The sequence below is a fragment of the Peromyscus leucopus genome, chromosome 18 (assembly GCF_004664715.2).
Source record: "Peromyscus leucopus breed LL Stock chromosome 18, UCI_PerLeu_2.1, whole genome shotgun sequence".
Classification (NCBI taxonomy): domain Eukaryota; kingdom Metazoa; phylum Chordata; class Mammalia; order Rodentia; family Cricetidae; genus Peromyscus; species Peromyscus leucopus.
Genome location: NC_051078.1, coordinates 42,297,063 through 42,540,855, shown reverse-complemented (window position 1 = coordinate 42,540,855; position 243,793 = coordinate 42,297,063). Strand labels below are relative to the sequence as shown.

Genomic DNA, 243,793 nt, shown 5'->3' with positions numbered 1-243,793 from the left:
AGATTCAAAACCCAAATCAAAACCAAACCTAAACAAGCCCTGGCTTAGGGTTGGTTGCAGTGTGTGGTTCGTGGGTCTTTCTCTGCTCGGCTGCATACAATCTCCAGGCGGATGTGAGCCGCCTTTGTGGGAACAGCTCAGTCCTTGACTAGCTAGAATAGAATTTCTAGAAAGTTTCTGAACCAGAGAGTAAGTCTGTGGCTCACAGGCAAAGGGAATGGGCCCTGTTCCCAACTACAGCATCGCCCTGCCCCCTGCTGTCGGCTACAGCGCCATTATCCTTTTAACTTGGATTGGCAGGGGACTTTAGGAGACTTTTTTTTCCCTTCTTCTTCTTAATTCCTAGAACTACCTCCTTCGTGGAAAACCAACTCTGTTAAAAGGTCAGCAGGTGACGCTCGCATTCTTAAACTGAAGGCCTGTCCAGGCCTTGGTAGAGCAGACTATCGGAGAATGATGTGGACGCTGTCCCTGTGACTTTGGTGGCAGGGGCGGGGCAGGGTCTAGTCTACTCGCAATGCTGGCCCCATTGTGGTTGCCCGGAGACTGAGGGGCTCTCGGGACCGCACCCCGAGGTGCCCACAAGAGTTGGGTAGTGTGGGACCAGCTCGCTTGGAGGAGTCTGCGGCGAGCTCAGGACAGGGCTTTCTGCAGCTGCAGGTAGACAGGCAGAAGAGGAAGTCGTGGGTCCGGTCTGGACACCGAGGAGGTGGGTTGCTCAGAGAGGGACGCTGTGCTTCTGGCTTCTGTAGACTCCAGCCACCTCGGGTGGGGGCGGCTCTCGGGAGGGGCCGTGGGGCGGCGAGCAGCGGAGTCCGATCGTCCCCGGTGGTCGTCATCCCCCTCCACCCCGCTTGACCAGTCCCAGGGTGGAGGCGACAGAACTGCGCCCCGCCCCCGCCCCTGCCGCCCCGTACCCACACCAAGACGCACACGCTCCTTAATCTTTTCCCCCCACCCCCCGCCCCCGGTTGCCCGGGCGACGGCCCAGACGAGCAGGTGATGCATTGACAGCGAGCAGATGGTCCCCCGTGGAGGCGAGCGCGGCCCACAATGCGCCCAGCGCCGCGATCCCACTGCGCCGCCCCCGCCCCGTGGCCCGCGCTGCCCGCATGCTAATAGGGGTCGGGGGAGGGGCCTGGGGCGGGGCCGTGCGCCCTGGGCACGCCCCCTGATCTTGCAGTCACTTCGCCTCATTTTTTCCCTAATGCGGTCTCGAATCCCCGCATCTGAAGAGTTTTCCTATGTCACACCCAGCACGCTTCATCTCTCTCCGAACTCTGTCTAAGTGGATCCAGGCTACCCACCCCACCTCCCCACACACACATCCACACTTTGCCTTTCTCCCATTCTGCAGTTGCAGGAACCACATTGACTCCCTGCTGGCATTTCATGGTCGATCTGGGAAGACTAGAGGAATGGGTTTTCACCACAGCCCAGCCTCGATCCCTGCTTCTAGACCTGGCATTGGAATGGCAAAATGTGTAAAGACTCCCGCCCCCCAGCCCGCCCCCACCCCCTATAACCCAATGCTTCATGGCCTTTTCAGGCTGCTGCTTTTCCGGGGACTTTCCTTTCTGGAAGTTCAGAAATAAATCACTCGCTGGTGACTAGTGTGCTGCCCCTCCCGGGAAGCCCCTCCCATTCACACAGCCTCCCCCCATTCATTGGACGCACACACCCTCTTCCCTAACCTATTCACCGCTGTGTGGCAAATTGAGGCGATCTTATAGCGAGGGCACGAAAACTGCCGGGCAGTATTCACAATTTTAATACTAACTTCATAGCTGTCACATAAATTCATTGCCAGGCCGACTCTATAATGGCCACGAAATAACTTTAAGAGAAGGGGGCAGATCTGAGGACAGTGCCATGGCATTTCTTTGATTTGCAGGTGCTCCCCCGCCCTCCTCCTTTAAACCATTACTACAGTAACTGCAGATAGCTTTCTCTTTCTTTTTTTTAACTGTCACACAGAGAGCTTTAAAAAAGCCATCCTTCTCCTTTTTATTTTACAGTAGATAAAAAATGCCAAATGCCAATAAAGGTTTTAAAAAAAAAAAGCAGTGGAAAAAAGAAAAAGAAAAAGAGACTAGTGAATAAAGTTGGGACAATACTGGGTCACAGAGCTGTCGAAACTAATGTCATAGTGCGGCTGTTGGGCGGGCGTACAGAAAACTTCTTGTTTCTTGATTTTTATGGAGATTTGGTGTGTGGCACGAAGCACTCCCTGAACAGGTTTAGAACAAGTGGGAAAGAAAGCACTCACAATAAACTCCCCTCCGACGGTCTTTCTGCCCACAAACACCTGTGAGTTACAAAGAGGCCTTTTGGAGGACAAAGAGAGGCCAGAGGGCCGGGCTATTGTTGCAAAATGGATGCCTCATGTACTCAAGGCTGTACGAGAGGGGTTGTTTTATTTTAAAACATGTCCTGGATCCTTGCTATGCAAACTTACAACCAGAAACCAAGCAGTTCTTCCGAGGGCTCTTTAGGACTGTTTCAAATGCGTCTGCTCCCGAGCCAGTGTTAGCCAGCGTTTTTGCTAAGTTCTTAGACTAGTGGAACTCAGTAGAATTCAGAGAGTCGATTTATGCAAGCCTCCTAGGGAAGGGAAGTTAGTGATCATTACCCAACACAGAGAAAAAAGTGGTTAGAATGTGTACTTAAAAGACGGATACTATTTGTATTCATTTGAAACATTATGAGAGCATGTTTCTTTCCCTGGGAATGGTAATAATTTTATGTTTATCTTCTTGGTCTCTCGCTTTTCTTTTTTCTGTTTTTGAGACAAGGTCTCTCTATGTAGCCCCAGCTGTCCTGGAACTTGCCATGTAGAACAGGCTGGTCTTTGCCTCTACTTCCTGAGTGATGGAATTAAATGTGTGCACCACCGCACCCGGATGCTTACCTTGTCTTGATCTTATGATTTAGGCTTATCACTTGAAGATTTTTCTTTTCTTGTTGCCCATTTTGACTTTGCCCTTCCTCTTTGTCACTTCCTTCCCAATAAATTAGAACGATTGGAAAGCATATAAAACCATGAGGCAATAATTTTAAATTGGGTGACATTCCCTTTGCTTAAGATAACTAAAGGAGGCCAGAGTCAACTGTAGCCCGAAGCTAGTAAGGAAACAGGGAAGCAAACAGCCATGTGGCCAGCAGCCACGTGACCAGCTCAAGGGGTGGTGCACACATGGAGAGGGTAGGTGTGAACAGCTCAAGGGGTGGGGCACACAGGGAGAGGGTAGGTGTGAACAGCTCAAGGGGGGTAGGTGTGAACAGCTCAAGGGGTGGTGCACACATGGAGAGGGTAGGTGTGAACAGCTCAAGGGGCGGTGCACACAGGGAGAGGGTAGGTGTGAACAGCTCAAGGGGTGGTGCACACATGGAGAGGGTAGGTGTGAACAGCTCAAGGGGCAGGGCACACATGGAGAGGGTAGGTGTTCACCAGCATGTGGTGTGAAAAATCAAGACTTCAGTTTCAGTGTGTTAAGTTTAAGCTATTGTTGAGGGGCTAAATGGAGATGTTGGGTGTAGGGTCAGACAGCTGACTTGTGGTGTGCGTGCATGGGCAGGGAGGGAGGGTGTGGGTCATTCTGTAGCTTTCCGGAGATCTGTGATGGGAGGTGACATACAAAGATTAGCGAGGCCACAGGATTTCTCACTTTTCGAATCGGAACCAGAAATGCTGATTCAATGTGATAGTTAATCCAGAGGAAGACTCGAGAAGTCAGGGGCCAGGAAAGGAACCATCAGAATCTCAGTGAACGGATGTCATGAACAGGTAGGAACCTACAAAAGAGCAGAGAGGTAACCTGTCACGAGAGGTAAGAGAGGCTGACAGAGACAGGAAGAAGCTATGCCACAGATCAGAGGGGTTTAGGGGTCAAGTAGTTGTAATGGCATGCAGCTGAAGTATTAAAGTTCTTTCCACCGTGCTGAATTGTTGAAATTGAGAGACAATATGCAAATGACTGGCAAGTCTATTTAAGGTGGCACACGCCTTTAATCCCAGCACTCTGGGGGGGGGGGCAGAGGCAGTTGAATCCCTGTGAGTTCGAGGCCAGCCTGGTCTACAGAGCGAGTTCCAGGAAAGGCGCAAAGCTACACAGAGAAACCCTAAACACACACACACACACACACACACACACACACACACACACACACACCCCTATACATACATACACACATACACACATTTACACACACACTCACACATACACATACACATATACACATACTTATACATACACATACATGCATACACACACATATACACATACTCACACATATATACACACATACATACACACATGCATACACAAACACACACACACACATACACACACACACACACACACACACACACACACACACACACACACACCTGAAACTGAGAATGTTTTAGCATCTCCAATAGGCTAAAGGTTATTTTGAGAATTCAGTAAATAAATTCTTCCTCATTGTCTCTTTCCCTCCTACCCTCTCTGCTTTGTGCAGACCAGGCTAAGCCTGGAATCACGATTCTCCTGCCTCGGTCTCCGGGTGCAGGGTTTATCAGGGACGCCTTCCCTGTCTCCTCAGATACACACGCAGGAGCTGGGGTAGGTAGAAGGGTGGTGGCAGGGCCAACTGCTGCACCCGCAAAGTCTGGTTGTCATGGAGAAGCAGGTGAGATGCTGGGTGTGAGCATCTGGGCCCAGAGAAGTAAAGGACAACCCAAGACAACAGCAGAGGCTGGGCGAGACTCTTGCTGTACTTCTTTCTCTTTTTAAAAAACAGATTTACTTTTGTTTTCTGTGTGTGAATGTTTTGCCTGTATGTATGTATGTATGTGCGCCACATGTGTGAAGTATCTGCAGAGGCCAGAACAGGGTGTTGGATCCCCTGGAGCTGGAGTTACAGACTGTTGTGAGCTGCCATGTGGGTGCTGGGATTTGAACCTGGGTCCTCTGGAAGAGCAGCCAGTGCTCTTAACCACTGAGCCATCTCTCTAGGCCTCTTATAACTTTTTCTTTAAAGGTCCTGGTAAATGTAGCCAAATAGGTGTAGGTTTTCTCCCGTCTAACCAGTTATCTGCTGAAAGGAAGAATACGTATGCTTTTTTAAAAGATGTATTAATTAGATAACTTATTTATTCATTCTTTGGGTTTTTTAGAGATAGAGTTTCTCTGTGTAGCTCTGGCTGTCCTAGAACTCATTCTGTAGACCAGGCTGGCCTTGAACTCACAGAGATCCGCCTGGTTCTGCCTCCCTGAGTGCTGGGTATTTTTCCTGCATGTATACTTGTGTAGCACACATGTTCAGTCTCCATGGAGTCAGAAGAGGGCATTGGATCCCTTGGAACCGGAGTTACAGATAGTTGTTTGTGGCCATGTAGGGGCAGGGATTTGAACCTGGGTCCTCTGGAAGAGCATCTGTGTTATAATTGCTGAACCATCTCCACAGCTCTGGTATTTGTTTCAGTATTCCCTCTGGGGAGCACAGCTGCTTCCAAGGAAACAGAAGGCAGGAACTAATTTTCTCTTGCTCAAGTGTGTAAAAGAGCCCTCAAATGTATGAAACCACTGTGTAAAATTTCATGGCAATATAGTCAAGAGCCTCGACAAACTATTTTATTAACAGGAAAGATAATCAGAACTGACTTAAGGAGGGATGGAAGCCCTGGGTAGAGCTACAGAAATGGCAGAGATGAGGAAAAATGCCTTGGGATAATTATCTCCAAAAGGGCTTTGAGTCCTGATCATCTTACACACACATGTATTTTGGGGGGCCGAGGATGTAGCTCAGTGGTAGAGCACTTGCCTAGCATCCATAAGTACTTGATCCACAGTGCTGCAAAAACAGAAAATGAAAAGTGAATTCTTTTCATGTATTAAGTAAACACAAATTAGTCATAGAAGTTATGGAATGTAAGAGCTGATGAAATTTTCCCAATTCATGACATTTTAGCTAGAAAAAGAATAATCAAACAAAGCCAACAAGCTATTTTACTCATACATATGTATGTTACTGCTTTGAAAACTTCATTCACACATTAGATTTATGAGTGTACACAGGATATATTAAGAGGGCATTGTTTAATGATAGTTTAGGGATTCTAGAAATGCATCACAGTAGGATAAATAAGCAGATCATCCAAAAATCCTATTAGATACTAACCATGAGATATGTCCTAGTTAATTTTGTTAACTTGACACAAGTTAGAGTTATCTGAGAAGGGGACCACAATCTTACGGGAAAAACGCCTCCATGAGATTGGCTCGTAGGGAAGCCTGTGGGGCTTAACAATTGATATGGGGGAACCCAGTCCATGCGGCCACACTACCCCTGGGCAGGTGGTCCTGGGGTGTATAAGGAAGCAGACTAAGCATGCCCTGGGAGAAAGCAGTGTTCCTCGGTGGCCTTTGCTTAGGTTGCTTCCTCCAGGTTCCTGCCCTGACTTTTCTCAGTGATGGCGTGATTTGAGGGTTGTAAGCCGAAACAAACCCTTGCCTCTCCAAGCTGCTTTTGGTCAGTGTTTTACACAGCAATAGAAACCCCAGCTAAGACACAAATGTACAACAGTTCTTCTTTTAAATTTTATTTCAAGCGTGTGTGTTTTGCTTGCGTGCATGTTCATTCACTATGTGCATGCAGTGCCCACAGAGGCCAGAAGAGGGCGTCAGATCCTCTGGAACTAGAATTACGGACGGCTTTAGTCACCATGTGGGTGGGAACTGGAAACTGAACCCTGGTCAACTGGAAGAGGAGCAGTGCTCCTTAACCACTGAGCATCTCTCCACTGCACAGTAGTTACTCTTTTTTAAAACTTAGTTTTGGTTTTTTGAGACAGGGTTTCTCTGTGTGGCTCTGGCTGTCCTGGAACTCACTCTGTAGACAAGACTGGCCTTGAACTCACAGAAATCTACCTGCCTCTGCCTCCAGGCTTATGACACCATACCCACTTAAAAAAAACTTTCATTATTTACTTGTTTATTTATTATTACAGTAGTTATTCTTTATAAAAGTTTAAAATGTATTTTAAGGTATATTCTTTGGCAGTTTTACACATGGATAAAACACATTTTTAGTCATTTTTATCCCTGTTATCATCTCTTACCATCAGCCACTGAGAAAATAAAGTGTCCATTTTTTTGAGATTCATCATCATAGTTAACAACAAAAAGTTGGGAACGCATAAACTAGAGTGACAAAATAAGACAGTGTCACTATTGGTTGGGACTCTTCTGAAAATTGTTAGCAAATCCATCAGACATGGACAGACATATGGGGTAGAGCCAGGTAAAATGAACAAGGTCACTAATGGCAAATAACATTTCTCACTAGTAAAATCTTGGAAAAACATACAAGATGAGACATAGAAATGTTAACTTTTAAGAATAATCATAATAATCATAATCATAATCATCATAATCATAATCATCATCATAATAATAATAAACTAGTAGATTTCCAGGAAAATTCACCCTACAGAAATGCAGCCCCAGATGAATAGACTTTAGGAATACGTCTTTGGAATTTGGCATCTATCCTTCCCTGAATTTGAAAGCAAGGATACTGGGCCTTTTGTTCTCAGGAGAAACAGAAAGCTGTAGAAGATTAAAGTATGTACACCATACCATTGACACCTATTCAGGATTTCAGTGGGCAACTCCTATGAGTTCTAAAAAGACTGATTCTGTGATTACACACCTCTTAGAAGTTATGGCCATCATGGGAATACCTGTACAAATTAAGACAGATAATGCCCCAGAATATGTCTCCAATAAAATGAGACAGTTCTTTGCTTATTACAATATAAAGCATGTTACAGGTAAACCACACAATCCCACAGGCCAAGTAGTCATAGAAAGATCCAATCAAACTTTAAAGGATATGCTAAATAAAAAGCAACAGGTAACAATGACTCCTAAAAATAGATTACATAGTGCTTTATTAACTTTGAATTTTCTCAATGCTGATGAGAAAGAATAATAGCTGCGGAGAGACATTGGACGACAGACAAAACTCCTGAGCTAAACCAACCGGTTTATTTCAAAGATGTACTGACCTCAGAATGGAAACCTGGATATGTCCTACATTGGGGAAGGGGTTTTGCTTTTGTTTCTGCAGAAGAAAAGCTATGGATACCAAAAAAAATTAATAAAAATTCGATTCAAACAGGAGAAACCCCTTGTTGAGGAGAAGTAAAAGATCATCCACCAATGTGATATCTCTACAAGTTGTAAGAAAAATTTAACAATCAAAGGTTGGGGTAGGGTTCTGTTTTTGTCTTTCCAAGATAATGGAAATACCCATCTTCCAGAAATCATAAGGCCTTGAATATCTGGATGTTTACAGCAGAAAGAAAGAATCTATTAGTACCAATCTACACAGGGTAAAATCTCACTGTCTAACATCTATATCTCTATCAATCTAAAGAAGTTGTGGTTCCAATTCAATTATAAATCAAGCTGGCTTTGGGGATGGAATTGGCTCACTCCTTCTCTAAACCCAAGCATATTGCTTAAAGAAAAGGTTGAGAGATTCTGCAGTCCTGTATCAGAAGAGCCCTCTTGTGTGGGACAAAAGAAAACTAATAAAAAGGCACCATTGTCTTCAAGATTCTAATTCTCTCCATGCTTACTCTTGATTTCTTGGAATCCTTTCTTACATGCCATGTCATCTTTAAAACCAAACTTTCCATTTTGATAAAAAATAAGTTTTTCCAATAACAATCTCTGAAGAAAGATGGGGCTCCAACAACAACTCTACCCAATCCAAAATGATGCCATGGTTATCATCATCATACTACAGTTCTTGCCAGAATTTCAGACAATCTTACCCATTACTCTGAGACTTACTGCGGAATCTACAGTTAGTTTAACTGAGATTTAACTATCTGAGCTTTCTCACAGTACCCAACAGAAATACCACACCCCCTAAACAATAGGAAACAATTCTAAGAAAATGACACCCCTTCTCCCTAAGGTTTCATATTTCTCAGGGTTATGGATGATGGTTATAGGGTTAGGGGTGAAAGGCATTCCAGTTTTGATCTGGAATTTCCAACCCCCATTGAGGTTTTAGTAACTGTCACGTCTACAAGGCGGGGCTGAAAGAGGACTCCTAAAGACCCGAGATCCAGATGGGCTGGCTCTCTTGGTTCCTGGACCCTGGACGCTGGAGGTAGACCGAGCAGAGTTCTCCAGAGAACACTGCCGGATTGCGCTACACCTTTCCCAGACCCTGTAACCTATCCCTTCATTTGTAAGTTACCCCACAAAATAAACCTCCCTTTTAACTACGTGGAGTGGCCTTAATAATTTCACCAATAGAACACCTCTTCCTGTTGTTGTTAGCATTAGAACTTTATGTTAGCATACAAAGTAGTGGGTTTCATGGTTAAGGTGCTTTCCAGGCAGGCAGTGGTGGCACACGCCTTTAATCCAAGCACTTGGGAGGCAGATGCAGGTGGATCTCTGTGAGTTTGAGGTCAGCCTGGTCTTCAGAGTGAGTTGTAGTCCAGCCAAGACTATATAGCAAGACTATGTCTCCCACACAAAACAAAACAAAGCAAAACACCCAACGAAAAACCAAACAACAATGAGAATAAGGTGTGGTTTTTTTTTTTTTTATCAGTAGTTTCTCAAGTATGTGAGAGACAAGTAATTTTAACCATACACAGACTCCTATGAGTGGTTTGGAAAAGTGACCATCCTAAGTCCTTTTATGGGACTAAATGACCTTGATGGGAATGTAAAGGTATAAAGATGACGGTGGGATGGATTTTACTTATGATCACTGAAGAAAAAATAGAATTAATATTGTGACAGTAATGCACCCCAGCACTGAACAGAAACATGCTATGACCATGGATGCTTGACTGGCTTACTGTTGTGAATTTTATTAGTATGACATTGTATTAACAGGTTAACAATGAAAACATGGCCGTCCTAAAACATCCAGAGAACATCTGCTCCTCTTTAAAAATAAAAAAACCAAGAATCCTTATAAGCTGAGAATGGAAGGGGGTCTGCTCAACCTTGTAAAGACATCTACCAAAGAGTTAGAAAAATATGGCACACTTTGTACCTGAGCATGGAAATATGCCAGTTCTTTTAAATATCAGAAGCAATAATGAATATCCAACTCGTGGAAAGGCTGAATGTTTGGGGCCTCCATCTCTCGAGTGTGCACACCCATGGAACTATCAGCATTGTCTCGTGTTATTTTTTGTACCCCATTCTTTGTCTCCTACTTAGTGAACCCTTTATAGCCACTTTCATATTTTGCTTTCTGTAATAGAAATATCTTAAGATTCAAGTCTCAGAACTACAAATATAAAATTATTTATTAAAAATGAACATGAGTCGAAAGCACAGGAAACTACTGGAGACATAGACAGGGCTTGTCCTTCTGAGCCATTTTAATGGATCAGAATGTTCCCGATTTCCCTAGGCCTCTCCTGTCTACCTAGAGCACTTTGCAAATCCCAGAATGTTCCAGATCCACAGCGAGGGCTACACAAATGTGGACTTACTATATTGCCTTCATAGTAAGTCTGTTTTGGGGGGAAAACATCCATGTACACCACCACAGCTTCACCTATTGCAGATGCGAGCTAGTGCAGCAAGAAAAAAATTTAGGGCTTAGATATTTGAAAGGAAGAGGGAAGAAGAGCGGTCGGTATTAGCAAGATACACAACCGTTCACGTTAAAGGTCTCCAGTAATCTACGAACACGTATTTCATCATTAATGTGAGGGTATTAGTCAGCTTTCAGTTTAAGATTCCCCCCAAAGTTTAAAAGAGATTGTTTAATCTGGAGCCAAATATGAGTAACCACGGTCTGGGAACATAGCTGTAGATTACTTCAAATTTCACGCTTCAATGAGGTGTACTAGTACTAGTTTATAGTACAGAATAAAGTCAGTCATGAGTCAAGATGAGATACTTCCCAAACACACCAAAGCAGGGAAATTCTGCTATAGGCCGCAGATGCTGTCTGAAGATATTCTCAGCCCTTGGGTTGTGGACTCTCTCAGTCTACAAGCACATTTCAAAGGGCTTACCTAATGGTCCTGAGGGTGTTCGGCCACACAAGTGCATTTTTATACCCTGGAAGTGATTTGAAAAATACACACACCTGTAGCTCTGGTATTGGGAATTCTGAGTTGGAGGCCAATCTGGGGTACACAGCCATACCCTTTGTCAAAACCAAAACCAAAACCAAAACCAAAACCAAAACCAAAACCAAAACCAAAACCAAAACCAAAACCAAAACCAAAACCAAAAAACATCCCAATGCAAAGATAAAACAAAATTAACAAACTGAAACAAACCTAACTATTTCCTAGGACAGGGAATCTATGTCTTAAAAACAGATAAACTTACATTTTGGAAAAGTATCAAGTGTTACCAGAATTCATTGTCAAGAAATAACGTTTTAGGTAGGATGATGTAGTGTCTTAGTAGATCACTACATCACTGTAACTGGCTCTTTCTCCATCTGTCATCACAGGAGACTGAACTCACAGACGGATGCCTAAGGTGACTGGTATGGAGGAATGGGAGAAGCATTCTAACTAGATATTAGACTCTGCCACAGGATGCAGGTAGTGTGTGAAAGAAACTTTTTATTTATTTATTTATTTATTTTTGATCACTGAGTGGGATTGCTCCAGGTCAGCCATTCATTTTGATTCTTGCAGCAACGGTATTGGCCTCACAGTTCAAAACATCCTGTTCGTTTGTATTCGCCCGTCTGCAGTGATGTGTGAAATATGCAGACGAGAGCATAACTGCGCATGCCTTCAGAACATGCAATTTTTTCCCCACTTGAACAAAACATTACACTTCTGTTAAGCACCTGGAGGTACAGCCCCCCCCTTTCTTTGACGTTGTATGTATTTGCTAAGGTGGCGCGTGCCATACAGGCGGGGTGTATGGGGTTAAAACTACCGCTGGGGTCCCTGAGTTGGACAAGCTCATGTTTTGAACAGGAAGTCCCTCCCAAATCTACTGCCATGTAAAGAAAGTGAGAACTCTGAGTCGGCACCACCCATCCTTCCTGGACCACTCTCTGCAAACCGAGGGGCTTAAACGCTTTTTAGCCCCGAAGGTCAGAAGTCTGACACACCCTTTGGGTTAAAAATTTGGATGTTGGCAGTTCTCTGGTACTACCTGAAGACTTGCCATTTCTTTATCATTTCCAGCTTCCTGACCCTACCCGGGCTTGGCCCCTGCTGCTTCTCCTCCTCCTCAAAGCCAGCTGCCATAGGTTGTTGAGTCCCTCTCAAATGGCCTTGCTCCGGCCTCTCCACCTCACCTGTCAACTGTTAAGGACCCTTGAGCTCTCCTAGGCTAATCCTTCTTCACAGTCCTTAACTAATTACAGTTGCGAAGTTCCATGGTACAGGAAGGTACCATGTTCATACAGCAGGTGTGAGGACACAGACACCGGAAGGGGAAATTGAACATTGGACATCACTTCCCACTTCCTCTGCTTGCTCTGCTCTGGCCATCTTTCCACACACATGCCAGCCTCTCTGCTCACTTGCTCTCCATGGTGTGGAATGTCTTACACTCTTAGTTCATATCTCTGCTCAGAGGGCCTTCAAGGAACCATGTGTCTAAAACTTGCCCTGTGCTCTCTTACCTCATACTGTTCCTCATATTTTCTTCATAGAACTTCTCTCTTCTGTCAGGGTCTCCTGCTGAAGGTGAGAAGCAGGCCAACTTTGCTTCCTTGGGCCACTGAGAAACTAGCCAAGCGCCTAATACACAGAATGAACATATCAATGCAATTTGCCTCTTAATGTTCTATGTTCTTCAGTAAGCTGGATCCTAACCAAGTATTTTATGAAGATGAGCTGGTTGGTCTTTGAAAGTGTGTGCCAGAGAATGCCGTGTGTAAAACAGCGCATTACCGTTCTGCCCTTTGAAAGCTGGGCACACGTACATTCTGCGGTCAGTAGCTTCTCAGAGACAGCTCCAGCTATGGGAGGCTTTTCTTCTTTAACTGCTTCAGCACTGGCCTCGCTGTTTAGGGAACATGAGTTGAGCTAGTATAAAGTGTTTGTGGTGAGAGTTACCACCATGGTTGTAGCAAGGCAAGGGTCAGCTGTCCCAAGACAACAGTAGCAGTTGTAGTCCAGGCTTGTAGTGGTTATCTGCCTACTTATGCAAGCCAAAGCTTGCTGGAAGATCAAGTTTTATAAGGAATTAGTTTATTTTAAAGACTGAAATATCTGTTTTAACTTGTGAAGTAAGTTTTGAAGATTATGCTATGTTCCCCACTGTCCCTTCTAAGAGAATAGAATCGTTTCAGTCAATAAAAAATATACTTTAGGCTGGGCGGTGGTGGCATACAAATTGGATCCCAGCACTCGGGAGGCAGAGCCAGGTAGATCTCTGTGAGTTCAAGACCAGCCTGGGCTACAGAGCGAGATCCAGGACAGGCACCAAAACTACACAGAGAAACCCAGTCTTGAAAAACAAACAATTTTATTACTATATATATATAGTAATAAAAAGAGATTATGCTACTCTAGTGGCCAGATTTAAGCTGACACTAGTTGGTGATGAACTCAGATGAATATTAGGTGTCCTTTCATAAATAGCCCTGTTACTTGAAGTTTTTGAGAACAGAGATCAATAATAATCAGGACAAAAGTAAGTACCATCATCTTTCCTGCCACTTACAGAATATTTACTGTGTGTCAGTTGTTAAATTCTTCATGTATACAAACATACATATATATATATATATTATTATTATTATTTTCTATGTAATCTTTTCATCCCATGAAGTCATGGGGCATTTATTGTTTTGTCTACCCATCAAGAACATTCCTTTCATCCAAAGCTCATTTTAGCTCCTCTGCCCCCACCAGTTCTGGAGATACAGCCTAGTTATGGTCTCTTAGTATCTTGGCTGTCAAGATGAACATGTGATCTAGACATAGGTGAACAGACATATCTCAGAGCAGTTCTTTACACGTCAGGAATCAAATAGCTACTGAATAGCCACATGGGGGGAATTTCCCTAGTACCTATTCCAGCCTGATTCCAACCATATTTCTGTCAGTTTGCTGTGCCATGTCCTGACATTCCATAGTTGCATTCAATCACCCACTCTTCCCATTCAGATGGCGTCTTGAAAACAGCGGGGAAAGGCACACCCTGCATTTTTATCAGGGTGCGGCCCAGACAGTTGTTGCTTTCATTTGTCTTTTGGTAGATTAATATTTGGGTCTTGTGTCACCAGGGCTAGGATTTTAGGTGGGCTCCATCTTTTGTGCTAATTCTAGCAGAATATAAGTGGTTGTTTGGGACTCTGTGTGGAGACGGTATTCGTTACTTTTCATCTCGCCGTGACCAAATGCTTGAAAAGGAGCACTTTCCGGGAGCAAGGCTTGGTTTGGGCTTACAGTTTGAGAAGATGCAATCCAACATGCAGAGAAGGGCCCGAGAGCAGGACGGGGTGGCAGGTTGGTCACACTGCGTTTGCAGTTGGGAAGCACAGACTGGACAGGAGGTGGGTCTGGCTTCGTGGTCCGCTCCAGGGAGGCTTCAGCTCCTAAAGGTTGCTCAACCTTCCAGAACAGCACCGCCAGATGGAAATCAGGCGCTCAGACACATGAGCACCCAGGGGATCGTTCACTTTCAGCTGAAGAGTTGTCCTGGGCTAGTGGGAAAGTGAAGCGAAGAAATGAGTTATTAAATGTATTCAAATATTTGACTGCATTTGGATTACATTTTGGAGATAGGAAATTATATGTTTTTTTTTCTTTTCTTTTCTTTTCAGAGTGTGCTGAACCAAGGACTTCTAACTTGTTTGGCTCAAAGAATATTTCTGTTGTGAGCTCATCTGTGTGTCAAACTAAACTCTTAAATAAGCCTGTTCACTGCAGGGCAATGGCATCTTCTAACACCTCCCTTCTCTACACCGTGTCCAGACAGTCTTACCCAATAATGATAGGGACGATGACATGATCTGAATTTAGATTCCGAACTGAATCATTGGTGTGTGTGGGGGTCACTCTTTTCGGAGAGAGGGGTGTTAAATCAGAGTCACCCTGAGAAAACTGTCATGCCCCGGCATTGTTGAGCCTGTCTGAGCAATCGCATTAGGGCTCCCGTTTCGTGGGTTGGGGGTTCCATTTCTTCATCTTCGGCCTAAGTTACTTAGCAATGACCAACTTAACTATGCGCCCGCCATATTGTTTTGCGTGTTTGACTAGAACACTGACAGATTAATAGGAAGGGTAAATAGTAACAGCGGAGGGGCCCAGTGTGGGGCAGCAGGATTGACTGCGCTGGACTTCGTTGTGTTTGCTCAGAGGAAGCCGAAGCAAAAGCCTGCTGGGAGGAGGTGACTCGGGTCATGGGCATTTGTTTCTCATCTCTATAGAAAACAATTGTCTCCTCAATGGAAGATGGCTTTTTCTGAATCTACATGGCTTCACTGACAAGAAGGAGACATTCGCCGTTCCATGGTGTTGGCTGAATCACACACAGATGAAAAGGCCACACAAAAATCCAAACGTACTAAATTCCTCAGAGAATCCTTTGACTTAGGCTGAAGGAGAGAAACCTGAGAAAGTTTATCAACTATTCAGGGCCTCCATCCAATATTTGATGTTCAGAAATTTATGAGGTTTCAGAATGATCCCTTCTCCTGATCCATGAAGGTAGAGCCCTGGATGTCAAGCTCCATTGAATTTGCAAGCCTTGGTTTAGGGGAAATCTATTTTGACGCAGATTTGTTCTTTGAACTTAGGTGGCTGAGGTGTCTTGAAATAAGGGGAAAGATCTCCTTTGGGTAAAACTGAACTGGCTCCAATCAAAGACAAAACTGGGTTTCTGGGGGACAATTCTTTGAGCATGGGTGGTTTTACATTTTAGCACTAATCTAGTTCTTTACGTTACAGCTCATTTCTAATAAAAGTCCAAGAGCTTCCATACAGAGTCTGACCAGTCCTTCTTGGTCTGTCTGTCCCTGCCCCACTGTGTGCGTGTGCACATGCATTGTGTGCATAGATATATAAATCTTCCTTTGAATCTCCTGGGCAGGCACGGGATGGGGCGACATTGGCAGCCTCTCCCTCTGGCTGCCGCTCTGCTTTGTTGTCTCTGAACAGATGTTGTTTTCTGACATCTGCTTCTGCTCCCTGTGTCTCTCTCCGCTGTTGGACTCACGGTTTCCTTCCTTCTCTTCTTAGCGCTCAAGGGTAAGGAGCCTCATGGCAGCATTGTTTGTCGCGGTGTCGGAAAACATTTCAGCACCCATAAGCTTCTCAAACGGAAAAACCGTTGAGAACTGTCTGTTTCTTCTCCTGCCGAACAGCGCTGTAGCGTTCGTACCAACACGTGCAGGGTGAATCCCTACTTCAGCGAAGGCGTAGACTGGTTTTCTGCTGCCTCATAATGTCTGGCCTGAGCCTGATGGAGGCACCCTCACTCATGCCTGGTGTCTGAGTTGGCTTGATTCAAAGCTTCTGTTCATTTGAAACTATCACTCAGTGCCTCTACCCACAGCCTTTTCTTTTGGTGCAGACTTCTCCGTAGTTTGGTGATATCAAGGCAGAGAGCTCTCTCAGGTGGCTGATGAGTCCAAGAATAGTTCTTCCCAGAGGACAAGGAGGAAACGCTGTTGCCTTTCATCACTTAGCACAGAGCTAGAACACATCACTTTAAAACTCTATCGGCTAAGGCAATCAGAAGCCCACCCAGCTTCAAGCAAAGGGAGCAGAGACCTTTTGGTTCTTTGTGAAGAAGAATTTGGGGCCATGCTCTGTGCTCTACAATTCCAATGGGGTTGAGAGAGAAGAGACTGGAATGTGCTGGGTGACTTCTTAGGAAGTGCTTGAAAACGACCTCCTGCAGACACCTGACATCAGCAAGACACTGACCCCCAGAAATAACCTGCCCTTGATCTTAGGTAACCTTTTAGTACAGCTTCCCACCAGACCAAGCTTCCTAATGCCACTTGGCTTTAATTTATTCTGAAACAAGTTCACCTTTCATGTTTCTTCCCCTCCAAAAGGTAAGATCAGAGAACTGCTGGATGGTAGGAGCACCCTGCAGGGGACGTGTGGAGACTCTGAAACGTCAGTGAGGCAAAACTCTTATCAAATGCCAGTTAAAATGTTCTTCCACCTTTCTGTTTGGTACACATCTTAGAGCAGCCTTTGATCCTACTGAAAACCTCGAGGACCCTGGAGTGAGTGCGAAACAGAAGACTCAGGTTTTAGTTCATCCCCAAGAGAGGCCCAGGCAGAGAATTTCTCCCTTGGCCTATCACGTTCTCTTTGAAGTCACTTACATTTTCCGATGATCCATTTTACGGCTGTACAAATGGGCTAAATATATAAACTTTATGAGCAAACCAGGCTATTTATAATGCATTTTGTAGTTATAAACAAAAACAAGTGACTTTAGATATGTAATTGTGCTTGCCAAATTACCACAGGTTGAACTTTCTGTGTTGATGGGAGTGTGTAATAAATATGAAGCCATCCCACGCTGCTGCGGAGCACACTGATTTCGGGGCCCTTCTGAGCAGCCATTTGCCTTTGTGCATTAGATATATTGATGAACTTGTGCATCTGTTGATCCCACTTCCAGAATCCATCTTACACACATTATTAGACCATGAGGTCGAGGGTTCTGTCCAAGGATCTTTATGATAGTGCTATTTATAGTTACTAATAACGGGAGCCCCCTGCACTTTCCAATAACAGAACATTCTATAACCTACAGGTCATGAACAACAAAAAGTAAGGCTTTCTGAAGACATGTTTGTATAGACTTTGCATAAATTAATTTAAATAAGAATTAAAGTCTACCTAGAGGAAGAATAGGCAGGGACTGATGGAAAAGAGCTCTGTAGAATTATTAGTGATCTTGTACCCTTTCGGGGTGTCTTTTTTATTAAAAATACTTATTTTATTTTTCAATGGGTGTATGTGTGTGTGATCTGTGTGTATATGTGTATATGTGTCTGTGTGTATGCTTGTGTGTATGTGTGCATGTCTGTATGTGTGTGTGTGTCTGTCTGTGCGTCTGTGTGTATGTCTGTGTGTATGTGTGCATGTGTGTGTATGTGTGTCTGTGTGTGTGTGTCTCTGTGTGTGTCTCTGTCTGTCTGTATGTGTGCATGTGTCTGTGTGTGTGTGTGTCTGTATGTGTGTGTGTGTCTTTGTGTGTATGTCTATGTGTGGTCTGTGCATGTGTGTCTGTGTGTGGTCTCTGTGTGTGTTTGTCTGCATGGCTCTCTGTGTGTGTGTGTGTGTGTGTGTGTCTGTATGTGTGCATGTGTCTGTGTGTGTGTCTTTGTGTGCATGTCTATGTGTGGTCTGCGCATGTGTGTCTCTGTGTGTGTGTCTGCATGGCTCTGTGTGTGTGTGTGTGCGTGTGTGTGTGTATGTGTGCATGTGTCTGTCTGTGTGTGTGTCTTTGTGTGTATGTCTGTGTGGTCTGTGCATGTGTGTCTGTGTGTGGTCTCTGTGTGTGTTTGTCTGCATGGCTCTGTGTGTGTGTGTGTCTGTATGTGTGCATGTGTCTGTGTGTGTGTCTTTGTGTGCATGTTTATGTGTGGTCTGCGCATGTGTGTCTCTGTGTGTGTGTCTGCATGGCTGTGTGTGTGTGTGTGTGTGTGCGTGTGTGTGTGTCTGTATGTGTGCATGTGTCTGTCTGTGTGTGTGTCTTTGTGTGTATGTCTATGTGTAGTCTGTGCATGTGTGTCTGTGTGTGGTCTCTGTGTGTGTGTGTCTTCATGGCTCTGTGTGTGTGTGTGTCTGTATGTGTGCATGTGTCTGTGTGTGTGTGTGTGTCTGTGTGTGTGTCTTTGTGTGTATGTCTGTGTGGTCTGTGCATGTGTGTCTATGTGTGGTCTCTCTGTGTGTGTGTCTGCATGGCTCTGTGTGTGTGTGTGTCTGTATGTGTACATGTGTCTGTATGTGTGTGTGTGTGTCTTTGTGTGTATGTCTGTGTGGTCTGTGCATGTGTGTCTGTGTGTGCTCTGTGTGTGTGTCTGTGTCTGTTGTGTGTGTCTTGTATTGTTGTGTGTGTGTGTCTTTGTGTGTATGTCTGTGTGGTCTGTGCATGTGTGTCTGTGTGTGGTCTCTGTGTGTGTGTGTCTGCATGGCTGTGTGTGTACATGGGCACACATGTCGCAGGCGCCTATGGAGGCAGGATGCGGTCACTGGACCCCGCTGGAGTTCTGAGGTCTTCTGAAGAGCAGTGTGTTCTTGTAGCCACTGAGCCCATCTTTCTGTTCTTCCAAACGCTGATGTGTATTATGTGTATTGTCGCTGTCGTCAGGAAAGAAAGCGAATGCTATGTGTAGCTGTCTGGCGTATCATTTTTTCCTTGTAAATACCTTGTCCAAAAGGCGGCTCAGTAGGTTAACACTTTCCCTTATCCACTCACCTGAACACCAGTGGCTGCTGTCCAGCAGTGTCCCCTCCCTCCCCTCTCCCCATCTCTCCGATTCCAGCGGGGATTCCCACGCTAAGGACTGGCTTTGCCATGGAGGAGGATGGAGGATGGATGGGCTGAGAAGGGCAAAGGCAGCCAGGATCTCCAGTCTGATCTTTGGTCTGCTGTGGGAACCTGTAGCCACAGGACAGCCCCAGGCCTCCATGTGGCTTCCTGCTTAAAGATCTCAAGTCCACAGGCTATTAACTGGATTTTACCTGAGTAAATTGCCCTGCTTTTTGAGAACATTAATAAATTACCAGGAAAATTCTGTCATCCCGAACACAAACATCTTTCAAAGACTTACTCACTTCACTGGCCTTTTGGTCGCAACTCAAGATTTACCTGTTAGCTTTACAAAAAGCATAAACTGAATTTGGAATCCCAAGGTAATTTGCCCTTAGGGTGTTTGATCTGGCACCTCCCTTACCTCCCCATACAGTTGGTCCTGTATCCAAACCCGTCCAGAATTCCCCCAAAGACAATCAGGCTTGTGTGGGTGGAAGAGGGAGAGCATTCCAGTGTAGCCCCCCCTCTTGAACCTGAAGAATGGAAGAGATGGCCCTTTAGTTAAGAGTAAGATAAATTTGGGTCTAAAATAGGGAGAACTGTTACCTTTAAAGCTCTGATCCAGGGAAGGCCTGCCGGCTACACACTGTAGATAATTTACATTACGAAGTTTCCTTATTCAATTACCATCCTGTTTATGGATATAATAAGCACGTGTCTTAATGCTTGTAAATCTGGACAATAAATAGCTTTTTAAAACTTATGGGTATGAAAATGGTACAGTTGGCTCCTCTGAAAACATTAGCTTTTTGTATTGTCTGTTTATTATGTCTAATTATTGAAGGAAGGCTCAATAAAGCCAGGAAGTAATGAACTTTATTAAATAATCACAGTATTCAGTATAACTGTTTAGTATACCGAACGCTGTATTGAGGTTCCTTCTCCTAATGCAATCATACTCACTAATAAGGGACTTCTCAAGGCATCTGCTATGAAACTTGACTTCTTTTGTCTTTGTTAAACTTGGTGTTGGTATAGATTATTTATATCTTGAAGCAGATGCACCTGCTCAGAAGTCAGGCAGCATCCCTGGCAGAAAGACAAAAGAACGTAGCTTTCTTGGAGTCTTTTCTAATGTGTAGATGATATCAGAGTTAAGCGGGCTCCTTCAGAGGGGTCCCAGGTTCTGGTTCCATAGCATGGGATTAGACAGGGATTCCTCGCGTAGCTTCAGTGATGCTTGCACAGCAGGGACTTTCCAGACATGCTCCATCTGTACATGTGGTGGACCTTCGTGCATCACGTGTCTCCTTGCATCCTGAACACCCATCCAGAGCTGTGTATTTTACTATTATAACGAGCCCCAGGTTACCTGCAGGCACTCTGAGCACCTCTGAGCCTGAACCAGTGGCTCCGTGACTCCAGACAGTTCTAGTTGGCCTCAGCAGGTGTAGCGGGTTCCCTTCTCTTTGCCAACCATCTTTTCTGTACGCTAATTTTGTAGCCTCTGGATGGGACCTTCTGTATCTCACTTTACATTATTCTTCTGAGTCACATATAGCAGGGTGCCCGAGCTGAGGGCTAAATATTTATCCACAGAGAAAGAGAAAAATCTCTGCCAAAAGATATGAAGCAAATCCAAATCCAGATCTGCCAAAAGCTGCAGGGTATTGGCTTTTAGTGATATGCTAGGCAGCTGCTAACTAGGAGATCCTGAATTCAGCTTGACATTCTGTGTCACTAAAAAGCAAATATTTTGGCAGTGGGCACTGTGAGCTTGTTGAGGCTCAGAGCTTCAAATCTCCTAGTTCAGTATGTCCAAGGAGGAGCATTGAGCCTAAGGGTCCAGGGGCAATAGAGTTAGGAGAGACGTAGAGGAGAATCCTTGTGTGTGCTGGACTTTGTGGGACAAAGAGTGAACCGGAATGTGGGACGTTTACCCACCACCCCCACAGCTTCCCAGAGTTTTCTTGAGTGCGATCAGCAGGAAATATTAGATAGAAGGATTTATAGCGGAGAATCTTGTGGAGATAAACAGATAGAAAATAAAGGATAGCCTCGAGAGGGCCTGGAACCTATTCCAACGGGCCCCGACTGTCTCTGGCCCAGGGTTTTTATAGAGATGCCAAGGGGTGGAGCAAAAGACCTCCTCCCCCAGCACAGCCAAGTGCAGGCCATCTCAGACACCTGCACTCAGGCCCGTGGTTCTTATCATCCTCTATTCGGACCTGCTGGGTAAAGCCACGAGGAACCCCAGAACGGGCTCCCACACCGGAAAGAGTGAACTTGCACCCAGAAGTGCCAAAGAAGAAGCGGGGTCCCTGATAGAAATGCAAAACCTTTTGTCTTAGCTCCAAACTATTGACGAGGAACATGTCAATGGGCCCAGAAACTTATTTGATGTGTTGTATTTCTTTGTTTTTAAATTTATTTGAATTTGTATTTAAGTGTATTCATATGATATGTTTCTATGTGTGAACACGTTCATGCAGGGACACATGCATGTGAGTGCCTACGTGTGGAGGCCAGAGGTCACCCTCGAGTGTCCCTTTCTCAGTTGTACGTTACCTTATATTTTGAGACAGGTTCTCTCACGGGACCTGGAACTCACAGATCTGGGCAGGCCAGGCTGGCCAGCAAGCCCCAGGCGTCTGTCTATTTCTCCCTCACTGGTGCTGGGATACCGCCACCCCTTTAACACATTTATTTACTTATTTGTTATTCGGGTGTCAGTAATTTGAACTCCTATGCTCATGCTTACACAGCAAACACTTTCCCGCCTCGCCATCTCCCTAGCCCTGCAGCTTAGGTTTTAATAAACCCATTGCTATGTAATGCATTATGTTCAAACTCGGAGGACAGCCATTATTATCATATAGTTTTTGAGGGGCTAGCACTGGTATCTCCAAAGGAGCTGAGTCAAGCGGCTCCTCTTCCAGGCTTGGGGTCCTGCGCAGGGCTGCTTACTTAATTCAGTGTAAAAGAGAGACACTACTTCTAGTTTATAGTCAAGCGGAGGCAACACGGGGGGCCATATTGTTGGTGGATTCTAGAAGGGGGTCCTCAGGAAGTATCTTAGAGGCTGATTACTGCCAATCCCTCAGGACACACTCATGTCTGCTAAAAGGCTTTTTGTTTGTCTCATATATCCCTTGGAATCTACTAGTAGCTAAGGCTGGCCTTGAACTCCTGATCTTCCTGCATTTGCCCCGAGGGCTGGTATCTGAAGCCTGCGTGTGCTGCCATACCCTGCCTGCTAATGTTTTAGAGCTGCTAGGTTTCTGCAAGAAGATACAGGAGCATTCTGCCAACAGCGGGGGTGTAGGGGATTTTGCTCAGAAGGAACTCCACAGGTTCTACAGGCTACCATGGGAATATTTTAGGGTTGGCTTTGAAATTTTTGGGGGGGTAGTATCCAAGTTTAGGGAATTTACTTTTTCACTCCATCTCATACCTAAGTTGAGTATAACTTTTACATCTTATTACATCTCATTACATTCATTACACACGAGTACCACAGTGTACTTGGACATTACATTTCCTGTTTTATCTTACTGTATCCTGTCTTTTGTTTTCTATTTTCCCATTCCATTCTGTTCTCCTTTGTTCCACTCCATTCCATTCCACGTCGCTCCATTAAAATAATCAGTTCCATTCCACCTAGCCAATTTCGTAATGGCGTCCGTGGTCATGACTATCAGTTAAAACGGCCATTTAAAGAAGTTAAGAATCCGAAGAGCATGGGGTTAGATGAAGAGTGAGGAAGACTTAAGTCTTGGTAATATAGAGACTGGAGGATCCCGGCCAATTGCAGGAATCAGTAACTTCCAGTTTGAAGCACCCACCCCGTGCCGGGTACCATGTTAAGCTTTGTTATTTTGTTTCCTGTCTAATTTGCACAATGACCCAATTGCATGTCATTTATTTGCAGCCGGATAGCAAATGATTTCCTTAATACAGAGGAAACTCAAACTCGTAGAACTTAGCCACTTTTGCCCGATCTCCCCAAGATGGCAAGTTATATGATTAGAGCTCAAACTTTTACTGTTAGCGGCTCCAAAGGCCTAGTCCTTAGCCCATAACTCCGCGTAGATCACAGGACATAAGACACAAAGATGTCAAAGTACCAAATTTAGGACAGTCTCTGTGGATGGACTGTCACTAGTGAGTACAGCATTGATTCTAAGCTCTCTCCGATGTTACGTAGCTATCAAACCAACAGCGTCCTTACAGATGTACAAGCAATCTTGTGTGTGGAAACCCAGAGAGGTTGCATTACTATACAGTTAGACTTGAAATTAAACAAATGAAAACCGATTTATTTTTATTTATATATGTGAGTGTGTATCTGTGTAGGGTTATGTGCAGGTGCCTGCAGAAGGCAGAAGAGAGTGTCTAAATGCCCTGGAGCTGGACTTCAAGGCAGTTGTGAACCCCCCTTCCCCCCCAATGTGGGTTCTGGGGACTGAGCCCTGGTCCTCACAAGTGTGGTTAAGCACACATAACCTCAGCACTGTCTCTCCACTCTAAGCTGTGTGTGAGTTTTCAGGGCTTGTGTGTGAGTCTCAGTTGGCAGAAAGGGCAGAAAGAGCAATAGTAAACTATTAAATATTGTGAAATTATGAGGACCTTCTTTTTCTGACTGTAGATGCTTTTCTTCATTGGGGCTGAGGCTATGTTCTGCACTTTGTCAAGAGCAGAAGTAACTCAGCTTTGTAGATGATTTTAGAGGGTTTAGCATATCTGAATCTTAAACTCCATTGAAACTACTTTGGGTCTAGATTAAGCAGAAAAGCAAAAAAGATTAGGAAAGAGATTATTTCTCTTTCAAAGACCCACTTTGCAGTTTTCATATCTTATATGCTCACAGACACATGCACACACACACAGACACACTCACACAGACACACACATAGACACACATACACAGAGATATAGACACACAGTTATACACACATGTAGACACACACACACTCACAGACACACTCACAGACACTCACACAGACACACTCACACAGACACACACACAGACACACATACAGAGATATAGACACACAGATATACATACACACATAGACACACACACAGACACTCACACAGACACACTCACACCGACGCACACAGACATACATACACAGAAACACAAACACACACATAGACAAACACACAGACACAGAGATACACACACACGCACATAAACACACAGAGACACAGACACACATACTGACACACACAGATATACACACACAGACACAGACACATATAAAGATACACACATAGAAACAGACAGACAGACAGAAAGAGACAGACAGACACACACACACACACACACACACACACACAGTGTAGGAATTGAACCCAGGGCCTTAGCACACTCTAGGCAAAAGCTCTACCACTGAGCTATACCCATTGCCATGTACATACATTTACTTTTGAATCTGAAGAGGATTCAGAGCCCTGGGGGGGGGGGGGGGGAAGAAGGCTGGGTAGTTCTACATGCAGCTTTCTATTTGTGGAAATGAAAAGGCTGAAAGGTTCAAATGTACAATATGGAGGATTGGATGTGGGGGAAGTCATTCATCTCAGATCTCAGTTTTATGTAGCAGGGAAGCAAAGCTCAGGCAGGTCGATCACCTGTCTGAGAGGACACAGAAAATACATGTAGAGTTGAGGCAAGCCGTTGGGTTCTTAGAATGCTACATCGGAATTCTTCCTGCCACACCCAGTAGCTCCAGTTCCATGTGTCTAAGTGCAGACACCAGGACTATTCTAACATTGGTGCCCACACATCTGTGAGTGCTATGGAAATGTTTTGCAATGCAAAGTACGTCTGGAAGGCCCTCCCTGCAGATTTCTCCAATCAGGAACCTATTGTTCAACTTCTTAGCGGCACTTACAATTTCTCGGCTCTCATCTGTAAGCCCAGGATATTGCTCATCCTCGGAAGTGGACACTACAGAGCAGGAGTGTGCTGTCAGGGAATTGTGAAGGTTGTCATTCACAAAAAGGAAGCAGTGATGCACTCTGGGAGGAAAAGAGACCCGTTTTCCTCGCGCAAGCAAAGCGCTGAGATTGCTTGCCGTTTGGCATTCTCTCTTGCAATTCTTCAAGGGTATGCCTGAAATGACATATTTATGTACGGGTAAGAGTCCAAAATAAAATCTCAACATAATTCAGCCAAGAAGGCACAAAACTTTGCTCTTATAAAACGTTGCATCACTTCACTGGAGGTCAGCAGTAGGCAGTGTTTTAAAACAGTTTACGGTGTCACAGAACCCACGGGAGCAAAGAATCCACTTAAGGATGTTAAGGTGGCCTGCAGCAAATCTTCAACAGAGTAGGGATTATATGTAGAAAATTCCAAATGGTCTCAGAAAGGGACTCCCTAACCTGCCTCTGCCCTGCTCCTTCCTGATGCTAAACATGCAGTCTTGTCAGAGGACCCGAGTCAAGTGCCAGTGACCTTACGTTCAATGTCACACCGTCTCAAGGTTTTACAGGATGTGACATACACATTTATGCTCACGTACACACATATTTAGTGATTAATGTACAGATGGGTCTTCTTAGTCTGTTTATAACTCAAGACACATTTTCTCATAGAAAATGCCTGCCCCCAAATATTTACCAAAAGCCAAAACCTGAGCTTTTAAGCAGCCCAGTTGTGTATGTAGGTTCCAAAGATAACCAGAAACCTTGTGTAAATGTGCGTGTGTGTACAAGCTCACGTACAACACTAGTGCACGTGGACGCTCAAAGTCAACACTGAGTGTTGTTCCCTAGGAGCCACACACCTTGTTTTCTGGACAGTTCCTCTCATTAGTCTTGAGTTCACTAAGCACTAAGCTATCTGGCCAGTGGGCCTTAGGCATCCGCTTGCCTCTGTTTCCCTAGTACTGGGATCACAGCGGTTGCTGTCACATCTATTTTTTTTTTCCCATGTGACTCTGACTTCACGTCCTTGTGTGTGCAAGATAAACACTTAACCACCTGAACTGTCCCCAGCCCCTAGGGACCCTTTAACGGTGTCCCTTGCCTTTCGAAGAGGGCCATCTCTCTGTGCAAGGCTTTAGAGTTAGCCTGAGATGCCAATTCCCAGGCTTCAGCTCCGCCCTTAGCAGAGATGGTGTGGCAGGGGCCCAGGCAGGCAAAGCCATTGCCAGTCCTTAGGAAACGTGGCCTCCTCGGGGACCTAGGAAGTACATTTCCATAGCTTCCCCCGTCAGTGCCTCTTTTTCTCCAGCTGTGAAGACAAACTTAAAGTAAAGCAGACATTTCAGAAAGAAATATTTTCATATATAAAGTCAATCTGTGGACTGACCAGGACTTTAAGCAGAGGAATCCAAGGGTTATTCTTGGTCATTGACCAGTGCAGTAGGTTCATTGGGTGGCCTTTGGTGTCAGAGGCAGAAGGTCCCTGAGGAGGACAGTCTTTCCATTGTTCCCTCCTCTCCTCTCCTTCCCTCAGGCTCAGGGTCTTCTCGGGCAGGTGGCTCCGATAGCAAATCGCTCATTTTATCCATCTTTGTTTTTCCGCTTCTCAGAGGATTTGAACTTTCCCAGAAGCCAAATGTCATTTTTGTACTCAGGTGTGAAGGTGACCTGCTCAAGTTCTCTGGGTAGATGGGTTCTGTTGACAGTGACTGGTTGCTGGTGTATATCTCCCTTGGTGAGACAGGACTGTGGGGAGGAGCCCTTCGACCCATCCAAGGACCTGGGAGTCAGCTTGCAAGTGCCATTAGAGAAGAGAACTTTTAAAAAAAAGTGTGTGTGTGTGTGTGTGTGTGTGTGCGCGCTCTACACGGGGTAGAGATCAATGTTGGTTGTCCTCACTTACTCTCTACCTTATTCTTTTAGACAGGGCCTTTCACTGAGCCTGGAGCTTACCCATTCAGCAAGACTAGCTGGCTAGTAAGCTCCAGACTCCTCCACCTCTGTTCTTAGCGCACTAGGATTATAGGTGTGTGCCAATCATGCCTGGCTTTTATGTGAGTGCTAGGATCCAAACTCAGATTCTCATGCATGGCAAGACATCTTTCTGGCCTGAGAACTTGTTTTTAAACACAGAGGTTCCTGGTAGAGACGAGACTATTAGTTAAGCTTGGTGCTTTCAGTACATTATTAAATGAAAATGTATCGCAGGCAGATGATTTGACTCTGAAGGGGTGAGGCTTAAAGAGGAAGCAATGTGCTGACCTCACACATCCGTTAGGAGGCGGAGCCTGCAATAATGGTCTCGCCTTCCCACACCCCACAGAGCCTACTTTGCTACATTCCTTTTTGGAGAAAAGTTTTGTAGTGAATTCTTCAAAAAGTTCTGTCTGTTTTTTTTCCTTTTCCTTAAAAAAGAAAGCTTGAGACAAACCAGTTTCAGAGGGTGTAGAGAGGGCAAGGCTCCCCCACAGTTCTTTGGAGTCCCCACCTCCCTGAATGAAATGCCTCATAATTAAAAAGCGCAGACTCTGTACGGACACTGAGTCTTTTCAGTAGAAACTGCGACTCCAAAAGTGGTTATTATGCATGGATGTGCTGCGCGAATTAGATTTCTGTGTCTTGACTTTAATGGCCCTGTCTAGATATGTGATTAAGCTTTTGTTCTTTGTCTCAAGATGACTGGTTAATGGAGTTGTGTGGTTTTAATTTCATCTGAAGTGCAGTTGGGGAAGAGGTAACGAACAGAGCCTGTTGCTTTCTGTCTCTTGCTCAGTCACTGTGACCGCTGTTTCAATATTTTCAGGTCTTGTTAAACAGTTGGAGTGATATGAAATTATGTGATGAGAGGTTTTTGAATACAACATGGAACTTCTAATTTAAAAATATATGACACAAAGAGGTACAAAGAATGAATTTTTTACTTGTGTCTTAATCCACATCCCCAAAAGACAGAGTTACCAATGTGCAGCCTGCGGGAAGTGAAGGAAAACACAATCTAATATACATAAAATTGTAGTTCCCTATCTGGGATCATCGGTTACTATGACAACTAATTCAAATGCTGGAAAGACCCAAGTAGTTAGGCAACTTGACTAGCTGTTTCTGACAGTATGGGGACTAAATGTATTTTAAAAACAGCACTCGGGAGGCAGAGGCAGGTGGATCTCTGTGAGTTTGAGGCCAGCCTGGGCTACCATGTGAGTTCAAGGAAAGGTGCAAAGCTACACAGAGAAACCCTGTCTTGAAAAACAAAAAACAAAACAAAACAAAAAAACCAGACACACGCAGATCCCATCGAGTGACCCGGGTGACACAATGGTGAGGCATTGCTGTGACAACCAGAGGTTTTCCACAAAAGAATGTGGTTTAGAATCAACAGTCGTAGCCAGGAGAGCGGCCCAAAGCTGCGGCTCCTCATTGCCGTGGGGGAGACAGTTAGGGTTAGGTGCTCACGGCACCCCTGCTGAATGAATCCAGGCTCACCTTGTCCTCATCTTCAAACCACCAAGAAAGGGGCAGGCTACGGTTGGAGGACACAAACCTGGAAAAGGAGAAGTGCCGTTCCTAAGATGCACAAGTACCTGCCAGGGCCTTATTTTATCAACTCTATTAAAAATGACTTCCCCCCTTCCTCTGGGTAATGATAGAGAAATTTGCTCTTACCTGCACATTCAGTTGGAATGATAAACTTGTAGATTTCTCCCCTTATCATCAGGCACTGTTAGGTAGAAAATAGAAAGCAAATAAATAAAAGCAAGTTTCCACAGCTTTTGTTTATGTGTGCATGCATGTTCGTGTGTGCACATGTTTGAGCATGCATGTAGAGGCTGGGGGACAGCCTCGGGTGTCATCACAGAGACAGGATCTCTCATTATCCTGGAGCTCACCAATTATATTAGACCAGCTAACCATTGTGTTCCAAGTGCCTGTGTCTGCTGTCCTAGAGATGAGATGAGGTCAACATACCTCACATTTTATAAAACATGGATTCTGGGACTTGAACTTTGCTCTTCCTGTTTGCAAGGCAAATGCTTTATGGAGCAAGCCATCCTCACCTCCCCCAGCATAGTTTCCATGTTTTTAAAGCAACGTCGCTCAAGTTCCATGAACACAGTAGTTCCATATGTACCTAAGCACATACTTAGGTACATAGTATTTGAGGAGAGTCTGCAGAAGCGAGAGGAGAAGTTAGACGAGGTTCCTTCCCTCTGTGTCACGTCGACTTTTTAGGCTTCTAGGAAATACATCTTCAGGATAGTGGTTGGGTCAAGTATTTTCCTTCTTCTGATGAAATTTTCAAAGCAAATTCAATTTTCAAAAATGAGAGCAAGAAAACAAAACACAAATCACTGAACAGAAGGATTTCCTAGACTGCTCATTTATTTAAAGAAGGAATGTGCAAGAAACACCCTTAAATCTGTGAGATATTTTCAAGAGAAAAAAGACAAATGGATTCAGATGGAACTGGGCAATGGTTCCATTTCTTTTCTTTTCTTTTTCTTTTTGGTTTTTTGAGACAGGGTTTCTCTGTGTAGCTTTGCGCCTTTCCTGGAACTCACTTGGTAGTCCAGGCTGGCCTCGAACTCACAGAGATCCGCCTGCCTCTGCCTCCCGAGTGCTAGGATTAAAGGCGTGCGCCACCACCGCCTGGCTGGTCCCATTTCTAAGGTTTGCCAATACACCTCAACCTTAAAGCAGTTATTGGTTTTCATGGAAATATAGGCTGTACCATGTGGGCAGGCAGACATTCAAGGCATCACTAGTGTTCATTCCCCTTATATTTTGCTACTAGTTCTTTCCTTATGGGTGTTACAGGCAATCACATAGCAAAAATGGCAAATACTATGTTTAAAGCCCCTCTCTCCACTTTCTCTGGTAGTGAAAAGGACATTCTGTAAAACTATGGATTTTTGTTTATTTTCTTTTAAACCGTGGATTTTTGGATTTAAATATTAGTGTATTACATCACCCATAGAAAGATTCTGATACTGACTTTTGCTTTTGACAAGGTTTTAAAATTCTATCTAATCTCTAGAAAATGTCCCACAGACTTCAGAAGCCTTTATGAACTATGAGGCGCTGTCCTGAAGCCATCAAGGGAACAAGGAAGTGCTGGACAAGCAGGAGACAGGGCCTTGATGATCCTCTTCCTGCCTTTCTTGTTGGGAGTTCTAAATACTAACAGCAGAGTGTGTGGGGAAGGCACCAGCCCGAGACCAGCAGGAGCTGCAGGGAACAGCCCGGCTGCCATCCCTTTCCTATTCCCGTTCCTTTCCTTCCTCCTCCTATGGATGGATTTAGTCAGAGAGTCCATTTATTCCCATGGTATAGTGTGCTTTAGAGATCTCCACTGCAGTGAAGTGTGGGACATTCACAGCAGCAGACCTACCCTAGAAATGTCTCCTCCACCTCGGAGGACCAGATTGCCATGAATCCCAGGTTTCTATTGTCCCCCACCCCTGACGTGTGAAAAACGAAGCTGCCTCCATTAACTTGTGTGTTGGTTATATATTATCAACCCCCTTCGCGTGGATAGGGCAATGGTGTGTGGTGAATATGCTCCACCGGAAGCTTGGGAGTCTTAGTAGTGGAAGCCTATCTTGGAAAACGTAAGGAAAGGATACTGTGGTTCAACAAGATGGTTCACTGGGTCTAAGTGTTTGAGTTCAATCCCTGGAACCCACATGGCAGGAGAGAACTAACTCTCACAAGTTGTCTTCTGACCCTCTTTGGACGGACACACACACACACACACACACACACACACACACACACACACTAAACAAACAAACAAATAAGTAAAAATAATAAATGTAGTGGAGTAGTTCTACCTACCTATGACCTTGAAGTAGCTGCCTTTGGGGTGTGGCTCGGGGGCTACCCTTGAGACCTGAGATGCATGTAAGTCATTCTCTTCTCTCCCTTCTGGGCTTCGATGGTGCAGACTGACTCAGGCAGCCAGAACAGTGGAGGACAGTACCTCAGGCTTCCAGGACCCTGTGACAATTCTCCTATCCTGTTTAGTGAGTTTTCTTTCCTAATAAATTCCTTTATTTTTTAAGCAGACTCCAATGGACTTTTCGATATAACTGATGCCCAATGTGGGGCATGAACCCAAGACCCTGAGATTAAGAGTCTCCTGCTCTACAGACTGAGCTAGCCAGGCTATCCTTTAAGCAGACTCCAGTGGATCTCTCACTATAAATAAACAAACAAACAAACAAACAAACAAACAAACAGATGTAAAAAGAGACTAATCTGCAAGTGGATTTTTTTTCCAGTAGAGAACAAGTAGATGTTTTTAAAGTTCACTTTGTTTAACAGTTATCCCATGCTTGAAAGAATAGCAATTAAAAACAGCACAAATAAAATTAGCAATGAGCCGGGCAGTGGTGGTGCATGCCTTTAATCCCAGCACTCGGGAGGCAGAGCTAGGCGGATCTCTGTGAGTTTGAGGCCAGCCTGGTCTACAGAGAGAGATCCAGGACAGGCACCAAAACTGCATGGAGAAACCCTGTCTCGAAAAGCCAAAAAAAAAAAAAAAATAAAAAAAAATAAAATTAGCAATGAAAAAGAGGCTATAACTGTACATATAGAAGTCAGAATGACTATGCGAAAATAAAAACAAGCTTATGTCAATAACTTAACAGTTAAAATGAAAATATTACAAAGAACAGAACATGTGAAAGCCTTTGCACAAACATAATTTTACCTAAGTATTTTATAAAATACTAAGAAAATCCTGAAAACCTTATGATCTTGAGATACATTAGCTAACACTCTCATAAATACTTTAGAAGGAAAAGAAACCATTTGAATTTGGCATAATCTTATAGAAAAGTTATACTATAAATTCAAAGGATAGATTAATCTTAAGCAAACTTTTCTGCAAACTTTGCGATGTTCCTTGTATCACATTGACTGTGAAAACTCTACATTTCCAATTCCTAACCTCTCCCTAAATGTATGCCATTTGTAATACGACTTTGGGACAGCTTGTCCCCAAAGAGGTGGGGTCTACTTCCTTAATTCTTGCATCAGGATTGGTTTCATCAGTTACTGTAGTGATTATAAAAGGTAATGGAAGGGATGGGCGGGAAATGATGATGTGCAGGTCATCGCCAGTGCCTTGAGAGGTATCCCATGCTTTTGGACTCCTGACCCATCCATCATGTGTGCATACCTTGGTTGGCTTGTTGAATGTGAAAAACACATAATAACTCAGTCATTCCTGTCATTTCATCCCATAGCCCACCAACTGTGAGGCAGATAAATAAAGAAATCTTAGATGACCCCCAGTATCCAGCACACAGACTTACCAGAAAAGGCCAACCACATCTAGTCTAAATCATGTGAATTTTCAGCTGATCCTCAGACTCATAGGGATTCATGCTTATTGTTAGAAGTCATTAAGTTTCAAGATGGCTTTTTCAACTGATGGAAAAACTAGTATCTACAAGTGGGGTACCAGTAATACAAAAGCCGAAAGCATGTGATGTGGCTTTTCTAGCTGGGCTTGCTTCAGAGGCTGGAGAAATGGTAAGCCAACTGTGGCAAAGCCAGAAAAATGGAGATAACATTGTTATTGGAGGGTGGCCATTGATGACATATGGTAACACTTGCTTATGTAAACCAGAATAGAGAAGATGACCTATAGATGCTTGGATTTGGTGACATGGGTTCTCAGGCAGAATGCTGAAAATGTCATCTGGCTGCCCCCCAAACTGTGCAAGATCCAGTCTGACAAGATAAAGAAGCGGTTAAGGAAGGACGGTTCGGTTTCTAGACAAAATGTAGAGGGCATATAGAAAGCAGAAGTGCTAGCCTGGAAATAAAATGTATTCTAGTCTCTCCATTTGGCCAAAGTTTCTTAACTTTAAATGGAACCTTGAGGTGTGCATAAACTCCAAGTTGAGTCCTTCAGACTGTTTATGTAGACTACCACCAGAAACTTACTGCAAGAAGTGGTGCCACATAGATCTGTTAAGGTCATTGTTCCAAAGTAGAGTCACATACCCAAAGGAGAAGTCTTAGAAACAGTGGTGGATTTTTTTTTTTTAAGTTTTGAAAAATACATTTGAGTGGAGTTGGGTATGTGACATGAGCTCTTGAGTGGGTTGTATAAATCAGCTCCATCAATTTAGATAAAATAGATTGATGGGTAAATTTAAAAATGACTCTGGCCCTAACTTTCTTGTGGATGGGGGAAGTTTTTAGTGTCTAGTATCAACCACTTCCCCAGCCCTCAAAGATACTTTAGGCTGCCAATGAAAGAGTAAGTGTACCCCAAAAGGAAAGACAGGAACCATGGCAGAACAGTGGGCAGAACAAGTAATTACCAAGAACAGCATATTGGGAGGACTGCTCCGGAATATTGCTGAAACCTAATCAAAGCTGTCTTCCTTACTGCAGGGATGGGTTTCCCTGGCAACGTCCCTCGGTGAAGTTTCACAGTTGCTGTAAAAACCCACAGGAGTTGACAGAGATAACTGATAGGCTTCCTTATCCTGAATTATGAGGTTCATATAATTTTTATATTGAAATTAGTCAAAGAAAATACAGTGATAAAAATCACAGAGCATTTTAAGGAATATTAGTATGAGAATTTGATCCAAAGTATCAGCAAACTGACTTGAGAAAACTTATCAATGCAACAGCGGCTTAATGCTGGAATGGCAAGCTGTGTACTCTGACTTCAAAGCAAAAGAATAACACAGATGGGAACATTAAAGAGAATTCTGTCTTACAGAGCATGAGTGCAAATTCTAAACACAAATCTACCAAGCCAAACCCACCATGTTAAATATATTTCAGGGAAATGAGGCCAATTTTTCATGAAAAAGCCAATGAACTCACCACGCTAAAAGATGAAACTATAAATGTAGGGAGTGTGCTTCTGGGTAACCATGGTGGACCAGAACTGCCCCTTGGGAGCTAGTGAAGGAAGTGTTAGAATAAGAAAAAAAAAAACAGACTCTTCAAAGCAAAAAGAGAAGAAGAGTCTCAGAAATCCAGGAAGAAAATGAAGGGGAACCTGGAGGAAAGAAAACCAAAAAGATAAGATGAGAAGATGGATGAGGTGGAGCAGTAAGATGAACACAGCCTCTGCTTCCATGTTCTCTGGTTGGAAGGAAGCAGAAGTTCCTTCCAAAGGGGAGCCGGGTGCGAGACAGGCAGTCCTTCCTACCCCAGGACAAGCCCACAGCCCTCCTAAGTCCTAAGTCTCAAATCCAGTCTAGCTGTTGGTGAGACACTGATACCTCCAAGTCGGTGGGAGAGATGAGGTGGGGGAGAGAAGAGGAGGGAGAGAAAGAGGTGTGTGTGTGTGTGTGTGTGTGTGTGTGTGTGTGTGTGAGAGAGAGAGAGAGAGAGAGAGAGAGAGAGAGAGAGAGAGAGAGAGAGAGGAGAGAGAGAGAGAATCCACTTGTCAGTCAGTATGACCCAGGGGTCAGTGCCTGGGTGCCATCTTGACACAGCAAACTGATGACTAGGGAAACGACTCCGTGGGGAAAGTATTAAGCAATGGTGAGGACGCTGGACTCAGATTCCCAGAATCCATGTCAAACCAGGCCTGGTAGTGCACGTCTGTAGTCTTAGCACTTCTACAGTGAGAGGGGAGACGAAGTCAGGAGAAGCCTGAGAGCTTGAAGTTCAGCTAGCCTGTCTTGAGTAGTGGTGAACAATAAAAGCCCTGGTCTCCAAGGGAGGGTGAGGACCAATATGTGAGGTTGTCCTTTGACCTTCCACGTGTATCTCCCCCTCCCCCCAATGATAAAAACCTAGAGCCACACAATGATGGAGTCCTCCCCTCCAACCTCCCAGCGACCCCGGGGTCTTGTGACACTGTTCCTGTGAGATGAACAAACGTCTACTTAGCCCAGGTAGGGAAGTGACGACAGTCCAAAGTGCAGATACCACGAAAGTCAACCCGGTGAACGGATGACTCCTACTGTGGTTACTCACAGGAACGTGGGTGAAGGCTTACCTACAGAGCCGAAAGGACTCAAAGCCTACCCAGCATGAAAGCTGGTGTTCACGGCATTATCTGCAGGCAGCTCGGAAGGCTGGAAAGGGTTCTCTCCAGGTGGCTCAGGTGGTCTGAGCGTTGGTTGGTCTCTGTTTCCTGCAGGCAGTTCAGATGATCCCTGCCTCTTCCAGGCTGCTTGTCTTGTCTGAGAGTTAACCCTTCAGCAGGCCTCACTGCTCACAGGGCTTGGGTAGGGAGCGGCCTGATGGAGCTGTAGTTTCAGGGACTTCTGGGAGCTATTGAAGTTGTTTACTTCCTGAGCTTAGAGGGCTTCACTGCGGGATGCAATGTTTCACCTCCTAGCAAACATTCTGTGTCTCAATGACCTTCCCTCTGAGATGGAAGGTTTTTAATCTCAGGAAAGTGCCTCCCAAGAGCCTGAGAGGGAGGAAGAGCAGCAGGTCAGAGAGCCTCAGTTTGGCCTGCCACAGTCCCAGGGTGAGGGAGGCCCAGAGAGCCCCTGGGGAAGAGCCAGGGGACCAGCTGAAGGGCGAGGGACCTGGTGCAGGGAGCGGGGAAGTACATAGGGACAGACAGCCTCACCTCACTGCTCACAGGAGCAGATCTCATCAACCGAAAATAACACGAAGTGGTAAGCTGAGGCCACGAGAAGGAAAAACAAAAACCAACCCAGAGCCACCAAGAACAGTGCCGTTCCGTGGTGTTTTTGTTACAGCCACGTTTTTTTTTCAGGTGATGAGTACCACCCAGGCGGTCTTGAAAGTACCTGGACAGGACTTCTGCCTGTTCTGACCTTACTGCGGTGGTTGGAGACATCCTTTCCCACCTAGTTAAAGCGTCCCCAGGTTCTCCCCTGCCCGCAGGCTGCAAGGCTAAGGTTGACCAGCAGAGGTCTCTGGTATGCAAAGAAGAAAAGCTACCAAGTGGAGGCGAGGTGGAATCAGCTGGGGGTGGGGTGGGGTGGGGTGGGGTGGGGTGGGGTGGGGTGGGGGACAGACTTGAGAGGCTTGTCCGACCCAGAATATTATAAACCATAGGAGCCCACAAGATCAACCGAACGTTCCAGCCTCCAAGAGTGTAACCGCAGTCTCCATCTTAGCTGGTCTCTTTGGGACCCTTGTTCTCCGTTGCCAGTTTTTACTGGAGTTTCAGCAGGATTTTTTTTCCTTTATTATTTTTAAAAACTGTATTTTACTTATCACTCCACATCCTACAATCATCTAATTTTCTTTACAATTTTAAGATTATTGGGCATGTTTTTCCTTTTTTCTTAGCTTTCTTTTTTCTTTTAGCCCCTGAAGGTCCTCCTTTGGAGAAAACTGTTTAGTAGTATTTTGACTTTCCTTACTGATTTAAGAATTTCCTTATGGCCGGGCGTTGGTGGCGCACGCCTTTAATCCCAGCACTCGGGAGGCAGAGCCAGGTGGATCTCTGTGAGTTCGAGGCCAGCCTGGGCTACCAAGTGAGCTCCAGGAAAGGCGCAAAGCTACACAGAGAAACCCTATCTTGAAAAACCAAAAAAAAAAAAAAAAAAAAAAAAAAAAAAAGAATTTCCTTATGTTTTCATTTTGTATTCTTATTATATTTATCTAATTTTAAAACCCTTTTCACCACAAGGGACTTCCCCTCCCCATTTTTTCCACTTTAATCTAAATAGTTTTTAATTTCATAGTATATTCTACAGTAGTTTGGCCACTGTGAGTTTTTGTGGTCATTGATGATATATGAGAGAACTGTAATTAATTTTAAGTGTCCAAGAATTGATTTCATGAGAAAATTATAGTTCGTTGAAGTATGTCAAAACCTGAAACACACACACACACACACACACACACACACACACACACACACACAAACAAACATGTTCATATGGAAGATTTAGAATTTTCACTGTTTCATTGATGAGCACTCTTTGCCTCAGGTTTAGACTTTGATGCATTTCCACTCAAATGTGAATGTGTTTTAAAAAATAAAATAAAACTAAATAAGTGTTCCAAAGTTTGGATGTGAGGAATGTCCAAGCTATTCCTACATGAAAATAATTTCAGGAGGATTTAGCTGTGTCGGATGTCAAGATTTGTTACAAATGGGTAGCAATTAAAAGGCCATTATGGCGAAGTAGCCCAATGGAATAGAAGAGAAAGCCGTAAATATGGAACCCTGCTGCCTGATAGAGTTTGCATTATACAGCAGACCCCATCAGAGAGTGGGTCTCACGTGTAAGCCATGGAGAGCAGTGGCTGACGTGAGGCGAGGAAGCCCAGGGCATAAACTGGCCGCTTCGAGTAGTGATGAAACTATGGACTAATCTATAAATAACGATAGGGTGACCGATTGCCTCACAGGACAAAGAAAGTTGATCCTTACCTCATACCATAGACTTAAATACCAAATTACCTCACACCAAAAGACTTAACTGTAAAACCGTAGTAGGCTAATCTTTGAGAAAATTCCTGGTATAGGGCTTATGAGATGGCTTGGCCAATGAAGGTCCCCAGATACCAGCCCTGGTGACCTGTGTCTGATCCCCAGGCCTAAATAGAAATTGTACATGAGGAATACATTCTGTTTATAAGCACCAAAACAAAAACCAACCAAATAAAAATCAATAAGAGGAAGAGGAGGACACAAAGAATCTGGGGAGGGCTGGTACCTAGCAAACATCCCAATAGGAAGGCAGGTAAAGGACTCACAGAAACTTGTTACCAAACAACCTGTCCTAGTGGTGACCAATGAGGATGTGAGGACAGTCATGCAGTCAAGAGATGCAGGGGAAATTTAAAATAGGATAGAAATAGGGATCTCCTCCACCAAATTAAGTAGGATGTTGGTCAGGTGTGAAACAACCAGCATCAGTATAAATTTGTGTATCTCTTTTGAACAAGTAGGTATCATATGCTGCATATAAATGTGTGCAAATTTCATCTCCAAATGCCAACCTTGGAAATCCTTGCACATATACACAAGGAGTTAAAATGTTCAAGAACACAGAAGCATTGCTCAAAACAGTAAAATGAGCAAGTTCCTCCACTGGGGACCGCAGAGTGAAGTCTTGGGATGTAATTCTGGATACAATGTGGTGTGCATTGGCTTTTCTGGTTGGCAAGAGGGAGGAAAATGTCTTAGGAAGTGGTTGCGAAGGTTGATGGATATTGGCTAGGATCACAATGGCAAAGACTTCTACCAGGACCCTGGCTTAGGGACTCCGCCTGCGTTGGTGTCTTCTGCCTCATGGGTCTTCTCTTCTGTAGTATGAAACTACTGCCTGCTGCTCGTTAGTTTCAGCAGCAAGATGAAGAGTAAGATAACTGTGACCAAGTGTTTAATAAAGCTAATTTCTCTTGCTTAGGTGTTTGAAAGAGGAAGCTCATGGTGTTTGACATCCGCTTATTCCAAAACACAGGGGTGGCTGGACACACCCTCAGCCAGTGCACGCAGCAGTCTCTCTCTTCCTCCTCCCTGTCACCAGCAGTTCTTTTCTACTGTTGGCCTATAAGCCCCTGCTAGCCCCTGCCCTGCCTGCTGTTCGGTTCTCAGTACCCTGGGCAAAGGCTGGCATCTCATAAGCACTTAGAGAACATTTTCTTCATGGATGGATGGATGAATGAGTGATTGAGAAAGAGAAATTTCCAAGACAATTTCCCTCTAAAACAATTTGAAAAAATCACATTTCTTTCCCTCTTCAAAATACCTATTATTGTTTAACTCACTTTCTTTAATCCCAATGCATGTGATCTGATTTGTTAGAAAATAATTTAGTATATTTTAGGATGGGAATAAAATGTTTGTGCTAGGGCATCCAGGGAACTAGTGGCAGATACAGGGCTGGCTTGGGTCACAGCACAAGGAGCAAAGACAGAAGAATCTGGACCCATTTGGCAGATTGAAATGTTAGCGAGAGCGCTTTCCAGGAAAACCACCTTGTCCTCAGCTCCCTGAAGGTCACGGGTGCCCAAAGCTGCAGTCTGTCCACCTGCACAGCTGCTTCCTTATGCTTGAGAGTACCATTGTCCACAGATTGCCATCCTGTGAGGCAGACATCATCAGTCACAGCCCTGCTTTTGTATGGAAATGGCATCCATGTGAACACAATTGTTATGGTTAATGGCTAACATTATCTTATTGGAGAAACCTAGAGACATTCACAGATATCAGACTTATATTTACAGAGGTTTATAATAAAAGTGATATAAAGTATTAATGCTGAAAGAGGTTAGGAAAATACAGAAGGCAAACAAGCATCTTGTGGAAGTTTTAGTGAAGGTACTTATTTTTAAATGACCCAAATTGCATTTTTATTTTTAAGAGAGAATTTCATTTCCAGCAGAATCACGTTGCTGCCTTTTTCTTCAAAAATTCCTGTCCTTCCACAGCATATTTCCTGGATCACAAGTGCCCCTTTGAACAGGACAGGGGACAAGAGAGGAGCGTTGCTGGCCCCATTGGAAGATGGGGTTTGCATTGCATGGTTTCCAGACCCCTGTCCATCGTCGTAGTTTGTGAGGACTCTGCCGTGATGAAGTTTAATCATTTAAATCCAATCAAAGCTCCCTTGGTCTCTGCTCACAGCCTCTCAGGCTGCTGCTTCTATGTGGCAGCTCTGAGGAGGTGCTTGGGGGTAGAAATGAGTGAGAAGTAGGGATGTTTGAGGGGCAGGAGGAGGCAACGAGGCTTTGATATGTACGGAAAACATTCCTTAAAATAACTTACCTTGAAATAGCTGTTTCACTTTTCCTTTTTAAAAATTATTTATTTTACATCCCGATCACAGTTTCTCTCCCCCGCCCCCATTTCTATGTTTCTATTCAGAAAAGGGCGGGCCTTCCACGGATAATTACCCACTTTGCCTTTTTTAATGATCAAGTTTTAGTTTGAATGGTTGAGGCATGGAGAAAAAAAGTCACAAGTTTCTGTAGGCTTTGATTAAAAAGCTTACGTTTTTGGTTGAAATAACGGTAACATTAAATCGTGGCGCCGTGACTGACAGATGGCTCAGCAGGTAAAGGTGCTTTTGGACAAGGTTTGACAGCCCGAGTTCCTTTATCAGGACCTGGGTAGTGGAAGAAGAGAAGCCCTAGGTTTGTCCTGTGACCTCCATGTGCATGTAGATACATATGTCATTCTCTACCCTAATAAATAGATATTGAAAAACTCCAAACTTGTAGTGGTCCATAAGAAACTGGTACACTTTCTCTTTTTCTTTTCTTTTCATTTTTCTTCTCTTCTCTTCTCCTCTTCTCTTCTTTCCTCTTTTCTTTCTCTCTCCCTTCCTCCCTTCCTCCCTTCTCTTCTCTTCTCCTCTCTTCTCTTCTCTTCTCTTCTCTTCTCTTCTCTTCTCTTCTCTTCTTTCCTCTTTTCTTTCTCTCTCCTTTCCTCCCTCCCTCCCTCCCTCCCTCCCTTCCTTCCTTTCTTTTGTTTTTAGAGACAGGGTTTCTCTGTGTAGTTTTGGTGCCTGTCCTGGAACTCACTCTGTAGACCAGGCTGGCCTCGAACTCACAGAGATCCGCCTGGCTCTGCCTCCCGAGTGCTGGGATTAAAGGCGTGCACCATCACCACCCGGCTTTACTAGTACACTTTCTTAGAGAATATCTTCAAAGGTTTGTCATGACCTTGTTGCATTATGTCAGGAGACACTTGACATCTACCCAGACACCTTTCCGTATCTTAAGACTGGTCAGCGTATTTGGATGGAATCAATGCAATCTTCACATTGTAAACCTCCTTCCTGTCATTCATTAGTGACTTCAGGATCTTTTAACATCAGTTTCTGCATTAATGGTCACAAGATAACAATCACCACATTCTATCAGAAATTCTGCAATACTGATAGTATTTCTACAAAGAACTTTGTCATTAACTATCTGCGTAGCCTGGGACAAGAAGAATGAGGAAAAGGATAGAGAGTTTCTCAGTTTTTTTTTTTAAATTTAATGAGTATCTGTTGGGTCACAAGAATTATATTATGTGTTAGGGACACCTAGTAAGCAAGCATATCTACATTCCTCTGCTAGGAGTTTATAGCATGGGGAATACAGCTGATAAACAACTACGATATGGTGTGAGGTAGAAAGCCTGTTCAAGTTCTCCTCGACTCCTAGCTTGAGGTGATTGTGATTGTTATTGTTCCAATCTACTTTATAGAAAGTATTCATCTATTTGAGATGCTTTGAAAAGACCACCGATTAGAAAGCTCAAGTGAAAGAAAGTCAAATAATGGACAATGGCCATTAGAAGCTTGTGTGAGGAATCCTGCTGTTATTCCTTGGGCACTTTCAGAAATGTGTGTCTGTATGACTTCACCTGCAGAATGAGTCAGAGTGTTAGCCTTGTCGTTGATGCCATTACCATTTCCTGTTTTAAGTGGGAGGGGCTTGAGAGGCAAATGATCTGAGTTGTCTTAACAAATCAGAGCAGGGTGCAGGATTTGAATCCAGAGTTCACAGTCTCGTCATGCTATTTTTTTCTGCCCAAGACATTAGTGTTTTATTAATGGTCTTTATAAATGGTTTCCCACTAATGCAGCTTGGCGAAAATAACATGGGCTCTTGATTAAAAAAACAAAAACAAAAACATTCTCCTCCATCACCCCTTGTCCTTTGGTATTGGTCTTTTGATGCCCCTGGACCACAGTGTCCCAATTCAGAAGGCAGAAACATTTCCCTGCCAGTGAGCACATTGGTGGCTTTGGGTGGACACCTGACCACCATGTCTGAGTGATGAAATTCATGATAGATATTAATGAGGCTACCGTCTCTTCCTACCTTAGGCATGTTTTCTCATTAGATGGGTGTGGGGGCAGTCATAAAGGTATGGAAGACAGAAGAGCATTGGGAGGACCTTAGAGCTATGGCTTCGAAGCCCACAGATCCTATCCAGTGTGTAATGTCTCTATCGGGTTGCCTGCACGGCACTGAGTGCACTCATGATGTAGGAGAAACACGAGGAGGAGGAGGAGGAGGAGGAGGAGGAGGAGGAGGAGGAGGAGGAGGTATCATGTGCAGGGCAGGCTCTAATCCCATTGGAGATGCTCTCTCAGGGCTTCCTTTCTGCAGGGTGACTGGTGTCAATGTATTTCAGCATGAGGAATCGTGATATTCTTCCTTCACTCACCAATCAAAGTGGCCTTAATGTCGCCCCACATAGAAAATCAAGGCAAAGATAATAAACTACCTTTACTATACACTTTGAAATCCAGCTTCAGGAAATAAAATAGAATACCTTTTTTTTTTAACATTGAAAGACAAAGACATTCCACCGTAGGTTATTTATAAATGTCTGTAGATGTCTCGGGGGGGTGGGGGGTGTAATTCTCACTTGTTATTAAAGAGGATGCTGAGAGTTCTGACTTCATTTGGAATTTTAAGTTATCACAGGTTGGGTTTTTTTTTTTTTCCTCTGAAACTCATTAAATTTTAACTAGATGCACACTTTCTGTGTTGAACTGTAGGGAAAGACATATTGGAATATCTGTCAAGTATGTTGTTGTTACTCATAAAAATATGTCTAGTTTTAAGCCCTGGAACACGGATCTGCTTGGAGGCAGCACTTGTCATCCGGCAGGGGAGGCTCCTGCTCACACCGAGGAGCCCAGAATCTTCTCAGAACTTCCCTGGCACATTAATACTCCAAGGCCGGTTTGAAAATTTCCCATTCAACTCCACTAAAGAGTTGGGGGGCGGATGGGGAAAGAAAAAAACACTTATCTTAAAGATTCATGATTCAAGCGGCCGATAGAATCTGCAGTTTCCATAGTGCTGGGCCCTAGATTTCCCTTTAATGTAATTAAGCCTCAAGATTTATGAATACAACAGGCCAGAACTTGATCCGTGTTCGTTTTCAATTACTGCAGTGAAAGGGCCCTATCCAGATGTCTCTATTTATAACATTCAAGCAGGCCGGGCAGGGGCTGAGGGGGGGGGGCAAATTGTCAACTTGTTAATTCTTCACAGAGGGTACTCAGCTGAGGTCCTGGCTTTGACCCCGTGACAAAAGGCTAGAGGCCCTGGGGGTGAGGGCATCAATGCTTCCAGGGACAACATGGTGAGCCCCGGGGGTCACTCGCTCTGCTTTGTAGGTATTTCTGTAATAATGGGGTCCATTCCTTATTTTTTATTTCTGTTACAGTTCTGGGAACATGGAAGGGTGAAAAAAAAAACTGGCTTGAATGTAGATGTGAAAGACAAATATATAGAATGAGAGCGTCAGGTGTCCCCTGGCAACAGTAACCAGGATAAAATGCTACAGGGGGACCCCACAGTATGCAGTGACCCACATAATCGGGCCTATTTTGGGAGCATTGTTTTATTTTTCTTTTGAAGGGTGTTGTGTCTTTTTTTTTTTTTTTTTTAAATGTTCCCAGGTCTACAATTTAGTTTTGCCAGGATTATTAGAACCCAAGTGTCTTTTCTTTTGCCACAGTTACAGGCTTATTTCTTTCTCGAGCAGGTTTTCAGCCACCAGAAACCCACCTGCTAGGGAAGCCTAAAATATTCTATTTTATTCCTTTTTATTTTTTTTCTTTGTAAAAGATTTCTGTGCTTTCCAGGACCATTCTACAGGCTTCTCAGACATGTGCAAAGTGTTTTCTTACATGAATGTGGATGTCTGCATGGAGATATCATTTTAAAAGGAAAATCCCAAACAAAAGGCTTAGATATAAGAGCCCAGCGGGGAACGCAGACCCACTAATGAAACGGACCCCGTCCAGTAAAAAGCCCCAAATCCTACCCACGCTTTTCCTTGGCGGCATGTGTCTGTCTAGTCCATCATTTTATTTTCTAAACTCCCAGCCCCAAGTTGTTACCTTGTAAACAAGAATGAACTGGAATATTGCGTCTGTGGAGTGATAATTGGCTGCTGTTACATGTGGCTCACTCAGCCAGAGAATGGTTGGCTGATTCCCTTCCAACTCAGAAAGTCCACTTCTGAAAGGGACTGCAAATCTTCTTGGTTAGTCCCTTTAAATCAATTTGAGTTTTTTCTTTTTTCGAGTCATGACCTTTACAGGCCTCAAATTTATTTCAATGAATTTAAATAGATTTGAATAGAACAAGGGCTTGTTAAAAAAAAATTGAGGTTTAGTCCATTGATGCCCTTCAGCATGACACCTCTCTTTCTCTCCCTTTATTTAAGAAGTTATTTAATAATTCAGTACCAAATCCAATCAAGTTCAAAAACTTCATTAACCATAAATGTGCCCTTCTGGTTTCAATGAATATACTTCAGATACAAACATCATTTCTAAGCACCAACTCCTCTTTTCTTTTTGAAAATGAATGTGTACCAGACGCACAGGACAGAAGCTCAGGACTGAAATCTATCTTGATTAATCATTCCTCCTGGAAGACTGTGGTCTGACAATTTTAGCCATGCATCTGGGTCTTGCAGAAGCACGCATGCGCGCTCCGCTCTCTCGCTCACCCGTTAGTTGCACAGTGGCTCTGGAACCCGCTTGAAAGAAAGGCACAGTATTTCCCCAAGGTTTTCAGATGTCGCTTGGTTCTCTGCTGCTTCCGATTGGTTCTACCATATCGATAGGGTCAATTGTGTTGTCTAAAGTGTTTTTAAGTTACACTTACTTGGCCTTGTTTGTCTTTTGAAAGAAATTAAGAGTTAACTTGGGAGACAACAACTACTCATTAAGTTTTAAAGAAAAAAAAAGTGGGGGGATTTTCAGCAAAAGCACTGAAAAGAGTCATCTTGACCTCGCTGCAGAAGGTAGATAGGGTATTTAAAGTAGAGGCAGGATCAGGACATAGGAGACGTGACCGGTGGCATAGGAAGTTTGGAGAAACCAACACTTACCCTTCCAAGACTTTTTGACAATATTCCAACCCACTATGGACCATGCTATTAACAGTGGTAAAGACTCCAGTGACCCCAACTCTTCAGATTCCACCTACCCAGAATCCTCCAGACTATACTTCCAGCTCCTCCAGTCTGCCCAGCATACGTACCAGTCCCGTGGACCTATGTGTGCCCATTTTATTAACTTGACTATTCTAGTTTGACCTTTGGCCTTCTTAGAGACTCTTTTTTTAATTTATTTATTTATTTATTTATTTATTTATTTATTTATTTATTTATTTATTATGTACACAGTGTTCTGCTTGCATGTACGCCTGCAGGCCAGAAGAGGGCACCAGATCTCGTTACAGATGGTTGTGAGCCACCATGTGGTTGCTGGGAATTGAACTCAGGACCTCTGGAAGAGCAGTCAGTGTTCTTAACCTCTGAGCCATCTCTCCAGCCCCTTAGAGACTCTTATAAACTCAAGATTATCCTCTGGTCATTTACACTCTGGCTCCCCTCTGGTGAATACCTTGCTATATCTTGTCAAACAGTGCTCAAATCCTAACATTAATTTATAATCTTGTCAGGTCCTATATACATACGTGTCCCACCTTTGACATAGTGACACAATGATGTCATCCACAAACCTCACGCTTGAGAACTGTGCATGCTTAAGTACTTCTGTTTGAAGTAAGTTTATGGTTTGTGTTGGTCACTGGCCAAGGGTTGGGCATGCCTTCTTCTCCATTGTCTCCAGCTGTTAGCTGCCTCGACATCTCCTTCCTGCAAATGCTGCCACCTCTCCAGGCTGCTTGTGGGTCTCTGAATGCATAGCTCCTCTGCATAGCTTTATGTTCTCATTTGTCTCCCATCCAGACCCATTTGGACAGTGATTATTATTATTATTATTATTATTATTATTATTATTATTATTTTTAGGAAGCCATATAAGGTTGTTTATCTCTTCTTATTGTTTGTGAGTCACCTGCTTAATTCTGTTTCCATGATGGGCTCAGACTCACAGGAGCATGTACGGAAAGAACTCCCGACTTTCAACAGTGATAGATATGAGCAAGATGAACAATATGGCTATACAAAATATTATCCAAATATTAGACTGAAAATGAGCTTCAGAGCCATTTTATTATTATTATTATTATTTTATTTATTTATTTTTTTTGGTTTTTTTCGAGACAGGGTTTCTCTGTGTAGCTTTGCGCCTTTCCTGGAGCTCACTTGGTAGTCCAGGCTGGCCTCGAACTCACAGAGATCCACCTGGCTCTGCCTCCCGAGTGCTGGGATTAAAGGCGTGCGCCGCCGCCGCCGCCACCTGGCTCATTTTATTATTTCTTAATTCAAAAATTAAATTATTTTGAGAATTTCACATGTGAGTACTATGCTCACATCATTTCTGACACCCCCCTACCCCTTTAATTTCTCTGTGTCATCTTCAGTTCCTCTAAAATTCATGACCTCTTTATTCTCTCTCTCTCTCTCTCTCTCTCTCTCTCTCTCTCTCTCTCTCTCTCTCTCTCTCTCATACACACACACACACACACCACACTCATGCATGTGTAAATACAATCTGCTGAGTCCATTTAGTGTTGCTCCCGTGCATGTGTTTAGGGTTGACCTCTTGGGATTGGCTAGACTATTGGGGATTTGTCCCCCAAAAAGATTGGTTCTCCTCTCTCAGTAGTTAGTGTCTGTGTCTCCTCATCTAAAGGCAGCCTAGTGGACTTCCCACATCCATATTGCCATGTCACTCCAGCCACTTTGAAATCATTGTTTCTAGCCCATTCTTAGCTGATATCATATACACAAGTGCCCACTACAGAAAGCACATGGGTATGAGTTGTAGTTGGATGTTTCTTGGGTCCCGCCATGCCCCCACAGTCCCATGGCCCTCTTATAGAATTGTCACTCAGAAGCTTATATTAATTGTAACTGCTCAGCCATTAGCTCAGGCTTATTACTGACTAGCTCTTACACTTAAATTAACCCATAATTCTTATCTATGTTTAGCCATGTGGTTTGGTACCTTTTCTCAGTTCTGTCTTGTCATCTTGCTTCCTCTGTGTCTGGCTGGTGACTCCTGACTTAGCCTTCCTCTTCCCAGAATTCTCCTTGTTTGTGTATCCCGCAGCAGTGAGTCATCCCGTTTCGGTTTCAATGTAGCTTCTTAGGATCAGTTGTTTGCTGGAGATCAGACTGTCGCAGTGTTTAGTGGTAGAGAAGGGTAGGCTGTGTGCACCTAAGAAGAAACAGCATAAGCTTGCTGGGGCCTGGCTTTCATAGCTTGGCTTTGGACAGTGGGAGATGAAGGCTTAGGAACTGATGGCCCTAAACCTGTATTTTCCATAGTTACAAAGATTACTGTATTAAAGATTAATACAGTAAAGATTACCGTATTAAAAAATAGCCACTGAGGAAAACTGTTTTCTCAGTCAGTCAAAGGAAGATATGGTTATATAGTTCTTAAGAATTAGATCTGGGCTGGCATTAATTAAAATGCAGTTTCTGTGTATTAATAGCTCTTGGCTATAAGACAGATAGAGGAACAAAGTTAACTTCAAAATATCTTTGTGAACAAAGCTGGATTAGTCCAGAATTACAGAGCTAACTGATGTTCTTTGTAAGAATTTTGTTCAGTGTCATGTGAAATGCAGCTTCTGTCACTTGAATCTTACGCAATGACGCGATTCATTCATCCACCCAACTGTTTAACTACTCACTTACCCAGCCATTTATCTGGTCACTTGTCATCTTCTTGCCCAATAACCTGTCAATCCCACAATTTCTTTATGCAGTATCTTTTTTTGCCTCCCAACAAAATGATTATTTATTTTTGTATTAGACTAAAAGTTACATAAATCCAGGCATGTATGTCTTATAAGTTGTCAAAATATCCGAATCTAGGTAAAGTTACACATTACTTAAATATGAAAGGTATTGTGGTAAAAGAATCATTAAGAGATTTTATGCTTATGTGAACATTATGGAGTATTAAGGAAACTTAGATTGCACAGTGCATTACACACCTATCCTGGATGCATTATGTCTTATGTAAGTTCTATTCAGTGCAAAGTTTATTTTCCTCATTGAGAGTATTCTAAAGACAGATGAGGTTATCTCTCTTCTCGAAGTGCTCCAAGCTTGCTTTATTTTGTTCTTTGTTCTTTTTTTTTTAAATTTTTATTTCCAGAAGAGGGCACTGGATCTTGTTATAGATGGTTGTGAGCCACCATGTGATTGCTGGGAATTGAACTCAGGACCTCTGGAAGAACAGCCAGTGTTCTTAACCTCTGAGCCATCTCTCCATCTATCTCTTTGTTCTTTTTTTAACAATAGATTTATTTATTTGTTTTTATTTTATATGTATGGTGTTTTGTTTCTTTGTATGTCTATGCATCTGCATGCACACCTGCTGCCTGCAGAGGCGAGAAGAGGGTATCAGCTCTCCTGGAACTGGAATTATGGGAAGGTTGTGAGCTGCCATGTGGATGTTGGGCATTGAACCTGAGTTCTCTGGAAAATCAGTGCTTTTAACTATTGAGCCATCTCTCCATCTCCTTTTTGCTGTGGTTCCTCTTGATTTTTGCTTTTGAAAGCGGGACACACTGCCCTGTGCAGGCTGGTCTAGATACTGTGATTCCCCTGTCTCAGCCTGGAGGCAAGTGCTGGAGTTACAGGTGTGGACTAACACACCAGCTTCTCTGTGCATGTAAACATGTCTTGAATCGTTATGATCAGGACCTAGATGCACATGGAGTGAGATAACAGTTGAAGGGATAAGTCAGAGTATGAACGCCACACGCTGGAAAAGCAAGGAGAGTAGAGGGGACACAGAAGGGCTTGTGGGTTGGTAAGAGTTTGTAGAGGGGAGAATGCCAGCCAAGGTTGAGAGGGTGGTTTGGATAAGGAGTAGACACCCTCATGCCCATGAGAGACGTCCAGAGACCCTTTGTGATTTCTGAGCAAAGCAAGTAATACGAGGTTCAACCACTCTTTAGAAGGGCAATCCAGGTCTCTCTTGAAGATGGACACAGAGATCTTTACAAGCTAGTTATTCAGATTTGGGTCACTTCCAATGCTCAGACTGTTGCCATAGCGAAGCTAGGGGGCTTTCCAGTGAAAACTACTCAGTCTTGTTCATATTTCAGGGATAGAAAAAAGAAGTTGCATTTGTAATGCTTTGGTTTTCAGTGCACATTCAATGTTGACTTTCTCCTAAATGTTGCAGAGAGTCATTTGTATGTTCAGATTGTTCTTAAGCTGGTACTTTGGTACAGGGACATGAAAAGACTTGGGTGGCAGGGTGCGGGGGTAGATAAAGATGTGTTCAAGTTTAAGAGTGGGGAAGGATAGGCCGCCTTTGTTAGGAAAAGAACTGGAACCTGAAACAAATCTGTTGTCTTTGTACACAGTGGTTGTAATATCTTTTATATACCGCATGCAAATATGTATTTAACTCAGCAAGAGAGCCTGCTGTAAAACACAGAGCTCAGGGTACAGCAGGTTAAAGCAGGGGTCAGGAGTTGAGTTCAATTCTTAAGGTCACCAACTTAAAATCAATTACAATAACGCAGAGTAGGGAACAAAGATCCCTTTCACAGAGTGGTAGAGTTGTTAGGTCAGGACCAAATACCCATCTTGGTGGGTACGAAGCAAACTCCCAGTTGACTGTTAGACATAATAGCAAACCCAGCACGTGTGTGAGCGAATTCATTCCTGTTGTGTGGGTGGGGTGCAGTGGGGAAGTGCATGCTTTCTTCAGCTTCAAAAATGTCTTAGATCCACAACAGCATCAATCCTGCACAGCTCCGTTGAAAATTATCCAGTGAAGCCTCTCGGTAGCAAAGCAGTCTATCTGTCTGTCCTCACCTTCCAGGAAAAAAGATGTCTATTTCCTCACATGTTAAGCTCTGCTTATGTTACAGGCTACTCTTTCCTCCCCGATTCCCTGATGCACTAAACCTTTTGGTTTATGTAAGATTCTGATATATTCTGAATGTTTTATTGACTGAACAGGCCAACCAAAAACATATTGTAATAAGAAATGTCTTTTAACATCCACACTGCTTTTCTCTAAAATCCTGTATTACTTTTTAGGCATGTACGTGCCTCTTATTGAATACAATTTTTAATTATAGCAAAACAGACATCCAACTGACATCCTAGCACACACTTGTATGCCTTACACACTCAGTTGTAAAAAGGCCAAGACACACTCTGAGAAAAAGACCAGGTTGCCCCAGCAATCACCTGTTAAGATGTGTGAATGCATCAGAGAAGAACCAGGAAGCCGCACCAGGCAGAGGGGATTTCTCTTCTTGGAAACGGGGAGAAAAGAATACAATTTGGCACTTTCTCAGCGTGGCAGCTGTGCCTGTCTCCACAAGAAAACGCCATCAAGCAATTTGCGAATTCTTGTTATATAATTACTCTTCACTTAAGGTGACTATTGTGTTCTGTCCCTCATTATGAATATCTTGTGGTCTGATTTTTGGCACATTTAATCCTGTTCAAAACCAAATTAAACTCCTAAAGCATATGTTACTGTAAAGCTTGAGTCACAAGCCTTCCGTGATATTTTGCAGAAGGTCATCTGGAAAATAAAAACCCAGAGCAAAGCTAAATCCTCTATATGCCCATAGTGTGTCAGCGGCTGGACTGACTTATGGTCCATCATTACACAAGTGCCGTGTGAGGATGGGTGTCGTTTTGAGGGACTGCAAGGATGGCATCACCCATAGCCTCACCTCTTACCAGATTTGGCTAGATGGAGGACTTCGTGCTTGCCTAGAAAGTCAGACAATATCATCTTTGGTTAACCCCACACTGTACAAGCTGTATGCTCCTGGGTGATGGTAGAAGTGGGAGTTATTTGTGAAATGGGCTCTCTGGTGGCTCTTTCTCATTTGGGGTACATTTGTGGAATAGGCGAGACCGTGTGAAGGTTTGGCTATGCCACAGTGAACTAATTTCAAAGATTTGACCAGAATCTGTTAAAAAAAAAAGGCACCTTTTTTTTTCCCAAACATGAATACTTCATCTTAATGTCTGAACAAAATATTTTCCCTTACATAGTCATTTTTTACCCATTCCCCTTTTTCATGAAGTCTGTGTTATATCTAGGAGTCTTAATGAGCTGTCTAATTCTTTCAACAAAGTAGACTGTTCATCGCCATCTCTGTGGCAACAGTGTCATGGTGCCCCTTCTGCAAAATATCATGGAAGGCCCCATAGTACTAGATACTAGCTGTGTTCATCTCTCCTGGAGAGACCACGCACTCACAGCTTTTTTCATGCTGCTGTGGAGTCAGGATTATGCAAGAATTATCTAATTCTCTTACATTTTATAGACACCATTAAGTGACCTTTGTTATTTCCCATTAGTATTTGAATATTTGGTTTTAATCTTTGGGCATGATTGCATTTTCCTCCTAATGTTCAAGTAATTTATTTCTGAAACACGATATTAATGATAATATTTACACATACTCACACCACTACGAGTTTTACTTACCATGTTTATCATCTGACACCTACTCCAAAGACTGTGATCCAATGGGTTAACATGTATAAAATGTTTGTTGAAGCTTGGGGATTTTATAAATGGGTGCTTTTGTTAGTTTATCCTAAAGGTCATTGAGCTGGCAGAGGAGGAAGAGACAAATGTAGCCTATTAGACTTTTGAGTTTAGTCTGTTTTTTCCACAAACAACATGTGTATCCTGTGTCAAGGAAAGCCAAGTCAACTCTAGTCCCAAACCTACTTTCTGAGATGTGGTCTCATGTTGTTTGGGCTGGTTTTGAACTAACAATGTAGTGAAGGATGATCTTCTCCAATTTCTGATTCTTTTGTCTCCACTTCCCAAGTGCTGGGACTACAGGCTTCTGTAGCTAGAGTTTTCCTGCCTTGCCCACAGTCAGGACAAATCTTTGTCACCCGCCAGTCCCACAGCCGCTCAGACCCAACCAAGTAAACACAGAGACTTATATTGGTTACAAACTGTATGGCCATGGCAGGCTTCTTGCTAACTGTTCTTATAGCTTAAATTAATCCATTTCTATAAATCTATACCTTGCCACGTGGCTCATGGCTTACCGGCATCTTTTCATGCTGCTTGTCCTGGAGGTGGCTGGCAGTGTCTCCTTCTGCCTTCCTGTTCTTTCTTTTCACCTCTCTGTTAGTCCTGCCTATACTTCCTGCCTAGCCACGGGCCAATCAGTGTTTTATTTATTGACCAATCAGAGCAACTTGACATACAGACCATCACACAGCACAGCCAAGTGCAGACCATCTCAGACACCTGCACTCAGGCCTGTGGTCCTAATCATCCTCTATGCGGACCTGCTAGGTAAAGCCACGAGGAACCCGAGAACAGGCTCCCACAGGACATACAGAACTTCCCACAGCAGGCTTCCACCTTCCTCCTGTCGTATGCTGGGTCTAACATAATCTTCCTGCATGCTTATGTTACATGCTAGGTAAGCCCTCTCTCTACCAACTGAGCTACATCCTCATCCAAAGTTCTTTTTGGTGGGGGGGGGGATTTGTCTCTCTGAAAAGTTATTACAATTTATCAGACAACCACATCCCTGTATTTGCATGGCAGAACCATTATTCATTCATTATTGTTTGGCTGAATTAGAATATACTTAGCATTCAAATTAGTAAAATTAAATCAAAATGGTCTCGGTGTTAAGTGTGTTTCTCACTTTGATTCTGAATGATAAGATTTTACTTCTGCTCACTCAAAGGTTAAAAATTTGGACTTAGTTAAAATGTTAGAATGTGTGCTTTATCTTGGAGTGTCAGATGGTGTTCTGTTGCCGTGGTAACAAGTCCAGATGTGACATACACCTGAGTGTAAGTATAGTCTGCTTAATTATGCTCAACAAACTCAGCACAGTAATTAATGTTTGTTGCATTGGCCTCCCAGTCAGTGAACAGCAGGGACTATATCAAGTTTTTATGAATTGTATTTAGAGTAGAAGTGGGATACAGAATGACAGCATTGTGTTCCTAAGTCTGTCTGTCTTTCTCTCTTTGTGTGTGTGTGTGTGTGTGTGTGTGTGTGTGTGTGTGTGTGTGTGTGTGTGGTGTATGTGTGTACTTGTCATAGCTTGTTTAGGCTGCTATAATAAAATTACTGGACTGGGTAATGTATAAACAATAGAACTTAATTGCTCACAGTCCTGGATGTTTTGAAGGTCAAGGTCAAGGCACTTGATGACTCAATATTCTCCGAATATGATACTTCATTGCTGTGTCCTGTGATAGACAGGCAACAATTTCCCCTTAGGACTTTTTATGAGGTCTTTAATCACATTTGTGAGGTGTTGTTTTTTCTCTTTACTCTTTGAGGGCTTCCAAATAATTACACATGGAGACTTATTTCTTACAAATGTCTGGCCTTGGCTTGGCTTGTTTCTAGCCAGCTTTTCTTAACTTTAAGTTATCCCATCTACCTTTTGCCTCTGGGCTTTCCCCTTTTTTCTGTACATCTTACTTTCACTCCGACTCCACCCAGCTAAGTGCCTGGCTGGCAGGTGCCTGGCGTCTTCTCCTCCTCGCTCTCTTACTCTTCTCCCTCCCAGATTTTTCCTTCTCTTGGCTGTCAGCCCTGCCTATCTTTTCTCCTACCTCGCTATTGGCCATCTGCTCTAAGCAAAAGTAACACACCTTAAAATAATATTACCCAACAGTGAGGTCAGTTCATCTTCTGAAGGTCCCAACTTTTGATACCAACCCTTTTGTACTATGAATTTCAATGCACAAATTTAAGGACAGAAGCACTCAGACTCTGGCAATGACTGTCCATATCAATTTTTACTTTTGGTTACTAATTTTGTATTTTTTTTTAATATTTAGTGATATCATATGGAGCAAAGGGGACTGTTGTGGGAAGAATAAATTGCTATAGTTTAGCATAATAAAGAGGGTACTAAGTCCTTTTGTTTATTACTTATCTTAAAGGTTTTGCACATTAAGAAGACTAAACAGGGACCTGAAGGAAGACTGGGTGGTTAAGAATAGGTATTACTCTTGCAGAGGATCCAAGTCTGTTTCCCAGCACTCATGTTAAGTTGTTTACAACTGCCTAAAACTCCAGCTTCAGGGTGATTGATGCCTCTGCCCTCTGGGCACGTGGGCATACTCTCCCACAGACACAGACATACTGACCGAGACACACACACACACACACACACACACACACACACACACACACACAAATAGCGAAATATTTTAGCATTAAACATACCCCTATTAGTATAATGTTATTAACAAAAGACACAGATGGTTGTTTTACCTATGTGGCAAATGAGCTAACTATGTAAAATAAAGATGGCAAAGGAATCTGTGGCTGTGCTGTGTGCTTTCATATGGATGGGAGAAGGGAAACAACTCAAATATGGTCTTTGTTGTCTTAAAGGTAGTTAAATCCCATTGTCGAAGTTATTGGACTGGGCTTGGGTGCTTTGGGTACAGAACTTGGTCTGAATCTCCCCTGTTTAAGAGCTGAGTGTTCTTGGCCCTGTCAATTTATCTAGTCATGTAGCCATCCATCAGTTTTCTTTTATGACTTGAGACCACAGTTCCTTTTCTATAGGGTGGTTGAGATGAGCGCAGTAACTATTGACCCTGCTTATTCCTCCCTCTTACTTGGCCTTCAAGAATATGGATGTACATAAATGTACAGTCTTCTACTCTGCACCCACTTTTCTCATCAGGAAGGGCAGAGGCTCATGGAATTCAACACTAGGCAAGACGTGTTCTCTAAGTTGTTTCCTGTTTCCACCATGTTCTTGCTGGCACCAGGTTACAGTCTTAAGTGTCCCTCTAGCAACCCTTTTCAAAGCAGTGGCTACAAAAAAGAAGGTACATGCTGTATCACTTCCCCATCCACTCTTGAACTCGCTTGTGGCAATGAAAATCATGGCATGCAGCCTGATGCTCTTTCATGTGAAACTTGGAAGGATTTCCAGGCAGTGGCTCCTTGTTGACTTCAGCAGATGTTCAAGTCAAAGATGACTCAACCGTCTGACCTACACTGGAAAAGTCAATTTCATAAAACCACACGAATCTTCAGAGATGAGGGCACACACTAATCTTCTTTTCACATGAATAGGGTGCTTGAGCAAATTACTCGAGTTATGAAATTGGCTTCAGAGCTACAGTCAAAATTTGAGACACTTGACTTCAACATTGAATCATGTTAGTTCTGTTTTCAATGTTTGCTTATGAGATTGTGTCTTCAGAAATGGATGGCCCTAGGAAATAGCAAGTTTGAAGTTTTTGTGCGAGTCCTAACTACAGATTGGATACAGTGAGGTGGCAATGTGATCAGGAGGTCAAACATCAGCTGGGATGCTGAATTACATGATCTGGAAGATTCCTTTTGGGCCCTAGACCCTTAGGCTCATTTTCATTATATCACTTAACAATACCATTTTCTAAACATGAAATATCTTAGGAAGTAAGTGGCCAGGCCTGGGACTCCTTTGTAATCAGACATTTAAGGTTTTAAGTAACATCAGTTTAACTAACTTATGTTTGGTTTCCATGAAACACATTTAGAACTCTGGTTATATTCCTAAGTGCTTAATATAAGGTGAAAATTATGAAATTTAGAGAAGAACCATAAATATTTAAGATTTTTTTTAAGTTAAAAGAGCTGATAAATGCATGGCCAGACCCTAAGATTACTTTCTGATAAAGGAAAAAAAAATCTCTTATTCATGCATACCTCTCTCTTTAAAAGCATCTATGGGAAGCTGAACATTGAAATTAATTCCTGAATATGAGATTTCAGAGGCACGCATCTGTCCATTTTGAGCACAATGAATGTTAAATAGATGTGTGTGTGTGTGTGTGTGTGTGTGTGTGTGTGTGATGGGTATGGATGTGATGTTCTCATTGAGCCTTGAAAGCCACAGTGAGCTTCTCTTGTGTCCCATCTCCCCCTTGCAAGGCTCTAAATCTAACTTCTGCCCATACTATTGTTCAGAAAGAGTGGCCATATTGTGCTGATTGCTATTAAATTAAAGCAGAAAGGGAGCGACACAAACGTGGAAACCCATCTTGCCAGCAGGGATACCACAATCTTTTATTTTGCATTTTGGGAGGGTCAGAAAGTCATGACAGGCATCTGACCCCTGATAACCTCTTTGATGCTTCTGTGTGCAGGGTTTTTTTTTTTTTTTGGGGGGGGGTGAACTTAATTAAATACAATTGAATTTCTCTGCTAACATGACCAGTGAAAGGACGCCTTTGAGACGGCTGTGTGTTTGCTGGTGAGGAACAAACAAAGATGCTTCTTTTGTTCCTCAAAGAAAAGTTAGCATATGTTAGTTAAGGATTTGTGATTTCTTTTGACGAGCCTGGCTGGTTCCTGGAAATTCAATGATTCTTCTGAAATGGTAACCACATGATGAGACAGAATGCGTGGTCCACAAAACCCCCAGTCTCCCAGCGTCCTGCTAAGGCTCTTTTTTTTTTTTTTTTTTGGTAAGCTTGTTGTATCTAGCCACTGATCATCACTGACTTACAATGGACTTGCTGGTGTTTGGCTGCACATAACATATTTGTCCATTTCTTGGATTTTTTTCTAGCAGCCAAAGGAAGGGATATTTGTAGAGGCATGTTAGTGTTGTTTGATAGAAAACTACTTAAACAGATGTTAACGAAGAATATCCAGTTGTTACTTCTGCTTAGTTGACCGTGGGTGTCCAAAGTTGAATAAACATCCTGTCTCCTGCTAATGCTTTAATAATAATAAAAAAGCAACAGTTATAAAAACATCATTTAAATCGAGTTTCTATTGTTTTTCTTGAGCTTCTGGAATCAGTGGCTGACAATTAACAATTGAGGAATGAATTTATAATTAAGATGCACACAAAGAGTAAGTGATTTTGTTCAACTGGGAGCCTGTGTGTTTATCTAGAGGGAATAAGATTTACTTCTTAGACTCAGAATCTTTTAACCTAGATGGTTTTGTCTTCCTTGAAGAGAGGATTAGAACTGGGGACTGGCACTTCTGAATTTAAAGTTGACTATTGTATGTATTAAGCCTCCTTCCTCACCTCCACACCCCCTTTCTCTGTTTTTAAGCTTTCCTAGACCTCTGTAATTATTTAGAGAGATAAAGTCAACACTTGACCCCATCGCCCTGCCCGGCTTCTGTCTTATCTCTTGTTCTCCATTCACAGTGGGACTCCTAAAAGTAGTGTAGACTACACACAGCCCACGTTTCCACTTCCCCAGCATCCTGCAATGTAATTGTGATGCTCACCCTTGTACCACATTCCACAGGTAAAGCAGGGACAGTCAGCTGCTGTGGGAGGTTGGAAGGTTTAGCTCTTCATAATGACATTTACTCACCAAACCAAGGATTGTCAGAGGGCCCTGTCTGCCAAGAGAGGGCGCCATGTTTTTCCAGTTTTGAAGTTCACGTGGAGCTCCACCAGGCTAACTACCTTTGTCAATGCTTCCCTTGGCTCAGTCTCTGCCTGTCTAGTTTGAAGTGTACTTTCCAAAGTTGAGGTCTTTCAAAGGTAAAGATACTTTGAAGAATCACTGAGAATAAAATTATGGTTATTTAAAAGGTCTGAAACTTTGTTGCTGAGAGGAGTTTGCCAAAGACTGATAAAATATTAGATCGCCATGTGACTGGAGTCAATTATTTTTCTGTGTAGTCAAATATTCGAAGTACTAGCTGAAGAAAGGAAAAAAATAGAGTGGAATGTTTGTACAGAAATGCAATACTGGTCTCTTCTCTTCTCACCGGCTGCCCCATGCTTCTCCATCTAGATCTTCTGAAATACTTAGGCAAGACGCCATGAGAAGGACACAGGTCTTGCACCAGGCAGACTCATCTTGGGATCCCAGCTGCTCAGTAATGGGATTGCCTTGGGATATAGTGAAATTCTTTGGGTTTCAGGTTTCTCATCTCCCAAATAAATCTTGATAAAAATAGAAGGCAACCAGCAGTACCTTGGTTAAGGGAGCTGCTGCAGGGACAAGGGCTATTATTGTCCCTATTGGCAGCTACCTCATGGTCAGAATGTTCTCCCGTCAAGACTTCTCTGTCCCTCTTCTCTGACGTCACCATTTTACCCCCTTTTTTTGCCACTAAATCTATTTTTGCTTCTACTTCTGAATTTGGCTGAAAGACATTTGGCTCTTTTGTTTTTTTGTTTTGGTTTTTCGAGACAGGGTTTCTCTGCATAGTTTTGGTTCCTGTCCTGGAACTCGCTCTGTAGCCCAGGCTGGCCTCGAACTCACAGAGATCCACCTGGCTCTGTCTCCCGAGTGCTGGGGTTAAAGGTGTGCACCACCACTGCCCGGTGACACTTGGCTCTTGAAGGACATGTCCTTTAAGAAGTGGCCCCGATACGATTTCGTGTTTCTGCCTTGTCTGGTGGAGGCATATCTCTGGCACTCTATCCTGTCAGGGCCTTTGTTCCTCTGGGCTTCCTGGGGAGGACCATAGAGATTGTGCGCCATTTTGTTTTGCTCCTTTGGGGCTGAACACACTGCAGTGTGGATCAATAATTATCCTGGTTGCAATAACCAGACAAGTGGACACACATGCGTTGGGCATAGCTGTGACAACTGGAAAGTCCACTACATGGTGGCCAGACCATGTCTTCATTTTTCTTATTAATGGACACCGCTCAATTCCTGGTTCATTATGCTTTGGAGGACTCTCATTGGAGAGGAATCCATTTTCAAGGTTTCAGTTATCTGTGGTCTTAATCTCTTTATTTTATTTGTAATTTTTGAAATGAACATTGTTAAATAGCCCCGGCTGATCTCTTCGTGGCTACCTATGCAGAACAGATTATTCTTAGCAATCCTCCTGCCTCAGCCTCCAAAGTGTTGGGATTATAAGGCATATTCTACCATTCCTGGTCTCTTATATCCTCTTTAAGACAATACATACTGTAAGGCTCAGAGGTTCAGTGACATGTTATAAGGGAACCATGTAATCAGGAAGCTTGCTATAAAAGCCTGATCTTGAGTCCACACTAGACCCCCTGAGCTAGCCGGCACATCTTAACCAGTGAGCCCCAGGTGACCTGACTGTACATTAAACGGTAAGAATTGTCCGTAATAACAGCTACTTCAATATCGGATTTCCTGAATTTTCTGACACACGAACTGTCTTTGACTGTAAAGACTCAGGAAAAGCTCCTGGGACTACTGCAAAGGAATGGAGTGATGTATTAGTACACTGCTGGAGTGTGGTTTACGTCAGGAAGCAATTTGCTGACCAAGGAAACTTCAAATGAAACACCCCGTTCGGTTAACTAAGTAGGCAATCTGATCTATAAAAGGAGCTTCAATTAAGTGAGTTCATTAATGCGTTTTGAGAATAATATCTTGATCCTATGCCTAGAAACAAATGATTTTTCTCTTATAATCAAACTATACCTTTTAGAAGAAATAGCACTCACTGTGGCAAGCGTATCTTCCTATTTGGTGCAGTTCAGTGACTTAACCCGAGATTTCAAAAGCCATCTCCTGGTTTCCACTTTCCGTTCCAATCCTAGGGGCAAAGCAAGTATTTGCTTTTAGCGTTGTTGACAGCCAAGCACTTCGCAAATGTTTCCACAAGGCCAGCTGCCCTTTGTGGAGCCTCCTGGGAACTTTCTTTTGGTTACTAACCCTCAAGTACATGCGAACCTTTATTTGTGAAGGTATTTGTCACATCCCATCTTTAAAGGAGGGTGATCCAGACATTGACTCAAGCTTGAAAATCTTTGTGTTTTTAGTCCACTCTCTGGGTTCCTCTGAAGATTTTCTCCTGTAGCCTAACCATCTTATTGCTACCCTAGGAGGGAATGCACACACACACACACACACACACACACACACACACATGCACACACACCATACACACACACACACACACACACACACACATACACATTCTTTCTCTCTCACACACGTACACACTCACATACACATTTGCATACACATGCACACATTCACATACTCTCATACACACAATAACACAGTCACACACAACACACATTCACACACACAGATTCACATAACACACTCACACACATCCATACAAACTTTTACACACATTCACACACACACACACACACACACACACACACACACACACACACACACCCCTCTATTTTTCCTATTTCTCCACTAAATTTTAGAGGACTGGAAATTTCGAAAACAGTGATTTCCCATCTGAAAGCGCCATCACTGAAGCTTTGTATGTGGCTATGCAGAGACACTTTGATGATAAATTTTGCATGGAATTTTGTGCTTGCATCCTTCGCTTTAACCGGTCCAGCCATCTTTCCCTGGATTCTTTTCTTAAGGCCACCACAGTGCTCTATTCACTTTTGAAAGTTGTTGACTGTGTTTAATGACTGGAACTTTGAGCCACATACTACGTTGAATAAAGGCCCCATTCAGGTGTCATCTGAAGATCAAAACTGTCAGTGGTAAAAACCTGTTAATTCAATAGAGTGGCCGTCTGAGCTCCCCCCAGCAGGTTTGGTTTTTACTGTTCGTGCAGGGAATGCATCATATATGTCTGTGCGTGCATGTGAATGGAGCAAAACCTGTATCCCGCAGTGTGTGACACTTAGTTTCACAATATTGTGTCACAATGTTTTTTTATTTTAAATCTAAATTAAATGGGTGGATCTGTCCTTATTTTTGGTAACCTGACTCTTCTCTAAGATATGGGCTATGACTTCATTTCTTCTCATCAGACCCACGCCTTCTGCTCGTCACTTATGGCATATTTTTGCCTTCTCTTTCATCTTCAGAGAAACATGGGCTATTATTGTTATTATTATTATTATTATTATTATTATTATTATTATTATTATTTATGAGTATTTTGGAGCAAAGCACCCTTGCTTTATGTGGCGACTCTTGTGGCTTTCTAAATGCACTTGATTTAGCTTTCAATGTGTAATTACTTCCAAACAAGTTAATTGCTTTATAAGTGTCCAGAATTCCCTGGTTACATTTGCTTGCATTTACCAACCTTCATCACACATCAACTGCTCAACGTCAACACAAATGATTGTTAATGAATGCCTAATGCCGTATTCATTAGGAAATCAGGTTAATGACCGACAGCGACTATCCCAGCAATTTTATTTCTTCAAGCCCCTCCCCCACTGGCTTGTGGATTACAATAGCCGGTTAGTTTGAAAATAAATTCTACCTGCATTTGAAGGTTCAAGGAGAGGCTTTCCCAGAGAGCTGATAGATAATCCTACTCTCTGTTGCTTCTTTTCTCTGGTAAATACCTCCCAAGTCATTAGTTTGTGGATATCAGATACATTCAGTCATTTGTATATCAGCTACACCTTAACAAAATGTTCTACTTTTCCTTCTAAAGGAACAGAATGTACTGTTGGCCGTGGTGGAGCCTGTTTGGAAAGTACCCATTGCAGGACTGCTGTGCACACGTGGGGATACTGTGTTCCCATCCCGGGCACTCTGAATGATGCTCCTCAGGTGTGCCGCAACACAAGCATAGCTTGGACAGTGGTACCGAGGAATCTCTGTTCAAATCAATGTCAGAGCAGTGTGCAAAGGGTCCTGTCCACCTTAGGTAAAGGCTACCTAGTTGGGACACCCCAGATGCATGGAAATGCATGGTTGGAGTGAATGCAGGGGTTTCACTGATGAGGGGGCCTGAGATGCATGTTGGGCATGAGCCTGACTTCCCCTGGTGGTCCTTCCGTCCTGCATGGATGAGGTGGTTTCCAGGTTTTCCAAACAGACTTCTGGGGTTTGAAGGCTGCATATGCTCCTAGTAACTCACCAGAGAGTTGAGTATTTAGAGGCGTCTAGGCTGGTAAAGCTGCATTAGCTCCTCACTATGTTGGGCGATCTGAAGTAACTTCTTCTCCGAGCATGCAAATGGTGGTAGTTTAGGATTCCTTCCTGCTTCTCACCTGTGTTTTCTAGTACTGTTTGTTGTATGTTTGTCATGTACAGAAATGACACCAGGGTTACCATGTAAAAGATGTGTTTGCTTGACTTCATCGGCTCACACCTGTGCCTGTATTTATGGTATATTTATAATCACTTTCAGGGCTCTTGGAAATCTTTGTACTCACTGGTATATTTCCTCTAGATTCCAGGAGTTTTATTCTTTTCCTGCCCTCATAAACCTAACCTTTGATTTCTCATGTCATTCAGTCTTGCTTTGGATTTTAGGAAGACCATTATTTCTTCTTGATTTTTGTTGAGTAGGAAGACGTCTGTTTCCCAAGTCCACACCATCTACCACCTTTGAATCTGCATACATTTGTCTGTCTTTCTCCTCCACAACATTCAGCTTTACTGCTTTTCCCTGCATGAGTCTTTGTAACTAGCCCTGTTTTAAATCCTGGTCATCCAGGGCTGAAGAAATGCTCCACAGTTAAAAGAATTTGCTGATCTTGCTGAGGATCCAGGTTCAATTCCTAACAGCTACATCAGACAGCTAGCAATCAACCATTTCTCCAGTTCCAGGAAATCACACACCCTCTTCTGGTTGCCTTGGACACTTTCATACACATGGTAAATGTACATACACTCAGGTACATACAACTATACATAAAATTAATCAACCAATAAAATGTTTAAATCCTTGCCACCTTGATGAAAAGTAGAAGGGCTACTGTTTTTCAGTTGCATGCCTGTATCCTGGCCTTGGGCATGTTGGGGTATGCTCTTCAAGGTACCAGGATTGAGTTTAGCAAATGCTGGGTCAAGGGCTCTGAACACTGTGACTAACTAAATGAAAAACATCAAATTGAAAACAAGAGGTTAGAAAACCAATCCTGATATCATCTTATTAAAGTTTGACATTTTTCTGGAAAATGTCAAGGTTCTCTCCCATCATGAGGTCCTCAGGTTACCTTCTCTGGCCGCCCTGAGCAATCATATTATATGCATTGCACATTTGTTTCAAGCAAGTTTTTCCCATGTTAATTCTGCATAACATACAGTTCCAAATTAATGACTTCCACTAAGTAGTGTTCATTTCTTGTTAATGTTCTTGGGTATGTGGGTTAGCTTTGCATATATCAGTCGAGGATGACTCAAGATGATGGGACGGGACATATGCCAAAAGCGTATGGCAAAGGGTGTACCAGTTTAATTCTGTTTCATCTTAATTGAAGTTTAAAGAAACTTCAAGAGTCATTTTCTCCCTTTATAATACACCAGCATCAACATTTGAAATTCATTCATGAAGTTTCTTTAAACTTCCTACATGTGGCTTCATCTGGACTCTGAAAAGTGGCAACTGCATTTGGAATTTGCCACAGTTCCCATGGTAACTGGGCCAGTGTTCTGGGTATTATCAGGTACTCACCGTATGAACGGCCATTCTTTGGATAAATGAGCTTCTGAGCTGCCTAAAACTCATCTCTCAGTGACAAAACGAGACTGAAGTGACGCCAGATGCCTTGTTCCCTCTCTTCCAGAAGTCCCTCTGCTATCTTCCCATTGTGAGCAATGTGACCCTGTGGGAGAGAGGCGCATCTCAGACAAACGTGAGTAAACAGAATCCTGTTGCCTAGGACCACATCTGTACTGTCCTCTCTCGGTGTTCTGTAGCTTGTCACTCGGCATCTATTCCTTCATACTTATTTCAGAAATTACAACTGTAAATTATTTGTGTTTAAGTAAGGATGTTAAAAGATATTTCCTACAGAACCTTGAGTCTGTGTCTGAGAATCATGTGAGCTCTTTCTTCTTTGAGCACATAGATATATGTGTACCAAGGAAAGCCTCATCTGATTATGAAGACTAGAAACATGGACTAGATGCTTTTTTCAGTGCCTATATGTGTCACAATTTAGGGGGTCTAGCATGATGATTTTGTCTTACAGTAGTCAATACAAGGAATGACTGGTTTGATACAGAAAACATCAAAACACTGAAAAATTTCAACACTCTGTGTGACCTCTTAGCATGCTGCTTTTATTCCTTGGTTGCTAATGGCCCATTCATGGAAGGCCAAAGTGAATGCCTATCTCTACAATGAGTGCCTCTCTCAGTGACTGTGGTGTGTACACAGAGATGGTCGCCTTGGCTAGCAGGCCAATCCCACTGTCGCGGAGCCATGGTAGCTTCTCAGATTTAGCCATACCTGAGCTTTGTTTAAAAAAGCGGGACTGGGAAAAGGAGGAGACTTTTGTCCTGAAATACACATTGTAAGAGCTCTGTATGTCTCCATGTCCTTCCTATTTGCCTTGAGGGCAATTGCAATGTCATCTAAAGAGGACCCGGCCCCAGAGTCCAGAGACACTGATGCCCTCACTAGAGCTCAGGTAGATGAAGAGGGTTTGGGGGTGATTCTAAGATAGTTTTACCTTCTAGTTTGCCCTTTCCAAAAATTTGGTAGTTTCAGGCTAGCCAGGGCTACATGGTGACACCCTGTCTCAAGCAAACAAACAAACAAATAAACACACCCAAGAACAACAACCAACGAATGGGACAAAGAAAAATTTGGAAAGAAGAAAGCCCAAATCCAACAACAACAACAAAAGCTCCATCACAGTTTGTGAGTGGGTTTGCCCTGAGTTGGTGCTTACTCAAAAGTAGGATGCAGCGACCAGAAATAGAATTCTAGTAGCAACCAGAGGTGTAAACTCATGTTCTAAGATTAAAAACGAGGCCAGCGTGGAGAAGATGAAAACATGGCCTACTTAAAACACACAAACAAAGCCATGACCTGATTTTATGCCGACTCTTTCTGTGCTGGAGCAGAGAGCTGAGTCTAAATAAGGCATCTTCAGCTTTCTGTGTCAGTGGTTGTTTTTCCATTCGGACTTGAAGTCATTGGCCGCCTAAGAATCTATTCAGCTAATGGAGTCTGTGACTCACAGCAGGGTTTTGTAGGAAAGGGAAAGGACGTTAACAGAATCCCCTTATTGAGGCCATTCCATTAGTGTGCCTAGACCCTCAGAAAGCATAACTTCCTAAAGGAAGGTCCCAAATCCCTCTTGGAGAGATGTGTTCCACGTGGCATCATGCATTGCCTACACTGATACAGTGACATAAAGCTTGCTCGCAGCTGACTCCTGGACACCCCTCTTTTTGCTGGATTTCAGCAAGGAGTGGTGGGTGCGCCATGAAGTCCTGTCTGAGCCCTGGGTCTTGGCGTCTCCTGGGTGCTCAATTGGATGGGCCACTTCCTTCCTTTTGTTCTTTCTTCTTCCCTCTCTGTTTGTGTGCTTTGGGGGAATCCCCGAGATGGCATTAAACATTTTAAGATGTTTCTCTTTAAAACACTTCTATGTTGTCATAGGTTATAGCTACACTATATGCTAACTATTGTATACTTCATTTCCTATTATATATCTTATTTAGGGTGTTCTGTATTGTATGTCAAATACTGTATAGCACATAGCATATATTAAAGAACATATATCATATGTGGGGCACTATCATAGATTACACACCCTCTATCTGACCAGCATCTGAATATAGGTATTGAAGGATCATGCTTTTTATATTGTGTTCATTGAATACTAAAAAAAGGTCAGATGGCTGTTATAAAAACAGCAGTAGAGAAAAAGAAAAAAAAATGCCTTTTAGGAAATCCGTGTCCAAAGTCAGGAAAGAAATTTTAACATGATAAGCAAAAAATTAGAACATTTTTTAATTAAAATTCAAAATTTCCTGTTGCTTCCCAAAGAGTCTGTCAAGAGTGTGCCATGGTCAGTTCACTGTGAATGAGTTTTATTAAAATGTCCAATGCCAGAAATTGCTATGGAGAGAAAGAGAGAAATATGTAGCTCATATGAAGCGAGCAATACTTAAAAAAGGAAACAAATTATAGATCATTATAATTTATAAAATACATTAAATGGAGTGCTAGCAAGTTTAAATCAGCAGTCTATAAAATAAAATGCATCATGACTAATTAAGATTAATTCTAATGATACACCATAGTTTAATATAAAAGAGAAATTTATAAGATACATATTAGTAAACCAAATGAACAAAAACATTCCCATTACCATGGTCATTTATTTCAACATTAATTCATGGGAGGAAAACTTTAGAAAATTGGGAATAGATGGGAACTTTTTTATTTAATTTTTTTTGTACAATGTATTTTGGTCATAATTTCCTCCTCCCTCAACTCCTCCCAGTTCATCCCTATGTCTCTACCCACACAGTAGTTCATGTTCTTTCTCTTAGAAAAACAAAACCAAAAAAGGAAAAAAGAAAAAAAAGGACAAAAAACCAATACAACTCCCCTCAAATGAAGAAATATACTCCCCTAACATACAAACCATCACCACCACCACCACCACCACCACCACCACCAACAACAACAACAACAATAACAACAATAACAACAGCTACTACTACCTCTATTACAATTGCAACACAAAAAGGCCACAGAGTCCATTTTGTGTTGGCCTATGACTTCTGGGCATGAAGCCTGATCTGGACTGTGGTTGATTTACCCAGTGACATCCCATTGGAGAGCATACCCCTTTCCCAACAGTCGTCAGTTGCAAATAGCTTCTTGGTTATGAATGGGACTTTGTGTCCACTTCCACTTCTGAGCTGGGATCTAGTCTGGCTGAATCTGTGCAAGGCCTTGAACATGCTGTCACAGTCTCTTTGAGTTCATATGTGTATCAGCCCTGTTGTGTCTGGAAGATGCTATTTCTTTGGAATCATCCACCACCTCTGGCTCTTACAAAGATGTACAGAAACAGGAACTTCACACACTGCAGAATCACTTTGGAGGACATTTAACAATTGAACACAATTGCAGATACAAACAGTTGTAAAACTCAATAGTCGTCACCAGCATATGAAATTAGAGTTGGTGAAGATACGCAAGAGCTGACTTTCTGAGGCCTGAGTCTTGTAATGAATGGGACACTAAAATGCCACTCATGCCCATCCACAGGGGAATGGCTGAATTCATTGTGGCATATTTAAACAATGGAATGTTGCATCTGGTGTCAAGTGGAAGCTACACGCAACATCAAAGATACCCTGAATGACTTAATGCAGAATGAATCAAGGAGAATCATGTGTGTGGTTTAATATGATAGCTGTGTCCGTGGAGGTGATACGTTTATACACTTTGATATTTTCTTCCTAGTTTAAAGCTATCTGAGACATGGGCAAAGCAAACAGATGGTGGTAAAAATACATTCTGGGTCAAAGATGGATTGAAGGACTTAGTGATGTTTCCAAAAACATAAAAACATCATAGTCTGCTTACAGGCACCAACAGGGTTCAGTTCCACTAACAATTAATTGTGAAGACTTTGTCAAGGCTCCAAAGGCCTGCACACAGGCTGGTCCTCACTCTTGGCCTTCATGATAATCTTTTCCTTCTTAGTCTGTTTTCTATTCAGCCTTCCAAGCACACTTCCTTCTCGGATCCTCCTTGTCCTGTCTACTTGAAATGAACATACCTGAAAAGTTTGATTGATGGTTTTCTCGGGTGTCAGCCCCACTTGTTGAGGACGAATAGACTTGGTCTATGGGACATCTGGGGTAAAATGCTCCTAAGCAACTCCATTGAAGATAATTCATCAGTTAGTGTGCATCAGAGGATTAGAATAATGGTATTTAAATCTTTATTGCAGATACCTTGCAGTGATTAAAAAAATGAGTGTTCATATTCAATCTGCTTATGTTTATGTATATATCACCCCACTTAGTATGACATTACAAGCTATATTGTAATGTGCTTATAAATTATACATATATCATAAACTACATATCTCACTGAATTTAAAATATGTAAATAAATGAATGAAAGCGGAAGTGGACATATTCCTTCATATCTATCCATGATGTTTTCATAATTTCTTTGGTGGTGCTGTGGGTCAAATCTAGGGCCTCATGCTCACTGGCCAGGCATCCTACCACTGATTTTATAGAAGTTTTGACTGAAAGGAGCGAGTGTGTGTGAAAAACTTAAACCAAATATGTATGAAAGTGCTGTAAGTATATCTGTTTTATATGCTAGTAGAAAATAAATACATTTGAAAAATGTTCTGTAATCTTAAGCAAAAGGAAACGCGGAGTTAGAGATGTGTCCTGTGGTTGCGAGCAGGCACTGCTCTTGCCAAGGCCATGGGTTCACTTCCCAGCACCCACATTTTAGCTCATACTGTCTCTAACCCCAGCTTCAGAGGATTCAATGCCCTCTTCGGGCTTCCACAGGCACTGCTTGCACACAGTGCACAGACATACATGTGGGCAAAACATACACACAAATGAATTTTCAAAAATGTTCTATGTGAGGGTCATCATTAATACTGAATGCAAAGTCATATTTCCACAGGTCTATTTTAGTAAACTCTAAATATAGTAGCAAATTTCTCGACAACCTGACGTCATCACCCCTTTACCCTGTCAAGTGGCCGATGGAGAAAAGCGTGTTGTACAGAAGCCCAGAAGAAAAGGGTTGACTTAGCAGTTATCCTCAACCGATTAATTCAACAAGTATTTGTTCAGTGTCTCTGTGTGCCAGACCATAAACTCCCTGAAGGCAGAGCCAAGCGCACCTCACTTACTGATGTATCCCAGGCTCCAGCAGGAAGCCTGGCTCACTTGGCATTTACTTACTGAGTGGGTGAGCTGGGCACTTTCCACAAGATGGAGATGCTCTGAAGAGCCCCTGGCCACTGCTTTTCTATCACCCGGCATCCTCGTTCCGGGAAAGACCTTGCTTTGATCTGGAAGCTCCCACATCCACACTGTAGCTTCAGCTTTCTCTTGCTCCCCAGCCTTGGCTCCCACACTGGATGGGACTTGCTCTGTCACAATTTGGAATCAGCCTTTGGTTGCTGGTCCTTCCTGGGGTCTGGCTATAGGAAGGGGGACTCTATCTGTACTTCCTAGGGAGCTGCTTCACTGCCCAGTACTTGCTTTCCTTTTCAATGCTGACTTTCCTGACAGCGTAACTGGAGCCATATTAGAAACTTGTTGCTTTCTGGAAAGTGTGTTTCCAAATGATGCTACATGTCACATGATAGCCCAATCTATGATCAGCATGAAATGCATATTTAGAATTGTGCGATATTCAAGACAGGTAGAGAAGCTGTGTGTTAGCAAGAGGAAGGTTCAGGTGGCACTCAGCAGTTCCATGCTGTTGGGACATGAGTTCTCCACAGCCGCTGTTCAAATGGACATTTGAAAATGAGCCGTGCTGTGGCGGTTCTGGGGACTGTAAGGAGTCAGGGAAATATAGGGCAGATCATGGGCTAGAAAGGAGAGCCATTTTCCCAGCAGGTATAAGAGAGTCAGATGTGGACAGCAAAGGCATTGAGGCATCTTTTATAAAAAAGTAATATTGAGAAGTGGGCAGTCTTCATCAGCTCATTCCATGTCTCCTCTGACTGGATTAACTCCTACTGTGGCTGAGGTGGCCAGAGGACACCTTTATATTTAGGTGCTAAAGAGTGGTCTCTGAAGGTGTTTAGAAATGTTGGGCTTTTCTAATACCTGATATGAACATCTTATAGAAAAAGGGAGACATATTCATTCACTTCGGTAAACCTGTTACTAATGAGTACAGGGGACATCTGGCAGATTGGTGTCATGAGGAAACAATGTGGGGACCGAGGGAGGTCCTGCTAGTGACTCCCTGATCTCTGTCTAGATGGTAGAGTATGGAGCTGCTGAAGAGGAATCACTGACATGGGGTTCAGGATAAATATCATTGCTTTTGGTTTCTGACAGATGCACATTAAAACTTAAATAGATTCATAAGTGTTTCATTCATACAGTGAGTAAGGTTTTATTAAGTAGTCAGTCTACCAGACATTGCAATAAACAAAACAGAGGATTCTAACTTCACGGAGCTTTTATTCCAGTATTGAAACTGAACAATAAACAGATAATTAAAATTGTAATAAGTGGTACAGGTGAAAAGCTGGATAAAAAAATAAGGCCATATATTACTATTGACCATTTATTAAATAGGGTTCCTATTTTGAACAAGGGGCTGTGGAAATAACTTAGTTGGTACATACAAGCTTAAAAACCCGAGTTCAGATCTCTAGTACCGACATAAAGCGCTGGGTGCGGTGGTGCACACCTGAACCCCAGGACTGGGAAGGCAGAGGCAGGAGAACTCTGGGCTTGCGGATCATCCAGTCTAGCAGAATTAGTGAGCTGTAGGATCAGGATGAGACCATATCTCTGAAAATAAGGTAGGGAGTGATTGAGGAAGACACTTGACATTCTTACACACACACACACACACACACACACACACACACACACACACACACACACACAAGCAAATACAGCCCATACACAGAAAATATTGAACAAAATACATTAAGTAGTTCAGAGTATTTTTGGGAGAGCGAGGGAGTCAGAGCTGGGGTGGGGTTCTGGGAGGAATGTCCCCATAGCAGTGATCTGATACTGCCCACGCCTGCCATCGCCTCCACCACGGGATGCCACGGTTTTCACTCCTGCCGCCTGCTGCCAGGTACTCAGGCTTGCCTTTCTGCTACTGTGCAGCTGGCAGAAACATGCACAGACCTTCCTAAGAGTGTTACTGGTTCCTAAGTCAGTCTGCTAATGCCGATGTCTGAGCATTGGCTGTTAGATGGTCACTGCACAAATCTCACTAAAGATTCAGTGTTAAAGCTAGCACACAAATGCAACAAATCAATACATAAAGGGTCAGTTGTGTTTGTATCTCCATCAATGAGACATCTGAACAGAAATAAAAAAATCCATTTCAATCCCTTTACATGAAAGCAGTAAAATATGAATAAAATTAGCTAAAGAATTGAAATATTTGAACACTGGAAAGTACCCATTAAGGACACCACTGAAATAGCCTAGACAAATGAGAGACTTGCAATGTTTGTGGATCAAAAATTTCACATGGTTGATACAATGTTATCTAAAGTGGACTATAAATTCAATGCGTATCTATCAAAATCTCAACTGTGATTTCCCCCCAGAAACCTTAAAATTCACACAAATTGCCAGAGGTACCCAAATGTCAAAACAATCTTGAAAGCAAAAAGGGAAATTTAGACACTCAAAAACATCTCATGAAGCTTTATTGCTTTCGGACTGAATCCAAAGCCACAATAATCAAAATAGTATGGAAGTGGCGTATGAGCAGACATAGACCAAGGGAATAGCTTAGAGGGACCAGACGTAAATACACGTGGCCAGTGGATTTTCAAAAATGGTGTCAAGATGATTCAGTGGGGCAAAGGACAATGTTTAAAATAAATTGTTCTAGGTAAACTGAATATCCATCTACAACAAAGTAAAATCGTATACTTACTTTCATCATATACAAAAATCTACTCAAAAGGTTTAAACATAGCAGCTCAAATTATGAAACTTTCAGGAAGAAGGAAAATCATTTTGACCTCATGTTGATTTCTTAAATATGACATCAGACAAAGAGTTATGTAGGAAGAGAATGTGGTACATGAGTTCTCCTTACTTTGACTTTTAGAAGAGAGAGATCCATTTCTTCTGCGTTCTGTTTGGCTTCTCCGCTGGGAGGGAAGATCCTGCATCTTAGAATGGAGAACAGAGTCATGGTAGTTCTGACAATAAGCTATTTTGCACACGGTCAAATCTCACTCTCTATTCCTTGGTGTAGAAGAGGCGACCTGCAGTGTTCTTCACAGCCTTGCTCACCTTCAGCCCAAACCTCATCTTCTGCTGCAAAGCTCATCATTGGGAAGAACAGCTTGCTCCTCCCTGGGCTCTGCTTCCTTCCCCACAGTCTGTCTCAGGAGTCCCCACATCCTGCTCCAGCTAGCCAGATTTGGAGTAGATGAAATAATCCCTCTCTCTGGTGGGTGTCAATTTTCCAGACTGAGCTACCCCGTAGACCCACCAACTTCTCTCCTCTGGACCAGGGAGGTGCTAGAGCTACCCCTGGGGATGGAGAACCCAGACTTAGTAGGCAGGAGTGATTCCCGAGCTTGCTCATTTTCAAGAAGGGAGTATGTATGCAAGTCCATTTGTGTGAGAACACCTACCTGCCAGGCATCCAAGTTTCCCATACAGTTTGTTAACGGCATGGGGTGGGTCTGCTTGGAATGTGGGAACACATCTGGACTGTGTTGCAGGGTGGAACTGTGGTTTAACAGGGCCATTTGGCATGACTTCTTGGAGGCAGTAGAGGTACCCCATGAGGAATTCTTCTAGATAATTGAGGTTCTGATGTCGGGCACCTGGAGTCAACACTCGATGGTCCAAGTGAGTATTGCAGCCTCTTTCAGAGACTGTTCACCTGGAAAAGGCCACAGTGAAAACAACAAATATGGAGTGATGTTTCAGTCTGCTGTGAGTCTTCAGAAACCCTTTGGGTCCTGCTAGCCCCGACCATCACAGACTGTTCTCTGATGATATCTTGTCTAGAGATCAAAGGCTCACATTACAGATGACATTAGGAAGACTACTCTTGGCAAACGATTTGGAGTACTTACCCAAATCTAGCAGCTTCCTTTACTCACATGGACATGATGCTGATCAGACAATTTTAGGGCTTACAGACTTGGGAGAGGAAGAATGAGTTCATACTAGTAGCCAGAGCTAGTCTGGGGTCCAGGTCAGACAGATATCCAAAGGCCAATTCTGTATCATAGTAGAGTTGCTACTGAGTTCTTTCTTGCATCCCAGGTTACTGAGAAGTGGTACACTGAGGTTCCTGGAACCTGTGTTTGGGTGGCCTTGGCTCTCATGGGTGGAAACTGAAGAACTAGTTGGGAATATTGATTGGGAAGACAGACTCAGAGACTAGACAGCCTGAGTTCAAGTCTTCTTCAGTTTCTTCCTTGGTGACTTTGGGTGAGGTTGTCTGCAAAACCCTGTAATGAAAACATCAGCTTCATAAGGCGCAGTGCGTGGGGGCCCCAGTGAGTTAGATGTGACTCCAGCCATGTGCTCCCATGTGCGTTAGAGGCTGTCACTCATTATCTTATTTCACTGATACCCTCTTTATGTGGATTCTGTTTTGTGGAGTTCATTCCTTTTGACCCCAGTGGTGGGCAGACTGTTGTCTTTTGTTGTTTGTTTGGGAAGTAGATGAGTTAGTTCTTCTGAGATTCTCTCTAAATTAACCATCAAATATTGGTTTTTAGTAGTGTGCAGACGGCCTCTAAGGCAAACTTAGCTTTTCTCTCAAATTGTTTATATATTGATTGGGGCAGGGTCTTTCTATGAAGCCTAGGTTAGCCTAGAACCCATGCTATTCTCTTGCTTCTGCCTCCAGAGTGCTAGGATTAAATGTGCACCACCACATCTGCACATCTGCCTCAAAGTTTCCATGCTTTCTTTCAAACAAAAAAACAGAGCTAAGTGACACTCAGTCAAATTTCAAAGTAACATTTAAAAAAAAAAAGATTTTAATCTTATTAGGCAAGTGAAATTTAGAACTTTAGTAAACAAACATTGATCATTCTTGTAAAACCAGGCAAGAAGTCTCTAATAGAGGAGATGACATGGGACAATTTATTATAACAATTTCAAAGCTCATTAGATGGATGAATGGGTGAGTGCCGTCCTACCTGAGTCGCTTTTGTAAGCTACGAATGGGTTACTTACTTATAATACAAGAACGAGTACATCTCAAGGAAGAATATCTTCAGATTGACTACTCATCATAAGTATAATTATTGTTTAACAATATTATGAAGGGCTGGTGATGAGACGCAGGTGTTTAAACACACAGAGCCAATAGATTTGACACGGCATTCAGTTCCAGGCGTATACATTTTTAAAGGCTCTATTCACCAGAGGGGACAATAAAACGCCACACAATGGTAAGAGTGTTTGCTAAAACATGAAGTGACTGGTTAATTTTTTTTCAAATGGGCTATTATATTCAGTACTAAGTGTTTCTAAACTTATTAGTTTCTACACATTATATATTTTAGGATGGGGGAAAAAAACCAACCGGCTATGTGGCTAAAGCCGAACTCTCCGAAGCTTTCAAGCCATCTCTGAGGTTTGGAAGACGCTACATGTTAAATTTTGTTCTGAGAAAGTTGCCAGCCAAGTGATGGCCGGCAGCTTTGATGGGCATTTTTAGAGAAGAAGTAGCCTGAGCCCTCGTTTTCTGGAAGAGGAAACTGAGGCTATAGTTTCCCGACTTACTCTGCGGAGCAGACTCTACAGTAGCGCTTGAGGTGTCCCCTAACTTTTGTTACGAGGATCTTGCTTGCCAAGCTGCGTCCTGTCGAATGTGGGGCTTTATGAGTACACAGGCCTAGCTATCAGGCATCGTCAAGCAGGGCCTGTGTTGTTGGACTCAACTGGATGTAACTGTCGATCGTTCATCTCCGATTGGTTGATGCTTTCTTTAGCATCTGCCTGTGGGTTAGGTAATACATCTTCAGTTTGCCTCCAGTACTTGAGTACCAGTAGAGAAGTGCGGGAAGAAGTCTCTGTCTGCTAAATATGCTGTGCATTTTACATGTACTACCGCATATAAATTATCAAGCTTATATCATACTCTAGACAATGACAGACAACACCATGTAAGATTAACTGTCTTTAAAGGGGAAAATGTGGAAGATTTGTTTACCACAGCTTAATGGGGTGCCTGGCATACAAACCACTTACATTGCATTAAGTGAAGAATGAATGAATAAGTGCTAGGATTTAAACAGTGATCTAAGTGCCCCCAAAGTTCTGCTATTAGTTGTTTTTTTGTTTTGGTTTGTGTTTTGTTTTTTGTATTTTTAAGCATCAGGAATCACTCCCTTTGGCCATCACTTAGCATTGTAACCAACTGTTTTAACAAGTACATTTCTTTATGACAGCATTTAAATTACCCAAAGTTTAGCTTGTTTATATAGCTGTTACCTTGGTTTTTCAAGTTTTATTTACTTATTTTATTGGTGTGTGTGTGTGTGTGTGTGTGTGTGTGTGTGTGTGTTTGTGTGTGTGGTCTGTCTGTCTGTCTGTCTGTCTGCCTGCACGACAGCTGTGGATGTAGGTGACTGCAGGTCAGAGAGGGCAGTGGATCCCTTGGAGCAGGACTGAAGTCCATTATGAGCTGCCCAGTGTGGGTGCTGGGAACCAAATTCCGGTCCTCTGGAAGAGCAGCAAGAGTTCTGAACTGTTGAGGCATTTCTCCTGCCCCTCTTAGGTTATTTTTTTAATTTTTAATAATAGAAATGATGTGCTTATAAACTTAATTGTTGAAGTTGTCATTGGAAGTTTAGAGCAGCCAGAATGTCTTGATACGGAACTGTGAGTATCACCGGAAGCTCCACTGCCCATGTCCAGCTCTTTCTGCACTGTGGCTTTCAAACACTTCTGGTGATTGTCCCTGTCAGTGAAAGTTCACAGCATCAGATTGTTATTTAATGATTTCACAGATACTTTATTTTAGCTCAGTGATGATATCTTGAATTGCTCTGGGACTAAGCCTCATTATTAATAGCCATTCATCTTATTCCATACAGTTTCTTTGTTTTATTATTATTATTATTATTTTATTTTATTTTACAATACCATTCAGTTCTACATATCAGCCATGGGTTCCCCTATTCTCCCTCCTCCCACTCCCTCCCCTTACCCCAGCCTACCCCCCATTCCCACCTCCTCCAGGGCAAATCCTCCCCCGAGGACTGCAATCGACCTGGTAGACTCAGTTCAGGCAGGTCCAGTCCCCTCCTCCCAGGCCGAGTCAAGGGACCCTGCATAAGCCCCAGGTTTCAAACAGCCAACTCATGCAATGAACACAGGACCCGGTACCACTGCCTGGTTGCCTCCCAAACAGATCAAGCCATCCACTGTCTTAACTATTCAGAGGGCCTGATCCAGTTGGTGGCCCCTCAGCTTTTGGTTCATAGTTCATGTGTTTCCATTCGTTTGGCTATTTGTCCCTTGCTTTATCCAACCTTGGTTTCTACAATTCTTACTCATATAGACCCTCCTCTTTCTCACTAATTAGACTCCCAGCGCTCCACCAGGGGCCTAGCCGTGGATGTCTGCATCCAGATTCCTCAGTCCTTGGATGGGGTTTCTGGTACAACTATTAGGGTGTTTGGCCATCCCATCACCAGAGTAGGTCAGTCCCGGCTGTCTCTCGGCCATTGCCAGCAGTCTTTTGTGGGGGTATCTTTGTGGATTTATGTACTCACTCATAGGAGGATACTCCATACAGTTTCTTAAAACTATGTTCCCTATGTTATAGGAGGAGAGGGTCGAATTCCAGAGCAGTTAAGCAGATCCTGTTCATAGCGTGAACCAATATGTCATTTACCTTGATTGTAGTTCACAGCTGTACACCGTTATATGTTCCTTTATTCAGTGATCTACCCAGTTAAAAATGTGTGTATATAAAATATGTATACACAATTATTTACATATTATATTAATTATGTTACACATTTTAAAATTATATATATATATATTCAACACATTAGTAATTATACAAAGTTGATCCAGGAAGACACAAATCAATGCTTGTTAAGAAAGCATCTAGAGTTCCCATATGTAAAGAGACACACGCGTCAATGTTTACTTGGTGAAGCAGTTTTCCTGATGGTAAAATAATCAGAAACAACCTCCACACTCGTCAACAAGGATCTGGGTCAATGCTTTCTTATCATTGTACAACCCTGTATGCTTTTAATGAGTTGGAATGCTGTAACCACAGAAGCTCACCTGTGGGTAGACACCAGCTGTAGTGTTCAAAGCTGTAGTGTTCAAGTGTCACGGTGTGACCACGATGATGTGCAGATGTGTCTTCACAGTGTTGACCTTTCTACTGCTCTTTGAGGAATGAGATGCCATTGTTGCTTTGATGTGCTAGCGACATTTGCCTCCTTATTATGTCAATCCAGTGATAGATACAGAGGAGAACTGAGAATTCTAGAAAGCTTAGTGATTTTGGAATGGATTTGATCTGCTGATGTACAGGCAAGGTGGGAAGAAGTGTGTGTGTGTGTGTGTGTGTGTGTGTGTGTGTGTGTGTGTGTGTGTACATTAGAAGACTACACTGAGTCTCGAGGATACGGATATTTTGGAGGGAGTAGGGATAAATGGGGAGAGGGGCCCACAAGAACAGGCTCTAGGCAGGAAGGTGAAAGGTGAACAGTGTTGGGAACCCAGTGTACACTGTGTGAGGTGACACTTTCCTTGCACGACTTCAGTAAAACCTTGAATTGCTTTCTAGCTGGCTTCTGAAAGTAGGTTTAATTGAGGAAACGGCTTTATCTGGTTCTGATATACATATGACTGCACATACCATTCTAATACATATACATCAAAACCCATGGAAGCACCTGAGAACATTTTCACTTTTAATTATCTGAGGGTGGTAAAATCTATACCCTCTTTAGTATGGTTGAGGATTTTAGAGTGAACAGTTACCACTTTTATAATAAAGAAGGGAAATTATTAACATTCCTCCTAAGGTGGAAAAGCTGTCTTGAAATAGCAGCTCCATGGTCTTGCTGGGAAAGGCTTAAGTGTAAATACTTCTGGAGACACCTGCTTCTGATGCCTACTTTAAGTCACCACAGCAGCACTGAGAAGTCTTGGCAGGGAGATAGGTGTGCTGACTAAAGAGGGCTCCAGCTATGTGCCAGGGCAGCAGATTTGACTTCCGTGGCTCTTGGGAGAGAATCAGAGAGAACCTTCTCAGTTTCAGCTTGGACACTGGGTGTCAGGGCTTCCTTCATGCCTGGAAAGCCCAATCTCAGACAGTGCCATGGGTTAAGAAGCAGATACCTACACGATGCCTTGGGTCTGGGAGACAGTCATCATCACCCTCCTCTGGAGGATGCTTCCTAGTGGGAAATGCCCTCCTTCCACAGAAAGGAGTTGATAGGAGGCAAGCTGAACCAGATAGGCAAACAAACAAAACAAAAGCCAAACCAAATCAAATACTGGAAAATCGTCTTGGGTCTAAGCTGCCAAAGTGTAACAGTTTTTTTGTTTGTTTGTTTTCTTTTCTTTTTTCTTTGCATCCATTTCAATTAAAGAGAAATCAAAATACCAGATTGGCTGGGAATGCTGACTTAGGTGTGTGGCAAGTGAGCTTTCTGACCCGACTTCCAGCATGACAGCCTCCTCTGGACAACCCGGGTCATGCTTTGAAGTCCAGATCTCCTGGGAGCATGGAGATGGCAGGTGTGTTCCCTGAGAACCATAGGCCAAATGCAGATGGAGTCACTTTGTCTGCAGACTCTGAGGGACAGAGTGGGAAGACTTCTGAGCCGAAGATGCACAGTTACCTGGTCCCCACACTTTTCAGTCAAATGTCTCTCTGCCCTGAGATGTGCAAGGTTGGTGTGCAGGCAAGCTTCCTTCCCAGAACAAAATGGGAAGAGTACTTTTTCCAAAGAAAGCAAATGCATTTTTAAAGGAGAACCAGGAAATCTGATACGGAAATTGGTGCCTTTAAATGACGCCCTTTCTTTCTAATATTCAGAAGAGTCCAGGTTAGCCCAGATGTGACATGAAGTCAGTCAGTTTATGTCCTTTACCCCTCCTACCATGGTCACTCTCATTGTGGGAAACCCTGAATTCTTCAAAAGGATCATCATCACATCTACACACAGGCAGAAGTGACTCATCAGCTCGGGTTTTGCTTTTGCTTCCCGTATCAAGGACTCGCAGAATTCAAGGTAAACCAATTACACCAAAGAGAAAGACCAAGAAAATCCAACAGAGGAAATGATGGTGGAGAACCCTGACATCATTCAGAAACCAGAAGTAAAATCTCCCTCTAAAAAGACGGCTGATTAGTACTCTGGGGTGGGGGCGGGGTTGGTTGTGAGAAGACACAAGCTAAGAACAGCTGTGTCCTTTAAAAAGCAGCAATCCGCGGACAGAGGGAGTTCATGGAATCAAGTGTGTGATTGTTGGAAGCCAAAGTTTTAGTAGATAATTGAAGGAACGTTGCAGAAAAACCTACCAACGTGCAAAGCAAAATGACAAAAATATGGAAAATGCAAGAGAAAAGTCACGTGGGATGAGTGGGAAAGCGAACACATTCGGTTTGAAAGGCGGATGCTCTGAGGAAGGAGCGCAAGATGAGGAAAACTAAGAAGACACAGGAAAAGGACCTATCCCCTCACCTTGGAGTCTGATTAACATCTCTTGCCAGTAAAAAGTCAAGAATTCTTGCCTGATTGACAAAATTTGCACTCAAGTTTGCCTTCATAGACTCAGTGCCCCATTTATTTAAATTTTTAAGATTTATTTCATTTATTTACATATTATTTGTGTGAATGTATATGTATATATGCCTATATGAATGTGTTTGCCTATGTGTGTTAATGTGTATGTATATGTGCCTATGGGAATATGTTTGTTCATGTGTGTTGATGTATATGTGTATGTGCCTATTGGAATGTGTTTGTGTGTGTGTGTGTGTGTAAATGTATATGTGTATGTGCCTATGGGAATGTGTATCTGTGCAAATATATGTATATGTGTATGTGCCTATGGGAATGTGTATCTGTGCAAATATATGTATATGTGTATGTGCCTATGGGAATGTGTATGTACACGTGTGTGAATGTATATGTGTGTGTGCCTAGCACATGTGTGTTAGGTGCTAGCATCTGTGTTCATGTATGGAGTCAGAAGGGAAGTTGGGAGTCCTCTTCTATCACTCTCTCCCTATTTTCTTTGAGGCAAGTTCTCTCCATGTTTTCCCAGCTAGGCTGGAAGCCAGAAAACCCCTTGTTCCCTCTCAACTTGGAGCTGGGGATAGAGGTGTGTGTGGGAGTCTGGCTTGTTATGTGGGTGCTGGGACCTACACTCTGGTCCTCAGTATTGCAAAACCTCTTAACTACAGAGTCATCTTTCCAGCTCCCTATGCAGAGATCTTTTAAATAAGAATATTAGGGGGCTGGAGAGATGGCTCAGCAGTTAAGAGCACTGGCTGTTCTTCCAGAGATCCTGAGTTCAATTCCCAGCAACCACATGGTGGCTCACAACCATCTGTAATGAGATCTGGTGCCCTCTTCTGGCCTGCAAGCATGCATGTAGGCAGAACACTGTATACATAATAAATAAATCTTTAAAAAAAAGAATATTAGTTAAAATGAATTATACTTAAGACCTAACCATATATGGTCTTACTTCCTTCTTAGAAGTCAACCTAATTTTTTCTGGAAATCTTATAAACTGAGACTATAAACTTTTGTTTTCAGTAGAAACATGTTAACTTCATATTTATTTATTGGAGCAGGGTTTTACTTTATCAGTTATAATCCTAACCAATGTTCTTCAGAATACATGTCATGGTTTCATTTGTATCCCTCAGCAACCCTTTGAGATACAACTTCAGAAGCCACCCAAATCACATGTATGTATGTCATAAAGACAACTAAGTATGAGTCTCTCTTGAGAAGGCCATGTCCACACTGCCGTGTATTATCTTTTCCCAGAGTGCCTTTCTGTTAACTCCTGTGTTTGAATCTCTTAAAACATCTGCCCTGCGCCGGGCTGCATGCCTTTAATCACAGCACTTGGGAGTCAGAGGCAGGCAAATGTCTGTGAGTTTGAGGCCAACCTAGCTACAGAGTGAGATCCAGGAAAGGCGCTACACAGAGAAATCCTGTCTTGAAAAAAAAAAAAAAAGAAAGAAATCTCCCCAACAAACTTGACACTGCTTCATGCTGATGTGTCCTGAAATTTGTTTCTGTAGCGCAGTCAAAAATTCTGGCTTTCCTGTGAGAAGAGTTCCTCAGGCTGCCACAGGGGGCAGTGTAAAGCTGCCTTCAGCGCTCTACATGCCCACCCCTTCTTCCTATCCATCTGTGAAGACACAGGCAGGAGTGTGAGAGAGCACAGAACCCTGGCACCTGTCTTCTTCCATCACTGGGCTTTGTGTCGTCCCCTCACCCACTCTTTTAATCCCACGTGAAACCACAGGATCTATTTTGGACAATTCATTTTGTTCTTTTGCTTTTGTTTTCTAGATTATTTTAAAAAACTGCAGCCCAGCCTGGTTGGCACAGGTCTGTGATCTCAGCGACTCGGCTCTTCTTCTAGGTTTTCTACATATGAGCTCATATCACTAGTAAGGAGAGATTGTTTGGCCTCATCCTTGTACATCTTCTGTTACTTTTCTTTTTTAACCCAGTTATCCCAGAAGGGCTTCTAATACTGTGTTGAACAGACGTGAAAGCAGGCATGCTTGTCTTGCTCCAAAATGATGAAAAAGAATCATCAGTCTTTTAATACTGAGTATAATGTTAGTTGTGGGCATGTCATAAATAACCTTCATTATGTAGAAGCAGTTTCTCCCTATTCTGTTTCCTTGAGTGTTCTTTATCATGAAAGTTCATTGACCGCCCTTGGATGCAGTATTTTGGTATCAACTGAGATAATCATGCTAGACGAATACATTACTTTGATCCTCTCCACTCAATACATTAAACCACCTTACACTCTAGGAACAAAACCCACTTGGTCCTGGTACGTGATTCTTTTTACGTTTCCTAGATCTTTGTTGAGGATTTTTGTACTGTTTGTTGGGGATATTGGTCTGTCATTTTCTTGTGACATCTAAGTCTGTCTTTGATAACAGGGTGATGCTGGTAACTCACCTTGTCTTAATCAGAATTGACATTCTATTATCAGAAACTCTCTCTCTCTCTCTCTCTCTCTCTCTCTCTCTCTCTCTCTCTCTCTCTCTGTGTGTGTGTGTGTGTGTGTGTGTGTGTGTATTTACATGTGGAGGACAGAGGACAACCTCAGGTATTGGTGTCATGTCTTAGGTACCATCTACTTTTTAATTTTTGTTTCATTTTGGATTTAGTCTCTCACTAGCCTGGAGCTGGCCAACTAGGCTAAGAGGGCTGGCCAGGGCACCCAAGGAATCCACCTATCTCTGCTTCCCGATTTCTGGGTTTAACATGCTCAGTAATTTTACATGGGTTTCCTGGGATTGAACTCAAGGTTGTCATGCTTGTAAGGCAAGTTCTCCACTACCTGAGCCATAGCCTCACCACACTGTGGACCTCCAGACTCTCCACTACCTGAGACATATCCTCACCACACTGTGGACCTCTGGGCTCTCCACTACCTGAGACATATCCTCACCATACTGTGGACCTCCAGGCTCTCCACTACTTGAGACATAGCCTCATAGTATTATGGAACTCTGGGCTCTCCCTTCAGTGTAGATAATTTCCCCTGGTGGCTTCTCATTTCTCAATAGCTGCTATTAGATATGATTGCTGTATCTGTAAAATGGACATGATGTACTTTATTTCACAGAATGTGTAGCAAGCACCCAGTGGACTGATGTGGACCCTAATTCAGTGTGGTCGAGAGCTCTGTTGACTTGGGATGTAATTGTGCTCCCTCATGAGTATGTCCTATTAGAGCGGAGGGCTAGGGCTAAGGATTCTGGGATAGGAAACACTGTTTTCCTGCTCCCTTTTCCAGCTTGGTGGCCACTATCATCAACTATTTTATCCTCTGCTATTGCTGCTTTAGTATCCCCATAAACTCAATCCCACGGATCTCCAGGGGCCTGCCTGTCTTACAAGATTCCTCTTCCAAAGAAGCAGTTTATCCCTAGGTGTGCACAGAACCAGAAGTAGGTGGGAAAGCCACACACAGCTTAAAACACAATTACCCATTCTAGTTGTTTCGTGGGGTAAATGCTGGGCTGGGCCAACTCAAAACCTTGGATGTGGGTCTGGGTGGTAGGTGATTTCCTCAGTCTAGGCGGCTGGCACCGCCCCCTCAGGCAGGGGGCGGAGCCAGCTCTCCTCTCCCCGTGCCATCAGGACCAGCTCTCCCACGCCCATGATGAGAAGTAGGACCCGCTCTCCTGTGAGCTGGGCCAGCTCTCCCAGGGTCAGCGAAGGGCGGTGCTGGATCAGCACAGTGCTCAGATTTCAACACCCATGGTTCCTATGGCCCCCTGTGGTAACATGGACCACGGAGATCAACACAGATCCTAGCTGCAACAGGATCACAGACCCAGACATGCCCCTCGGCTGCAGTCTGGGCCCAGACATTGCGATGGCTCCAGGTGGCAGTGCAGACCACTCAGATCAACATAGCCCTCAAGACACCAACACGGCCTCAGGTGGTGGGCCAGACTTTGGGCATCTGCACCGGCTTCAGGGGCAACAGGACCAACAGAGGTCAACACAGGCCCTGGCTGCAGCAGGGCCGTGGACATTTTTTTAAACCTTTATTTTTCACTCCTACATTACATCCTGACTGCAGTTTCCCCTTCCTCCCTTCCTCCAAGTCCCTCCACCACTTCCCCTCTCTTCCAGGATCATCTCCTCTGTTTCCCTTCAAAGACAAAAAGAGCAGGTCTCCCAGGAATATCCACTGCATGTGGCCTAACAAGAGACAGTAAGACCGGGCACACACTCTGTATCATGGTTGAATGTGGCAACCGCGGGGGGAGGAAAAGGGTCCCAGTCTTAGGCAGAAGAGTCAGAGACACACCCACTCCCCTTGTTGGGAGTCCCTCAAGAACACGAAGCTACACAACCGTCATGTGCAGGTCAGATCCACACAGGGTCCGTGTGGGTCACCTTTGTCAGCCATGCGCTTCCGGTGTTAGCGCAGCGTGTCTGCGCCTATGCAGCAGGACACTTGGTCCTTCCTAAAGTGCTTTCACACTCCCTATTCTGCCTCAAGGACCCCGGGAAGGAGGGAGCTCGAGACATTGCTTCCATTTGGCTTCAGCTTGGTGGAGGATGTGGTGGTGATCTGCTGAATGGTTGGGATGTAGCTCTTGGGATTGATTGCTCATGCCTGGGTCAGCGGTCTAATTCTCCTTCAGAGGCCCAGCACCTTCCCTTTGCCTCAGGATGCCCTATGGGTGAATGTCAGCGCAGCACAGACATACTGAGTATAGAACATGCAGCATCAATGCTGGGAACTATGAATGATTTCAGCTACCCATCAGAAATGTGAATGATAAAACTTACTCTAATTGTGAAGGTAAATAAAAAAAAAAAGAACTCTATAAAATCTGGGGTGGTAGAAGCTTCTCTATATCATTTTCATCATTTGTAAAATGTGGTAAACAAAATCCTGATTCTGCAAAGTTGTTATGAGGAGTTGAAATGTCTAGAGCAGTGGTTCTCAGCCTTCCTAAAACTACGACCCTTTAATACAGTTCCTTATGTTGTGCTGACTCCCAACCATAAAGTTATTTTCCTTGCTACTTCATAACCATATTTTGATACTGTTATGAATCATAATGTAAATATCTGAGATGAGGGATTTCTGATATGTGACCCCTGAGGGGGTCATGAGCCACAGGTTGAGAACCTCTGGTCCAGAGTGTTTATAACAGTGATCTCTAGCAAGCACTCAATAAAGTATTAGTGCTTCTGCTATATAGTGACAAGAAAGCAAAATATATTGCTAAAAATAAAAATTTAGAGCTGAAGACATTATGTATACCCACCAAAGCAGTTGCTAAAAAGGCGTTCTTTGCATATTACCTTGAACTATTTCACAGGCTGATTTCATCATCTTCACCATTAGATTTGGTTTCCTGTGCCAAATGCCAAGCGACTCTTTCAAATCACTTTTGTGCTCTGGGTCTCTGGCCTTTCTTCTTTGAGACACGGATCCACATTGGTTGTATTCAGCAGTGTTCCGTCAGACACTCTTTTCTGTCAGAGCTTTTCTGCTCTGTGTATCTGTGTATCTGCTTGGCAGTACGAAGCTTCACACTCAGCAATGGCATAAGCCCGAGAAATAATCACATGTGGAAGAAAACAACGTCTTACTCCAGCTTAATGTCTGTTTGTGCAATGACCTTGTTAGGTAACTCCAAGTCCCCTTGGTACATTTCCTATTAAAATTCTGCCTCATCTGCTTCTTATTTGATAGAAATAACTTTCCCCAGAGGAAATTGGGCAGAAAACCTTGCCAGTGTGTTCAACTTCTTGTCCTTTAAGAAATGATACTTTGATTTTAGAGGTTCGACTTTGCTAGGTAATGAAATTATCATGCTGGAACAAGGCATAGAAATAGTAAGTATGATAATTCTTCTTTGCTCATTGTATGCTCTTGCTATTCATAAAGTTTTAGGGCCTTAGATATTAGATACACTTACGTAAGGCCTCATGAACGGTAATTATCTTTTGGCCAAAGAAAAAGCCCAAACGAATGCTAAGCTGCATTATCGCTTGGCTTCTGACATGAGCTGATAATCAGATTTTCTTGCTTAAATCCATGGTGCTTGAACAATGCTACCCACTGTCTGCGCTTCCCGATATTACCCTTAATTAGAAAGAACAGAAACACAAATCTGAATTATTTCAAAATCTGGTTTCCATGGTCAGTGGTTTGAAAGGCTTAACTTTATTATAAATAAACCTGGTTTTATTGACTAATGAAATCTGAAATGTGAAGCCTGGGATGGTGGGGGTGTAGTACTCTGATGTTTACACATCCAAATATCCAGTGTAGGCAAAGTGTTTTATAATAAATCATTGGACAATTGAATTATGGTTCCTTTGTTCAACTACACCAAGGAGGACCTGGAATTTATATGTTATTGAAAAGCACCATCTTTAAGTTTAGTTATATACATTTCAGCAACTATCAAGGAGATAGTGACCTATTTTATATGTTTTCACTTTGTTCATTTTTGTTTCTTCTGAATATTGATGGTTTGTCTCTGTATGCATATGCCTCCTCAATGTTTGGGTCTCAGATATTTACTGTGTGTGTGTGTGTGTGTGTGTGTGTGTGTGTGTGTGTGTGTGTGTGTATGTGCATGTGCGCGCATGCTTGTATGTGTATGCATGTGTGTGTATGCAGTATATAATAATGGACGGACTGGCATAGATAGGAGATCAGTTGCATTTTATTTATGGTCTAATAAAAAGAAGGCTAATAATAGATAAGGAAAACTGACCCTATTTGACAGGCCAATTAATAATGAAATACAGGTAGAAACTTTGATCATCTGGAAGATACCAGGACAAACTCCTAGGACAAACAGAACATATAAGGACCTCCAACACTATTGAGAACTGTGATCAAATGTATCACAGATGTTTCTCTGTGGATAGGAGGACCCAGGTGTCTCTGTATGTCTAAACTGAGGCCTAGATCTCCTTTGTTCTTCATTTTAATGTTTTAAAAGAGACTTCAAAAAAAAAAAAAAAAGACTTTGTAATTCTTGTCTTCTCCTTTTCAATGTTCATTGGTATTTTTTGCTCAATTCATTCACTCCCTTACCACCTCTGTATTTGGCACTTTGTTCTGTTAGAAAACATTACCACCGATAGGAATCACACTGGAGAAAGCCCAGTACCTGACTGAGGACCCAAAGCTTAGGGAGGACTGTATACCGGGTGACTATCAGAGGCAGTTGGAGAACAGCAAGGATTAATCCGAGTCCCGGGGTCTGAGCACTCTTGTTCTCGGCCAAACTGTGCAGCTTCCTCCAAATTAGTCTCTTTGTCTCCACAGCTCTGTATCACTGCTTGGGGGTGGAAGCCTTTTTCTTTCCAGTCACCAGGGTGAATGTGTCTGGGGTCCAGACTCCTGTGATTGAAGGGGTTCCTCATGGGTCCAGGTATTTGCCTTGGGTGGTACTGGTTGGATAAGGAGCACAACCTTTACTTCTTCCATAGGGATCAATTGCCTATGGTCAGAAGACGGTTTTGAAAGAGTTGGCTGGGAACTACTACGGTATGGGTAGTCTTCTGGAAAAAGTGGCCTACCTTAGCTAGCGAAGACAAGTGAGGGCTGCATTGTCAGACATTGTGCGCTTCCCATACTTCACACATCTCCTCCCTTCAAAGGCCAGTGAGTTCATGATGGAACCAAGACTTCTAATTTGCATACTGCACATTGCTTGCAGGTAGCTAGGGGATTGATATGTGTAGCTCTCTCAGAGCCCTGTGGAACCTGGCATAGCCTGGTCACCTCAGGCCAGTAGCTCTTGGCTTTCAGAGCTTCCCTGGGGTAACTCAATGTTTCTTATAAAGACTGTATATTTTTATTTTTGTCTCATATGATTCTGGAAATGATTGACATGTGCCACTTTGATGGAATGTACCTATGTTTAAGGATAAGGTCACAGAGGGGACTGTTTATCAAGTGGTTTTGCTTCAATAATTCTTTGAAAGTAAAGATGCTTAAAAAAAAAATGACAATTTCGACAGGAAGCAATGGCTTCCAACAGATGTCTATCCAGGGGCCTGAAAGGAGAGGCGTTTTCTCATGCTATACCCACAGAAAACCCAGATCCCAATGTCTCCTTTATTTACCAACCAGCTAGTGGGGGGCGGGGAAGGCTTTAAAGGAGGCTGGTAAGAGGCTGGCTTCTTGAGTTCCACTACCCTTGGCTCACCCTGCAGAGTCAAGACAAGGATTGATTTCCTGGAAACAAAGATAAAAAGTTATCAACTCGAGGATGACATGGAGATTACACAGTAATATCTTGAAATTTTTAAAAAAGATTTATTTATTTATTTAATTAATTAATTAATTAATTAATTTATTATGTATACAGCATATATGACTGCAGGCCAGAAGAGGGCACCAGATCTCATTACAGATGGTTGTGAGCCACCATGTGGTTGCTGAGAGTTGAACTCAGGATCTCTGGAGGAGCAGGCAGTGCTCCTAACCCCTGAGCCATCTCTCCAGCCCTTGAAATTTTAATTAGTTGCCTTATATAAGGACCTTCAGACCATTTCCTCCTGCTCTGTTCCCCTGGATTTCTTCATCCAGGAGAATATCTCCCAGCCTTGGATTTGAGAAAACAAACAAACAAGCTTAAGAAATGTTTTTTCCTTGAACCCCCGGGAATCTGTCATAGGAAAGACAGGCTTGCTGTCCCTCGGTGTTGGGACACCTGAGTCTAAAGCTTGGAACTGGACTTTTAGTGTTTAGTGCTTTACTATGAAAAGTGAAGGGACTGTTGTAAAGTAGTGTCTCCTGGCCATCACTGAGATGTTGTACCCCCGAATTCCCAACAGTGAGGTTCCATGCACATGGCCATACCAATCAACATTCCAGCGTGGATGGAGAAGAACTCACTCAAGGCTCCACCTCTGGTTGAAGAGCTACAGGAAGTCGATGGCTGCTGAGGGACAGGTAGTCAGCTTTCTTCAAGGACAAGTCCCCTGATAGGTTGTCTGTGCCCGAGGAGTTGACTATTCCTATACCAAAGTACATATTGGCACATGAATTGATTGGGCTTAGTAGTAATAGTTTATATTTAGATATCTATGTATCTCTCAACAATAACCATGAAGGAAATGGTCATGAATTTGTGAGAGGAGAGAGAGAGAGAGAGAGAGAGAGAGAGAGAGAGAGAGAGAGAGAGAGGAGAAATAGTGTGTAGAGAATGGGAGGAGAAATAGAGGGATAGATATGATGAAAATACATTGTGTCCATAAAAATAATTTCTCAAAAATAAATACTATTTTTTTGTTTTTGTTTTTTGAGACAGGGTTTCTCTGTGTAGTTTTGGGGCCTGTCCTGTATCTCGCTCTGTAGACCAGGCTGGCCTTGACCTCACAGAGATCTGCCTGGCTCTGCCTCCCAAGTTCTGGGATTAAAGGCATGTGCCACTGCCACCTGGCTAAAAATTAAATACTTTTAAAAGGGAAAAAAATTAAAGGAAAAAGTGAATGGGTAGTCAAACCTGTTCAGGTCCCTGAGGGGAGTTCAGAGAAGCAAACAGACAAAACTCATCCATACCTGATCCTGCAGACCCCACACCCAAATGAGAGAAGAGACGAAATATCCCAAACACATGGCTACAATGCCATCATTTAAAAAGAAGAAATCGCATGATCAAGAAAGTCACTGGAGAGGAACTGTGTGATGTGCCATGTGAGAGAAGGAAGTCCCTAGAAAGTAGAAAGGAAAACTTAAAAAGAAAATGGAAAACAGGAGAGAAGGGGGTAGGATGGAGGGAGGAAAGAAGAGGAGGGAGGGGAGGAAGAGAGCAGACACACACAAAGAGAGTCTATGAATCATTTCACACACACACACACACACACACACACACACACACACAAAAAAAAAAAAAAAAAAAGAAAGAAAGAAAAAGGGAAAAAGGGAAAAGGTTTGTAAAACTGCAAAACAGGAATTTCCAGGTCGAAAGGAGTGGTTGGAACGCCCAGATAGTGAAAGAAAACCCACACTATGGCACTTTATTGTGAAACTTATTTCAATAGTGACAAAGAGATCTTAACGTTCTCAGAGATGCATGACAAAGGATATAAATAAAACAAATAACACCCGGACAGATCACAAAAGAATGTAAATCAGAATGGCACCGGCCTGAGATGCCAAAGATCAGAGAGAGTCACCGAAGTGCGTCTGTGCTGTGCTGTCTTTGACTCCAGAAAACATGCATTTCCAGTAGATGGCAGATGTTATGATTTTTCTAATCATGTGGCCAGAGACTGACTGGTCTTAGATGTAGGAAGTGCTCTCCCAAGACAGAAAGGCCACCTCTAAATGACACAGGGAAGAGATGCAGAATTTATTCACTCGGCTCAGGATTTTTGCCCTTGTCCAATTGCCTGTGGGAATTTAAGATTTATTCTGAAAAAATTCTACAGATACTGTCAAGACCTGGGTCACGGAGCAAAATGTAAATGTCACCTGTTAATGGTAATAAAACAATACAGTTTTTAGCTTTAAAATACGTTATTACTAATATGTGTGCCATAAATAATAGCAACATATGATTATTAGTCAGGACCCACAAAATTAAAAAATGATATTTTGGCATCAATTTTGTGCACTATAATGAATAATTTTTCATTAATGTTATGTCTTAAGTGATCATAAGGATTTTTTCTGGCTTACTTTCTATAAACCTACTTATGAGAACATTATTGAAATCCTTTCCTTTTAGCAATTTCATTTTCAATATTTTAAACAATTTCTGATATATATATTTTTTTATTTTCAGAAGGACCCTTCTTCTCATTCAGTTGTTACTGATGTTGTTTAGTGTAGTTTATAGATTCTATTGGGCTAGATTTATGAGGAATTATTTTGAAATATAAATTTTAGTATGTCTAGAGGTGATTATTCTTACACAATAATTTAAAAATTTTAAGTTTATTTATTTTTTATCTTCTGTGTGATTATTTTGCCTGCATGTACGTTTGTGCATGCCTAGTTTCCTTGGAGATCATAGGATATTGAATCCTTTTCATCCAGAGTTACAGATGGTTGTGAGCTGCCATGTAGGTGCTGGGAATAGAATCAGAGTCTTCTGGAAGAGCATCCAATACTTTTAACCACCAAACAACCTCTCTAGCCTGCAGGATAGTTTTTTATAAGAAACAACTCTTTGTACAAATCCATTTTACTTGGATCTGGATTTCCTGCTGTACAAGAGCCATGGTATTTCCCTGTTTCCTCTGAAACTTCCTGTAACTTTTGAATGTTGTAAGAAGCCGAAAGCAGCTGCAGTTGGCATGCACCTAAGGAGTGCAGTTTTGGCTTTTTACTCTAGGGTTTACTCCAGGTATTGACAACAATAAATCCTACCTCTTGATTGTAGGCATAAGAGTTGGTAGCAAGCATTGTCCCTTTAATTTGGGGGAAAAGTAGATTACCTAGGGATTTCTTCCCAAGGCAGAGTGAGTGTAGGTCAGTGAGTAGCAGCCTCATGTGTACTAACGCTTATCAGAAACAATCAGTTTTACCTAGAGTAAAATTAACTTCCGGGAACACAGCTTACTTTTTGACTCTGCATCTTACAAACACAGCACACCAGGCCCCACCCAGGAAGAATAGCACCGGAATACAGGCTACCCAGCTCAGCCCTTCTTATCCAAAGAGTGACAGGAAGCCTTTCTCCTCTCCTCTCCTCCCCATTTACTCCTCCTAGCTTCCCTTTTATCTCCCCAAAGCATTATGTAGCCTATTGCCCTTTGCTTTAGAGATTCCCCCCCCCCCCCCCCCGCCTTCCCACAGCAGGTAAGCAGGTACTCGACCTCTGTGGTTATTCAGGTTGTAGCACACACATTGCAAGATTACTTCTTATGTTGTTATTGTTTAGGTCTCAATTCTCAGTTAAAGAATGATTGCAGATTTCCACAACACAAGTTAAAAAGTATCACCTTTAATTATGTTAAAACCTCCACCAAACAATAAGGCTGTTGTAGAAATCCCTGTTTTTGCCTTTGGTCTGCAGGAGTGATGCATTTCCCATGATCCTAAGGGAGAAGTCCAGGTACAGGAGCTCCAATTTCTCATTCTGTCCTCCTGTGTCCTCTAATTACAGTTGCTGTAGGTGGCCCAAAGCTGCTGCGTCCTTTCCATAATGCCAAGGGAGAAAGAAAATAGGATTTCATTGGCTACTGTACTTAGAATGGATCCTCCAGCCAAGAAAGAAAACCACAATGGGCTTTGGCAAACAAACAATTGAAAAGTACAGGTGCTGGGAGTGTGCACAGCCCCAAAATCAACACGACCTGGGAGGAGAGAGGGCTGGAAGACAAAGAAAGGTGCTTTTCATTCAGCGAAATTTATTTCTTTTCAATATTTGTGATCTGCAGCTGATAGTGCACGAGGCCACTTGGCATTATTTCCTGACAAAGGGGAGGAAGGCTGCTGTGCCGAGCAGACGCTCGAGCGGCCTGTGGCATGAGGTGCGCCATTTGTCAAGAAGATCAATATTGACTGTTCTTGTATCTTGGTGGTGAAAGTTTGCGCTTCCCTAAAAAAAAAAAAAAAAAAAAAAAAAAAGTGGGGGCTTTAAAATACAGAGCTCGTGCCCAGTTCAGGTACTGAACCAAGTGATTGCAATGGGTCTTCATAGAGAGCTGTCCCTGCCCAGTAGTGAGCCGTCCCTTCTTTAAGGATGAGGTTCATTTGTCTCATGACACTGGCAGCCTCTTCTCCATCATTCCAGTTCAATCCCAACTCCATGAAGCACAAACTCTGAATGTAACAGTGCACTTCAATGTATGTTCTGAAACATCAATTCTATTCAGTTCAATCCAACATAGACCAATAAATCCTCATGTCTCCTGCAGCAGGAACTATGCTAAGGCACTGGGTGAATAAGGCGAGGGGCATGGACTGCATTCGCTTTTGATGCCTCAGCTTCCGTAGTTTGTCATGTGTAGATTGCAGAGGAGTGAGTCCTCTGGTCTGCGGGCAGAGGAAGAGGAGGGAGTCTGGTTCATGACCAGCTTCCTTGCCTACAGAAAGCATTAAATCCTTTACATCAAAATGTCGTCTAGGTCTTTAATCCGCTGGAAACTGTGATGATGCAGATCCTGATTGAGTAGATGTAGATGCAGTGAGAGAACCTCCTGGTGTAATAGGCTTCTGGGTGGTGCTACTGAGCAGCCCGGTATGGTGTTCTAATAAAAGTTATTTGTTATCTGCATCAATTGCCTGGGGAGATTTCTTTTTTAATCACTGTTTACTCCTGAACTCTGCCATAGGCATTTTGCATCAGAATTTGTATTGTAAAATATGTATTCTCCAGATGATTTTTAAAAACGACAGTTATGGACAGCTGTTTCAAACACAGTGAAGAGTGTACCTTATTTAGGGTTTTCTTTTAGAAAAAAGAATATGAAAAGGAGAATTTTATGAAGGCAAACAAGCTCATGGTTACTAAAGGACTGTAGGGGAGTGAATGGGTCTGAGGATCTTGAGAGGTGAGATTCAAAGTTGAGCAGATCAGGAGAGCAAGAGAGAAACAGGCCAGGGTCACCTGCCCGGCTTTGTGCGTTTGTGTGGCTGGATGTGCCCGCACTAAGAAAAGGAGGCGACATGATGTGGGTTTGGGAAGAATAGATTTGGGACTTCCTTACAACAGCTACTTCTGCAGCCTTGGAGGGTTACTTAGCATTCCATTTTAAAGTAAGGATAACGATTGCAGGGAAGGAAGCCCTAGAAAAAAATAGAAACCGAGGAGCAGAGACGACAGCTTGTCCGAGTTCCTGCAGAGAGGAATGGAGGGATCTAACTGGACATTGTTCCAGCTTCATTTCTGTTGCTGGTGCCGAACACTCTGGTCAAACATGACTTAAGGGGAAGAAGGTTTAGTTAATATTTTTCCTTTCTTTTCTATCAATTAAATTTATTTATTTCACATCCTGACCGGTTTCCCCTCCCTCCTCTCCTCTCTCTTTCTCCCCCATCTCCCCTCTCCACCCCCTCACAGCCCTGCCATCCACTCCTCCTCTGTTTCTGTTCAGAAAGGGGCAGGCCTCTCCTGGGTATCAGCAAAGCATGGCATATCAAGTCGCAGTGAGACTAAGCACCATCTCTTGTATTGAGGCTGGGCAAGGGAACCAGTATGAAGAACAGATTCCCAAAAGCCAGCCGAAGCATTAGGGACAGCCCTGCTCCCACTGTTAGGAGTTCTACTTTGAGATAGATACTGTCTTCAATATTGAAAGTGTTATACATATAATGGTATTCAGTATCTAAGCAATGATATAATGTTCAATCATATCCTAACAATGAAAATGGCATATAAACATTGATGGACAATTGGTACTGACAAACCATTTAATAAACTGCTTCTCACTATAATCAAGTGAAATCGTCCTTTTGGTTACTTAATTCATTGTTATTCATTCAATATCTGTTGCTATTTCCCCTCTCAAATTTTGTTGATTACTTCAAGGTCACAACGGCTGACCTGAACATCCCCTCTCCTGTCTCCTGACTGCTTCCTCCTTTCCACAGCTCTACCCTTTGGTCTGCTAGACACTCCCTGTGTTTGTAGTGACCCTCCTCTAGGTCACCACATACTACCTACCGCCTTTGCCCGTGAGTCTAATTCTAAAGTTCTCCCATCTGAGAAGCTGTATCTTATTTCTGTATATAAATTAGAGTGTGTGTGGGGGGGGCGATGGGGAGATGGATCGACAGCTAAAAGCAGTTACCGTTGTTACAAAGGACAGGAGATTGGTTCCCAGCACCCACATAGAGTGGCTCACAACTGTCAGTCACTCCAGCTCCGGTGGATTTGATGCCCTCTGAAGGAACCGCATTGATGTACACATACCCCTCCAAATACACAGATAATTAAAAAAATTTAAAAATGAAGAGTGTTGCTCTTAACGTTTCCGCATTACTTTTAACCTTACCTAGTTTTCATCTTGGTGTCAACATCAAAAATTCTCCGTTTGGTCTCTATCGTTCAATGTATGTCACCCTTCACTAAAATGTCAGTTTTATGAAGCGTTTGTGGCACATGGTGAAACTGAGTAAAAAAACAATTCCTGCATGCCCAGGAAGTGTTCACTAATCCCTTTAATGAAACACACAATGTGTGTGTGCTATGGGCAGTGGAGTCAATTGTAGTTGTTTTCAGGACTATAACTTTTCAAGAATAAAGAGACAAAAGTGCTGTTCCAAGGTGACTCATTTAGTGAGGTAAGGGCTGTAGGTGGGGGGCCCCTGTTTGTGGAGTCACAGAAGTAACATTGTTTGGTTTATTTTTCTCTTTTGCCTCACAGTCTAGCCCTCGTGGTGAAAAAACACCCTCGCCCTGCTCCAGGTTTGTGACTCACATGAAGAATTTTTCTGCATCACATAAAATGGATAGATTAAATTTTCTACCATTTCCAGGTAAATGAGCCCAGAGAAATTCATGGTTTCCAAAGAAACTATAGAGTATACAGGCAAAAATCATAAGCTTTCACTCTTTAGTGCCTTCCAATCTGGCGATGAAAGAGGTCCTTCGTTGGTTTGTGAAGTCTGCAAATCCAGGGGGAGGATGGCTCAAGGCTTGGCTGGATCCATGGATCCATGGACATTACTAGGGTTTTATCCCACTGATATTACTGGCTTTATTTAATTGTTGCTTTCGTTTTCAAAAAGGGTAGAAAATTATAGCCAGAGGTATGCATTATTCTTAGAGTTGATAATCTCAAAAGGAAAAGCTTGAGGCAGAGGCAGGCAGATCTTTTTGAGTTTGAGGCCAATCTGTTCTATATAGTGAGTTCTAGACCACCCAGGACTACATAGTGAGACCCTGCTTCAAAATCCAAAAGGAAGCAAACCAAAGTAAGACCCTATTTCTTCCTTTACATACATACATAGCTTTACATTATGTCTGATGATTTTGATTGGCCAAATTTGGGTCTCAAGTGCCTGGTAAAATGAAGCATGTTAGGTGGGCCGCAGTGGAAACTGTGCCTAAATTGTACCAAATGTGTGTGTTTAGAGTGGGGGCGGAGAGATAAAGAGAAAGAGAGGCAGGGCTGGGGATGGTTTTCCAAACTAAATTGATGGGGGACAAGATTTTTACAGGAATATAATTTTTTTGACGAGGCCAATGAGATGTATAGTTGTGTTCTCATCTACTGTGTTCTTCCACTGCAGATTGTTATGCCACTGGGGACTATTGATACTTGGTTTTGAGGAGTATTTCCATGACTTGAAAGGGAAATGAGTCATAGGACCAATTTATTATCTAAGAGAAAGCAATAGTTTTATGATGATTGATGAAGCAGGTGATGGTTGTGCTTTGATTTGTGTTCTGTTATTTTATCAATTTTGAATGTTAGAAAGTTTTCATTTGTTCACTTGCTTATGCAATATACCCATAGAGTGTTAATTCCAAAGATGTGAAGAGCAAGACCAAATTATCATGGCTAAATTAGTTAAAACCAGCAATTACTTAAAGCAAGCCTTTTAATTTGTGTACATGTGCTGCCTCCACCCAAGATGGGGTTCAAGAGGTCAGCACTGGATATGAGGAAGACAAGGATTTCATAGAGCTCAGAGGTAAAGGGTTTCTAAATGGGGAAAAAAAGGTGGGGTTACAGGAGCAGAACATGACAGGGGTTCAAACAAGGCAATCACAACAGGTGGTCATGACAAGGTAGTCATAGGTGGTCATGACAGGTAGTCATAACAGGTAGTCATAAGCAACAGGTGGTCATAACAAGGTAGTCATAAGTGGTCATAACAGGTAGTCATAAGTAACAGGTGGTCATACCAAGGTAGTCATAAGTGGTCATATAACCTTTTGAAACAAAGACACTGTTGCCATTCCTGGAACAGGCAGTACAGAACCATTTGTAGTTAAGGTTACAGGTGGGGAATAGCACACTCCTTGAAAAACAGAGGTTTTTCATAAACAGGAACAAACCTAGTTTGTCTTTATTATAAGATTGCTTTTAAGACTAACATGGAGTCAGTATGGTTCTTCATTAGTTTCTTATATATAGTTGGATATCAGGGTTTTATGATGGTGTCAATGTTCTGGATTGTATAGTTTTGATGAGATCTTTTTCCAAGGCTTTATATCTATAGGTTGAACCAACTGCAGCTCAAAATGTATTTATGGCTATGATAAAGTACCTCTATTCTAAACATATGCAGACTTTTCAGTCTTGTCATTATATTAAATTATATAACAAATATTTACATAGCACATGCATTGTTATCAGGTATTGGCAGTAATCCAGACATGATTTAAACTGCATGGGAAGCCCGTAGGTTATTTACAAGTACTGTGCCTTCTTATATAAGGTACATGGACAACCTCAAGTTTTGGTGCCAATGAACAAGGATTCCAGGAACTAGTCCCCTTTGGACACTAAAAGACAATGGTAATATGGATTTCATATTTCAGGGATTTGGTAGCATATATTAAAGTGGATTTTCCCCACTCTTGCTAGTATTATACAAAGATCCCATTAAGCATTTACTCAGTTTCAGGCAATTGGTGTAAGTCAATAAAAGTAAATGCCAACATCTTAATTCTTCTCAAAATATAAAGGATGACCAGAAATGGTGACTGTATCTATCTGAAACATGTAGGATTTCAAAATCCAGTGCATGAGGCTCTTTAGAGCTAAGGCTATGGTTGTAACTGTTGGAAAAATGCCCTGCTTTAAAGTCATGTGACTTCCACTGATGGCTCTAAGTGCTTTAATATTCTTCTTAAATTTGGTGACCTGACATCTTGATGTAAGCAATGACTAGGGGCACCAGTGGGTGAGGGTAGTCATCAGGGACTCTCTAGGGCTGAGGCACATACTTGGTTTATGTTACCCTTAGGACAAATGAACAGCGTTTGGTTCTGGGTTCTGTATCAGGATGGAGATCTGAACTGGACACTTGAAAGAGGGAAGATCCACAGCAAGGCTGGCTGACAGGGAAGGGGGAATCATCGCCTTTTTCTTTAAGACAGGGATGTGATGTGATTCACTTGTCTCTAGTAGCAGTTCAAGACAGATTGAAAGGCAAGTCTGAATGCAAGAAAACTGCTCTTGGAGCTATTATAGTCGTCAGGTAAAAAGATGACAGGGAATTGTGTGTTTATGAAATTAGAGTAAAGGAATAACCAGAGGCGACATGTAGGAGGTAGTTTTCATTCACAGGCCATGAGCATGGATTAAAGATGAGGGCTGAGATCAAAGGCTGATGTGGGAGAACATTTACACTACCATCACTTTACCCAATAAGGGATGATTGAACAGTCTTCAGGTAACTGGCATCAGGCTACCTTTTTTTGAAATATATACAGGAAAAAGACAGGTACAGTCCCTGTCCTCTTGAAATGTGCCTTTAAGTAAGGTAAAAATTGATAAGTAAATAAATTATCAAGGTTACAGTAGATAACAATAAAAGCTATGAAGAAAAATAGTAGGGAATTTTCTTATGTATCTTTGTAATCCCTGCCCAACTGCAGACTCTGACAACCAACAGGCTATTTAATATCTTCATAGTTCTCTCATTTCTAGGCTCTCATATCAATAGGATTATTGATATGATTTCCTAAATCTAACTTCCTTCATTCAGTATAATGCATTTCAGACCTATGGTGTTAGTGTTGATGCATGGATTTACCACGATTTATCCAGCTACCAGATAAATAATGTGTTTTTTTTTTAAATGAGAGACTTTGTTGAGTTGACTGGAATGTTAGTTTAAATATTAATTGTGAAAATGATTACAGACCTGTATGTTTGATGAGGCATATAGCGGGGACACTAATCAGTGAATTATACACTATGCAAATTTTATTTCAGTAAATATTAAAGAAGCTTCTATACAATTTTTCAAAAACTTGAAAGATAACTTCAAGAAAAACGAAAAACAGATTAATTAGTGCACTGGAGGGAATATAGCAGACTAGGAGCTACTTAATAATATATGGTGGTTAAGAAAATTGGCATTCATTCTGGAGAAGGAAAGGTGGTGTGTGAATTGAAGTGAAAAGCAAATGGTGCTGAGGGTTTGGGAGCTTTGTCAGTCGCATGGAAGAGTTTTGGATTTTGTCCTAAATTGCATGGCAGCACTGAAGTCACAGCCAAAGATGTCCCTCTTCCCACCTACTTTAAGAGATCATCACCTTGTGGTTTGTATGCCTACCTGGACCAGGAACTGAACCAGAGGGATGCAATGGCTGTGAGGACGTGAGTGGGTGGAGGTGGAGAAGGAGGTACAAATAGATACAAATGCTGATAATAATACACTCAAGTGTGTGCACACATGCACACAGAGACCTACACAGACATGAGCACAAACCATACTCATAGAGATCAACGTGACGACTGTCACATTGATAAGCTCTCTCTGCCACAGATCATGTGTTCTCCAACATTCAGAATTCCAGTGGGAGTTACACAGATAAACACATCTTCAGTAGGGAGATGGGGAGTTCACCTAAAGGCCATGGTCTCTGGCTGAGATGGATTCCTGTGATGTAGTTCAGTAGCGCACAGTAAGTGCTTGCTCTATGTCAAGCTCCATATTGGGCACTGGGGGCAGCCCTAAGAAAAATATATGGATAAAGTCTTACAGGTGCAGGAAAGTATAAAGTTACTCCAAAAGGAGATCACCAAAGCACACAGCTTTCTGATGAGCTCTATCTATTGATGTTGACCTGGTGACCACAGAATGTCACTTGAGAGGCACTGTCCCAGCTGTTGACCTCTGTCTGTGCAGTAGGGTGAGGAAGCAGAGTGTGGAGAGAATGGGAAGACAGGGAGAGGAAAGGGGGAAGGAGAGCTGGGACCTTGTTAACCTGGAGCCCTAATTTTTCCTAGAGCTCATAGCCAGGCATGACCCATGAATCTAGAGGTTTGGGGAAGATTTTTGTGTTTCCTGTCAGAGTCGCCATTCTGCCGACATAGCACTCAGGAGGGTCTCAGTAGAATTCATTTTCTACAAGTCTTATAAATCTTGGTGATCTCTAAAGACCACACTGATTTCTCAGAGAAGCCCCAGTTTTGTCCTGCCATTTTGCTTCCTATCTTAGCTTGTCATGTATCTTGACCCATACGTCAGAATCACTTTGTAACCGATGGAAGAGGGTACCACCTGGCCCTGCCTCTTTTGCTGCCCTTGTCTCTTTCTTGAAGATTTCTTGCTCTTTCTTTGGCACAACTGAGAGCCCCATTCCACTCCCACGAGCTTGTGAGAACATGCTCAGATTCTGGTGGGGGCTCGTGGGAGTGGTTTCCACCAGGATCTGGAATATGTCTGTATCCTTCTCACCGCTTTCTTGCTACAGAGCTTGGGGTTGGCTTTGACACCTCACCTCTTTGTATAAAACTGCTTTTCATGGGTTGGCAGACATCTGCATCTAGGGGAACGCTTCCAGTTGCTCCGCTTTGGGGAGGAAATGATGCAAATACAAACCCAGGGCTTAGTTCTTGGGAAATTCAGGAAGTGTGTCCCAGAAAGGGAGGGAGAAAAACATTTGTCAAAGTGCTTGTGCCGCTGGGTCCCCTTGTGAATGCTCTCTGCTCTTTGTGCCTGCCAGACTCTGAAGAATGAAACTCAAGCACAAAGCGAAGGAGGCACAGGCAAGGGAGGCCAGTAATGTTTTCTAATCCATGTGGATCAAAACCATGCAGGTTTTGATTCTGCGGTCTTCCTTAGTATGCTGGATTAATCACACGGATTAATAACACACACTCGCCTTCACTCACTCCTGCCTCCTGGCCTTTGTGCTCACTCCCCCCCCGCCCCCCAACTCTGTTTTTGAATTCCGTGAAGCTGGGCGAACAAAAGGAACAGCACTTTGTGAGTTACATGGCAGTTGGCCTGGTGGTCCACTCCTCCGGAAGATGGACTCCGCATTTCCTAGTGTGCAGAACGCTTGTTTGGGCTGCATGGTAACTAACCGCTACGACTTGTGGATTATTTAGGATGTCTTTGGGGGCTTATGTTCTGTGTCGTTTTGCTGAGTGAAAAGCAGCACATTGGAGTTCTTTACATTGCAAATAAGAACCGAGGCCAGGCCAAATGAATGAAAGGCGTCTGCCTTGAGGAGAGGTAGGGAAGGGCTTGGCTAGTGTGCTCACCTTGACTATGTTTAATGTTTCCCTTTCATAAACTCAACACCTCTGTATTGTCTAGGGCAGGATCAGAAAGACAGTTTTTGTTTAAACAATAACAGTAAGCAACACTCACTGAACACAGTTAGGTGCTAACTATCATTTTGATACTCATAGAAACCCTATGGGGAAGTTGTACTATTATCCCCTCCATTTTTTTTTTTTTTTGATAAAATAGTGAGTCGGGCCAGTCAGTATCTCACTGGGTCAGAGTTGAGACAATGTAGACGGGCGCTTCGCCAGTTGGTGATCTTTCTGGCCTACAGCTCATTTGTTTAAGCTTGGCTCACTGTGTCCTTGAGAATTATGTAAAGCTTTGAGCCCGTGTTTAATGTTTCCTAACACATTGTCCTTTCTTTAAAGAAATGAGGTCCCATGGCTAGAGAATAGAAACCACGATGATTTCCTATTCCAGTTCAGAGAAATGGTTAGAGAACAAGACAACAACTATCCATGGGGGGGCAAAATCCAAGTTCTGGGGAGGAAAGTCCTAGGCTTGGAGAGGTACTGATGAGCATTGCTGTACCATATCACTTATCCAGCCACGGTTCAAACACTGAATATCCTCTGCTCTATGACAGGGACAGGGCTCTGGCTAGGCTCAGCAATCACCTATGTCTATGATTATACAACTAGGGCTTTCTGAAAGAAATCACATTCCTCAATGAGAAAAATCACGTTGGGGGGCTGATCACTCATGACACAGGCAACCCTGAAACACTGTGAAAATAGTGTCAGTCTTAACAAAAGGACTGGTAGTGTTATAAAGGAAGGTGAATGGTTATTAAAAATCAGTACAGTATATACTCGAAAAATCTCTGAGGGGTTAAATGTAAAGAGACACTTGGAGGACTCAGGCACCCAAAGTTTGAATCTGGGAGATTTCCAGTTATCTTTGGGAGACATACAGTTGGACCTGAGTAGAAAAGGATATGATGTTGGGTGGGTATGTTCCACAGTTCTATTCCTTGTAAGCTGATGTGTTCTTCTGAATAAGTCATATTTACTTTCTCTTTATACACATAAAAAAGAAAAGTTCTTTCATATTATATATTGAATGGAAAAGAAATAAATGAAAGGACAAAACTGCTCCTAGGTGTGGTGGAGGAGGAGGTTTATTATATATATACACGGGAGAGCAGAGTCAGAGACAGGGACGTCTGGGAGGGTCCAGAGTGGACGTGAGTGGACTGAGCTGTGCCACGTGGTAGAGGGGGAGAAGGGAGGGGGGAGAGAGGGGAACCAGGTGCAGCAGACAGGAGGCCAAAGGTACAGAGAGAGGGGGTGCCCAGAATGCTTGGATTGCATAGAGAAGAGCAGCCGAGCCCCCAAGCTGGAGAAGTTGAGGGGAGCAGGTGGAGTATGCCAGTCAGGAGGACCCTGTAGCAGGGTAGCGATTAAGGGGTGCAGGAAGAACTGGTGGCCAGGACTGCGTTGATATGTTAAGTAGGTACCTCAGCCATTTGTCCCAAGTTTGAAACCTAACGTGTACCCTGTGCTTTGGCCTTATTCAGCCCTCCCTCTTTTCTGTCATTAATACCTCTCCCTTTCATCCTCCTGCTCTGTGTCCCCTCCCTTCTACTTTCAAATAAGAAGGGTACATATAGGAATACACACAGATACATGTATGTATACTTGTGGGTCGGTAAGATTCTAGAACAACAAGCAAGATAAAATGTGCACTATTTTGCATCTGACCTTTTTTTGGCCTTTTGTAAGGTTCAATTGTCTTTCACCCATCAATTACAGTGACAATTAATACCATGCATTCGTCACATTGTTCTTTCCCTCTGTCTAAAAGTGTGGTTCCTCAATTTCTGAGCTGTCTGAGAGATCAAAACAATCGTGACGAGTCAAGTTCTGTAAGCATAATGTGACAGCCACACATGCCAGGATCAATAGTGTGACATAGTGCAGCCTCATCTAGGGCGTGACATTTGCGCCCACAGTGACATCTAAACATAAGATTCTTTTGCCTTCTTGTGGAGCCAGGCAGACACACTTCTCTTGAACTTCCGTAGCAATAGAGCAATCACGGTGCATGGTTTATCAGCAAAGGAGTATCTAGTATAGGATTTATAAGCCCTGCTAGGTATCTACCAGTGTAGATCGAAAGAACGGCCCATATGTTGACATGCTTTATTTAAGAACAGTGAATAACATCAATCCATTCATCCGCTATAATAGTCTCTATATCTAATGTAATTTCTCTTAAATGTCTACTCCTATGTATGAAATTGCAAGTTTTAAGATTTGAGAAACACCCAGGGGTCTGGAGATATGGCTCAGTAGCCAAGGGCCCTCACTGCTTTGCAGAAGACCAGAGTTCAATTCTCATCACCCACATTGGGTGGCTTAAAACCACCCAAGGTATCTGCTCTAGGTTGCTGTAAAAAGACACTGACCAAAACCAACTTGGGGAGCAAAGGGTTTCCTTTATTTTATTATTATGTCTTTTCATCCTTGAGGTTATAGTCCACCAGCCAAAGCAGGAGATCCTCCAGAGGTGGAACCGCCCACAGTAGGAGGGATCCTCCCACATCAATCATTGCTTAAGGTGTGGCCACCAGACAGTCTGATCTGAGCCATTCCTTAGTTGAGATGCCTTCAAATTATCCAGGGCTGTGTTGAGCTAACAAGTAGTTAGTTAACCCAGACACTTCCATTCCTGTCCAACTTGGCATAGAAACAAATTATTGTTAAACAATAACACCCTCCTTTCTTGTCCTCCAAGATCTCATGTTAATTTTGGTACTATAATATAAAATGTGAGTATCTGATTTATATCAATTAATGGGATGACCATATCCATTTCCCAGCAAATGAAATAATTTCATTCTTTTTTTTTAATGGCTGAATAAAACTCTATTGGGCATGTATGCATTTTCCTTCTCCATTCACTTTCTGATTGAGTTTTAGTTTGATCCCATGACTTGGCTAGTGTGAATAGTTTTGCATGACGTGTGGTATCTGTGATATGTTACCTTCGAGCCCTTCAGTATATACCCAGGAGTGGTAGAGTTGAGTCACATGGCAGTTCTGTTTTAAGTTGTTTTGAGGGACTGCCAGACTGACCTCTATACTTTCTGGGCCAATTTATACTCCTACCATTACTGTATAAATCTCTCTTTTCTCCACATCCTTACCTGCATTTATTGTCACGTATTTTCTTAGTTATAGCCATTCTCACAGGGGTGGAATGGAATCTCAATGTAGTTTTAATTCGTGTTTCCCTGATTTCTGAGGATGTCGGACATTTTCATAATTTTATTGGCCATTTGTACTTCTGAAAATTTTCTATTTGTTTCATTAGTCCATTTATTCTTTATTTTTTTGAGTTCTTTGTATGTTCTGGATGTTATTCCTCAGTCAGTCATATAGGTATAAAGTATTTTCTCCTATTCTGTAGGCTGGAGAAAAACTTGTTCGTTTTGTAGTGCAGAAGTTTTGGTGAATTCTTGGTATTACTTAGTGGACCACCAGAATCCTTCAGAATAAGCCTTGCCTGTGCCTGTTTCTTGACACACTTCTCTTAGAGGTGGTTCAGACATTAAGATAGTGAGAAAAATTACATATGAAAAAAAAAGTTTTCAAACTATCACATTATACTAAAATTATCTCATATTTACCAATGTCAGATGAACTAGTTTGCTTAACAGAACGTATATTGTAACAGGTAGTATTTGAAAAAAAAAATCAAGTGATATTTAAATATTTACCATGGTCCAGCTGCTCCTAGAGTATACTTTCCAGGATGAAGTGAATTTGTTATTCTGTGTGATATTAATAGCAAAACACTGTTACTACATTGTTGGCCAATGCACACTACTGAAAACTTTTCACACAAAGCAGTATCTTTAGACTATATCTGGTGGACTGCAATTTCTTTGAACATTGAAGGTTAAGAAAAAGCAATACTAATGTTAGATGATATTAACTGAAAATTAAATAGTATCACTGACTCTGCTCCACTATTTGCATGTATCTATCTCATTTGTCATAATCTTGAGTAAACATTTTAAATGAATTATCCAATTTCTGCTAGTCAGTTGTAACAATAGGAAACAGACCAAGACAGAACTCATTTTTAATAAACGCCTTTTCAAGCATGGTCGGGTTTCTCTCAGACTTTGATTTTAGGAAGAAGGAAGAGGTTAAACCCAGAAATGATGGCTAGACATTCATGCCGCTTTTCCAACAGTAGACTTTCTCTGCATCCTGCTAGATTTCAGGAATTTTTGCCACATTGATGCTTTACTGTAGATTATTAAAAAGACCCTTAGTGGAGCTGTGAGGCCGGCTCTGGGAGGGGCTGCCCATCAAGTTGCTCTGTGTTTCTCATCAGTTGATTCTGTAACAGTGAATTCATTCTCCCCCTTCTGCATCATTAAGCCAGGATACGACGGTGCACATTAGCAAAATGCACTTTTTGTTTTCTATTGTTTGAAGCTTATCTTTATTTATCAATACCACAGGAACTAGTTTTTGCTTTAACCTCTAGCTGTGTTAAGATAAAAATCTAACGTTCTAATAGACTTGACAAGACCGTTAGCTTTGAGAGCCTGGGCGTAGAGAGGGAGCCTACTGGGGAGTTCATCCTGGGATCACTAGGTCACTGGAAGCATATGCTTTCTGCAGGAGTGCCAGGAAGCCACACTGAGTATTCCAGAGCAGAACCAAATGTCTTTTTAATTACCTATGACTTGCTTTATTTCAAGATGCTATAGCCTGGCATAGATATGAGCCAGAAAAACACTAATGTGGGCATTATTTATTTAAAGATTTAGGCTTTGACCAATTCTAACATAATATTTAATGATGTATAGTCAAGGGAGGTTGTTTACGGTTAAAACTGTGAAAGGATTATTATTGGTTTACTCTGTCTGGAAAGAAAAATGATTGTGTGTGTGTGTGTGTGTGTGTGTGTGTGTGTGTGTGTACTTTCTAGTACTTAACATTGGGAGGTTCAAATTAATAGTGCACCAGGCAGTTATTTCTATTCAGTTAACTATAGAAAGCATGGTCAATTGAATCAGAGATCCTGCCATCTGCCTAACTTGATGAAACTCATCACCATGAGCCCGGGAGAGGGCCCAGTAGGTGAAGGCACTCGCCACTGAGTCTAGCGGCCTGAGTTCTATCCCTGGGACACACACGATAGAGAGAGAGAGAATCCACTTCACAAAGTTGTCCTCTGACTCCACATGCAAACTATGTCACACACATGTGCGCGCACACACATGAACGAATATAACTCAAAATAAAACTCATCAAGGTTTTTTTTTTGTTTTTTGTTTTTTGTTTTTTGTTTTTTTGTTTTTTGTTTTTCGAGACAGGGTTTCTCTGTGTAGCTTTGTGCCTTTCCTGGAACTCACTTTGGAGACCAGGCTAGCCTCGAACTCACAGAGATCCACCTGCCTCTGTCTCCGGAGTGCTGGGATTAAAGGCTTGCGCCACCACTGCCCAGCTCATTGATATTTTTAAAGACTCCGTATATACTCAGCTATTATAGAGTTGCAGTCCTAAAGTATATACAATATTTCCTAAGATTTTCAACTGTTGTGTGTGTATGGTTGCTTTGCCTGCATGCATGTCTGCAAACCACATGCATGCAGTACTGATGGAGGCCAGAAGAGGGTGTTAGACAACCCCCTCCCAGCCCCTGTATTGGTGAAATTATTACGGCCACTCCATGTAGTTAAAAGGGAGGTTTATTTTGTGGGGTAACTTACAAGTGAAGGGATAGGTAGGTTGCAGGGTCTGGGAAAGGCATAGCGCAGTCTTGCGGTGTTCTCTGGAGAACTCTGCTCATTCTACTTCCAGCGTCCAGGGTCCAGGAACCAAGAGAGCCCATGCATCCAGTTCTCAGGTCTTCAGCATCCTCTCTCAGGCCCGCCTTGTAGGCGTGACCATTACCGAAGCCTCAATGGGGGTTACAACTTCCAGGTCAAAACTGGAATGGCTACCCACTATAACCCTGCCCCATGACTGGTGTTACAGATAGTTGTTAGCTATCATGTTGGTGCTGAGAATTGAACCTGGGTCCTCTGCAAGATCAACACGTGCTCTTAACAACTGAGCCAACTCTCCAGCCCCCCAATGTGTACAATCTTAATGTTTTATAGATAATTGTTTATCTTTCTATTCAGCTTCACAATGCAGTTCAATAAATCTTTATATATATTATATTAATAGCTCAACAATTTTATACCTACTTGACTTTGCTATCATTGAATTATGTGTTTCCCCCTTGGGGAACATTTAGATTGCTTTCATTTACTTATTCCTTTCATGGATGACTTGCCTCTGTAGAACCAAAGAGCTATATTGAAGTAAAGTATTGCCCCTGCTTCATAATGAATAGGTTCATCAGCAAAAATGGCCGTAATACAGAATGCAAAAGTCACAAACTCCTGCACAGAGGGAAATATCATTCCATCATTTTATGAATAATGGTTTAATCTTTGAAAGTGGTAATTATTAAAAGTGCTGCCAGGTCCTGCATGGTGCTGGGCTAATGATGATGGAGACAGTGGTAAGTGATGATCATCAACAGTGGTGGTATTGCTGGAAGGTTTACCGAGCTTTCACTATGTGCTGGATACTCCTTGAAGACTCTATGTGTATTAACTCATTTAGTCCCTATGAAGGAAGGTCCATAGTCATTCCCATTTTATAGCATAGAACATCTATATTAATGTTACATTTCTAATTATTGTGCACTAATAGTTCTTACATCTTTCATATTGATAGCTGTATTAAACTGCTTCACAAGCGTGTTTTATGTATTTCTCCTAAAATCCTTGGGAGGAGTGCTCTTAATGCTCCAGTTGTACATGTGAAGTGGAGGTCAAGGAGAGCAAGGCTAGTGACTGAGGTCACACTAACTCAGCGTGGTGAAGTTAGATGATTTACCAGCCCTAAAGCAGAACCTATGTCTGTTCTCCCAGGTTCATCTCCTTCCCTGTAAGCTGTTGTGATATTTATTGTCCTTTTCATTCTTTCTGTCTAAGGTTGTTCTCTGCCCCTCTCTACACCTGCCTCACTCTTAGCTTTCTGTAGACCTTCCTCTTTCCCATTTGCATGGCCTGCCATGCACAGCCCACGATGTGCAGTGTCCTTGAGGCTTACCAGAGCTTTAGGGTTGATTTGGTCCCCATACCTCCAGTTCAGATTCCTTCAAAAACAGTTTGATGGAGCTAATGAGGCTGAGGGCTTATTCCACCATCTGGATCAGGGAGGTGTGTGGGCTGAATAGTACATACAGGTTGTAGGTGGATTACACTCTCTCAGAGGAATGTCCAGGTAGAAAAGCAGTGATAGAATACAGTTACCGATTAGAAGACTAAAGCATGAAAGCTTCGTGAGCGGGGGAAGGGAGCGTATGGGCCTTCTTAGCTACTCATGCCCTCCCTTCTCAGCTTTTTCATAGAACTTTCATATTCAATTGTGCGTGAAGATGTCCAGAGTTCAGTAAGCATCTTTCTCTGGCCACCATCACGGCCACCTCGTCTGCTACCTTTGTACTATAATGCATCTCTGGGAAGCGTGAACAGCACTCTTCTTTACCTCTGTGCTTGAGGTTCTGGAGATGGTGCTGAGGATTGAACCCAGGGCCTTGTTCATGCTATGCCACTGACCTGCATCTCAGCCCTGGAGTCCTTTCAGGCTCTCAGTATGTAGCTCAAACAGGCTTCGACCCTGAACTCTGCCTGCCTTGGTTTTCCAAGTGCTGCTGGCATAGCAGGTGTGAGCCACCACACCTGTCTGGAATTCTCTGTCCTGATCCCAGCGTCCTCTTTTATTCTTGCTTTTGAATGAGGATGAAGACAGCTGGAAAGGACCCAGTTTGTACAAATATTGGAGGGCCCTCGGCTTTCCCCTAATGTTGTCACCTAAAGTGATGCTGGATAACATGCTTGAGATTATCTACTGTTTCTTAATTTTATTTAAAGATGAAAAGGATAAAAATCTTTCCTTCCAGGCTGGGTGGTGGTGGCACATGTCTTTAATCCCAGCACTTGGGAAGAAGAGTCAGGAGGATCTCTGTGAGTTAGAGGCCAGCCTGGTCTACAGAGCAAGATTTAGGACAGGCACCAAAACTACACATAGAAACCTTGTCTTGAAAAAACAAAAACCAACCAACCAAACAACAACAACAACAACAACAACAAAAAAAAAAAAAAAAAAAAACCTTTCCTTCTGGGTGCAGACATTCAGAGCTTATGAATATTAGTAATTGTTAGCATTTATGATGGTGTTAGTTTAATAAATTTGTGTTGTTAAAACTAATAGCCTTGGAGGAGGACAAGCTTTTCCCCCACATTTCAATCTTAACATTACCAAAAACTTGGGCTTCTGAAATATCTTTCAAATACGTGTCAGAAAGCGAATCTTGGCTAACTGCATGGCATCTTTTCAGAATACTCGATCACATGATGACTTTCATAAATATTCTGTTTGACACAGAAAACGTTTAGCTTGTTTTCCCTTTTACAGCATTGTTTTAGTTTTGCTACACTGAGTTGTTTTTTCAGAGTAAAGAGAAGTCAATCAAAAGGAATTAATTTTGTGATTTAAATGCATGTATTACAAATGAAAAGGAGATATTAAAATCCCCATTTCTTATGGGAAGACAGCATGGGGGTGGTCATTGATAGGGTTCTTGGTGAAGAAGAGATTTGGTTTTTTGTGTGAACTCTGGAGCTTGTTTGGTGAAATTGCATTAGTGTAACACACTGGTATTTTGAGAATGGATGATTCCATTTGGATTTAGTTTGCCATTCTCGTACATTTAAACGTTCTTATTTTGTGTTCTGAGTGGTGAGATGTGCCTGACAGTTCCCTAGAGCTGCATGGTGTAAGTTGCACACAGTGGGAGGATGCAGAATTCTCAGACTCATCCAAATCGGCCCCAGTTCTTGTCTGGTTAGTTTCTCTTTGACATCTGGAAGAAGAGCAGAAACCATGGTGACAAGACAATGAGGCTTTCCTATCAGTGTGGGACCTCAGAAACTGATGTCATCTTTCTAATCTAATGCTGTCCAGGCATATCTCCATTTTGTAGTGTCCATTATGGAATTTAAGTGTGGGCTTGTTTCTACACAGACATGGAAAAAGCATATAATCTTTCAGTCTGGATATTTTGAAATGGAAAAGAGTTGTTGTATGTAAAATTTACAATCTTTCTGATTAACTTAGCATAAGCTTCTTCCTTTATATCATGGAGCAATAATATCACATTAGGGCAGATTGGGTGAGAATTTATAAATAGAATAATTAGTATAGTGCCTGGTCCACAGTAGGTACTCAATAGATAGTTGGCTTATCTATTCATTTCTTTTAATATATATATATATATATATATATATATATATATATATATATTTGATTTTTCGAGACAGGGTTTCTCTGTGTAGCTTTGCGCCTTTCCTGGGACTCACTTGGTAGCCCAGGCTGGCCTCGAACTTACAGAGATCCGCCTGCCTCTGCCTCCCGAGTGCTGGGATTAAAGGCGTGAGCCACCACCGCCCGGCTCTTTTAGTATATTCTATCTTGAGATTCAATAAAGCATTGATCTCTGTCTATGTCTCTTGAAATAACTTATTCCAGATTGAATGTGATAAGAGATAAGGTCTAAAAGAAAAATCACTCAAAATCTGAACAAACCTTTATATGTTAGAGAATTATATTAGATTGAGGAGTCTTTCAAGTATGTTGAGTGTTTGATGGTCCTTCTGGTTCTTCATGTGTCAGTGGTTTCCAACTTAGTACTCTAAGTACCTGGAAGATCTCTGGCCATACAGGTATGACTGCAAATCAGTCACCTTGGTGTAGGCATGTCTCCACTATCTGTTATTTATTTACCTAACCACCTACCAATGAACGCCAGGAGATCTGTTATGGGGATGGCGTCCATGGTTATAGAGAGCAGGTTGCCCCAAAGTAAGCCACTTTCAAGCTATAGAAGCAGGAAAGCCAATGGTGTGATTTCAGAGTCTGAAAGCATGAGAGCTGAAGAATCCAGTGATGTAGCTCCCAGCTGATGACTGAAGCCCACAGGGTAGAAGAGGCCACTGGTATAAGTCACAGACAGCTGAAGAACCAGGGACTTCAATGTCCTAAGGCAGGAGATGGCAACTGGCCCAGCTTAAGCAGAGAGAGCAAATTGGCCTCTCCCCTCCCCCTTTTCATATTTTTCTTATTTTGTCCTCAACAAATTAGGAATAGGATGATTCCATTCCATGGCTTCTTTAATCTATTGATCCTAACACTACTCTTTTCTCTAAATGCCCTCAGAATATACTCAAGAACAATATGTTGTTACCTAGATGAGCATCTCATAGACAGGGAAGTAGACAAGTAAAGTTGATGCCATTATATGTAATATTGATTACATGTCTGTGGTAGTTTAAATGAGAATGGTTCCCATGGGCTCAGATGTTGGAGTATTTGGTACCCTGTTGGTGGTAAGTTGGGTAGGTTGAGGAGGTGTGGCCTTGGTGGAGGAAAGATGCCACTGGGGGTAGGCTTTGAGGTTTTGAAAGCCTTGTTACATTCCTAGTAAACTCTCTCTGCTTCATACTTGCTGTTGAAGATGTGTGCTCTCAGCTTGCTCTTCCAGCTGTCATGTTTCCAAGTTGTGACTGACACTTTATTCCTCTTGAACTATAATCTCAAATGAACTCTTCTTTCTGTAAGTTGCTTCTGGTCATGGTATTTTATTGTAGCAATAGAAAAGTAGTATATAAGTTGGTACCAAGGAATGGGACATTGCTGTGACAAGCCTAACCATGTTTTCTGGAGGAATGTGAGACTTTGAAACACTGGACAAGAAAAGTGGTTGAACACTGTAAATAGTTTAATTGGCCAATCCCAGTAGCAGACTGAAAGACAGTGCTGAAAGGCATGTGTAATATTGAAGCTCAGAATAAGAGATTTTACAGGGGAACAATATTAGTAACTGGTCTAGAGGTCATTCCTGTGATATTTTGACAAATATTTGTTGTTTTGCTTTTTGGGGGGCCCACCACCCAGCTTCCAAATAAATCACCCATGGAGTCTTATTCTTAATTATGAATGCCCAGCTTGCTTTGTTTCTAGTCAGCTTTCCTTAACTTAACTTATCCCATCTACTTTTTACCTCTGGGCTTTTCCTCTTCTCTTACTTCTGTATCTTACTCTTACTCCGTGGCTTGTTGTGTGTCTGGGTGGCTGGCCCCTGAAGTTCTCCTTCTCTGGCTGCTCCTAGATCTCTCATCCCAGTTTTCTCCTTCTATATATACTCTCTGCCTACCATCCCCACCTATCCTGTCTCCTGCCTTGCTATAGGCCATTCTGATCTTTATTAGACCATCAGGCATTTTAGACAGGCACAGTAACACAGCTTCACAGAGTTAAACAAATACAACATAAACAAAAGTGATACACTTTAAAATATTCTACAACAAACACTCTGGCTGCTTTCTGCCCTTGTCCTAGGAACTTGCCTGAGTTAAATTGAAAAGTAATGAACTAATTTCTTTGATAGAGGTAATTTCAGTATAGCATAATATTAAATCTGTGGTATGATTATTATTAATGACTGGTGTTGAGGTTTATAATGGAAAAAAATGAGTGAAGTGGAAAGAAATACAAATATAGAGGTTAAAGAGAAAAGATCACCAAGAACTTAACACTGTGGGCAAGACCTGTGAGGCCCAATCTTCACTGGCATAGAGCAAAACCAATCCATGCTAAGAGGCCTTTTCTGCCCTATAACACAACAATGAACAAAAGCTGTTGTAAATGCGATTCAAGGGAGCCAAGGCTCACACCAAGCTGGTAGCTGAATTTGGCAGTGCTTTCCACATGGTGCTAATTTTAGATTCCTGAAGGGTATAAGAATAAAGGGGCTCCAGAACCCTCCTCTGTTGTTTCAGAGAGCCTCTGTGGCCATGCACTGTGTGGCAGGGTAATCCCTACATGAAGGGAAAGAAGCTCTGAGAGGAAGTTGCCTGAAAACTGAAAGTAAAACCTGGTTGTGTTGGAGACATCAGGATATTGGAGAGTCATGATATATCTGCCAGGGAGACCTGCATGCAGGAAGATGAACCAGTCTAAGAAAGAGATGAATGGTTCAGTCAGCAAAGTTGGTAGAGTGGGGCTATCTAAGCTCTTTGACACCACAGAATTTGATGTTTTTCCTCCTGGGTTTACGTCTTGCCTTGGTGCAATACTTTCTTGTTATGGTCCCATCCCTCTCTTTTGGAACAATAATATATACAATTAAGAGATTGCCTTGGATCACAGAAGAGACTTGGACTTTTAGGCAGTGTTACTACTGGATGACTGTGGAGAATTTTAGAGTTGGAATTTTAAAGCTGTACTTTGCATTATGGTATGGTCACAAGCCTACGAGAACCAGGGAACAGAATATATGGTGGCTTGAGTTAGAATCTTCCCCATAGACTTGGATGTTTAAATACTTGGTCTTTGGTTAGTGACATTGTTTTGGTAGGGTTAGCATGTGTGGCCTTGCCCAAGGAAGTATGACACTGGTAGTTGGCATTAAGGTTTCAAAAGCTTGTGCCATCTCCAGTATGCTATCTCTGCTTTGTGTTTGTTATTGAAAATATGAGCTCCCAGCTGCTGCACGAGTTACCATACCTGCCTGCTGTCCTGCCTCTATGCAGTGATGGACACTTATCCCTCTGGAACAGTATGACCAAACAAATGCTCTTTCCTACAAGTTGCTTTTGGTCATGGTGTTTTATCACAGCAATTAGAAAAGCTTTCTAAGCATTCACTGGTGGCTCTATTTTATGTCACAGATCACTTCCCATTTTCCAGAATTTTAGAACAGTAGAATGATATAATCCGTTCTCCTTTGTCAGGGGGTAAGAGGTACTTGTTGCTTTTTTGGTTTCTGTATCAAAACTTCATTACTTCTTGAACTATTCACCATTCCACTGAATGGCATCCACAATGTGTTTACTAATTCCCTTGTTTAGGGGCACTTGCGTTGTCTCCATTTGGGCTATGACAAATGAAGCTGAGATTGTCATTTGTTTTCCAAGTCTTTATGTGGATATATGTTTTCATTTTCCTTCTATTGAAGAGTGCCATAGTCAGAGCAGGTGGTTTTAATTTGCATATTGATGACAGTAATGTAGAGAATCTTTTTACATGCTAATTTGATATTCACATATCTTCCTTTGTGAATGTTTATATTTTTCTTATTGTTGAGTTTTGACGGTTCTTCATTGTGGAAATGAATTCTTTATCAAGTACTGCATATTTGCAATTACTGTCTCCTACTCTTGATTTTGTTTTATATTTTTTTTCCTGACACCATCTTTTATTTTGTTTTTAACTGTCAACTAATAACATTGACTTTGTTGGCATACAGTTCTGAGTTTAACACCCAGGCATATCCCTGGAACCATCCCTGTAATCAGGGTACAGAACAGCTCCCGGTGAAACCTCTCATGTATCCTCCATTTTCTACTCACCTCTTTGATCAGGTTTTGGTCATTGTGGTTTTAGTCTTTTTAAGAATGTCGTACAAATAGAACCACACAGTCTGTGACCTTCCGTGAATGGCTTATTTCATCCTGCGTTTTGAGAATCATCCAACTTCTTACTCAAATCAATAGTCCAACCCTTTGTATTGGTTTTTTTTTTTGTTTGTTTGTTTATTTGTTTGTTTTTTCGAGACAGGGTTTCTCTGTGTAGCTTTGCGCCTTTTCCTGGAACTCACTCGGTAGCCCAGGCTGGCCTCGAACTCACAGAGATCTGCCTGCCTCTGCCTCCCGAGTGCTGGGATTAAAGGTGTGCGCCACCACTGCCTGGCCAACCCTTTGTATTGTTGAGTTACATTCCATTTTGTGCTTAGCCATTAGCCATTGACTGAAGGACATCTAAATTGTCATCTTTTTTCTGTCTTCTCTTCATTTGTAATTTCCCTGACAATCCTGGATAGGGTTGTCTTGCTATTACATATTTCATAGAACTTTGGTATTTGTCTTGTATGTATATGACTTTGTGTGTGTGTGTGTGTGTGTGTGTGTGTGTGTGTGTGTGTGTGTGCACATATGTACAGATGCATGAGCATGTGTGTGGAGACCAGGGAACAACTCTGAGAGTTTATTCCTTAGGACCCATTTTTTTTTTTTTTTTGAAACAGGGTTTCTAATTGGTCTGGAACCACCAAGGAGGCTAAGCTAACTGGCCAGTGAGTTTCAGGGATCTGACTGTCTCCACCTCCTCGGTGCTAGATTTGCAAGTAGAGGCCACCACACCTGCCTTTTCTCTATGGGTTGTGGGGCTCTAACTTGGGTCCTCACAATCATGCCTCAGGCATTTCCCCGATGGAGCCATCTCCCTAGCATGGCCCCCATCATCATTGTCTATGTCTTTACCTACTTGAGTCTTAGTTTCTCTGAGGTTTTCTTGTCTGGGAGGCTTTGCAGCCTTCCTCAGCTGTCTGGTCCCAGCATACTTCCCTGAGAACAATGCACATGCTAATCTTCACAGGCACACTCCCTTTCTCCTCAACTCCAGGAGTCTTGAGAGTCTGCCAAGGTTCTTCTGAGCTGTTCCATGGCTGGAAACTCTCCCAAGGCTGCAAGCCAGACAGTCTTCAAGAGCTCAACTTCTGTCATCTTTCTAGGTCCATTTGCTTTCTCCATTGCATTCTAGATAGTTCTTAACAGCTTCTAAGATACCTGCCCTGGTTTCTATGAATCACAACCAAGTGAATTTTATTGCACACTAATGATTTGATTTGTTAAATGCAGAAGATACTTTTGGTTTATCTCTTGAAACTCTAAAGTCATAGTCTTTTACATCTTATCATAATCTTCTTAGAGTTACTTGAGGCACATACTTGAATTTGCTCAATAATGTGTGTTTATTAGTATGTTGTCCTGCCTTAAAGAGCTAAAACACAAATACACTTGTCTTGAGTTGTTTCAACTGTGAAAGTTAAGTAACAGAAAATCTCCCAAGTCTAATCTATTTGTGGTGTTAAAATGAGGAAAATGATGAAATATAGACAATTATTTGCTAGAAATAATATTTCCTAGAAATATTCTAGGTTGTTTTTCATGAAAATGTGCTTTTCTGTATGTCATTATGATGACAGACAGACAGATACACCAGAAAAAGAAAGAGAGAGAGAGAGAGAGAGAGAGAGAGAGAGAGAGAGAGAGAGAGAGAGAGAGAGAGTAAAATCGGGCAAGAGAGCATCTTCAGGACAAAAGGCCATAGTGGAATTGTTACTACGGTAGTTCCCTGTCCTGGCTGCCTATTTCATATGTTCATTACCTACCACAAGCTGGCAGCCACTGTATTGGATTACTGTCCCATCCTTCTGCATGTTTCATGGTAAAGGGAAAGAAAAAGATAAGATAACAGAGTATTACAGCTTAAAGAGGAGTTATTTATAGGTATGGCAGAAGAGGCCAACATTTCCAATGGAAAGATGGTCATGAACACACACACACTGTCCTGTGACAAATGTCCATGGAGGTCACGTGAGGTTAGTTGAATCTTAAAAATGGAAAGAGGACAGGAAAGGAGTGGGTGGATGACACAGAGAGACTTGGGATATGAAGGGGGGTTTACTCTGGAAGACTTGGTCTCCATGAGTGTGAGGATGAGGCTGGGAATAGAGAAGGTATGCAGTGTTGGTTAAGGAATATAAATACATCTCCTTCCATCTAAAATGCCTGCTTCTCAATGGAGACCTGCAGGAGGTAATATTTTAACCCTGACCATGGCTATTTGTATGAAGGAGAATTTCAGGGCAAGTCAGTAATTCCAAGTAAAGATAAAATTTGTTAAGAGAGACCTTACCCCAGCTTATTTCCCATGGATAAGAGGGCCCTGGTCATCCTCCATAGACTTGACCCTGACTATCACCTCAATAGAATAGAGCTTTGCAAAGGAACGTGGAGAGAATGATGTAAACAAGGCAGCCACTTAGCCATTCATTAGTGAGCATGGAGAAGAAAGGAAAGAATATTAATTCAGACTGGCATGAAGGAGCTAGGGTGTGTGCACATTATGAGGGTGACTGGTGTGAAGGGTGTGTGGGGATTGTGTGCGTGGGCTGGTGTGAAGGTGTTAGAGTGTGTGGGGATGCATGGGCTGGTGTGAAGGTGCTGGAGTGTGTGGAGATTCTGAGCTTGTCCAGCTAAAGAGATATCCATGTGATAAGCCATATCTCAGATTCAAATCCTCTGTCCACCAGACTTTCTAAAATGCTCCTGACCAGGGTCCTTATTTCTTGTCCTTATTCCTCCAAATGGGCTTGCTAACCTGCCAGACAGGGATAAGCTTCAGCTGTGTGCAAAGGGACTCCTACCCAGTTAGCACCGAGAAAAGATCACTTTTGTAGGTGGTTACTTCTTAATTTCTAGTTGCCTCTACACTTTTTCTTGGGCTTCTCCTTGAGTACATTTCTTGTCTATAGCTTTGACCAGTTTCCAACCAGCCTAACACAATTTAGGAATAACGTGGAGAATGCTATTTTTAGCTGTGTCACAGAAGTACTTCTGTTAAGGGCAATTTTATCAGCCCATGTTGACCTGGAACTTACTTTGTAGCCCAGGCTGGCTCATAGTGACCCTCTTACCTCAGCCTCTGGAGTGCTGAGATTACAGGTGTGAACCATTATGCCCAGTTCCAAATCAGTGTTTATTAATAATTCCTTAAACTCAAAAGTTCCTGACATCCCTGGGACTAAACGGATTTGATGATTTAAGAACACGTTAATTGATCATGATTCCAAACAGTGACCTTTTGTGGATAACCTACTGCACATTTAGTTGGGTGGTTTGTACAACTTGATTTTAAATGCTGCAAAGGAGGGGGTATTTCTCCCTTCTCCTGCTCTCTGTGAACAAGAGGTAACAGAAGGTCAGGAATGGAGAGAGAGATGGGGAGGGAGAGGTAAAGGAGAGAGAGTTAGGTTGATGGTAAATTTTAGAATGCAGAGGGTGGTGTGATTTCATAATTGTGCAGTGTCTCCAAGTGTTCTGGATATAAACATGTGGAAAACACTTGATCAGGTACTTTTTGACCATGAATGGAACATGTTTGCCCCGTGATTTTAGAGCAGAAGGATAAACAGACTGTGAGTATGATAATTAGATGGAATTGAAGGTGGCATAGGGTGCTATGTTCAATATCAGCTTATAATTCCTTCCAGCTAAGGTTATCAAACAAATCTAGAAAAAAAACCCTAATTCCCAGACTGCTGCTTACAATATTCCATATTGTTTGAAGTATTTGCTCAGTGAACACTTGCAGCTGGTACTGAGCTCTAGGTACTGAGAAGAGAGTGTGCGGGAAGCAGATGTGCGCTGTTCCCGGGGGCTTTAAGTACTAGGGGTGTTGTTCTGATTGTCAGAAATACAAAAGGAAAGGAAGGAAGGAAGGGAGGGAGGGAGAAAGGAAGAAAGAAAGGGAGAAGGAAAAAGAAAGAATGAAAGACAGACAGACAGAGAGAGAGAGAAAGAGAGAGAAAGAAAGAAAGAAAGAAAGAAAGAAAGAAAGAAAGAAAGAAAGAAAGAAAGAAGAAAGAAAGAAAGGAAGGAAGGAAGAAAGGAGTTATTGTGTCTGGCTCCAATTTCCATTTTCTTGTACGATTTTTATCTATCTCATCAAGTTAGCACTTCTCCTTTGACTTATTCTGGAAAAACATTTCCTTTTCAGCTACAAACTGTTGGGGGAGGGCCTTCGGAGGCTTCCTCTGCTACAGTATGATGGTCTGCAAACTAAAGGTACTTGAGAACCATTGGTCTATGGCTGGGCTCTCTGAGACCTGCACGGGGGAACATTTTAATTCTGTCTTGTTTTCTCCCAGGAGTCCTATGTCTGCATGCAGAGAACGTCCAGGCCAAAGTCAGAATGAAGTCAGCATCAAAACAGAGGGGGCGGGGCCTGGGAAGTTAGTGCTCCATAAACAGATAAATCAAAAATGGTTACGGACACATATATTTTTATCTTGAATCATGGAAGGGGACATATATGATTTTTAAAGTTACATGTTGAACTTCCATTACTTGATTGTGATTCAAAGATAGTCACATTTTATGGATGACCTCCTGGGAACACTATCCTCAAGGCAGTGGGACACGGAACAAACACTTTGATTTTCACACTTGAAGTCTTCTATATGTTTCCAATGTGTAGAGAGGAGGTTAAGAGTTTATTTAAGGAGGCCAAATAAATACATTCTGCTTGGTCACAGAGTATATTGTGATTCATTATTGTATATGCATCCTATTACCTAGCTCAAGGATTCTGATTTTCATATGGGTGGAATTGATCATTTTTAGAAAGGCAGATAAAAGGAAGACACTTAGTTGTGACAATCCGTTTCCTGCTGGGTTGCAGAATTTAAAAAGTAAGTAAGAGAAAAATAGAAAGAAAGAAAATACAGTTTACTCCTGAATGCTTTGCATCCTGTCACCTTGTTAAAGGGGACCAAAGCCAAAGAGGCCGGAGCTTGAAGGTGAAAAAGGAAAAAAAGAAAAAAAAAAAAAAAAAGGGAAGAGCATTCCCACCTCTGTGAAGAGTGTATAGGCATTCAGTGCCCATTGCTTGTTAACGCACCTATTGCTAAGGCTTGGCAATGAAGTGGACATTTTTCTTGAGTGGGGTTGAACAACTAATTATTCGCCATATGGTGGTTGGCTCGGCAGCAATCTCTGAAGCTGTGGAAGCAAAGGGAAGTTGGCTGAGTGATTTATCTGGGCAGTTTGCACAGCTCTGACTCTCTTGACATATGCCATTCATGTGGCCCCTGGAGAACAGATGGGCCAGGCTGGGAACGCTGGGGAAGTCATGGCTGGGACCTAGTGGCAGCCTGTGTCTCTTTATCCTTCAGAATGACTCCAAGTCACATGGCATTGGAGAATAACAAGGAGGGGATTGTGTTCTGAGGATTTCCCTGCCTCCTTTTATAAAGGCACAGCGTAATTTTGACTGCCTTTTCGTATTTTGTTTATTAAAGGGATCAGGGGTTTAGATGAAAGAGATTCCTGGGTTGTGGGTAGGGTCTGGCCCATGCCAGTGACACTTGCTCATTGTCAGGAGGCAAAATGCTGGCAGTTTGATAAGGGATAAGAAAATAGACAGGGTTTTAAATTAAAATTTAAATTACTTCTTGTTTGTTCTATTCTTGCTTGTAAATCTCTCATAGGCAAGTTAAGATAAGCGCTGGGTTCGATTCAGGATCCTGAAAGCTCCTACAGAGAGCTCCTGGGAATTCTTTTATTTATTTTTTCCCTTCACCAGTGGGTCTGAGGCAGTGGAGCAGAAAGGAATATGAACACTGCATAGGTACCGGCTGGGACTTGGGGGATTTTTACATTGTTGGAAGAGAGCAGGATGCAGGGAGGGCAGTTGTCAATCAGAGAGGAACTGGGCAGTTTGGGGCATCAAGAATACAAGTTGTCCATCAAGCTGAAGTTGTTCACACTCAGCAACTCGGATTATAACTAAGAAGTGGCACTTGACGTTAGGGCCTCTGAAGTGACAGTCCAGACAGGTCCTGACACTGCTGGCGACCTCCTGACTTACAGTTAAATTGGTTTCCAGACCTGACCTTACAGAGACAGCCTCCCCGACCCAGGCTACAGTGGCTCACAATTCGTGGGCTCACACCAGAGGCTTGGCATCCACAATAGAAGAAGAGTTCTATACTTGATTTTCTTCTTTTTTACATTTTGTACTGCCATCTCTGAGAATTTGCTTTTAGTTAATAAGATGGTCTTGAAACAAGTTTATGTTCTTTGCCTGAAAGAGGAATGACTATTTGTGTTATTTCCTGTTTCCACAGTTGGATTTAGACTTTTGGGACATCTACTGTAACTTCGATGTTTTGAAAAATGAAGCTATGTTCTTTATAGTATGGGTTTATATTTCCTTTTTATGTGAACTAACGCCTTGGAATCCTGGCTTCTGGGAATATAATGATGACTGGTCCTGGGCCTCTGCTATGTGACGGGCACTCTGTGAGAGTCTAACGCATATTAACTTGGTACTCAACACGCGCTTCATCTGATTTCAGCCCTGCCATTGAAATCATGGTATTCTATGGTTTCCTCTCCGAAGAAACATGGTGCCATCAGTTGTAGTGGAGAGGGAGGGAAGCCTGCTCAGATTATTGTACACCTCTGCCCAACACTCTGACCTCACCTAGTATGGTTTTCCTTTATCACCCTATGGGATCCTAAGCCATAACTGGCATTGTACTGATGTGCTCGTCACCTCCTCCCAGTTCCTCTCTGTGCACCAAGCCTTTGGATTGAGTGGTTTTTCCGAACATTTGTTTGACTCTTAGAAAAGTGAGGGAGTCCCATCGGCAACCTGGCTCCACAAAGTTTATTAGCTAAAGTGAAAATTGTGGTTCTAACTATTTTGGATTTTTCAGGATATAAGTGGGATAGATTTGGTTTGTAGAGTGTAAAGTACTTATATATCAATTACATCTGCAAGGGCCTTTCATGGGTAAGTGCACATTTGTGGGAATAGGCTGTTGAAAGTTAACACGTTTATGAGGCTCGCCACAGCTGAACCCACAGCACTGCCTTGCAGGGTGCAGGCATTACCGAAGATACAGCAGCAGACGAGGGAGACTGTGCTGTTAAGAGTCTGACACGGTTCTCCAATGCTGGTGAGTGCTACTAGAAAACCATGCAGGGTAGCCACACAGAGACTCACATGCCTTTGGCGCTTGCTTGTGTGGTCTCTTGAGGATTTGTGTGTGTGTGTGTGTATGTGTGTGTGTGTGTGTGTGTGTGTGTGTGTCTGTTCTAGAGACTGAACCTGGAATCTCGTGCACTTTACCAACTGAACTAGATGTTTTGATTTGAGAAAGAGTTTCTCTAAGTTGTGCAGGCTAATCCCAACTGTAGCCCTGGCTGGACTTGAACTCCTGCTTCAGCATGCCTGCTGGCTGGAGTTTGTGGAACTGCCACAAGATTCTGCTGCCGAGGATTCAAACATGCTAAATCAGCAGTTTCCCTGCACTGTTCCCAGACTCCCATTTCAAAGTCACCCTGAACTTCACTGTCAAGGGAGTGTCTCCAAGCGATGATTTTATCGCCCTGCCCTATGATGTCTTTAGGAATCAGTTGGCATAGCCAGCGATCCAGACAGCCCACCCCTTACCTGTAAAAATGACTGGGTTCTGGTTTCTCATATTAATGGTACTTCAGTTTATAAAGCGTCAGTCCAGTAAAGTGATGGGAGTTTGCAGAAGTCATCTGGGATTGATATTAGAATTGTTGGGCTCAAGTGTTTTCTTAGTTGATTGTCATTTTTAAGACAGTCAGGAAAACTTAATGTTTTACTCCGTGTGTATAAAGGGCTCTCCTTATAGATCACATTTAGGTTTACATTGAGATTAAATTTTCTTTGGGGAAATTTAAAGATACTTAGAGAATTGCATTAAATTTAAATAAAATTTAGACTTGGAGCAATTGCTTTTAAGAAGGCCTCTCTTTTGTTAGTGGAATAATTCATCGGTGTGTCAAGTGCTAAGACCAGCGTCTTGTACTTAAGCCTCCATAAATGATTAGTCTATAGCAGGAACATGGCACATCTTACATTTATGTTGTCTTCTTTCATTCTTCTTTCTTTTTCTCAATAATTACACGAAACAATTGTTTTCTATGATATTTCGTGTATGTACATAATATACTTAGATCATCTTTAATCCTCCTTTATAATATCCTGTTATTCCTTCCCATCATCCCCCTTCCTCTATCTCTAAGGCCACCTCTGCTCTACGTATTATCTCTACGGTTTCCTCTTTGCTGTTTTACTGCTTTTCTCTCATTACTGTTGTTGCTTGTACACCTGCATTTAGATATATAAATACAACCTGCTGAGTCTATTTAGTATTGCTTAGATGTATATTCTTTAAGGGCTGACCCTTGTTGTTGGATAGCCAATAGAGAGCTAATCATGGTGGGACAGTGAGTATCCCTCTCTTGAGAGTCATTAATGACTGTAGGTCTTCATCTATGGGTGGGGCCTTGAGAGATTTCCCTCACCCATGTTGGCATGCCTTGGGTTCAGTTAGATAGCTATTGGTGGTTACCTCCAAGATATAAGTGCCACTATCTTGCCATGCTGACCATTGTTGTGATTTGCACCCAGCACAGCCAGGTGTAGGGTTCAATATTCCTGAAATTGCATTTCTTCCTTGGCAGCTTGCATAGCACCTTCCAATACTTTCCTTTGGTTTCTTTTTGTTTGAACAGTTTAAGTATCATGCTCTTAATCTCACTTCCATGGAACTCCTGGATTTCTGTCCTCCCAATTTCTGTTGATACCGTCTCTGTCTGTTGTCAGATGCTACAATAAAATAGTTGAAACTAGGTAATTTATGAAGAATATGGGTTTTTTCTAAGGTATGGTCCTAAACACTTGAAAGTTCAAGAACATGGCAGCAACATCTGGTGAGGACCTCCCTACAGTATCACGATTGCAGAGGGGTGGACCTCCCAGGCTGTCTTCTCACACTGGTTTTCAGTCTTGTACTATTTATAGCTAGTTTTCAGAAGGAGCTGCCCTGTGACGCCTGATGCCCTTATCTGTGTCTCTTGCATCTCTCTTTGGGATCTTAGGCTTGCCTTGTTTTCACCATTCTACAGTGTGTGGGGGTGGCTGGTTTCCCACCATACTGTAAGCTCAGTGGGAGCATAGCCTGGCTCAGCCTGTCACACAGCAGCCACTCATTTGATGGAGAAACAAATGGACAAGTTCCCTTCATTCAGTTCAAGTAGTTACAATTGGATTAGTGTTAACTGTCAAGTTCTGTATCTTTTTAATATATCTAAAAAATAATTAAACATTATTGTCTTTGTATAGCTTGTGTGTGTGTGTGTGTGTGTGTGTGTGTGTGTGTGCACCATGGCACATGAGGAAGACAGAAGACAACTCTGTGGAGTTGGTTCTCTCCTTCCACTATGTGGGTTCAGATATCAAAGTGTGTTGCACTTTAGGTGTGTGCAGCAAACACTTGAGAACAGGAGTGATGTGTCACTTTTGCAGGAAGCTCTCTTGAACATGGCCACTGAGTGTCCTCAGTGAAGCTAGATGGGCAGTTGTTTTGTTTACAAGTGGCAATACTAGAACACAGAGCATTTTCTATCTTATCAACTCATCTGCAATGGAGGAGCTTTGGTCCATCTTAAGGTCTTCTCTTTCCATCTTTAGTTCTGTGTCTGGTCATGAATGGGATGGAAGGCTGTTTTTAAAACTGTGCTTCTCTCAGGTGGGAGAATTATATGTCTATATTGCATTGATACTGTGCTTGTCTATGAGACAAACATTGGCTACTGACATATGAACAGAAGTGAGTCACTTCTGAGCAGCAACTGTGAGGGCCACACTGCTTTCCCTTCTGCTACAAACAAGCGATGTCTCACAAAGGGGATCCTTCTGCATGAGCCACAGAATGAAGAGCATATGGGACAGCTCACTGATGAGCATGAGTCATGAATGATAGTAGTCATTCCAGGCTTCAGTTAACTTACAATTTTAGTTGTCATAGCAGCATAACCCATCCTTAAATTTACTGAAGAAGATGGCTTAAAATCAGATGCTAGGTAGTTTACTATCTGAATTCAGATTTTGGAGTGAACTGGGATATTGTTGAATTTATATGTGCTAGAGAAACCTGGCAAGAACTTAAGGTAATGATAGATGGATCCCTCAGTTATCATAACTCTTTCTCCTCTAGGACAAATGAGGTGTCATGCTGCCATGGAAATACAAGTTAGCATAGCTTTCTCCATGCCTGCCTGCCTATCCTTAGCCATGGAATCCCCGAGTACCCGAGCTCTTCTGAGCCTCAGTTCTCCCATCTGCAAGGTGGTAATGTTAGTGTCGCTATATATCACAAAGCTACTTTGAGGTGCTACTTCCTTATGAACACGGCTGTCACAACTCTGGGTGACTGTCCACTTACCCTCATCTCTCTAAACTGAAGCCTTTTAACAATTCTAGAGACAATTTCATTAATTCATTACCCCTACATCATGCCTTGCATAGAACAGCGATTGCAATGAATTGTTGCATGAACTTGGTAAGTTGCAAGTCCTGTGTGAGAGTGGATGATGCATGGAGCAAAGGCCCTTTCAAGATGGAGTGGGCACACTGGTGACAGGAAGCTGACCGCGCTCTCCCTGGGCACACTCAGCAGTTTGTGCTTGGTGCATTCTGCAGGGTGATGATGCCGGAGTCACTAACTCTGCCATCCCTCTGGTTGAGAGTAGATACACGCATCTAGAGCAAGGCCAAAGCCTTAGTATTCTCGACCACTGGGAACACTGCGGGAGAGGGTGCAGTGTTCGTCTGCGTGCAGGCAGGTGAGAAAGCAGAAGGGTCACCATGCACAAAGGCGGTCTGCCCGTGTAGTGGTGACTGGCCGGTCATCAGCCAGCCTGTAAGGAGGAGCAGAGCTGGGGATAAAAGATTAGGACAGTTGAGACTTCGACCTGTGCCTACATTTAGACACAAAGTGAAGGATATAAGGAAGACATCGATACCAAAGTCAAGTAAAGACAAGATAACTGTAATTCACAATGACACGGGTGGTGAGGATAAAGCCAGTGTGGAGTTAGGACAGAGAGAGAAGCAAAAAGTAAGTACTGCTAGGAAGAAAAACCTAAGGATTTGGGAATAACGGTGATGGTAGGCTTATGGCTTCCTTGTCCCTCCCCAAGGGGCCATCTTTGCATCTGTTCCTTATTTACCTTAGATTGCACAGTGGATATGTAGGCTTTAGATACCAGAACTGGAGAAGCCTGTGTGTTCTGTGGAGAACGGCGGCTCTGTTTCCTCGGGCTGTGCCACCTAACTGCATTGCCACAGCTCTGAGTGTGTCTGCCTCCAGAGGACCTGGGCACAGTATCCTTTGCATCTTATTTTCTCTTTTATCAGGATAAAATATTGTGCAGGAAAAGAACCGCAGTTATTTTTGTATCACTGACATTTGTAATAATGCCTGGAATGTAGTAGGTGATCCATAATTGCTTTCAGCTCCTAAATGGTAAGTGAGAGGTAACCTATTCCACCATTGCCCATCCATGCTTACTGGAAATGCTCTTTCTGGAGAGAATCAGAACGTGGCATCCAACAGGTCCAGCATCCGTTCTTAGTTTTCTATTTAGGCATACAGAGGCCAGGGGTCCTTTTTCAACTGAGTATTTGAATGTTGGTGGGCCTCACGTCCCTTCCTCAAACAAAGTCACTTCCTCCAGATTGACACCACCTCATTAAATGAAGTCTTCTCTATGTGTGGCCCACAGTTTAACCCACTGGTAGAGAGACGTTCAGAGCAGTGTGGCATGACTTGAGGTAAATGTTGCCTTCACTTTTTGAGAAACATTGAGCTTTCAAATCTAATGCAGGGAGCTCAATTTATTTTTGGATGTTTTAGTGTAAGCATGGTCAACACAGGATAGTCAGTGTTCATCTGAAATTCTGGTTTAATTCTAGTTTGCCTGTTTTTGCGATGTCAGGCATGTCTCTAAGGCCCAACAGGCACTGCCTATGAAGTAAACTTCCTATTAGGGTAGCAGGATATGAAAGAAGTACTGTCTTAGTTAGGATTTCTGTTGCTGTGAAGAGACACCATGACCATGGCAACTCTTATAAAAGAAAACATTTAATGGGGTGGCCGCGTACAGTTTTAGAGGTTCAGTCCATTGTCATCATGGTGGGAATGTGTGGCATACAAGCAGACACGATGCTGCAGCTGAGAGTCCTACATCTTGATCGGCAGGCAACAGGAAGTGAACTGAGACACTGGGTATAGCTTGAGCACATATGAGACCTCAAAGCCCACCCCCACAGTGACACACTTCCTCCAAGGTCATACCTACTCCAACAAAGCCACACCTCCTAATAGTGCCACTTCCTATTAGCTTATGGGGGCCAATTACATTCAGAGTTTCCCCCACAAAACACACACACACACACACACACACACACACACATACAATCATGTGATTTCAGTGGTAGGTCATGTGAATAAAATTAAGGTAAGGACAGACCAATGTGACTGAGAAGTGTCAATTTAGAGAAGGTGACGAGAAAGGTCTCTTAGAGGAGGTTATGAGTGTGCAAATCTTGAGGGAGAAAAGAGGCAGAGCCAATCAGTGTCAAGGTCTGGAGAAGAAGCATTCCAAGCAGAAGTAACAGCGAAGGTGTGGGCCGTGAGTGGGAACAAGCTGTTTGGAGCAGTTAAGAGGCAGGAAGAAGGCCGCAGCAGTTAAAGTGAGAATGGTAAGGCCGGTGAACAGAGTGGAGGGAACCAGAAAATAGACAACCTTTTGGCCATCAAAAGACACTTGAGTGTGGGTGAGATGGCTCAGTGGGTAAGGATGCTTGCTGCAAACCCTAACTCTCCGAGTCTGGAAGCCACCCGATGAAAGGAGAGAGCCAGCTCCCATGAGATGTCCTCTGACATTGGCACGCGCACACCATAGCACACATGCACACTCTCACACACGATACATGCTAAAGAAGGTTTTGATGATTTTCTCCTGTAAGGGCAAAGGGAAGCTGGTGAAGGAGATGGCTGAGGGAATAATAGAACTTGATTCAACTTTTGAAAACATACACTCTGGTGGTGCCATGGAGAATAGACAGAGAAGTGAAGGAGTGGGCAAGAGGCCCAACAGTCAGACAGTTGCAGACATCTGGGCCCTCCCTCAATACCCCACGTGTATCCTGCCAAGCTGCTTCCAGTCCTTTTAAAGGCATCACAGTGTCCTGGGGAAGGAGTGTGGTCTCTGAAACCAAGCAGCCTTGGGTTTGAATCGGAATTTTGTCAAAAATAATCTGTGGGCCATTGGACCAAATTCCTAACTGTTGAGAGACAGTAGGTGGGGTGGGAGGGAGGGATGTAGAGAGGAAGTAGAAGAAGAAGAGGAGGGGGAGAAAGGAGGGAGAAGAGAGGAACAAAGAGGAAGAGGAAGAAGAAAAGAAAGAAGATGATGAAGAAGAAGAGGAAGAAGAGGAGAAAGAAGGAAGAAGAAAAGAATGAAGAGGAAGAGGAAGATGAAAAAGAGCAAAAGGCGCCACCTCATCAGATTGTTTGGAGACCTAAATTAGCTAATACAAGTACAATGCTTTGATTACTTCCTAGCACATCAAAGTGCTGGAGAATTTGCCCATTGTCGTCACTCAGCGCATGTTGCTTCCTGCCACGGGACACTGCTCATTGGGCCAATGGTTGTTCATCTACATCACTGTAGAAAGTACTTGTCATTTCTGTCATATTCTATTGGAATAAACAAACGATAGGCCCAACTCAGGTTAAAGCGGTGGGAACATTTTACCTGAGAACTGGGTAATGTGAAGGATTGGGATCAGTTTTGCAATCTGCCCTCGAAAACTAGAACACAATTGTCAAAATGCCCATCAGAGCACACACTTCCTGTTACTGAAGTCCACAAAGACTTTGTTCTAAGACAGTTTCCATCTTTTATCATGGACCTCAGTGCTCCCTCCCCCCGCCCCGCGGGGGCCCCCCCCCCGTGTGTGTGTGTGTGTGTGTGTGTGTGTGTGTGTGTGTGTGTGTTTCCAGTGTTAAGGATTGAACCCACAGTTTTGTAAATGTGAGGCCAGTGCTCTATCACTGAGTCACAGCTTCATCCTTCAACTTTGGTTTTGCAAGGCTGACTCTTCCTGTTGTTCAGAATACTGGCTGACACCTTGGCTCAAACCTGCTGCCTTCCAAGTGGAAAAGTTGCTTAATGCATTGTGTGTGATGAGCATGTAATAAGGAATGTGGGAAGGACCCTGTGCCGGAGCAGTTTACACATGCCCTGTAAATAGCACTGACTTCTCAGTACAGAAAATTCCAGTTAGTTGTCAGATCCAAGCAGCGTGGGGCCAGGGGCTCCAGCTTGGTCAGCATCGGATGCTTTGCATGCTGTCACCCTGCTTTGCCACCATGATGTCACTCAAAAAGGGAGTCCCTCCCTCTGCCAATGAATAAGGCCTTCTCTGCCAACACCAGTTCCAGCTGTGAACATGTAATCAGCTCTTCTATGGCCCCCAAAGGGTAGTCCCAGAGCCTAAATTTAATTTCCATGCATATTTGTCTCCTTCTCCGACTTTATGCAAAATCTACTTTGTCGCCAACACAGGCGCCAACTGTTTTGTTTGGATAATTGCTCCAAGTCAACCCTGAACTACAGGGAGCCCCCTTTTCCCCGAAAACACATTTTGGTTAATTTTTGGTTAACCAGATTATGGCTTTCTCTAGCATTTCCTTCAGACTTTCCAGGATAATTTTCTGTAAACATTTAGTTTATTTTGAAACAGTTTGACACCAATGTCAGGTTCGTTATTGCCTACATTGATTGGGTCATTTGGAAGAAGCAAATAAATGGGAGCTGTGTAGCCTAAAGCTCATCTTATATGGCTGTTTTTCCTTCCACGTAATTCTCTATTTTTCCTACTACAATTATTTGCTCTTAGAATGGCCGGGGCAATTTGTGGCTGTAGTAGAAAAGAGGGAACTTGGGAAAAGAACACTTGTAAAGCAAAGATCTTATTTTTATGGAAATGAATAGTAACTCTGAAGTAAGGGTGAGGCATATGGAAAAGAATAAAATATGAACAGAATATTTTAAAATAGACAGTCCTCAGCACTGTTCCATATGGCCCAGCAGTATTTAAGGTAACAGAAACCAGTGGCAGCTGCCTATTTATTCCTGGAGCTTAGACTCAGTTTACAAAATGGTACTTTTCACTTTGTCTTGAGTATTTCCTTTGTCTACCTCCTGGGTCTGGTTCTTTTAGATTTGTGGGGATGGAGTATGAGTTAAATTAATGAGTTACTAATTAAGACTTGTGGTTTTCATAACTTGTATCTCATTCTTAATGGAGTTGGAAATTACTCATAAGTCAACATCTCACCTACCCAACTTGGTCCACATGAAGACTAACTATACTTTCATTTAGTGTTTAGGCTTAACAGTATTGCTCATAGCTGAAACACAAATCAAAGAAATGATACCGGATATTAAATGCCATTGTCTAAAAGTTCAGTTCACGTATTTATGCCTTGAATTATACACAATTGCCATGTCTAAAGAGTCAAGCAGAAAATTGTCTGCCTTTTGCCATCAGTGCGGACACCAAATGAGTTTTGTGATTTAGAACTTTTACAGATAAAATGTGTCTCAATATACTTTTGTGTGTCATAGAAAATGAGGGTAATATTTAACTCACTAAATATGAATCTAAGGCCGGTTGAATGACTACATCATAATACGTTACGTGCGGACTTATCAAAAGAATGGTGTCTTTTTAATATCCTGGGCTGGGACGTAGCTTCATATCCTTGGTCACTGTCTTTGTCTCTTCTTGATTTTGATCTTCAACTTGGGTTTTGAAAATGAAATAAAAATATCAGTGGAAAAAGGCACATACAGCTCGACACAAACAGTTTAATGGATCTCTTTTTGTTTTTCATATTCAGTTGGGTTTCTGTTTTTCTGTGTGTGAGCATCAGGAGTCATCTTTTCATTACTCCCATCTTGAGGTTTGTAAGCTCTGCCAGGCTGCAACCGACCTACTGTCGTGACATCTGTTTCTCCATCCCTCGTCGGATCAATTGAGTTCATTTTTCTCTGTTGCTAAACTGTACTTTTTTTTGGCTGAATCTATGGGGTGTTCAGCTTTGTGTAGACATAGTGGCACTGGAAGTTGCCCCCTAATTCAATAATTCACCATGAAGACTGGTTTTTATTCTCATTGTGTTGAACAGGCATCTAATCAACCATTAATTTCCTTTTTGCTGGATGAACAGAATAACTGTTTCTGTCTTTCTTTTTGATGAGAAACAGAGGCAGGGAGGATGGGGGCCACTCTAAATGAGAAGGGGGGATTACAGGATTTGGCTACAGGGTGAAGGGTGGAACAGAAAAGGGTCAGAATTTGGGGGAGGCTTGGGGGAATTAATGGATATGTGCCTGTGGACTGTGAAACAACATTTTGTGTATTTTATGCTGGGCTTACAAGACTCCTCCTACCATTGCATTGGGCAGCCTTTAACAAGTAACTGAATTTCTCAAAGCCTACTTCTTTGCCATCTGTAGAAGGGGGCAGATAGAGCAGAACCCTTTTTACAAATCAATAGCAAATATGTACCTACCTGTTATCTTCACGTGGGGCCATGCTATTATCATGCTGCCTTATGAATTCAGCAAGAGATGGTGAAGCACAGAGCCACATTTATGAGGAGGTCTTCACAGTTTATCAAGTATATCATAGCACTCAATTCATGCAAGTGCACAGATGCCCCACGGCATCTGCCCGAGCAGACCATTGTGGAAGGGAGATTAAGCTCGCAGGTGCAGTTGTGGCAACTCAGGTGTGGTAATAAGGACTGGTTTTATTAAAACTATTTTTGATTTGACATCACAGAGTCAATCTGAATGGCATTAGTGAAAGGGAGGGGTGGTGCCTGTGTCTAAAATACATGGAATTTGAAAGAAAGTGGACCTCGGGGGAATATCTGATGCAAAGTCTTCTGAACTGGTAGAGCTTTCTGTGTGTCTTGTTCTTATTACATGCCATATTTCCTCATTGTAGTCTTTTCAATATAGACCTAAAATCTGGCCTCCAATAGCTCCCTGAGTATATCCCAGCACCTAACTTTATAAAGGACTAAGCTATGGCCTTTGTGGCCCTAAGAACAGAAGCCCACTGAGGAAATCTGAGGGACTAGTGTGGCTCATTTACATGAACTTGGACCTATTAACTCTGGCCAAAGAGTGGGGTACCATCTTGGAGCCTTTCCCACTGTGTATCTAGTTAAGATCTAAGAACATGAAGGCTTCCATTTCAAACATTTAGAATTGTAGAATCGCAAGTATTGGGTGGAGTGAGGGAGCAGAAAGAGTGAATCAAGATCATAGTGTAGTTTAATGTAGCATTTTATGTGTGTGTGTGTGTGTGTGTGTGTGTGTGTGTGTTTAAGATAATTGTTTGAAATCTTAGAATGGCTGTTTGTATGTTCATGTATTTATTTAGCAACTGTTTATTGAGAACTCAGAGTGGAGCACACTAGGCACCCTGTTAGACTCAGAAAAGAATAAAAATGAGTATTCTTTCTTTAGAGACTTACCTTTTTTTTTTTTTTAACAAAAGGAATATTTGTTCGAGACTTTTGGTTACAGTGTGTCCAATGAAGTTTTTCCCAAAAGATGTTTAGAAGACAAGGAGCTTGGTGTGAGCCTGTGAGCAGGCTGGAGCTCCACAAAAGACTGGGGGCTTACTTCCGGCCTTGAAGAGCAAAGTTTTTATGTGGGGGATTTTTTGAGTGGAGAAAGGGCTCTATGCTATGACAATTGGATCAGTGTTTGGACACACACACACACACACACACACACACACAAACACATATATATATACACACATATACACATATACACATATATATGTATATAAGTGTAGACACACATATACACACATATCTGTTAGGGACAGACTTTCCCAAAGTACTTCTTAAAATATATGACTAATTTTCTTAGAAAGTGTCCCTTATGGTTTCTGCTTCTCCTTCCCTCCCTCCCTTCCTCCTTTTCTCCCTCCCTCTTCCCTCTCTATAGGTGAGAAGACAACTTTCTAGAGTCAGTTTCTTCCTTGTGGGTCCTGGGGACTGAGCTTAGGTGTGTGGCGAGTGCCTTTACCTGTTGTGTTAACTTGCCGGCCAGAAAATTGCCTTATCCCTGTCCTCTACCAAAGGCCTTGTTCTGAAAGAGTGGAGCACAAATCAGCGAGGCTTTAATTCCTTCTTTGCAGGATAATAAAAGCAAACTGCGGTGATTCATGTGCCTGAGAATTTCTGTCATTTTACAGAAACACATTGCATGTCGAGCCAAGTGTGAGGGTATACACCTGCAATCCCAGCACTCAGGAGGTTGAGGCAGGGGAATGGAAAACTTAAGGCTATATATAGAGACCCTGCCTAAAAATAAAATAGGCAAGGAAAGGACAAGAAGAGGAAACTTATTTTCAGTCAACAAGTGCTCAAATCAGACTTGGATCTTATTTTAATTTTGCAATTTGTTATTTATACATACGTGTTTCTAGAGCATCCACGGTGATAAAATAAACATTCTGTCTCTCTCCTCTTGGAGGATGGAGTGATTGTGAAAGACAAGATTATCAACAAGCACTTTCAAATGTTGAGAGTTATAATAAAACAAACTCAGGGAACCGTGAGAACACGCAGCAGAAGGATCCACATGGAAAAAGAGTCCAAGGACTGCTTGGATAGTTCGAGTAGGAAGGGACTAGGGAGAACATTCCAGATGGAAAGGGCTGCCTGTCAATCAAGGCTCCGTATCCATCCCCCATGGAACTGAGGGTGCTGTCCTCTCCTGATTTCCTCTACCCGGGCGCCCCCGCCCATAACAGTGCAGCCAGAGGGAGAGAGGAGACGTCCATTCTTACTCTAATCTTTCTGTTTCTTGTATGTTTTACTCCAGACCTTTTAAGAGACACTTTTATCTTTAAACGATAATATGCAGTAGCCATCACCTCATTCCCCTCATTGAACAGAGAACTTTCTCCAAGCAAGATTGACAAGAAAGAGAGTTTATCTTGTGGTCTTTCATGTGCTGTTAAATGCATGGGACACCACTGAGTTCCATTCAGTTCCGCCTTGGGCTCCACTTTGTTTAAACTTTGACTAAAAGATACAGTGTTGCCAATGAGGCTAGACCCTGAGTCCCTTCTTCCAATTGTATTCATAGTTCAAACCTTCCTGATAGGTTTTTCATCCACCCCTTAGTATTTACTAAGAAGAATATTCAAGATGCTGGGATGTGCTTTCTCTTTTTAGAGCAGAAAGTTCTGCCTGTTGGAAGCAGATGCCATTTGGCTTAATGATTACATGTTCTTAAATTGGTATTTTAATTGGATTGCCTGGTTATTGAAATCCCCTGTGTCCCCAAGGTATATTCCTCAAATACTATCTCTCACCATAATGTCTGCTGCTTCTTCAAAGGAGCAAAAAGATACATAAAGAGGTGCTCATCACTCAAGGCCATTTGCCTCATTGGTGTCAGCTGTCAGCCCACTACATTTATTTAGACAACAGTAGGTTCGGACAGAACATATAAAGTTCTCTTTCTCAGCTGTGAAATATGATGGATGTGCCATACTGATGACCTTTACACAAGGCCACATGTTAATATTCAGGACCTCCCTTTTGTTGGACCTGAACAATGGCTGTCATTAAGAAAGCTTGGCTTGCCAATATGCCCTCTGTTAGGATGCTGGGCCACTCCTGATTGGTCACCAGGAAGTGTCATGTGCCTTTGATGGCAATGACATGGAAGATGTATGGTCAAAGTGCTGTGCTCAGAACCACTGCTGTGCAGAGGAGAAAACCACCATGACCCAAATAGCCCTGCACTCAAACAATGTCGCACCAACCAAAGACAACGTATTGGGAAGAAAAATGCTTGTAAACTGCATGTGTTAGAAGATGTATTGGCCAGACGGCCATAGGGCAATCTTTGAACTATTGAAATCTTTAGAAATATTGTTTGGTTCTGAAACAATACTTACAAACCTAATTAATCAAGCATAGATGGTTTATTTTCAGGCCTTCCACGGCGTGTTGCTTTAATGCAAGAATGGGGTCGGTTGGGTTCTTTTTACCATTTCATGGAGCCGTGCGAGAACTCAGCATGCAGATTCATGTTCATACAAGTTGAAGCCCTAAATTTCAAAATAATATGGACACAGATCTCTGGTAATGCCCTCGACAAAGGGTGGGGTTGAAGGCAGCCTGAATTCCTTTTTTTTCAATGGTTTCAGATTCCATGTGTAATGTTTTCCTTCCCATCTTTCCTTTATTCACCAGAATCATTTATTCATGCAACCAATTATGAACCATCTCAGAAGAGTTTTTGTGACTTTAGTAAAAGATACTTCAGGCTTTTCTTATACAGTAAATGCAATGAAGAATGTTTTTTTTCTGGACCATTAAATTCTGTGATTTTAAGTGTTTATAAATGTCCCTCCCTGTTTTCCTGTATAGTTTCATGTTTTAAAAGATGGATTGCAGCAGTGCATGTGTTCAAGTGGGGAAAATGAGAGCTGTGAAAACAATTTCATAGAAGGCTGAGCACTCTTCTAGGTGGTAACAAGCAGGAAGCAAGAAGCCTTTTTGTACATCATGACAGTTGTGGCTGAAGTTAAGTAAATCGTTAGGATGAAGGGATTGTCCAAGTACTTCCTTGCATGCAAAATAGTGCTAGACCAGACTGGGACAGTGTGAGTTCAACCTCTGAAGGTCAGCTCCTGGTTATTCATTTCAAGGCAGACTATCAACCCTTTGGATCACCTATGTATTCCGTGTTTCCCCACTTTGTTCTGCTGGCCTCTGTCCCTACTTTCCCGCTGGTTAGGAAACAGAACAGGGGAGAGAAGGGCTGTAAACTCTGTCCACAGTTATACAAGTGCAGACCACCCCAGGGAAAGCTTTAGGAAGAGGAGCGATGGCTGAATTTGTTCTTTATTAGGAAAACACAAAGTAAAAGCACAGCGGAAGTATTGTCTTATGTTCTCCAAGACGGCCACAAAGAACAACACAGTTGACTACAAGTAGCTGCAAGCATTGACAAGGTGTGGAACAGTAGAAAGTTGAGTAGACTTGTGCTGGGAGTGTATGTGGGTAGGGACATTTTGGATGAAGTAAGCAGCCTGTAATAAGGTCAGCCTGTCTATGGCTTGGCTACTCTACTCCTGAAGAAGCAGAGAATATGGCTTCATGACCTTCTGCTGGAGAACCATGTGGTCCAATGATGTTAAGAGAAAGTATATCCTTCCCCTCAAAGGCAGGGGTGGGCTCCCTTGCATACACCAGGGGGCCTGAGTCTTGACAAATGGCCACCTTGTGACTTCTTTATTTTCTCACACTCATGGCAGACATCAGTGAACCTTAACACAGTCCTCAAATTCTTTAAAAAAACTTGGATCACAAATTTTTTTTGATGAACTGTTGTTTGAGACAAACCTTGTTTGCCCTCCTGGCATGGGCACAGGCACCATGGTTACTAGAGCTGGGATGGTGAGTGTGGCAAGCTGACAGATGTGGGCCAGTCCCTAGGTGATACGCAGGAAGAGGAGCCTGAGGAGGTGAGCATGGAGGATGGTAGCCTTCATACTGAGGCGTATCCATCAGAGAGGGCAAGTGACTCCTTCCCTCATTTGTCCTACCTACAATAAATTTTTGACTGTCTAGTAAATACCAGGGATGGAATTAAGAATTCGCATTTGCCTTCACCAAACTCGCATTCTGGTGAGGGGATCAAACTTAGGAGCAACCAGGCATATGGCATGTTAAACTATTTGAATAATGGTACCTCAGAGAAAGGAGTCAGATATGTGGCAGAGGAGGCCATTTGGGAATGAAGTGGGGACTATATTTTGTTTCAGAAGTTAACTGTTGGGTCAATTAATAGGAAAAAAGATCATTGCATTCATCTTTTCTCCAAGTTCTGTCTTTCTTCATGAGATTTGAATTTGTGATCTATACCCTTTTCCTTCTCTCTAAATAATTTCCTTTAACATCTCTAACAGGGCAGTGCTACTGGGAAAGAATCCTTCAATTGCTTTGTGGCCATTGCTGTTCTCGGAAATTTTAAATTCGTCCTTTATTGTTAAATGATATTTTTTTGGGATATAGACTATGTTTTTATTTTTGTCTTTCAACACTTCAACACTTTGAATATTTTATTTCACCTTCCCATTATGTGGCTTCTGAATTCTGTTGTGATTTAATATAATATAATTTTAATTAAATGACAATACCATACATATTGTATATAAATGATGCTTTGAAATATGTATAATTATTGACTGACTCAATCATACTAATCACCTTATACGTTACTTTGTATTTTTGTGATATGAACACTTAAATCTATTCTTGTGGTGACTTTTGAGAAAGATTGTTATTAAATATTCTCACTATTGTGTATCATAGGTCCCTCCCTGTGATTTTTTTTTCTGGCTTTCATTTAAGATAGTGTTCTTTCTTCCTTGGCTTATTTCAAGAGTCTTTCTCTTTAGTGCTGGGAGACTGGCTCAGTGCATAACCTGTCTGCTGCACAAGCCCAAAGTCCTGTGTTTGATCCTCCAAATCCATGCTCCTGTAATTCCAGCCCTGGGAAGGTAGAGACAGATAGACCCCTGGGACTCTCTGGCCAGTTTAGCTGATTCAGCAAGCTTTCCAAGCCAGTGAGAGACACTGTCTCAAAAAAGACAAGATAAATGATACCTTAGGAATGACACCGGAAGTTGTCCATACTCACAAACACATACACATGCACCTGCATGAATGACATCCACACACGCACACATGCATGTGTGCACACATGCACATGCACACACACACACACACACACACACACACACACACACACGTTTACATGTTTTTTTTTCTTCTCTTTGTGTTTGACTTTTGCAGTTTAAGAATGATGGTCTCAGGTGGAGGATTTCAGTCTCTGTTTTGCATTAATCTTGCTTGATATTCTTTTAGATGCTGGCCTCAGTTGTCTGTCGTTGACTTTTGAAAGTCACATCTTCAAACAGCTTTTCTGCCTCAGTCTCTTTTCTCCCTTGCTGGTATTCCAGCTATGTGGATATAGTTGTTCAGTTGTCTCACTTCTTGTACAGTCTGCTCTTTTTAAAACATTCCCTCTTCTCGATTCTTCCTCATTCCCTTGGCCAGATGCACTCTGTGGATGAGTCCATCAAAGACATTTTTCATTTCTCTTACAGTATTTTGCTTTAAATTTCAGACATTTCATTTTCAGTTTTTCTTAGAGTCCTCATCTCTCTTTTTACCTCACCCAGCTGTTCTTTCATGCTCTTTCCTTTCTGCATCAGAGTTTATGCTAATGAATCTGTTTTAAATGATCTGATAATGCTCATGTTGGTGTTGTATCTGAAAACGTTTCTTCCGCTTGCTTTCTCTCTTCAGACTAGGTTTTTATTTGCCTTTTGATGCTTCCCAACTCTTCATTCGAATACCAGAGAGATGAACTGAGTAGTAGGAATGACATCAGTCCATTTTTAGCATGTGTTTTCTGTTCACCCAACTAGGTATTGTGTCCCGTTTAGCTGTGTGTTTTAGCTGTGGCCCCAGAGGCTTCAAGTTTCTCATGTTCTTTTCCCCCTTGTTTGGACTCTGAGCTGCCCTTACTTGTCTTCCTCAGAGAGAACCTACATCTTGAAATTTTTGAGTTCTCATCCAACTTCATTTCACTAGAACAGTGGTTCTCAATCTTCCTAATGCTGCGACCCTTTAATACAGTTCCTCATGTTGTGGTGGCCCTCAAACATAAAATTATTTCTATTGCTACTTCACGACTGTAATTTTGCAGCTGTTGTGAAACATAATGCAAATATCCATGTTTTCTGATGGTCTTAAGTAACCCCTGTGAAAGTGAGGGTCACGATCCACAGGTTGAGAACCCGTGTACTGGAGGGAGCCAATGGTAAGGCTTGGGAAGTGTGGGAAGCTTCTGTAATCTCATCTTGTGATGAAGTCCCAGGCTCAGGCCCTGAGATGTGCAAGTACTGCTTAGGTTGTTTGTTTTCTTTTTAGGTTAGACAGGGAGAATGGAAGGGGAGTAGCATGGGAAAATTCCCTCCCTCAGTTAGAATAAAGTGTTGCCATGCTTCCGTCGTGAAGAACATTCTGCTTATGCTTTGCAAAGCTCCTCCATCCCATCTCCCTGTCACAACCTTGCAGAGATCTTTCTCACAAATTCACCTTGAGAATGTGGTAGAGGTTTTTTGAGGTAAAATCCACTAAAATGTAGGAACCACCTGAAACAGGTCTCCAGGCCTGAACTCTCAAGTTCATCCGTAGCCAGCCGCCAGTGACTGATCAAGTCGACTATTTCAATGTTCCCACCAGTGCATGGCTGCACTGGTAACTTCTCCAGGCAAGCAAACCCGAGATTGACCTGTTGGACTCAGCTGTCTCTCCAGAGTTTGGGGGTGGAAGTTTCCCCTGAAAACTCAGTTCTCTGATGGGTTTAAAGAAAGTCATCGCCACCATAAGGATCAGCATGTTAGTTTCCAAGCTGTTTACATGATGGAGATCGTATCGTTCACCTTCCCCAACACTTTTGTTCTTATAACCCCAACCTTTCAGGTGAAATACCTTCGCAAGTTGGCCAAGCCCAAACTACTACATCCATCCGGGTTCCCGTTTCCTCTTACCTGCAAGGCTGCCAGCAGCCTTCTTTCTACGTGTCTGCCACTAGTGTCTCATCCTGATCATCTTTCAGTCCTTTGTGAGTCACATGCGAGCTCTAGACTCCTCCCCAGTCCCTTCCGGCTTACTTTATTTCAACCATTGGGGCTGCTTTCAATGGTCAGGGTGGTATTTTTCTTTACCCCTGAAGTGAGCAGATCCTTTTCAGACTCCAGGTCTTCTGAGACGAAATGTCACTGCCCCATGTCACTATCCAGGAATCTCTGTCTTACTTAATCTTTTGACTTTTCCTTGATACTATTCACTATTTGTAACCGTTTGACTGGGTTGTTTTTCTTTCCTGTAATACACAGTAGTTACTATGCTTCTTGAGGGTAAGGACCTCATTTATATTATTCTCTTGAATCTCAAGATCAAGTATAAGGTAAGGCACATAGTAGGTTTTCAACAAATATTTTTGAATGAAGGAGTATATAAGATGAGTCTCTGGACTGTTGAATGTATATTTTTTTCAGGAGGTATAGAGAGGGAGGTGTGTGTGTGTGTGTGTGTGTGTGTGTGTGTGTGTGTGTGTTATGTGTGTTCTGTCTACATGTTCATTTGTCTGTATATATGTGTAGTGTATGCATGTGGAAGTAATAGCTTGACATCAGATGTCTTCTTCTATGCTTTACACTGTTTTTTCAGGAAGGGTCTCTACTGAACCTGGATATCACCAACCTGGGCATGCTGGTGGGACAGCGAGCCCAGGGATCCTCCCATCTCTGCCTCTTCAGTACTGTGATTACAGGTGACAACTGCTGTACCTGGCTGTCAGGGGATGAGAACTCAGGTCCTCATGCTTATGTGGCAACCAATGGACTGAGCCCTCTCCACAGCCTTTGAGAAAGGATAGTTGTTTTTAACCAACAACAATAAGAATGGCTAAGATATGTACTTCCTATTGCCTAGCATTGCTCCAAGCCTTATTTTATTAAGTAATTTATTTTATTCCAAGGTACATAATTTCCAGTTTATGGGAGCACTTAAGTAAGGGCCAAAGTCTAGATTTGACTCCAACAGTCTAGACTCAGGGCTTGTGTGTGCTTGATTTCAAATCTCCAACATCTCTCAGAGCTTGACACATCCTGACAAGTCTCTTGTACTCAAACTCATTAGCTCAATCACGAGTCTTAGTCCGTCACTGGGAGAAAAGGGGAGTGAGAGGCGACAAACATTATTATGGGCTAGGAATACCTTTAAGAGGTATACTTTTTGTTTGTCTTAATAGAATGGAGAGTATATTTATGATCAATGTTTGATTTTAGATGTGAGAAAACAAAAGGAATTAGGTGTAGCCTTTAGTCCTACCTAAATGCTAGAATGGACTTATGGGAATTAATTGCCTTTAGGTCTTAGGTCGGTGTTTCTGCCAGGCTTTCATAGCACAATCATGACAGGGGTAGAATGACCGTTGAGTAAAGAGCTAAAGTCTGGGAAGCGAAGACACACGGCAGCTGAGAAGAACGGCCGTGCGAAGGGGCGGAAACCTTACTCTCTGGATCTAAAAAGGCCCAAAGACATGGAAGTTAACACGTTTGCCTTTGTATTGACTTGAAAATGAATATATAAGCTTGGTCTCAATAGTGAGTTCCAGGCCCTCTAGGCCTGTTCCCACTCCACCTCCCCCAAAGAATATACCAGCATCTATCATGATTTATTAAAATGACTCTGCAACTCAAAGAGAATAAGAAGTTGCTTTGGTAAAATGCTTTCAGCTCTTAGGTTTATTTTATGGTGTCTTTAAATCTCCTGTCTGACACAATACTATTTAAAATGAAGTTAGTAGCTGATAGAAGATCTATGATGCAAATAGGAGACCGAGTTACTGGTGCAGCAAGGTGACTGGCGCATTTTCAGCACATCACCACTACTACCACTACCACCAAAACACAACGGTCTATAATTGATGAAATATTGATCCCTGTACCAGGAGCCTGAAAGCATGGTTTGAATGAGGGATCTCATATGAAGTATGCATAGGTTCAAATCCTGGTTCTGCCAGTTTTATTCACCACTGGTTTTATTCCACCTTTTGAAAATGAGAATCTCTACTTTCCTGTGTTAGACATACTGCTGGCACCATTTTTTTTTTTATGGCTAGGGCCTGGATAGTAGAGCAGGCCTAGCTTGTGGTCAGTGCCCAAAACTTGTTAGCTGATGTCATAGGTACTTCATCAAGCCCAGGATATTGCATTCATGTGTATCCTTGGGTAGGTACCACCAGCATGTATTATGAAGGAGCAAAACAAAACTTACCCCAAATTCAAAGACCTAGATCCTGCTTTCAGCTCAGCTAGTGATATAGTCAAGATGATTATTTTTTTCCCAGCTTCAATTTCTCAGTAAAATTTGTAAGCCAGAGAAGTTTATTGAGCTCAAGTGAGAGGGTTGATATGAAAACAAGTAAAATGTAAAGAAATACTCAAGTTATATGGAGTATATATGCTGGATTCTGAGATGGTGTCTGGATGCAGAAGATGTCTGAAGAGAAAGATGGTATTGATTTTTCAGCTCATGTTCATGATTATTTCTGTGTATAAAACTGTCAAGAGCCTTGGAAACCCATATAATTTACACAGGTCAAGGGCTCTCTACACTGATGATATACTTTAAATCACAAACGGCCCTCACAGCACAGATGCTTGGGTCCCTCTCACTGGGTTTGCCAATGGTGGGACATGATATGTATTTCAAAAACGTCCAATATGTTGTTCTCTAACATATATCATCCAATGTGCAGCCAGGGTTAGGAAACAATGAATTAGACTTAGGTGTATAACCTTCCAAGAAGTGCTGGACTTCAGGCCACAGGCTGTGGAATTTGGCTTAAATTTTGTTACTATCTAGGAAGGAAAATTAAGAAAAAAGGCCATTGAAGATTGCAAAAGAACTTTGAACACTTTCTCTCTCTATTTAAGACCAACTGGTTGTTCTATTCATCTAGGTCACCTGGCAGTGGTATCATAGAGATACCAGAAACAGATTCATGAATCTGTGAAATTAGCAGAATGTGGTTTGGTAGGATTCAGTTCATTTTCCTGTAAATCAACTGATACATGTTGTCTTAAAAAATGATTGCTTGTATTGAGTAGTATCTAATCTGTGGCAGAGTCTTAAAAATATTGGTTGAATAATTAAATAAATAACCACAATGACCACCCATCTTAATACTTCATACGTAATATGTAGTGGTTTTATTGTTTCCTGTACACAGAATGCCTAATATGTCATAAGTGCAAAGTTACTTGCCCTTCTGGGAAGGGGTGGGATATTTGATGCAAAGGTGCAAAATTTAGTCCCTCAGAATATTTCCACAGAGTTGGATGTTGAAAGTGGTTAGTCTCAGATAACATTTAAATTTTCTTAATCCCAAACTTCCTGGACATGAAGGGAAATGGGATGTATATAAGTGCTTCAGATCTTACATCATATCCACAATATTTGAACAACCAAACAAGAATGGACTGAGTATCACTGATTATAGTGGTATTCATTTTCCTTTTGGACTAAGAAACCTAGGACTATACGTTTGAAAAATTCTATATGTTTCTCTGCATTTAGGAAAGCCTGATAATTTTTGTCTACCATATCAAATTGTGAGGTTTAAGATGAAATAACAAATCACTTTAAGTGGAAATCAGACATTCAAGTTAATATGATGGAGGTAGACCAGATATCTAGATCTAAGATTTGCTTGTGAACAGAGATTACAAATGCATTCCCATTGATCTAAGATGAATATTTATAAAATTATGTTCTAAGGTGAAGATGCTATGGAAAGAAGTAAATGGTTGTGCCACTCATAGGTCTGGCTATGTGCCCAACAACAGAAACTGGTAGCTTGTGCTTATTCAGAGAGCAGTTGTGTCATGTATTATACACTACATAATTAGAAGGCTAAAAAGATACACTATTTACAAATTAGAAGGTTTTACATTCTTAAGCATTCTTGTTCTCTCTATAAAATGTCTGTTTTGCCTGGAATCTCCATTTCTTCTTGGCAATAAAAGGATTGGAAGGTGTCTGATCCCTTCAAATGGGACAGATACTTTCAGGATCACCCCACTTCTGGTATACCAGAGCATTTTCTATGATTAGCCCTCAGTGTAAAAGGTGGTTTTGGTAGAATGTGGTAGTTAGCATGGCCAGTATCCTCTTGGCCACCTGTGACTCAACATGCACAATATATTTCCTGGTACTTTAGCCCAATTCTTCTACATGGTAGGACTTAAGTCATTCAAACCACCACTTCCCCTTCCCATCCCACAACTATCAGATTTGGGGTCTTTCTCTTTTCGATCTCCAAAATACAAAAAAAAAAAAAAAAAAAAAAAAAAAAGAAAGATAGAAAGAAAAGGAAAAGGAAAGAAAAAGAAAAAGAAACCTATGTTTTGGGTGAAAGAGTTTTTTATTAGTGATTACTCTAGGATAATGTGCATAAATTAGAGCTATAATTTATGCAATAGTTCTGTGGCTATTGTGGCAAATTACCACAAAGTAGGCAGGTTAAAACAAGAGACCTTATTTCCTCGATTTGGGGAGCAAGAGTCAAAGCTTTGACTGCAGGTTCTGAAGGAGGATTTATTCAATGCATGTTTAGCTTTTGGTAACAATTCTTGGCATTCCTTTACTATTAGAAACACCTCTTCAATCCGTCTCTCCCGCCCCGTGGCGTTCCTTTATATCTGTATCTCTGTTCTCTTCTTATAAGGACACTAGTCCTACTCGATTGAGGACTACCCCAGGGAGCTCTGCTTGACTCTTCTGTGTAAAGAATCAATTTCCAGCTAAGGGCAGATTCGTAGTTACTGAAGTTCAGGGCTTGAATCTATTTTCTCCATAATTCATTTGGTCATACTGTCACAGACTCAATATCTTTCTGCAAGTTCCCCTTCAGTTCTTAAAACTAGCCTGCTTAGCACTCAACCCAGGGAGATTCCTAAGCCCTGGAGATTTCTCTTGCCCTACACTACTTCCTGCATTGAAGATCTTATCTTATGTCACTGTTATGTGAAAAGACATGTCATTAAATACATCTGCACCATGAATGCTAAACTATTTTAGCTATCTAAATTTTATTTTTGTCTAATTAACGATTAATAGAAATTCCAGCATTTGAAATGCTAATTTTAGTTTATTTTCTTGAAATTTTGCTGTTTTCATTGTGTGCTTTACATCTTTATTTTTAAGAATTATTCTTTCATATAAGCTTGCATTTACTATGTAATAATGTCAATATTTAATATTTATTTTCTACATGCTAACTATACTCTAAATACATTGTGCACACCTTCTAATCTGTTCTTTATAATATTCTCAAGAGTTGTAATTCTCCGTATTTTATGAATGAGAAACTGAGATTGTGTAACTTAAAGAGACATTTCCCAGGCTATCAAGCTGTCTGTGAATTGCAGAAAACCATGATTCACAGCCAGCTTCAAGTTGTAGTACTTTCACTGACTTTTACTACTATTCTGAGATGAAAATAACATATCTTAGAAATAAGCCAAAATTTATGTTTTTATTTATGCAAAACACAGAATTGCAAGAAGATTGAATTTGGTAATTAGATAAAAATAAGCTTTGTCCATTCTCATACCCCTCCCAACATTTCTCATCTCCAAAAAGATCTCAATTGCTTTCAAATATAATCCTAAATATCTCTCTCTCTCTCTCTCTCTCTCTCTCTCTCTCTCTCTCTCTCTCTCTCTCTCTCTCTCTCTCTCTCTCCTATATTGCTCCTATATTGTCCATCCAGAGACTTATTTTTCTCTTCTCCTGTTTTTTCTTTCCCTTTATATCTCACCCATTACTTCTGGTGAGAGGTCAGAGTTGCTTCTTAGCGATCTCTTTAAGCCTTCTTCTCTCTATTTCCCTCAGGCCACCATATTGTCCTCGCTGTGCCCATGGCTCTCCTTGACTACAGAAGGCTCTCTCACTTTTACTCTCTCCTTGGCCTGGGACTAGCCTAGCTGCTTAGGATGCCTGGCTCCTGAGCCCCAGAGACCTGCCTGTCTCTGATTTTATGACATTAGGATTACAAATGTGCCCATACATAGGATTTTTTACATATGGTTCTGGGATATCCAACTCAGATCCTCATGCTTGCCAGGCAAGCACTTTCCTGGCTGAGCCACGCCCCCTAGTCCTCTAAAGCAGCTTTCAGCAGTGTGTTTTTCCCCTTGCTTGTGCATCTAAAGAAGAGTGGCCCACTGGACTTGTGCTTTGGGGTTGAGATTCTGGGCTAAAGTTCTAACTCTGTTAAGTAATGTTTATGTGATCGTGGCCCTGTTACCCGTTCTAAGTGTACATTGGCTTCTTGGGGTATTGTAAGAAATGGTCACAAAAAATGGGTGGCTTAAAATAACAGAAATTTATTCATTCCATTCTCGAGGCTAGAAGTCCCAAATCAAGGTGCCTGCCTGGGTATGCTTCCTCTGAAGGCTCCAGAGAAGGGCTGTTTGCGTCTTCACTCTAGAAGCTCCGCATGTTCCTTGACTCCTATTCCCTGTCTCCATCTTCACGGGGCTTCACCTGTACCTGTGTCTCCATGAGGCATGCTTGTGTGTGTCTCTGCTTTATAATAAGGACAAACAAGATGAATGTCATATTTAATTATATTTTTAGAAACTTTATTCCCAAACGAGGGCACATGTACAGATATTGAAGGCCCCATGCACAGGTGTACAGGTATTGCAAATTAGAACTTCAATACAGTTTTTTTTTTGTGGCAGGAACTTATTCAAGCCAGTTTCCAGACTATGAAATGGAGATAATAATAGTTTCAGCTAGCTGTAGCTTTTGCAAGGGTTAAGTGGCAGCTATGTCCAGGGCATCCTACAGTACCTGCTTCATACCTCTGACTCAGAGTATTCACAGCCCTTTACACCTCTCTCCACACCCTTCCTACCTTTTTTTCTTCCATGTAGATACCCCAGTTCCTGTCATGGTCATTTATTTTTGCTCATGTTTGAAACAGAAAACACACACAAAGCCATATATAACTTGATCCATGCTTCCTTTCATTAATCTAGAAGATGATTTTGAAGTGATTTGTTCAAACTAATGTATTTCCCTTTTACAGGATGTGTAGAAGGGACTCATAGTCCAATGACAGGTAAAAGACCTCTTTACACTCACCAGAACACAGTCCCCAAGTCTCCCATGAACACAGTTTCTTTCAAAGAAGAAATTCATGGAGAAGCCTGTTCTTCACTGTCACCATCCAGGGAAATGGATAAAGGCGATTTGGTCTTTACTGCCAAAAAGGGAATGCAGAAGCCACCTAGCGGACCACCCAAGCAGGCCTGGACCAGCCCACTTCTGGAAAAGCAAGCTGCAAATAAACCTCTTGAGAGATCACACTCAGTGAATACCATTTCCTCGGAAGCTGCAGGTAGACACATACCGTGCCAGAACCATCTCTTGGGCAACTCCAAGGGGGATTCTGGTAGGTATCACATCGTGGTTTCTAACGTTTCTCGTCTCAACTTTCTGGTTTTAACTACAATATAAACGAAACCACTGGTTATTGAATCAATGGTGAGCCATATTCTAGAAGTGTGACAAGAGCTTTATTGGTGAGAGCTTAGGCTACTTGTTGACAAGCATTACATTTGAGGAGATGTCAGGTGCGTATTGATGACAAGTTATTGATAAGTCAGGTGTTGCACCAAACAGTAGCAGTGACATCATTATAGCCCCCCTATGTATAAAGACTCTATGTTGAGCATTTTATTTACAAAACCAACATACAACATTTAGGCAGCTGACTTCCTACTTTACAAACAAAGAAGCTGTGAATTAATAGGGTAGGGTAATATGTGTGATAATTAAATGTATCAACTTCAGCTACCATAGTAGGAAAGATTATTAAACGTAAAGAAACAGAAGATGGGGAAATCGTTCTGTGGCTAAGGCATTTGGAAGACCTGAGTGTGAATCTCTAGAACCCATGTGAGCCGGGCATATGGGCACATGTCTGTGATCTTAGTGCTTCAAGTGTGAGAATGAGAGGCAGAGGAGACACGGGAATCCTTGGAAGCTCACTGTCCAGCAACCAGCCTGGACAGTGGTGAAAGACAAATGGGGAGGGTGTATCCAACAGATGAGGCTGTCTGCTGACCTTCACACACATGCTGTTTTATGCACAAGTCTGTGTTCACCCATGTGTGTTTACACAAGCATGCATATGGTAGGCACACAGGTACACAGGCATATACCTGGGCACGCCACACAATACTTTTAAATGGAACATAAGAAAAGGGTTTTGGAATTGAAGATCTTTTCTCAAGTCTCAGCTCTCTCCCACATCAATTCTGTAGCCATGATACAGTTAGTTGCATGGGTGTTTTGTAAGCTTGGTCTTTTCATCCATAAATCAAGGATAATTAGTTCTATGAAGACTACTTGTACTTGGAGGGTTCATTTTAAAAAATTACCTAAATGCAGTAGAGACTGTATGATGTTGGTGGTGTTTATATCTAGGAACTGTCACGTAGAAGGATTGGATTGGTGTTATGTAGCTTTCTTGAAATGGAGATTTTTTTGGGGGGGTGCGGAGAGGAGAGAGATTTCACTCCAAATGTTAAGACAGGTCCTGTAAGATGGTCTGCTGACACTGAGTCAGAGAATCTTTTATTTCTGAGATGTTGGACCCAATGAAAAGAAGCAGATTATGTGAGTTGGCTAACACTTTTTAAAAAACATATGTGTGTATATGTATGCATGCATACATGCACGCATGTGAACGTGTATGTGTGTGTGTGTGTGTGTGTGTGTGTGTGTGTGTGTGTGTGTGTGGAGGTCAGAGGAAAATCCTATATCTCATTCTTAGGAGTCTGCCTCCTTTTGAGACAAGGTTCATTGGTCCACATCTTCCTAATTAGATTAGGCTGGCTGGCCAGAGAATCCTGGGGACCCTCCCATCTCCACCAACCCCTAACTCTGAGATTGCAAACACCTGTTCCCATAGCAGGCATTGTCACATGGTCTCTGGGGATCTAACCCAGGTCCTCATGCCTATGAGGCAAGTGGTCTATCAACCGAGCCAGCTCTCCAGCCTGGTTAACTTTTTGGGTCTTGCTCTGTATAAGGCAATGTTCCAATGTGCACATGCATCTTCAGCTCTACTCTATATGGTCCTTCCACTGAGATAGAAAATGTAACTTTCTCATGCTATAGAAGCAGATTTGGAGGCCTATTGGGGTTCTCTTTCTGTAGGGCTGAAGTCAGGATTCAAGCCTCCCACCCTGACTCCGGGTCGGAATATCCTTGTACTAACAAGTTGACAGGGAAATGGTGGTTCTTTGGTCTTAAGCACTTTCTGCGTTCTCAGGGCTTAACACTTTGTTGTGGTCTCTCCTCAGACATTCAACTAGTTTAGTTCTCCATAGTCAAGTCTTTAATGAAGTATGACACACTTGGTCTTTCATAAGCTTTCTTGCTTTATTTTTCTCTTAGGATTTAGCACCAAATTAAGACGTCTAAGCTTTCTTATTTCTTATTCATTTCTTATTCAGCTTCCTTCTCCTTCCCCCTCCTCTCCCCACAAAGAGACTGTAGGCTGTGTAAGTGCAGAGATAACGTTCGCCTAATTCCCTCCTGTGTCCCTGATGTCTTGAATGCTGTTGGGCCCCTATCAGGCGCACGCATGTTAGCCAATGAAGAAATGAAAGAACAAATTTAATTTCATCAGCAATAAGTGCCATGGATAGCGGAAGCTCCACGTTCCCCGTGAGAACAAAGAGATTTAGGGCAGCTGATGTTTCAGGATTGGACTCTGACGGCCTGGATTTTGTTAGACTCCACTGTCACACTAAACCTCCTGCTGGTCCAAAGCATCATCATGCTTACTGGAGTCCTTCAAAGGAAAGGATGTCCGTTTTTCAGCTTAAGAGAGAGGAAAACATGCTCTGCCTAGGTCATGTCCTATTATGCTGAATTCCAGAATTTCAGTAGATTCTTCATGCGCTGAATATGGACAATAATTAAATATATACTATTTATATACTAGGGCTGGAAGTCCATAATAATAGGTATTATTAGGAGCTTGCAAAGCACCGAGTTTGAAAACCTTCACTTACTTAGACCTTTGGAAGTGTTCCATTTTTATGTCCAGGAATAATTCTTACTTTGGATCAGTCAGATCCAGTAAGCTGCTGTTGTTTTGTTTTGTTTGTTTGACAGGTACATTGAGTGCACAGTGGAAGATCAGTACGTATTAGGCACAAAGCAATGTGGTGGGAATTCGATTTAACTCCTTAGAGATATACTGGCTGTTAGGTGATGCCGTGCATTCTAATTTTATGCAATTTTGAACTGGAAAATAATTCTGTGGGCTGTTTCAAATATTTTAGGAATTTCCCTGTTACTAAAAAAGCCCATTAGAGAGCTGCAGGAAATGATTTAAAGTGTGTAAATTATCTTAATTTATTAGTGAAGGACTAGACTTCTAATGTGTGTAGGTCAATGTGTAGAATTTCTCAAACTAAAATGGAAGACTAGATACATAAAATGCAGATAGAATATATAACAGTGGAAGTGTGATTGGGGAAAGAATAAAAATTTTACTTGATATTAATGTCAGCATGAGGGTGTGGTGTTGGGTCGATTCAGCTTCGGGACCATCTACTTTGCGTTTTCTTTTCAGCTGGTTTTACAGTTTCTAATAAAACCCATGGCATAGCTAACTTCTGGGTTTTCTTTCAGATCACCAGCTGTCAGTCTGAGCGGCCGTTGATCCTCGCTGGCCTATCTAGCGTGATTCAATAACTTTCTCTTTACCAACTTCCCAGAGTTAGAAGCTCGTGTGCCCGTGTTAGTCCTTCTCTTTCTCTCGGGGGGTGGGGGGGTGGGGGGTGGGGGTTGAACAGGTTCCTTTGAAACTGTTGTTGCCAGCAAAGGACTAGTCAGCGTTTGGACTGTGTGACAACGTGGTTAGGGGTTTTTATTTTCTCTCTCCATCCCAGCTGCAGTCGCGCGATCCTTGTCCAGGCTCGGGTTCTATTATCACTCTGCTTTGACTTCCAGGTCCTGTGTTGAGACCTTTCACCGCCATCGGCCTCTGCAGAAGTACCAGCCAGAACTCCTTTTCCTCACAGATCACCTATAAGACGTCCTTGGAACCTGAGCAGCAGAATCAAGTGGCTGCCTCGAGATCCTGGACAAGCACAGATTCCTTAAGCGTACGCGGAAGCGCAATCGGAAGGGGCTTGGCTGCAGTAACACCAGAGATGACCCCCAAACATCCTTATACCGCCAAAGAACATAGGTCAGAGACAGTTCTTGCCTTCCGTGGCCGCGCAGCCAAGGAGCCACTGCCTATGCTTGTGGGCTCTTCTTCCCATTTATTTTCCAGGAAGTTAATGAAGGTTTGCTCCTCAGCAGAACCTCGCCCACCCCGGCGCTCCCTTACGGCTTGCTCACAGACTCTTTCGAGGCCGGTGGTGAATGCTCACTTACACTGACTGCTGAGAAAGAATTGTTCTGCCAGTGTGGCCCATCTTCCAATCAATGCCTGCTCAGAACAACAGAAAGGGCCTCAGATGGATTGGTTTCCATAGAACCATTGTTAGGCTTTGTGAAGCATTTTTGAACCTAATAAATAATGTCAAAAGTCCCTATCGAAGCCCAAAAATGTTCTTTTTGAAGCATTTGTGATAGTATTTTTGCTTTGCCCTGTCTCCCTCTGTTACAAAGAATCTGTGCTGCACAATAAGGATCGGGTGCACCGCGTGCCACTTTGCAGCTTGGCCTGCCGGGATCAGAAGGTCGGGCTTTTTGTTTTGCTGATACAGGTAAAAGGTTTTATTTGCCAGCCTCCACTTAGGGCTAAGGATAGTTTCTCAGGGCCTTCAGGATGTCTACGCAGACATTTGGAAAACATAATCAAATGCCTGTAATTTAATAGTTAACATGAAATTTGATTACACCAGAAGGGCCTAGGGAAATTCTTCAGGCTCTATGAAGGGTTTTGTGTCAGAAACCTGAAGCCAGATCCAGATCTAGCTGGAGGCTTTGAAACACTTGGAAGTAAGTTTAATTTTTTTTTAAAGGAGAAGATTCCAAAGTTTCTGATTTGTAATAGAAAAGTCTGGCAACTTAGGGAATGTACTATCAAACTGGCCATTCTAAATAAAACATTCAAAATGTTTTGGAGTAACTTAACAGACTCACATGGCTACTTTTCATCACAATATAGTGTTTGATACTTTATCATAGATTTAATGGGATGATATTTGTTTGTTTTAATGTTCATAGAGAAATAGGAACCAGTGTGTTCCATATCTGTCCACAGTCTTGCAGTTTCCCCACAGGCTTGGCTTTGGGAAATCAGATGCATGGAGATTATAAAGATTAACTGTATTAATATTTTCCCTTTAGTTCAATAAATATGTATGCATATATGCAGGTAAAATAAGCCTACATTTGAGACACCATACCTCATGTTCAAATTCAATTCTCAGAATGTTTTTTTTAAAGATTTATTATTATTTTTTATAAATCTTATGTGTATGAATGCTTGCCTACACGTATGTGTCTGCACCACATGTGTGCCTGTCACCCAAGGAGGTCAGAAGAAGGCATGGGATCCCTTGGAACTGGGCTTGCTGGTGTTCTGAGTTGCCATGTGGGAATTGAACTCAGGTCCTCTGCAGGAGCAGCAGATACTCTTAACTGCTGAGCCACCTCTTCAGCACCGGAAGCCTCGGAATTTCATCGGGAGTAAAGTGCTGCTGTAGGAAAAGGGGTTAGGAATCTGTTTAGTCTCCCGAAAATCATTCAGTTTATAAAAATAGTATTTTTCGATGAGTAAGAAGCTTTAGAAAAAAGTGGCATACCCAAACTCTAAAACTTTTCTGGTTAATGCGATTTTTTTTAAGGTGCAATGCTTTTCTTATTATTTGTTATTAGCATGGTTTATTATGAGAGAACACACAGATCGTATCCCAGGCATCAGGTCACCAAAGTTCATGTGACAACTGCAAGTTCAACCTCATGCCCTTTGATTGGAGAGCAGTGTGTAGATAAACTGATGGGTTTATATACAGATTCTGGGATATTTTAACATGTGATTTAATTATGAGTTAGCACACAATGTTTACAAAGGAGAACATTGCCCAGAGTGATTAAAAAACAATGAACCAAAATTCATAATAGTTTCTAAAATAGAAACTGGACTTTACATGGTAGAGGGACTCCCTACCTATTGAGGTGTAATTAAGTGAATATATCTGAAGATTCAGTGCAGAAAAGGCAATTCTCTCCAGAATTGACAAAAGAGAGACAGGCAAAAGATGCAAATCTGAGTATATTACAGTTGGAAGCAGCTTTCCAAATCCAGTCCATGGGATACTAGAACTAGAAAGATGTGGTGTGTCATGGGGAGTCTGTAGCTAAGTCTATGAGGGTGGCTCACTGTGATCTCTCTCAGGGGGGCAACACTAACATATTAGGCCCTAGATAAATTTCACAATAAAAATTCAATAAACTGTTTAACTAAGTGCATATCTACTTTGTTTATCAGAGACCTTTGGATTGTGCACATGTATTTTTGTTTTGAGACAGGGTTTCTCTACATAGCCTTGACTGTCCTGGAACTAACTATGTAGACCAGGCTGGCCTCTAAAGATCCCCCTGCCTCTGCCTTCTAAGTGCTAGCATTAAAGGCATACACCATCATGCCTAGCATGTACATGTGTTTTTCAAATAGTATATATTAATATCTGCTAACACTAGTGTTCCGTGGAATACATATGAAACGACATTTTGGAAAATATTTCTCTAAGCATGCCAAATCCATATATACTGGTAAGGTTTATGGTAAGGATTTCCATTCAAATAATTGGGGTAAGAATCAGAGACCACCAAGAAATCCTTCAAGAATCCATTTTAACTTGACTAGTGAATGAGGAGGTGTCTCTGGCTATTTCCTCTGTCTTTGAGTACATGTATTTGGGTGGAGGGGTCTTAGTTGGTCCAATTCAGAACATACTTAGTGATGGATGATAAAGCGCTTCTAATCCTGACTGGTACAGACATGAGTTTTTATGCTGAACCTGGTTCCAGAGCTTAGATACGAGGGTAAGTGTACTGAGCCATTTCCCAGTACTTTGGAAAACAGTGCTGGATTATACATTCACAATTCAATGTTAGAAAATACCTAACATGTACTCACATATCACCCAAGCAGGGAGGACAGGAGTAAGGTCTCATATACTATGGAAAATTATTTTATAGGTTCAGAATCACAGCTTGTTCTTTTTCTACAGGGATCTGTGATTTCATTCACAGCATTTATTACCACATACTCTAGTGTCTTAGAAACAATATAAAATTTCCTCTTTGTGGAAAAATAATGATCTGAAAACCACATTTGAAAGTATGATATTAACCTCCTGTGTTCTATCAGACCACCATGGTTTAAAGTTAGATTTCAACAACAAAAACTACAGAAAGACTACAATCTCATGGAAACTGAATAATGCTCAACTGAATCACCAATGGGTTAAGGAAGAAATAAAGAGAGAAATTAAAGACTTCCTAAAGATCAATAAAATTAATATACCACATACCCAAACTTATGGGACACTATGAAAGCAGTGCTAAGAGGGAAATTCATAGCACTAAATGACCACATAAAGAAGTTGGAGAAATCTCACACTACTGACTTAACAGTACACCTGAAAGCTCTAGAACAAGAAGAAGCAAAGTCACCCAGGAAGAATAGATGTCAGGAAATAATCAAATTGAGAGCTGAAATCAATAACTTAGAAACAAAGAGAACAATACAAAAATTAATGAAACAAAGAGTTGGTTCTTTGAGAAAATCAACAAGATAGACAAGCCCTTATCCAAACTAACCAAAAGGCAGAGAGAGAGAGAGAGAGAGAGAGAGAGAGAGAGAGAGAGAGAGAGAGAGAGAGAGAGAATCCAAATTAACAAAATCAGAAATGAAAAGAGAGACATAACAACTAACACTGAGGAAACCCAGAAAATCATCAGGTCATACTTCAAAATCCTCCTCTCCACAAAACTGAAAAATCTAAAAGAAATGGATAATTTTCTGGATAGGTACCACATACCTAAGTTAAATCAAGACCAGATAAACTATTTAAATAGTTCAATAATGCCCAAGGAAATAAAATCAGTCATTAAAAGTCTTCCAACCAAAAAAAAAAAAGACCAGGACCAGATGGTTTCAGTGCAGAATTCTACAAGATCTTCAAAGAAGAGTTAATACCAATACTCTTTAAATTGTTCCACACAACAGAAACAGAAGGAACATTACCAAGCTCCTTCTATGAGGCTACAATTACCCTGATTCCTAAGCCAAACAAAGATGCAACAAAGAGAACTACAGACCAATCTTCCTCATGAACATTGATGCAAAAATAATAAAATACTGGCAAACAGACTCCAAGAACACATCAAAACAATTATCCACCATGATCAAGTAGGCTTCATCCCAGGGATGGAAGGGTGTCAATGTAATATACCATATAAACAAAATGAAAAAAAAAACCACATGATCACCTCACTAGATGCTGAAAAGGCATTTGACAAAATCCAACACCCCTTCATGATAAAGGTCTTGGAGAGATCAGGAACACAGGGTACATAGCTAAACATAATAAAGGCAATTTACAGCAAGCCAACATCCAACATCAAATTAAACGGAGAGAAACTCAAAGCGATTCCACTAAAATCAAGAACAAGGCAAGGCTGTCCACTCTCCCCATACTAATTCAATATAGTACTTGAAGTTCTAGCCAGAGCAATAAGACAACATAAGGAGATCAGGGGGATACAAATCGGAAAGGAAGAAGTCAAGCTTTTGCTATTTGCAGATGACATGATAGTATATATGAGTGACCCCAAAAATTCGACCAAGGAACTGATAAAGCTTATAAACACCTTCAGCAACATAGCAGGATACAAGATCAACTCAAAAAAAAAAAAATCAGTAGTCCTCTTATATACAATTGACAAACAGGGTGAGAAGGAAATCAGAGACACATCACTCTTTACAATAGCTACAAATGATATAAAATACCTTGGGGTAACACTAACTAAGCAAGTGAAGGACCTATATGACAAGAACTTTAAGTCCCTGAAAAAAGAAATTAAAGATGTCAGAAAATGGAGAGATCTCCCATGCTCATGCATAGGCAGGATTAACATAGTAAAAATGGCAATCTTACCAAAAGCAATCTACAGATTCAATGCAATCCCCATCAAAATGTCAATACAATTCTTCACAGACCTGGAAAGAACAACACTCAACTTCATATGAAAAAACAAAAAACCCAGGATAGCGAAAAGAATCCTGTATAATAAAACAACCTCTGGAAGCATCACAATACCTGACCTCAAGTTCTACTATAGAGCAACAGTAATAAAAACAGCTTGGTACTGGCATGAAAACTGACATGTGGACCAATGGAATTGAATTGAAGACCCTGACATTAATCCGCACACCTATGAACATATAATTTTTGACAAAGAAGCCAAAAGTGTACAATGGAAAAAAGAAAGCATCTTCAACAAATGGTGCTGGCATAACTGGATGTCAACATGTAGAAGGCTGCAAATAGATCCATATCTGTCACCGTGTACAAAACTTAAGTCCAAGTGAATCAAAGGCCTCAACATAAATCCAGTTACTCTGAACCTAATAGAAGAGAAAGTAGGAAGTAGTCTTAAATGCATTGGCACAGGAGATCACTTCCTAAATATAACACCAGTAGCAACTGAGAGAAACAATCAATCAATGGGACCTCTTGAAACTGAGAAGCTTTTGTAGAGCAAAGGACACGGTCAACAAGACAAAGCCACAGCCTACAGAATGGGAAAAGGTCTTCACCAACCCCACATCTGACAGAGGGCTGATATCCAGAATATATAAAGAACTCAAGAAATTAGACATCAAAATGCCCAACACTCCAATTAAGAAATGGGCTGTAGAGCTAAACAGAGAATTCTCAACAGAGGAAGCTCAAATCGCTGAAAGATATTTAAGGAATTGCTCAACATCCCTAATCATCAGGGAAATGCAAATCAAAATGACTCTGAGATACCACCTTATACTTGTCAGAATGGCTAAGATAAAAAACACTGAAGACAGGTCATGTTGGAGAGGATGTGGAGCTAGGGGAACTCTCCTCCACTGTTGGTGGGAATGCAAGCTTGTACAGCCACTTTGGAAATCAATATGGCCCTTTCTTAGAAAATTAGGAATCAATCTCCCCCAAGATCCAGCTATACCACTCTTGGGCATATTTCTAAGGAATACTCAATCATACCACAAGGGCATATGCTCAGCTATGTTCATATCAGCATTATTTGTAATATCCAGAACCTGGAAACAACCTAGATGCCCTTCAACTGAAGAATGGATAAATAAAATGTGGTACATATACACAATGGAGTACTACTCAGCAGAGAAAAACAATGACATCATGAGGTTTGCAGGCAAATGGATGGAGCTAGAAGAAAGTCATCCTGGGTGAGGTAACCCAGACTCAGAAAGACAAACATGGTATGTACTCACTCATAGGTGGATGCTAGATGTAAAACAAAGGATGACTAGACTGCTACTCACAACTCCAGGGAGGCTACCTAGAAAAGAGGACCCTAAGAAAGATACGGATTGCCCAACGGCTGAGAACTGGATAAGATCTACATGAGCAAACTGGACATAAGGGTGGGTAATGAAGGGCAAGGTTCGAGGGGAAGAGAGCTTAGGGGAGCGGGAGATCCCAGCTGGATCAAGAACAGAGAGGGACTTCTTCTCCACACATGTGTCTCTCCCACAGGCCTGCACACTCTCTGTCCCTTTATCTTTAATAAAACTCTTATTAGCTCGGGGGCGGGGGGGGGGGGGGGAAGAACAGAGAGGGAGGACAAGGAAAAAGAGACCATGATAAATGAAGACCCCATGGGAATAGGAAGAAGCAAAGTGCTAGAGAGGTCACCAGAAATTCACAAAGGTCCCTCCATAATAGACTACTGGCAAGCTCTACTCTGGTGGTTGGATGGCCAAACACCCTAACTGTCATGATAGAACTCTCATCCAATGACTGATGGAAGCAGATTCAGAGATCCATGGCCAGGCCTCAGGTGGAGCTCCGGAAGTCCAATTGGCGAGAAAGAGGAGGGATTGTATGAGTGAGAGTTGTTGAGACCAAGATTGGAAAAAGCACAGGGACAAATAGCCAAACTAGTGGAAACACATGAACTATGAACAAATAGCTGAGGAGCCCCCAACTGGATCAGGCCCTCTGGATAAGTGAGACAGTTGATTAGCTTGAACTGTTTGGGAGGCCCCCAGGCAGTGGGACCTGTCCTTAGTGCATGAGCTGGCTGTTTGCAACCTGGGGCCTATGCTGGGACACTTTGCTCAGCCTGGGTGAAGGGAGGAGGGGACTGGACCTGCCTCAACTGAATCTACCAGGCTGAGTTGAATCCCCAGGGGAGTCCTTGCCCTGGAGGAGATGGGAATGGGGGGTGGGCTGGGGGGAGGTGGGGGGTGACTGGGAGGAGGGAGGACAGGGGAATCCGTGGCTGATATGTAAAATTAAATTATAAAAAAAATACCGAAACAAAACAAAACAAAAGTATGGAATCCATTTTGTGTTGGCCAACTACTCCCGGGCATCAGGCCTGCCATGGAGTGTGGTTGGTATAGCCGGCGTCAATCCATTGGGGAAAAGGAGATTTTTCCCTTTGCCAGCAGGTATCAGTTGCAAATAACTTCTTAGTTGGAGGATGGGACTTTGTGCCTACTTCCATGTCTGTATTTCATTATTTTTTGTTGTTTTTTATTGTTACCAATTCATGACTGTCATATTAAAAAGGTCAAAATAAAACCTTAAAAAATGTATGATGTTGATGGACATAAAATACTGGTACATTAGAGGAAGGGGATATTTGAGAGAGACTTTGATGAAGGATGTTCATAAATCAGGAATATTTTTGTAACATAAAATAAATAATTGAAAAGGAAACGATTTGTAGAGTCAATGTTTATTGCATACTAGTGGTTATTCTAAGTACTTGATATTCTCTAATAATTCATTTATTTCTTACAATGATTTTATGAAGTAGTTTCTGTTGTCTCCATTTTGCAGATAAAGATTTATTTCTAATAATAATAACTACATACACATACAAAAATAAGCTCAAACTGTATTATAAAATTCTATCCTATATATGTTACTATAGCTAGTATATTTGCATATATGGGGTGTGTGTACATTCTATTAGTACCTATAATTGTAATTGCATACCATGCTGTTTATCTATAGGTGAGGTAAATATGGGAATTTTGCCTAAATCCTTGCCTGTGAACATAGTGGAGAGAAGGAGATCATAGCTGTGGGCTGACAATGCAGTATGTTTTAGAGCGAAGCAGGATCGGGGTTCTTGGCACCCAGTTCTTTGTTTGAAATGACGATGACCCTGTGAATGAAGGCTCAGAAGATGAGGGAAGGTGAGTCTGGAGTTCATATGAGATTCAAAATTTCAAGATTAGTGGAGTTGTCTAACATCAAACTCTTGAAGGTGACAGAAGGAAACATTATAGAAGGCAAGAAAGTGTCCTGTGATTGTGACTTGAGGTTGGCACTACTTTCTCTGACCCACGTTTCTTCACTGTTAAACTAGGCTGGCCTATTTGGTTTGCTGTAAAGAAGATGAAACTTGATATCAAGCCAATGCGTCTTGAAAAGCAAGAGTGGTGTGCAAATGTCAGTTATTATTCTGTATTGACACATGAGTAATGTCAATAATAATTAGCATTCCTATTATCACTGGTTGATCTGGACCATCGCATGGTGCTTGTGGTTCCATCTGCTTTATATTGTGCATTGCTTCTGGTGATCATACTGCCATATGCTCCTCTCAGAAGTTTTTAGAAATGATATTTTTCACCTTCATCCCAGAACCAGGAGGGCAGCAGTAGGATACCATTTACCAACCAGGAACTAAAACTCAGTGTGGGGCCTCTGATTGTTTCCCTCACCCCAGCTCACAAATACTGCACCACAATAGCTTACGTAGAGTAAGTTCCATATTTCATAAAATTGAGACGTTAACTGTTCACGTAGACTCTTCAATGCATTTATTTAATTTTATTTCCTTTGAGAAGGGGTCCTGTTATGTAGCCCAAATTACCCGGAATTCCTGGTTCTGCGTCCAACTCTTGAATGTTGCCTTTGCAGATGGTCATGTTTGGCTGAACCTTCAGTATAGAAAAGGTCAGCTTAAAGAATGACAGTTGGCATTCTTCAGGTGTGATCTCTTAGCTGACTCTTTATAAAAGATCATGAGATTTCACACAGAGGAGAAAGAATAAGGCCATTTTATTAAATTTATTTTTGTTTTATGTGTATGGGTGTTTTGACTAGACATATGTCTGTGCTCTGCATGCAGAGGCCAGAAGAGAGGACTGGATCATGGGTAACTGGAGTTACACACAGTTGTTAACTACCATGGGTGCACTGAGAATTGAACCTGGGTCCTCTGGAAGAACAGTTAGTCAGTGCTCTTAACAGTGAATCCATCTCTTCAGCTCTAGGGCAATGTTATTTGTAACTACAAATGTATGTTGAAGATCTAAAGTAATGAAGGGCCCAGAAATGAGGTTGTTGTCAGGGAAAGATGGCATTAGGAAAACTACTTCAGAATTCTTTAGATGTGTGCCTTCTCTTTTTCACAGTCCCAGGTCTTTGTGAAATATGATCATCTTCAACTCTTTCACATGTTCCAAGTTCCTTTTTGCCCCGTGACTAGGCCCCCATTCCTTTCTCTCTCAATCCCCAACCTATATTTTCCCTCTCCGAGAATAATCTGATTTTCAAACTTAGTAAGTTGGGTGTCAACCCTGAAGAGACGGTGAAGTCCTGGTTGGTCACTTACATTTTAGTCGTGGTTACAGCTTTGAGAGCTCAGTCAATCCAATCAACATTAATTGTTCTCATCATGTTCTAGGGCCTGGTCTGGCAATTTTGGCTAAAAGAAAAACAATCCTTTCCTTTGACAAGCTAGACCAAGTATAGTCTAAAATTAGTTCTTTCATTCATTCTATAAAATTGATTGAATACCTACTATATGCTATTTATTTATTTGTTTATTTATTTATTAATATAGCAGTGAAAATTCATTTTGGTCAAGTAAGCCTTGATAATGAGTCATGTAGAATGACTCAATTACATTCAGGTTGATAGTCCTTTAGAAATTGTTCTGAAATCTTAATTTTCAAAAGTTTAAAGTTCACTTGTTGTCAATTAATGAACCAAACCAAACAGCCTGTTTATCTCAGTCATGCATTTTGATGAAGATATCTCAATTCATTTTATTGTAGTATTATCTTGAACCCTGCTGTATAGTGTTAAACAAAACTGATTAATCACCATGACACAAGGTATAGTTTATAGGCATAGTATCATCCCAAATCCCAAACTCCAAACTCAGTTTACCTAGAAGATTTTTGAAGGAGGATTTTGAAGCTTTATGGTGAATTAAATGCAGTGGTGACTCAGGCCATTTGAGTTAGAATAATTATAGAAGGCTTCCCATGGTAGAGTTTGAACTTAATTTTGGATAGTAAAAGATTTGGGGGATATGAACTCTAAAGAGTAGGAGGTACCAGCCAGGGCCAACCAATGTTTGTGGATACAGAGGTGTATACATTTTGAATAGACACCTTTAAGGAAAAGAATGCAAAAGTTTGGAGAACATTTGCAAAGAACCTGAAGCTTAGATCTCATTGGGTGCTTTGTAAATCCATTCCTGAACAAGAACAAGGATGTAGCTAATTTTTTAAAAAATGAAATGAAATGTACCTAAAGATATATAAATAAATGTGTTGGCACATGGGAGAGAGAAAGAAGAGAGGAGCTGGAGTCTTGTGGATATGCTTATGTGCTTTATTGTTTATAAATTTGAAAACTGATAACCAAAGCAAGCTGTCTTTAAAAGTAAATGTAGGCACAGTATGGATAGTCTTTGGTATATAGTCCAAATACATCTTTAAAGAATGAATCTAGCCATGGGTTTAACCCATATCACTGAAAACGGAACAAGAATGGATCCAACTGTGAATGTCCTTTGGAAGGAATGACCTAGTCGTCTCATGCTTCTACAGTGAATTGGTAAAGCTTAAAGCTTTGGCAGTAATAAATGCTTAAATAAAAAACTCTTCAAAGAAGAAGAAAAATGCATTTTATTGTGAACTTTATCTGGATAACTTAGGGGGTACACTGTCTTTAGAGTTCAGGGATGAACTTGAATTTAAAAATACTAAGGTGAATTAAGGTATCAATTTCAGTCTGACTACAATAGCATATTTTTCAGCATTCTTTTAGAAAGTTTTTCAAAATATTTTATAAGCTGGTGAAAATAATTTTGATAGTCATACATCACGCCCTTAAAGCTGTACCAGTGACTTCTAATTTTTATTGTAATACCACTACTCCCTCCCAGTTTTATTTTTTTTATAATCCTTAATTGTTTTTGTGTGTATGGGTGTTTGCCTGCCTGCATGTCTGTGCATCACATGTGTGGAGCAGCCAGTGATCTTTTTTTTCTTTCTTTTTTTTTTTTTTTTTGACAAGGTTTCTCTGTGTATCTTAGAAGCCTGTCCTGGAGCTCACTCTGTAGCCCAGGCTGGCCTCCAACTCATAGAGTTCCACCTACTTCTGCTGGGATTGAAGGCGTGCACCACCACTGCCCGGCGCAGCTGGTGATCTTAACTGTGGAGTCAGCTCCCCAGCCGCTGCTTCCCACTTATTTTCATGGTAAAAGGAAACTTGCGAAGGCAGGTGTTGGTACGAGGATGTAAAATTTGAAAGCGCGAAGGCACGATAAATTATTTCACCAATTTGAAAATTCCATCATTTTGGTTTTAGTTTGAGAGAAGTTCATTTTGAAGGCCAGAATTACCGACACACCCCCTCCCTTTTCACACTGGAAAAAACTGAAAACAGAGAAGTTTGGTTACTTGTCCAAAGTCACATGTGAGCACAAGGCAGATCCAGCTCACACACCTTCGGGCTGACTCACATCTGCCATGCTGCTTCTCTCCATGTCAGCTATCCTCAGCTCTCTACGTCTTTTAAATAATAACAACAAAAATAATAACTACTGTTCACGTGCACTCTCCTCCAGCTGCTTATAAATGATTTGATTAAATATTATACACATTTCCTAAAGCACATCCAGAAAATATAGTTTTAGAGACAAGGTCTCATTGTAGCTCAGGCTAGCCTGAAACTGACAGTGTAGCCCACGGAGATTTTGAATTTGTGGCCATCCATCTGTGTCAACCTCCCAAGTGCTGAAATTTCCACAGTGTCTGGCCAGAAAATATAAATCTTGACAATATAAATGCTTACACGGAGCAACCATTTCTTACATGTTTTTTAAAATCTGCCTTTTCTCATTTTGCCCTAACTTGTGCTTATCTCAACACAGAGTGCGTCTGGGTGTTTGGAATGGCAAAAGCTACCCCTAAACTGTCAATTAACTGATCCTCTGCCCCTTAATTCTTCTTCAGGGTGAAATCAGAAATTGGCATAGCATGCTAGTTGCCTCCTTCCCACACCTCTGTGTTAAAGCTGAATTCTTTGAGATCAAGACGTGTGTGTGTGTGTGTGTGTGTGTGTGTGTGTGTGTGTCACTTTAACAATGTTCTCTTCACATGTCCATGCATAGACTCAACAATTGCTTGTTGACCTATTTTAACCTCTTTTGAGCGTCATCTTCAAAGTGTAACTGTCCTTGACAATGAAAGAGACCTTCCTATTGTCTGGTCCTTCCAGGCAATCTTTAGCGTGGATCTCAATGGCTTTCAGATCGGGGGCTTGGCAAGAGGAAGGAGACAAAGTAAGCTGTTGTTCCTGAGTGACTTTTCTAAAGTTCCCCCTTTCTCTCTTAGAATGGGGGCATTTCTATAGACGATGACAGACGTTTTGACAGGTGCAATATGCTTTGAACTGTTGTGTCCGATAATTCTTTTGTCTTGGCTTGCCCCAGCAGAATGGTACATCTTAGGATGCTGATATGCATATTGTTTGCGTTTCATTTGGTGTGGTGAAGCCTTCCTTCTTGTCTTTTCCCCACCTCTCTCTTTAGGCTCTTTGCACGCATGTCACTAACCCAGATGGCAAGGCCAGCAATGGTGCAGGGCATACTCCCCCCACAGCCCAGCCCACCTCCTTTTTTAGAAAATGTAAATCATGTCCTTCATGGTTTCCTCATTACCCTTTTAAAAATGGAATAAAAGAAAGAGAAATTACCTGAAGGTAAGAAAAAGGCAAAAATTGTATATGACCCAGTCACTTGATGGTCACAACCATTATTTGCCTATTGGAGCATATCCTTTCTGATATTTTCCTTGGCACATCCAGACACAGAACTATTTTATAAAAAATGAACTCCTGCTATAAATATTGTTCTATGAACTCATTTCCTTCCATCAAATATACTGTGTTAAATACATTTTATATATCTTTGTTTTGTATTCTTTACACTTGCGATGCAAATTCTTAATTATGAATTGGTTGGTTAAAACATATTTGGTAACTTTTGTCCTGGTCCAGATCAATTTTTAAGCACTTTATCTAATGTGATTTCTGATTGGTAGAAATTAAGAAACGGTGATGTTACTTAGAAAAGATTTAGTTCAACCCGCAGGTCTACACAGAGATTCTAAATTAAATCATCTTCATTTTGATTTCAGTGAGTTTGATCTACACAGATTTTTTCTGCATTGGTTTAAATGTGGGCAAGTTTTTCAGCTGGAAAACTAGAGGACTACTCTTTAGGAATTAGAATTGGGGCCACCCTGGTAACTATGGATAACAGGACAGTTCTACTATTCCATGTCTGAGATGACAGCAATAATACTTTAATACTGTTTAATTAATTTTTCTGGTTAGTGGTTTGCATATTTCCACTAACTGTGGTTATTGTCCAACATGTTGTTCCAAGAGCCACTGGAAGGAATAGTGAGAATAAACACAAGGGGCATGTTTATAAAGTGAAAGTACAAACAGCTCTGGTCTCCCGGCAGGTGATGCTATTCCTCTTTTCGGCTGTATTTTCTGCTTTTCCTTAGTACTATGAAAAAATCTAGAGTCTGCGAAAAAACAGACTAATAGGGAATTTGGGATTGGGGGCTCATGGAAGAAAATAGCATGAGGAGATGTTAAGACATCTAGCTATCTGTTTTTGAGACCTTCGTAACTCCACTGCTCAGACTTAGCATTAAAGAGAAGCAATGCCAAGGTGGGGTGGGACCTTTTATGAACCTGACATGCTAAGCTCTGGTTTGTAGGGAATCTGAAAAGACAAATTCATGTGAGGTGGGAAACAATGAACTATCTGTGGCTCGCACTGAAAAAAAAGATTAAATTTGAATGCTTCCTGAAAACTATGGGTAAAAGGATCCAGTTTTCAAATGAGGACACATGGGACCAGATAAGAGAATAATTCCCATTTGTGTCCAGTATGCTTTCTGAGAGGTACATCTTCAGCATGTCCTGTTTTCTGGAATCAGTCTTCACACCCTCCGCAGATCTCTGGTCTGTCTTCAGGTGTCCATTCTGTTTTATTCAGAAAGTCTCCATAGGCTTAAGGGAAGCCCTAATAAGAAGAAACAATATAGATTAGGACTTCCCCTAAGTTACAAAGACACATTTACCGTGGTGCAAGCTGGGAGACACTGTGGTGGGGCCACTATGGGTCACATAATCGGGTGACTTCTATTTGGGCTTCATGAGCCTGCCTAGTAACAATTGATTGATGGTGTGTGGTAACTTGGAGAGCAGGGCCCATCAGCTTCCCTGAGTCTGAAGACTTCCTCATTAACTTGGGCCTTTCAAGGCTGCCCTTAGGAAATTTTACTCACAAATTAGGTTGAAAAAAGTCTTCTCAAAGAAAATTATTTTCGCTCTTTGGTCATCAGGGAGCAGAAGGTTTGATGGTCATTTGCTGCATCGAGAAAGGGGAGGGGGCAAGTGGTGATTGAAGAGCTGGGCTGTGGCTCAGGCTTCCTACCTAGGCCTGGGTTCCCAGAAGAAGCCACCTAACAAAGGCTTGCACTTGAGTGGCCTCACCCCCACCCCCCCCCCAGCTGTAAGGTGTCGGGGGAAGGGAGAAGTTTAGACTTTCCAACGTTTCACCAGGTTTTGAAGTTTAGCACCTCATGATGTCTGGGTTTGTGACAGTGTCCAGTGTCTTTCCACTGTTTGCTGTCCTCTGTGATGGGGGAGACTCCTGTTTTATTTGGAGTAGCAATGTATGGGTCTAAGAAATACTTTATCTCTATATTTCTTTGTAGGCAGAGAAGCTGCATTAATCTGTTTGCATTGTTGGGATATAAACAGCTCTCTACCTGTGGGATATCAACAGAACTGTACCTGTGAGATATCAACAGAGCTGTACCTGTGGGATATCAACAGAGCTGTACCTGTGGGATATCAACAGAGCTGTATCTGTGGGATATCAACAGAGCTGTATCTGTGGGATATCAACAGAGCTGTGCCTGTGGCAGAGCTGGAGATGCCTGCTGTTCACCTCATTTTGCCTCTTCGCATCAGAAACAGCCTCCTGAAGGTGGGATGATCAGTGAGTGAGCATGCTTGCCCGTCAGCGCTCCTTTTCCACCACTTCGGCCTCAGTATGAAGATTAGCATCAAGGGATGGTGCTTGCTAATGAAGCATCTGGTTCCTTTGTTTCCAAGCCTAATCTTAAGGATGCACCCACACAGTTTCTGTCTATAGTCGTTTGGCAGGTTGAGCAATGCAGGAGGGCCTGCCCTTTTGTTTGTTATTCTTCTAGGAAGCTTATTGGATGCACTGGGGAGGTGAGCAACATTCAGGGGGATCACTTCTATCACTCATCCTTGGCAAGAGTCTGCTCTTCCGAGTACTCTCTCTCCCCAGCCTCACCAAAGTGGTATCTTCCTGCAAGCAGCCACCAAGTATTTATGCTGTTTTCTCACTCTCGGTGATTAGAAGGATCTTTGCCAAAACCACATTTTTATTTGGATTCTGACCATTCTTTCGAGTCACTCCATCTCTCTGAGCTCTAGATCTGAGAGAAGGCTAGCTACTCCCGAGCTCTGCCATTGATGCAGTCATGTAGAAAACATCCTCTGGGCAGCTGGAACGTGTCAAGGAAGCAGGGAGCAGGCTGGTGGGCCAGGGCATTACCTATTGCCTTATGATTCGTGATAGTGAATGGGAGACACACAACACAGAAAGAATAACAGGGAAATATAGACTTATTCAGAGGGTCTATAGAAAAATGAAGGGCAAGAGGAAGAATATGTCAATGTGAGCCCTGGTTAGTCCAAGACACTGGAGAAGGAAGCAAATTGCTGTGCTTGTGGTGATGTGTTCAGACCCAGCCCAAGCTGTGTGAGCCTATGCAGAGATAAAGCTGGGCAACCTAGTGGAGGTCAGGTGTGAGGACCATGAGGCCTTACTAAAGATTTTTATTTCCTCCTGACTGTGATGGAAAGCATGAAGGATCTTAAGTCATTGGACTTGTACCCTGAATTCAGAAAACAGGGCAGATTGGAACAGAAATGGGTGCAGCTGGCTCAGAAGCCAGGCAGCTGTGGCCCAGTGGAGTAAGGTGCCACTTAAAAGAAGATATCAGTTGTGGAATGGGGAAAAGGCACCATCGCCCTGCTATGAGAACTGTGGGCGGTGTTTCTGTAGCGCTTGAGAGTGCTGTCCGTGTGGTCCGTTCATGGCGTGAAAAGGCACAGGACAAAATATTAGGGAACCGTTTCCGTTCCATAGGTGGCGTGAAGCATCTTTCTACATCAAATAAAGCAGAATATAGGATAGAATGAAACATCATGTGTCACTCTAAAGCCCAAACAAGATTTCAGAGACATTTCGTCTTGGCCTGGGATCCTCTGAAGAACATCTTTTGATTTCCGTGTGTGTGTGTGTGTGTGTGTGTGTGTGTGTGTGTGTGTGTGTGTGTATGTGTGTGTGTGTTCGTGCATATATACATGTCATTTGCCTTGCATTTGTGTGGAGTAGTTTAAAAAATACTGTTTTTTTGCTCCCACCCTAAATGGTTCCTATCTTTTTTTTTTTTTTTTTTTAACTTTTTATTGATTCTTTGTGGATTTCACATCATGCATCCTGAATGCGTTCATGTCCCGTCCCTTTGCTCTCTGCTCTTGCAACTGCCTCCTAAATAAGATAAAATAAAATTTAAATAAAAAAAAATCATATATCTTCACTTGCAAGAGTACATTGTAATGAGTCATTGTTCTGGTTCGAGGCCTCTCTCTGGCTCCTGCTACACCATCAATACTGAGTCCTCACTGGGATTCCTCCTGGATATCCTGTCATTGTCCTGTGTCATGGAGATCCTATAGCTTTGGATCTGCAGGATCAGCCCCTTCACATGCTCCAGCAGTTTTCCATAGATGGGGTGGATGTTGGGGTGGGCCAACTCATAGCCCCGGTTCTGAGCCTAGGTGGTAGCTGGGTTAGTCAGCCTGCCAGCTCTCCCTCATTCTTACCACGAGGTCCAGCTCTCCAGCACTGCCCCACCTAACTCCCCCAGTGCATCAGGCAGCAAAGGGTGGGGCCAGTTCTGCTCTCACCCCCCTCCCGCACGCTCAGCTGCACCCACACCACCAGGGCCTGTTCTCCAGGATGCTGCAGTAGGTGAGGGGCAGGGCCAGCTCTTCTGCCCCTGAGGCCAGCTCTCCTGTCTGTACAGGTGGCCAGGGGCCCGAGAGAGGAGGGCATCTTTCCCTTGCCCACGCCACCACATGACAGACAGGAGGGGCCCGGCCAGCTCTTCCACGCTCATGCCCCCAGGGCTGGCTCATCTATACCTCCACCAATAGGGTCAACTCTACCGTGCAGCCCAGGTTAGAGGCAGGGCCTGTTCTCCTGAGTGCCGCAGCTAGTGAGGGGCGGGACAACTCTGTGTGACCGTACAGACAACACCACAGACCGAGGTTGTGGCAAGGTCATGGACCAGACCAGTGGCGCCGAGTGGCAAGCAGGCCACCCACCTCAAGTGCTCCTCACTGCCTTTGCCTCTTCAGAACTGCCTCTCTCCACATGGCATGAACCATTCTGCCTCCCGCTCGCTCCCATACCCCACCATATTTGCTCACCATAATGGCGCCTGCATGCAAGGTGCTGGACAGGATATAGTTTCTTCTACCCACCCAGACAAGTGGCCTCAGGCAAGCATGTGTGTCCCCTTCACTTGGTTCCTATCTTTTAAGAAATGAGTTTGGAAAGAGCCAAAGGTTTTCTCAACTGAAAATACTCCTTTAATGGGATAGTGCCCAACACTGGAACAGGGTCCTTGAGGAAGTCATTCCCATCACTTTACAATGGCTGATTTCTGTGCTAAAGACAAAGCTGGCCTGTGTGCACTTGAAATTGGCATTACAATGCATCCATATGTTTCTGTTCTCGCCCCCTTCTCCCACACTACTTTCTGCTCTTATGACAATAAGATCTTTATTTTTGTTCTCATCTTTCAAATTATTCTTTTTAAAGTTGATTTGATGTGTATGAGTGTTTTGCCTGCCTGTATGTATGTCTATTCCTAATACGGATGCAGTGCTTGAGGAGGCCAGAAGAGTGTGTTGGATTCCCTGGGACTGCAGTCACAGAAGGTTTTGAGTCACTGTGTGGGTGTAAGGAGTGGAACCCAGGTCCTCCAGAGGAACAGCCAGTGCTCTCAACTGCTGAGCCATTTCATGTCGGAGGATTTGCTTTGCAGCTGATGTTTAATGTAGGCTACAGCTGAGTTGATTCAAGTTATGGAATCACATAATTCTTAAATTTTATTATTTTATGTGTATGGGTGTTTTGCCTGCATGTATGTCTGTGCATCATGTGTGTGCCTAATGCCCACGGAGGCCAGAAAAAGGCATCAGATACTCTGGGACCACAATCAGAGATGACTGTAAGTTCTCATTTGGGTGCTAGGAATTGAATTCCAGCCTAGCAGAAGAGTAGCCAGTGCTCTTAACCTCTCTGGCTCATTTGCAGAATTCCTAATGGTCATTATAACATTTAAGAATCTTGATTTTCAGCAACCAGAAACTGCTTTCTAATTAATATAATAAAAAAAAGACTATGTTTTGGTTCACATAAGTCTGTGGTTCTCAACGTTCCTAGTACTGTGACCCTATAATCCAGTTCCTCATGTTGTGATGACCTACAACCATAATTTTTTGTTGCTACGTCATAACTGTAATTTTGCTACTGTTATGGATCATAATGTAGCTTGAGTTTTCCTGCCTTGCCCACAGTCAGGACAAATCTTTGTCACCCACCAGTCCCACGGCCACTCAGACCCAACCAAGTAAACACAGAGACTTATATTGCTTACAAACTGTATGGCCATGGCAGGCTTCTTGCTAACTGTTCTTATAGCTTAAATTAATCCATTTCCATAAATCTATACCTTGCCACGTGGATTGTGGCTTACCAGCATCTTTTCATGCTGCTTGTCAGGGTGGCAGGTGGCAGTGACTCCTTCTGCCTTCCTGTTATTTCTCCTCTCTGTTAGTCCCGCCTATACTTCCTGCCTAGCCACGGGCCAATCAGTGTTTTATTTATTGACCAATCAGAGCAACACATTTGCCAAACAGAACATCCCACAGCATCATAATGTAAATATTTTTGAAGATAGAGGTTTGCCAAAGGGGTTGCGACCCACGTGTTTGAGAACCACAGACATAGTTTGTGAGAGGTTCAGGCTGAGTCTGGGAACTCAGATTTCACAGTCTTCCCCTCCCTTCTATTCTGCCTGTCCTCAGTGGAGTGAAGGATCTATGTGGTTTTTTTAATTACACTAAAGTGGGACACAACAAGACACTTGCATGTTGCAGAAGTAGCAAAGAGGAATAATGATCGTCCTCATATAAATGCACCTCCCATAGGAAGGCAAGGTGGGTGGACTTGGTAGGGGAAGTCATCTACAGTCCTTGTTTTGCCTCCTTCGACCTAGATACAAACTCAACTCTCCTCTAAGCCATTGAGAATCTTGAAATTCTGTGTCAAGGATATCATCAATACAGAATTATTTTTCAAAAGGACACCATCTTGATGAAAAGTTACTGATAGGGGAGCTATAGAGAGCCACCACAAGTATGACATGCTAGTGATTTTGGACTATGTAGATATCTGGTCTCAGATTGTCAGTTTCCCTAGAAAGCCTCCCTGACCCACTGCAAGGTCTGGTCTTGGGCCTTCCTGCATAGAGAGGTGATTTGGAGGATTGGATATTTATTCAGAGTGAAATTCTAGGCTTTCCTCTTATTTGCGGGTGACCTGCAAGTTATTTTTCTCCCTCCTGGGTGTCATTTTTGTTCACACCATGAACCGAGGAGAGTAATCCCTGTCTATCGGTTTGTTTGATGGACTAAATATGATAACATTGGCAAAGCTCTTAGACCCACACTAATGACTTAGCGTAAAGGCTGAATGACAAGTAGCCTTGATGAGGCCATGTGAATTCATTGCATGCCTTTCCCTGACCTATGAGAGAGTGGCATTGGCCTCTTCTTATTGTCTCAGAGCACAGACTCTCTGATCAAGCTGGAGGTGCACTCCGGCTCTGCTGTTGACTATCTGTGTGACTCAGTCAAAGGGCCTAACCCACCCCAGCCTCCATGTTCTTTCCCAGAGAACACATTGAATCCTAGCAGCTTCGTGAAGATGCTGTAAGGACCGAGGGAAGTAGCATTTGTCAAGAGATCAGCATATTATCTGGGATATAAAAATTGAAACCTTATTATGGTTATTAGTGGTGTTGGTGTTAAAGGTTTAATGCCTTTATCAATATCTAGTAAACAGTTGGTGGGCAATGAATAATTTCTAGTCAATTCTTTTTTATACTTTCCCTATAATGTACTTTTTCTTCTTGTCTTAGGGTCTTTGTTTTCTGCCCCACTTCTTTTTCATTAGCCCAGCAGGTACCATGACAATAGGAAGTCTGCTCTCTAGGGATTAATGTTGCTTGTCCCTAGGACTTGTCAGCACTCATTCAGTACAACAGGACACCATTTGGAGTGGCAGTTTTCATGCTTAAACTGTCTTCACCAGTTCTCTTGGGACTAGCCCTCTGCCCGTTTATCTTTTCTTTGGCACAGTGCTGTTCTACCCCTGCATGTGCTCATATCTTCACACACACAAAACGCTTCATATTTTTAAAATTTTGTTCTGTGAGAATTCCATACAATGTGTTTTGATCACGCTCATTCCTCACTCCCAATTCCTCCCAGATCCACCTCCCTGCTTCCTTACCTGTCCAGTTTGTGTCCTCTTTTTCAAACCTTTCAAGTCCAGTTTGCACTGTCCATATAGTCTTGGATGTGTAGACTTCCACTGGAACAAACAGGCTAGGGTCTGTGCTCATAAAGAAACTGACACCTCTTCTCTCAGATGCTTCAAAGCTAACCTTTCTAAAAGAATAACCCCACCTTCAGCCAAAGACTTGTCCTCATGCCAACATCTGATGACAGGGCTTTTTCTATATTGATGGCTTCAGGTAGAAGTCACCATGGGTAGAAACTAGTGTGTTAGCTATTTCCCTGTCTATTAGCCATCGGTTACCATGTATTATTTATATATGTTGTTATGTGTGACATAATAAATATGTAAATAAATAAGTATAATAAGAACATGTGTATAGCTAACAGGCTTATCAAGGTACAGTTCTCATACAGTGTTGGGCCTCATAAGGCCCGGGCCTGAGGTCCAGTGTAACTTCCCAAGCCTAGCTCGAGTTTGGCGACCTGTCTTTGGACATGACTTCTGCATATGAGTGACTCAGCTCAACCCAACCTAGTAATTGCTGAGAAGTTACCTCTGCCTAGTAACTGCTGAGTAGGCATCATCTCATTGGCCCTCTATTCTCACCCCATCCCTCATCTCCCCAACCTATATAAATCCACTCCTGATGCAATAAAATAAGTTCCCTCTTTGACAAGACTCTCGGCTCAGTGTGCTTCTCTCCAGGTGGACAGGGGAGGTCTAGGCCATCGACACCCACCATCCCGCTCAGCCCCAGGGAGAGCCCGGCTGGACCAGTCCTGCCCCAGCCCTACCTGTAGGTCAGCCCAACAATACAGAAAACTTCATATTTCATATCTAGAATTTGGTGGGTTTGGACATAGTATACGTGTGTGAGTCTGTCATCACCATCAGTGTTATTGATCTTCAACCATCACCTCTAAAAGCTTTCTCTTGTTTGTGTGCCTGGGTGTGTTAAGAGCACTTAACCTGACATCCCCCCTCTTGACAAAGATTTAATGACAGTTCAGTATTGTTAGCTATGGTCATCATGTTCAGCAGATACCTAGTGCCTAGTCATCTCACCTAATTGAAATACTGTATCTCTTGATAATGGAATATTATCCTGACTCTGCAGAGAAGGAAGTTCTGCTGGGTGTGGCAACAATGACCCTGTGCTTAGGTGACTTGTCATTTTTCTTTAGTCTACTAACAGGAATTAGATGGAATTTAAGAACTGTCTGTCTTGTTTTCCTACTGGACCATTATATTTAAATATTCAGCTAGCTGACATCTTGAGATTTTTGCTTCTCTTTAGTTAGATGAGACTGAATTACACTTTCTTTTTGTATGTCTTTACCTCGCTTGCGTATAAATTGATAGCCTTATCAGGTGGACTGGGGGGCTTTATTTTTCTAGATTCTAGAGTACTTCAACTAAGTGTCTTCTGAGGTTTGCCACAGGTTGTCTGGAGCTATGACTTATTTTAAGGGGATTGGAGAAGGATCTTGCCAATTCGGTGTCATCAGCTGGTGCCAGTTCAACTTCCCATCTCTTCCGTGTCAAGGTTGGCTGCTCACGTTTTCCCTCCAAGATGACACACATTTAACATAGGCTTCAAAATCGTGGTGTACAGTTCTCAACAGCAGCGGCTTACGGCTTTAAAACATTGGCACTGATGAAGTTCACATTGTCATAGCTTCTGTTTTGACATGATGTTATCAACTTGTTTCCTTCCATTTTGGACAGACCTTTCAATCACAGCCTGCAAGGACTGGCCAAAGGACACACATACGCCCCCCCCCCCCACAGACACACACACATAGACACACACACACACACACACACACACACACACACACACACCAAACAAAGAAACAAACCAACCAAAAAACAAACAAGCAGACAAAACAGCATTTAAGGGGTAAATCCAACTGAAATTAGACAGCACATTTAGTATAAAGATTTTTAAATGGAATTCAGGTGAGAAGAGAGAGAGTTGTGGTTTTTTTTCTCCTCCAAGATAATTTTTTTGATCATAAAAGAAAACAAAGGTGCCAAATGTGGCTTGAATGGAGTGTTTAGGACATCAGGAGGGAAAAAATTTGCTCCTGGCATCTCATGTAAGAGCTTAGAAACTAAGGGAAATCAGCTTCAAGCTGAGCATAAGTGCCCAGCCAGATTAAAAGAGTAATAGTTGAAAATGTGGGCTCATCAAATTTGACAAGCTAAGTTTCTTTCTCTCCATAGGACAACAAATGTTAAGTATTAAGATGGATTTAGTTGTTCTGTAGCTATGAAAATGTAGGTTAAAATGAAGAAGTGCACTGCATGCATCTGCATGTGTACACACACATGCATGCACACATGCACATAGGTGTTCTATCCACCAGAGAAACAAAACACCTTCTATTTCCAGACACACCAATGGATTCTAAACCAGATTCCCAAATGAGCTGTAGTGAGAATGGGTCACCAATGAGGAACAAATTATCCATGAGAAGAGGTATAGGGATGTCAGCTGAGACGAGAGACTTCTAAGTGGTAGAGGAAAGGTGCTTCAGCCTTTAGAACAAACAAAGTTTCACATGCATTTAATCTTCATTACAACCTGGGAAGGCAGGTTTCTTTTAAGATGACCAGAGGTCCACATCTCATCTGGGAAGGGCAGGAGTACTGGGCACATGTTCAAGAGCACAAGCTGCAGACACATCTGAGGTTGAGTTTCACTCTGTCACTGTGGCTGCTCTGTGGCCTTGGGTAACTATTTAGCCCCTCCAAACCCCTATCTGAAAAATAATGTTACTGACAGTGTCTACTTTTGGCCTGTTGTGAGGATTAAATAAATGGATGTACAATAAGACACTTCATGGGGTTTCAGGCCCAATAAGCCCTCCTTAAGCTCATACTGCCATTCTAAGAAGGAGACCAGTGGTCCTCAACCTTCCTATTTCTGCAACCCTTTAACACAGTTCCTCATGTGGTGCTGACCCCCAACCATAAATTTATTTCTTTACTACTTCACAACTGCAATTTTGCTACTGTTATGAAAAGTAATGTGAATATCTGATATGCAGGATATCTGATGAATCTTGACCCACAAGTTGATAACTACTGCTGTAGAAGCAGCCAAGGCCAAAAGGTCACTCTTTTTTTTTTTTTTTTAAATTATTCTTATCTCATACAATGCATCCTGACTACAGTTTCCCCTCCATCCACTCCTCCCAGTTTCCCCCTCCCCCCCCCCGAGGTCCACACCTCAGCTCCATCTCTCCCCAGAAAAGTGCAGACCTCTCTGGGAAATCAACTGAACACAGTGCAACAAGATACAGTAAGACCAGGCACAAACCCTCATCTCAAGGTTGGGCGAGGGAACCCAGTAGGAGGAAAAGGGTCCCAAGAGCAGGCGAAAGAATCAGAGACTCCGACTCCCACTGTCAGGAGTCCTATAAACACCAAGCCAACAACCATAACATACAGAAGAGGACTGAGCGCAGACCCAGGTGGGCTCTGTGAACTTTCATGAGCCCCACTTCATTGATTCTCTAGTCTCATGTTCTCTCTGTGTCTTTGACTCCTTTGGCTCCCACAATTCCTCCTCTTCCTCTTCCTGGGGAGATCTCCAATCTAGAGTTTCTCTTTGCCCAATGTTTGGCTGTGGATCTCTGCATCTGCTTCAGCAGTTGCCTGAGACAGCCACTCTGATGATGCCTGGTAGTGGCAATGACCTATGAATATAGCAGAGCATCATTAGGAGTCTTTATTTGTTTGCTTGTTTGTTTGTTTTGGGCCAGTTGTGTTTGGTTCTACCCTGGGTCTCTGGGTTATCCAGCCTCTGTTTCCTGATCATCTAGGCATGAGCTCCCTCTCTGAGGTGTGGGCCTCACATTGGACCAGTCATTGGTTGGCCACTCTCACAAGTTCTGTGCTTCCATTGCCCCAGCCCACCTTGCAGGCAAGACAGATTGTAGGTTGAAGGTTTTGTGGCTGGGTTGGTGTCCCAGTCCCATCACTGGAAGCCCAGAAGGCCACTCCTAGGAGGATGTTTCTTGACCTTGGACTTGGGGCTACTAAAATGTCCTTTCTGCTTCCTTTCTCAGCTTTGAATGTTTTATAGCTGAAATGACCAGTGAAAAGTGACCTGATGTGTATACAACTTGACAATCTTTAAGTCACAAAATTGAAAGTTTAAGAAGCCAGAACTTACCTTTCATAGATGAGCAAGCAGGCCGTGGGACTGAAGTGATGCCTCCAGATGACAGCTTGTGATAGAGTTGCTTAGATCATGTCATCTAGCAGTCAGGAAATATATTTTCTGTTACAATGCATAGAATATGCCCAATATTCAATACTATATGCAATTTTTACTATTCATGTTACTTCCTGGTTTTATCGGCTTTAAGAAAAAACAAAACAAACAAACAAACAAACAAAAACAAAAGTGCTGACCCCAAGTGGAAGAGAGTGTTCCCTCTTTCCCTTATCAAATGGGCTTGGGCAGGCTCCCAGTCATGTCTCTATGGGTCACTGGAGGATAGAGGCTGTCTCAGATGGTCTCACACTGAGTCATCCCAGCATAGAGGGAATGACTAATATCCTAACAGGTACACATCATCATGAAGAAGTAGGAGGAAATAACCTGTGTGAAAATGCTCTATCTACGTCTGAAGGGAACACACAGCTACTATAAAAATAGACTAGAACAAGTGAGGAAGCTTGACTTGGTGTGTGAACTAAAAGGAGCGTGTGATTTATGGGAAGTAAAGAACCTGGCCAAATCCTGAGAAAACACGCTTGGGTGGCAAGCTGGGACAGATGCAGGTTCTATGCTAGTCAGGAGGCCTGAGTGTCCCAGATCACCTTGATATTTAACTAGCTGTGTGTCCATGAGCTTGGGTCACCTGTCCTTCCTAGGACCTTCTTTTCTACTAGGTGGGGGAGAGATGTTGAACTCCCCGCTCTTCCAAGTTTTCTTTAGATTCAAAGCTAGCGTTCCTCCTTGTCTTGATCTTGCACTGTTTTCTGTGAGCTCATGTTTTATGGTAAGCAGAAGGCCACCATAATTGTTTGTCTGTGGTGGTACATCAGAAATCAGACTCATCCTTCCTTGCAATGTATTAACAGAAGATAAGTCTTCAAAACCACTTCTCATCAGGGTAACGACCTCATAGTTGCCATAGTCTCGGGTTTGGGGTATGGATAGCTGTTATCTCCCAAATGGGCCAAATGATATTTATTGGGGTGCGAAATTGCTTTGGGATGGTTTGCTCGGTGGAGCTATTGTGGAAGTTAAAAGATTTAGCAAGTGCCTGGCATGTCATAAGCAGTCAGTGCTGTCAGTGGGTCTGGAGTGTTTCTAAAGGCATGCGCGTGAGGTCTTCCTCCCTAACTTGTGCAGTTAGGGGGAGCTGGTAGATCATTTAAGAAGCACGAGCTGGTGCTAGGCCTTTAGGATTTTGGGGGGGGGGAGGGAAGCCTTTAAAAGGTATTGTGGGGCCCTAGTATTGTCCTTCCCCGTTACCTGATTCTTTTAGGTCCTTGTTCTGAAATGAAGGACTTTCCTCCTCATAGGCCCCATCCCCACAGTGTGCTGCCTCACTACAAGCTCAAAAGCAAATGAGCTAACTGGCCATGGGCCAAAACCCTAGAAGCCGCCACAAGACAAAAGGAACCTTTTATCTTTATATGCTGGTTAGAGTTGATATTTGTTCTAGTTGCAGAAAGCTGACTAGTATAGTATCTTAGGGTTTTATTGCTTCGAAGAGACACTATGACCATGGTAACTCTTATAAAAGAAAGGAAAGCAGGGAGGTATCCATCCCATGGCTCTGGCATATTCAACATTTTGGGGTCTCCAAGGCAATCCATGCTTCACCGTCACAGCTTCACTACTGGCCTCTCTAGGCCTCCATACCTTGCAAGGATGCCTCCTTCCTCTGATGACTCTATAGCTTGTGTCAAGTTGACGCCCAAAACCACCCAGAATACTGGGAAGCATGGTGGCATGCAGACAGACATGGTGCTAGAGAAGGAGCTGAGAGTTCTACATTTAGATCTGCAGGCAGCAGGAAGAGAATGCCACACTGGTCAGACTTGAGTATCTGAGACATCAAGGCCCACTCCCACGGACACACTTCCTCCAACAGAGTCACACCTACGCCAGCAAGGCCACACCTCCTAATAGTGCCAGTCTCTGAGCCTTTCCGAACCATTTTTTTTTCAAATCACCACATATAGTATTGTCGTTGTTCATAATCACCTAGGCAAGGTGACTAAATGTGACCTTTAATGACACACTCTTAGAATGCTAAAGACCAGGAAGTAGCATCACCATGTCTAATGTGTTGCCATGGATACTGTTTCCTCTCCCACCATACATTCATTCAATAATACTCCTCTAAGTAGTACTTTACAAAATATTTCAACATTCATTTTCATTTATGTGTATGGATGTTCTGCTTACATGTACCTTTGCACCACACACGTGCAGTGTCCACAGAGACTGGAAGAGAGATCCCCTAAGACTGGAGTTACAGACAGTTGTGAGCTACCATTTGGGTGTTGGGGAAAAGCCCAGGTCCTCTGGAAGAGAAGCCAGTGCTCCTAACTGCTGAGCCATCATAGCCCAAGTGGTACTTTTAAAAACTAATTTAGTCACCCTATTTCCATTCTACCTCCATAGTCTCACCTCTTAGATCTTCACGTACAGGATCTTGAATATTAATACACTTGGCAGAGGTCTAACCATGAAATGAAAGAGTATTTATCTCTGACATCATAGATGAGAAAATATGACAAAAAATTACAGTGCCCAAGGTGGCAGATTTAGGGGAAGAAATACAATCACATGGCCTGGATGTGGCCGCTAGCAACCAACGGCATAAATTTCCCATTATAGTTGAGCATGGCCACTGTTTCATAGCATATTTACTTTTGAGATTATTATTAAGGGCAATGGGCATAGTGAACAAAACAGACTATTGAAGTTCACGTCCTGGAAGTAAGTACCAGTCATAGCAGTTGAGTGACAACCATTAGCACGCACACACAAGCATGCACACACACACACACACACACACACAAGCATACACACACACACACACACACACACACACACACACGGGAGAGAGAGAGAGAGAGAGAGAGAGAGAGAGAGAGAGAGAGAGAGACAGACAGACAGACAGAGAGACAGAGAGAGAGAGACAGAGAGAGAGAAGTGGATTTTATTGCGGCATTTCATTCATTATACAGAATGTAACTTTGATCATATTCACCCCACATTACATTCTTTTGTTCCCACTCCCATTGATCCACTCTCTTTCTAATCAGTCTCCCTTCTGCTTTTGTGTTGTATATGGGTGTGCGAGTGTGTGAGCGTGTGTGTGTGTGTGTGTGTGTGTGTGTGTGTGTGTGTGTGTGTGTGCCCATGTCTGCACGTGCTTATGTATTCTTCAAGTATTCCAAACTTGTCATTGTTCTAGAACTTCTGTTTTCTCAGCACTTTCTAAGCTCTGGTCACAATACCAGGTGCTTCCTGTGAGATGAGCTCCGTCATCCCATTTTGCAGCAGAATAAACTAAGGTTAGAAAAGATTCCTGCTGGAGTTCCTACAGGAGTCAGCTGCATGACTCCCAGGGTCCCACTTTTAATAGGGGTCTCTCTGGAATAGAAGCCACACAGCAGTCTCAGAACATACCAAGATGCTATCTCCCCATTTTGGAGCTGTGAAAACACTTAGTGAACATTCCCAGAATTACTGTGCTGTTACTGGCAAAGCAACTAATCAAATTTAATTTCTGGACTCTTCTCTGTGTCCTGTGTTTCAGTATTCTTCCTGACCTTGCTTTGGGAAATGGCCCAAACCATGCAACAATAATGCTGTAGCCAGAGCTAGAGAACACGCTCTATTTTGAGCTGATTACATCTCCTTGTTTATCATCCTGACACATTTTTTTTATTTCTTCCCTCATTTTAAATGCCTAGATGTTTCTAAAGGGTCAAAAACCAAATTAAAAACAGCATTAAAATCTAATTAAGGTTTCCCTTAGCTCCGCATTCCCGGTGAACTTTGCCCTCCTTTCTCTTCCTGTTCCTTCCGTTCCGCCTCCTCCCTTACCATCTTTTCTCTTTGTCTCCCCAATTCCTTCCTCTCCTTTCCTCCCAACCTCTTCCTTATTTCTTCCATCCTTTCCTTTGTGACTGGTGAAGTCCTAAAAATCCTCCAGAGCCCATCTCAGAGCGATCTTTTCTGGAAAGCGTAAACTCAGACCTTTCCTTTGCAGTGTTCTCCTGTCCCTTGGCTCGTATTTCTTCGCAGTGCCAACCATGTTGTATTATAACTATTTTCGGCTAGATTCAAATACTCTGCATGACTTCCCTGCTCTCAGTACTTCAGGGACTTCTCAGGCACAATAGAGTAACTTGCAAACATTTTAGTCTGGAATCCGGTATCCTTGGTGCTGTAAACCCCAAGAGCTTTTCTAGTTTCATATTCTACCACTTACCTGTCCGTGCTGAGTTCCAGAAACAGCCTGGGTGTTGGGAACACCAGTACCCACATCTCTAGTTCTCTTTCTCTGAGGTCCTTGAATGTGTCAGCTCTCTGCCCTTGGTCAGCTCAGGAGCCTGGGCTGCTGGCCTCTCAGCTGCACCTTCCACACTCTCCATGCCATATATGGAGCTTTCTCATGGGTCAGCAGACTACCTCACCTCTCCTTCATTCGCCCATGAACTTGAGACTTTTTGAGACTAGGTTTTGTCCTCAGCATCCAGTTGAGTATGAAGTTCAATTTAGGTCCTCAACAAATTCTTCTTGAATTTAATATGTAAGAGCAGCCGTTGCCAATGGTGATTCTATCAGCATCATTGCATCTTGGCATGATCATGAAACAGTAGTTTCTAATCTTGTAATAAGGTAATGCAAAAAAGTGTGGCCTGTAAGCAGGAGATAGTAACAGGAAAGGCAGATTCCAAAATTGACTTGTGATCATCATCAATGTGATTATTACTAGTACATTTTGTTCGTCAAAGCTTTAAGGTAGGAAACACAATATGTAGAGATGCTCCCCTGTTCAATGCAATTGATGCAGGCCAAGTGCCTCCTGTGAATGCAGCCCAGGGGCTCCATCATGAACAGTGCACCACACTTTGCTTAGCTTTGCGTCATTTGTCTACTTAGGTCAATTTGATTCCTCTGTCAAGCTCTCCCTCAACTCTGAATCTTCTTCTGACCTCAGCAGCTGTAATATGATCTGTAGTTAGTGCGTGGTTGTTTTCAACAGTACTTTATTTTACAGGTTACACAATGAACTCAGACCCTTAAAGTACCACAAGGATAATGAAGAGCCAGAGTAAATACCCCAGAAGTTGTAGTTACGAGTCTTACTTCTTTATTTCTGGTTATCCCCCCTCTTTATTCCCAGCAGCCCTGCATTTCCACACCCCTGGTCGCCAGCACCAAATGGTAATTTATCATCTTTCCTGGCAGGCTTCCTGTTTCATCCTGCACCTGCCTCCTTGAAAGAAAACAAGACATCAGATACTTATTCAAATAATGGACTAGCTGATCAACCGGGTATCCACACAATAGAGAGTTATCCGTGCTAAAAGAACAACGTTTTCACGCTTTCTGTGTGACATATGCATCCTTTCTCTTAAGATTTATGAACCCATAACTATCGGTATTGTTAATATAATCAAACCTTTATAGCCTCACTCCAAAGCTTAAACGTATTATCAATCGGTTGCTGGAGGGAAGTCAGTCAATTTCATAAATGCTTAAACACCTGCACTCCCTTTGACTCAGAGGGAAAAATCAATACCTGTGCCCATTTTTCTTGAGGCAGAATGTAACCAAGCATGGCTTACAAGTTTAGGGGGAACTTGTAATTCAAGGAGCCATGCTTGAAGAGATTGTAAACTTCATCTTGAAGTTTTCAAGAAAAATTTATTCTTTCTCTTCGTCTCCCTTGATGCTAAATGAAAGAGCAGGCTGCCAAAGAAAGCGAGGCAGAACAGAGCAGGGTTTGCTGGCATGGCTTCGGATTAAATCCCTGCAAGTTGTGGGAGTCTTGCAGGGTGGATGTTCATTCTGTGTTCGCAAGACAAACATTCGTTGTAGTCGGAAGGTTTCTCAGGACCACTTATAAAATAATTACTCAGAGGCTTATATTAATTACTGATTGCATGGCATATAGCAGGCTTCTTGCTAGCTAGCTCTTATAACTTAAATTAACCCATTTCTATTAACCTATGTTTTGCCATGTGTTCCGTGGCTTACTAGTCTGCTGGCATGTTGGTCCTTGAGTGGCAGGCTGGTGTCTCTCTGCCTTTCCTGTCTCTTCCTGTCTTTTTGCTTGGATTTCCACCTGCCTCTAAGCTGTCTTGCCATAGACCAATGCAGCTTTATTTATCAACCAATCATAGCAACACATATTCACAGCATACAGAAAGACACCCCACAGTACTTCCCTTTTTGTATCTAATGAAAAAGGAAGGTTTTAACTTTAACATAGTAAAATTACATATAATAGAACAGTTATCAAGCAAGAATTACAGTTACAATATCTAGTCTATTTGTATTTGGCAAAATTAAAAAAAATTCAATCGTCTATCCTATATTTGTAAGTTTAAAGTTTCATATCCAATTATCTTTTATCATAACCAAGGAGAATTATTATTTAGTCTTCAACTACATCAAAGAGGATATAATATTATCTAAGTAAACAGGAAGAGCATTGTAAACAACTTTCAAAAATCTAGTATGACAGAGACAGCTGGGTGCCTGGACGGTCGCTCAAAGTTCCTCTGCAACATTTGGGCATCCATCTTCAGCCTACAGACCTAGAGTCTCTCAGTCACTTTTCTCTGTGTCCTGTAGAATATCTGGCAGTCTCCTCTGCAAAGCAGGAACCTGAAGGACCATTTTGCCTTGTTTTGACAAATTCAGTGGTCATTTTCCCATGGTCCTGCATGTCCAGTCAATACAATATTTTGTCAAGCAGTCCAGGCAAGAACAGTTTCTTGCCCAAATGACTAAGTTTTGCCATAAGGAAAGCTAACTCCATGTGGAGTTTCTTCAAGGCCCATCATCCTCCTTGTAGTAACTGGTACTGCCAGGAGCAGACTGTCTCATTGTCCAGAAAAATCCAAGTTCTTAAAACATTTAAATGCCATATTCTGTAGGTCTTTGAAGATTATCTACTAATTGAAATGTATTTATGTATACCTAGAAAACTTAACTAACATGAATATAAGCTTGATTATCATAGATGACTAATTGTTAATCAGTATTTCTCAATTATAAACTACAATTTCAAATAAGCTGCACAAACAAAATACTTTAAGCAAGAGTAGTAATACACATCCAGTATAACAAAATTAACTTTAAATTTGTATCAATAAAATAAAACAAGTTGTTGCTCTTTAAAAGTAGATTCAATAATCTACCCTTTTATTCTATATCTCCTTTTCTTTAAAAAGAGATTGCATTTATAATCAACCCCCTTTAAATAAAAATAAACATTTATGAACAGTATTTTGGGAATCTGGGCATAGCTCCTCATACTACTTCCTGCTGGATGGGGGCACTGGCAATCTTATGGGGATCCTGAGGAAATTAAGAATTATGGTCAAGTTCTGGATGGAGTAGTCTGTGAGGCTGCATTGTCTGAGCCAGTTCTCTTAAAGCTGATCTGGATGTTGGAACATCTGGTTTCATTGAAGACCTTTCAGGGGATCTTGGTTGATCAAACCATAAGGAGTGCTTAGCCTGGAAGCATTCTACAGGTTCTCATCTTCTGCGGAAACAAAAGCAGAACCTCTTTTTCAAAGCAATATATCCTTAGACATACCCTTTGAAGTCAAGATAACTTTAAAATGTACATATTGGTTTAACTCAGCAGCATTTACAATCAAATGTCTTCCTGTAGTTAAAAATCCCAAAGACAATATAATCCAGACTCTCGGTGTGGTTTCCATCTTTATGTGGCTTATCTTTTATGGTTTCTTTAAAGACTTTATTTTTTTAAAACTATTTCTTTATATAACTACATACACTCCTTTTCCTCTCTCTTCCAAGCCTATGTACATTTTTACACACACTGTAAACTGTTTAGAGTTTTACTCCATCTGAATCTGCTCTTACTGTTTCTGTAATCATTGCTTTAAACCGCAGCAGGGCTAGGACTCAATGGGCAGGCCTGGCTGCTGGGCTCGGCCCACCTCAGCTTCCCAACATGGCGGAGGTAATTCACTGCCAGCTCTGGGAGCCGAGCTCTCTCTGCTGACTCTGGAAGGCAGTAGGTCCATACCTCCATCTAGCAGCGCGGAGCCCAGAAACCTTTTTTTATTTTTATTTTTCTGTACTAGCAAAAGCTAAATCCACTACACAGAGCACCGCATGGCTTGGAGCAACCTCTGAGTATCTCAGAGGGAGTCTGCCATGCTGTGCATGCTCAAGCACTCTATGAACCTGCCATAGTGAAGCTCATGGCTTGCCTGAGAGGCACATTTAGGAAAATGTTTTTAGCTCCATTTTAGAATCTTTTTTTTTTTTTTTAAAAAAAAAAAAAGGTTTCTCAGGTTTTTGGTGGAATTTCTTGCCATCACATCTGGGTGCCATTTGTAGTCAGAAGGTTTCTCAGGGCCATTTATAAAATAATTACTCAGAGGCTTGTATTAATTACCGATTGCATGGCATATGGCAGGCTTTTTTTTTTTTTTTTGGTTTTTCAAGACAGGGTTTCTCTGTGTAGCTTTGCGCCTTTCCTGGAACTCACTTGGTAGCCCAGGCTGGCCTTGAACTCAGAGAGATCTGCCTGGCTCTGCCTCCTGAGTGCTGGGATTAAAGGCGCACGCGCCACCACTGCCTGGCTATGGCAGGCTTCTTGCTATCTAGCTCTTATAACTTGAAGTAACCCATTTCTATTAATCTATGTTTTGCCATGTGTTCCGTGGCTTACTGGTCTGCTGGCATCTCTCTGCCTCTCCTGTCTCTTCCTGTCTTTTTGCTTGGATTTCCATCTGCCTCTAAGCTGCCTTGCCATAGGCCAGTGCAGCTTTGTTTATCAACCAACCATAGCAACCCATATTCACAGCATACAGAAAGACATCCCACAGCAATTCATCACCTATTAACCAGGCCTGGCACTTGTCTGTGGAGCTGCAGGGTGGCTGAGACAGGGTCCCTGACTTCAGGATGGTCACAACCTCATGATGCAAGAACAAGTTCTAGCAACATGTTCTAACAATTATAGACACGGGATGATTTCATTCTAAGTCAAAGGAGTCATAGCAAAAAGGAAGGAAAGAAAAGTGTTAGAGAAGAGGCATGAGAGAAGAGCTTGTCAGATGCCTATTAAAAACAGAGCAGTGCCTTTGCCTCTGTGGCCACTGGTAATGTTTGTTACGTAGTGAGGATGGGAAGAGGTGTGAGGCCAATTCCCCTCTCTGTCATGTTGATTTCTTTGTAATTTTGAAAAGAGTGTGTTAAAATACAGCAAAGCAGATTCTGCTGGAAGGACAACTGTGTATTTATTATGTTATTATTAATTATTATAATTAACAATTATTGCTAATTGGCATTTAGCCTTTGTTCTCTCTGCTTTGTGTGTTATTTAAATAAAGGGATGGGGATACTTGGATAGATTTGGCGTCACCTCATCCTCTCTTCTCCTCTGGCCCCCCTCTCTCTCCCTGGGGAGGACCCTCTATCCTGGACCATGTGCTTACTGATCTAACCCATTTGTCTTTAAGCTTACCACACTAACTTACTCATTTGTTTTATCAAGTATAAAATTTTGCCATTAAAATTAGCCATCCTTTCTATTCCTTGAGATTTTTCAAAGCATCAACTAAAATACTGATGGTAAAATATTTTCAGCTTGTAAATTACTATGGGGATGTTATCTATTATTATTTTATTAATAATTTTGATTATATTTATAAGCAGTTATGGTACTTTGTATGTATTTATGATTTACCTAGATCCATATACATAAACATAATTCACATAAATTCACACGTATACACAATGTTTATGTGTAGATAGATAGATAGATAGATGTACTTATATGCAGATATACACAATGAGTCCTTTATATGCATGGACTCCATACTGTGGATTGAACTAAGCAGTATTTTTGTAAAACATAATATTGGTGCCAAACATGTAGATATACTTTCTCTTGTCATTATTCCCTAAACAATACATAGCTTTTGCATTAGGTATTAGGCATAATTTAGATGTGACCTCCTATAAACTTCCATTGGTGGCCCTGCCTCTTTCTTTCTGTGCTCATATGGTTCCTGAAAACATGGTAAATGTTCCTAAGACCTGCTGGACTTTCTGCAAGATATGTGGCAAGCAGCTGCTCCACAAAGTGACAAAGTACAAGAGCAGAGAGGAGTTTGTGTGCACAGGGAAAGAAGGGCTATCACAGGAAACATTGTGGCTATGGTCAGCGGGCACACTATGCTCATTTTCTGCCAAAGGCTAAAACTACAGACAAGGTTAAGCTGAGGCTTGAGTGTGCTGAGCCCAGCTGCAGCCCTAAGGGAATGCTGGCTAGTAAGAGATGTGAGCATTTGAACTGGAGGAGACAGGAAGAGAAAAGGCCAAATGATTCAGCTTTAAGATGGCTTTGTTATGAAGACAATAGAAAAATGAGCTTTTACTCACCTCAGAAAAAAATTAGACATGATGTAAAGCATGTGGTAAGCTCTCCATATGTTATGTGCAAGTATTGCATTATTTTATAAAAGAGGCTTGTGAATTTATGGTTTTTAGTATCTCCTTGGGGGTCCTGGAACATGTTTCCTGATAATACGGAGGAGGGACCGTATATATCTACTTATGTATATAGGTATGTATGTATGTATGTATGCACATGAATGCATTCATACATATGTGCCACCTCTGACTTTTTTCTCAGAATTTTGCTATGACATCCATCCACAATAGTTTGTGTCCACAGAAGAGTGTCTGGTCTTCACTAATATTCTATCAGTTCAATCCACATTTTTTTTTTCTTTTTCGACAAGGTTTCATTATGTAGATCAGGCTGGCCTCAAACTCTCAGAGCTCTGCCTGCCTCTGTCTCCTGAGTACTGGGGATTAAACACATGTATCACCATGCCTGGCTCTATGTACACTTTTTGAGGGTTAGGATCTTTCTTTTTATTAGCCATCTTAAGGTCAATGCCTGCTTTCATAGCTCTGGTACCTCGAACCCAGCACAACATTAGTGAATGACAAATGTTTGTCTAATAGACTTGAGTGAGAGACAGCTTTCTCGCCTTCGTAGACGAGACTAGAGAGCAGGCAGGGCTTCCACAGGTGGGTGAAGCCTGGGCTAACGCTGAGGCTGAGGAGTAGAGTGGGCCTGAGCAGGTGCCTCTGAAACCAGGCTCCCACTTCTGAGTATTCCTTCTGGGTTTGGAGGTGTTCATAATTAGCACACACCTTTCTAGCCGTTATGATTTCTTTGCAGTTAAGTTGTGAAGCAAAATGGTTGTCGGTAGGGCAACGGCGGTCTGACCTTTCTTGGAATTCTCCCCACACACCCTCCAAGGTTATTTTTCTACTTTTACACCTGGTCTGCTGTTTGATAGCATGACACCTGGTGACTGGAATTTTTTAGCTCTCCACCTGCTCACAAAATATGTTATTTATTTTGTCTAAAAATAATCTATGGGTTTTTTTTAAAGGTGTAGAACAGAAAAGAACCCAATTAAAAAGTTTAAATAGTCAAATTAAGCATGAAACATCCAAGGTTAGTCTGGTCACCATCTGCCTGGTTTTTAGCTCTTGTTCATCCTCAGATCTTGGATGGACACAGGTGGGCAGTGCTTGCTTTTGGATGTGACCAAATTGGCACTCCTTTGATTTGCTTCCCCCCCCCCACTCCATGTCTTCAGACTTTGAAAGCCATGGGGGATACCAAGATTGCTCCTTTAACCATCAAAAGAAAAACCCTGAGAATGTGCTGATCAGACTACATAACCCCATAGATGGTCTCCAGTCATGGTGTCTCTGGTAACACAGTGCTCAGCATACTTTCCCACAGTGATAGCCACTAGCCAGACAGTGCACACTGGCCACTTGCATGAAGACACATATGGATGCAACCAATCTTGCAGAGTTTGCTCTATGTGACTTCCTCTTCCAGTTTAGTTAACCAACTTTCAGAATGTTGGTGGCATTTACAAATAAAGATGTATATTTTTTCTGATGCATTATCAAGATTTGATATTAAAGGGATCATTGGTACACACACTTATTTAATGTTTTTGGAGACATTTGCCAAGGTTATAAAAAGAAGGCATATTGCCTGTTTCGAAGGGGTATAGGTCCCACATCAGATGACATCAGAAACCTGTTTGAGCAGAGATCACAGTCTTTGCTTTTTAAGACTGTCCAGTTCTCCTCGTTAGTTATACTGTGAGGATTGTTTTCCCACAAAAGATCATGTTTTGAAAAAAAGGTGTGTTTTGAAGATGAATGTGAAAGGTGATCTTGACTGACAGAATGGGAAGGGGAAATATCCAGGCAGGGTTGTCGTAGTTCTTTATAGTCTATATAGACTGAAGAAAACCAAGCAAATTGAAGGATTTTCCACAGCAAAGATGGCACTGGGTGCAGACCGGTTTTCCTGCACCAGATACTTGTGCCTGATTTTCTCTCTCCTTCATATTTCTTGGGTCCACTCCCTGGAAAGTCTCAGTTCCTACAATATCCTTGGAACAAATCTGATAATGTCATGAGGTTTTCATCTTGGCTTTGTCATTTTTATCATGACATTAGTGCTAAATCCTCTTATCCCATGGTTTTTTTTTTTGAACATCAAATAAGATATTGGTTGTGAGACTATTTTATTATTTTTAAGTCACTATTGAAATATTTTCTTTTATTATACAGTCCTTATTCTATTACAATGACAGAATTGAACACATGAAGTCACCAACTCACCATTTCAACAGAAGGTTATCAGCTAAGGAATATGATTAGTAAAAGTTATTAATGTGTTTCTGTCCCTTAGCATAGTGGCTGGACACATACAGGGCACTTGAGGAAAGAAATCAAACTTAATAAAGAATGCATATGGTGTGAGAATTGTTGAAAATTATATGTTGAATTCATAATAAGACAATATTAAGAGGTGTGGACTTTGTCATGTAATTTGGTCTGAGGGAGTGACCCTCATTAGTGAGATACCTGCCTTTATAAAAGAGACCCAAAACACACCATTGATCTTTCCCCACCATAGGAGGATACAGTGAGAATGTGGTGGTCTATATCTCAGAGGGGCACTCATCAGGATGTGAATGCACTCTTACCATGATCTTGAACTTCCAGCTTCTAGAACTGTAAGAAGAAAATCCCATCATTTATAAGCTATCAGTCTATATTGGTTTACTATAGTAACATCAACTATGATAGTGACAATGTTACCAAAGACCATATACTCCGAGAGCATAGATAACTAAGAATCATAGACAATAAAGACAGAGAAGGGCAAATCAGAAGAGATGAAGATTATCCACCCAAATACAAGTGTATATGAACGGAATATGATTTAGATTTAGACTTTAATTTTGAAGTTAAACATAACTATTTTTATTTTTTCTTTTATTAGTTTTCTATTTATTTGAGTCCTCCACAAAGACAGAACCAATACATCTATCTATCTATCTATCTATCTATCTATCTATCTATCTATCTATCTATCTATTTATCTATCTAGAATGATAGATAGATAGATGAGAAAGGAAAGTGTAATTATTGTGGAAGCCAGCCCCTGGAAGTACCACAATAGGCCATCTGCAAGTTAGGGAACCACAGAAACCCACACATGCCTGCCCAAGTCTTAAAGCCTCAGAACCGTGGAGGCCAATGGTGTGACTCTCAGTCCAAGGCTAAAGGCCTAAAATTCCTGCAAAAGGACACACTGGTATAAATTTTAGAATCAAGAGCCAGAGAGCCCAGAGTCCTATTCACAGGCAGGAGAAAAAATATGTTAGCTCCATTAGATATCCAGATTTGCCCTTCTGTCTCTTTGATTCTCTCTGGGGTTCTAGCCACTGGGTGAACCCATCGTGTTGAGAGCCCATCTTTCCATCCAGTCCACTGACTTCACCCTCTTTGGAAACATCTTCATGGGTATACCCAGGAACAATGCTTTACCAGCTGTCCAGCTACCTCTTAACCCAGTAGTGCTGACACACAATATTAACCTTACCTATAAATTTAGGTCTTTCATGTAATCACTGGAGCTAAAAGATAAACTAACATGAAAAGTTGAGGATTGTTGGTGGGGAAATGCGGGCTGAAGGAATTTATTATCAAAGCTGATTTGAGTATGTAGCATGCTATTAAGAATTCCCAATGATTTGTTACTATCCCCATAGATCAGTGTACTTCTCAACCCTCATCAAAGAAGATAACAGTTAACACAGAGTCCCACAACTTGTGAATGTGCAGGGGAGAAGAGACTGGGGAGTTCTCATCCTTAAATGATCTTCTGTACCAAAATCCTTCCTCCCAAGGTTCAGGAATCATTGTGGGAAAGGGGGCAGAAAGACTGTGAGAGCCAGATGTGATGGGTGACTTTAAGAACACAGTGTTTTCTGGACACAGCAAGGCACTTGCACATATGAAACCATGGTGGTTGTGACAACAGCTAAAAGACCTGAGAAAATCCTAGTGTGGCGGTAAGGAGGTGGTCATGAATCCCATCCTAGCTAAGGAGCTATTGGCATTTGTTAGCTGCTGGGAGAGGTAGTCAGTTCTCTTTGAGTGTGGGCCCTGGGAGGCTGATCACACTCCAGAGTAGGCAAGGCTCTACACTTAGGAGTAGTTGATTAACACGAATTGAACTTTATGGGTATTAAACAAAAGAAAAAATAGAACTTGAAGTTAGGTAGATGGGGGAAGTAGGGGTAGATCTGGAAGGAGTTAGTAGATGAGAGCATGAAATATGATCAAAACACACTGTATGAATTCTCAATTAACAAAATAATTAAAATATCATTTAAAATTCATTAGCAAGATATAGTTAAACCACCTATAAATAAATATTCATGTTTATACCCACAGACCAGTGTTTCTCTTAGCCTTAGGCAGAAACACACCTTTTTACAATGGGCAGTGGTGAATGCAGAGATTCATAATTGGTCAAAGTGCTGAGGAAAAAAAATAACTGTTAAGTGTTCAGCCCTAAATAGGAAATCTACATCAATGGTCCTCCCACCCCAAAGCCCAGGGAATATTGTGGAAGAGGGGCCAGAAAAGGGCATGAGAACTGGAGAATGCAGAGGAGTGCTACTACACTGCCTTCTGGATATAGCATGGTTGTGGATATCATGGATAAACAGCAGCTGTGGACAGCTGTGTTCGACTGGGCCCTTTGCTGCATCATGGATCACAGAGGGGCTCAGAGGCTCTACCCTTCCCGAGGAGCTGTTGGCACTTAATTGCTGCCAGTGGAGGGAGGTGTGATTTTCTCCAGCAGTGTAGCCCTTGGTAAGTTGTCTCTGCTTTAGTCATAACCTACCCATGCTCACACAAGCAATTTAATTGAATTCAGTGGGTCAGAAACAACAACAAAAGACAAGAAAGTAGAGGGGAAACTAGAAAGTAGAAAGGGGTCATCAGGGGTGGAAGAGGACTAAGGTACAGTAATGGGGGTGACCATGGTCACAATCCATTTTAAATATATGTAATGTATTATGCTATATGTGCATAGATCATATATATGAATGAAATTATCAAAGGAAATTATGTTAAATTCGACTGCCTTTGCAGTCACAGTATGGTTGAATAATAGAATTAAAGTTACTCATAAAAATCACTAGTCAATTATCTAGTGAATGTTTACAGAGGAACGACTGTGCCAGACTGTGGAGGGAGTATAATTTTCCTTAGTGGTGTAGCCACTGGCAAGTTGTCCAGGCTCTAACAGATAACCTACCCATGCTCATACAACCAACATTAATTAAACCCACTGAGTAGCTGTTTAGCTTGGCTCTTTGCTAGGTGTACTTTGAACAAAAGGTATAGTTTCAAGACAACGTTCTTCTACCACATATTCATTCATGCTTTTTTATGACTGGGTAGCAGAATATATATATCAAAAAATCATGATACCTAGTAATCTCATTATTCAGAAAGAATGAGTTAAAGTTTTATTTTCCTAATTAAAAAACACATTAATGCACTCCTGCAATTTCACTTTTCAAAAGTTGAATTGGATTGCATCAAATATACCTTGTGAATCCTTAATATCACGCCATGTATATTTTGATGTCTGATTACACATCCTTCAAAAAGGCCTGGTCTTCTATCATGTAGCTGTATCATAATCTCTGATTGAATATTTGGATAACAAACCTTCAATAAACAGTCTTATTCACAGATCTTGGTATACATCTCTTACTGTTTCTAGAAATCCCCCGCAGTAAAGTTGATGAATTAAAGGGTACAAATGCTAAGTTTCTTGACTGTGATTATAAACCTTTTAAGTGCACATTTATTAAAGTAGCTTTATTGTGACAGTGGCCAAGCACAGCTCTGTGGTACAGTAAATGACAAACTCATAAGATTTTCTTTTTCATAAACATATTTTGGAAACACTTTCAATTAACTCATAAGTATGAATGCTTTGGCAGTAAAGTCATTAGATCTGGGTATTAATTCTGATTCTACCACTAGCCAGCTATTTTTCTTTCACTTTTGAAGATCCTTGCAAAATCTCCTCCTCTCTGAAGTAGGTGTGTTAAACTAGAGTCCTCCATATCTCCTTTTTGCTTTAAAATTCTGTGTTCTTATTCTTCATAATTTTATGAAAAAATATTTCATAAGAAATATATTTATTTGAAATTGTATAGCTTAATAAATATTTCTTTTTTATATATTGTTTTGTTTTTTTTCAAGATGAGTTTCTCTGTGTAGTTTTGGAGCCTGTCCTGGATCTCGCTCTGTAGACCAGGCTGCCTTGAACTCACAGAGATCCACTTGCCTCTGCCTCCTGAGTGCTGGGATTAAAGGTGTGTGCCACCGCTGCCCAGCAATATTTCTTTTTATTTTATTTTTATTTTTTATTTTTTATTTTTTATTTTTGGTTTTTCGAGACAGGGTTTCTCTCTGTAGCTTTGCGCCTTTCCTGGAACTCACTTGGTAGCCCAGGCTGGCCTCGAACTCACGGAGATACGCCTGTCTCTGCCTCCCGAGTGCTGGGATTAAAGGCATGCACCACCACTGCCCGGCTGCAATATTTCTTTTTAAAATTTTTTTTCATACTATATTTTGATCATAGACTTTCCTCTCCCTCGACTCCTCCCAGGTCCTCCCCACATCCTTATCCATCCAATTTCCCCATCTTTCTCAAAACAAAAATAAAGTAAAATTAACAAAAAAAATCCAAGTCAAAACCAAACAAAGTGAAAAGCTCACAAAAATAAAAGCCCAAACCTATGGAGTCCAGGTTGTGTTGGCCAATTACTACTTGCTGTGGGGCCTGCCCTGGGGTGGTGTGGTTGATAGACCCAGTGACACTGCTCTGGGGAAACTTGATTTTCCCTTTCTCAGCAGGCATCTATTGCAAATAGCTCCTTGGTTAGAGGTGGGACCCTGTGTCTTCTTCTCTTTTCAGTGCTTGGATTCACCTGGCCTGAATCTGCGCACATCCTGTGCATGCTGCCACAGTCTCTTTGAGTTCATGTGTGCATCGGTCCTATTGTTTCTAGAAGACACCGTTTCCTTGGACTCATCCATCACCTCTGGCTCTTATAATCTTTCTGTCCTTTCTTCTGCATAGATCCCTGAGCCTTTAGGGACGGAGTGTGAGGACTACGTCCCATTTAGACAGAGTGCTCCAAACTCTCATTCCCGGCACTTGTCCAATAGTGATCTCTGTGTTAATTCTCATCTTCTGAAATAAGCTTCTTTGATGAAGGCAGAGCAACATACTGATCTACAGGAATAACAGTATGTCATTAGGAATCATTTTATTGATATGTTCCTTTAGCAGATTAATAGTATTAAGTTTCCCTGGGAACATGCCCTATCTTGGCCACTTATTGGTATTAGGTGTGGGTTACATCTCATGGAGTGGACCTTAAATCTAATAACAAAAAAATGTTTGGCTATTCCCATGCATTTATGCCACTGTTGAACTAGTGTGTCTTTCAGACAGGTCACTGTTGTGGGTAGTAGTATTTGTATGTGGGAAATATTGATGGTTATCTTTTCCTCTAGTAGTATGCAGAGTGCTTTCTGGTCCTGTGGATGCTCGTCAGTAGGGGTGAAGCTTCTAATTAGGCACCAGCTCAAATTATCCGTGTTTGATGACATAAATAAGTGGTGTCTTCAGCAACAGGGCCTTATTAGCAGGTTGTAGAGAACCAATAGCCTTGAGAACAGCCTGTGATGTTTGGGTATGGTCTATGGGGACCCCTGTGGCCACAAGTCAACAAGCTATCACCTATTCCTGGCACTGAAGGTTTTACTTGGTGGCATATGGTGTCTGGTTGGGGCTTTTTCTAGATTTTTCCTGTTGCCCCCTTTAGCCTTTCCTTCTAGTCTATCCCCATTCCTTTGTGACTCCCACTTACCTGAAGAACCACTTTCTATCAGGGATCCACAACGGTTACTCTTAGCTGAGGTTCAGGTAGACAGCCTTTATTGTCCTCCCTGTCCTCCATTCTGGTCTCTCTGAGAGACTTAGTCCTACTGTGACTTAATAAATATTTCTTAAGTGACAAGAAATTGGATGTTATAATATTTAGTATACAAAGTATATGTCACTCAAAGAATAATCTAATGAGCACCTTTTTTTGGGTAATAACAAGTTTAATAGCCAGGCAGTGGTGGTGCACGCCTTTAATCCCAGCACTCGGGAGGCAGAGACAGGTGAATCTCTGTGAGTTCAAGGCCAGCCTGGTCTACATAGTGAGTTCCAGGACAGCCAAGGCTACATAGAGAAATCTTGTCTCATAAAACCAAAATAAACAAACAAATAAATAAATAAATAGAAAATAACAAGTTAAATGGATCACAGCAATATAAACAGGGAATAATGCCTGCCTTCAGAACTTTTTCATGAAAATCTGTACATGAATTCTGGTGTGGGAATTTTTAAATACATAGGAATTACAGTAATTGACTTTAAGATACTTATAATCTCATAAGCAGACATAAGTGAACCCAGATGAAAGGGCACAATAAAGGGGCAACAAATTTAAAGATGTGTATAATACATCTAAAAATATTGGAAGGGCAGTTTTACACTTATCTGAAATGTAAACTATCAAAATAAAGATAAATGAAGAAATAATATTGAATTTTCAGGATAACTCTTCTTAATTTTGTTAAGGTGACTGACTGTTCAGGGGACCATTAAGAAGCTTACAATATATGTATAACCAGAATGTGGTACTCACCTTAAGATGGAAAATATGCCTTTAAAATATGACCCAAGATACAAAATCCACATTTCTGATTATTAGCCATGGCTTAGGAACAAGCTATGCAGAAGCAGATAATGCTTATGGATGGTGTGTTTAATTCTAGTTTCATACTTTGCCAAAGCTCCAAAGATCTCTCATTCAGGGAGGGTCACATGCTGTTCTGCAAATTAATCTTTTGAATATTTTAATCTGACTTTCTTAGGTTTATTCTTCTTATTGTGGATCTTTAATTTGTCAGGTCACTTTGTACTTTTTGCCAATGCTCAGCATATCCTAATTTTCCCAGGGAACACTTGAGTACAAAACCATTACTTAAGACCTAGCCTTAAAGCCCTTGACTTAGGAGGCTCCCTGGCAAGCCAAGCAGCAGAACTAATAGACAAAGCTTGCTGTATCTGGTTGCCTGGGCTAGTCGACTTGCCTTGCATATGTGAAGATATTAAGTTCCTAGCCAGTTAATTAAAAAGAGCTTCTTCGTGTGTCAACAATGCAGGGCCGAGTCCACACACAGGGTGCCGTTATTCCTGTTTCAGGAGAAAAGGCTCTCCAAGTTTGCACACTTTTAAAATCGGTTTGTTTCCTGAAAGTGCCTGCTTCTCCCCTGCACATTTCTTGCTAATAAACTGATTTCCCCCTAAAAGTAAAGCTGATTAAATCCAAAAAGTTGTTTTCAAAGAGCCATGACTGGTTGCTTTTCATGAATTCATTATGTTCTCTTTACTCTGAAGGCTGACAAGGTGTCAGTTCAGGGCAAGAGAAACATTTCATAGAGAGCTAGTGAGAGCGATAAGTAACTGACCCCAGGTCTTGCAGTCTGATAGACATAGATGTCTGAGGTCCATCTTACCATTTAACTCTTCTTCGTCTTCTCTAAACCTCACTGCCTGACCATAAAACAAGGGTGGTAATTGCACCTGCCTATGTAACTGTTTTTAGATTCAGCTGCTATAAATTATGTGATTCTGAATCACAGGACAGGTTCCAGCAGCTGCTGCTATTATTATTATTATTATTATTATTATTATTATTATTATTATTAATCTATTTTTAAGATACGGGTATATGTGAATTTTTGCCATGTTTTTGTTTCCATGCACATTTTGTACTTATGTGACAACAGAGACATCTCTCAGGATGAGAGATTGTTGACAAAAGATAACTTTACAATTGACATCTCCTATCTGCTTTGTCATTTTTACCCATTCTATCATAATATATGGTTAAAGAAAAGCCTGTATAAAAATTGAACCCCCCAAATTCATGTTATTTTTATATGTACAAAGGCAAGACCACAAACTAACTCCATGAGAACAACTGTTTATATCCAGTCCCAGCTCCGAGTCTAAGAACAGTGAAACCTGAGCCCTGAAAAAATACTGATTTCAGACTCTAAAACAAAGTTCCAGGAAACAATTATAACTTAGGGTTCAAATGTTCAGGTGTGTGGTACTGTTTCTGGGTTGTGTGTACTAACTAGTCAGTTGATCTATTCACCTGCTCCTGTACCAAGGCCACATTCTTAATTATTACAGCAATGAGTCTTGTATGGTGAGGATTCCACCCAGCTAAAAATAAAATTTCTTGGTCTGTTGATTCTCTTATGTAAGTTTTGGGATAAGCTTATTGGTAGGGTTTGAATAGAAATTATGTAGAGCTTATAGATGAATTGAGGAGAACTAAGATTGTGGTTAGCCTAGGCTTCTGAGACTGTTTCAGACTAAAAAGATGGCGTTGCTTGTGACAGCCCTTTCTAAAGTAACTCTAAGCCAAGAGGTTATGGAGAGAATGTTCTTGGACAATGTAACCCTGAATTCTATTTGTTTTCTGTTTATGCTATTGGTTTCAGACCCAGGCATATTATACCATAAGACGGAGGATTAAAGGTATAGCCAGAGGAGGAATCTACAGGCAGAGGAAGAATCTACAGCCAGAGGAGGAATCTACAACCAAACAAAGACCTTGTCTCATGGAGAAAGATTAACAATGGTCAGATGACCTTGCAGAAAAAGAGAAGAGCTCAGTCCACGCTGGGCTGGGACCACACCTTTTACGGACTGCAGAGTTACACATATGTCTTAGCTTCTATGTAAACCTTACTCTTTTTTTAAAAAAATTATTTAACTTTATTTTATGTGTGTTGGTATGAAGGTGTCAGATCCCCTGGAACTGGAGTTAGAGAAAGTTGTGAGCTGCCATGTGTGTGCTGGGAATTGAACCCAGGTCCTCTGGGAGAGCAGCCAGTGCTCTTAACCGCTGAGCCACCTCTCCAGCCCCATAAAACTTACTCTTATGTTAGGACCCAAAGGTTAGACTTGTGGTCTGTGTCCCCCTTACCAATATGGACACATTGAATTAATTTCCTTTCTCTGCTTTTCACTATTTAAAAAATTCCTTAGTTTTTTGATCTCTCTATTTTCAAACATTTATTATTTAAGAATTTCAAGTATACATGAAATTTGATAAACACCACCTATATTCTCTCCAATTTCTCCCCTGTAACTCCAACTTTTATTCTCTACCAATGTCATGTTTTTTTTTAAATCCATCAAGTCCACTTAGTGCTGTCTGTATGTGCTTGTTTATAAGGCTGTCTACTGGAGCATGGGTAGCCTCTCAAGGGACACATCCCTGGAGAAAACAGACTCTCCTTATCCAAACAGCCATCAGTCACCAACAGCAACTCATCTTGTGGTAATGTGTCATGTTCTTGTCCCTTTTCCATACTTGGATTTTGTCTGCCTTGGTCATGTACACATCTGGTGCATGCTTTTATAGCCTCTGGGAATCCTTATGTGCAACTGCCTTCTTGTTTTCTGTAGACCATGGGTTTTCTGTAGTCTTCCATGCCTCTGGCTCTTGCAATCTTTCTACCCCCTCTCCTGAGATGACCTATGAACCTTGGGAGGAGTGGGTGTGATAGAAATGTCTCATTTGGAGAAGAGCACTCTAAATTCCCTTATTTTCTATACCATCCAATGCCTGACACCAATTGCCTATTTTTTTTCCTTTACATCTTGATACCATTTTTTAAAAACATTTTGGGCATCTAAAAGCAATCATCTGGTTCATATGGAAATTAAAATTATATTCCTTCAAAACCTCCAACAGCAACATGTTATTCCAGAATAAAATTGAGCAGCATCATGAAGACATTTAGAAGAATGTCTGAGCTAAGGTTTTCATATTCACTAAAACTGACTTTGCAGATGGCAAGAACATCTGCAACAATATCAATATCAAAGACTCACGTAATATTGTTACAATGAGCCCCTCCTGGGGAGAGGACATCCTGGAAAAGCTAAGTGAATAAGGGATTACGACTAAATCTGTGGTAGGATGGGTAGGGTGGGGCAATAGTATGTAACAGAGGAAGGCTCTGATCAGGGACATTGCAAGCTGGGTGTTTTAATGCAGTCAGAACTGGAAGAGGTATGTCATATATCACAAATCTGAGGCAAGCTGTGTAACATGTATGTGTGGTCATTCTGTTTAAAATCATAGTAAGTCAAGGAGTCTTCATCATCAAGTCAACATTGTACCAGAGTGCCATATGTCTTCATATATACAAGTGGTAGTCCAAGATACGAGGGGCCAACAAATGCTACAAGCTGTTCCAATCAACAAAGACTGCAAAAGACTATGGGCACAAGGTAAATGCTCAGAAACATTGTGTTTCCCCTGGTGAACAGTATATGCTTTTAAAGTCTCTGTATTTTTTCATTTTGTTTTTTGAGACAGGGTTTCTCTGTGTATCCCTAGCTGTGCTGGAACTTGCTTTATAGGCCAGGCTGGCCTCAAACTCACAGAGATCCTCCTGCCTCTGTCTCCTGAGTGCTGGGATTAAATGCATGTGCTACCAGTGTGCAGCTTAAGTTTATGTGTTTTTTCAAATGTGTAAGATTTATTCTGGCTCCTAGGTTTCAGTGCATGCTTAGCTGGAAGGTGGGGCAGAACATCACGGCAGAAGGGGCGTGTGCCAGGAAAGTTGGTTTTCTTCACGGTGGACAGGTAATAAAACTAGAGACGGGCCAGGGACAAGGGCACAGCCTCAAGTGAGGAACTTCCTCCACCGAGGACCCACCTTCTAGTTCCCGACATCTCTTAATCATGCCATCAAATCACAAGTCCATCAATTAATCCATTGATTAGCTTTGAGCTCTCATAATCCAGTCAGTTCTAATAGCTTCCCTCCCTGAGCATCACATTGGGAACCAATGCCCCAGTGTATGAGCCTTGAGGTCATTTCATACCCCAACCACAGCAGATTCTTAAAACATATAATTGGAGGAAGGAAATTAAGAAAAGGTGAAATTTGAGCCAACAAGAACAATGGCATTTTAAAACAGAGCTTTCTGCTAAAGTAAGGAATTTCCATAAATCAGTGTCTCTCTTGTCTAACACCAGCCTGACTTCATTTTGCTGTTTGGAGACCTCTTGAGCAATAGTTTATAGGCAAGACTGCTGAGCCCTCTTTGTTTGCCTTTCCCTTCTCGGAGCGCACACCACCTTGCGTTCTCTGTCCATGATGGCTGGCTTCTACAGGGAGGCAGAGTTCAAATGTCCCACTTGAACTGTATATTGGAACTTCGAGTTTGTGCACTTGGAGAAAAGCTTGCTCTTTTCATTACATAAAAGGTAGAGATGTGAGGGTGGAAGGGGCTGAAGTCATCGTGTGTGTGTGTGTGTGTATGTGTGTGTGTGTGTGTGTAGGTGTTGTGTGCATGTGAGTATGCTCACAGGTTTGTGTGTGTGTTTTCAGAGGCTGACAATGAATGAAGTGAGGACTCCTTAACCACTCCTCACTTCTCCACTATATATATACTTTTTGAGACAGTGTCATTCACTGAATCTGGAGCTCACTGATCTGACTAAACTCAGTTTCTCATGCTTGCAGGCAAACACTGGATCACCTCGTCAGTCCTGTCAAAGTCATTTTGAACAATGCAAGTCGGGGGTGGGCAGCGTGGAAGACAGATCTGGCAGAGAGAAAAGCATGGCCTGGTAACATAATGTGAGCTCGCGATTAGGTCACTGCTGGATCCAGCCCTATCTCAGTTATATGAACTAGTAAACCTCTTTGCATTTTTATCTCAACCTAAAGAGTCTTATCTGGCATGCCAAAAAATGAATATGCCTTATTTATTTTTATAAGTGTACATATGCACAGATACCCTTCATTTCTCAAAAGTGGCAAAAATTTTCATTTATATCAAGCAAGATCATGATTCCAAACATACAGAAACTGATGTTCTACGTTGGTGAGAATAAAGTGAGTCTTTCTTTGACTAGCACGCAGCCCTCCTGAGTCAATGTTGACATATGTAACTCTTTCCTGGAAGGTCACAATTTCTAAGGGTTGACTGGTTTGCTCACTCACCCTAGCTTTTGTTTCCTGATGAATGGGTAATATTAGTCTTTCAGCGTGATAACATAAAGCAGGCTGCTTTGCATCCCTCAGTATTGTCGGCCCCGTGTGTTTGAATTTGTTCTCCTATTTAATATGGTCTGCACTGAAACTGGGCAGGCCCTGTTTGTCCAGCGGCCTCTTGTGAGTGTCTGCTCCCCTCCTGGATTGCGCTGGACCAGGAAAAAGAGATGGGGAGAGTGCGAGAACAGAAGACTTTCCGGTTAAATGAGCCCCCCCCCCCTTTCCACTACTCATAAGACTCTGACAGACAGGGTCTTAGCCAATCACCAGCTTCTCTAATTGTGGTATTACCATATTACCACCCCTGCTTTTTGATATTTATACTTATAAAACACTGATGCCACTCTCTACCCCTGCTGGTCCATGACTGGAAAAGCAGGAACAACTTTTATACTTTGCTTATGGGGTTGTTGGAGGTAGCTGAGAAAGTGTAAGAAAAGAATAGAGCCCCGCCTAACATGCTCGTGGACTGGAGTTTGATTCCTAATATTGCAAATGTGTATTTTTAAGAAACCCAACTTGTTATTGATATATATATATATATTGTTATTGATATATATACATATATATATCAATAACAATATATATGTCTATGTCTCTATGTCTCTATCTGTCTGCCTATCTATCTATCTATCTATCTATCTATCTATCTATCTATCTATCTATCTGTGTGTCTATCTATCTGTCTATCTATCTATCTATCTGTCTGTCTGTCTGTCTGTCTGTCTGCCTGCCTGTCTATCTGTCTGTCTGTCTATCTGTCTGTCTGTCTATTTGTCTATCTATCTATCTCTATCTATCTATCTATCTATCTATCTATCTATCTATCTATTTGTCTATCTATCTCTATCTATCTATCTATCTATCTGTCTGTGTGTCTATCTATCTGTCTATCTATCTATCTATCTATCTATTTATCTGTCTGTCTGTCTTGTCTGTCTATCTGTCTGTCTGTCTGTCTATCTATCTGTCTATCTATCTATTTATCTGTCTGTCTGTCTATCTATCTGTCTATCTATCTGTCTGTCTGTCTGTCTGTCTATCTGTCTATCTATCTATCTATCTAAGCACCCACAAGCTCACTGCACTCCTTACTCCTGGCACGCACACTCTGGTCCTCTGTCTGCCTCCCTTGAGGTCTTGCCTCCAGCCCATTTCTCCCTCCACTCACTGCTGATCTCGATGCCGGCACAGTATTTCTTGTTTCTTGGTTTCTGATTGTTTTTATCCACTCAACTGTGACTGCATTAGAAGTTGAATTTTCTTTAGTCTCTGTCTTCCAAGGGGATGAACCATGTATACAGCATTAGCTGGGGTGGGGTTGTCAAAAGTCATATGGAAAATGTTAAAAGAAACTAAAACACTAACTTTTTTTTTTTTTGAAAAAACAACTATGTCACAAACACATTGGAAATACTTGCTCACACCTTTTTTGTGATATGCTTTTTAACAATGGAGAAACTAGACAGAGATACAATGCCTTGTACAGCCCCACAGCTAGGGGACAAAAGACCAAGATCCTGTCCCAGCTTTGTTAGGTTCAAAAGACGCTTCTGCAAAGCAACTGTTAACTCACTCAAAGATGGCTTCCTCCATCTTTGGACTTTTCTCCATCACCACCATATCTGTGTTTTTCAAAAGGATCAGAAAGTTGCTTTCCCATATATATATATGTATATATCTCTCTCCATATATATACATATATACATACATATATATGCAACTATCATGCAGACTACACACACACACACACACACACACACACACACACACACACACACACACCATTTGAAAGAAAGACAACCTGGTTTTCCAATGGAGAATGCACTGTTCCCATAGAAACTTTCTGTGAGTGATCCAGCCTGGGGTGGATGTCTGAATTACAGTCTAGCCCTGAAGCCTGCTGGAGAGAAGTTAAACCACACTCTTCAAAATACTTCCTTACTGACTCGCTGTAATATCAGACTATGTTGTTTGAGTTGTGAGTATTAAGCACCATATTGATGCCTACAATTGTAAACGGATATTGTGGATATTGATGACAAATGCTAACAATTTATTTGCTCGATAGCTAGACATTTGAGGAGAAAGAAATGATTCATTGCTTTGAAGAGAAAATATTTCCCTATAAAACCTTCTTTCTTAAACAAAATCTTGTTGACTTTACTTACATTGTGTCTGTCTGTGTGTGTGTATGTGCATACATATGTCATGGTGCACATGTAGGATTCAGAGGGCATTTTTGTGGGAGTCTATTCTCTTCCTCCACTATGGAATCCCTGGGTTCCAACTCAGGTCATCAGGCCTGGTGGCAAGAGCCTTAACCATCTGAGCCATCTCCCTGGCACCAAATCCTTACAAGTTCCTAACTTACATCGCATCAAAATTTTAGGTCTGAAGCATGGATACGTGCTAAGGAAGTGCACCACAGTGATAAAGGGGACGGAAGAAAGAAGGAAGGACCCGAGACAGCCTTGCTTCCTCCTCTGCTCATTCCTGCTTGCTTCCATTACTAATCCTTTCCATGCTTCAGTATTCTCTTCTGTACAGACGGAAGATATATATATTGGCAGATGATGGGATAGTTGGGAAGACAGACTGACAATCCATGCAACAGGTGAGGCACAGTGCCTGGCCCCCACTGAGAATCTGATATTCATTTGGGGCTTGAAAATTCTTATCAAATCTGGATTTTATAGTTGTTTTTTTAAGCATAAAACTTTTTAAAATAAAGCATATCTTTACAAAGATAAAATATTAAGAGGATAAGAATAAATTATTGAGAACAGGGAGAACAGATATTATTAATTCCCTTCTTATAAAGTTAGCCCCCCATATTAAAAATAAAAGACACTTATTAATAAATAATATGGGCTAAGAAATTGTATCCTCAGATGATTCTGCATTTTCCCATACCTGTAATAAAGAGCTCCAGGCCCACAATAACTATAGGAGACTTTTAAGACATGGTCCACATGGTCACATTAAGCTCTGCATCTTTAGTTTCCTCTGCTTTCTCTCCCCTAGACTCAAAGCCTCCATCTGTTGGGCACAGAGGGGACTGTTTACCCTCACTGTATGAACAGATAATCCCTTCTCTCAGGTCTATGTCTTTAAAAAGATATTACATTTGCGTATGGCTGAACTACTTTTATGACTTCATTTCCAGTATTTGAATGTCTAGGCTCTGAGGGTTATATCTACCCTGGAGGCAAACAGTGGCATCCTTTAAAAAAAAACCTGTTTAATTAAGTTCAATCACATATGGTACAGAGTCATATGGTATAAGATCATTTGAACACATCTTGGTATTCTTCCAAATCCTTTAAATTCATCCCTCTTATCGAATAATTAATTGCAAAAGAAATATACTCATGTATGGTAAATGTTTATTCAGTAGAACTTCCCTTCATAAAAATGTCCTTGGCTTCCAGGCTGCTGTCTTAAAAGAAATGGACTAGTAAATTTTAATTGATGTTGAGAGGGCTGGCTGATATAATCAGCCACATGGCATCTTTTCTCTTTACCTCGTTTTTCTTGTTATTGTTTATTTTTATGCTTTAGTGTTTATTTGTTTAATTAAAATATATTTATATAATTTCCCCTTCCCTTCTCTCCCTCTAACCCCTCCTGTATACACCCTTTGCTTTTCCTCAAATTCATGGCCTCTTTTTCTTTAATTGTTTTATATATATATATGTTTATTATTATATATTCTTAAATCTATAAATACAACCTGCTCAGTCCCTATAATGCAACTTGTATGTATGTAGGATTTCAGATATTGATATTAGATAACATATTCAAGAGCTCTTAGCATTCCTTAGTTCTTTGCCTAGGGGTGGGGTCCTGGGAGATTTCCCCCTTTCATGTTAGCATGGCTATTGATCTTTGTTCAGTTCTTGTTTAAGTAGACATGATTTTGAGACTTCATGGGTATAGCATTTTTGTCATTTCTAAGAGACACAATCTCACAAAGAACTTCCTGTTTCTCTGACTCTCACCACTTTTTTCCCTCTCTCCTCTTCCACAGTGTTTCCTAAGCTTGTTCGAGAGTTGTGTTGGAGAGGTATCATTTGGGGTTGAGCACCACATGATGGCTTGATATCTGCATTTTTGACCAGTTGTGGTGTTCTGTAAGGGTCTCTGTCTGTTGCAAAGAAAAGTTCCTTTGAGGAGGGTGAGAGCTGCACTTATCTGTGAGTATAAGAATAAATATTTAGAATTAAGTCAGGAATTATGACGACTTGGTCATGAGGCAGCTGTAGGTTCCCCAAGACTCATGATCTTTTAGAGCCCCAGTAGTTGGCTAGTTTCAGTACCAAACCTGATTTTCTTTGTGTTAAGAAAGCATTAAGTCCAATCAGAGAACCATTGGTTGCCTCCAAGATATGCACACCACTGTCATACTCTTAGGGTAATGATGCCATGGTGGTAATTGTAATTCATAGGCTTCATAGGTGGGCAGGACTATTGGTTGCTTCCTACCCTTGGAAGATTGAATGGCATTTTCTGGTACCATGAAAGCTAGTCCTCAAGGAGGAGGTTTTCATACCAGATGCCCTGGCCTCTGTGTACAAAGGGCATGGCGTCTTCTGCTACAGGGACTCACCTTCCACCTCTGAGAGGTGACCAAGGGCATTGATGACAACCTATAATGATTTGGGAGTCACTTGAGCAACCCTGACCAACAACTCAAAAAGAGGCTTCCCATGCCTGGCTTTGGGATTTTTGTTGTATTGCCTATGGCTCTTGTGAGAAGAAATGTCAGCCTAGGGGGGAAATTTTCATTTAAACTACACATGTATATTATATATACATATTTATATGTAATTTTAATTAAATCAGTAACAATATGATTTGTTGTGCCTTTTACTATTGTTTACTTTCTTCCTTCCCTTTCCTATATTGACCTATGCCCCTCCCTAATTAAAGACATCCCCCCATTTTACCATTTTCCCCTCCAAGTCACTTGTACCTTGCTATTTCTGTGTGAATTGCTCCCATGTTTTGGCTTCTAGTATAGTAGTTTATTTTTGTTGGCTTTGATTGAATCTGTGACCTGGGGCCAAATTGGCAATTTTAGGATCACCTTTGGTCAAAGATATAGCCCAATTAGGTGAACCTTGCCCACTTCTTTGGGGACAATACTGATTAATTTATGTCTATGCCACATAGATGTCTTCCATTCATATTTTAGTCCTCTGGCTGGTCATGTTCTGTTAAACAGGCATCTCTTCCTTTAGCCTCTGTATTGCTCTGGGTGGAAACTTCTGTGGGTCTTATTTTCTCACTTCAGGCTGGGATAAGTCATTCAGTCATTAATTCTTTTGTATTAGTTCAATAGGTATTCTCATATATGTTCCATATCTCCTCTAAATAAACTGGCTTAGGGAAAAGTAATGTATACATAGTTATTTTTCTTCAATGGTTTCTATTCATCAGGGCTAAATACATATTTTAGGAACACATTTATAATTTAAGAGTTCAGTATTTGGCTCCTACAATGACTACTCTTTTTTTTTTAGTACCTCTCAATTTTATGGGAAGTGATAATGACTATCAATGATAAACTGCTCAGTCAGCTTCTGTTGGTTAAATAGTAGGCATTTTATTTGTTATCTCATTCATTCTTAAAATTAACTCTTTAGACTGGGTATGATGTTAACTCCTTTTCACACACAAATGGGCTGCTCAGAGCAGTGAAATAACATGCCTGTGACTGCGGGGCCAGTAGAACTCAACAGAGCTTTCCGGGTCCATAACTTGTGTTTCTATGAAACAAAAATGTCCTTCAAGAAATGTTGCGTGGAACATGCAAGAAAACTTGAGAGCCTAACCTAACAGTTTTGCCTAAAGCTGCATGGTTTAAACCAAACCAAACAAACCAAACCAAACCAAACCAAAATGAAACAAAACACAACCAAAGCCTAGGTTTATATTTCCTTGCTAGGTGAGACTTTTAAATCCTGTTTCCAATTAATTTGCCTTATCTCAAAGTCACAGTAATATATTTTATACTTTTGGGTTAGGGCTTGGGTTACAATCTGTGCTCTGGGATTACGTAAACAGTCTGCTCATTTGATGCATTTATTACATTTGTCCCCAGTCCTTGGTAAAAATAGAATATAATAATCTCTTAAAAAAGCATTTCTTTTCTGTTTATTCCATACTATGCATTCTTCCAAGAAATGAAGTGGCATATTTTCTTCTGAAAATACCTCAAGTAAAGGGCTATGGTGGGATTTATAAATTTTGGAGTAGTTTTTGGTTACTGGGCAGAAATACTTATTTAAAGATGTTGCATTTATGGCATACTGGGTAGATTTCTAGACGGAAATGGAGAAAACATTAATGACATGGAAAGAGTGGGAAGTGAACCTGAGAAAGTTAAAAATACATTGTGTCCAAGTAAAAGATACATTATAGTCAAGGCTTTAGACCAAGACACCAAAGGCAGAATATTTTAAATGCTATTAGAAATCTAGGTAGTGTCATCGCTGATCAGAATTTTACCTTGACACAAATTAGAGGGGTTTTGCTTCTATTTTCTCTTTTCAAACAATTCTGGGCATTCTTCGTTGACGGTTGTCTTCAGAGGCTGAGATGGACTGTGTCGGAGTTTCCTGGAGTGCACGGAGTGAGGACCATCCTTACTCCTGAGCATTCCTTGATGAAACAACAGACACACGGATTGGAAGCCTACAGAGCAGATGACCTCAGGGATGCCTGGAGTGGGTAACTCTCATCTTCTCGGAGCATCAGGTCCTCAACGGAGGAGTCCTTTTAGGTTGACCTTAGCTAACTCCTCTCGCAGGCCAGCAATTGGGGGTTGTACCTGTTCTGGGATTAGAATATTAATTCAAGTTCAAATGGTCCCAGTGGCTGAATGCTTCCGTTGCTGATATGATCCACTGAAGATATAATGGATAATAAAAGATTGAAGTCATAATTCTTATGTTCACCTTGCTTGTCCTATTTTCCTAGATATTATCCTTGTTTATACATTAAAATTGATCCTGGGAGCTTTAAGCAGTGTCTGGCGGTGGTGGTATTCTAATTGTACTGAAATGTGATTTTGATTGTATGTTAATAAATAAAGTCGCCCAGGGGTCAGAGCTATTAGAGCCATAGACAGAGTGTGGCGGTGGTGGCACACGCCTTTAATCCCATAGATCTCTGTGTGTTCAGGGATACAGCCAGCATTGGAGACATATGCCTTTAAGACCTAGGGGGCTGTACATTCAGACAGTGACGAGGCAGTCACGTGTTTGGGTTTACAAACAATGAGAAGGCAGAACAATAATACTATAAAAAAGACGTACAGACAGGAAGTAGCCCTCTTTCGGGAAGCTGGGACACCACAGGCGGAAGGGTGAGATTTTAGCTCTGAGCTCTGACCTCTCGGCTTTCTCTTTTACATTGTTTCTGTGTTTCTTATTTAATAAGACGGTTAGTTACATCTACATCTGGCCATATCTCACAAGAGTCTAATTTAATGGAAAATGGGTATCACCTGTGGGATGGGAGTTTCAGAATCTCCCCCCAAGTAATTCTAATGGGCAGCTGATGATGAGAACCACTGCCCTAAAGTACTTCTTTCTTCCTGATATATATAACACACATTCATTTTCTTTCCCCCACTTTCAGACAATGAGTAATAGCCATTTTTCTAACAAAACACAGGTGACTCCCTTTGTCCTCTATAGCTGGAAGGAGAGAGCAGAAGCATGTTTATTAAAGGAAATCTAGTGACTAAGAATAATTACTTGTATGCTGTTAAGTTCATCATAAATTTTGCTAACAAAAAGATGTATTTTATACTTGTGAAATCATTTAATTTGTTAATGTAATATTAATTGTACTACAATAAACATTAAAACAGTTTAATGTTTTAGAGAAGATTTGAACAATTCAAATGGTAAGGCAGTGAGTAAAACTAAGGCCTCATTTCCCCACACACTTATAGCTAACATAAATTATATTGGTGATTACAGTGATAATATTGTGAATGTTTTGTGAACAGTGGGGTGTATACAACACAGAGACGTTTGTCAGCTATTTATCTTTCTGATTATTTGTTTTCTAAATTTTACTTAATTTCAAATACACTGACTACTATGATTTATCATAATATTCAAAGACTCTCCCAAAGAAGCCCAGAGAGTTTAATTGAGATTTTGTGATAGACAATCAGAATAAGGGTCATTATGACAGTGACCATGATGGGAATCATGATTTCCATAATAGATAAGTGCCACCCAAACTGGTTTAGATAGAGTTTTTAATTAATAAACTTCCTTTCATTATATTAGTAAAACCTAATGTAGGTAGTATCATTGTACGTCATTTTGAAAAATAAATCCACCATACATATATTATTTGTATAAATTTGAATAGTTACACGTTTTACCACAGTAGCCATTATAATATATTTTTTACTCAGTAAATACCTTTCTTCACAGCTATATTTTTGTTTTTTTAATTAATTAATTTATTTTTTCTATTATCAGCTTGATACAGTACAAATTCTTATCCTAATAGTGAAATGTTTCACTGATGCTTGCCCAGTGATTGAATAAAACCAAAACTTATTCCAAGCCACAGTCATCCTAGGGTCCCCCCTGCTATGTAGCCTCCCTGGTTCTGTGGGTTGCAGTCTGATTGTTCTTTGCTTTATATCTAGAATCCACTTATGAGTGAGTACATACCATGTTTGTCCTTCTGAGTCTGGGTTACCTCACTCAGGATGATATTTTCTACTTCCATCCATTTACCTGCAAATTTTATGCTGTCATTGTTTTTCTCTGCTGAGTAGTCTATGTTGGAGAGGATGCAGAGCAAAGGGAACACTCTTCCACTGTTGGTGGGAATGCAAACTTAGACAGCCACTGTGGAAATCAGTATGGCAGTTTCTCAGAATATTGGGAATCGATCTACCTCAAGACCCAGCCATACCACTCTTGGGCATATTCCCAAGGAATGCTCAATCATACCACAAAGATACATGCTCAACTACATTCATAGGAGCACCATTTTTAATAGCCAGAACCTGGAAACAACTTAGATACCTGTCAACTGAAGAATGGATTAAGAAAATGTGTTACATATACACAATGGAGTACTACTAAGCAGAGAAAAACAATGACAGCATGAAATTTTGTTTCTTTTAAACATATACTTAATCATACAGCCCAACTTGACAGAGTTCTGTTTCTATTGGGAATGTTAGGGTGAATGTGTCTTGTGAACTCACAGCTGGTGCCTGTTTTTTTTTTCTGATGATTAATAGGATAAATGACTTCTCAAGGACTAGACTTTTAGTAATTTTAACCTTAAACATTTTTGAGCAAAAAGAAAGACATAATCTTGAAATTGTAATAAATAACATTTTTTAGAGAGCATGAAGCATAAGAATCTATGAAAAACAGTGTTTCACAGATTAATCAAAAATTTCTATGTACTTTACTAATTTTTTAAAAAAAGATATTGCATGGTTTTAGCAATGTGGAAACCACAACTGGGCTATGATTCTAAGAGTTTCTGTTTTAAAAGTTAAGACTACCTTGGAGTCATGAATAATGTTTTAGTGCACATCTGAAAGGAAACAGATTCAGGTCAAGCACAAATGCAGTCTATTGTGTACTCAGCATCTCCATGCATAGAGCAAGTGGGTCTCAGAGCCTGGTTCCAGTGCTGAATTTGTAGCATCCATGAGAAGGTCAACAATTTGTTTCTTTGTTAACAGCTAGAGGCTGGATAGTCTGTGGTTCATCTCCAAACCAGCTGAAAGCCAAACGAAGAAGCTATAAGAGAAAAAGAGATGCACCTAGTGTGGAAAAAGTCTCCCCTCCTAAGACTTTTATTTTCAGTTGTCCTTTGAAGAGCTTTCTAAATTATTTAGGATTCTGTTAAGTAAAAGCACTCAACCTGTAGGACACAAGGATGGGTAACAGTTTCTGAAAAGGACTTAAAAAAGGAAGCTAAATAATCTTAAAATCAAAGAGTTCAGCACCCATGTTTTTAATTCTGAGTTGGCTCTGTTGACCTTGAAACCAGTGAGGGCAGAAGTACAGCATCTGCAGCCCCATGCCTCACTCCGATGGAGTCTTTGGCAAATACACATTAAATAAATCAGTATATAATTTTAAGGCAGAGAAGGCCTTTAGTGGTAATTTGGTCTTACCTGATGATTTTAAAGACAAGAAAAAAAGAGATCCTCAAAGAAGAAAAACACCAGCCAATGGTCACTCTAGCCTCAAGATCAAAGCCTTGGCTCTGACCCAGATTTCCTCACACGTGATACAGAGCTTTTTCCATTCTACCTTCAGAAGGTAAACAGAGAAACCTGCCAGATACTTTTCAAATTACCCATGGAGAGTTGTCTGAATGGCAGGTGCAGCCATCAGACATGGATGCTGGGTCGGTTCAGTTGTATTTACCTTTCAATCTGTTTGCTCTCCGAACAAGAGAGGCCAGCTCCATTAGGTGAGTGCCTAGCCCACGAAAGTGGAATCTAAATAAGTGAAGTGGTATCTTAATGCTGTACACCGTCATGGAGCAGAGAAAGAGGAAGCCAGGGATGAGGCAGGGAGGACTCTGAAGAGTGACCCTAGTGAAATGCTTTTCTGAAACGACAGTTATCATTTTGTAGGCCCTAAAGCCATTGTGACTCTTAAGACAAAGTATTTTTATAATATAGACAAGCTGTGTTTTGAGAGTGTAGATTAGCAGAAAATATATTAGATATGTGCATTTCTCTTCCTGACAGTTTGTTTGAGTGTCTTTTCACAACAATCGAAGGATGTAAGAGCATTGCTGCTTGCCAGGAGGTGTTTGTTACATCAGCCATCCATTCCTTCTTAAATCCACTCAGCAGTGTGTGTGTGGCATCTACAATGTTTTAAATATTAATGATTTAGAATGTAGAGCCCTAGTCTCATAGTCATGGGAGGGGATATAAAACATTCCCATTTTGTTTAAAGCATTTCTTGCATCAAAGGGCGCGCAACAATGGCATGGTTAATGGTACAGGATCTGGAATACTTTCGTAAATGTTGCCAAGGTGTAGCACTGCGGTGAGTCTTGGAATGGTGGCTAATTAGTGTTCCTGCTTACCTGAGGCAGGGAAACAATGATCATGACATTAAATATAAACACCACTGTAGACCTAACCCAATTACTGTTGTGTCTTGTGGGTGCATCGTTACTCCAGTGCTGGTTACTCTAGGGTAACTGTAGCTATTCTAGCCTGTGAAGCTTGTAGGTAAGGGTGTGTAAAGTCTCAAACTGAACAACCTGAATGCTAATTCCCATCACCCTGACTTGGTATCACCTATCTCCCTTTCTTGTCTTGGTTTCCTTGTATATCAATGGTGCTATTATGGGCTTTGTTTAGAGCATATATTGCATTCATGTGCCCAGCATGGTCTTCTCAATTGTTTCTGGGTGGTGTTTGTTCAGATTGCTTTGTACCTGAGACAGGGAGTCTGTGGACATTTTAACCATCTTCTGCCCTACTTACCAGGTGGCTATCAGTTCTAAAGAAGATTTGCATACTAAGGACTTTGTGCCTAACACATAAAACACTCAGAAAATGTTGACTTTTGTAGCAGCAACAACAATAATAATTGGTACTGTTATTATAAGTAACGTGTTACACAGTGGTATTAGGTAACTGTGGATATGAAGAATTTCCGTAAGTGTATTTTTCACATGGTGGAAATCCATAACGGTTTGTAGTTGCATGTCTTAATAGGGTTGCAGTAACTGGAATTGGAGCCTCCTTCTTACTTCCTGATTTCCACAGTTCTCTCAAGTGGAGACTTCATCTCATCTCCAGTCGGAAGTTTGGGAGCTCTGTCTCCAGTTCCTTTCTCCACCCTGATTATGAAGCAAGCCTCAGCTGGCTGTGTTGCCAGTGCCTCCTCCCTTTCCCTTAGGCCAACATGGCTTAAAAGAGGGAGACTATGGGTTTTTTTTTTGTGTGTGTGTGTGGTCTGATTGTTCTTTATTTTATATCTAGAATCCACTTATGAGTGAGTACATACCATGACTGTCTTTCTGGGTTTGGGTTATCTCACTCAGGATGATTTTTTCTAGTTCCATCCATTTGTCTGCAAATTTCATGGTTTCATTGTTTTTCTCTGCTGAGTAGTACTCCATTGTGTATATGTACCACATTTTTTTCATCCATTCTTTAGTTGACGGGCATCTAGGTTGTTTCCAGGTTCTGGCTATTACAAATAGTGCTGCTATGAACATAGCTGAGTATGTATCTTTATGGTATGAATCAGCATTCCTTGGGTATATGCCCAAGAGTGGGATGGCTGGGTCTTGAGGTAGTTCGATTCCTAATTTTCTGAGAAACCGCCATACTGATTTCCACAGTGGTTGTACAAGTTTACATTCCCACCAACAGTGGAGGAGTGTTCCCTTTGCTCCACATCCTCTCCAACATTGACTGTCATTGGTGTTTTTGATTGTAGCCATTCTGACAGGTGTAAGGTGGTATCTCAGAGTTTTGATCTGCATTTTTCTGATGATTAAGGATGTTGAGCATTTTTTAAATGTCTTTCAGCCATTTGTAGTTCTTGTTTTGTGAATTCTCTGTTTAGCTCTTTAGCCCATTTTTTAATTGAACTGTTCAGTACTTTGATGTCTAGTTTCTTGAGTTCTTTATATACTGTGGAGATCTTTTCCCATTCTGTTGGCTGTCTTTTTGTCTTATTGACTGTGTCTTTTGCCCTGCAAAAGCTTCTCAATTTTGAGAGTTCCCATTTATTAATTGTTGTGCTCAGGGTCTGTGCTGTTGGTGTTTTATTTAGGAAATGGTCTTCGGTGCCAATGCATTCAAGAGTGCTTCCTACTTTCTTTTCTATTAAGTTTAGTGTAACTGGATTTATGTTGAGGTCTTTGATCCACTTGGACTTGAGTTTTGTGTATGGTAACATATATGGATCTACTTGTAGTCTTTTACATACTAAGATCCAGTTATGCCAGCACCATTTGTTGAAGATACTTTCTTTTTTCCATTGTATAGTTTTGGCTCCTTTGTCAAAAACCAGGTGTTCATATGTGCATGGATTAATGAGACTATGTTTTAATATGTATTCCTTATATATCCTTTTCCAAGAAGACTGCCTAGTTTTGCCTATTCCCAGCTAGTTGAACTAAATGTAAATAGGAGACCATCATATACTACATAGAAAAGCCTAGCATAAAAGGATAAGTTTGGCTGGGCAGTGGTGGCGCACGCCTTTAATCCCAGCACTGGGGAGGCAGAGGAAGGAGGATCTCTGTGAGTTTGAGGCCAGCCTGGGCTACAGAGTGAGTTTCAGGACAGTCAGGGCTACAAACCCTGTCTCAAAAAAACAAAACAAAACAACAAAAACCAAACAAACTAAAAAGAAAGAAAGAAAGGAAGGAAGGAAGGAGGGAAGGAAGGAAGGAAGAAAGAAAGAAAGGAAGAAAGGAAGAAACAGAAGAAGGTAGAGGAGGAGATGAAGAAGGATAAGTATGGACAAATAGATTCTCATAGTGGGAACCATGGAGGGAATTTGTCAGCTAATAGCAAAACAGAAGCTAAGTGATGTCTTTTAGAAAGGCAAGCCAAGGGCATTTGGAAACCAAAATCTGAGCTACTGAAACACTCATAGAGAAGATGCAAAGGATAACTAGTAGGAATAGAAAGCCATCTTGAGAATGTAGAGAGATGAGAGGAGGGAGATTAGAGAAAGGTAAGAAGTCATGGTGAATTCCAAGATGCACCTGGGATCCTGATAGCTTTAGGTTCTCTCTGTAAGGACAATGGCAAAAATTCTCAGTGATGTTTGCGCTAGCAACAGTGATATTGACAGTAGATAATATTTTGTTACAATGTTATGTGTTCTAGATACTACTGTAACTCTTTATGACTAAATCAGTTCTCCTAAGAAATCCACAAGGATGGTTTTCCTTCATCCGGTTTTGTGGAGAGCCTGTTCTTAGCTTCAAAGACCCCATCCTCCACCATAGGCACCCAAAATACTTGAGGAAAAAACTAAATTCGCAGGAAGACAATGAGGATAGGGACTACTTCAGCCACATTCTCAGGCACAAGGTTAGTGGTCTGTTCTCATTACCCCACAAGTCTCCTTGGCTACCAGTCATAGCCCACATCTGTTGTATTAGGAGTGACCTTGAGTTAGGATCTCTTATATTTTTGGATCCCAGTGAGCTTTTAGAACTGATTCCTACAACCTTGATTCAGAGCACATTTCTGGCGATTATATGTCCTTTAGCCTCATCCTGACCAGTCTGAACTTAGGGGCCTTCACTCATGCTGTAGCCCTGGAGCAATGGCATGTGCCTTGCTGGGGATGGACAGAGCACCTGAACCAGCCTAGCATCCATGACCATTACAATAAACAATACTTACTGGGGTCTAGCTCATCAATATTTACCATTGAGTTCCCACACTCTCCAGATTATGTGCAAGCCATCTAACTGCTGTCTAGTCTAGCATTACCCAAACTCCATGAGCTACCCTGAGGGAATCACGTTGCCATGGAGATTCTGACAGCCTGGTTCTTAGCTTCTGCGTTTCTCAGAAGCTTGCAGGTGATGCCAAAGCTGTTGGTCCATAGACAACATGGGGGGCAGCAAAGCTCTAAAGCAGATCTTTGCATCTAAACCAACCAGATGGCATTTGAAGCTTTGAAGGCTATTTCATCCAAGTTTCAACCACTGACCTGCACTGTTGTGATGGGAAAGCAAGCAGATGTACAAAAAACAAATGGATCCAAGGGTGTTCCTATAGAATGTTATTTATGAAAACAAGCAGTGGTCACACTTGGCTCATGCCTTTGTCTGCTCTTCCTATAGCTAGGGCCACAGTCTACCGCATGCCTCCTGCAGTATATTGATGGTATTGAGAGACCCAATCAACGGTTTCCCTATGTCTACATTCTTTGCATGTGAGTTTGCATATTATTCTCTTTTGATTGCGGCATTGACTTATGCTTTGCTTCAGTCTATGGGCTTTTCTTCTAAATTACTTTGGCTATTAAAACACAGCAGAAGCAATCTCATGCCAGTTATGAGGCCCAGTCTTCAGGAAGCCTTCCTCCCATCTGCTCTCTTAGATGTCTCCTCTGGAGGAACAAGCCCGCCTTTATCAGTGAAGGAAGGAGGAAGGGCAATGAAGGGAAACGATGATACCCCTGCAACTTAGGAGGAGCTGTTGGCAGACACAAAGAAGAGTCCAGCCAAGACAAGAATTGCCAAGCTGGACCCCATCTCAACCGCCAAATATCAGGATCATGAGAGAGTGGAAAGACTTTCATTTCATGCTGCAGCGTTTAGGTTGGTTTGTTAAGCAGTAAAAGCTAACTGATTCACCTACTCTCAGTTGTTATCAGAAACCATTATGAGGAGTCCTCCGAACTAACCCCGGGATTCCATATTGTGTCTAATTTACAGACAAGCAACTAGGGTGCAGCTAGGGAACTTCCACAGAGCAGCACAAGAGGGAGGTGACAGCTGGAAGTCTAAGTCACCTCGAAGGTGGAGCTCTTACCACTGTTCTGACATTATCATTCTGGCTTGATTTTCTTTTCTTTTCTTGTTCTCTGCCTACACACACACACACACACACACACACACACACACACACACTAAGTATTTGACAGTTGCGGTTCTAGATAGTTCTAGAGTAGAAAAAAAAACTTCCACTGTGGCTTTTTGTGGAGTTTTGTGAAGACTAACGTTCCAAGTGTGTTTCTCTCGGGTCATATGACATGGGCGGCATTTTAAACCACGCACCATCTAACCTTCAGTACCGTGATTCACAGGCTGAGGAGCTCCTTAAGGATCAGTGCTGCCTATCCACTGGTGTAGACCTCCTCGAAAGAGAGGCTAGCATGACCTCTGTAGCAGGCAGGCACTAGAGAGGGCTACTGCGCTTCTCGCCAGACTCTCAACCTATGGCCCGGGTCTGGCAGGTCTACAATCTTTTCCTGAAGCATATGTTTTGGTCTTACAGATTTAGTGCGGGGTTGATTTCCTCCCTTCCTGGACAAGGACAAACTTCATGAGATGGTGACTTGATTCACAAAACAAAAGCAGCATGAAAGCACTCTTCAAATTAAGTCTTCACACACAAAGAAGTAAAAGAGAGGGGAAAAAAAGAAGAAAAAGGCAGGTTCATTCAGAGTAATAGACCACTTTATTCTTTAAAAAGAAAAACAATTGGACTTTACTAATACTCACTAATGACAGAGGTCCTTTGCAGAGGAACCAATTTCACTGATTACTGAATCATATAAAATATTCTGAGAAAGAAATGAAATCTTGGTCATTCAGGACCCTCTGTGATTCTTGCTGAGAAACAGGCACCCACTGCTGCTTTAATTTGGAGAATGATTGGGTTTGCAGTTTAGTGAACTGAGATAATCACAAATACCATCCAACTGCAAATCTGCGTTTCGGTCATTAAAGAGGACATTTGCAGGTGATAAAAAGGAATAGAGCCGCTGGGGGCAAATCGACAATGCATTGAGTTCAGGATGTGTGTATTTAGGGTGTGTTTGGTTTCTTTTAAGCTACTGGGAGAATAAGATTTCCAGTTGAAAGAATTTATTCACCTGGAAAAACCTGAGCCAGGAATTTATTATCTCAATGCATGCTTAGAACCTTGATAATAAAATAATATTTTGACATGCAAAGTCAAAACCAGCTGTGTACTTAGAATACGTACCAGATCCTCCATCAACATAACAGATTCTAAAGACTGACAGCTAATTAGAATAGTTAAATGCATTTGTTTATAAGCAAAGGAAAATGATAAAGTGCTTGGGAAACAGGAGTATGGAGCATTTCAATGGTTGATCTTAGGAAGTCAATGCTGGCAGGAAAAAAGTGGTTTTGCATTTGACTGGAAATAGTTCTTTATTCAACTTACAGGGGTGTTTCTAAACTATTTTGTCAACGTACGGCAGTGCTAGAGTTGGCGTGCTGATCAGTAACTTGTCATCCCGACTCAGATCCCTCTCTTGATGTCTTTAACCGGTTTAAATTACCCATTGGCAGCAATGGGGACAAAACCAGCACCATGGGAAATGAGAGCTGACTAGTGGCAAAGCCTGCCATGGGAGTGAACTGACTCATCAAAATCATTCAAGTGGATTTTGTATAACAACCCTACAACATCCATGCCTTCAGTTAAATAACCATTAGTTCAGTGATGTCTTAGTATTTATGGAAATATCTTCTTGCTCCATAATCAGCTTCTTCCAACCTAGAGCATTCATTATATCCCCACAGACAGGTATGTTCAAAGTGATTCTTAATTAGTGAAGTTACAGTCTGAATGGTCCTGCATTTGAACACAGGAATTTAAGTATTCTTTGAGCATTTATATATTGAGTTCTTCCTATGGCAGCATTGCAGAATGACTGAGGTTAACATCTGAATTTCAAGGTACATAGTGATTCAGTAGGAGATGTATATTCACAAAAAAAAAAATCACATGAAATGCAAAACAGGACCATTTGCAACCGAGAAAAGTTGTGCTATCAATGTTCAGAGGAAGGAGGAATCTGGGAGAGCGCCTAAATAGGAGAGCAGAGTTTTCCTCTATGGGATGTGGAAATATGTCCGAGAGAAGGCAAACAAAGAAAACAAAGGCAAGCCAAGGCCAGGAGAGCAAAGCAGGTCTAAGTAAGGCATGAGGAATGTTGTGTGGAGATTTTGGAAACTAAACTAAGTGTAAGCTGTGCTGAGACCTGTGACCTGTGATTGTTTGGTCTACAAAGAAGTAGATGTGATGTGCTGGGCAATTTGGCTTGGTTAACCATTTTCAAAGAAAATGTGCCCAACATATGAATCCTTTTGACAGTCCTCTTGATTCCTCAGCTCACAAACCACCAATCACTAGCATGCCAGAGCTCTGTAGAGCAGTGTCATACTGGATAATGATACCATGTAGACGAGTTGAAGACTCAAGTTGATAGGATTGTGCCAGTGGGCACAGATGGAACACGCTGGCTGTACTGCAGAGGGGGCAGCTACAGATTACTGTATCACTATAATGATTCCACATTCTTGGAACAGACAGATTTGGAGTCAGTAAAAAGATATCATCTGTGTTAGGGGGAGACATGTATGAATCACTCTTACTACATTGGATAAGTCTACGGGTCACTCTTACTACATTGTGGATACATGTACCACAAAGTTGTACAAACTCACAGAATGTGCAACATCACAAGTGAACCCTCTTGTAAACTTGACTTTCAATGATAATGATGTATCAGTGAAGATTCATCAATTATAAGGGACGTACTACTCTGTGTGCTGTTCAGACCCTGGGTAAAATTATGCATGTTTCAGGACAGAGGATACATGGTAAGATCTCTGTCTTTCCTGCTCAGCTTTGATGTCAAAAGAAAATGTCTTTGAAACGTGAAACCATTACAAATAATATGTGCCAGGCCATAATGAATTTAGGGATTGGTAACAAAAAATAAGTATAATCTAAAAATCCTATATAGTTTGCAATTTAAAACACATCTAAATACTTCATGAACAATAGAAGAAACTGGAGTGGTGATTATGGGTACTATATGAACAATAAAACAGTGTTTACAAGAACATGGGAATGCAATGAATGCGGAGACGTGTATAGCCTTGAAAGCTTGTACCTGGCAAAAGTCACATCAGCTGTTAACAAACTAAATGTGTAACACAGTCATGAAGGGGAAGGGTAATAAGCCTATTAATGAACCAAGTACCGTGTGTGTAACCCAGCCAGTCCCACTACCATCACTTAAACCTCTAACCTCCAGCACATCTCCTCCAAGAGAAGTTTTTCCCTTGGGTTGGAAAAATGGTATGATGCCATAAAGCTTTTATGTGCAGACTTAATTTTTGTTAAGTCTTTTACCTGCACCTCATTTCCCTACCCATGCTTGAACTTTTCTATACCCAGTAACTTCTGGTTTTTTTTTGAAGAAAAAATTTTAATTAAAATATATTTACCTTATTTTCCCCTTTCCCTTTCTGCTCTCCAACCCATCCCATTTCCCCACTTCACTCCCTCTCAAATCAATGACTTTCTTTTCTTTGATTACTATGGTAACACACACATAAACACACACACACACACACACACACACACACACACACAGAGAGAGAGAGAGAGAGAGAGAGAGAGAGAGAGAGAGAGAGAGAGAGAGAGAGTTGTCATTTTATCTGTATTTTACTATTCTCTTTTCCTTAAGGCATTCATCCCCAGTAGCCCATTTCTATTTCCAGATTTCCACATATGCTTCAGGTTAAACAGAAAAATCAAAGATATGAAGCAATGAACCATATTGAAGAAAGAATACATCGTGTGCACCTTTTCTGGGCCTTCGTGATTCCAGGGATGGTAGGGGATAAAGCCAGGCTCCTTCCCATCAGGTTCTTCAAGGAGTGTAAGAGAATTCCTAGGCAATAACACCATGTCAATCTTTATAATTAAATGCTAAAATTGGCATAATGAGAGAATGCAACAGAAAACTATTGAAAACTGGGCCTGGGATGTTTCATTCTAGCATAGTCCCCACTCCAGGGTCAGCAAAAATTGACCACTAGGACAATTTTCAGACCCTAAAATTTTAGGCCAATTGGCAAAAACATTCCCCAGAGTTTGGGACTTAAAAGGGACATTTTGCAGGATATTTCTGGGGGCAGTTGTCTGGGATAGTACATGATTTTAAATGATGACATAAAATACAATGGAGTGTAATATTTTGACGGTCACTTGTCCTGCTTAATTCTGCCTCTCTGCGATGCTCTCTGATCTTCCTCATGGGCCATCTTCTTCCTGAGTTATCTCAGCTTTCACTCAGCTTTAGTCCAAGTAAGACTAGTATTTCCCGAGCTGTTTGACATTCAGCTGTTGCTGAAGATGTTAAAAATACAAGCAAACCTGCTAATCATTGCCAACAAAGCGGCTTAATCCTGGCTGACTGGCGATTTGTTTTGCAGCCTTTGGTGCAACGGAGAGATTGGAGTTTATAAAAAGAGGTAAATAGTCAGTTAGAGATTAGAAGCCATAAAAGGAAAAGACTCCTTTCCCCAAGACCACACACTGGTAGGGAATCTCCCTTGAGCAATTGTTCCTGAGTGTTTTATGTTTCTCCCCCTCCACAACCCATGCTTCTCCACTGCCCACCCACCCCCTCCCTTTACCACCAAAGGCTTGATTGGCACTTGTCACTACCACAGAGAGGTAGAAGCTTCAGGGCGGAGGGAGGGGTTGGGGAAGCATCCACCTCAAAAGCCTCGGGAGTCAAAAGATGATTCAGTCTTTCTGCCTGTGTTTTGTCTCTCTCTAAATTATTCAAATCTGGGTGGCATCTTGGATAAGTGGCATTTTGACACAGCTTAAGGGATTGTCCCACTAACACCATTGAGCCAAAGCTGCTATCCTTTTAAAAATGTAGAAAGAGAGATCTTTACTATAATCTGATATGTCTACAAATGAAAGACAGTTACATTCAAAAGGCTTAAAATATTTTCATCAATTATATTCATTTTTGACTTACTGTTTTGTCCGATCCATCTAAGAGTGATTTTTATTAGCCAAAGAAAGGAAAAGCTCTTACACAAATCTCTTTAGAGAGTGTTGATGGCAGATAGGTGTTGCTGGATGGTTTTGAGGCTGAGGCAGCTGGCAGAGAAGAAAATGTGAAATTTTCTAGATCAAAATATTGTTAGGAATACCTTGCATGTGGGATATGTAGGGAACCTTGGCCTGGGGTTTGTTATGTCCTAATTCTAGCCCAGAAACCTAATCCTTAGCTGTGGGATCTTGGAACAGTCACAGCACAACCCTAGAGCATATATTTTTCCCTTATGGCAAGCATGACAGAAAACATGCATCATTGGAATTTAGGGCTGTTGGGTTGTTTTAACACTATTCTTGTTAGTAGAATTTTACCTTTGTCGATGATGGTGACACTTACTGGAACTTTAAAGCACAGTTTGCTTCACCGACAGCTTGTTTGTACCCTGGCAGCAGGCGTGTGCTTGATGACACTGAGGTGGGATGAGGGACAATGTGGGTGGAAGAGATGGGGATATGAGCTTCCTGGTTCTTATTGTCAGAGAATTCAGCCTTTTGCTTCTGTTGTCTTACTTCTTCTGGAGTTTTACATATTTTATCTGCATATGTTTACCCCATTTTTTGTTTCCAAAAATAGCAGGCTTTTCAATTAGTTTCATGCAGAAAGATCTGCTCAAAACTACCAATAAAATCACCAGAGCACAGAGGCTGTTTAGTTTTCGAGATAAAGGATAAATAATGTAGGTACGGAATGTTAAAACAGGACCACTCTTCTTGTGGACTGTTCTATTTAATGTGTACAAAGTATCTGAGTTTCATGTTGTCCTTTCCTATTTCCTCTTAGTAAAATGTTCTGAAAAGTTTTGTTCCCAGGTTTAATAAATAAAAATACAGAATGCCCAGGAAATATGCAATTAAAACAATGAATTATGATTGTGTGGTATCTGGGATATATTCACAGTAAATGTTTATTTACTATTGATCTGGGCATCCCACACTTTATCTGACAATTCTTAAAAACTCTTCAGCTCCTCTTTCAGATATTCAACAGCTCTGCTCTTGCCAGGGTTTTATTAGCCTTGAGTAGAATTGAATCCATGAGAAAATTCTGCACATAAAATTATCTTGGAAAATATGCTTATTTAAACCCATTTAAAGAAATAAGCATTGAAGCCAGCCATATTCTGGAAGCTGGGTAACATAAAGCCCATGTCCTTGTATAGTTTATGGTCTAGCAAGAAGGAAGGAGACACTTAAAATGCATTCACACTTGGGAATGACTTAATTCTTACTATCATGTGGCCCATTAGGAAAATGTATGGTCCAATGAGAATGTTTAACAGAAATACTAACTCTGTGTTGGGGATTAGAGCAGCATCCTGAGGAAGTGACATGTGATCTGAGAAAACTGGGTGCTGAGAAATAGTATCTCCAATGTAAGAACAAGAGGTAGGTGCTGAAAAACTATGGGATTCGTTTCCATGTCTGTCTCATCAAGAAAATCCATCTGTGATAACATCATTGGCTGGTTAACAGGGTTTCCTACTGAATTCTTCAGTTTCAGAAGTATGCATGACAGACATGTTCCTTCAGTATTAAGTACAGCAACAGGGAGTTGATGTGCCACCTTGACAAACTCTGGGGAAGCTGAAGTGGGTAATAAAATTCTAATAGTTTAACAGCTAAGCTTGGATGGTAAAAAAAATTAGAGCACTCTATCATTATTGAGAAGTCAATCCATGTGTAAAAACCTAACATTATTTTTAAACACCCAAGGACAATTAAAGACCATGAGAACAAACAGCAACAGCACACAGTCAATGTTTTTAGTTATCTATGTTAATTTTTTTACCTGGAATCAGAGTTCTGTGCTAAAATATCTGCTCCATCACCCTCTACTTGCGTGACCACATGCAAGTCATGTAATCAGTGTAGAAACCATACCAATGCAGATGGTATTGAAATCTCCATGGTGACTGAGTCAGGAGCCCTTCCAAACAATTTGCACAGGTAAGGCACTTAATATTAACTGACTTCATCCTCAACTTTTTCACCTAAAAATTGCTGATGGTAATAGAGTGTACCTCCTAGAGTTGTAATGAGACTCCTACAGGAGGAAATTATACCACTTCAACAAAGCAGGCACCTTTCATAGCATTGATGATGGTTGCCTATGCCTTTGTTCATAACCTTGCAGGATCTGAGTTTTGCCTTGCCCGCCAGCACTTTCAAAGAGCAAAAGGAGCTGCCTCTGTCCAGAGTCCTGAGACTGCATTGCCACACTGAAGCAAATATTCCACTTGATCTCTAAGATAGTGTGTGTGTGTGTGTGTGTGTGTGTGTGTGTGTGTGTGTGTGAGATTATCATTCAGACTACTGTAGAAATGACCAGAAAATAAAAATAATGTTTGTCCATTTTCTGCGTTTCCATCACTCTCCTGCGTTTGCACGTATAACAGAAGTAGTTCAGCATTGGCTGCTTTGAGCCAAACACCTGAACCACCTGTCATCATCCACAGCCTGACTTTGTTCCAAATGAAAGGTGGGCACCTCTGCCTGAGCCTTCTGTTGCTGGGTAGCAGCAGAATTAGCTGAGACAGACTCAGGAGTCCATCAAAGCACTTCGTAAAATACAGAAGCCTTGAAATTCAATATTATGTGGATTCCAGTTCCACTCCCTGTGGTCAACGTTTGGTGACTGAAGAACACCCGTGATGTACAAACACAGAAGCCAACACTGACTGGCAGGGTCAAGCAGTTCTTTTGAGTGCCCAGCATTGTGTGGCCACTAGCTTTCTGTGGCCAAAAGCAGATCCGAATTTTCCCTCGCCTCAGAAACAGTATGTTCTAGGGAGAGAATAAAGATTTTTAAAACTCCATTTCAAGGTAATTCAATATGTTGAGTGGTGTGGCAGACAAGTGTGCCAGAACTTCAGGGGAGACTATAGGGGCTTTCAGAATAGAAGATGAGAGCTATGGACTCCTTACCCAGAGCAAGAAAAAGCCTGTCTTCGTGGAAAAGTAAAGGCTGTGATGAAAGATGAAGAGAGAGACAGGGAGACAGAGACAGAGAGGCAGAGACAGGGAGAGAGACAGAGAAAGGGGAGAGAAAAGACAGAGGGGAGAGGGGAGAGAGGAGAGAGAGAGACAGACAGACAGAGAGACAGAGAGAGAGAGAGAGAGAGAGAGAGAGAGAGAGAGAGAAAGGAGAAAGAGGAGAGAAAGGGAAGAGACAGACAGACAGACAGACAGACACACAGGGACAGAGAGGAGAAAGAGAGGAGAGAGAAGGGAAAGAGAGATTCAGACAGACAGACAGACAGATGCATGCATGCATACAGAGAGAGGGGCGCTCCAATACGTTCTCCAGGAGAACAATTTCCTGGTATACATACCTCTGGTTGGTGTTCCACTGGCAATGAACAGCTAAAGAAGGCTGACCACGTTCACACATGACGTGATGTCTAGGGATGCGTGGCATATTCTGGGCATTGATGCAGAAAGACAGTTATATTCAATTTAGGGAAAGCAGTTTACCAAATACAGAGTACTTTTAGTGTGTCTCTGGGTTGAGAGGTTTAAAATTTTGTTAACTTAGAAAAGGTTCGGGATGAGGGTGGAAGAAGAATCATTTGGTCTTTGGGGAATTTTCCAGGATCAAATAGAGAGCCAGATTCACGTTCTCGGAATCGAATTTTATCGTAGCCAGAGCAAAGGCTCCTATGAGAGGGAAGAAGAGGCCGGCTGCCTCTCTTTGCTATCACTGCTGTTGTTTGGCCAGCATCCGGTGACTCCATGCTTACCACACAGAGCCCGTCTGTGGCTTCAGTACAAGTAGGAGAGCCCTCTATCAAGGGACCAGTTCACCAGCGTCTTCCCATTAGGCGTGGGAGAGGTGGTATGGGGAAGCAAGCAGGAGCTGTTTTAACACCACTGCCTTCTTGCACCATGTAGACATTTGTAGTGAGCCTTCTTTCCAACAATGAATGTTCAAAATCTCATATTTACTCTTGTTCTTATTCTGTGTTCCAGAAGTTGGGAATGTTTACCCTGACCAAGAAGGAACATTGTAACACCATTGGTGTCCTGTATGGAGAAAGGCACTTGAAGTGTAATAGCTGGTTAGTACAATGGGCTGGTTGCTGGCTGTATTACCAACCCTCAGTTCCAGAGCTTTAGGGTACCTGATGATGCAGGACAGACATGTTTATCCAGGATCACTGCCTTTCATGCATGGTGTCTGAGAAGAGAAATACATCTGGAGGGATATATTTGAGTAAAATAATCCTTTAAGTGATCAGTGGCTATGGCCTTTCTACCAGTAAGTTATATATTCATCCTCCACAGAAAAGAGTGCATTCCCCATGAACTCTGAGGATGGGTAAGAGATAATAGTGATAGTTTATCAGCAGGCTCTCCAAGTGGAATAAATTCTGAAAAAAAATTATAGCAACAGTTACAACCTCAGTATATATGCATTTGCATCTGGAATGTTATACATTAGCTGTGATATTAGTGTTAGTGTCTGCAATAGTCTTGGCATCTGTGTTATTGTGTAAGTGTCAATTCTAGTGCTAGTATCAATATTTGTGTTAGTGTGTGGAAAGGAAAAATCTACAGCAGTGTTTTGACACAATCAGGGCCCAAGAAATATTTATTTCCTTTCACTGAAATTTTGTCTTTCATTTGGGGAAAAAAATTAGTCGTATTTGTTCCACGTGATAAATCCTTATTAAGACTCATCTTGCTGAATTAAATTAAGCCTTTGGTATTTTAGGAAGAGTTTTGGTTAAGAAGGATGCGGATTGGTAGATTAATTCTGGGAAGACATGATGTAGCCATATGCAGAGGAGAGACTGTTTTCTTGACAGGTTTGGTCTGAGAGATACAGTAGTGAAGTCAGAGCACTGGACTCAGGTTCTGGGTGTGGCATGAAAATGAGCCATGCAAAGGAGCTAGCAGTTGATCCCTTGGGAGTGTTCATGGTCTCCTTCTACCATCATCATTGACTCTTGCATCAAGCAGGAGTGGGAATGTCCCATTTTAATGTAGGTCGGTTGCCTGGAGGACCTCCTCTCCTACAGAGCGATGTTGATGTGTTCATATACCAGCCACCTTCTCACCCAGGTCAACACTTTAAAGTAACAATGAGTCATTTTAGTCTGTTAAATATCTAGAGTCCCTAGAAGGGGTTTGAGCTTACTCTGTTCAGTGTACTTTGATATTATTTTCCTTAAACACTTCACAGGGATACTATCACTCCATTTCACAAAAGAAAACACCCAGACACTTCACTCAAGTAAACAACCATGGCATAACCAGGATGAGCCCCCAGAGGATGGGATACCAGAGCACACTCAAGATTGTCCTTATTTGGAATCACACAGAGACCCATTTTTTTATTTCTTATTAGAGAAATGTTAAGGAACTTGCTACAGATTGGCTGGCAAGCTTCTAGTAGGACTTAAAATGCTATGGAACAGACATTCATAGGTTCAGAGGAAGATTGTGTGTCTAAAGCATGTATGTATGTTTATATTCTGTTGACACAGCAAACCACAGGGCCTCAATGTCAGCAAAATAGAATTAATCCCAGAAAGACTAGTCAGCATGCCTTCATGTCCCTTTTAGTACCTTGGTTCAGCACTGTCTTTGATTGTGGCGAATTGTGGTACTAACCTGAGGTTGGATGAAAACATTCTAAGCTTGCATAGCCTTTGTTTCACGGTTGTGTAGCTTTAACGATATCATCATTTAAAATTACAGATGATGTTAATATAGATGCATACATGCTGGTGTACACAGGTATGTACATGCATATCTGAGTACCTAATATACATAGATTGTAATATATTCACAAATAGGATACATCTAACAGGTAGAACACCAAATTATCAAAGATATGGAATCATATCTGGGATCAAATGTTTACTGTTAAGTTCAGGAGGAGTTTAAAAGAAATCATATATGCTTTGCTTCAAGATAGATAAGTAGGTATTAAGGGCAAATATTTCCTTTGCAGATATATTTCAGTTATTAAATGAGGGTAGAATAATAGAATTAACTCCCTGCCTTAATGGTTCAGTGGAGAGAGACAGTAGATGCTGGTGGCTGCTGACTCCCCATTAGAAGAAATAGTTGGACAACATGATCCTTCTGATGGGTGTGTACACAATCCTATTGCTGAATACCGAGTCTGCATCAAGTGAACCACTTTATCAAACATACAAGGATGTGAGGAACCACACTTGAGAGATGCAGCCACAAAATAACTCTTTGTTCTGTTACAGAACAAACGTTTTGTTTTGTCAACAACGTTAAAACGTCGTAAGACAAAGGGGAGTTGTCAAGATGGCTTGGTGGCTAAGGGCGCCTGCCTGAGAACTTCATGATCTGAGTTCAGGGTCTGGAACCACACGGTGGAGGGAGAGAAGTTATTCCCAAATATTGCCCCTCTGACTCCCACACATGTGCCATGTCACACACTGTAAATAAATAACTGCAATAAGATTTTTAAAATTTATTCTTCTCTCATACTGTACATCCAGACTGAAGTTTCCCCTCCCTGTACTCCTCCCAGTCTGTCCATCCCCCCTCCTCTCCCCCAGATCCACTCCTCCTCCACTTCCCTTCAGAAAAGAGCAGGCCTCCAGGGATATCAGCTGAACAAACACAAGATACAATAAGACCAGGCACAAACCCTCATATCAAGGCTAGACGAGGCAACTCAGTAGAAGGAAAAGGGTCCCAAGAGCATGCAAAAGAGCCAGAGACACCTCCCCCTCCCACTGTTAGGAGTTCCACAAGAACATCAAGCTAACAACCATAACATATATGCAGAGGACCTAGTGCAGACCCGTGCAGGCTCTGTGATTGTTGCTGCAGTCTCTGTGAGCCCCTGTGAGCCCTGCTTAGGTGATTCTGTGGCTTTCCCTGCTGTCTTCTACCCTTCTGGCTCCTTTAATCCTTCCTTTTCCTCTTCCATGGGATTCCCCAAGCTCTGCCTAATGTTTGGCTGTGGGTCTCTGAATCTGCTCCCATAGGTTGCTGGACGAAGCCTCTCTGATGGTGATTGGGCTGGCTGCCTCTCAATGTGTAAAGTCACTTGCTGCCAAGCCCAAGGCCTTCAGTTCTGTTTCCAGGACTTACATGATGGAAGGAGAGAGCAACTCATGCAAGATGTCCTCTGATTTTCCCACAAGCGATATGGCGATATGGTGTGCATTCTCTCTCTCTCTCTCTCTCTCTCTCTCTCTCTCTCTCTCTCTCTCTCTCTCTCTCTCTCTCTCTCACACACACACACACACATACACATAAATATAAATCAAATCAAATAAACATTTAAACAATACAATCCTATAATTTTGGTTGTGAGCCTACCCTTTAATGGCTGAGCCATCTCTCCAGCCTTTTATTTTGTTATATTAAAAAATGAATGAATGAGCCGGGTGGTGGTGGCGCACGCCTTTAATCCCAGCACTCGGGAGGCAGAGCCAGGCGGATCTCTGTGAGTTCGAGGCCAGCCTGGGCTACCAAGTGAGTTCCAGGAAAGGCGCAAAACTACGCAGAGAAACCCTGTCTCGAAAAACCAAAAAAAAAAAAAAAAAAAAAAAAAAAAGAATGAATGAATGAAAACCTAGCCACGAGGATAAAAGTTAACAACTGAACTGTCAAACTGTCTTACATACCTTCTGAGAGAGGGAAAATCAGTTTTCTCCAGTGGAGTGTCACTGGGTATATCAGCTACTCCAGGGAACTTTAGGAGTAGTCAACCAACAAGTACCTCCCCCTGCATCAAGGCTGAACAAGGTGTCCCACCATAGGTAATGGGCTACAAAAAGCCAGGCCATGCACCAGGGATGGATCCTAATACTACTGCCAGGGGGCCCCTTAAGCTGATCAAGCTACACAACTGTCTTATGCAGAGGGCCTAGTCCCAGACTCAGCTGTTTTATACACGGCTGATATCATTAGCTTTCAAAGTCATCATTAGTTAATCTTGTCTTCTTAAGGATTGCATGGCATATGCCAGCAAACTAATGTCAGAGCAAGACTTTGAGAAAAAGGCATAGATATACTCACTTTCCAACTGCTGGCAAAGGTTGTAAAGGTGTAAAGAAGGGCATTTTGTTTGTTTTTTGTTCATGTGACAAGGTTTCACTATATAGATCAGGCTGTCCTTGAACTCATGATCCTCCTGCCTCAGCTGCCTAAAAGCTGAGACTGTAGGTGTGCACACTACATCCTAGTTACAGAAGCAGCCTTTTGTCTTCTGATATTCTTCCTAGAGCCTCCTGTAAGGAAGAGACATTTCTCACCTAACGGAAAGAATATACTAGAAACTGTTATCAGGCATTTTGTCACAGTGATGAGAAAATTAATTCATAGACTACTAAAAAGCTACAAGAACCGAGACATCTTGGTGCACAGATTGAATGACACAATCAGATACACAGTTATGTGGATCAGAATAGAGCTGAGAAGAAGACCAATAGCATATGGTCAAACATTTAAATGAATCAAAGATGAAAATATTATATGTGACTACCACCATGGAAAAAAGAAAAAAAAATATTAACCTCCGCTTCATATTGTTCAGAAAGTCTAATTCAAAATGAACTAAATAATCATGAGAGCCACAGGCAAAGGTTTCTTAAATTGATTACAGAATATACTCTACAAAAGAAAAAAAAACAAAATGAGCTTTATACATTTTTAATTGTTTTATTTTTATTTTATTTTATTTTTTTAGGGTTTTTTTTTTTTTTTTTTTTTTTGAGACAGGGTTTCTCTGTGTAGCTTTGCGCCTTTCCTGGAACTCACTTGGTAGCCCAGGCTGGCCTTGAACTCACAAAGATCTGCCTGGCTCTGCCTCCCGAGTGCTGGGATTAAAGGCGTGTACCACCACTGTCCGGCTTTATACATTTTTTAAACAAATTATTCTTCAAAAGAAAATGTCAGGGAAGCAAAGGAACATGATAATATTGAAGAAAATATAAAATTCACGCCTGATCCTGGCATGTGCCTTAGTGATCAACTGTCGTGTAACCTCTTGTCCTGGTTAGTTTTGTTATCACACACTCCACACACCTGGGAAGAAGGACCTTCCGTTGGAGAATTGCCTCAATCGGATTGGTCATTGTGCACGTCTCTAGGGCATTTTTTTCCTGAGTGCTCAGTGATACAAGAGGGCCCATGCCACTGTGAGTGATGCCAGCCCTGGACCTGATCTGTTTGAGAAAGAACAGGGGCCCGAGAGCAAGTCAGAAAGCATTGTTCCTCTGTGGTGTCTGCTTCACTGTAACCTGTAAGTCATATACAGCATTTCTGCCCCACCTTGGGCTCAGACAGTGTTTATTACAGCTGCAGGAAACCCAACGAGGACACTTATACTCCTAAAGTATAGCTGCTTAAAGACTGCGCTGTTATGATCTCCTACGGGTTATGAGGGTCAAGAACTGGAGAATGGCTTAGTAGAGGTGTCCATATTCATAAGCTCCCCTCCAGGACTGTGATTCCCAAGTCTTAGCCTTGTGATTGTCAAGGGCGGAGAGCTGTCTTGCTCCTTATTCCAGTGGCTAATGGCAGGTCTTTAACTGATACCTTCATTCCTCAGTGCAAGATCCCTTTCACAGACTCCCTAGAAGTTAGCGTCTTCTAGACTACCTGACCTGAGAGAGCCAAGACCTGAGACATAAGCCTGAGACATGTATTTCATAACAAATTTTAATACAAATGGCCCGCTGAGTTGGACCCTTTCAAAATTCGTGTGTTAAAACCACAACCCTAATTATGTTAACCACAAGGACAAAAAAGCTTTAGGGGGAAAATAAGGTGAAATGAGGTCCAAGGGGAGGCAGGAACGGTACTCAGACAGGGTCCTTTTAGGAGGGAAAGGTTGCAAGCTTTTAATTAGTTGCCAGATATTTTCAGTTAGAATCTACAGACAGTTTTTTGTGTACCCATGTTTAATTTTTTCTAAAAGAGTGTGTGTTACACCAAGATGAAGACCTAACAGAAGAATGAGGTCCACTCCATGGGATGGATCAGTCATAAGGGGCAAAGGTTCTTCTCAGGCAATAGCCATCAGCAGTCCTGGGGCAGCGGATCTGCAGAAGGAAGGAAGAAACAGCTTCCGGGTGAAGGGGGACAGAAGCATCTGGCTACATCTGGAAGAATACTGAGGACGGAGCCACAGTTTAGTCTATGAAATGGGGAGGAAACTGAATATAGAAATATAAACTGTTTATTTTAAAATGAAACTACTGGCTGGGAATAAAGGGTAAGCAGGAAGAAAATATAGTCACCACTATGTCTTGAATCAGCAAAGAATGACAATACTTCAATAGCACTATTCAAGAAAGCGAATGTTTGGCATGAATTTAGCCCCAAATCTGTGACAACTATACTTGATAAATTGTTGTCTTTCTAATTGAGAAAACAAAGGGAAAAGTTTCTGGTGCTGTTGAGGGAGAGGCATATGCTGGAGAATACAGAATAAACAGTCCAACAGCTTTTTTTTGTTTGTTTTTTTGAGACAGGGTTTCTCTGTGTAGCCCTGGCTGTCCTGGAACTTGCTTTGCAGACCAGGCTGGCCTTGAACTCACAGAGATCTGCCTGCCTCTGCCTCCCGAGTGCTGGGATTAAAGGTGTGTCCTGCCGAGCCTAGCTCCAACATCTGTCTTTAAATAACCAGGTGCAAACAGCAGGAGGCTGCCAGTTTGTCTAAAAATGCTTGTTCCATTATTGTGTGATCAGATGTATGTGGGACTTGAGTAGGAATAAAATATCATTTCACCAGGAAAGACACTCTTCGGAGGGTAAGAACTAAGAACCAAAGTGAGGAAATTGTTCTTTTTTTCCCACATGTAGAAGGTAGTTATCATTTGAGAGTTGAAGCCAGGCCTGAAGGGTTGACATCCACGTGTGACATGGGAAAGCAGGGACCAGGTCAGCATGTGAGAACTGGGAGGCTGGCTGACAGCGCAGAGCCCAGTGTAAGGTGACTTTGGGATGACAGTTTCTCAGGGAGCCTTTCTTTGCACCCCTTGACTCGGTGCTGAGCTTCATGAGCGTGCGTCAGACTCAGCTGCTTTTTTTTTTTAATTGAGAAATTTTTTATTCATTTTGCCTACCAATCACAGATCTTCCTCTTTCCTCCTTCCACCCCTCCAGTCCTCTCCCTCCCCACCAATCCACCCCTCATTCTCTCCTACAACAAGGTGAGGCCTCTCATGGGGAGTCAGCAGAGCCTGATCCATTCAGTAGAGGCAGGTCCAAGTCCTTCCCCCTGCATCAAGGCTGCACAAGGTGTCCCACCATTGGTAGTGGACTACAAAAAGCCAGGCCATGCACCAAGGATGGATCCTAATACTACTGCCAGGAGCCCCTTAAGCTGATCAAGCTACACAACTGTCTCACTTATGCAAAGGTCCTAGTGCCAGACACAGCTGTTTTATACACGGCTGATATCATTAGTTTTCAAAGTCATCATTAGTTAATCTTGTCTTCTTAAGGATTGCATGGTATATGCCAGCAAACTAATGTCAGAGCAAGACTTTGAGAAAAAGGCATAGATATACTCACTTTCCAACTGCTGGCAAAGGTTGTAAAGGTGTATAGAAGGGCATTTTGTTTGTTTTTTGTTCATGTGACAAGGTTTCACTATATAGATCAGGCTGTCCTTGAACTTATGATCCTCCTGCCTCAGCTGCCTAAGAGCTGAGACTGTAGGTGTGCACACTACATCCTAGTTACAGAAGCAGCCTTTTGTCTTCTGATATTCTTCCTAGAGCCTCCTGTAAGGAAGAGACATTTCTCACCTAACGGAAAGAATATACCAGAAAGTACTGATGTTTTAGGAAAATAAAAATATACCTTGCCGCACAGTATTTAAGTCAGGTCATTACGTCAAGTTTAGAAGTCAAGAGTATATGCAGAAGAAAGCTTCTGATGCTGTTTCTTAGTGGACATTTCACAGTCTACAAGGAGCTTCGTATTCCCGAACCAAACTAGGGCATCTCATTTACCATGCACAGAGTGGATTGTTGGCCGTTTCATTTTATTTTTTACCCAAGCTGAGAAAAAAAGAACAGTTCATCTTGACGAAATCCGGTTTAGACTGTTAGCAGTTGGTCCAGTTTCTGATAAAAAGAATTTCACTTTGTTTCTATGAAAATGAGATTAGGCAAACGGAGACACTGTGCATGAGGATAATTCTTCTTCAGTTCTAGAGCAGACGCCCAGTCACAGCGGCTCAGAGCTCACTTTACATCACACAGAATCCAGCATTGCCACCTGCTCAGGGGCCAGGCAAACTGAGCAAACGGAATGGAAAAAGAAATAAAGGGAAAGATTACAGCGGGAAATAAAAACTCATTTTCTTCTGCAAGAAGGTGGGTGAGGAATGAAATTGCTGCCATTGTTCTGAATGTTTTCCTAAATCGAGTCTTACTGAAGTAAATAAAATTGTGTCTAAGTCCAAAAATGGACTCTTTTTCTGGGTTAAAAAAAATAAAGAAGTCCATCCTTTTTTCCTTTGCCCTAATTTAACACGTTTCTGTTCAGCTTTTCTTCAGTCCACAATGTAAACACAAATGTGTTGCTGATCTGAAATTTGTTTCTTGTAGGGTGTGCAAACACTTTGTAGTTAATAGAAATGTAGTGATTTTCTAGATTACCATTTCATGGTAGACTGCACACCCAAACAAGCAACTGGGTAATGTGGGTGGGTGGGTAGGGAGCCATCACCCCCAGAAGTAATCAGATAAAGCGGGCCGCGGTGGTATTAGTGTGTTAGCTTTGTCTAAGTCCTTGGCATCTTCAATGGACCAGGCCTCTCTTCATTTGTCAGCCCAGCGCACCTTTTGTGCTAATCATTTCCCACTGGTCATCACCCAGAGCTGGGAGTCGATCGCTGACTAGCCTCTTCGCTTGGACCATTATTTCCAGCAAGCTTGGTACGTCTGCAGCAAATCCTGGAGGATTTAGGGGTGGACCAAGGAAGTGTGAGTGGCAGGCTGGGGTGATGAGGCCTAGCTGCAGCTGAGAGGAGCGAGTGCTTTTCCGTCCCGGCCTGATGTGGCCTCTGAATATTTGATCTGATCAAGCGGTTTCTGCCAGCTGTCACGGGGTGTTCATACAAGTTACAAATGAAATCGTGAGCTCTCCTCTCTATTTCTATTAAGCTTGCTTATGAGTTGCAATGACAAAAAAAATCTCTTTTCTTGGCTTTATTTTCATTATTTATTTTTTTATGTGGTGACTGGTAGGGAAGGCAGACAGTGGATATTCAAGAAGGAGCGTCAGATGAGCCTGGGAGCTGTTTCAGTGGACGGGTCCAGATGAAAAGGCAGGGCCCAGCGTCGTACAGCAGTGACAGACAACTGTCAGGTGTGAGAGCAAAAAATGTGGTTTCATCAAAAATTCGCAGCTTGCTTGCAGAGGGGGCTCTGAGGAGCATCTTCAAAGCAGAGCCACTTTTAAGCAAGATTACATCTGCTGCTGCTGCTTTATTTGTTATTTTTTTTTCTCGTCTTGGATTTTGGTTTTTCATTTATCCAGAAAAGCTGTACTAGGAAGGGTTTGTTTACCAGCAGCGGCTTATTCTCCCTCTCCCCCCACCCTGTGTGTGTGGGGGTGCACATGTGTTTGCACTGTGCATGTTGGCAGAAATGGAGTAGTGTGGCATGGGACAAGCATTTGCACAAGGATCTGTGCAGCGTCTTTCTGTGGCACCTAGAACTCCAGGATGCCCTGCTGGACTCTGTACCTGTCTCAGCTACGTCTTGCTAACAAGTGACTGAGCTCTTCAGTGGCTCATGGCAACAAAAGCTCCTTGTTGACCATGCTGTGTGTCCACCCAGCGTCATCTATGCCCAGGGCTGTTTTCCTAGATCCTCTGGGACCTGTGTGTTGGCAGAGCTGCTGGGGACGTCTTTCTGTACGCTGAGAACGTGTGATGCTCTGATCTGGTTGATAAATAAAACGCTGATTGGCCAGTAGCCAGGCAGGAAGTATAGTATAGGCGGGATAAGCAGAGAGGAGAATGCTGGGAACAGGAAGGCTGAGTGAGGAGTCGCCAGCCAGACACAGAGGAAGCGAGATGTGAAGGCAGAACTGGGAAGAGCAGCCGCAGGACTGGCGGGTGAGAGGGATTTGTCCTGACCGTGGGCCAGGTGGGACACAGGAAAACTTGAGCTACACAGAGCCTCTCTCACGACACAGGGAGGGAGGACAATGCTGAGTCATCCACCAGCTCCTCAAACCCCTGTTTCCACTCGCAATTCTTTGGCCTTAGCATGTTTCAAAGAAGAGCTTTCACCTCTGTGTGTGGAGAGAAAATAGCTCCACATGAAGGAAGCAGCCCTGTCTGGACACACAGTGATTGAGTAGCCCGTAGCTCTCAGTCTGTCCTGTGAGGGAGCTGGGCGTTACTGATGGCCTTTGTGACACCACATGACAGAAGTTCTTGGGGATAGAGACTTCCCAGAGAGGCTTTAGTGAAACAGCTTCAGGACCTTCATGGCATAGCTAATTAGTGGGACACTCCAGCAAGGGTGGCTGAAAGGTTATGTTATCTGTATTATAGTAGAATATTTGTGTGTGTGTGCACGCACATGGGTGTGTGTGTGTGTTGCTACAACTTTTTTTTTTAAACTAAAAATAAATTTGCTTCTCTCCTTGAGGAATGAGTCTTTTTATAACTCCCCCTTTTGTCTCTGAAATATAACACTTGCAGGATCTGAAGAGGTCAGGTCTTTTAGAAATAACAGGAATACAGCTACATGTCTCTGACTAGCAGGACAAGCACTCTCCCTGAAGCTCTAGTATTTCCCTTCCCACATACACCACTTGTTTCCCCTCAAAGGTGAAGTGTGAAGATTGTCTTACAGTTTCTCACAATACACTCCAGCAGAGTGGTGAGGGATATCCACCTGTTGGGAAATTGGGGTAGGAAATGCTCAGAAGGAGAAGCCGGACCATCCCATGATTGCTTCAAAGGTAGCCAATCCCATGTGGGCCTGAACAGTAAATGGGCTAGCTCTTTGGCTTTGCTTTAAATGGAGGCAACTGAAGCTGGCATGCTCTCGTCTCACTTTAACCCGTCAGTAGACACTAGCCACGGGGTTAGCCTCAGGAGGGATGTGGCCCAAGATGAAGCAGTTCCCAGTGGCCCTGACTCATTTCCAATGAGGGGTCAGCTAAGGATGCTCCTGGCAGCTGAGAATGGCATTTGCGTGTGATCTTTATGTACTGAGAGCTCGCCTCGGTTCTTGAACATTGTTTGTGAACCGTCCTAAAGTTCCACCTTCACAGATATTTGCATTGCTGACTAATGTCTGCTGTTTCAACTTAAAGAATCTTTCTGGGCATTTCTAAAAGGCAGGGCTTGCAGTGACAAACTTTCTTAATTTCATTTTTTTTCTGAGAAAGTCTTTTCCTCTTTGAAGGGACCCGAGCATGGCAAACATGGCTCTGACAGGCCTTGCCCTTCTCTCCTGTTCCCTCTGCCTTCCTAAAAACAATTAGATCACATTCCAAATCTAGCCACCAAGGTCTATTTCCTTATCTGGCCACCTCCTCCTCTTGAGGCAATCAGCAAAGGTCCAACAACCAAAATTTTAAAGTCCAGCAATCAAAATATTAAAGTTCAGCAATGAAAAGCCCCCTTTGGCTGTTCTAATTAGCATGCCCAATTAAAATTAAATACCTGATCCTAACATGGGGGTTCCCCCTTGTACCTTTATAAACAGCAATTTTTCGATGGGTCCATGTCTCCGCTCTATCCAGAGGCAGTCCTTTGTTCCTCCTGGACAAATGCCCCTCCCCCTCTCCCTTGTTCCTTTCCTCCTTCTCCCTCATCCTCTATCTCCTGTCTTTGTGTCTTATTCCTGGTCTTTGTTTCTCTGGGGAAAATAAACCTCCTTTGTCCTGACAACTAGGTCTTGGGGTGTCTTCTGCTGATACCTGTCTCTTCACTCTTCATTTTAAAAAGGCCATTTTTGCTGGGTATAGTAATTTTGGTAGGTAGTTTTATTTTCCTCATGACTTTGACCACATCAAAACATTCTTTTTTTTTTCCATATAAAGTTACTGCTCAGAAATCTACTGAACGTCTTGTCAATGCTCTCTTAATGTGATGTTATTTTTTCTTTCTTTGAGCTTTTCTCTTTGTCTTTCAACAGTTTGATCATAATTTATTTTAATATTGACATCTTTAGATGTAATGTATTCATATGTAAAAATTTCCAGCCATCATTTCTTGAAGTAATATTTTTGTTAGCTCCTTTTGTTTTATTCTGAGAATCTTGTAATGTGTATATTGGTTTGATTGATAGTTTCTTAGAAGTCCTGTAAACTTCTCCCACTTATTTTCAGCCTTTTTCATGAAGTCATTTCAAATATTCCTCACTTAGCTCATTGACCATTTCTTCTGTTTTATCAAGGCTGCTATTCAGTTTCTATGGGATTTTTACAGTGATTGTGTCTTCCTTCAGTATTTCTGATTGGTTCTACTTTACAATTTTTATCTTTGTATTGAACTTATAATTTAGTTGATTTTACTATTTTTGATACTGCCTGTGTTCTCTTGAAATTCACTGAGTTTCTTTATAATGTTTGACTCTAAGTCCTCTGTCAAACAGGCTGTAGATCGTCATTACTTGGAGTGGACACTGGTGTCTTATCTTACTCTTTAGGTAATATGTTTCTCTACCATTTGAATGTTGTAGGCCAGCATTGATGACTACATGTTTGAAGAAGTGGTTATCTTTTGTATTGTTTATTGACATTGAGCAAGGACAGCCCTTGGTGAATTAGCCTAGCCCAGGAGTCTGAGTGATCTGGCTGGTTTGAGCTATAGATTAATCCATTGTTGAGATCAATGGGCAGGTGGAGCTGATATCTAGATCTGTAGACTGGCATTCCTGGTGTGTATGTTTGTAGGCTGTCCTGGCACTGGGGTCTGTGGGTAGACTTGGTGCTTGGGATGTGGGTGACAACCTGGAATTTTGAGAAACAGTCAAGTTATACACTCACTTCACTCCGCTCTTCCCCTAGGAGAGCTCTTTGAACTGGATATCTCTCTTGGACCTGAGATATCCACAGTTGTGGAAGCAATAATCTAGAAAGAGTGACTCTATCCTTCTTCCTCAAGGTATGTCCCCCTTCTCAGTTCTGTGCACCATGACTGCAACTGGATCCTGTAGCTATCATGAAAGCGTGTAAAAACATAGATGACATTCATACATATGCTATTTCTATGAGGTGAGAAAAAGCTAGACCTTCTTATTGAGTCATCATGATGATGCCTCCTAATACATTCTTCTTTATGGAGGTCCATAGAAAGGATTCTTGTTAGATTCTTGGCTCTAGGACTAATCCTTAGACGTGTAAACTCTGGGTTAACTGTGTATTTTACTGCTTGCAAAAAGCTCACAGCCAACGCAGTAGACTACCTGATGCATGCAAATGCATTTATGTGTCAATCCTAAACCCGTCCTTGCTGAATTTCTTTTAATAGTTTTTAATCTGTGTTTTAATAAAGAGTATTTTTTCTCCATCTCTAATAGCAGAAGACTCAGATTATTTTAGTCAATACAACAAATGAGCAGGACCACCACAGAGGAATCCTCAGGCACTAAAGTGATGCCATTGCCCTTCCTTCTATGTGGAAGCGTGTCTTCAGTGAGCGGATTGACTTCTTTCATGGTAGCAAAACAGCTTCTAGTACTTCAATACTCTCATAAGATCATCAACAAATTGATCAAAAGCAAGGAACAGTTTACCTCCAGAAACATGAGAAATGTTTTTTTAGTTTATACTAGGTATAATCACACTAGTTAGCAATCCTTAAATTATCATAGGAGAACTAAGCCAATGCTTGGGTTAATCCACCTATGGCCCATCTCTGAATGTGAAGATGAAGTCAATCTACCCAATGCACGTAGAGGAAAGGAGTACACTTTCTAGGGAAATTCGGGGTATTCTTACCAGAATGGGGAGAAGTGGGTGTATCAATGGTGTACATTCATTAGTAATTCCTTTTCCTCACTTACTGGTTTTTAAAATACTTATGGGTAGTTTTAGAAGCCAACTTGAGGCATGTTTGGCAATGACCTGGAGCATACGCAAACCTGTAGATAGATAAGGTATGCAGTGAACAGTACCATTAGAAGTTCAGCTAGTAAGTGCTCCACAAGTAAGAGAGAAAATGGATGGTTTTACTTAGAACTTCATTCCAGGGCAAGCCTGGATGCAGTTGTTTCTCAGAGAGTGGTGATGACAGCCATTTCTACTCCAGGACATTCCCAAGTATAGAGAACACAGATCCTTACACATCCATTATTCATGAGCTCATCCCCGCAGATATAAAAAGGCTGTACAGAACAAAAGCATATGCTTAGAGAGACAAAGAGATATTTACTCTCTGTGATCATGTGTTCTTGTTAAGAATGGAGTCTATAAAATGGCCTCAATGGTCATGCCATCTGCCCTGTTCAAAATGCAGCATAGGCTAGTGATAAGCTTCAGCTCCCGGGGTCGTGTTGCTGTGGTTTGAGTCCCGACTGCATTAATTGTTGTGGCTATAGACAAGAGTAACTGCCATACCTTCACTGTGTCCCAGTTTACTTATCAGCAGAGTTGATCACTATAGCAATACTGTGGGATTTTTATGATGCTTTAATGACTGAAATTGTAAAACTAATCTGAAAAGCATACTTACAATACTGATGTTCTTAGTAAGTATTATGTAAATATTCATAACCCATCACCTTAACATAATAAATTATTCTTGGCCAATTGGGGCTTTTCTCCTTTGAGAAGATTAATCCAGCAGTCAGGTCCAGGTCCAAACAAGGTCAAGAGGCTGAAAAAAGTCTCTAGGATTTTATGGTAATTTACATATGGAAGTTATGATATTTTGTGAGGTACAGTGATTTTTTTTCTAGGAACAAATTGTAATCAAAACACAAATAATTGAAATGGTGAATAGCACCAGTGTTCTAAACTTTGTCCCTCTAGCTTCAGTTAAATTAGGGGACTAACATGACCTTTTCCTTCCTCTAAGAATGGATAAGGAGCAGGTGAGCGTAAAGTTGACCTAAATCCTAGAATGTCCTAGGCCACTAGATCCAGGCATATCACCTGTAAGAGCCTATTTTAATGCTGTCCCCTTGAACCCTGTGATGGATGAAATTACATTGCTCCTCCAAAATTGTGTTCACTTCACTAAATTATCTTTCTATGTTTTAAACGAATCAATCAAATTGATATTCATAACAGTCAAAAGACTAAGTCTATATGAAGTTCTGGTGCCTCATGTGAGATTTTTGATTAGGCACTGTACCACTTTGGGCTTTCAGACATAATAAAAACCATATTTGATCTTAGATCAACCCAAACTAGAAGTATTTAAGTAAGACACCAAATTCCTAACTAGTTATCCTCTTACTTGCCATCTTTTGTGGTAGAGAACAAGAGATTCATGGAAAGAAGGAACATGGAAAGCATCTTTTTAGTGGAACATGGAAAACATTTTCTTAGCGGCTGGACTTTGACATGATGTTGACAGTTCCTGTGTGGTACAGTCTGAAGCAACTGAAGCAGTGTGGACTCTGTCTTAGCTAGGGTTTCTATTGCTGTGAAGAGACACCATGACCACAGGAACTTTTATAAAGGAAAACATTTAATTGGGTGGCTTACAGTTCAGAAGTTTAGTCCATTATCTTCATGATGCAATATGGCAGCATGCAGGCAGACATGGTGCTGGAGAAAGAGCTGAGAGTTAATACGTCTTGATCTGCAGGCAACAGGAAGTAAACTGTCTCATTGGGTTTAGCTTGAGCATAGAGGACCTCAAAGCCCACCCCCATAGTGACATACTTCCTCCAACAAGGTCACACCTACACCAACAAGGCCACATCTCCTAATAGTGCCTCTCCCTGTAAGCTTATGGGGGCCAATTACATTCTAACTACCGTAGATTCCATGCCCCAAGTGCCAGAGTCCTAAGCTTAGAACCCCGAAGCCATACTCAGTAGCCTCTAGGCCTGGTTTCTCCAGCTCCTATCTTAATCTCGTCTACCAAGAATAAGTGATTGCAAGGAGGAAGTCTGGTAGGCTACGCATATCCGTGGGCTCTATGTCTGTAACTGCAACCAACTTTACATTAAAAACAGGAAAATATTTTTATTGAATATGAACATACTTTCATTGTTTTTAAATGATAGAATATAGTAATAATTTGTACAGTATTTATACTAGATATAGTAAGTCATTTAGCAATACCTTTTCACACTTTGAAGATACTGTATTTTTGTTACTGTAACACTTTAATTTTTATTGAAAAAATGTCATAAATATATTCTGATCACAGTATCCTGTCTTCCATATTTTTTTTATATACTGAATGTTAGTGACAGTGATGCATCTATTAAGTCTCTTGATATAAATTTTTTCCTGTAGTGTGAATTAATTTTGTGTCTCCTTGTGATATTTTGATGGGTCTATTAATGTTGCAAACATTTTCATCCTATTTTTTGGTCGTCTGTGAACAGTGATTTTTTTTGAGGTACTAGAGATTGAGCCCACAGTCTCTTAGACACATCCTAACACTGAATCACATACCAGCTCTGTAGTCAGTGATTACTGATGTTACTTTCATTACTGTTGGGGAAATGTGCTGACCTACACATGTGTGCAGTGTCTGTTTCCACTGTCTAATGACCAACTATTCCCATATCTCTCTCCCCATGGGTTTCCTTATTTCCTAGGACAGGACAATACTGGCACCGAGTAAAATTATTACAGTTGTTTCCAAGAGTTCAAGTGAAAAAAAATGTCTCTTGCCTTGCTTTATTGGTTTATTGGTTTTAATTATGTGTCTATGTGTGTGTACAGGCGGCTATGGAAGCTAGCAGGTTCCCACAGATGCTGTAGACAGGAGTTCCCCTGAACTGGAATTATAGGCAGCTGTGAGCCTCCCAGTGTGGGTCCTGGGTGCTGAACTAGGGTCCTCTGTAAGAGCAGCACACTCTCCTCGCTGATGAGCCATCTCACCAGTCCTGTCCACCTCACATTAAATCAAAAGCTACAAATTATTGATTCATGATGAAGGTGCATTAAAAATCAAGACTGTCTGAAGGCTGAGCCTCCTGTCACAAACAGTGGTTCTGTGACTATAAAAAAGAAGTTCTAGAAAATGAAAAATTGCTCATCTGGTGTAGCTAGAGTTTTCCTGCCTTGCCCACAATCAGGACAAATCTTTCTCACCTGCCAGTCCCACAGCCACTCAGACCCAACCAAGTAAACACAGAGACTTATATTGCATACAAACTGTATGGCCGTGGCAGGCTTCTTGCTAACTGTTCTTATAGCTTAAATTAACCCATTTCTATAAATCTATACCTTGTCACATGGCTCATGGCTTACCAGCATCTTCACATGCGGCTTGTCATGGTGGTGGCTGGCAGTGTCTCTGACTTAGCCTTCTACTTCCCAGAATTCTTTTTCTCCTTGTCCTGCCTATACTTCCTCCTACCTGGCCACTGGCCAATCAGTGTTTTATTTACTAACCAATCAGAGCAACACATTTGCCATGTAGAACATCCCACAGCAATCTGGTGATCACATGAACAATACAAAAGCAAAATGGACTTGGTTCTGATCTAGGCAATGTCTCATTGCATGGATAAAAAAATCAAGCCGCCACACAGTTTCCTTAAGCCTGTTAGCTGTATCAAGTCCTGGTGCAGAAGCTGCAGTGGGGCTATCCTGGAGGTCTGGGTAAGGCATCTGCAAAAGTGCCTGCACTAGACAAAAGGCCAGATGGCCAAATGCAATCACCTTGGATTCAGCTATGATGTCTAAGACCTTCATGACTAAAGGGGATTCAATGCCTGCTTTCAGAGCTTCTTAGAACAGGTAGACTCACTTGGAGCTGATGACTGAATGGGAATCAGCACTCATGTAGCATTCTGAAAAAACTTAGAGCCTTTAAGAATTATATGAGCTGGCTTTTTGGAGCCCACTACTTATGGTGGGACACCTTGCACAGCCTTGATGCAGGGGAAGAGGCTTGCACCTGCTTCTATTGAATGAACCTGGCTCTGCAGACTCCCCATGGGAGACCTTGCCTTGTTGGAGGAGGGAATGGGGTGGTGGGTTGGGCGGAGAAGGTGGGAGGGGAGGGGGAAGGGAGGAGAGGGGGATCTGTGATTGGTATGTAAAATGAATAAAAAAAAATCCTTAAAATGAAAAGAATTATATGAACTCAGCTGGGTGGTGGTGGTGCTGGTGGTGGCACACACCTTTAGTCCCAGCACTCAGAGGCAGAGGCAAATGGATCTCTGTGAGTTCGACGCCAGCCTGGGCTACAGAACAAATTCCAGGTCAGCCAGAGAAACCCTGTCTCAAATCCCCAACTCCTCCCAAAAAAATTACATGATCTCTCCTTGATTTCTGCTTTGTAAAGAGAACCATAAAACCTGGATGATACAATGTTTGCTAACAATCTTATTTACTGAATATTCTTTTTAAAAAGATTTCTTTTTATCTACCTCCATTTCCCCTTTCAGATTTTTTCATATGTAGGTAACATGTCCTTCCCAGCTTCAGATTTAAAAGGTATTTTATTTTAAATTGTGTGTGTGTGTGTGTGTGTGTGTGTGTGTGTGTGTGTGTGTGTGTAAATATGCACACAAGTATGTCGGTGCCTGCAGAGGCCAGAGGTGTCAGATTTCCTGGGGTTGGAGTAACAGACATTGGTGAGCGCCTTCATGTGGGTGCTGAGAACTTAACAGGTCCGCTGCAGGAGTAGCATGCATTCTTAACTGCTCAACCATATACACCCCCACTTTTGATAGCCTGCTCAGTCTGGTTAGGGTTGCCCGTATGTGCAGTGGGGGGGGGGGGCATTCACTGAAACGTGGAGAACCTGCTGGTAGCTACATCCTCAATAAAGAATGGTTCCCTCTTCTCCAGCAACTACCCATTGCCAGCAACACCTCTGCATTGGATGGGGCTTGCAGATAATCTACCCTATCTATCTCACAGTTTTGGCTAGCATGATATTGTGTAGGTCTCATGCCGGTCACCACAGCTGCTGTGAAATCATGACTGTGCTAGCTGTGCTGTGTCCAGCAGAAGGCAGACTTTCAAAGCATCCCTTGCCCCATACTGTGGCTCTGACA

General features: G+C 41.9%; 1 protein-coding gene and 1 long non-coding RNA gene across 2 annotated transcripts; one reads left to right on the top strand and one right to left on the bottom strand.

Moving 5' to 3' along the window:
* Nucleotides 1-530: 530 nt before the first annotated feature.
* Nucleotides 531-150,439, top strand: C18H12orf42 (chromosome 18 C12orf42 homolog). The gene is made up of 6 exons (XM_028880259.2): nt 531-709; nt 11,509-11,602; nt 63,678-63,746; nt 94,635-94,746; nt 145,886-146,251; nt 149,833-150,439. Exons 2-6 carry the CDS (start codon nt 11,597-11,599, stop codon nt 150,267-150,269), a joined length of 990 nt encoding a protein of 329 aa, XP_028736092.1. The 5' UTR covers nt 531-709; nt 11,509-11,596; the 3' UTR covers nt 150,270-150,439.
* On the bottom strand, nt 28,714-35,768 carry LOC119086205. The gene is made up of 3 exons (XR_005089444.1): nt 35,401-35,768; nt 29,079-29,133; nt 28,714-28,956 (listed from the first exon to the last, which is right to left on the bottom strand). It is a non-coding gene; the product is annotated as an uncharacterized LOC119086205 (long non-coding RNA).
* Nucleotides 150,440-243,793: the final 93,354 nt, after the last annotated feature.

What these genes read in the sequence shown, in the direction of transcription:
- C18H12orf42 (XM_028880259.2), top strand. An exon ending in AAATTTTCTACCATTTCCAG is followed by an intron (nt 94,747 to 145,885) that starts GTAAATGAGCCC and finishes TCCCTTTTACAG; the next exon opens with GATGTGTAGAAGGGACTCAT. An exon ending in CAACTCCAAGGGGGATTCTG is followed by an intron (nt 146,252 to 149,832) that starts GTAGGTATCACA and finishes TTTGACTTCCAG; the next exon opens with GTCCTGTGTTGAGACCTTTC.